This window comes from Emydura macquarii, unplaced genomic scaffold (assembly GCF_026122565.2).
Source record: "Emydura macquarii macquarii isolate MOO-44397 ecotype Brisbane River unplaced genomic scaffold, CSIRO-AGI_Emac_v2 contig_312, whole genome shotgun sequence".
NCBI lineage: Eukaryota > Metazoa > Chordata > Testudines > Chelidae > Emydura > Emydura macquarii.
In genome coordinates, this window is record NW_027130449.1 from 15,195,174 (window position 1) to 15,426,125 (window position 230,952).

General features: G+C 46.2%; 12 protein-coding genes and 2 long non-coding RNA genes across 28 annotated transcripts; 7 read left to right on the top strand and 7 right to left on the bottom strand.

Moving 5' to 3' along the window:
* The first annotated feature begins 15,270 nt into the window (after positions 1–15,270).
* On the top strand, positions 15,271–17,130 carry LOC137163048 (uncharacterized). Its single transcript, XR_010922609.1, has 2 exons — positions 15,271–15,379; positions 16,422–17,130. It is a non-coding gene; the product is annotated as an uncharacterized lncRNA (long non-coding RNA).
* Positions 17,131–30,664: 13,534 nt separating this feature from the next.
* LOC137165387 (uncharacterized) lies at positions 30,665–55,080 on the bottom strand. Of its 2 annotated transcripts, XM_067566646.1 has the most exons (5): positions 54,966–55,074; positions 53,746–53,856; positions 52,360–53,021; positions 34,179–34,416; positions 30,665–30,760 (listed from the first exon to the last, which is right to left on the bottom strand). In XM_067566646.1, the coding sequence occupies exons 1-4, from the start codon at positions 55,012–55,014 to the stop codon at positions 34,240–34,242; spliced, it is 999 nt and encodes a 332-aa protein (XP_067422747.1). In that variant the 5' UTR covers positions 55,015–55,074; the 3' UTR covers positions 30,665–30,760; positions 34,179–34,239. The 2 variants fall into 2 exon arrangements, 1 of the variants encoding a protein (XP_067422747.1); XR_010923360.1 differs by lacking the exon at positions 30,665–30,760 and having other exon boundaries at positions 34,226–34,387; positions 54,966–55,080.
* FOXR1 (forkhead box R1) lies at positions 42,327–47,015 on the top strand. Of its 3 annotated transcripts, none has more exons than XM_067566609.1 (6): positions 42,327–42,447; positions 43,494–43,607; positions 44,162–44,376; positions 44,886–45,211; positions 45,672–45,904; positions 46,860–47,015. In XM_067566609.1, exons 1-6 carry the CDS (start codon positions 42,327–42,329, stop codon positions 46,886–46,888), a joined length of 1,038 nt encoding a protein of 345 aa, XP_067422710.1. In that variant the 3' UTR covers positions 46,889–47,015. The 3 variants fall into 3 exon arrangements, with proteins under 3 accessions (XP_067422710.1, XP_067422716.1, XP_067422724.1); XM_067566615.1 differs by having other exon boundaries at positions 44,886–45,151; XM_067566623.1 differs by having other exon boundaries at positions 45,672–45,846; positions 46,860–46,995.
* A 7,092-nt stretch (positions 55,081–62,172) lies between the features above and the next one.
* On the top strand, positions 62,173–71,008 carry CENATAC (centrosomal AT-AC splicing factor). Its single transcript, XM_067566635.1, has 11 exons — positions 62,173–62,724; positions 63,934–64,100; positions 65,348–65,446; positions 66,052–66,118; positions 66,211–66,273; positions 67,300–67,364; positions 67,969–68,083; positions 68,662–68,692; positions 69,153–69,242; positions 69,635–69,767; positions 70,474–71,008. The coding sequence occupies exons 1-11, from the start codon at positions 62,608–62,610 to the stop codon at positions 70,541–70,543; spliced, it is 1,017 nt and encodes a 338-aa protein (XP_067422736.1). The 5' UTR covers positions 62,173–62,607; the 3' UTR covers positions 70,544–71,008.
* Positions 62,566–69,641, bottom strand: LOC137165418 (uncharacterized). The gene is made up of 3 exons (XR_010923365.1): positions 67,846–69,641; positions 67,545–67,646; positions 62,566–66,619 (listed from the first exon to the last, which is right to left on the bottom strand). It is a non-coding gene; the product is annotated as an uncharacterized lncRNA (long non-coding RNA).
* A 977-nt stretch (positions 71,009–71,985) lies between the features above and the next one.
* On the bottom strand, positions 71,986–75,648 carry RPS25 (ribosomal protein S25). Its single transcript, XM_067566671.1, has 5 exons — positions 75,514–75,648; positions 75,039–75,134; positions 73,573–73,756; positions 72,606–72,704; positions 71,986–72,088 (listed from the first exon to the last, which is right to left on the bottom strand). Exons 1-4 carry the CDS (start codon positions 75,514–75,516, stop codon positions 72,610–72,612), a joined length of 378 nt encoding a protein of 125 aa, XP_067422772.1. The 5' UTR covers positions 75,517–75,648; the 3' UTR covers positions 71,986–72,088; positions 72,606–72,609.
* Positions 75,649–75,716: 68 nt separating this feature from the next.
* On the bottom strand, positions 75,717–101,189 carry SLC37A4 (solute carrier family 37 member 4). 5 transcript variants are annotated; one of them, XM_067566581.1, is made up of 11 exons: positions 100,655–101,181; positions 95,372–95,911; positions 92,908–93,140; positions 90,737–90,980; positions 89,132–89,290; positions 88,274–88,359; positions 85,049–85,162; positions 83,651–83,716; positions 82,360–82,498; positions 80,836–81,017; positions 75,717–76,990 (listed from the first exon to the last, which is right to left on the bottom strand). In XM_067566581.1, exons 2-10 carry the CDS (start codon positions 95,517–95,519, stop codon positions 80,851–80,853), a joined length of 1,356 nt encoding a protein of 451 aa, XP_067422682.1. In that variant the 5' UTR covers positions 95,520–95,911; positions 100,655–101,181; the 3' UTR covers positions 75,717–76,990; positions 80,836–80,850. The 5 variants fall into 5 exon arrangements, 4 of the variants coding, with proteins under 4 accessions (XP_067422682.1, XP_067422674.1, XP_067422687.1 ...); XM_067566573.1 differs by lacking the exon at positions 75,717–76,990 and adding an exon at positions 77,955–78,941 and having other exon boundaries at positions 100,655–100,856; XM_067566586.1 differs by lacking the exons at positions 75,717–76,990; positions 83,651–83,716 and adding an exon at positions 77,955–78,941 and having other exon boundaries at positions 100,655–100,850.
* TRAPPC4 (trafficking protein particle complex subunit 4) lies at positions 75,781–79,106 on the top strand. Its single transcript, XM_067566660.1, has 5 exons — positions 75,781–75,976; positions 76,398–76,572; positions 76,830–76,933; positions 77,719–77,845; positions 78,622–79,106. Exons 1-5 carry the CDS (start codon positions 75,781–75,783, stop codon positions 78,698–78,700), a joined length of 681 nt encoding a protein of 226 aa, XP_067422761.1. The 3' UTR covers positions 78,701–79,106.
* A 3,159-nt stretch (positions 101,190–104,348) lies between the features above and the next one.
* Positions 104,349–134,942, bottom strand: HYOU1 (hypoxia up-regulated 1). Of its 5 annotated transcripts, XM_067566722.1 has the most exons (26): positions 133,443–133,622; positions 132,623–132,854; positions 132,113–132,201; positions 130,955–131,048; positions 128,994–129,072; positions 128,496–128,650; positions 127,036–127,112; positions 125,936–126,117; positions 125,122–125,237; positions 122,659–122,842; positions 122,072–122,206; positions 119,845–119,927; positions 119,612–119,744; positions 119,029–119,216; positions 117,952–118,090; positions 117,772–117,832; positions 115,674–115,756; positions 114,895–115,095; positions 114,551–114,747; positions 113,314–113,401; positions 112,643–112,765; positions 112,070–112,203; positions 111,301–111,385; positions 110,578–110,830; positions 109,447–109,530; positions 104,349–108,331 (listed from the first exon to the last, which is right to left on the bottom strand). In XM_067566722.1, the coding sequence occupies exons 3-26, from the start codon at positions 132,183–132,185 to the stop codon at positions 108,276–108,278; spliced, it is 3,003 nt and encodes a 1,000-aa protein (XP_067422823.1). In that variant the 5' UTR covers positions 132,186–132,201; positions 132,623–132,854; positions 133,443–133,622; the 3' UTR covers positions 104,349–108,275. The 5 variants fall into 5 exon arrangements, with proteins under 5 accessions (XP_067422823.1, XP_067422797.1, XP_067422806.1 ...); XM_067566696.1 differs by lacking the exons at positions 132,623–132,854; positions 133,443–133,622 and adding an exon at positions 134,609–134,942 and having other exon boundaries at positions 132,113–132,204; XM_067566705.1 differs by lacking the exons at positions 132,623–132,854; positions 133,443–133,622 and adding an exon at positions 134,227–134,370.
* A 98-nt stretch (positions 134,943–135,040) lies between these two features.
* On the top strand, positions 135,041–151,217 carry VPS11 (VPS11 core subunit of CORVET and HOPS complexes). Its single transcript, XM_067566735.1, has 16 exons — positions 135,041–135,307; positions 136,227–136,375; positions 136,576–136,711; positions 138,332–138,495; positions 138,624–138,871; positions 139,764–139,965; positions 141,967–142,118; positions 143,922–144,108; positions 144,579–144,722; positions 145,177–145,365; positions 147,008–147,169; positions 147,682–147,821; positions 148,169–148,371; positions 148,941–149,112; positions 149,385–149,607; positions 150,261–151,217. The coding sequence occupies exons 1-16, from the start codon at positions 135,160–135,162 to the stop codon at positions 150,423–150,425; spliced, it is 2,784 nt and encodes a 927-aa protein (XP_067422836.1). The 5' UTR covers positions 135,041–135,159; the 3' UTR covers positions 150,426–151,217.
* Positions 151,218–154,515: 3,298 nt separating this feature from the next.
* HMBS (hydroxymethylbilane synthase) lies at positions 154,516–180,487 on the top strand. Of its 2 annotated transcripts, XM_067566744.1 has the most exons (19): positions 154,516–155,005; positions 155,897–156,045; positions 156,246–156,381; positions 157,999–158,162; positions 158,291–158,538; positions 159,952–160,153; positions 164,358–164,411; positions 166,660–166,732; positions 167,478–167,527; positions 167,622–167,677; positions 170,069–170,146; positions 170,695–170,772; positions 172,382–172,457; positions 173,594–173,707; positions 174,309–174,347; positions 174,855–174,974; positions 175,254–175,307; positions 179,830–179,916; positions 180,103–180,487. In XM_067566744.1, the coding sequence occupies exons 1-19, from the start codon at positions 154,858–154,860 to the stop codon at positions 180,271–180,273; spliced, it is 2,097 nt and encodes a 698-aa protein (XP_067422845.1). In that variant the 5' UTR covers positions 154,516–154,857; the 3' UTR covers positions 180,274–180,487. The 2 variants fall into 2 exon arrangements, with proteins under 2 accessions (XP_067422845.1, XP_067422854.1); XM_067566753.1 differs by lacking the exons at positions 154,516–155,005; positions 155,897–156,045; positions 156,246–156,381; ... (1 more) ...; positions 158,291–158,538; positions 159,952–160,153 and adding an exon at positions 160,656–163,460.
* A 495-nt stretch (positions 180,488–180,982) lies between these two features.
* Positions 180,983–183,621, bottom strand: H2AX (H2A.X variant histone). The gene has a single exon (XM_067566776.1). It carries the CDS (start codon positions 183,404–183,406, stop codon positions 182,975–182,977), a length of 432 nt encoding a protein of 143 aa, XP_067422877.1. The 5' UTR covers positions 183,407–183,621; the 3' UTR covers positions 180,983–182,974.
* A 392-nt stretch (positions 183,622–184,013) lies between these two features.
* On the bottom strand, positions 184,014–190,274 carry DPAGT1 (dolichyl-phosphate N-acetylglucosaminephosphotransferase 1). Its single transcript, XM_067566765.1, has 10 exons — positions 190,262–190,274; positions 189,650–189,815; positions 188,849–188,969; positions 188,386–188,599; positions 187,625–187,771; positions 187,201–187,285; positions 186,590–186,778; positions 185,404–185,491; positions 184,836–184,991; positions 184,014–184,435 (listed from the first exon to the last, which is right to left on the bottom strand). Exons 2-10 carry the CDS (start codon positions 189,802–189,804, stop codon positions 184,370–184,372), a joined length of 1,221 nt encoding a protein of 406 aa, XP_067422866.1. The 5' UTR covers positions 189,805–189,815; positions 190,262–190,274; the 3' UTR covers positions 184,014–184,369.
* An 8,914-nt stretch (positions 190,275–199,188) lies between these two features.
* C2CD2L (C2CD2 like) lies at positions 199,189–230,460 on the top strand. 3 transcript variants are annotated; one of them, XM_067566784.1, is made up of 14 exons: positions 199,189–199,869; positions 204,454–204,549; positions 205,135–205,254; positions 206,551–206,661; positions 207,544–207,660; positions 210,007–210,121; positions 210,331–210,454; positions 210,920–210,984; positions 211,662–211,789; positions 212,463–212,634; positions 213,580–213,681; positions 214,477–214,610; positions 215,353–215,635; positions 225,193–230,460. In XM_067566784.1, exons 1-14 carry the CDS (start codon positions 199,558–199,560, stop codon positions 225,411–225,413), a joined length of 2,100 nt encoding a protein of 699 aa, XP_067422885.1. In that variant the 5' UTR covers positions 199,189–199,557; the 3' UTR covers positions 225,414–230,460. The 3 variants fall into 3 exon arrangements, with proteins under 3 accessions (XP_067422885.1, XP_067422893.1, XP_067422899.1); XM_067566792.1 differs by having other exon boundaries at positions 207,547–207,660; XM_067566798.1 differs by lacking the exon at positions 225,193–230,460 and adding an exon at positions 218,278–218,342.
* Positions 230,461–230,952: the final 492 nt, after the last annotated feature.

Below are 230,952 nucleotides of genomic sequence, written 5' to 3' on the forward strand. Positions count from 1 at the left end.
CCCTGCACAGGCTGCAGGGAATTTCAGGTTAGAACACACTGATAGGCGCTTCGCTCTGCTGCTGGCTGGCTGCTATTGCATTCCTGAGCTCCCCCTCCCGCTCAAGCACCCCGCACTGCTCCTGCAAGCAGCCTGCCTGAACCTCTGCAGATAGGGAGGGAACCTCAAACACTCGCACAAAGTGTGTAGGTATATACATGCCCTCACATGCAACTGCACACCCACGGTGTAATACATAACACACACAGTACATGGACACTCTTCATACAGACACGTACCACTGCACACAGAGTATAATACACACACACACACACACACACACACACACAGTGCATGGCTGAAGACATGCATCCTGTGTACTGAGACATACATGCCTACTGCACACACTGTATTGCACTTCTGTTGTGCCTGTTATCTGGGGATCACAAAGTGCTTTAGTAAGAATAATTAACCCTTGAGAGGAGGGTTGGTTCCATTATCCCTGCTGTACTGATGGGGACACCAACAGTCAGGTTATGGGACTTGCCCAAGGTCACAGAGCAAGGCAGAGCTGGTAACTGCACCCAGAAGGCTTGACTTCAAATGCCCTTCCTCCATTACACACACTCCCAGTCCCTGTCTCTTCACCTCTAGTGAAGTTCTGAGGCTTGGACATTGCAGACAATTGACTCCCTGCTCTCACTCTCTCTCTCTCTCTGGCATTGCTAGGCCACCCATGACTGATGGTCTAAGCTTCTGAGTGCTGCTTGCGCCCAGGGCCCAACGGACTTATCTGGCCCAAGTTCTGAGATAGTCATTTACACTCGACTATACACAATATCTTAACAACGTGGCCCCAGTAACCAGCTGTGAGAAGGTCTTGGCACTGCATACGACTAGCCAGGCAGGGACTCTGAGACAAACAAGGAATACAGCACTTCCCTAAAACTAAAGGGGGTCCCAGCCAGGCCCTGCATGCTCTGGGGAAGAAGGCTTGTCTGACTAGTGGTTAGAGCAGAGGATTGGACATCAGGGATTCTGGACTCTATTCCCAGTTCTGCCACTATGGCTTTAGGTCAGGCCCTCTCTCACTCTGTACCTGAGCTTCCCCATCTGTACACTAGGGATAACCAGACTTCTTGCCTCAGAAGGGTGTTGAGCAGCCAAATTCATTAACATCAAAGAAGCGCTTGGAGACATTTGGAGCTAGCAAAGGACCATACCCCATGCACTCAGCTTTCATCTTTTCTTTGGCTCTGCCCTGTTCAAACTCAGCATCTCTGCATCTGTGAAGCCTTTAGGGAAAGACTGAAAAGCAACATTAGGAGCACCTGGCTGGAGAGGAAGGGAGTGGATTTGAACAGACAGCACAGTCCTTCACACACTGACCCACTGACCTACGTCCTCAGCCCTGGGGCTCACATCTTTGACGGAAAAGATTAATTGTCCTCAGCATCCTCCCTGCATCAGTCTCCTCTCGCTCCTACTACCTCAGCTCCCACTGTCCTCATCTAGGCTCTCCTGTTCTTTCAGCCCCTGGTTTATTCTTCTCTCTCTCTCACTCATCTTCTCTTAAGTTCCAGTTTTTCCCATTCTCTCTCCATTTCCCCTGTTCCTTTCACCCACCCTCCCGTGCTTGCTTCATTTGCTTCTGCTCCCTCACATATTTAAATTCTGCCCTCTCTCCACAGAGAGCCACTGGGACATTAGGTACATTGCTGTGTTTCAGCCCCAGGGTTCTCTGCTCACAGTGGGAGGAAGTAACTGATCTCTCTCCTACACCACTTTGTCATGTTGGCACAAACAATTTGGAGAACTGCCCCCTGCGAGAACTCCCACTGACCTTAGCTCTGCATGCGGTGGGCTTGCAGGATCGCCCAGTACTGAACTCTCTGAACCTCTTGTGTCTGCAGAGCTGGCCTTGAAGCCTCCAAAGTTCTGGCTCACCCAGATAATGTCTGATATTTCCTGCTTCTTCTTAGGCTACGGTTCCCCCAAAAGAGCTCCTCACACAGGAGTTTTAAGCTTTGGCTTCTAGGCCCAGCCTACAAAAACCCAAGCAGCATCTATGAGTTAGCAAAACTTTCCCAAACCTCGCAATAGATTCTGTTGAGGCAAGTGCGGAGCAGAGGGAGGCTTATTCCTATATCTTTGGCCAAAATGTCCTCGCTATCATGCAGGGTGCTGCCTGGCTGGCTTCCTGCCAAAGGTATTTGGGGCCATTTGCTTTACTAGGAGTTACAGCTCTAAGTTGATGATGGGATGACTGTCAAGTGAGGAGAATGGAGCCCAGGGCTGTGCCTTCTCAGCTCGACTTCTGTGCAGGAGCTGAGACTTCACAGGCTGCCATTCGGCTGCTCTAGGAGAAGCATCTGGAGCCCCCTGCGGAGGCTAGTGTCTGATGGGAACAAGTGCCACACAAGGCAGCTGCAAGGTTGTACATGAGAAAAGGGGGTGCCACCTGGTGGCCTAGAGTGGACTAGCAGTGATGTCACCTGTCAAGGCTTCTGGTCACATCTCTAGTCCCCTGGCTGCAGGAAAGGCAAAGGTCAGAGATAGGATGGGGGTGAATGATTTGTAGTATAAATTCCCCCATGGTGGTCAAAGCAGGGGTCATGCCATGCTGGATACCCCGTTTTGCCAGAAGAGCTCATCTGGACATGCTCTGACCTGCATCCTATTCCCTCAGCCTGCAAATATGGGAATTGAGGTGGAGATGCTGGAATCATTTTATCAGGGAGATTAACCCTGTCATAAAGCCACTCCTAATCCTGTTAAAGACAGGCCTGGATCCTCATTGCTGAAAACAAGGAGCAGGCCCTGGATAAAACACCTTCTCACCCTGCACCAGCCTGTGGACAGACTCACACCTGCAGCCAAGCTTGGAGTGGGGGGAGCTGTCCCTTAATTCCCCACCCCCAGGACAGGCACCATCTCTCCATCCATGCCAAGTTTTCATCAGCATCCCTTAATGAATTGTTTTAATTAGCTAAGGAGGCAAAGGAAAGCAATGCAAGGCACTTTCCCCTACCTGGCATATCCCTAAGGGCTGAGCATTTCTGCCCTTCTGCCAGCTCCTGGCAGCTTGGGAAATGGGGCACCAGGTCTGGGAATTAAGGGCTTTGATTTTTGTCCTATTTTGTTTTGAGAACTTCTGTAGCTAAAATATGCAAATTAGAGTGAGCCTCAGAGACACACATGGATCCAGGTCTGACCTCAGTTGCCCAGACTCATCTTTTTGCAAGGAAACAACCTTCGAGATGCACAAAGCCTTCTCTGGATCCAAGCTCTGCGGCTCAGTCCTGTTTCCAGGTAGACACAAGCTCAGGTGCTACGCTAAGGCTGGAGGCAATTACTGGGTGAGAGGTGGCTGCTCTGCTCCCCAGTTGAGGAAGTTATCTCCGCTCCCAAGGTTCCTTTGGCAAGGCACACACTCGGCACTACCCTCTTTGGTGAGTGGAGATGAGCAAGTTCTCTCTATTGCTCCGTCGTTTTCTTTCAGCTGCCAGAATCCTGCATCCTGGTTATTTACCTGTCTAATTTCCATGGAGCCCTGGAGACAGACACCCTTCTGCTTCTGCAGAGAAGGGACAGCATGGCTTCCCCCACTTTTATGCCTCAGCTCTGCCTGGGAGGCAGAACTTAGGAGTGAGAAGGGAGTACTGGCACCACAGCCCTCTCAGGTCTTGGTCTCTCCCCTGACCAGATGGAGGTTAGCATCAATGGCTTTTGTGATGTGTGCATCGGGTTCCCTGAGAACCGAAATGAGACACACCAAACTAATCTCATCCAGGATGCCACTGCACAGCCACTAGATGGGTCCCTGCCAGTCTGGATTCAGACTGGTAGCCGTGAGGGGAGAGGTCCCTGAGTCGTTCCTAGTCAGAGGAAGAGATAGAGGACACAGACTCCACAGCAAGCCCCTACCCATCATCAAAGCTCATGCAGCAAACTGGGAGGCATCCCTGTCCTTGGTACAGACAGCCTGGGGGCTCAGAGTCCATCCCTACAAAAGCAAAATTCAAGATGTGTTTACCCACACTGGAGCTGCCACAAGGCATCTGACAGCATCTCTGGAAAGCAGTGGCTTGTGTGGGATGGAAAGAATCCACAGAGGAATCCAAGAATTGAATATTTCACCTAATGGGGCAAAGACATTGCCTTGGGGAAAAGAGGCAGCTCTTGGGACACTGACCACCCAGAACCCCATTTCTCAACTGGAGCCCACAGAATGAAGCAGGAGAATATTGCCTAGGAGTCCCTGCCTCTGCCCCACGGCCCCCATGGGACTCATCATCAGCCTGCACTTTCTCCTAATGATAATGGCATTGAATATGGCTGGCTGCTCAATGGGGGCATCAGCCATCTGCCTTGCTCCCAGAGCTAGAGGACCCCATGGCCTCTCTGATCCCCCCTCCTCTCCTTACTTCCCCCCAGTTCTCGAGTCCCTACACTGGCCAAGAGCTTCCCCTCCACGCAATAAACACACAGCCCCATCTCTAAGACTTGAAATTAAGTTAAGAAAGAAAAGAAAAGGATTTATCTGGGAAGCCAATGAAATACAACTGAGAACATAGTTCCCATGGTAACAGCAGGATCCAGAGAAAGAAAAGGGGAATGTAAATCGGATTATCAAGGGGACAAATGGGGAGGGATGAGCCACCTGCACCCAGCAGCCACACCAGTCCACTTGCACAATGGCCCACCTGCACTGCAAAATCCCACCACAGAACCACCCCTTGCCCATCCCTGGTGCCTGCCAGCCAGAGCCCAGAGTCCTTTACACACATCAATTCATTTAGCCCTACATCTCCCAGTGAGTCATATATCACTGTACCCACTGTACAGAGGGGAAACTGAGGCACAGAGAGAGGATGGGACTTGTCCAAGATCACACAGGGAATCTTTGACGGAGCCAGGAATAGAACCCTAGGAGTCCTGACTCCTAGTCCAATACTTAGGACATAAAACTATCCTTCCTCACTTTGATGGAGTGATTTCTATTTAATTGGGGCAATATATAATCCTTGCTGCCTGGCATTATTAACCATAATCCAGAGGGAGGTTTGAAAAATCTTGAATTTAAAAAAATCCCAGGGAAGTAGCAAAATACTAGAGCCAGAATTCACACTTTCCCACCCAAGTGAGAAGCATCCAAACCCTACTGTATTAGAACCAGGACTCACACTTTGCAGACCAAATGCAGCTCAGTGTAAGCAAGCAGAGCTCCCCTCGAAGCCAACAGAAGATGGATCCATTTATACAACAGCTGAATTTGCGAACGCTAGTTATTAGGAAGAAACAGGTAACAGTAATGGGGCATTCAAATATTAGAAATATAGATAGTTGGGGTAAGATGGGACATCATGATTAACACGCTCTTCCATGTTGCATGGAAGGGGATGTGGTACCTCAGGATTGTCAAACCGAGGTAGTGGTCCTGGTCTTTAAGAAGGAGAGCAGAGGTTGTGTTCCAAGTACAGGGGGAATCACACTCCTCAGCCTCCCTGGCAAAGCCTATGCCAGGGTGTTGGAGAAGAGGCTATGCCCATTCGTTGAACCTCTGATTCAGGAGCAACAAAGCGGTTTCCATCCCAGATGTAGAACAATGGACCAGCTCTTTGCTCTCTCACAGATACCTGAGTGGTCATGGAGTTTGCTAATCTTGTCTACCTTTGTTTTGTAGACCTGGAGAAGGCTTATGACCGCGTTCCCCAAGATGTCCTGTGGGAAGTGATCTGGGAGTATGAGGTGCCGGTGTCACTGCTGCATGCTCTCTGGTCCCTCTATTCCTGAAGTGAGAGTTGTGTTCTCATTCTTGACATTAAGTCGAGTTCCTTCAAGGTGGTCACTGGACTCCGTCAAATGTGCATCCTGTCCGGTCTCCTGTTCGTGATCTTCATGGACAGGATATCAAGGCGCAGCCAAGTTGGGGAGTGTATCTGGTATGGGGACTCGGAGGTGGCATCTCTGCTGTTTGCAGATTATTTTGTTCTTCTTGCTTCTTCAGACTGTGATCTCCAATGCGCACTTGAACACTTCGCAGCCAAGTGTGAAGCAGCTGGGATGAGAATCAGCACCTCCAAATCAGAGGTCATGGTTCTTTCCTGGAAGAAAGTGGAGTGTTCTCTCCAGATGAAGGAGGAGCAGCTGCACTTAGTGGAAGACTTTAAGTATCTAGGGATCTTGTTCATGAGTGATGGTAAGCAGGAGCGGGAGATTGGCGGGTGGATTGGTGCGGCGGCGGCAGTGATGTGGGTGTTGTACTGATCTGTGGTGATGAAGCGGAAGCTGAGTTTTCAGACGAAGCTCTCAGTTTACAAGTCAGTCTACATCCCCATCCTCACCCATGGTCACTAACTTTGATTAATGATCAAAAAGATGAGATCATGGGTACAAGTGGTGGAAATGAGTTTTCTCCGCAGCATGGCTGGGTTGACTCTCCAAGATGGGGGAGAAGCTTGGCTAATCGGGAAAGTCTTGGAGTAGAGCTGCTTCTCCTCCAAATCTAGAGGAGCCAGCTGAGGTGGTTTGGGCACCTGATAAGGATGCCCCCTGGTAGGCTTCTTTTGGAATTCTACGGGGCACATCCCACTGAGAGGAGGTCCTGAGACTGACCCAGGACATGCTGGAGGGATTATATCTCCTAGCTGGCCTGGGAATGCCTGGGAATCCCACAGTAGGAGCTGGAACCTGTTGAGGAAGAAAAGAAGGTCTGGTCCTCCCTACTCTCCATATTGCCGCTGTGACCCTCACCAGGAAAAGCAGCATAAATGAAAAGAAGAAAAAGAGGAAGATAGTTGGGTTTGTGATGACTGGGAGAACAGCATAGAATTGCCCGCCAGGTATGAAGGTTGTGGACCTCTTCAGACATCTAAATAGACTTATGTGCAGTGCTGCGGAAGAGCTGGTGGTTGTGTTACATGTAGGTACCCAATGACAGAGGGAAAAATAGGACAGAGGTCCTGGAAGCCAAATTTAGGCTGCTAGAAAAGAGATTAGTATCCAGTACCTCCATGGTAGCATTCTCTGAAATGCTTCCAGTTTCACGTGCAGGGCCAGTTAGACAGGCAGAACTGAAGGGTCTCAACGCACGGATGAGATGATGGTGTTTGGAGGAGAGATTTAGGTTTATTAGGAACTAGGGAACTTTTTGGGAAAGAAGAGCCTATGCAGGAAGTATGTACTCCACCTAAACCAAAATGGAACCAGATTTGCTGGCATATACCATTTAAAAGGGCATAAAAGGAGTTTTTAAACTAAGGGCTCGGGGAAAGCCGACAGGTGCTGAGGAAGCAACTAGTCCTGGAACCCATAAGGGGAGAGGCAAGTCTTGATTTAGTCCTAAGTAAAGCACAGGATCTGGACCAACAGGTGAATGTAAACTAACCACTCGGTAATAGCAACCATAACATTATTAAATTTAACATCCTTGTAGGGGAAAAATACCAAAATAGTAGCACTTAATTTAAAAAAGGGGAACTACTCAAAAATGAGGAAGCTAGTTAAATGGAAATTAAAAGAAACAGTCACCAGAGTAAACAGGCTGCAAACTGCATGGAAACATTTTTAAAACACCACAAAACAGAGGCGCAAACTAGATGGATATCCCAAATAAAAAAAACAATAAGAGGATTTTAAAAAACCAACAGCATAAAAGAGGCAGTTAGAGACAAAAAGACATCCTTTAAAAATTGGAAGTCTAATCCCATGGAGGAAAATGGAAAGGAACATAAACTCTGGCAAATGTAGTATAAAAGAATAATTACGCAGGCCAAAAATTAATTTGAAGAAAAACTAGCAAAAGACAAAAAAGCTAACAGCAAAAATACTTTAAGTACATCAGAAGCAGGAAGCCTGCCAAACCATCTGTGGGACCACTGGATGATCAAAGTGCTAAAGGAGCACTCAAGAAAGACAAGACCGTTGCAGAGAAGCTAAATGAATTCTTTGAAAGGTCTTCACTGAAGAGAATGTGAGGGAGATTCCCACATCTGAGCCATTCTTTTTAGGTGACAAATCTGAGGAACTGTCCCAGATTGAGGTGTCAAACAGAGACAGCTGTGGAACAAATTGATAAATTAAATAGCAATAACTCACTAAGTCAAGATAGTTTCATCCAAAATTTCTGATAGTTCTGCAATTTCATATTTGAGTTAACAACTGTGGTTTGTAACCTGTTGCTTATATCAGTCTCTGTATCAGATGATTGGAGAATAGCTAACGTGATGTGGATTTTTAAAAAAGGCTCCAGAGGCAATCCTGGCAATTACAGGCCAGTAAGCCTAACTTCAGTACCAGGCACATTGGGTGAAACTACAGAAAACAACAGAATTATCAGACAACTAGAGGAACATAATATATTGGGAAAGAGTCTAGAAAGCTTTTGTAAAGGGAAATCATGCCTCACCAATCTATTAGAATTATTTGCGGGTGTCAACGAACACATGGACAAGGGAGATTCAGTCGATACAGTGTACTTGGACTTTCAGAAAGCCTTTGACAAAGTCCATTACCAAAGGCTCTTAAGCAAAGTAAGCAGTCTTTGGATAAGAGGGAAGGTCCCCTCATTGATCATTAACTGGTTAAAAGACAGGAAACAAAGGGTACGAATAAACAGTCAGTTTTCACAATGGAGAGAGGGAAATAGTGTGTCCCCCAAGAATCTGTATTGACACTGATGCTGTTCAACACATTCATAAATGATCTGGAAAAAGAGTGAACAGCAAGGTGGCAAAGTATGCAGCTGATACAAATTACTGATGATAGCTAAGTCCAAAGCTGACTGCAAAGAGTTACAAAGGGATCTCAAAAAACTGGGTGACAGGCCAACAAAATGGCAGATGAAATTTAATGTTGATAAATGCAAAGTAATGGACATTGGAAAACATAATCCCTACTATACACACAAAATTATGGGGTCTAAATTGGCTGTTACCACTCAAGAAAGAGATCTTGGAGTCGTCATAGATAGTTCTCTCAAAATATCTGCTCAACATGCAGTGGCAGTCAAAAAATCTAACAGAATGTTAGGAACCATTAGGAAAGGGATAGCTAATGAGAGAAAATAGCATAATGCCACTATATAAATCATGATAAGCCCACGCTTTGAATACTGCATGCAGTTCTGGGTCTCCCCATCTCAAAAAAAAAAAATTAGAACTGGAAAAAATACAGAGAAAAGTAACAAAAATAATAAGGGGTATGAAATAGCTTCCATATGAGGAAAGATTAAAAAGACTGGAACTGTTCAACTTGGAAAAGAGATGACTGATGGGGGGATATAATAGAGGTCTATAAAATCATGACTAGTGTGGAGAAGGTGAATAAGTGTTATTTACCCTTTCACATCACACAAGAACGAGGGGAGACCCAATGAAATTAATAGGCAGCAGGTTTAAAATAAAAAAAGAAAGTATTTCTTCACACAACACAGAGTCAACCTGTAGAACTCATTGCCATGGGATGTTGTGAAGGCTAAAAGTATAAATGGGTTCAAAAATGAATTAGCTAAATTAATGGAGGATAGGTCCAACAATGGCTATTAGCCAAGATGGTCAGGGATGCAACTCCATGTTCTGGGTGACCTTAAGCCTCTGACTGCCAGAAGCTAGGAGTAGATGACAGACTGGATCATTGGATAAATTGCTCTGCTTTCTTCACTCCCTCTGAAGCATCTGGCACCAGCCACTATCGAAAGAGAATACTGGGCTAAATGGACCATTCATCTGATCCAGTAAGGCCATTCTTGTGGCACAGTGCTTCTGAGTGCAGCGGGCTGCACGACCCAGGGCACTAGTGTGGAGAGACGTATTCCTAGTCTCAGTGCAGCCAGATCTGCACCCTAGCAGGATTAAGTTGGGAGTCACTCTCCCAGCCTAAGCGAGTGCTGCATAATCTGTACCCTTCCCCAGATCTCATTCATCCTTTGCCCATTCAGACTGCCTGGTGCACTCTGGATTTTATCTTGATGCTGCCTGATCTGCAAAGGGTTAAGTCTCCCAACCATCTCCTGGGTCTTTCTCACTGCTTCTTTTTGCTCTTTCTCTTTTATTTCCTCAAAGACACAGAAATCAGCTGCCTGCATCTGGTTTGACCTCACAGCAGAGCCTGCAGTGGCTCTCACTGCAGCAGACGCTCTGCTTCTGTCTCTGTGTTTGTGTGAGTGTGGTGGAGAGGGAGGCGGTATGCACATAAGGACAGGGGGAGGGGAGGAACATGTAGATTTGCTTTGCTAGAGCACATTCGGAAACAGTCATGAATATTTTATGACAGGGAGATTGATGTTTCAGTGAGGCCAAGCAGACATGGAATGGATCTGTGTGCATCAGGAATACACAGGGACTGGGGTTTTCCCTTCCCACAGTAGACCTCAAACCAGCCTATTAAAGACCCATGAAAACACCAATGCAGGGGCCCTCTATAGGGTGAACAGAGCTACACCCACCTGCATTCGCTCTACAGCTCCTGCACTAGGAGGATCCACAGGTGCCTAGAACTACTCCTGCCAAATTCTACCAGTACTTTACCCTGCCGCTTCTGTGACCTTTCACAGCAAACAAAAACAGGGTGCAGTATGGTCCCATGCATCTGAGGGGCCCCTGCCAGCAAATTTAATTGGCCCCAAGATAGGATATGAAACCAGAAACAAATGTCACTCTCAAAGTGCAGCCCGATTCCATTACAAAACAGGGGACAAGAGAGTATGTCCAACATGGCCACAGCAATGCCAGCTAATTATCTTTTCTTTAGAGACTGAGGATGTCAGGATTCAAACTAATTTAGGATTAGGTGCTCCAGGTTCAGTGCTAACCCAGAGGCCAAATCAGGCTACGTCAGGCCAGATAGCACCAAAATCACATCAGATTGGATCTAAAATAGTAGAAAGCCATGAGAACCAAACTGAATCCAGAAAATTTGTCCCTTATGGTAACGGATCTGACCTGGGCCCAAACTGTGCAGGCAGGCTCAGCTCCAGGGATTCAACCCATTCTCTCAAATTCAAAGGGGAGTTGGATCTGAGGTTCCTGTTTGGTCCTTTTTTATTTTTCATACATTTTTCCCATCCAGGAATCAGCATAGTACAGCATAGAGGCCATTGGTATCCACGCAGAGAGCTGGGGTGAATAAAGAGCAGCACAATGGGCATGTGGGAGGGCACATGGACACAAGGGCTAGCTTTGGTCCCAAGTCTCTTTTTCTCCTTTAGTTCTTCAAAATATGAAGGATACAGGAGCAACTTGCCCAAGGGACAATGAGAAACACATGGGTATGCCTGTAGGGGCAGGTGTGAATGTGTACAACACTGGTATTTCCTAATGTAGAGATCTGACCCTCCAGCAGTCTTTCACAGAGGAGCTGGAACAGCCCTTGTTATCATGGAGCAAGCAGCAGAGATAATCCTGCCCCTCCCCGTCCCCTCTACAAACACCGGATTTAGAACAGCGGCTGATCTGCATGTCAAGCAGAAACCTACCAGAGGAGGGGGCGGAGGGTAGGCAGGCATCCCACAGCTCTAGCCTTTGTGGTCATTGCGGAGTATGTGTGCGGACAGTGCGGCAGTCTGAGGGACCTCCTCTCCCCCCTGCAGCTGAGAGCCAGTTCTACAAGTGAGGAGACAAAAGTGCAGAGAGATGGGCAGTTGGGGGACCTGTTCTTTTATGCTCACCCAGAAGAGAGCACTGTGGGGTAATGGGAAGGCAGAGAGAAAAACCCTTACGAGCAGTATGCTTCATGGCAGGATGCAATCTGGCTGGACTGGAGCAAAGGCTCCTTGCACTCTTAAATCAGTACTATGTTCTAGTACTATGCACTATCAACAGCTGTTGTGCTCCCCCTCAAAGGCAGCTGCATTTCAGCAGCAGATGAGCTATCCCTGTGCTCTCTATATAATTTGCCCAGTTAATAAGGTGCTTTGAGTTCCATGTGGGTGAAAGGTGCTTTACAAATATAAAATCACTCTGCAATTTAGAGGGCCACATAAATCTCTTCTGGCAATTGCCATGTTTGTTACTCATGCAGCACTGCAGCTGGTGTCAGCACTGAGAGACCACAGCACAATGGGAATAATCTCCCTGTGACCAAGCTAAACTGGATTTATGTGGGGAATGACAAAGCACCCACTGCAATGGGACAGAAGAATTCTGCACTGCACCACTGACCCAAAAGGGCAATACGCTGTTCCTGATAGTCCTTCTAAACAGCAGTGCAGTGTTAGTAGGGACAGAGAAGGTCAGTGACTATCCATCAACTTCACTGCCTATGTATGGGGCTGGTCCAAACACCAGAAAATCCAACCCTTCAGCAATAGCGTCGATGAGAAGAATGATCAGGACTGCAACAAAGGGAACCCACAGAGGACCAGCATCCTTGATGTTAGTTGAGGTACAGTTGACGTTGAGCAGAAAGCATATACTGCTGCCGATATACCCATATGCAGCTTTTCCACATGAGGCTGGATCATTAAGTGTTGACAGTGCATCTGTTAAGACTGGCTCTAGGAACCAAGCATTCTTGACAGAAAAGAGACAGAAATACACTATGCTTGCCCTTTGCTACCCCAGCCATCCAGCTCTCAGTGACATTAGAAAAAGTCACGTGGCTTTGGAGAAGTAACCCAGAAAGCACACACAAAGTCCGATGGTGGCTGTGATTAAAGTACTCTCTCTCCTGTAAGGAAGGTGCAACGTGATGATGAACACAAATGGTTTCTGAGTGCCAAACGGGATGGCTCAGCTTGAATCTATAGCTCAGTGGGACATAAAGTGCCCCAAAGGCTTATTTCTGTTCTCCGCACTGGAAGGAAAAGCTCTTAGTTTTAACTGCTGTGGGGGATGAAGGCGCCTCATGATTTTTCAAGCACCTTTCCTGCAATTCCTTTCACTTCCAACCAACTTCGCAGCTAGAAGAGCCTTATGTTAATGTCCTGTATGATCAGATCACAAGTCTAGGGCTAGTCCAAATGAAATGTTTGCCTGTTTTCAATGGCAGCAAGACCCAGCTCTTAGCAAACATTCTGAGAGATTCCATTTCCAGAGCAGGATGGATTCCCCACAGTGACCCCCAGCAGACAACAGTGGGAGCACTGCACACTGCAGGAACAGGAGCGGGAGAGGATGTTCCTCCATGGCTACTAGAGTGTTTCCGCTTTGGAATAAGAATGCAGAGGCCAATGCAAACTACTCACTCAACTCCTTTTAATTAGTGACCATCTGCTTTAGAGCAGCACTGTCAAACAGAGAGAGAGAGAGAGAATTTGGCAATGCTCCATTGACTGCTGCTCTCCTAACATTGCAGAAAGACTTTTTAAAGCACCAATATGCCAAAAAGAAAAATAAGGGAGAAAAATAGAGAGAGAGTGCAGTCTATTGGATACAGCCTGACACAGGAGCCAGGAACTCCTGGGTTCTATTCCCAATTCTGAGAGACCTTGGGTAAGTCACTTCCCTCTGGGAAATGGGGAGGATGACGCTCACCAAGCTCATGAGGTGTTAGGAGACAGTGTTTTGTCTGCTGAGAGTAACCATCCCTTCATTTCTATGGTTAAAGAAGGAGTGAGTGTGTGTAGTCAAACCTGTTCTCATCTGAGCACTGTTCCTACAGCCATGCCATGAGGGGCTGAGAAGCTGTCAGCTGTCACAAGCTAAGCAGTTTTGGCTTTAGTTAGTAATTGAATGGGGGTTCACATGGGTGCTATAAAAATGTATGCTGGCAATTTGATTGCTAACAAGTCTGCCACTGAACCAGTGGTGTATGAGGTATTCTGAAGGCCCACCGCATATCTTTCAGATAAGACTATAACCAAGGTCCTGGTCACTACAAATCCCATGATATTTTTGCAGGAATCAGGCTGTTAGCCCTAGCATCTTGGCCAAATTCCAACTCAAGTAATTACATTCTACCTCTGTAAATTACCCCTTCAGTTCCTGTGTGTAAGCAAGTGCCGTGCACCATCCCAGAGATAGCTATATTTAAGGGGTGGGTGAAAGTAAGTGCTCTGTAAGTGAACCTTGTTGAGCTCTTTGGGCCCTTGGATGAGAAGAACTATAACATGCTTGCTCAGGTTTCACACATTTCTGCAGTAATGTCTGTCGCACAAGTGCTCCCCTCCTATAAGGTGCAGAAGCGTTGTTAACACCAGGGAAATAGTTCCAATAGTTCCCCTGCAGGTTAACACTGGCCCAACACCTCCAGCCATGGCAACATGAAGAGCCTTCTCGGTGCTTTGCACGAGCTCTCCCTGCACTTGGAAACCCAGTAGATCAATGGGGAGATTTCTGCACTGCTTCCCTCATGTGGGAGGGCTGCCTAATGGACCTATCTCACGCTCCTGGCCTGAGGAAGCGCCGGCACCAGCCCCACTCCTTTCTCTCAGGGACTCAGCTTTGCTGGTGGTAAAACTCGGTGACAGAAGCGAGAGCTGCAGCACCTCTATCTGAGAGCTGTGCAGCCTCATTAGTATTCAACACAGAGCACAAGCAACCTTCTAAATTACCCACTTCGTGACTCGGGCCCTCCTGTACCAGGCACATGTACACAAGCACACACCCCCTGGGGCAGCTTGTCCTACTTTACCAACTCCTCTTAAGTACACCCTCACAGGGCTGCCCTCCTCCCTCGCACACTCACTGCACCCAATTTTCCTGCATGCACACACACAGGGGTGTGTCATTACCACTACTTACAGTCATGTTTGTAAAACACTTTGAACATAAAACTGTTTTTTAAATGAAAATGGTTCAAGTTGATTGAGGTGCACCTATAGATCTCTGTGTGAGAATCCAAGGACCGGATAACAAGGGAGGGGTTACAGGCCAGGACTGAAGAGCATCAACAGAATTGTGTGGGACAAGCTTTAACTTCCCCTGCCTCCCTTCCCAACTCCAACCAGAGGTAATTTACTGAGCTTCCCAAAATGGCCCCAATCCAGTGCCCAGAGGCATGTGAAGGTAACACCAGTCCCCAACAGAGACTCTGAAGTGCTTCCTTCCTTCCTTCCTTCCTCCCTCTTAGGAGAGACCTTGGTCCTGCACACAGAGAGGAATCTAACCTAAACCTATTAAATCCTTCCCTTCTCCCTGCCCCTGACATTTATCAGTCTGTCAGAGCAGCAGAGCCTGTAATCTCATTGTCTCCTGACCTCTGAGAAAAACCTAAGTGTTAAATTCCTTATTAAAGGCAGCTGCAGCCACTGGGGGCCTGAACCTGATTAAGCAATTTCACACATTTCCAAAAGATGAAGATAAGTAGGATTTCAGGTGCCCTGAACAGCAATGAGCTATGACAGCAGCTGCCCTGCCCATTACCTATCTTCTGAAGACTGCAGCTACATAAGATCTCCCCTGCATGGATACAATGAGCTGAGGGGAGTTCAGAAGTTTTATCCAATGTTTTTTAAAGGGTAAGATGCTACCAGCCTAAGGCCGTGAAAAATTAAACCCGTTAGCCACAGAACAGGGACTGCAGGGGTAGCATTGCTGCAAGCGGGGGGGGGGGTCTGGGCAAGAAGGTAGTTCATTCTCTGTGGCTCATTCAGTCCTTGCCCCTCTGCTGAGTTTTCAGCCAGGGAGTAAATTGTGCTGTGGTTTGTGAGACAATGACAGTTGTGCACTAGGAGCTGGACTAAGATCCAGTCAATTCATTCCACACATAGGCCCCTGGACTGGCTGTTGTTATTGATCTGGCTGAGTTAGACCAAAGGCCTGGAGAAGAAAGGCTGTACACCCCATTCCTAATCCCTTCTCCCAGTCTCAGCCAGGAGAAGATCAGAACTTTCCCATTACATTAAACAGTCTTCCCTCAAATTCCAGGAACTTCTGCACTCCTGTTCTCTCTTCTGTTGAACACTCACTCCATGCACTCCTCACCTCCACAGTTATTCTTCCTTATTTGTGAATGTTATGCAAAGTGCCTGATTACCAGCATCAAGGAGACTCAAGCCAGAAATCCATCTATTTCCCCCCCATCCTCAGATCTTAATTAGCATGTGGGCTTTAATTACATTTCCTGTTTTTAATGACAAAATATTTGTGCCTCTCCCCTGTCTAACCCTTCCACATAATCATTATATGAGCTCTAGTAATAACCTCCCCACCCTGAGGAGAAGGGAGGAGGGTACCTGATCTATCTTCCCAAGCAGCTGCTTCCCACCTAGTCCCCAATCACTCATTCCTCAGAGAGCTCCAAGGTCTGGAATCATGCCAGGGAAAGGGGATGGGAAACACAGGTAACAAGTTGGCACAGCATACTGCGTGGGCTTGATGGAGCCTTCAGGCTGTGGTCATGACAGAAGTCTGGGTTCAGGGATGGGCAAAGGTGCAGTGAATACCAGGGAATATGGTAGGATTCGGTTCCCCCTCTGTTCAGTGGCAGAATAATGGGGACTCCCAGAAAGTTTCGCACTCTACCATGTTGCTCTCCTACTAAAGATGTTCCATCCCCAGGCACCTACATTCTGAGATGCTACATGCATCACCAAGAGACTGGTAACACTGAGCTGATCATGGTCTCCATGCAACAACACTAGCAGTTGGGAGGCTCCCATGCAGACCTCCAGGTCCTCAAGGATCCAGCCACCAAGGAAGCAGCAGCCAAGAAGTGCTCTTCTCTTAGGAGAGGATGAAGAAGTAGCAATTCCTCAGCATTCAGACAGCCAGAGGAGAGCAAGATAGGAGTTTGCTGAAGAGAAGACAAGTTCCACCTTCTTGCCCAGACACTATGCACAGGCTATGTACAGGCACCTGGGGCTGAGCAGCAGGGACAGAGAAGAAGCCGAGCAAAGGCATCTGCTACAAGCCACATTCTGCACTCATTACTGAATGTAACAGAGTATACGTTACAGGGTGGTTGCCAACATCATTGATGGCTGGAGACTTTGATCAAACTCTTCATTGCCTCCCCTGCCCCTCTTCTTCTATGATTGTTTTGACTCAGCTGCTCTGTGATCTTTGTTCTTGTCCTAAGGAGCATGAGTTTCCCATTTCCTCTAGGATAGGATTTATTACATACGTTATAGGATGCTCATATACGGACAAAAGCTGCAAGAGGAGTTTGATTGGCGGGGAAGGGGGAGTAGAAAAAATAGGTGGACAGAAAAAGCATCTGAAGAGTTAGATTGGTAAGGACTGTTTCCACAAACGCCTATACATGACTGTTGCCAAGCCCCCCCAGTTCCCCTTGTTCCCATGGCTCTGAAAGGTAGCATTCTCCACACCGACTGACAGTGCGGCTGTCATTTACACAAGCACTTGGTGCAGCAGGCCTTTCAGAAAGGCCATCAGAAAAGGTGGTAGAGCCCATCAGTCCATGGGTAGGTCAGCCCAGCCCAGCAGCCACACCATCCTTCCTCTGGCTCAGAGCACGTCACGGGGAAGCAGATGCAGGCTGGCAATACTGAGTGGTAAAGTTAGTTTTGCAAGACCTTGATCTGGCTCTAGATTTGCAAATGCCAAAACACAGGCAGGTCTCATCCAGGTCCTGTTTTATCTGAATGACCAAAGTTTGGGGTCAGAAGTTCAGTTGGGCTGGTTCACAGTGGCTCAGTGAAGTGTGTTTTCCTGTAGTGTGTTGTTCCAGCTTTGGTCCATCTGTCTCTAAGAGCAAACAGGGTGAGTGAGGATGCCCAAAGACTGCAGAATTAGCAATACTCTATATGTCAGCGATGACATCATGGAGACTTTGTTTCCACATCAGCGTCTGTGTCCCAATGTCAAGAAGACCATGACACAGACTGCAAGAAGGCATGTAATAGAACAGGTTACCTAAAAAGATTGTGGAATCCTCATCCTTGGAGGTTTGTAAAAACAGGTTTGACAAACACTTGTCAGGGATGATCTAGGTTTACTTAATCCCATTTCAGCACAGGGTGAAGGACTAAATGACCTCTTGAGGTCTCTTCCAGCCCTATGTTTCTATGGTTCTATGTAAGCACCTGCATGAGGAAAGTGTCACAGAGTCCACAACACACAAATGTCCACATACATCTAAGCACGGCACGCACAACTCAACCAGAAAAAGGTACAGAGGGCTCCTAACAGAGCTCACAGCAGGGGTAAGGAGAATGCTGTGAGCTGAGGGTGTATCTGAAGCTCATCTAAACCTGTCCACTTTCTCATGCTGAGATTATGCACAGTAACCAAGCAATCACACCTGAACAGAGGCCTATCAATACACACTGTGAAAGGCAGACACTGTCTCTTTAAACGTTGTCAATGGATCTGCCATGGTAGAAGAGTTAATCCCCCCCAAGCCCCTCTCAGCTACAGTGATGGGATAATTAGATGTGAGGGCTCAGCTCAGATGATGCTCTAGTTGCTTAGCAACTAATGGTTTCCATGGAAATGGCAACGCACAGCCTTCAGAACAGTAACTGAGCAGTGCAGCAGGGCTGGGAGAGATGCCTTAAACTCCTGCACTGATCCGCTCCTCCAGAAACACTCAGAGGCCTTGAGGTATTAGGGAGAATGGGAAGGGGGTGCCTTAAAGACACAATATCCCTGTTTCAAGTTACAGAAAAAAGGAGTATCTTCCATTGTTGTTTGCAGTGTTGTTGCAGCCATATTAGTCCTAAGACATTAGAGAGACAAGGTGGGTGAGGTAGTATCTTTTATTGGACCAACTTTTGCTGTTGAAAAATTCAAGTTTTTGAGCTACACAGAGCTCTTCTTCAGGTCTGTGTAGCTCGAAAGCTTGTCTCTTTCACCAACGAAAGTTGATCCAATAAAAGATATTCCCTCACCCAGTTTGTCTCTTTAATAAAAAGGAATGTGATTTTTCAAGTGATGCTTTAAATGACACATTCCACACAGTCTCAGTGACTCCCTGTTGAGTGATAGCCCTCAGCTCAGAGCAGGAGTTGTGCATCTGTGTGATCCTGTCTACCTCACCTGCAGGCTTTGAATCTTGACACTAGTGCACTGATGTATGGATCTTACTGTACTCGAAGGCTCAGTGTGTGAATTCTGGCTCCAATGCTTGGACACAGGGGCTGGAATGTGAATCCACACTCTAATACACTTAGATGAGGAATGAAATCCAGACTTATAATATATATACTTGGTGTTTTAATAGGGCCAATTTCATAAAGCTCGGGACAATTACAAGCCAAATCAGTTCAGAGGAAGAATTAAAATCAGAAAAATGTGAATGAATATTGGGAATCATTTAAGAACACCTTACTAGATGCCCCAAAAGCCACAATAAAGGAAGAAGGCCATACTGGTTAAAAAACTGACCTTATTTAGAGGGGAAAGTGAAAGCAACTATAAAAAATAATATGTATAACAAATGGAAGAAAGGGTAAGTTAATAGGAATAAATTTAAATCAGAAGTTAGGAATGGTAGAAAATTGCTAAGGGAAGAAAAGGGACACAAGGAGGAAATGATGTCCAGCAGAGTTAAAGACAATAAGGAGGTTTGGTTTTTTTAAGACATTAGGAACAAAAAGAATCCTAACAATGGTACTGGTCCATTACTAGATGGAAATGGTAGAATTGTCAACAATAATAATAATGCAGAAAAGGCAGAGCTGTTCAATAAATATTTCTGTTCTATATTTGAGGAAAAAAACAAATATACTTTTATCATATGGTGATAACACTCTTTCCATTCCACTAGTATCTCTGGAGGATGTTCAACAGAAACTATTAAAGTGAGACACTTTTAAAATCAACAGGTCCAGTTAACTTGCATCTAAGAGGAAGAATTTGCTGGACCATTAATGTTGATTTTCAGTAAATCTTGGAGCATGGGGGAAGTTCCAGAAGACTTGAAGAATGCTAATGTTGTGCCAGTTTTAAAAAAAGGGTAAACAGGATGACCTGGGTAATTATAGGCTTGTCAGCCTGACATCGATCCTGGGCAAGATAATGGAGAGGCTGATACGGGACTCAGTTAATAAAGAATTAAAGGAGGGTACTGTAATTAATTCAAGTCAACATGGGATTTTGGAAAATAGATCCTGTCAAACTAACTTGATATCTTTTTTGATGATATTACAAATTCACACAGTTGGCATAATATCCTTAAGACTTCTATAAGGTGTTTGACTTGGTGTCACATATTTTAATTAAAAAACTTGAAAGATAAAATTAACAGAGTACACATTAAGTGGATTACTAAACTGAATAAATGGAGGTTAGGTACTGTAACTGGAGGTTTTTCGAGACGCGTGGTCCCTATCTGGATTCCAAACAAGGGGGTGCATGTTCGTCATGCGCTGGAGCTGGAACTGTTCATAGCAGTGTTTGTCGACCCATGTATGCATTGTGCGCTAGCCAAATGGTGCGTCCGAGGTCTTATGAGGCTGTGCGGATCAATGTCTCTCCAGGTCCCTCTTATCGACAGGCAGAGAGCCTGTAGCAGAGGTGAAGGAGGGCAGGATTAGGGACCACACATCTCAAAGAACCTCCAATTACTGTAAGTAACCTCCATTTCTTCTTCAAGTGCTGGTCCCTATGTGGATTCCAAACGCGGGTAGCGTAGCGAGCAGTACTCAGCATGGAGGTGGAAGCGAGGAGTTGCCAGAAGTGAGAATCTGTAGGACTGTGCAGCCAACTGCAGCATCCGCTGCTGCCGATGGGACTATGGCGAAGTGAGAGGTGAAAGTGTGGACAGAAGATCATGTGACCGCTCCACAAATGTCCTGCCACAGAACATCTGCAAGGAGGGCGGATGTGGTTGCTTGGGCCCGTGTGGAGTGAGCAAAGATGCCAGGTGGCAGAGAGACTTGAGAAAGGGAGTAACACTACTCAATGCAACGAGAGATCCACTTGGAGACACACCGAGAGGAAAGAGTGCAGCCCCTGTAAAGTTCTGCAATGGTGACGAAAAGCTTAGGTGAGATATGAAAATCATGCATGCGCTGGAGGTAGAAAGCCAATGTGCGACGGATGTTGAGGGAGTGCAGAGTGTGCTCTCTTGGTGATGTGTGCGGTTTTAGATAGAAGGTTGGGAGGTGAATATATTGGTTGAGACAAAATGGAGAGATTACCTTAGGTAGGAACTTGGGATGGAGTTGTAAGGACACCTTGTCCTTATGGAAGACCATGAAGTGCAGGTCAGCCAATTCACAGATGCCAGCTCACTAACCCATCAGGTGGATGTGACTGCCACCAAGAAGATTACCTTCATGTAGAGGTGGGCCAGTGGTTCGAAGGGTGGTTTGGTGAGTGTCGAGAGAATGAGGTTCAGGTTCTGAGGGGAGGTAGGTTTTCAGACTGATGGGAAGGTGATGAAGAAATCACAGAGGAAACGGGTCGAAGGCACTAAGTGCCGCTATGTGGACCTAGATGGAGGAGTGGGCAAGGCCTGACTGTTGAAAGTGGAGGAGGTAGTCAAGGATAGTGTGGATGGAGACTGGGTTGAGGGGGTGATGGTGACAGGCCGCCCACACCGTGAAGCATTTCCACTTTACCTGGTAATATGCTCTGGGAGCTATGAGGTTGAGGACTGCACGGTCTCGAAGTATATTGCGGATGATCTGTGGAAGGAGTGGTATGGGTGGGAAGACGACCAGAGGTCAGGTGACCAAGGGAGGAGAAGTGTGTCCCCCTGATAGCTTTGTCCTAGAGCGCCCCTGGAACAGAAAAGGGGGAGCTTGTGGTTGGCAGGAGTCGCAAAGAGGCGCCAGTGTGGTGTGTCACAGTTGTGGAAGATGAATTGGAGCAGGGGGGTTATAGAGCTCCCACCCATGGCTGTTGTGAAAGAAGCGACAGAAAATATCCATATGGGTATTGTCAGTGCCTGGAAGATGGACTGCATGGACTGTTACGTTGTGCCTGAGGCACCAGTTCTACAGATGAATGGCTTCCACACAAAAGGTTGCGGACTGGGATTCACCCTGTTTGTTTATATAGATGATGGCCATCATGTTGTCCAAGAGGAGCTGCACATGATGGGATCAGAAGAAGGGTAGGAGCGAGGCAGACTGCTCAAAATTCCACGGTGTTGATGTGTATCCTGGCTTCTCTGGGGGACCACAGTCCTTCAGCAGTGTGGCCTTCCACATGAGTGTCCCAGCCTACAAGCGAAGCATCCGTATTGAGCGTGGTACTGGGTGTGGGAGGGTTGAATGGTGTGCCGGCCATGACCTTGCCCAGGTCACATCACCATGCAAGGGAAGTCAAGATTGGGGGTCAGGAGAGAAGTATCCTTGTGTGGAAGAGGTCCACTTGTGGGTCGCAGATGGTACTCAGCCACAGTTGGAGACACCGCATGTACAGGCATGCATGTGGGGTGACAGAGGTGCAGGCCGGCATATGGCCTAGGAGGGAGAGGCGCTGTCAGAGACGTGTGAGGGGGACAGTGGCAAAGCTATGCAATGAGGGAAGTGAGGGCTGTGAAGCGGTCTGCTGGCAGAAAGGCTCGTGCTGCAAGGGAGTTTAGCTAAGCTCCTACAAAAATGAGCTCGCGGGTAGGTATTAAGATCAACTTGTCTTCATTGAGGCAGATCCCCAGGCTCGCAAGAAGGTGTTGTAGGGTGCAGGTGGTGGTCAGGAGACGTTCCTGGGATGACGCAACTAGGAGCCACTTTTCTAGATACAGGAACAACGAGTGGCTGAGACATCTCATATAGGCTGTCACTATTGCAAAGACCTTTGTGAAGATGCATGGAGCAGTGGCTATTCCAAATGGCAGAACTCGGAAATGATAGCGTGAGTAGCCTACTACGAAACGAAGGAACTTGCGATGGGTGGGATGTATGTTCACATGAAAACAGACATCTTTCATATCAAGAGCTGTGCACCAGGCTCCATGGGGGAAGCAGGAGGACAATCTGGGGAAGTGTAACCATGTGGAATCAGAATTTGCAGATGAATACGTTTAGAGCCCAGAGGTCTAAAATGGGGTGAAGGCTGCCCCCTTTCTTTGGCATGAGAAAACTGGGGAAGTAAAAACCACAGCCGTGATATTGACATGGAACGCATTCTATTGCGCCCTTCTGGAGGAGGGTGTTTGTGTTGTGATGGGTTTCCCTTCCCCGCCCAGGGGGGGGTGACTTGGGGGAAAGAAAAGAAATTCTATGAGGTACCCCCAGTGTAGGATGTCCAACACCCAGGAATCAATGGTAATCTTGTTCCAGTTGAAGGCGAATTGAGCAAGACAGCCCACGGAAAATAACCAGAGGAACTTCATGAGAAGGGGAGGGTGTTTCACGAGTCTCAAGCAAGGAGTCAAAATGGGTGTTTGGACAGGTGTTGAGGAAAAGAAGCAGCAGCAGATGAGGTAGCAGCAGCAGGGTATTGCAGTCGTTGACGACAACACGGTTGATCCCACTGGCGTGGAGGGTAAGGCTGGTAGGCAGGGCAGGCAGGGTACCAGGGATGAAAAGAGAACCAGTACTGGTGGCAAGTTGGGCTGGCGTATAAAGGCCCAAGGACTGCAGAGTAGCATGAGAGTCCTTAAGCGAGTGTGGAATCCCATCAGTTTTATCACTAAAAAATTTTTATTTATCAAAAAGGAGGTTCTCAAGCATAGTCTGAACCTCCTTTGGGAACCCAGACATCTGTAACCAAGAGTCTCTGCATAGCACCACACCCAAGGATAAGGAGCAGGATGCTGTGTCTGCCGCATCTACCATAGCCTGGAGGGTGACTTTGGCTATCAGCTTGCCTTCCTCGACCAGAGGTTGAAACTCAGCCTGTCTATCTTCTGGGAGAGAGGCCTGAAAATCTGCCAGTTTGGTATATGCTCGGAAGTCATATTTTGGCTATATGGAACTGCAGACCTACCAAAGTATAGACCTTACAGCCATTCAGGTCAAGTTTATTGGCCACTTGATCCAAAGGGGTAGACTTGAAGTGCTGTAGTCTGGCATGCTTTGTTGACGCCTGGGCCACTAACGAATTGGGTGGTGGGTGTGTAGACATAAAGTCTGTATCTTTTGCAGGAACAAAGTGTCTGTGTTTCTTCCTTTTAGGTGTAAGCGCACATGATGCAGGGGCATGCCAGAATGCCCGAGCTGGTTGAAGAAGCGCACTATGAATGGGAAGATCATTGTGCAAAGGCCCTGAGAACTGCAGGTGTCCAGGAACTCGTCCTGGGAGTCCTTTATGTCCTCTGCCGGTAGGTTAAGATCCCTCACCATGCACCGGAGCAGGTCTTGGTACTGACCATGGTCGTCCAGGGGAGAAAGGGAAGGCGGGATAAGCACCTCATCCAGAGAGGATGACGCTCCCATGGGGATTGGTGGCTCCATCGGTTCCAGGGGTTCTAACGGTGCGGCATCTTGGAGGGAGGAGCCACATTAACCAGCAAAGGATGATGATGTGGCCACAGTATGAGTCTCAATGGTGCCAACAGATCCAAGCATATGGCTCCGCTGGAGCCAGTGGATTACAATAGTACCGGAACTACGCGTTGGTGGGAGGTCCATACGCAGATGCGTAGGGCAGCATCACTGTTCTGGATTGTGGGAGCGTGCTGATGAAAAGGCGGGCTGCTCCTGTTCCGAAGACCACTCTGAGTTGGAATGTTGGTTTGGAAATGACAGTGCTGTTAAGATGGCTGGAGCTGCTGTGAAGCAGCTCTGAAAAGATGTGCTTGCTTGTTGCGCAAATGGTGCAAAGAGGAGCAGCTTGGATCAGTGGCTTAACAGTAGCTGTTCATCTGCTGGTAATGGAGGATGTATGGTTCCTGACAATCCAAGTTGTGGTGGGGAACTGGCATATGGAAGAAGCTCAGCCGTAGGTGTCAGCAAAGATAGGTGGCCAGGTGTGCATGGCACTGGGCATCGGATTCCCAATGGTCCTGGCAGTGTACGTGAGCCAGAGATGGAGGAAGCGGTTCCACAACAGAAGTCAAGGTGGACACCGGTTGGTCTCGACAGTGTTTAGACTTGTGCTCTGTCCGAGACTTCTTGCGTGACTTCTCAACTGACCTGTCATGGCTCAGGGAGGCAACGCTGCATTTAGAGGCGGTCCCTTTTGGGGAGTGGCCCTTGTGGCCATGCATCTGATTCTTATGAGCACAGTGCTGCTTTGACAGTGCCGCCAGTACTGCTGGTGGCGATGGAGCCGAGGATGCCGCTCTGGACAGAGCTGGCAAAGCACCCCTGGCGGTGAAGCCAAACGCCCCGGTCGATCCACTGGTGTGCCAGCTGAGTGCACACGCAGGCGCATTGCTTCCTCCATGAGATGTTTTTGGAGTCAAAGCTCTAGAGCCTCACAAGTCCGCAGTGGGAAGAAGCGACAGATGGAGCAGCAGGCAACAATGTGGGCTTCACCCAAACAATAGAGACAATGCTGGTGTTGGTCACTCACGGAGAAGGAGTGCAGCCACAACGCACAGCTTTTAAAGCCATCTTGCCAGGGCATAGTCCCCCTAAGCAAGTGAAACGCCCCGCACGGGGTAAAAAGTCAGCTTAATACTGCTAAGTCTAAAAACTACGTTTAACTGTATAAAAATGATATACAACAATGTCAAGAAAGATACCAACACAGAGAGAGGAAGAGTGTTCCAACTCTGCCATGTGGCGGTATGAGGGAACTGGAGAGTCATTGACCCGTGCAGCCTCATAAGATCTCGGACACAGCATGTGGCTGACGCATGATGCACTTGCAGGTCAATGAATACTGCTACAAACAGTTCTGGCTCTGATGCATACGCACCCACATTTGGAATACACATAGGGACCAGCACTCAAAGAAGAACCGATAGATCTCAAAATGTAATTATTAACAGGGAATCGTCATCAAGGGGGTGTGTTTCCAGTGGTGTACTGCAGGGATTGGTTCATGGTCCTACACTATTTAACATTTGTACCAGTGACCTGGAAGAAAACAGAATCATCACTGATAAAGTTTGCAGATGACACAACAATTGGGGGAGTGGTAAATAATTAATAAAATATATCACTGATCATAGGCAGCAGGTATGATATGCTGGGGAGGTCTAAGGCTTCCCAAGCAGAAGCTTCCGCTCTGCCCCTCACCCTGCCCCACCCACATTCCACCCCATGCTCTGCCGCAGGCTTTGGCCCATCCCCCACCCAGCCACAGGGCCAATCCTCCCAGCAGCAGCTGGGGGCTCGCCTGGGCTTAGTCCCCAGGTGGTTGGGGGGATGAAGGAGGGTCCCAGGAAACTCCTCTCCTCACCAGGAAGGAAAGTTGGGGCGGGAGTGGTCTGCGTGAGGGGGGACAGAGCTGTGGGATGAAGAGGAACACAGCCCACCAATCTGGGGAGAGGGGGAAGAGCCGTCCCCATCCCTCTCCGCGCTCCCGGGCCCCTTCCAGGTGGTAAATTGGCATGTCAGGACCCCGCAGGGAGGGGGTATGGCTGCAGCTCTGCTGCTCCCCAAGTCACCTGGAGGCAGAGGCACCAGCTGGCACTGAGCGCTCCCCTCAGCGCCTCTCCCACCCTTGTGGCCACTACTCCCAGTGGTAACTCAGCTGGTGACCTCAACTCCCCTGCCCCGCATGGTCCTGACCTGCCCGTGACTCACTGCCTCGCACAGCTCTGTCCCCCACTCATGCCCCAACTTTCCTTCTAGGTGAGAGGAGGGAGTTTCCTGGGACCCACCTCAACTGCCTGAGGACTAAGCCCAGACAAGCCCCTGGCTGCTGCTAGGGAGCAATCAGAGCTGTAGCTGGGGGATGGGACAAAGCACCAGGCCGATCGCAAGGCCTAGTGGAAAACACAGTCCGAGGCTGGGCTGCTGAGTGCAGCTGGGCAGGAATGAGCCTGACTCAGCTGGGACAAGGCATTGGCTCAGAGAGCAAACAATGGGGCAGAGGCACGAATGGAGAGGGGACCGGGGGAAGGGGCCAAGTGGTAGCAAGAGTGGAAAAATCTGGATCGCTTGGTAAACTGGGCCCAATCAAACAATATGCATTTTAATACAGCTAAATGTAAATGTATGCATCTAAGAACAAAGAATATTGGCCAAATTTAGAGGATGGGGGACTCTAACCTGGGAAGCAGAGACTCTGAAAAACACGTGCGGGTTGTGGTGGATAATCAGCTGAATATGAGCTCCTAGTGCGACGCTTGGCCGAAAGAGCTAATGTGATCTTGGATGCATAAATGGGGGAATCTCAAGTAGGTGTAGAGAGAGATTATTATCGTTCTGAATTTGGCACTGATGCGACCACTGCTGGAATACTGTGTCCAGTTATGCTGCCCATAATTCAAGAAGGATGTTGATTAATTGGAGGGGGTTCAGAGAAGAGCTACACAAATGATTCAAGGATTAGAAAACATGCCTTATAGTGATGGGGGGGTAGAGGGATGCAGGCCTGCCCAACTCCACTGTGTCCCAGCCCAGGGCCCTAACAGTGGGGGAGTGGTCCACCACTAGGTTAGTGGGGAGTCCGACTGTAACACGCTGACCAGGGCACAGGCCCCAACACAGCCAAACAGCAGTTAGCCACCCCTGGGCAACTCCCTACTCCTTCCCTGGTAAGTACCTGGGTCCATGGGGTGTCATCAGTGACCCTGGGGTTGATGACCAGTGGCAGTCCCGGCAGTTCCCCTGCAGGAATGGACTCGTCGGCAGCCAGGGCACTCCTGGGTTTGGCAGCAGAGTCAGCAGGCTGGGTCCAAGGCTTGTCTTCAGCCCAGCAGGGTTGATGGCCACCAGCAGTCCCCGTGGTTCTTCTGCAGGAACAGGCTCAGGCTCCTCGCCGGACCAGGCATCTCTGGGTTTGGCAGCTGAGTCAGCCGCCTGGAGCGAGGGGGACGCTTCTGTCTCCCTCCCAACTGAGCTAGACGCCCTACCTTTTGTACTTCCTGTCCCTCCCACCCACCCACTTCTGGTGGGAGCAGTGAGGCCAGTCTGGCTCCGCCCACTTGGGTAGGGAGGCTCACTCCTCCCCCTCTGGGTCAGAGGGAGGCCAGACCACCTCGCTGCAAGGGGTGACTTGATGACAGTCTATAAGTACCTACATGACGAACAAATATTTAATAATGGGCTCTTCAATCTAGCAGAGAAAGGTCTAACACGATCCAATGGCTGGAAGTTGAAACTAGACAAAGACAGACTGGAAATAAGGTATAGATTTTTAACAGAGAAAGTAATTAACCATTGGAAGAATTTGCCACAGGTTGTGGTGGATTCTCCACCACTGAGAATTTTAAAATCAAGATTGGATGTTTTTCTAAAAGATCTGCACTTTTAATTATTCTGGGGAAGTTCTATCGTCTGAGTTATACAGGAGGCTGGACTAGATGATCCCAATGCCTCAGAATCCATGAATTTATTAATCTAGATGTTGAATGCTGCCTCTCAGGGAGCTGGATAAGAGGCATCCAGCTCAGTGCTGAGCCAAAGGACAAGAGATGATTTCATCTAGATTCTCTAACTCTGTAACACATAGGAAAGTGCCATCAATTCTGTGTCAATGAAAGCAGAGTTCAGATTTATTAATCACATCTTTTTTTTTATGAGATTACTGGTTTGATTGATAAAAATAATAGTGTTGACGGAATATATTTACAATGATCACAATGGTCCCTTCTGGCCTTAGGATCTATGACTAAGTCCTTCATGATATTAGTGGCAAATAAGCCAGTTTCTCTCTCTGTGCTACCTTTAACACCCCACACTCCCACTGCATCACTACCAGTACCAGTTACTGACTGCACCCTGTACTATGCCAGTCCCAGGTGTCTTCACACTGTATTACAGCCATGACCTGCATATCCTTCCTCACAACACTGCACAAGCTGAAAGTGCAGCTGTGCCACCTCAGGCTGTGATCTTGCCATCTCCCATTAGTTAAAGAAGAGAAGGCCTGGTCAATACTTAGATCTGAGATATTCATGGTACTGCAGGAAGTGGTGATGATTCAGTAGACGGTTCATCTCATAGACCTCATGCCTCACCATGGTGTTGAAGGCACTGTGTTGTAAAACTGAAGCCCTGACCACTTGTGGTCATTAAGAAACTGAAGGCATATTTCTGTAAGACTAGGGGTATTTAGCCCCAATGTTCTGGCCCAATTCCAATTATTCTGTTCTGACTCCCTAAATTCCCTATGAAGTTTCACTTGCATATGGGATTCTTCTTCAATTTCTGCCCTAAACGCTTGTGTAGTGATGTCAACGATTTTCAAAGTCAACCACTGATTTGTTTCACCTTAGAGGTGGCTGTATTTCAGTGGACAGTGAAGTAATTCCTGTAATACAGCTTTTTAAATATCCAAGGCTTCACTGGCATGGAAGATTCTACATAAATCACATAGCCATGGCCAGCTCTCACTGTCTCCCTCACCTCCATCCATCCCTTCCACTTGCGACAGAAGGATTGTCCTTCCTACATTGCAAGACAATAAGCTGTAGTGTCTTGCATTTGCTGCAGCAGAGAGAATCATTGTCTAGCTTTTCCCTTTCCCCTCTGAGAGAAGGCTGATGGCATGGATGTGCTCAGTCCTCTTGGAAAAGGGGATCCAAAATAGAGGACAATCTGATTACAGAATAATGTTTTCCCACAGATAGGTGTTGTCAACTAGTGGCAGAGTGTGAGTGCACTTCGGCATGCAGCACTCAGATTGGGCTGGCTCCTGGAAGGGAAAGCCCCATCTGCGTCACCCTGGCTGGTCTAAACCATGAATTACTGTACATTCTCCCGAGTTTATTTTTGTGCCTATTGTGATAATTTACTTGCTCTGGTAATAAATCCACATGGTGCTGGATGCAAGCTACAAGGGTTAGTTGACAGGAGCAGTATTTATCATTCCCTTTCTTGTAGGAACAACATGCCGTGCACTAGGTCAGACTCAGGGGCCTGAGGGTCGCCCTTTTATGCCAGGCTGCCCAAATCCACCTCAGCACTCACACTCACTATTCCTTTTGCAGAATAAAGTAGAAGAGGAGTAGGGCAAAGGCTAGGGAACACATGGCAGCTTCTCCAGGTGATTTACTATAGTAGATTTACTAGACTGGATTCACCCTACAGAGATTAGAACTCATCCCACTACAACTCCCTTCTCCCTGGTTATGGAGGGGGATTTACAGTCCATCTGCACATGTCCCTCTCCAGAGAACTGTTCGAGTCACAGTCTCACATCTGCATTCACATTATTTGGTCTTGGTCCACATCCTAGCAGAACAGGTACCCACATCACAAACGCAACCAGCACAGCTGGCACTAATTGGCCCCCTTCATTACAGCCTCAGCAGCAAGCCCAAGGGCTGAATGACCAGAAGCAGTGATGTCATTTAAACAAGTACTGAGTTTAGTGCATGCAGCCTGATTTTCCTTCTTCCCCAGAGAGGCGTTCTGTTCTCTCCTATGAGGCAGGCTAGGGACACTCGTCCTACTGCTGCACATGCTGTCCCTGCTCTGGGGTATCGGAAAACCCCGGGCAGCATCAACCATCACTAAACTCACTGTAAATCTGCTGTGAAAAAAACCAGGCCCAATTACGCCATGTGGGAGGTGCTGTCGCTTTAAATACGCACCAGCACTGGCTGCCCGTCCCCCCATCCATCCATATTGGCTAATCACATTTAATTAGCGGACTGGTTACTATAGTGCAAAGATCCACACAGCTGCTGAGGCCTAACTGGGTGAGTGTGAGACACGGCTGTGAACGACTCAGCGCTTCTCCAGCACATTTACATCCCATTCCTGTACTTGGTTGGACTCCCCAACAGGTAGCCGGCGGCGCCCTCTGGTGGGCAGGCAGCGCCAGCCGCGAAGCCATTCCTCTCGCCGATCCGAGGCGCTCCAGTCAGAGAAGACGTTGCATTTCTCACCTGGGCAGAGGATGGTGCCCAGCTCTCTGCAGATCTCACCTGGCACGTTTGTATTCGAAGGGAAATGCAGCAGCACATTCTCTCTCTGTAGGTCATGAAGGACATGAGCACAACTGATAGCAGGGCATGCTGTGGGTCATGACCGAGGGGAACTGGCAACAGGGACACAGAGCAGGAGGGGATAGGCTTTTACAATGTGTCCCAGCTAGGTCTGGTTAGGGGGACGTTCAGTTCTCCTCCACCTGAGTTGTTTGTGGTTTTCTGTTATTTCCTAAGTAAAATGCAATTTTCCTCCTCAATGATACAATAAAACCTTTAGCGGCAGCAAAGGTACTCTGGGGTGGGGACTGGCTCCACCATCCAGATATGACACATGGCTCAAAGATTATCAGAATTGTTGGAACAAGGAAATTTAAAAACAAGAGCACAACTTCCCCGTCATGGGAACAGAGTTTTATGCCTTTTTTAGGACTTCAATTCTGCATGTGCCAGGTGCTGCTAGAGAGGGTGCATGTGTATCCACTTCCTTGTATTCCACTCAACCCTGCTCTATTTCCCTGTGGACTGAATTTCCCTTCTAGTGCTACACTCCACATATCCACAGTCTGCTAATGCCCCTCAATCCCAACCTGCAGCCCCAATGCTAGTTCAGTCATGTGCTCCCCATGCAGCTCTGCAAAAGCCCCTCAGTCCTGCTCAGTCGTCCACATGCTATTCCCCTCATAAGAGGAGAGATAAAATGTTAAGATATTTGCCATCTCTGCTGCTTGAGGCCTCTGCCCAAGTATCAGCCTGCCTGTCACTGAGCTAATTTCCCTGTGATTAAGGTCTCCTCCTTGGCTTCCTCAAACCACTGTCCTAGAGTCAGCCTCTCTCTGATCCTCCCTCATCAGAGACTAGCACTCTGGAAAGGTATCAGAGCATATTTCTTTCTTTTTTAGAAAGATTGTAGAACATTTCAAACTCTCTCTCTCCTATTGCTATCAAACATGGAAATCAAAGGGAAACGCCATGCTTTGTTCAGTGGGGTAGCAGCGCAAAAGGTGAGCAGCAAACCCAGAACCACCAGTTGTTTCAATACTCCTGCCAACTCGACTTTGAAGTAGTTTTGGAAATCTTAGAGGAGGGGCAGAGATCTGAGATCAGCTCTTCTGCTGCATGTTCACAGAGTTTAAGGAAGTAGAAGGTGCAAATTTACTCTTCTCCCACCTGAAAAATAAAGTTTCTGTACTTGACAAGCCTCAAAGTCAGGACATGAAGCAGAGGAAAACTGATTATTCTGGGAGTTTGTTTAGCAAGTAGTGCAATGAACTAGCATCTGCTTGGATTTCTATCACACACACAACATGTGTGTTTCACTCACCCTTCTGCCCACCTCCTTACACATTGTCTTGCACACACAGGTCCTACCTCTGCTGCAACAACTCCTGTCAAGGGACCTATTTAAACAGGGCTGTCCTAATGTTACATTGAAATCATGGTTTCAATTTCCATTATAGACACGACCTTAAACATTATGGTCTGGAGTTAGGACTCTTCTATTCCCAGATCTGCCGCAAGTCTTGTTCTAAGGCAAGGTCATCTGACGTTCTCCATTTGTAAAGTGGAGATAATGAATTTGACATTATCCAGGTTTTCATTGTGTCCTCAAGTCATGGTAAAGCCCTGGATAGTTACAATTATTAGAACCCATCTGCATTGCAAACAAAGCTCTGTGTCAGTCATGCCCAGGCATAGACAGGTTTAACCAGATGCCCTTGACACAGCTGCAGTTGTGATGTTGACAGGGCCAAAGCATCTCTCAGATTTCTTGGTTTCCTCACTGCCTCATGGTCTCTTTCTTTCTCAGTTTGCCTCTGCTCATCTGAACACTCCCTCTCCCTTTGTTTATTCAGGAAGAGAAAGCCATTTCTGAGTAACCTAACCACCAGGGCTGACACGTAGTCATGAATCCTGCCTTCAGGACATACACAAATCCTGGGAGCTAGCTCTGTATCTGAATCAGTCTCAGACACCTGCTGCAGCACAGTGAGGTCTTGTCCACACTTGACAAATAAGTTGACCTAACATAGTAATTACACAGTAATTGGAAGCTGGTCCTAGGCTGTGGAGCTCACTTAGCCAGGGAAAAGAATGACCACGGATCTAACCACTTTCAAATGCAAAACTTGTTTGTCTTGCTTGGCTTTCCCAGAGTAATTCAAACAGAGTGGATATGCTCCTACAGATATGTGGATACAGAGCTGTGCATTGATATGATGGAACACACACACACACACATATATGCACATGTGTAGGAATCACAAACTTACAAGCAGTTGATCACACACAGAGAATGCTTGGAGTCTAAAATGCTTTTTTGTTGCATTTTTTGTGTTCCAGAAATTTTACTTTATCTAGTGCACGATAAGATGAGGAGAGGGGGGCAGGAGAGTCACAGAGCCTAAAATGTCCAGAAGGACTTCAAATCTGAGGCAGCCTGCGAGAGAAGGACTAGCTACTAGGCTATGCCCCATCAGGGACACCCACTGCCCAGCTGAGATTGTGAACTCTCTGGGGGCAGGGACTGTATCTGGATGTTTGGATGAATTTGCAGTAACAAATGCTATGATTTAACTATACCCTCTGCTGCTATATCAAGCCTTCTCCACTGCATAGAACCAGGAGTGGAGGGAGCAAGAGACCAGTTAGTCCAGGTTTTGAGCTATCCCTCTGGGGCTCTAGGATTGAGGGGAATCATGTCCAGAGGAGTTCTTGTACCAAACTCAGACCTGGGATCTGCGCCTACCTACTTCAGGGATGGACTTGACCCTTTAGGGTCTATGTCAGAAGAATCCAGCCCCCTTTCAGACAAACAGCAGGCATCTCAGAGAGAGGAGGGGAGAGAGAAAATAAGGGGACAAAGTGTTTCCCTTGGTGCACTAAGCTAAGAGGCAAGTTCCTCTGCACCCTGAATCATGGCGTTCTGCTCACAGCAGGATTTATCTTGCAGTCATGAGTCACCCACCACATGGAGATAACACAGTGCCTCCCTCCCATTTTCTCGCTACCAGCTGAACTGCAGTGCAGGCTGGATGACACCTCCTCTCCTCCCCACAATCTGTCAGAATCCACCATCTGTGACATACCTGGGTTCAACAAGTAGTGCTGCCCATCTTCCTCTGCTGCTCCTGCATGCAAAAATTACCTCTGTCTGCAGGGACCTGAAGGCCTTTGCAGTGACATGCAGTTGCCCAGAAAAGAGAGTTTCACTGTCAAATGGGGATCCCTTCTCAGCTCTACTGAAAGCCCATATCCCTGCTGCCTGCAAGGGGGAAGTGCACTTGATGTGGGAGAAGCCTGCACCCGTCTGACCAGCAGCCTTGTAAAGCATCCCTGGACTTCCAGGGTGTGGGTTACATGGGTGACTGAGTATCTGGGCAGGTGTGAGGAGAGAAGGGGCATCTGGTCAGTTTTCTGCAAGGCTGCTCTCATTCATTGTCTCCTGAGCAGGTAAAACTCACCTGGCTCTGACGATTCCAGCCATTCTGATTCCAGGCAGTCTCCGTATACTCTTGTCTTCACTCACAATGCAGCTGCTGGCCATTCTGACCTTCTGCATGTTCTTCGGGTGACCAAGGCAGCAGGTTCTCTCCCTCCCTTTGTTTTCTCTGAAGTGTGATGTCTAGAGCATTTGCTGCTGCTGGGTTCCTTGAGGTCGCTGACACTGGAGCTACGGGATGACCAGAACGAAACAGGTGACTGCAGGGAGGAAGAATAAACTTATGGTTTACTCTGGGAATCAGGACTGACACTGACTCATTGTGTGACCTTAACCAAATCCCATCCCCGCTGGTGCCTCAGTTTCCCATGCATACATGACAGTTGAGGATCCTGAACTGGCTGGGAAACCTTAGAGTAGAGAGGTACTGCTGAGAGCAAAGGGTGATTATTATTAAACTAAATAGGCAGCATTTGATTTCTGTGGCCAGCTCCTTGTGGGTGCGAGTCCGGGGGGGGATCTCCATGGGATCTCCTTGGCTGTAGGGGTGGAGCACACCACTGGAGGATTACAAGCCAGGATTAGTGATTAAAGTAAGGAGTCAGGATTGCTGGTTTCTTGCCCAACTTTGGGAGGGGAGAGAGTCTAGCAGTTAGAGCAGTACAGGCTGGGAGTCAGGACACCTTTGTTCTGTTCCCACCCCTACCACTAAGTCACTGCATAATCTTAGTAAACTAATTTTAATTAGATGGAGCAAAATCTTGAGTTTAAACCCCTTGTGATTTCATGGAGCCAGATTCAGATTCTGAGGTTGGAGCCTACCCCCATGGTTCTGGTTTGGGTCCAAAATGGGTGGTGCATATTTTCTGATTGTAATGGGGATGAACTCCTGAGACTTCAGCCCAAGATGGTGAAAATTTCATAAGAACAGCTGATTCTGCCTGCTGAATCCCTGGATGCACTTTCAGTGGGGCCCTGAAGTTTTTCATTGGTGGTCTACCACCCAACTATGGCTCAACTGTATCCCTGCTTAGCATATGCGCTCTCACAGCCCAAAACAAGGTGAGAGAATGAAGGGTAGCCAATGGCTGGGGAAGCAACTCTGTGATGGGAGTGCCATTACTCTGAGTTCAGACTGCAGATCTGAATCCCACGTTTGCAGCAGGCCTGGCTCCAGTGTGATCTAGGGGCTTTACTGCTGTCTATCACAGGATTTCCATTTCTGGGCAACCCCTGGATCCTTCTCCCTATGAGGGGAAAGACCTTCTCAAAGGGCTGCGCAGGAGCTTTGACAGGGGTGTGGAACTAGGCCCTACACAGATACCCATTGAGCAGCTTTGGTGAGCTCTAGAGAAGCAAGAAGCCAGGCCACTCTGTAAGTGTGACAAAAGTCTGCACAGCAGCTCTATCAGGATTTGGCCTCCTCCCAGGCCCACAAGGAAATCCTGAGTTCTAAACACTCCTTCCCTCCCACCACCACATATCGGGCACTTCACTGGGCCCCCATGCCGCAGCAGGTGTGACCTGGTTAGCATAGTGGACAGGAACAGAGGGAGGGTTCACTGTAACCAGACTGGATGCTTATCAGGTCACAAACCTGGTTCTGGGACATACAGACATGTAAGTTATCAGAACTGGCAAAGCCCACTGACTGAAGCTGTAGGGAGGAGATGAGGGAGACCTCTCTTCACCACAGCGTCACCAGCATGCGTGAAGAGTATATGCAGCCCAGCCATGCATATGGGGCTCTGGCTGGCGTAGCACTGTTACCCATCCACATGCCCAGGGCTCTCACCCATGGATCCCCACTAGGCCCAGCACAGCTCAGTGCTCGAGAGAGGACACTCTCTGGAATAACAGCCTGACAATTCAATTGGCCCAAGTCCTCACTGGCTCCACAGCTCTTGCGAAAACATCCAGGAAGCCAACTGAGGAGTCATGTTATCAGGTATGGGGTGATCCTGGGTCTCTCAGCTATGTTTTCTTCTTCTACAGCATTTCTTACTCCATTCCCAGTAAGGGCCATTCTAGATCCACAAGCCACACTGTCACCATGGTCACTCTGGAGCATAAGTGATGCCACTTTGTCTAGCACACTAAAAACCCCTGCCTTTGACTGGCTGAGTTACTAAGGAAGGGATGGACAGGCAGCTGCCTTGCATCAAGGGAAGAATGTGGTAATCAGGATTCCAGCATGTCCCAAGCAGAGCCATAGGCCTTCTCCTACTCAGATACATGGACCTTCATCTGTATGTGGATATACATGAGCCATGGCACAGCCTCAGACTACATCTCTCCATTGTCTATTGCAGTGTCTCATACTCTCTAGGTGTAAACCATGACATTTCAGCTAGGCTGGGTCTACTTATAAAATTAAGATACCAAATATTAATAAGTTGCATATTGCAGAGTATGTGAAATGGTGGCTGGAGTCCCTTTTGAAAAGGGGTGGTTGTTTCTCATTGCAAAACATCCGTGCTGTCTTTCCATTCTCAAAGTATGTCTGGTATTTCATTAATATAACTGTTTATTAATTGCGTCTCTTGTCTGGACCATCTTCCCTGATGAACTTATCCTCTGGGAGTAACTCACCCATGCAGTAAACAGAAATGTGTTAAATGCAGGGTGTGCTAGACCTCCATGGATCCAGATCTCTCAAAATACCTTATGATCAAAGCCCATGGTTGGATGCCACCCCAGGTATTGCTCAATTTAATCACAACAACCCCAATACTCCTTTGTTTGAAGGGTGGAACACTGAAACTAAACAACACATCTAGGTGGATAGCGCCTTTTAAGTAAGTAAAATGCATGGGTCTCTCCCTCGGGAATTCCTGTGTTTACTCATGTAAATTACCAAAATGCTTTGAAAAACATTGAATTTAAGAATATAAAAGAGAAGCAATGGAAATAAGCAAGGCAAGCAAGCTTCAAGAGTGAAGAGTCACTCTGGCCAAGAAACTGACAAGACCTGCCATTTTTGCCAGCTGTCTTCTGAGACCACAGATCCGGGCTCTCAGGGGAAGCTGCTAAGAAACCATCACCACCCCTTGCCTGCATTGGTGAGGATAATTGCTTTTGCAGCTAAAATATACTGGACTTTTGGTTTGGGGGCTCATTTTATATGTTTATAAGTATAGTAATTAAAGCCTTTCTGTCATTATCAAACGAGCGTCGTGTCAATTCCTGAGCACACTAATAGAAGATCCCAGTCTGTGAGTTAACACTAGGTCCATTCTGAGTAAGGGGGATTGTGGTGGGGCAAGGTCTCTCTATTTCTCTTTGAAATGAGTGTCTGATGTTTTCTCCTCAGGAATGGAGTACAGCAGCATAGGTGTGCCAATCTCATGCAGTGAGGGCATGGTGGTGATCACTGTTCTGCTCTCCATCGCTATATTTGTCTTGGTTGCGTGGCTCATTACTGCACTGGCAATCACAGGCACAAGTGAAGCAGGATGGTGCCCAGACACTCAGAGACAGTGGCTTCCCCGTGGAGATAGAGTACTACACTATCAGGGACCTGCAAATGAACACTAACAGGCTGGATAGGTTTTTTGCTTCTTTCTGATAGAAAGAAAAGGCCTGGACAGTTCTCTCCACATAGTTTTTCCTTCTTGCTTTTATATTAGAAGCTCAATTCTTGGTACCCTGTTTGTCCAGAAGGACTCTGTAAAAGACTACAGAGCAAGAAGGATTGTGACACCTTGTTTGCACCTTGTATGATATAACTATTCAGTTAGGGGTTTTTACTAAAGTAGTTACACTGGTACAAGCCCTCAGATGGATGAAGATTTACCAGTATAAAGGTGCTTTATACTGGTATAATCTATTCCCTCTCCCATATAAGAATAAGCTGTAGTGACATAAGCAGTTATACTGGTATAAATGCATCCCAGCTGGACTCCAGCTAGTGAGACTTGGAAAAAGCCTTGTGCAGCTTTAACTATACTGGTATATGTAAAGCAACGTAACTTTTGTGTGTAGACAAGGCCTTAACCAGTCACATGCCAAGGGATTTCAATTTGGGGGAAAGGGATTCGATTCAGAATAATTCAAACTCTGGTTTTTATTTCTCTTAACAGATGTTTAAACTTAGAAACTTGGGAGGAAAAGTGCCTTTGTTAAAATTTCAGCCCCTACGCCCCTTTGGTGCAGGGCAGAGACAGCTGTCTGCCTACATCTCTGACTCTTCCAAGGAGCTTTCCAGCAAAAATAGGAATGAACCGGCTTGACATTCCTGAGATTCCTAACGAAGAAACCAAGCAGAATTAAAAATCAAAACCCCACAAACTTTCAAGCCTATTTTATGGATCTTAAAGAATCAAAACTAAGAGCACAAATCCACTTTTCTGTCTCCTTCCACCTTGCAGGTCCCTTTAAGGTAGTAACCTCTGTTAAACTTCTATGGCTTTGCTCCTCCTGAACTTTTCCCAGGCCCTGTCCAAGGCCCTAGTTTCATTTGCTTCATGGTATATTTGCCATCAGACAAAGTTACACGAGTGTGATTAGTCCATGCACTTCCAGGCATGACATTCTCATCATCTAGGATCTAAAAGAAAGTTCCTCTCCCCAGACATCATTAGATAGCACTGCGTGATAACTAGCTTCTTCGTTGTCAGAGGCATTACAGGGGAACTCTTTCCTCTGAAGCTATTGTCACTGGCCCGTGCTACGAACAGGACTCCAGACCAGATGGGTTTGATCTGGTATGCAGGCAGAAGGCGGTTTATTTCCCAGTTACAAATGCTATTCATCCTCTGCAACTCCCAAAGTTAACCCTTGTGGTGCCTGAAGCCACAGGATGGATGGGATTTCCCTTGAATCATTCACTCCCTGAAGAACATGTGTTCTGCCATCATCTGATTGAACATAACAATGAAATGTAGATGCCATGGGCTGTATCTACTTTCTCCTCCCCTTCCCTGCATGTTCAGGCTCTCCTCTGCCTTTATTCCTACCAGATCAATGGAGTCCTCTCCTGTCAGATGCCAGATGCCAGGGCAACTGCAGTGAACTGGCTTGGATTCTGGTGTGCACTTGGTCTCAGACCTCAAAATACAATTAGTCTCCAGAGCACAGACCTGCCATGTGCAGTCAGGGAGGTAAAACCCTCACAAGGAGATGGCTGGTGATGGATCCCCCACCCACTTCTTGCATTTCCCATTCTATAAGGATTCTTGCCAGTCTCACAATGGGTGCTATCAGAAAGGGGAGGTGGTCATGGTGGAAGCTAAAGCTCCTGTTGGTTCAGGAGCCAAGATGAAGTGGATCCTCTGAGTTTACTTCTGGTGGGTTTGGAGTGGTCTGCTCCTTCCAGTGCCTTCAAGGCTAGTTATTAATATACATGCCCTAGTTTATGTTAGTGCCTTTTGTCTGTCTGATGCTCAGATACCAGTGAGGGGCTCCCACACAGGAAGCTAGATTGTAAAGTTACATTTCCTGTTCTTGTAGTGCTGTCCTGGGAGAGCCAGGAGGCCTTTCACTGTTCCTATTTAGGTGTGCATTGGAGTGGACTCTGGAGCTTATGTTTTTTGGGCTTTTCCCTCTTCTCCTTCATTTTCTCTATTTAAATGCTCTCCCATGGGCATCAATAGATCAATAGATCATTTTTGTACAACCAAAGATTTCATCCTCTGCAAGGGGGCTTCTCTTTCCTTTACCCTGAAGGATGACAATATAATGTCAATAAAATGTGAGCTTCTCTTTAAAAGAACCTCTCAGCAGATCTGCTTTGGTTTCTGCCTCATGCTGCAGTATTCTGTTTTAAAAGGTTCAAATGCTCCCATGTGGGGAACAGGAGTATTTGACCTATCAACACCGCTTTAAATAGCGTATGCCTGTAAAACACATCCCAAACTTACACCACACATGAAAGCCTGAACATGAGCTGAAGAGCTGTTGTGGCTTCACAGAAGTTTGGCTGGAGCCTTCCATTTAATCTGAGATTGTCCCAACGCCCAATATGAGGGCACAATATTTTTTCTTTAATTGCCAAAAAAAAATCAATTTAGTTCCATCATCTAGCTGTAGGCTAGCTGTGAGCCTCTATCCACACTGCAGATGTAACTCAGGGCAATTTTTTACAAATGGTCAATACATGTAGTATGCATAGAAACTAACTGCAGGCTGGTACTGTCTCAGAGCCAAAAGCTTGGACTTTCCCCTGTTGGATCCTCATCCTCTCTCTTCCTGACAATGGAGGCCACTGTGGCTCTGTGTGTGTGGGAATGATTAGGTTAAACCATGCTAAATATCTGAATTGCAAGCTCACACCGCATTGGACAGTCTGGATGAGGGGCAGGTGTGTGAGATACAATAACAAGGAACAACAGGAGTAAATGAGGCTTCAAGTGTATCCTTCACTTTTTGGTGGCACTTTGGAAAATACAATACAATACGATACAAGCATATCCAGGGCTTCTTTAACAGGAGCTTTTGTGCTGATGTTACCACCTTATGGGACTCCCTTGATAATTTGGATATGCTGATCCCTCTGATCAAACAAAATTTAAACCTTTCCAGTGTGTCCGCCAGAACCAGATCCCACCTCTGTTCATTGGCCTCTGCTAGCTCACAGTGCCATCACATCACATATCCCATTAGGGAGATTTTTTAAAAATATTTTCCAAACTCCATGTCCAAGAGACACTAAGGGTCCCCATGTACCCAGTGAAAGTGTGTGTAATGGGAGATAACTCCTCCATTGAAGTGGAGGTGTTATCTCCCATAAAGAAAATATTTTAGTACTATTTTCCTGTATTGCTTTTAGAACCAGTAACCCTACAACAAACAGAATGCAAAGCCCAGAGCACAGGAGCAACTCTACAATAACAAAGAGGGTGCAAAGACTCCCCTCACTCTGTAGTGACCTCATTTGGTGATGATGAGATCTTAAGGAAATTAGGGTTTTAAGCACAGATTCTCAAAAGTTCCAGATTTCAATTTGAGTTAGGTATCTAACTACTTTTGAGCATTTGGGCCTTAACTCTTGTGCAGAGCTTTGAAGATGTAGAGCTATGTATAAATACCAAGTATTATTCCTATCTCACCCTCCTCAATTCAGTGTCACTGCTAGCCCATTGGGGGCCCTAAACAGGAACATCCTCCTCCCCCCCAAAAAACTATAATACTATAGTTAAGAGGGGACCCCCTTGAGTTGCTTGGGGCCCTAAGCAATTGCTTAGTCTGATTATGTCTAGTACCAGCGCTACACCTCATCTAAAAAGACATTTCCAGCAAAGTGAAGCTGATACCAGGAGAATCTTCCACATATTGACATGTACCACAGTTCTTGGTTAGGTAAGGCATGGAGCAGAGCAGCACAAGAATCTGCTCAGTTTCACTTCTCAGCTGTGCTCCATCTGCTGATGGGCTGGCAGCAAAATGAGGTTACAAGGGAGTCTGTTCAGCTTGGAGCTCTGGAGTGAAGGGCCCCGGGAGCGCGCAGGAGCTGAGCAGCAAAATTGTTGCAAGGGAAGGAAGTGTGTTAGGAATAAGGGAGTAGGAGGGGAAGTGGAAAAGAGAAGACATCAGGAATGAAGAGGAGAAAATGAGTGTGTGAAAAATAATAAGGGGTGGGGGAAGGAGAGAAGAGATTAAACTGTCCAAAAAGGAAGAGAGGCAGAGCTTCTCTGTCTGCAGACTCACCTCAAAGTCCCTAGGAGCTCTACAGAAAGCATAGGAGTTTCTCAAACCATAAAGGCCACAAACCCATGGATGATCCTGTATTATGAACAACTGCCTTTCAAGGACAGGGCAAATATATTCCTTTACACCTAAATTCTTCCAGAAATGTTAGGACAAAGTTCTGCCAACCCAATTCAGGAACTGAGCACTTAACAAGAATTTATATTAAATTGGCAGACAACAAAGCCCATAAGGTGATACCTCTTTTATTCTCAAATAGATTGCTTGCTTCATTGATACTAATTATTCAGTCCATGGAACCTTCTTTAATGGGTATTTAAAAGTGGAAAATAGAGGCCAGCCTTTCATTCACCTGGTCAAATCCCTCTTTTTTTTTTTTTTTTTTTTGAAGTGAGATCAAATCACATGGAGCAGAAGGAGAGTTATAAATTAGCAGTGGCTAACTCTGTGTGGCTTGCTCTGTGTCTCCCTCTAACATTCAGGGTACACAGCAGCTGCGGGTTATTTTGCAGATTACAAGAAAATGTATTTGACTTTTCAAAACAAATTATTTTGGGAAAACCTGCATCTAAAAAGTGGCCTTGAGGACTGGGATATGGAGGAGGAGCTCAAACTAACCACCACCTCTGATCAGTTTCCTCAAGGTAAGGAATTCTGAAAGGCTTGGGTTCTGAATGGTGTGGTTGTGTGTGTGTTCTTGGCTGTGAAACTTCCAGGTGAAAAGCAGACTCTCTGATCACTGGAAATAGAAATCTGATCCATCCTGGAAATTCATTAAAAGCCATGTCTGTCTTGCTATCAAAGAGTTTAAATGCTGTTTGAACTGCAAACTTTATGCAGATTTAGGAGAAGCTGGGGATTAAACTGTAAATAATTGAAAACAAATAATCTGATATTGGGGAGTCCTAAAAAAACTGCCGAGACTGGCCCAATGAAATAAAAAGCTCCAGAAAGCATTCCAGAAAACATATTGGCAGGTGATGGAGCTGGCAGCACTGATCTGGGCTTGAGTAGATGTCAGGGCTAGATACATGTGATTGTTCATGATTCTAGTTCAACACTGTGAAACTGTATCATGGAAAATGTTTTGCTAAAAGATATAGTCTGGGATAAACGGGAATAATTGTGGGGAAGTTCAATGGCCTGGATTATGTAGGAGGTGAGACTAGATGATTACAGTGGCCCCCTCTGGCCTTTGACTCTATGAATAGAAAAAACCAGAAATAGAACATCTCTATTATGTCCTGTCTAGTCCAGACTCATTGTTGCTATGGTTTACTGCTTTGGCCAGTCTAATTCTAAATCTCTCCAGTGATGTGCCACTCTCAAAGAATTCTTAGGACATTTTAGTAGATGGCTTGCAGGACTTTGGACCATGCCAGGGAAATGCTGGGACTGGCATCTTCCTGAAAACCTTATAGTCACAATCTTAGGCTCCAGTCCTGAAATCTGATAGTTAGGCCTACATGGGTCCCCACTTTGTGGGGGGTCCAACTGCAGGATGAGGGCTTTGATGTGTGTACCCAAACTGGGTGACTCATTATGATATAGAAAAGAGGCTTTTTCCCAACTCAAGTTAGACATAGGATGTGTCTCAAAGACCTGATACTCGGGGGTGGAGAAGAGGAGGAAGATGGGTATCAGTGCTGTCAACTCACCGCATTGTCTATGAACTTCTATTTCCTACCAGCTGCAGATGAGAAATTGAATCATCATATGCTGAAGTGGCAGTGTGATCGAGAGGTCCGCAGGAACTCACTCCCCAGGGAATCATCTGAGACCCTCCCATCCACACAGCCTGGTGGTGAGCCATGAGCAGGGTATTGTCATAGAGGAAAGGGATGATGGCATTAGCAGATGTGTAGATAAAGGGCATTTGTTTAGCCTGTTACTGAGGAATGGACCAACCATGGAGTGCATGTCTGGGTCTCACCTTCTCCAAGGTTCAGGGGTGCTTAGGTCAGTGCTGAGGGGAGTAGTATGTACCCTTTCCCCACTGGATGGTGCCAGGCCAGTGGCTCTTAACACGGTGTGATTCCTTGGTGGTGGGAGTGCAGGCAACTCTAGTGCTGCTGCCAGGGGAAGGGAAGATAAAACTCAGGCTAAGCAAGGGCCAAGGGCTGGTGATTCGAGGGGCCCCAGCACATGAGGGAAAAACAGAAATCTATTTTGTGAGATATATGGAGCGATGCTATATAGAGGGAATGTAAGAACAGAAAGGAGTCTTGGGCTTAGAGAAGCACTGACATTTTAGATCTACAATCCCATTTAGCCTTAGGCCAGCCCTGTTCCTAAGAAGCAGGAGTCCTGTCTGTTGCGGGGGCGCTCAGCTAGCATCACTATCTTTTCTCTCACCAGAATCCTACATGCAGCCCCATCTGTGCATGTGGGTGAACCCCAATCTGGTTTGCCCCACTGCAGGGCGCCACAGAGTGGAAATGCCAGGACCCAGCAGCCCAGCATTCTTGGTTACTGCTGCTCCAGGGTTTTCTTCTCCGAGCCCATCCTTGGATTACTCCAACCTTGACTGTTCTGAGGAGGATCTGCTGTCGTTGTCCAGTGACGCAGAAAAGGTATGTGGCAGAAGGGAAGCTATGTGGACAGTGCTAGGCATTACATGTTTTGAGTTGCTTGGGCTCTGTGATTGATGCATCCCAAGATAGCACTAAGATGGCTCATGCCTTGTTGCTTTTATGAGCAGAACTGTCCTATTCCAGCAGAAGTGAATGAATAGATTCTACTATAATTATAGCTGGCAGAAGATATTGGATTTGAGTGGAGTCCTTCCTATCTATAGAGTAGGGATAGCTCAAGTATCAGCATGTACCTCAGGCCTAACGTGGGGAGGAGTTCATTCATCATCACCCATTCAGTACATGACCCATTCCCTGAAACTGCTAGAAATGGGTCAGTTAGCACTCATTTATGATGAGGACACATTACTGCCGGGGACTGGACTGAGTTCCACTAAACTCGTTACTGGTAGGCCACTGACATGCATCTTCCCACACGCACCATGTCTACTCACGCCTGACCCTAACCAGGCCTAAATGGTCTCCTCCACCCCTCTTCTTGTCCCCAGTTCACTGAGGATGAAGATGGCTCATCAGTGGATATCTCACTCCGTCAGAAAATGGAGACACCCAAACCAAACGCTGCTCTGGCACCCCGGAAACCAAAGATCCCCAGATCTCAGAGCAAGAAACTCAAGTACATCCTGCAGACGAGCACCAAAATCAAAGGGGGCTGGCCCCGACCCCCCCTTAATTACTGCATCCTCATCACCCTGGCCCTGCGTAACAGTGCAGAAAGCAGCCTGACTGTGCAGCAGATCTACCAATTCACACGGTACCCACAGCCCTCCCAACTCCCCCAGTGCTGGGATAAAGGGAGTTTAAAGGGGCAGAGGTACAAAACTGTCCTGGGTTTTGCTGGGGGAGGGAATATGGTCTAGTGGCTAAGGCAGGGGACTGGCAGTCAGGACTGTTGGGTTGTATTCTCAGCTCTACGACTGACTCACCATGAAACATTAGGCAAGTCACTTTCCCTCTGTTACCATTAGAGATTACATGGATTTTTATTTAAATGCCCAAGTTCAGATGTATTCAGACTTGGAGTTCTCTCTGTTACCACTCTGTTCAACTGGTTCAGCCAGCCAAACCTAATGCTTCAGGGCAGAACCTAACAATACAGGGAGGCATCTCTCATCCTCTTATGTCCATGTATGTTCCACAAACAGTCAAGTGCACTGAGGTTGTGGCAAGAAACATCAACCTCATGACTGGAGTAGCCACTGTAGCCAATCCTGTGCTCTAGGTTTGCCATACTTGTGAACTCAGCTCTGCGTCCTTCTATGCTCTCTCTGCAGGCAGCACTTTCCCTTTTTCCAGACAGCCCCAGATGGCTGGAAAAACACCATTCGTCACAACCTGTGTTTCAGTAGCAGCTTTGAAAAAACCATCCACTTTGTGTGCAACGATGGCAACCGCAAGTCACGCCTGTGGAAGCTGACACCAGAAGGGTCCAGAAAGTTCCAGGAGGAGGTACGGGCTCTACCTGAGGAGGCCCTCGACTTAGTGAGCCAAAGCTTGAGCAAACCAGGTACATGCCAAAAGGCAGTAGCCTCCTCTGAGACTTTGGAGCCAGGATGAGTGGTGCTGGAAAGTAGGGTCTCCCAAGGTTTTGTTGTGAGGTTCCTCTAGTAAGGGAGCTGTAGCGGCTGTATGCATGCGGGTAGAGCAGAGGAAGGAGAAAATGTAGAGGGCTAGGCTGGAGGGCTGAATAAGATGGGTCTGCCAGCATGTAGCCCTTACAAGTAAGGGTGTCCCTGGGCCTCATTTAGCTGTAACCTAAGCCAAAGGAGAGAGTGTGGCTGCCTAGGGAATATTTTCCCTTTTGAATGACAGAAATGCTCCTGCTCACTCCTAATTGAAAGTTATTCCTTTCCCCGCCCACTTGAAACTTTTTGCACAGAGAAATTTGCAAGCTCATATCTCAGTTACTTCCAGCACTGAGTGAGGTACTTCACAAGCTGCTGAGGGTGTCACTGGTTGCTGAGGTTGACAGGATGAGTTGCCCTTTGGAGTCCAGGACTGTAGGTACTTAGACCAGTGAAAGGAATCACTGCAGAACAGTATCAGGGACTGTTCCCATGTGGGGAATAAGGGAGCACTCGACCCAAAGGGTCTTACATCGTGCTATCCTTGCAGCTCTGGTCAGCCCATTTTAATGTGGATGCCTAATGTCTGCACATGGCATTCCTGGGAGGACACGTTTAAGAGTCTGGAAGCACATTAGAAAGATAAGTACTTAAGAAAAGAGGAGAAATTCAACTACGTGAGAAGGGTTCTTCTCCTGGCTGCCTAAACAATCTATCCTCTTCCTGATTCTGAGTGACGCACTTGACCACTGAAACTCAGAATGGAAGTATTAAATTGTTGGGATGAGCTCTCATTGGTGGCTGAGAGCAGGAGACAGGATACCTAGAATGGTGGAACATCAGTCATGGCCTAGGCTCAGCCATCAAGTTACCTGCTCTTTCTCACTCTTGTTGCAGAACATATGAGATCTTTGTTCAGTCTCTGATCCTTGCTGCCCCGTTGCCTCTGAGAGCAGGATGGACCATGTGGCTCCCAAGCCGGCTTATTTCCTCCTGTGCTGCTACAGTCAACTTCCAAACAATGCAGAAGGAAGCACTAGATGTGAAAGGAAACTCTAGGGACTGAGACCTCTAACCAGAGGGAGCTGGGACCAGAGCTGCCTTCCCCCTCAATGGCTTGCTCTGGGCAGGCTTTGTCTCTAGTAGAAACATCAAGAGGGATTCTCCGCTAAAGGATTTTCACTGGAGAACATGGGATAGTAGAAAAACATGGCCCTCTTGATTTTTAATGTCCTCCCCCATCAGAGATTAGGTGAGTGGCTATTCAGTCATTGATTCACTGGCTACCAAAGGTCACAGTTGGGTACGTTTGAGGGAAGATGAGGCTAAAGCTTCCTGTAATGTTGGGAATCTCAGGGCCTTCATTCAAACACCAATTTCTCAGCTGCTTCTTTGCAAAATGTTCCCTTTCCCCTGTACAAGAAGAGTGAGGTAAAGTTTGTTGAATTTGTATCTTTTAAATTCCTTCTCCTCATTCTGCACTTAGTGTTTTGAAAAATATGCTGAAAAGGTAAAAGGCACTAAGGGCTGAGCTATTAAAAACAAACCATGAAACGCTAAACAGGAAGCATGATCTAGAGCAGAGTTCAGGCATCCCAGTGCAGTCACTGAAAGATCTGAAGACTCTCATTTTAGTTGCTGAAGTTCCAACTGACTAGCCCCATAATCCTTGTTTTGGCTGCATATTTAAAAAAAAAACCAAAACACAACAAAACCTCTCTTCAGTACCAGTGTTAAGAGACACTTAAAGGTGACCCTAAATGGGGGACGAGCGGGAAAACTGGGTTACTGCTCTCCTTCACTATAGAGAGGCTGAATTTTGTTATTTATTTAAACAAAGAAACTTAGATCCTGTCTCAAGTAGAGAACCACTGATGTGACATGAGAAAAAAAGGTGTAGCAACTGAGGGAAAAGGATGTTCGTCACTTGTTTAATTATTTAATGCCAAAACCTAATGAATGCTGGGGAGAAATGGTTTTGTTAAAGTCATCCTCCAAAGCTTCAACACTGATCTCCTGAAACACACTCTTATTCTCAGCAGAAACCAGACATTCCATTCCTGGTATTTCTAAAGCAACAAAACCAAACAAACTCAGGCCTTCCTTATAAAGCAGCGCAAAAAAAAAAAAAAAATTTTTTTTTTTTTTTTTTTTTTTTTTTTTTACTAAACACCTCTGATTCTTTACATGGTCAACACAGCAGCTTTTGTCTTATCTAATATGACAACTGCTGCTTTCTATAACAAGGACAGAATGGATCTCAGATCACATCTAGGTAAAAAGTAGATTTTGTAAACAAGATCTAAAAGAACTGTTACAAGACTTGATTCATGAACTTTACAAATAAAACCCCATCCCCTTGCCATACATATATACACCCTACACAGTAGCACTGCCTAGAAACAGCTGATACTAGGTGCCAGGCCTTCACTAAAAGGCAGAAGACAAACAAGGTTAGTTTGATCTCAGCTGTTAGTAACACAGCAGGAAACATTTTTTAATCAGACAGCATCCATTTAAAACTAGAGGAAACTGGTCACTTATTTGAAGATTGAGGTCTGCATGACTGATATTTTAGAATGTATTTTAATAAATGGTTCAGAATCAAACAGATACCTAGGTTGTTTACCTGTAATACTTACTGATAGGGATAGCATTTGATGTTATAAGCATATCTGTAACATGCTAGCATCCACGGTCAGTTGTAAATGGAACCTTAAAGTGTGACCAAACTATATATATAAATTTGTTGGGAATGGTACTCCACAGAGAGGCTGCATTTTAGAGAGGTTCCAGGCGCAAGGCCTCCCATGCAGCTAAGACACTTGCACTGCCCAGGACCCCATAGATGAAATCCTTCCCAACAACAGCAGTTCCCCAGCAGACTTAATCCTCTCCACGTATAATTTGACAAGGATTTCTGTTCTCCCACTTCCACCATTCATCTCTTAAGTCTGGTGAGCACTTAACTGCCATTCAGTACAGAGGATCATGCTTTTGGTCCCCACTGAGCACCTGACAGCAAAGGTGCACTGCTGTTAGCCTACAACGGTTTAGCCAAGTGACTGCTTAAACAGTCATGCAGACCTCACAATCTAGAGAGAGGAACAGGAGCAATCCACAGCCATATCACATGGGAGAGCGCTCTCCTAAGCAGGGATCAGTATCAGCCCCAACACTTTAGTTCTCAGCTCATGCTGTCACTCCTGTCAGCATGTAGGTGATTTTCAGTGGGCTGAGTCATAATAATGAGTTTGAGTTATGACCTAACCAATGCTCTAGAACAGCAAGACCTCGAGAGCCCATTCAAAGTAACCTTTTGCCTCTCAAATTTGCACAAGAGTTGCTGGCACACTTAGCAAGCAGTCACTGCATGATGAGTGGTTTCTACTCCAGTCAGGTGCAGAGAGAACTGTTGCACACACTCCTGATTAAGGGTAGTCAGCAAGGATCCATGTAAGAGGAAGAGCAGAAGTCAGAGGGGAAGGTATGTTGAGAGACTCTTCCCTTCCCTCATAGTACTGCTGCCTTAGCAGAAAATAGCTAATGCTGCTTTGAGTGCCATCAGGCAGAGGTTGATCCTCCTTACACAGTGGGAAATTTAGAGTTTACTGTTAAAATAAATCAATATTTCATCTACTCCTATATTCTACCTCCAACAGGAGCCAAGGAAGGCAAACTCTCCAATACTGATCATGCAGCTGGTAGCTGTACAATGCTATACCTGGGTTGGGTGTACAGACTACTTCATGTCCTTGGCAGTGACCATTTTTGCTCAAGCTACGTTTGATTTGTTTAGTGATTTAAAGGTCACTGCAGACCTAGGTTGAAACTAGTGCCCGACAACCTCACAAGTGACTCCTATCCAAAAGGTAGAGCAAGGACCTATTTTCAGCACAGGATTAAACATATGGACACTTGGGTTCTATCTCTAGCTCTGCTACAGACATCCTGTGTAACGTTAGACAAGTCACTTTTACTCCCTCTTACAGATAAGGCACAGAGGTCAATGTTTCCTTATGCCAGAGGCTAGAGCCTTAGCCTTTGTACCAAAAGCATTGAGCTTGGTTCGAAGGATCCAGAGAGGGGCACAAGATTATTTTGTCAAGAACAGAGGCTACAGAAAGGAAGGCTTAAAGAAACAGAAATACAGCATTAAAAAGGAAACTGAAGTATTAATAGATGCCTGGCAAGTTCATAGTTCATACAGATTTTGAGCTTTATTTTAAAAAGTGACATTTTAAAAAGTTTTATTTGATCCTGGGACCCTAGTGTAGGCTCAGGCCTGTAGTACCAACCACCACGGTGGCAGTTTCCTTCCCTAAAAGAGGGCAGGTAGAAGGACTACTTGGGGCTTGTCTACATCAGTTTTGGCACCAATTTAACTAGATCGGGGGGGGGGGGGGGGGACGACACACGACAGGTTAGATCAGTGTAACACTGTAGTGTGGACACCACAATTTAGAAGTTTTACCACTGCAGGCTAAGTCAAAATGAACAGATTTTTAACAAGTGTACACACTAGGATTTTGCACCCTTTTAACTAAATTGACACTGATTTAACAAAAAACAAACTGTGCAGAAATACAGTCTGGAACAGGTGTCAACCATCACCCACACCCACTGAAGTCAGTAGCAGCCCGTATCTCTGTGGAAAAAGGAGCAGGGTGTGTGTGTGGCAAAGGAAACCAGGCCAAAGAGGCCTGGTGTGTTTAGGACATAACAGGGCTGCCCTCAAATGGCGTTTGACTTGTTCTCCATATAAGAGTGAAAAGAAGGTTAGATTGCTTTCCACACAAAGCCCGTCTTCGCTAGCCTCTTGCTGGCAAAGGCCATTTTGAAATCAGCATAGTATAGTCAGAAGAAGAGAGATGTAGGGCAGGTGTCAAGTCGTCCAGGTCACAGGGACTGTGGGACTTAGAGGTCAAACCAATCTCAGTGCTGCAAAAGTAAGAGGAAGAGTGGGTAGTTTTGTAGCCAAGACTAGACCCAAGAGGATCAGGTTTTAGTGTCCATCATGGTCAGTGTGGAAGTATGAATATAAAGCCACCAGGTTGGTTAGCTTCCCTGTGAGGTGCGGCACCCTAGGGCTGCAACTCTAGCATCTGCACTTATGTTAGCAAGCGGGAAGTTTTATGGGTGGAGAAGAAGCCAGTATATACAGGGCAAGTTGCCAATGCAGCCCTTTGGCCAAGAGCCCAATGGCTTTATCCTAGCTGCAACTTGAAGGATAAGATTGCAAAAATAAATGCGCCTGACTGTAAGCTGCTGATACTTGTGTTCTGACTGTTTAATGGCTAGACACTGCTTGTTGTTTGGGAAGAGCTCACCAACCATAGACAGCTGCAGCTGATCAGTGATCTTCTCACCCTGCAGCTACAGTAGGGGGAGAGACATTGGCTGTATGTGTCCCCTCAACTACTTCTAACAGAGGGTTCCTCACATAACCCTTTCCCTCAGCATCTACATGATCATTTAAATATCATTTAAATTTGAGATTCCTCAGGTAACAAAATGGTGGAGATCAGAAACATGGACATCTTCCCAGCTTGGGAAAAAGTAACAGAATCTGAGTCTACCAGTCATTAGCCTCTCCCTTCTGAAAGCTTGAGGATGTGCACAGCCCTCCCTGACTGCTTGTCCACACTTCAGCATCCATTGAACTCTGGTCCCTGTAAGGAGGTCAGTAAGTTGATCTTTCAAATAACCATGAGACAGATGTAACCAACTTGTGATTCAGGAGATAAGAGGATTGCTTCAAGCATCAGGAAGGAATATCTCTGTAGTCCCCTCCCCATTCCAAAAAAGAACTGCACTGCTAGCTAGCAAGGGGCTGTCAGTGTCCAACTAAACTCAGAGAATGAATTTACTATAACAAACCCTAAGTGAATGAGATAGAAGAGCAGTGAGTTAGGAGCTTTGTACAGTTCTTGGCATACTCTTTAAATTCCCAGGTAGAGGGCTGGCTGGGCGATTGATCCTATGGTCTGGTGCTTGAATTCCATTTGCACCTTTATCATTGATACAATCACACCACAGAAGAGGGCATCTATTCTTTGCTCTCAGCACTATGACATGTTTCAGAAACACTTACAAGTGGAACAGACCTCCTCACTGAATAACTGAGTAATTCTCTGCAGCTGCATCTACAGTGACACAAATCAGTCAAGACAGAGCCTGTCACAACACTGGAATAAGATTAACCTTTAAGAGCAAGAGAGCCTTACTGCAGGAGCTTGGTCTCCTATGGTTCATTCCTTCTCAACTGCACACCTGCGCTATCAGTAGCTCATCTTCTCACTAACAACAGCATCAGATCAGGAGCCAACAGCCTCCAAAATAACGTTAGTCCACATAGTTCTGGAAATTCAGTGCACAAAAAGTCCATGTAACATACCTTTGCTTTGCTTGGACACAACAGCAGATCCTCCTTGGGACAGAGTTGCTTGGAATCAAGCAGGACTGACTTTTGATAGGGGTCCTCAAGTGCTGCAGCTTCCAGGTACACAGTTTTTCCTGGTTTGCGTGTGCAAACATGCAAGGTTTCAGCTACTGGGGGCACAGTCTTTTCTGAAGCATGTTTTCTAGTAGAAACCTTGGGTGCAGCAGCTACTTGAGGTATTGGTTTTACTGGAGTGGAAGCTTTGGGTGCACCTGCTGCCACTAATACAGGGAACATTGGCTTTCTAGAAACATTCTTCAGTGTGGAAGCCTGCAGAATCACAGCACCAACAGCAGTCAATGGGGGCATGGAAACAGAGGCTACAGGATAAGTCTGCAGGACCAATTTCTTTACTGAACTATATTTTCTAGTGAAGGCCTTCGGTGCAGCAGCTACTGGTGGTACTGAAACACATTGTCCAGAGGAAGTCTGTAGGGTGGCAGCAGCAGCTACTGGGGGCCTTGGTTTTACTGAAGCAGATATTCTAGCAGCAACTTTGGGTGCAGGAGCTACCGAATGCACTGGTTTTCCTGGGACTCCCATATTGGGGCATCTTGTTACAGGGCAAACCAGACTGGGGTTCACCCACATCCACAAGTGTGGCTGCCCATCAGATTCTGTGGAAAGAAAGACAACAGATCACTCCAGTGAAACAGTGCTTTCTTTGGTTGGAGTTAATTGTGTGTATCCTTGACAAGGGGAGGGTCCCCCCTCCTCCCCTTTATAAGCTGCTTAGCTACTTTGGAAAACTCATTATTCAACAGTATCTTCAATTCGAAAACTCTAGTCCCATCATCAAGGAGAGGAGACTTGCTGTGAGCTAGACTAACGGGATTCTGACTCGAGAGGATGCAGCCATCACACGATCAAATCTGACATTCTGTGCACTAGGCAGCATGCTGTACATACGCACTAGCCCAGTGATGCTCAAACTTCAATGGTTCAAGAGTCAAATTAACAATCAACATTACCCAAAAGAGCCACAGTGGCATGAATTCACTGATTCATTTATTATTTTTATACATATATTTTCCCATAGAAAAATGACTGACCAAGTATTTTATAATTGGTTAATAACATAGTAAAAGCATCCTGATTGGTTAATAATTTAAATCACGATGTTTTAATATGTGCTGCAAACAGCCGCAGGAGACACATTAAAGAGCCACTTGTGGCTACCGAGCCTCAGTCTGAGTATCATTGCTCTAGCCAGTGCATGATTCCACAATACCTTCTACCCGGCCCACCCCCATTAACATTACCAGCCTACCCACATGAGCCATGCTCTGTAGGAAACCTTGCCAATATTCCTACCCTACACAACCCATAGTCATCACTTGCCATCTTGTTCCATGGGTACAGGGGGCTGGACTACTTCTCTTGGAACAATGTTGCTCCAACCATGCTTGTATGACTCATGTAGAAAGTATTTGCTGAGATCCTTTTCTGCACCTAACCCCCAGGCAAAGACAAAAGAAGCCCACAAAAAATCAAGACCACACTGCAAACATCAATCAAACTTGCACCTGCCTGATGCCTTAGCCTCACCAGCTCTGCTGAAGCACCACATGGAGTCAACCAACTAGTGATGACATATAGACCCCTCACCCCAAAGAAGGGTTTGTTCGTATTCAGCCAAGATTTACCTTTCCTTAATTTCATATTATTTCTCCTACTTTCTTCCCTGAAGCATCTTGAAGAAATCTCCTCCCTCCATGGCATTTACATCCCTTTGGATATGTGTGCACAATCATCACTTCCTCATTGTAGTTAGTTTTACAAGCCCCTAGTTCCCCATACAGCTACAAATAAAATATCCAGAAAGATGATGTTCCCTGCAGCACTTGGAAAGCATATGTAAAAGACCCACTCTTCATAGATAAGGGAGCTCTGAACACAGCAATATCAGACAAGGAATATACATTTTCACTCAATTTCCATGTACTTTACGAGCCATTTATTATTCTTCACTACACCCTATTCAGTGATGTAAGGAGCTCATCATGGCACTCTCCTGGCATTAATATGCTGTGTTGTGTGCGCATGCGCACACACACACAATTGCTTGCTCTAAGGTTTGCTGTGCAGGAGGAAGCTAACCAAGCTTAGATACTGAAAAGCCTTTTATCTCACAAGACAAAGTCAAATTAAGATCGGCTATCAGATTAGCAGGTATTTTTTCAGGAGGTGAACGTGGGCCAAATGGAAAGGAAACTTATGAAAAATGCCTACACTAGACCTTTTGGGAAGTCTCCCAACCTTACAGCTCCACCAGTAGTAGAAGTGGTGGAAACACCAGTTTAGCTACATGCTGGAGCAAAACAAAAAACCCACAACACCCCAAAAACAGACCACCCGATCCCCACCCAAAAAAACCAAAACAAAAAACCACAGCAATGCCATGTTGTCTAACTCTCGACTCACGTAACATCTACATTAACTGACTTGCATAGTCACTGAAGTAGCAGTAGCTAGTTATCTTATACTTTGAGTATAAGAAACATAGAAAAATGCAAGATATCATGTTTACGTAAGTGACATGATGAGCAATTGTTTCCTACCTTCAGCAACTTGATCAGTGGTAGTAGCCAATTCAAGTTCCTGAGTCATATCCCAATTCTCAAGGCCACTTTTTAAATGAAAAAATTTTCCCAGGCCTTTTTGTTTTTGAAATTTAAATACATTTTTTCAATCAAGGAAACAAATAAAATCAACAGCTTTTACAAAATAAAGAGCACATAGCTGCAGACAAAAGAAAATGGTTATCCGGTACTCATTCTCTTCTTCTAATACCAGGATTTTGATCCTTTTTGTAGGGAAAATAACTAGTACAGCAGTGACTCACTCACCTCTCATTGGCACCTTTAAATACCAATCAGTAGGTTTGTTACAGTTGCTTTGAAAAATGTCTGCTTACTGACAGAGTTCTCATGTTTTGCAAGATGAATAACACCTCAGATCTGAAACATTCCCTTGTTTTCACTAATTAGAAATATTATTTATTATCTACAAATTGTAAAGATACGTAAAACAAATTAACAGTGGACTGCTAACTATACACATACATTATAATAATCTTTGCTCTCTCTAGTGTCTCTCATCCAGAGATTTCAAAGAGTTACATAAATATTAAATTAATTAAGCCTTCATGTTTATTAGTATATGTCCCCCTACCCCCTTGGCGGGTGTAAGTAACTATGAAGTAAATATGCAAGATCTCTGACCTAGATCCTCAAATGTATTTAGGCCCTTAATTTCCATAAATTAGGCCCCTATTTATTTACCTTTGAGAATCTGGGCCCAGGAAACTACTTACCTACCTCACAGACTAGTTGTGAGACTTGTACATATAAATAATTGCAGCTGTGCTGCTGTAGCATTTCAGTGAAGACTCCATCTACAGTGGCAGGAGGGGTAATCCTGTTGGCATAGGTAATCCAGCTCCCTGAGAGGTAGTAGCTAGGTCAACAGGAGAACTCCCTCATTGATCTAGTGCTGTCTACACTGAGGGTTAAATTGCTTTAACTGTATTACTCAGGGGGTGTGGATTTTTCACATCCTCTAAGTGAGCTAGTTATACTAGCCTAATTTACTACTTTAGACCAGACCTTAGTCCACAAGCCTGCAAATGCTTAAGTGTGTGAGTAACTTTACCCAGGTGAGTAGTCACGCCCATAAATTCATTGGGACTATTCACATGTGTAAATTTACTCATCTACGTCAGTGTGTGCAGGATCCAGACCTTATTTAATTATTTTAATCACTAACATGTTTTATATAAAGCAATAACCATACAGAATATCACAATATACTTTACTGCCACATGTGAAAATTGTGGTTATTCTGTGTGTGATATTTTGGAGAGAAAAGGCTAAACAGCAGTACTGACCAAAATGCTACTCAGCATCGGAAAATTCCTTTTTAAACAGTTAAAGATAGAGGTTAAACATTTCAAGAATGCCGAAGGGCCAGATCCTCAAAGATATCTAAATACCTGAAGTGCCTAACTTCCATCCATTTCCACCAGAGTTAGGTGCCTAAATACCTCCGTGACTAAGGCAAGGGCCTAGATTACACCTAAAATTCAGGTCAACCTAGCTATGTCACTCAGGACTATCAAACACTTCCCAGCCTGGCCACCATAGGTTGACCTAACCCCGATATAGAGACTAACTACTGCTTCTTGGAGAGGTAGATTACCTACATCAACAGAAAAAAAACCCTTATCGATGTAGGAAACATTTACACTACAGCTGCACAGCAGTAGCCCCATAGCTGTGCTGCTATAGCAGCCGTAGACATACTCCATTTCTACAGAACAAGTTAAGCCGGCATAGCTATGTTGGTCAGGAGTGTGAAGAGATGTGACTCGAGCTGGATAAAATCTTTTGGCCAAAACTTTTTTTTAACCAAAGAATGAAGATTCAAGTACATCAAAACATTTTGCAAATTTGTGTTGATTTCTGCTAATTGTTTTGGTAAAAAAAAAAAAAAAGATTCCCCCCTTCCCAAGAAATGTCAGAATGATTCATTTTGACATTTTTAGAATGACATTTTTAAAATTTTTGTGCTAGATTCACATGGGGATTTTGACACCTAACTTCTACATTTAGGTGCCATTCACAAATCTATCATAGTGGCCCCCATACACATTAGCCCAGTGATCAGGGCACTCACTGGGGATACAGGATACTCCTGTTTGAATCCCCACAGAGACTTGAACCCAATTCTCCCCACTCTTGTGGAGAGGAGGTGAACAAGCCATCAAGGACTATTCTGGGATGGAGAATCTCTCAATCTCCCCATCTGAACCCATTCCACCTTGTATAAATAATTAAATATTCACTGAAGCAGGGGTTGGAACCAGTGTCCTCCACCCACACCCCTATGAGTGCCCTAGCCAACAGGGTAGAGTCATTCTCCTGCCTTTTCTCTCTTTGGCCCAATGAACATTTAATTATTTAATGCAAAGTGGAAAAGCTTAAACAGGAGAAAACTGGAGGCTCCCTCCCCCCTGACTCAAAACGTTGGTGGTTAGGACTCACCCGGAATGGGGGAAGACCTCAGTTCAAGCCCTTGCTCCAGCCCAGAGTGTCAAACTTGGATCTCTCCCATTCAGGTGAGTAGCCCACCTATGGGCTATAAATGGTACACCACCACTATTAGAATCATAGAGTTGGAAGGAACCTCAGGAGGTCATCTAGTCCAACCCCCTGCTCAAAGCAGGACTAACCTCAGCTAAATAATCCCAGCGAGGGTTTTGTCAAGCCGCAGCTCAAAAACCTCTAAAGATGGAGATTCCACCACCTCCCTAGGTAACCCATTTGAGTGCTTCACCACCCTCCTAGTGAAAAACTTTTTCCTAATGTCCAACCTAGACCTCCCCCACTGCAACTTCAGACCGTTGCTCCTTGTTCTGTCATCTGCCACCACTGAGAACAGCCTAGCTCCATCCTCCCTGGAACCCCCTTTCAGGTATTTAATCCTCCTCATTCTTCTCTTCTGCAGACTAAACAAGCCTAGTTCCTTCAGCCTCTCCTCATAAGTCTTGTGCTCCAGCCCCCTAATCATCTTTGTTGCCCTCCGCTGGACTCTCTCCAACTTCTCCACATCCTTGTTGTAGTGGGGGGCCCAAAACTGGACACAATACTCCAAATGCGGCCTCACCAATGTCGAATAGAGGGGAATAATCACCTCCCATGATCCGCTGGCAATGCTCCTACTAATGCAGCCCAATATGTTATTAGCCTTCTTGGCAACCAGGGCACACTGCTGACTCAGATCCAGCTTCCTATCCACTGTTACCCCCAGGTCCATTTCTGCAGAACTGCTGCCTAGCTCATCAGTCCCCAGTCTGTAGCTGTGCATGGGATTCTTCCGTCCTAAGTGCAGGACTCTGCCCTTGTCCTTGTTGAACCTCATCAGATTTCTTTTGGCCCAATCCTCCAGTTTGTTTAGGTCCTTCTGTATCCTATCCCTATCTTCCAGGGTATCTACCACTCCCCCCAGTTTAGTGTCATCTGCAAACGTGCTGAGGGTGCAATCTACCCCATCCTCCAGATCATTAATGAAAATGTTGAACAAAACCGGCCCCAGGACTGACCCCTGGGGCACTCCGCATGTGACCGGCTGCCAGCTAGACATGGAGCCATTGATCACTACTCCTTGAGCCCTATGCTCTAGCCAGTTCTCTATCCATTTTATAGTCCATTCATCCAACCCATACTTCTTTAACTTGCTGATAAGAATACTGTGAGAGACTGAATCAAAAGCTTTGCTAAAGTCAAGGTATATCACGTCCACCGCTTTCCCCACATCCACAGAGCCAGTCACCTCTTCATAGAAAGCAACCAGGTTGGTCAGGCATGACTTTCCCTTGGTGAATCCGTGTTGACTGTTCCTGATCACCTTCCTCTCTTCCAAGTGCCTTAAAATGGATTCCTTAAGGACCTGCTCCATGATTTTTCCAGGGATTGAGGTGAGGCTGACCGGTCTGTAGTTCCCTGGATCCTCTTTCCTCCCTTTCTTGAAGATGGGCACTATGTTTGCTTTTTTCCAGTCATCAGGAACCTCCCCCAATTGCCATGAGCTTTCAAAGATAATAGCCAATGGCTCTGAAATCACATCAGCCAACTCCCTCAGCACCCTCAGGTGCATTGCATCTGGTCCCATGGACTTGTGTATGTCCAATCTTTCTAAATAGTCTCGGACCTGTTCCTTCAGCACTGCGGGATGTTCACCTCCTTCCCATTCTGTGCCACCCAGTGCAGTAGTCTGGGAGCTGACCTTGTCTGTGAAGACAGAGGCAAAAAAGGCATTGAGTACCTCAGTTTTCTCCACATCCTCTGTCACTAGGTTGCCTCCCCCATTCTGTAAGGAGCCCACACTTTCCCTAATCTTCCTCTTGTTGGTAACATACCTGTAGAAACCCTTCTTGTTCCCCTTCACGTCCCTTGCTAACTGCAACTCTAATTGTGCTTTGGCCTTCCTGATTTCATTCCTGCATGCTCGAGCAGTATTTTTATAATCCTCCCTCATCATCTGACCAAGCTTCCACTTCTTGTAAGCTTCTTTTCTGTGTTTAAGCTCACCAAAGACTTCGTTGTTAAGCCAAGCTTGTTGCCTGCCATATTTGTTATTCTTTCTGCACATTGGGATGGTTTGTTCCTGTGCCCTCAATAAGGTTTCTTTAAAATACAGCCAGCTCTCTTGGATTCCTTTCCCCCTCATATTAGCCTCCCAGAGGATCCTGCCCATCAGCTCCCTGAGGGAGTGAAAGTCTGCTTTTCTGAAGTCCATGGTCCGTATCCTGCTGTTCTCCTTTCTTCCTTTTGTCAGGATCCTGAACTCGACCATCTCATGGTCACTGCTGCCTAGGTTGCCACCCACTTCTGCTTCCCCTTTTCTATTACTATTACTACCTTTTCTTCTTGAGTTTTGTGAATCAAAGTTCCTATATGAATCTACCCCTTGTTCCAAATTTCATTTCCTTTACTTTTATTTTAAAAAAAAAAAAAAAAGGGGGGGGGGGGGGTGTGTGTTAAAAATGCCTGAAAACTAAACATATTTTTAGACCTGAAATGAATTTTTTCTAACTTCTCAATTCATTAAAAATTCCAGCTCTTCTAGTACGGACACAGCTTTTATTGGCAAAACTGCGCTTTTGCCGGTATAGCTATTTCAGCCCCCTCTTCATCTCCCCACCCCCGTAGCCCAAAATAAGCTATAGCAGAAAAAGCATCTTCACTGGTGGTTTTTGCTGACACACTGTCATTTAGAAACTACATCTCATCACATCCTTAACCAACACAGCTATGTCGGCAAAAGTTTGTACTATAGACTTGGCCCTTGTGTAGACATTGATATACCAGCAAAAAAACCTGTTTTGCCAGTACAGCTTAGACCAGGTCTACACTATAAACTTTTCCTGACAGAGTGATGTTGGTTAGTGGTGTGATTTTGTTTTTACTGACATAGCTATGCCAGTATAAACCCTAGAGTAGATACAGTTATATTATCCACAAAAAAAAAAAAAGTTTTTGCCAGTATAAGAAGAGTTATACTGGGTCAGAACAACAGTCCATCTAACCCAGTATCCTGTCTTCTGACAGCAACCAATGTCAGATGCTTCAGAGAAAATGAACAGAACAGGCAACCATTGAGTGATCCATCCTCTGTTGCCTGCTCCCAGCTTCTGGCAGTCACAGGCTAGGGACACTCAGCATGGTGTTGCATCCCTGACCATCCTGGCTAATAGCCATTGATGGACCTATCCTCCATGAACTTATCTAGTTTTTTGTGAACCCTGTTATAGCTTATTTTGTTTGGAAAACTGGTATAAACTGTGTCTACACTAGGACGGTTTGCTGGCATAACTATACTGGTATAGCTATACTGGCAATCCTTTTATAGTGTAGACAAGGCCTTATTTTTCTCACCTAATTAATATAAACCATACTAGCAAAAGCACTTCTCTGGTGGAATGACTACATCTGCTCTAGGAGGGTTTTGCCAGTGTAGATGTATCAGCAAAACTTTTCTATTGTAGACTCAGCCTATGTCCCATTTTCAAAACTGACTTTCACGTCAATACGTGCCTATGTCACTTATGCATGTTTGAAAGTTTTACTCAAGATCTCAGGAGTGCTGTCTTTCCTGACTAAGGCCATGATCCTGCAGGCTACTCCATGCAGAGTCCCAATGACTTCAACAGGGCTCTGTGTGGGTGCCAGGGTCCTCTCATGGAAAATAACATGCAGGATCTGGGCCTGAAATATAAGTCACTTTGCTTCACAAAGGGCTAGTAAAAACACTACCAACAAGAGCAATGAATACAACAGTGCTGCACAGTCACACCATGTTGAGGAAAATAAGCTTCTAGACTAGAGGCAAAAGTCATTTCAAAAGGAAAATACCTGTTCTTTCTTTGGGTTTTCTAGTAAACTAACAAAGTGTGTGCAAGTGCTGAGAGCACATTTGGTGGAAATGAAGAAATGAAATAATGCTTTGCCCCTCTTCAGTGCCTTCCATCCAAGAGTTTCAAAAACGTCTGCATGAGAAAGTGGCATTGGTTTAACTAAAGGGGTGACTTTTAAACCAGTTTACTTAAACCACTGCAAAACGCTATGTGGATAACTTTTACCAGGCTTATTTTGGGTTAGCTTCAGTCAACAAGATCGGTTTAAACGAATCCAAAATATGCCACTCTTACCCAGCAGAGGTGGGTCTACCCCAGGGGTTGGACTGTTGTCAGTAAATCCGTTTAAATCCATTCAGCGTCTGTGGTGGGCGAGGCCTTAGCCACATCACTGCGTTTCAGAGCAGGCCGAGAGGCAGGAGCACAACAGTGTCCTGTCTGCACAGATGAAGAGTGCCGGGCAGGGCGGGCCGGGCCGGGAGAAGCCATCTGACCAAGGCCACGAGCAGAGCAGGGCAGGGCAGGGCAGGCAGGGCAGGGCAAGGCGAAGGTCTCGGCAGACAACTTACCGAGAGCTGCGCTGGATCCAGCCCACTGGGAGTCTCTGACTCCAGGCTGAGGCTCTCTTTAAAGATCAGGTCTAGTCCAAGCACAGTTTGTACAGGCTGGCGGCAGGCGTGACGGGGGGACGTGCCACGCCAGGTCCTGCTGTGCGGGGGCAGCCCGCCTCTGGCCTGCTACCCTGTGACACCCTGGGGCAGCGAACGGGCGGCCGCGCCCACCTCACAGGTTGGCCGCCCTAATGCGCGCAGCCTCCGCGCCGCCCCTCGGACCCGGGGAGGGTAAAGCCCGGCCGGGCCGTGTCCCTCCCCAGTGGTCCCCGTGTGCCTCCCGAGAGCCGGGGACAAGCCCCCCTGCGGTGTGACAGGCGACAGCTGCGGTCCCCAGGGCCGGGGAGACGCGCAGGGAGGGACCCGGCAGTGGCCGGCCTGAGGCGGGGGGCGGGCGCGTGCCGCGGGCGGGAATGGCCTGAGGCGGGGGGCTCGAGGCGGCAGCGCCCTGAGGCGAGCGGGGTCGGGCGCGTGCCGCGGGCGGGAGCGGGAGTGGAGAGCGGCCGCTAGAGCGCGCTGCTGCCTCGGAGTCGGCTCGCGCAGGCTGCGCACGCAGAGCCAGGGCGGCCGCGCTGAGGCGGTCGGTCTGTCTCTGTCTGACTGAGGCGAGTCGGGCCGGGCCGGGCCGGCGGTTTAAGATGGCGGCGGTCGGCAGGCTGGGCTCCTAGCGCCGCCATGGGGGTGTTTTACTGCCCCCTCTGCCGCCTCAGCACCTTCGCGGGTCGGCGCCACCTCTACAGCGGCAGCCACCAGCGGCGGCTGCGGGCGGTTCTGGGCCGGCTGCAGGCCAAGGTGAGACCCGCGAGCCTCCGCACTCCCGTTCCGGTCCAGGGGCACAAGGGGCTCGCGTGACCGGGTGTCCCGCTCTTGGGACAGCGACAGCCCTGGCGTTCGGGGCTGGGTCTTGCACGGGCGCCTGTTTACACCCCCCGCCCCGGTCCCGACTTGCTGTGTGGTCACCGCGGGGCCGGGCCCGGGGCTCCTGGCTCCTGCAACTCAGGACGGGGGGATCAGGAAGGATGCCCGCAGCCCGGGTTCGAGCCCCGCCTCCGACGCCGGCCGGCAGCTCCTGTTCGCCACTCAGTCACCCTCGGTACCATGAGGACTACAGCGGGGCCATCTGTCAAGCGCCCTGCCCGCAAACCAGGCCCGAGGCGGTTGGGCTGCATCCAGCTCATCTTGGGCTTCGGCTAATTCAGCCTTTCTCAAAGCCGGGGCTAAGGCCGGCTGGGCGGGAGGGAAGCCACCAGGCGGGTGCCAGCCCCCATCATTCTCCGTGTCCCAGCTTTTTAACAGTAGGTTTCCAACTTCCCTGATTGTGAATAAAGATCCAGTAAAGTGATCCAGCGAGGGTAAAGGGTACAGAGCTGCCCCACTGCCTGTGGCCACCCAAGGCCCTGGCTCTGAGGTGGGACCAGTCCTGTTCATTTCAGTGGCTGCTAAAGACCGTGGAAGGCTATGTCTTCACTGGAAAAGTGTTCTTACACTGAGATAGCAAGGTCACCATAAACTCCTCTTGCAGCCAGGCCATCAACAGTTTTTACCTAAGTGTAGCTAATCCAGATAAATCCCACCTGGAGGGCATAAGGTTGACATTGAGTTAGAAATTAGTTGGGCCTGGTCACCTCTAGTTTACATGGAGATCAGTATCTTGAATTAGCTATTTCCATGTAAACAACACACTTTTTTCTGCACTGAAGAGTAAGCCTAAATGTCAATAATAACTATTTCACTAATCATGAAAGCATGTGGGAAAGGAGAGGACAAGTCACGTTACAAAGATCTGCATTGGTGTTTACTAAAATGTATGGGGCAATGGGACACTGGGGACTTCAAAGGACTACCTGGTGGGGCAGCATGAGTCGAAGAGGAGTAGGCCTTTACAAGCACATGACAGGATTGTAGGAGCCATGATTGGTTTCATTTTCTTGAAGAGACTCTGCTTTCAAAAGTTTGGTAAACAGCAGCTAATTCACCTTTCTTCTTCACGCCTTCAATTAGGTCCAGTTGGCTCGGAAGCTGATTAAAAACGCAGTGGTTGTGAAGTATGATGCAGAGGAGCACGAGCAAGTCTTCTGGTGTGTCTGCTGCAAGCAGGAGGTGAAAAGGCACCTGAGCCATGGGAACCTGACCGTGCTGCATGGGGGACTTCTGCAGCATATGGCCAGGTGGGGTGTTCACACACCTGTCTGCATCCTGTGGGATGCTATCACATGATTTAATAATACTATGCATGTGCATAGCCCCTCAAATCTGAGCCACAGAGATGAAGTGTCATGCTCCAAATCATATCCTGATTCAGTGGCAGAGCTGAGAATAAAACCAAGGAGTTAGTAACTAGATTCCTGCCATAACCAATTAGATATGCTTCCTCAATAGGCCATACATTTAAATCATTTAAAGCATATGTAGGACAAGAAGTTAACATGATTCCACATCTATTGATGTTTCTGACAGCCCTTAGTTTTTATTTCTGCCTTTGCCAATGACTTGCTGGGTGGTACGTAATGATAATTTAGATATGTAAGTGCTGATCTTAAAGAAAACCCATTGCTTAAAGTCCACTTACCATAACACAACATACAACTTTAAAGGGAAATTAAACTGGTAACTTAAATGACTCCTAACTCTTCCAGTATTATCATCCACTACTAATATTTTAATGATAGGTCTGTACAATATTGTACTTCTAAAAAACTCACTGAAATGAGGTGCAAGCTCTGTAAGATAGCTCTGGTGAGATAACACTTTGCTGTTCCATAAACTTTTCCTTATTAAAATGTGGTTGCTTAGAGACAGATTTCACTAGCTTTTGTGTGGACTAATTTTGAAAGACAAATTTGTGAGATAGAGGGAGAAGAAAGTGTTCAACCCTCTACCGCTACAGTGATGACCATGATATGTGCATCAAAGGAGACAGAAGTACTCATGGTGTCTTTCAAGGTTTCTGTGACTCAACCAAAATTCTACATTAGAGAAGGGCATGAACCAAACACGAGTTTTTAGTGGTGTTTCACATCCAAACACATATTTGAATCGGCACTTTGTTACTGACCTTAACCTTGACCAAACCCTGAAATTGGGGTGCATAAAATACAAAATCTTGATTCTATATTTCATTGCTTTTTCATGTTGCTTTAATGGGCAATGAAAACTACTACCTGTACTGCTACAGCATAACTTATCTGCTTTCAATAGCAGTTTCTCTTAGTATCTTTACTACTCTAATTTTTTGCCACATAGAGCAATTTTTTGTGTTGCCCATGGCTATCAGTATAAGTTAATAAATACATCTGTTTAAGATCACTGTTAACGGAGATGTGTATGCCTTATTAATGATGTGCTCTCTGCTTAGTTTAGAGTGGGAGCCCAGGCTTTAAGTGATTTAATCAAACTTGGTTTTATTCTTTTAAAGCCAGGAGCATAAAAAAGAAGCCAACAAATTCTGGTGGGAGAACAAAGCAGAAGCCAAATTAAAGCAACAGTTTCTGATTTCCCCTGAGGACTATGAACGGTATGTAGGCACCTTGTTTGTCTCTTTGCTTGGGGATATAGGATTTGCTAGAGTATATCAAGCTATTGATTCAATACTCTTTGGGACAGAGATGTTTTGGTGTGTGTATTTGTGGTGGTGTATAAATAATTAGCCCAGACTCCTGCTCCAAGCAGCGACCAATATCTGATACCATCTTCCCAGGCACATGGCCAATTACACTGTGATAGAGATGATCACTTGTGGAAGTCAGAAAAGCATGCCTCATCACCTCACCGTGTCAAGTATAAGATTTGTACATCCTCTATTAGCATGATTATAAAAAAAAAAGTCATAAGATTATCCAGCCCTGTGTTCATTCCAGTCATAGATATATTGCAGATTCTATAATGATTTAGCATTCATCATGGCTTATCTTCCATGGGCTTTACAACCAGTAACTCAGTAATCCTGGCAGGGTCCCTGCAAATGTAAGCCTTTATTATCCCTCTCTTACAAATAGGAAAACTAAAGCACAGAGAGTCGGTGTCAGAGCTTGAGGTAGAAATTCAGGTGTTCTGAGCTCTGTTCAGCTGTCACACTAGATCATGGAACAAAAGTGACTGATCTCTCAAATACTGTTTCAGGTTCAAATCATCACTTGTCAAAGCTCTGGACGCTTATGAAGAAAGAGAGGATGAGGTCATTAAAGAGGTGAACAGAGATGCCATAGGTGTGTTGTGCCTGACTTGCCTGTTTGCTTTGCCTTTTGTCCTCATCCTGTCTCCTGCTTTGTTCTGTTCCAGATGGCTTTCCGTATCCGAGAAGTGGAGCAGAGTAGACTGGAAATGGTGCAAGCAGTCTTAGAGGTTTGTGTTCCCAGGATGCACCTGAGCAGTATCCAGCAAATGATTGATTGTTTCCACAAGCCCACTGAGTTCTTATAGATGGCTATTCCATTGATACTTATATTGAAACTACAACTATTTACTTCTAATAACTTGTTCTCTCGCCTATCCCGAGGAGGTTTTGATGGGTAACAATTGATAGGACTGCTGCTCTTTGATTGCGAATCTCTGGCTTCATTCAGGTGTAGTTATTAATCTAGCAGATATGCACTGCACTATGTTTGAGTGATCACTGTGACTGAAGTCATCTTTTCATCCTTGCTAGTTCTTCCAGGCTAGGGTTGGGTGTGGGTCACAGAGAAGGAATCTGGAATAAGATGTGCTGGTATTATACCTGCACTGTAGAAAACTAGACACTTAAATACCCTTGGTTATAAAATTCTAGTACATACATTACCTTCCTGCATTGCATTCTCTAAAGAAGCACCTGGAATCAGATATATCCTTTTGCAGGGTACTCAGTCTTGCACTTACAGGGGATGGAATCTCTTAGGTCTTTTGACTATACTCTCACAGACTAGGTAAAGTTTTTGGCCTCTTTTTTCTTTTTAAAGTGCAAATTTTGTCTGACTCCATAGAAAGGGCATTGTGGTGATGTAGATTCACTCAATGACTCCACTTCAAATTGCTCAGTTTACAGATAAAAAAAATTGCACTTTATAACTGCTGGTGCTTCATGCACCCTGAGATCAACAAGTGTCTGAATCCTCATCAGCAATAGATATTCTGCAATTTGAACCTAGTTTACAACTCTGTCCATAATTCAAAAGCCATTGAAAAGAAAACTCCCTCTCTCTCTTTCTCTTGCTAGTGCCGCAGAGCCCGTGCAAACAAAAATTTTTTAGCATCTACACTGAAAATGCCCACTTTCATTGCCTGCAAAAGATAAACATGAATGTATGATTGCAATATGAGGTGTCTCATAAAACAGGAAGGGACTTATTGTTGAATACCAGAAAAAGTGTTTTTTTCCTGAATCAAACTCAGCCTCAGACAGAGACAGAAGTTTGTGATGAACCCTCTGCCTTCAGTACACCAGGAAGACATGAAAGGTAGGAAACTTGCCTTTTATATCATCACGTATGTCTCCCTCTGCTTAAGAGTTTTGAATTTGGTGAAATGTTGAGCAGCAATTATCTAGAAAGTTACTAATACTGTTTCCCTGGCCAATGTAGTAGATTCAATGTAGTAGATAATAGATGGCTATTGCTTTCTGGATTGCTATCACTTACCTGCACCATTTCTCTGAATTAACACAGTTCTCAGGAGCAGCAGCTGGAACCTTAAGCCACCTGCATACATCTAGTAGGCAAATTCATTCTTCCTTCAGTATCCTAGAACAAACAATTTAATGCTACTGTTTCTGTAAGGGTAGATAATGTCCCACCTCCAGAGAGGGTTGCAAAGAGCTAGACTGACAGAATGCTGTATAGGTGCTAATTACTGTGAACTGCTGCTGTATTTCCTCTCATCTTCCCAATTAAAAATCTCCAAACTTGAACACATTGCCATTAAAGTATTTTTATGCCTCACCTGTGTCCTAAAACTTGAATTTAACAATGCCATGCTGTAGTTTGAAATACATTTGCTCTCTTGATGTTGTCCTGGATATCAAATAACTCATCTGGCAGACTATCTTTGGCTCCTGTGTTCTAGTGACTTCACCTTCATCACTGAAGAGGCAGAGCAGCCTGGTCCAAGTGTGATTCAGACAACACCTGATTTAGATTGGATGGAAGCAGCCCATGCTTTGACATTTATTGGCTACCAGGTAGGATTGGGGAGGGGCTTACAGAGTCACTTTCCTTTTTTCATGGGTACTGATAATTCAGATCATAGCCAATGGAATTTGTACTTCTAGTCTTTGGTAAGGATCAGAATTTTGGTTTGCAGGTTTCCCCAATAGCGTAGTTGTGGAGAAAGCAACCCTGTGGATTTCAGCAATTGATTGGGTGAAAAACTCAGTCCTGAAACATGGGATTTTTGTTTCACTTACTGAATATTTCCTAAAAGAAATGCACTGAAAATGAAAAATCCCTAGTAGAGGCTAATCTAGTCGATGGAAATAGAGAAAAAAACTCTTTTCCTCTTTGTATATCTTTATAGCAAAGTTTCATTGGGGAAGGGAATTTCAAATGGAATTCACTCCCACGAGCTGCTTATTTTCAGTTATCAGGATCCCCTTGTACATTTATTTGTCCATGCATGAAGATCTGCACAATCCAATAGTTTAATACCTGTTACTGTTTTTTAGGGTTTATCTGCTGTTGTAGTACAAAGTTACAATAAAAAGTTGCTTTTTTTAATAATCCATTTCTAATTGGGATTTTCTTAATTTTTTGAAAACAGGAATCAGAAGGGAAGGGAAATGTTCACACAGGTACATATTTGTTGAAAGTTTCACTTTTTCAACCTTATCAAACATTTCTGGGCTCTGAATACAGAAAAAGACAGTAAAGTAACTTTAAAACATAAAATTGTGGCGGGAGCGAGAAATGTTAACTAGCTTGCTAATATTTCAGACTGACTTCAGATATTAGAAGGTGGTGAAGCAAAATCAGGCTCATATGGTTTCAAAGGAGTTTCCCTTAACTGTATGGTTGTAAGGTATGAAGCGTCATGGCTCTTAGCTGTGACAGTTAAGGTGCTTAGGCCTTTATTTGCTCCACAAAGGAGGAAGCACAAAGTATAGTATTTCCAGTAGAAACCCATTTCACCACTGATTTGTTAGGGAAACAGTCTATATGCACAAATTTGGGGGTACGTGTCCCATCCTCTCTCCTCTGGTTCTGTATTTAGGATTATTTCAGTAGCTAAACATGTTCCCCATGACCTCCTAGGAGCCAAACCTCCCTGGTTGATGCAGGATAAAGAGACATTTGGAAGCAAACAGCAGATTGGACCTTCATATGAGGAGTTTCTCAAAGAAAGTGAGTGGCTTTGGATATTACTACTTGGATATATTGAGGCAAGATTTAGTTTTTAAACGCTTTGGTTTTATTTAAAAAGTGAATCACTGTAAAACAGTTTAATAAAGTGAACCATCTAATAGGAAGTCAGTGCGACAAGTTTATGTATCAGACTAAGTGATGCAGCATAAATGAGGTACGTTAAATTCTGGATATAGACTAGGTAATGATTTTTCTGAAAATCCTGGAGATGAATTCTAGTTAGTCAACAGACTCTAGTAAGAAGGAAGAAAAACCTACCTATTTAGAAAGAGACCAATATTCTCCCAACTACTTTTTCTGGAACTTTACCTAAAATACTTGACCAGTGCTGGATAGAACCTCTTCACATTCTTTGAACTAATGATTCTTAGCAGAGAAGCAGAAGCTGAAAAAGCTTCCAGCACATCGTGTCGGTGCCAACTTTGATCACACTTCTGAGACAAGTGAAGGCTGGCTTCCCTCCTTCGGACGGGTCTGGAACCATGGCAGGAGGTGGCAATCTAGGTAAGCGTCTACCTAGCATGGACTGACATTGAGCTGGGGGGCATTCCTTGTGTGTGGGTGTATGTATATGTGTGTATATATACACACCCACACACGGTTTTGGCAATTTGCAGGAAAGACTTCTCAAATGATAATTGACAATGATATTGGCATATGTATATGAAACAGATGTCTTGCTGCAAATAGCAGGAGTTAATGCCCAATGTGTGAAGCCTTGGATCTGAGATTCTAGTGCTGAAGTAGCTCACTCATACACAATCTTTAAACAGAGGTCACGTTAGCTGCAGCATCACTGAGTGTCCTACAGCACTTTACGTAGAACTTTGTCTTGGTGTACTTGGCTAAAATTTCTCCTCTGGGTTGTACACTGTAGTGATGCCTGCCCTTTCTCAAACGTGGCTGCAGTTTGTATAAATGGAGAGTTGTACCTGTCCTAGGGGTATCATAAGCTGAAGCTCAATATAAGATGTTCATTCTTAGAAGACTTGAACACCCCTAGTGAATTACGTGGAGTGGTGTTTGTCATAGCTACCTGAAGAGTAGAAACTTCCTTCATATTTAGACTGTGATAACAAATGCTCCCAACTGAAAGTGCGCACAGGTGGGAGTCTCTTCTATTGATTGCTGTTCTGTACTGCCACTTATAGTATGTTTCCCAGCTTCTTGTATTCTTTTAATCTGAGTTTTTCATGGGTATCCTTTTCAGACATCAGTTCAAAGCAGAATCAGGCAAAGAGGAAAATCAAAGGAAGACCAGGCTAAAGACCAAAATCTGAGGTTCAGTGAAAAAGTGCACACATCCTACTATTTATGTACAAAGGCTGTAACCTGTAACCCCCATGTTAGTGCTGTTATGTTTACCTCTTTTATAATCCAGCTGTATAGCAAACATAAGACTCTTGCACAACTAGTTTTGCTTATCTACGTGTATTAAAAGAACCAAGTGGGACGTGTTCTATCGTACAGTGTAGATCAGTGGTTCCCCCCACTCAGCCCAGCCAAATGGAATTTCAGTGAGGAGGCTCTCCTGTCCTGGCTGCTGCAGGGAAACCGCATGCATCCTGTAGCCACATGCGCTCCACCTGGGTCCCAGACAGTGGCTCCCTTCTGCAGCCAGGGGGATGGAAGATCACTGCTCCCCTTCTCCTGGCTCCAGCAGGGACCCCAGCACCTAGGTAGAGCACTGTGCTGTGCTCCCTGATACAGCTAGGGGGAAAGGAGCACTGATCTCCCAGCCCCTTGACCTGCAGCAAGGAGCCTGCACCTGTCATGTAGCCCCGTGGCAACACGCTTCACCTGGATCCTTAGGCAGCATCTCCCCTCTGCAGCCAGCCTGAGGGGAGCCGTGAGCTACTTTGAAAGCCCCCGCAGGCTAGTTTTGGCCCCCAAGCCACAGGTTGGGAACCACTGGAGTAGATGAAAAGGAGTAAGCCCTTTGTGGCCAGAGCTGTCAGCATCAGTCATGGCTCTTAGCTGCAGGACAGCCACCTCAAAGGGGAATAATTTGTGTCATATACTCCTGCTGTAATGCTTGCAGACTTCACCTATCCTGTAATAGAGAAGGTAGTTTCTCTTGTATTTACAGCCTGTTGCATTTAGAAGTTTTATTTAATTTAGATAGATTAATCTAACACCAAGACTCATGGAGTGATAGCCGGTCTGTTTGCAGTGACTCAGTCCTAGAATCTTGTGAAAGGTTGGAAAAATCCTACAGTTCTAAGGTAGCTTAAAGGGAGGTTAAGGCTCCAATAAAACACCTTTTAAGAAAAAAAATGTTGTAGCTAGTCACACATACGAGTGTGTCTAATTAGGAGTTAACTGAAGCTTGCTTTCAGAACACTGCTTGTAATCTCTGCAGAGGAAAGTGATTTACTATGCTGAATTTATTCCTTAGAATTTGCACTGATGTAGGATTTTAGAATTCCAGGACTTAACAAAAAAAAAAAAACCCCAGACTCTTCCATATGCTCAATTGATGACTTGATCAATTCACTGAAGACTTAATCCTCTCAAAACAAACAAAAAAGGGAAGGCATCGGGGAAAGGAGGGTTTAAAACCTGACCAGGGTTTCTTCAGTTAGCATGGCCTCCATTTTTACCTACTGTTTTGTAGCCTTCCTATCTACTAGTGTGGCCCCCTTATTGTCTAAGCACTTCCCTACTATTTTAAGACACCTCCCCACCCTAGTATGTAACAGAGTACAAACTAACTCCTCGATGGTCGTGAGGGTATTTTTTATTCTCTCATCCCCTTAAGAAAACAAAATTGAACAATTTTATCGTATACATTTACATAAAGATTGCAGAGGTGATTGGAGAACCTGCAAAGCAAAAAGTAGTGTGAGTTAGACAACTAGTTCCACACAACTGAGTGTCTAATAAAATTTGTTCTATTGAAGCAGTTATAATTTGAAAGAACAGTCCTCCACTCATCTGACAATTTTTATCAAGAACTCAGTTTGAATGGTTTATTGCTATTGAGCAGGTAGCACATTCAAGAGAGACCTTAATAAAAAGACAAGCAGGGAGTAAGTGACAGAAGTGATCTCCTACCCCCTCTTGCCAGATATCTATTATTTAACACCACAACTTCTATATAAGCTATTAGAATTCCTTTCTCCCACTGATGCAGAGGCAATAATTAAGTTTTAGTGCTTCCAGAACTATATGCCTGTTTTTACTCTGTTTAGAAGTAGATTTTTAAGAGATTTCACAAGGGAATAGAAGTCCACCATGAAGAATTCACACTGGGATTCTGGTTCGCATTTCTATTAACAAGGGATACATAAATGGAGAGGCAGGGATACATGCAATGTCAGAATTTCAATAGCACCTCACCTTTTTAAGCATCCTCCCCACCAGCAGGTGCATCTCCACACTTCGTGTTTCTGGTGTAAATCACTTGGGCTCGGTGCTTGGACACAAGTTTGATCAAACCTATCAAGGAGGCAGGAAACATTATTAAAAAAAGTCCAGAATCTTTAAGACAGTGTTAACAGATAACCTTGGAAGGCCCACCCTTCCAAAGACTAACAGTTCTACCTTGAGAGCTGCAGACTCAGGGCTAAGAACCTAGCATTTTAATTCATTCTAGTTCTGTTCATTGTTTCGCTGTGCCTTCTAAACAGGGAACACTGAAATGAATTCCTGTTGAGGCCCTTGGCAACCAGAGCCAAAGAGCCTGTCTAGAACACAGTAGTCCCCACACTAAAAGTCTCATAGGACAGGCAGGACTTCAGCATGATCCAGGAAAAGTTAGCACTGCAAAACTGAACCAGGTTTTCAGTTGTCAGATGATCTGGTCACATAGTAATCTCCTGACTCAATTTTCTACACCACAGATGGGATCTTCCTCTTAGCAATTAGACACTATGGCTATCAAACATCCATTTTTTTTGCACTGTATTTAAAAATATGCACACAAGTAACCATCAATTCTGATGTGGTCGTATAGAGAAACATTAAAATGCCAAGTGACATATTAGACTGATGAGAAAAAGGAGACATTTAAATGTAAAATGCTCATTATTGAACTCCTTTGTATACAAGCTACCTGCAACTAGATTTGTATCAAATCAATCAACAAATAAGGGAGATCAAAGAATACATCTGGGTTGAGGTCTCCCATCCCACAATTCAGTGTTTTTAACATTTTCAGAGGAGTAGCCGTGTTAGTCTGTATACAGCAAACACAACGAGAGTTCTGTGGCACTTTAAAGACTAACAAATTTAATATTTGTAGGCATAAGCTTTCGAGAGACTTCAGCTCTCTTCTTCAGATGCAGTAATACAGAAAATAGGTAACCTTTGCTGAGCAGTTCTTGGAGGGCAGCTCTTGCTAGGGAACCTCGAATTTTCAGCCTTTCAGAGACTACAGCAGGCGTGATGAGCTTGTAGTTGGGCACTTCTTTGCACAGTTTATCATAAGTAGCCTTGTCAAACAAAACAAGGTTGTTCAGCTTGTCTCTTACTTTCCCCTTGGACCACTTCTACATGAAGAAAAAGAAGGGAAACCACCTTCAAACAAGCAGCACAATAAAAGCTTTGGCATGATCTCAAGAACTGCATCATCAGGCCACAGCATTTCCTCCTTGACCACCAAATGCAAGCTTATTGCTCAGAGGAGCACTAATTACAGAGAGACCACCTATTTACTATGTTAACACAGACCCATTAGCAGCAGGCTTTAACATGCATAATAGTGCCTTTTCTACACTACCACAATCACCACCACAAAATGAAAATTCCAGAGCAGACAGCAATCAGGCATTTTTACCACTATTATTCAATCTGCGTTAAGCCACTTGAGGTGTGCTCATAGTGCCAGACTTGCTGCACCAATGACTCATCCCCAAAAGTGGCAAAGTGTAACTTGATACTGACATTGGCTTCTTTGTGATGTATGAAGAGGGACTGAAGTTCCCACCCCACCTGCTCCAATTTTCATATTTGAAATTCAGGCTTTAGCTCCCCTGTAACAGTAAGGACATCCCAAAATTAGCAGGATTATGATGTCTCATGTACCAAGGAAGTGAAACTTTCTTCAGTGTTGAAAAGCCTTTTTAGACCTTCTTTATAGTAATTGGGGTGGAGGAGAATGCAATTTGCCTCCCTTGAAACTCAAATTATAAAGGTTTGGAGAGATACTGTTCAATTCAATATTCATATGACATTCCCCCTTAAATAATTCTGTCAAGTTAAACTCTAAGGGACCCTAGGGTTCATGGTAACTTGCTAACGTTTTAAATCAGCTTATGATCTAGATGGGGTCTAATAGCATTTATTTTAAAGCACTTCAAACATTAAAAAGCATTTCAAGAGCACCATGACAGAGGGGAACACGCCCTTTTACAATGGGACATGCCCAAAGGAGTCAATGACAGAGCTGGGAAACCTAACTCCCAGCCATCAGTCAGTCTCTGGCTACTGCTAAATACCAAATGTAGAAACCGCCTGTACAGGTCTTTAAAATGTGATTTACCGGTATGAATAACGGAAGGAGGGAGATATTTTATTACAGAATAAAACATCTCACGGCCTGGCCTTGAGCACAGTATCCTTCAGGCTCAGCTGAGCACATGGCCGCTGCTCTCTGCCCCCTAGCCGCCAGTGGAGATGATACTGACCCACCTCCCGGGACATGCAAGGAATAATTCGCCAGGAAACGGCTTTGCTGAGCACTGGGATGCCCGCGCGAACACGGCGCACCCAGACCCTGCTGCCGAGCAAGCAGGCGAGAGCCCAGTGACCCCGCGTGCTGCAGACTCCTACCTTCTTTTTGGCTTTGCCCCCAGATTTGTTCACTGGGTCCTTGTCCTTCTTGGCGGACTTCCCCGCATCCTTCTTCTTCTTGTCGTCCTTGGGGGGCTGGAAAGAGACGAAACGGGGGGGGGGGGTGAGGCCAGGTGCTCCCACTCCCCACAGAGCACCACGGGGAAAAACTGGCCCTACCCGATACCCCAGGGCGCAGGCCCAGGGAGCGCGCGGGAACAAGCCTCCAAGGCGGGCGGCGACTGAGCCCCCCGCAGCTGCCAGGCGGCAGAGGCCGGGGCCCGCCACGCGGCGCCTCACAGACGCGCCTCCCCCCGCCCGAGCGTCTCCCGACGGGAGGGAAGGGGGCGACTCCAGGGCTAGGGCTAGGGCCGGTCCCACGAGGCCCAGCCGCTCCGACTGCCTCGCAGACACCCCTGCCCTAGGCTAGGCCAGGCCAGGCGACTCGGCCTGGTGCCGGCTCGGGCTCACCCACCATAGCGAGGCAGCGGTAGCTGTTGCTTCAAGATGTCGGCTGAGAAAGGAAGCCGCCTGGCCGAGGAGCCTGGGAAACCCCGTGCTTTCACTGCGCTTCCGGAGCGCGGAGCGACAAGTCGCAACAGCGCTTCCGGGTCAACGAGAAAGAACGACAATTCCCATAATACACCGCTCCGACATCGGAAATGATCGGCTCTCCCACAGTGCACCGCGCTGGCACAAATCGCCAGGCGTGGAACTACATCTCCCATAGTGCCCTGGGCTAATGGGTCGGACGGGAGCCGACATGGCGATCTTCAGCGTGTACGTTGTGAACAAGGCCGGGGGCCTCATCTACCAGCTGGATCACTACGCACCGCGCTCCGAGGCCGAGAAAACCTTCAGCTTCCCGCTGGACTTGGTGCTCAAGCTGCACGACGAGCGCGTGGTGGTGGCCTTCGGGCAGCGGGACAGTATCCGGGGTGGGCGTCCGAGCGGAGGCGCCAGGGAACACCGGGGACCGCGCGGCGCTGGGAGGGCCAGCCGGGGGGGGCCGTGCCCGTTACGGGGCCCGGGGCTGCCTGCCGGGGCGCTGACACAGGACGCTGGAGGGGCTGGGCCGGCTGCTGGGGGGTGTGAGGCGCTGAATCCTCCCGGGAGCTGCCGGGGGGGAGGGACTGTGGTTCTGGCTGTGGCCCGGCCCGAGGGGTGAGTGGTTCCATGGCCCTAGTCACACTCGGAGCGCACACTCCTGGGCGAACACATCAGTTCTCCCCCGGAACGATGACTCCTCGCTAGACCGCACTGGAGAGGCCGGCGGGCGGGGGGCTGTTACTGCAGCTCCTGTTTCTAGGATCGTTTGACAGCAAATCCGCTTCAGCTCCGGCTCTTTGGTTCTTGCAGTGGGGCACGCTGTGCTGTCCATCAATGGCATTGACGTGAACGGCAAGTACACGGCTGATGGGAAGGAGGTGCTGGAGTACCTGGGCAACCCTGCCAACTACCCAGTCTCCATCCGTTTTGGCCGGCCTCGCCTCTCCTCCAACGAAAAGCTCATGCTGGCCTCCATGTTCCACTCGTGAGTTTGCACTGCCAAGTCTAGCCCTCTGTGCCCTGGCTACCATGGCACAGATGATCATTAATAATGCAGGAATGCCCAGCATTTGTGAAGCACTGGCCAAACCTAGAAGAAGCCATATTCCGTCCTGAACAAGCTACACTCTACAAAGACTAACTGAGCGTGCATATAGTGTCCCTTCTTCACCATCACATCTCTAGTAACTTGAAGAGGAATCCTTTATCTCAGACTTAAGTAATTTCTCTTTCTTTGTGAAGGTTGTTCGCAATTGGGTCCCAGTTGTCTCCTGAGCTGGGAAGTTCCGGTATTGAGATGTTGGAAACAGACACATTTAAACTACACTGTTTTCAGACTCTAACAGGTAAGATTTACTGCTCATGTTGTCTGTTAGTTCAGTCTTGGGGCTATTTCTCTCTCTCTGAAAAGATTAATTCAAAATGCTTTTGTTAGACTTGTTGTATGTTGCTGCAAACGTATTGTTTCATGCTTGATCTTTATTCATATGGTATTTCTCTGAATTAGATTTTGTTGCTCTGAGTAAAGGCCCATCAGCTATTTGTAAATCCTCCTGGTGCTCTCTAACTGGATAATGAGTTATAGATGCCAACTGAAATAATCATCCCTTGCCCTTTTCTAGTCCCTTTTATCCTAAAATGGCAAAGCATTTAAACATGAATTAAGCCTCAACTGCTGCCCCCCACAGAATTATCCCCTCTTTAGAACAAGGGAAACAAAGCCATGGACAAGACATGCTAATTGGCCAACATGTCTTTAAGTCTGTAATCTAGATGCAGAATTGAAATAAAACCCAACCTGTATGCTTGAAGTGCAAGACTCTCTTAGAGGTGGTCAAGTATATAGGCATGGTAGCAATGTTGCAAAACATGTTTTGTGCACTTGAAAGGAAAATCACATCCTGCATGTTAGCATTGTTATCTTTCTAAAATACACTCTTCAGTCATTAATCTTTCTTTATATAACTTAAATGAAATAAGACAAGTTTTAAATATTCTTTGCTTGGTGTCAGCTGTTTTCCCATCCTTCCTGTAAACGAGGCCCCTTTTCAATTATATTCCAGAATGTATTTCATAGTATTATTAACTTTGCAGCTTGGTTATGCTAATGCTTATTTCTTTATGGCTCCAGGGATCAAATTTGTTGTGCTCACTGATCCACGGCAAGCTGGGATAGAGTCCCTTCTGCGTAAGATCTATGAGATTTATTCTGACTTCGCTCTGAAAAACCCTTTCTACTCACTGGAGATGCCGATCAGGTACGGAGTAGGCAGATGATGTGTAGAATAACGAGGTACTGAGCATTTGCGCTGCTCGTCCCTTGCAGAGCACTGTACAACCATCACAATACCATACCCTTTGAAGAAGAGAAGTCTTAATACTTATTTAACAGTGGGGAAGCAGACAGTTGATTTTCTGTCAGTGACAGAATTGAAAGTAGACCCCATGTCTTTGGCTCCCATTCCCAGGTCCGTGCACTAAAAATAAACATAAGAGATTGCTGGACTCTATTTCGACCTGTGCTGCTGACTGGTGCTCTGGTTGGCTACCTGACTGCTTTGCACCTCCAGCAAAACTACTGTCTTGGTCAATCAAAAGCCTAACAAGCTTGCTTGATTAAATTCCATAAGGGAGTTCAGCGCTGTCAGGTTCTTGGAGGAGGTTCTCCAAGGACACCAGTCTGATTCCTGTCCTCCACCAAAGGTTAGAGGAAACTTGCTCCCGAGTTGTTCCATTTGAGCAATGTGAAGTGTTCCCCACTGCACTTATAGCCCCTGCAATCAAGCCTTGTTTTTTAAACTGTTTTCACATGTCAGATAGGAAAGCCGAACTCAAGCTGCTTTGTTAATCACAGTCTTTTAATTCAAAATGTCACCATTAGTAGAGTTTGGAATGGAAGAGAAGCTGGTGAAGGCATGGGGCTGTCTTGCAGCTAGTGTTCTCCAATTAAAAACACCAGTATGTGCTGGGTTGTAGATGGAGATTTTGTCACCCCATTCTGATCCTGATGCTTCTTTGTGTGTGACTATTTCAGGTGTGAGCTGTTTGATCAGAACTTGAAACTTGCATTGGAAGTAGCAGAAAAAACTGGACCATTTGGACCAGGATCATAGAGGACTTTAACTGCATCACTCCAGAGCCTCTCCTCACTAGACAGCCTTCCCAGGATCCTGTCTCTGGCTACAGCAGCAAGGGAGTCTGTCACGAGGTCCCAAACCATGCTTTTCTCACCTCCAAAAATGCTGCTTTATTCCATGTGTGTGGAATCCTCCTTTGCCTAACAGTGAGTTTTATTATTATAACTGAGAATGGCCATCTGTGGCTGAAGCTATGATTGTAGCTCTCATGCTGCCTCTGTAACAAAGAGGAAGATAAGACACAACATGGTGGTAATATCTCAGCTAGACACTCTTCTTACTCTGTGTGTACATATATATTAGTTTCTCTGCAGCTTTAATTTATGCCTCAGACAAATGGTTACTTTGGATGTATAAGTAATAAACGTTCCCTTAAAGTGTGGACAGCCGATTAATTCTTGGACTGGACACGTTCGTTCTTGCTAGAGCTAGTATGAACTGGCAGTGTATCACTAGCTTCAGCTGACAGAAAACATGCAGCCTGGTTCTTGTCACTCGGGTGTTCTGCTACCATTCCAACTTGATGTGTGCTTTACTGTGCCCAGAACACTCTTAGAAGGGAGCTACCTCTGCGTGAACAGGAACAATGGATTTCAAGCCGGGGAGGTGTGTAAAATGAAAAAGGAATAAACTGGGGGGGGGGGAAACAGTTCTTAGTGTCTGCACAGCTGTTCTGAGGACTAGCAGCAGGAAGGGCAGCATAAAATGACTACTACTGACTAAGCCTGCTCAATGTAGAAAGAGGAATGCCCTTCATCCAGCATTGACCTCTGGGCAAGAGCTCCCACTTTTTTCTTGGTCCCTTTACACAAGGAATCTCATGGTCCCATTGCATTGCTCCATTTTTATTTTACAGTTGGTAAACAATATTTCTTGATACTCATGATTAAATATCCACTTTAGTTTACTTTTGTACAAGAGTTAGCCATTTTGTTAGGACTGGTCCCCATCTATTGACTGCAGTCTTATGAGAAGATAGCTTCAGCATGGTGCCACTGAGCAGCATTCTAAAGAACTACAGGCCTGCAGGGAGCACTAACAAAAATCCTGATAAGAAAAGTCTGTTAACATAAGACGTTTACTACTCCTAACAAGTAGTCACAATAATAAGCAACCCATATGCTGCAATTGAACCTAACAATATTGTACCTGGGTCAGCTCACTGGAACTGGAGCCATTAGAAATGTAAGCTTTCATCTGAAATAATCATCTACAACCTAATGATAAAAATCTCTCTCAAAGACTTTTCTGGATAAAGCAGAAAGAATGGGAGCTGTACAAAATGTCTGTGTCTGATGCTGTTACTGCATATACTCTTGAACCTGTTTCCTTGGTACTCCAGTGACTACTAGTCTATTTGGTGTTAACCATTGGTTTTGCAGTTCATTAATACTCTAAGGTTTGCCATGGTGATTAATTTAACAGAAAAAGTAACTGTTCTACAATGCTCCCATCTCTGGAATGGAGTTCCAAGAACTTTAGTCATTTGCAGTTAATGAAAAGGGGGCTATTTTGCTGCAATGGCAGGGATCTGCAGTAATTGGTGGACCAATAACTGTTCAGTCTCTGATAGAGCTGGGGGAGCAGTGCTTTTCTTTAGTAATGAGCCAGCGGTCTCTGCTTCTGGGGAGGGAGACACAGAAGGTAGCTCATGGTAGAGGAAGCTGGGTCACAGCTGCAATGACACCACCACGTGGAGGTGAATTAAAATAGGCTCAGGTGCTGGCTAATACTACTATTTCTGTAAGCAATGAGGCTGAATCGACAGCAACGCTATGTCTGAGGCCAGCAGCAAGAAGGCTATATATAGCACCAGGTACCAGTCTTCTGCAGTACTTCTAGCAATCAAGACTACCAAGTCTCTGCTTACTTCACTAACAGTTCTGTAAGACGGAAGGTGAGATGTAAACTAACTGAATAACCAAAAAAGGCTATAGGCATTAAAACATAACAGCCACTGAAGACCTTGTCTTTCCAAACAGGAACATGACTAAAATGAAATGATAAATATTCTGATCTATTTCATCCTTATCTAGGCAGCATTGGTAGGAAACTCAGTCCCAGGCCCGTTAGTCGCCATTCCATGATAGCATCAGGAGCAGCCTTAGTACCTTTGCTGCTCATCTTTAGTCAATCTTCTTGGGTATCCGACCCATCTTGGTGCGGATGTTCCGTAACAAGAAAAAGGCTACAGTGCTGATGGCACATGTTATTTCGGCTACCCAGAAGGCTGTGGCCCAACTGTAGTGCTTGGCTATAGTACTGAAAGGCAGTCCAGCCAGGAAACCACCGACTGCAGGAATAATGGAGAGAAGAGAACAGAGTTAGAGTCCCTACTAGCAGCAGAACCTTCCAGTTTCTCCTGCTGACACTGCTCTTTGCACTGGTCCCTGCATTTATAAAAATGCTGCAAGCCTGACAGCTTGAGGTGTTTTAAACAGTGGACACAGCACTATAACACATAGTAGGGAGCAATTCTGTCCTGCCTAGGGAAATGGAGCTAGTCACTTGATAGCTCCCAACTCTTTTCTTGGGGTCACTCCTTCAGGGTGCCTCAGTAAATGGTCTACGGCCACCCTTTCCTCTCCACTGGATATTTTCACTGCCAGAGAACTCAGGGGAGCAAGTTATTCCTATTCAGCTACCAGAGAAGATACAAGAGCAAGTCCTGTGGCTGCAGTTATCTTTGTTTACAAATGTTTATGATGAAAGTGAGGAATGAGTCGCAGCCTGTCTTGGTGTGAGCAGCTGATATACACATGAATCCTTGACAGATCTGTGCTCTGGCAAAGCTTATCAAAATTTGGACAATGAATTCTTATAAAGGGGGGACAGACAACTAAACAGTGCAGCATTTTCACTTGCGACCAGAAATATGTCTGATCCAAAACTGCACAGTTAAACTCCTCTGAGATTTGCGGAAGTCTGGATCCAAATTTCAAATGGACTTTCTCACATTGTGACCCAGATGTTACAGAAACTCAGGCTTTGTCCAGATCTCAGAATGCTGGTAATAATTCCCAGAGTGTTTGTTTTTCCTTTTTCTTAAGAAAAAAAGATCTTAGAGCATATTAATGTGCAAGAATTGTTTCCTTAATAAGTTAACCCTCTGCACAGTGGCCTTTTATTCTAAAGATTTCACTCGACTGGCAAAGGCCCAGGTTTAATAGTAAGACTTTGACAAGAAGTCTCTAAGGGTGACTTATGAGGCAAGGGTCCCAGAAGGCCCAACAAAAAAGATGCACTTGGTATTGTCAATCTTATCCATCTCTAAATTCAACCTATTAACAATAGGGATATCTGCGATCTCCAACGTTTGTCCTTTGAGACTGCAGTCCTCAACGTGGTCCACAGAGTGCTTCATGGTGGGCTGCAGCATGAAACATTTTGAAAATCAAGTGTAAGATTAGGGAAGTTGCTTAGGGAGAGTGTCAGGTCTGCAGAGCTGTCTTTGTGGAATAAGAAGAGGCTCAATTGCAGAGGTATTCGATTTCAATTCTCTCAACTGTGCTACTTGAGAGACCACCTTCCGTATCAATAAGTAGCAATTGATCATATCAATAATATCAGAGCCCATTTGGAATCTCACCTTGCCACCTTAAGGTTTTTTGTGAGGGCGAGGGCGAGTGACTTACCATTGGCCATTAGTGCAACGATAGCGTGGGAGGTGCCACACAGGTTGGAAGGTGCGCTCTCATTGGCTATCACTCCAAACAATGCAATTGGTCCATAAGAAGAAAACCCAAAGATAGTTCCTAGAATCAGTATCCACAGCTGTCAACACAAGCAAAGAGTAATCAGAAAATGGGATCGCTAAGTTTGACTGCTATGGTTAGACATTGGCTCAATGTCTAAAGCCCTCTCTACAATATATTTCAAACTGAACACTGTTGTGGCTGACACTGCTTCCCTGGCCCACGGATATAAAGTCTAATCTTTTGAAACAGAGCCGGCTCTGCCACATAAGTTTATTTTTAAGATGTTTTTTAACTTAATGCATCCCTGACTGTATTGGTCAGCACATTATCAGTTTGCTAGCAAGAACTTACTTTTACTTATGGTTCGGAACAACAGTCTGAACCATCATGCAGCCAAGTCTCAATATGAAACCCCGTAAATAGGAAGATAGGGTTGCTGTGTTTTGTCAAAGTTTTATTTAATGAGCATTAAGTTACAGTGAAATGACCCAGAAAAGGTGTTTGCTTCATGGTAACCTTTAAAAAAATCATTCTGAAGCATGTTGGTTAAAGGGCATTATAGTTTTAAAGACAGATATTGGTCAAGGCATTTATACCTGTTGTGAGGCACCACCGTTTTGCCAGGAGAAAATCCTCCATTATATTAAAAGATAGTCTGTCTGAACATGGACTCTGAAATTGGAATTTACTCTACCAAACTGGCAATGAAAAGTATGTGAGCAATGGCACCAAATGAAGACCCATAAAGGGCTTATAATTCTTTGCCCGTCTTAAGGCTTTCTGTCTGAGGATTGCAAAATGCTGCATAACTATTAATGGATTAAGCCTCAACATCCCTATGGGGTAAGTGTTATCCCGGTATTACAGGTTGGGAAACTGAGGCAAAAAGATTACTTGCCAAAAGTCAAACAGGAAGTCAATGGCAGAGGCAGGAATAGAAGCCACATCTGGACTCCTTAGCCATAAGACTGCTATTCGTAGTTGTCCATGCTGATTATCTCATCTAAAGAATAAACATCCCTAGAACCTCTCAGTGTTTTGTACTGGCTATATTAAGATTCAGTTAGTTTAGTAAAATAAAAATATGAAGCTCCTTTCAAAAAACTTACAGCACTCTTCATAATGCCATGGTTATAAATCCCATTGAACTAACCAACCTTTCAGACTAGAAAAGAGTCAGTAAAAGTAGAAACAGGCAGAAGGGGTGAGAGAAAAACAAAGCAGAAACCTCCTGTTCTGTTAAGCCTGTGAGGGCAGCGAGAGGATGCAAGGCTACAATCCAGAAGTCATTTTCCTGAAGGAGAAGTGAGGAAACAATAAAAAGGGTAAAAGTGAAATTCCATTTGTTTGACGACCAGCAGGGAGAGAAACAGAAAACACAAATGTCAGGGATTGATGCAGAGAACTGCCAAACTTGTACTGAGAAAATCCTCACCATTAAAGGGATACCATCAGCTTAAACACACTTCTACCTGATAACACTTTAGCTACATGAACCACCTTCCTGGGGTTTGACTTTACTGGAAGTTGAACCACTACCTCTAACAGAAACCTCAAACTAAATGTTCTCTCTGCCATGACTGTTCCTATCGTCTCCCTGCAGAGACAGCTATGTCTCAGACTCCAATTCCCTCTCTCTAGACAGCTGGTTCCACCTCCCTTTTATTCTATTGGAGCTAACAAGCAACATTTGCCACCAGGAATCAGCAGTACTTACTCACCAGTTTTTTCAGGATTCTAATTCCTGCCAACAGGATGGCTCAACAGAAGATCCCTGTATCTCTCTGTAAAGTCATATGCTGCCATGTTACACTATTACTATTACATACAACACCCCAGATAACTTAAATGAAAGAGAGCAGAGGAGAAATTTTCTCTATTTCAGTTTGTTTGCTTTGTGCATTTGGCAGCACTGTGTATAGTCAGTTTGACTCTGCAGAGGAAATAGTGTCTGTCCCTCATCTGTGGGAGTTTCACACAGCAGAATGGAGAGGGAGGAAAATATCTGAATTGTGATAGTAAAATCACCCAAATTGGCAAAGGACTCTGGGGCAAGCCTAGGATCCTGGAGCTATTTTTAGTTGAGTTTGTGAAACTGACTAGACTTCAGGGTGCCAATGCTGCTTTAATTTCTCAGCTGCAGAAAAAACCCATAACTTCCAAACCAGACAAGGTGGTTCTGAAACAGGGCTTCAGAAAGCTATACTACAATCCATTTGATAATTCTTTCAAATAGGATGCCCTTGAATTTTGTACCATCCATTACACATAGGATTATGAAGTCAGAGGAAGAGCTGCAGGTTTCAACAGAGTCTCAGAAGTCATTACTGCTTGAGCATGCTTTGCTAATAGCTAGACTGAACTCCTCTTGGCAGGGTTGGTTCTTCCTTTATTTGAGTGGCACTGAGCATACTGTCAGTACTCAAATTAAAAGATAATGTAGTGTCACAGTTCTACCATTTTAATGCAGAGCTTCCAATGCCACAACACAGGAATCCCCTCCTGTAACCTGTGCTAGTCAGTGTCTGAGTGCAAGAACATTCACCACCATCTAAATGGAACTGATCAATACTTCTGTCACAGCACATGCTGCATGGGAACAAAAAACTACTTGTGCATGGGTTACCTTAGGAGAGTCACTTGTGATTGTGACCCGGAAGAGGTACATGGAAGCAGACATTCCTGCCATCATGGAAAGCAGGAGCACATGTCGAGGATTCCCATAACTTGACAGACCCGCCTGTAACATATTGGAACAGAGAGAGAGAGAATGCACACAGAAAATTAGAGTAATATATGCCAACTGATTCACAGAAGTTAGGGCCAAAGGGGATGAGATGACCTGCATAACATAGACATAGAATCTCACCCAATAATTTCTTTATTAAGCTCATAACTTCTGTTTGAGTTACAGTATATCTAACAATCAAGACTGCTGTCTTTTTGAAAGACTCCAAATGATGTAGAATCCACCATGTCCCAAGGTCAGTTGTACCAGTAGTTAATTATCCTCACTAATTTTATTTGTAGTTAATTTGTCTCAATTCAGCTCCCTACCTAAAGGGCCTTCTACTATCAGAAATCTTCCCAATGTAGGTAACAGTACTTGTAGACCATGATCAAACCACCTCTAAACATTCTTTCGGATAAACTAAATAGATGGAGCTTCTTAAATCTCTCACAAAAGCATATTTTCCAGATTCTAATAATTCTTGTAGCTCTTTTCTGAATCCATTCCAATTTTTCAACATCCTTTTTGAAGTGTAGACACAAGAACTTAGAGCCCTGCAAATCCACACGCAACTGCTGATGCAGTTGTATTGTTTACCATCTTTGCAGATTGCAGATCAGATGTGATTCAAAATTTTGTATCTGTGCAGGGCTCTAACAGTGAGATAGGGTGTTGGTGCAGGTGCGGATACATATGGAATGCAGATCGCGGGTGTATACAAGTTAATTATCATAGATGTGGATCCAAATTTTTGTATCCACGCAGGGCAGAACTGGATAGAGTAATCCAGTAAGGGTCACACTTATGTCACATTCAGAGGTAAAACAACACCTCCCTAACTTTTACTTGTGATTTCCATGCTTACACATCCAAGGATTACATTAGCCCTCTTAATTACAGCAGCAGGGTGGGAGCTCATGTTCAGCTGGTCATCTACCATGACACAAGTCTTTTTCAATGTCACTGTATTCCAGGATACAGTCCCCCCATATTGTGCAACCTACATTCTTTGTTCGTAGATATGTGACCCTGAATTTAGAATGTTGTTCAAATGAGCCCACCTTATCAAGCAATCTAGAGCTGCCTGGATAACAAACCTGTATCTATCATTATTTGCCAATCCACCAATTTTTGGTGTCTTCTGCAAATTTTTCCAGCAATTATTTTATATATTCTTTCGGATCATTGACAGATATTGACTAAAACTGGGCCAAGAATATAGAACCTACCAGAAGCACCTTTATTGCATGATGATTCCCCATTTACAATTTTTTTCACTATCATTAACCAGTTTTTAATCCATTTAATATGGGCTACATTAATCTTATATAGTGCTAAGTTTTTTTAAAAATCAGAATATCATGCAGCACAGAGTCAACTGCCTTACAGAAGTCTATTATATCACCACAGTTACCTCTATCAACCAAATCTGTAATCTCATCAGAAACAATGTTAGCTGGAGATCTCCCTTAGAAACTTGTGACACAGGCACTGCCCACCACTACAGAGCTGGAGTGAATTTCTCTCATCTGGACTTTTCGTTACATGGGTGGAGGTCAGGGAATGTGGCTATAAATACACAGGATTTTATAATTTAAACTGTAATTTTACCTTCCATCCCTCATTCACACAATCACATAACCAGGTTTTTACTGCTTTACAACATGTGGATATTTGATATCTGTATAATATAATCTGCTTTTATGGCCTTGTGTTTTGCAGTGCAATGCTGCAAATGGTAACATTATAAGATGTTATAATCTAATTCGGTTTGCAGTACATATAAATCTACTGAAAGCTTCTCTCTTATGGACACCAGAAACACATGATTAATCATAGGGCTGTGAGAAACTTTTCTAACAAAACCAGGCAAAACTCACTTGGTTTTCAGTTTCATTACAAAACGCAATCCAGATCTGCAAGTCTTTGACTACCCTAGCTGAGTTTTGAACTACTATTTTGGGTAGAAACTATGACTGATTGTTCTGACAGTTTCACGTGAGGTTTCACTTTGTGTTTGGGGTTTGTTTGAATGAGAATCTGAGAGCAAAAGTGAAGAGGTGAAAACCCACAAGAAAGGAAGTGGGGTTGCACAAAACTCTGAATAAAACCAATGAACTCTAGATTAGTGTACACTGGTCTGTATATTACCATGTGAATTCATTCATATCTGAGATTGTTATAGGTGGTTATTTTTCTCATAGGTAGCTTTATCTCTTTGCAGAAATGTCTATTAATCACACAAGACTAAGCTAACCTTGGAAAGTCTCAGCTAGTGACTTTCACAGCACAGATCCACTTTTGTGCTAGTCTGCTTTACAGTCATATTTATTACTTCCATTATCTAGAAAAGGGCTCCAGCAGGAGCTCTGCACAACACAATACATGTTATGCCTCCTCTAGACCAAGTGAATACTAGATGGTGTCACTAATCCTGACAACAGTAAGAGTCCCAGGGTACCTTCACTATTACAGGACTCCAGCAGGGCAGTGCTAGGACTCTGATAACACCCATCAGGCTGCATTTCCATATGCTTCTTGACTCATTGATTTGGAAATTATCAAATACGTTAATGGACTACACCTATGTCCACCCACCCCAACTCTGTGCAGTGCAGATCAGGGATGGCTTGGATTTTGGAAAATTACAGCAGATCAGATACAGTTTCAGCCAAACACCAGAAGTTTGTGGGAGGGAGGGACCAGAAAATAATTTTGAGAATGACCACCTCTAATATGGGGGGGGCACTTACACCCCACCCCCACCTCTGAGCACAGAGCATGTTGGCTGGGATTTTCAAAGAAGCCTAAAGGAGATAGGTGTCAAAATCCTATTGAAATGGGAGTTGGTCACCTGCTGGAAAATCCCAGTTGTTAGAAAGTAAAGATTTTGTATCTTCTGATGTGTTTACAAAGAAAAAAAAATCAACTAATGTTGATTAGTTGGCCCCCAGCCACAAGACTCCCCCCTCCCCCACGAACTGACCACCAACACCTTTGTAGTTCTCTCACCCCTGGAACATCCACAGTCAGAGTTACCAGATATTTCAGTTATTACACTGAGAGCTACCAGCTTTGCTATTGAGAATAATGGAGTGGACACGGTTCCAGGCTGCTTACCTGTGCTACTGCTTTGTCAGAAAGATACCCAGCAGCAATGCTTCCTGCCAGTCCCCCAATTTCCAAAGCACTCATATAGGAACTGCCTAGAACACAGGATAAGGAGATGGTTAGGCAATCAGATCCAGGTAGGAAACACAAAACAATTTCTTATTAATGGTTTATGTTTGTACACAGTGAGCAGTTCAGTATAAAGGCAGTAACAGGGAGAATGGAGCAACTAGCATGAAATGCTTACACTTTGCCTTGTCTCTCAGTTTCCCAAGTTCTCAGAGCCATCTGATATTGTTTGTGGTTTTTAGTTAAGTGGTGTTTGAGTTAACTGCTGGTGCGTAGTGCCACACCAACAGCCTAGAAGACTGAAATCTTCTGTCCACAGAGGAGGTGCAAACCAGGCAGCAGCATGGCAGACTTCTCCCACGCATTGTCTCCCTGCCAGTGTGCCCTAACATTGATCTATAAGAACCCCTTGAGGTGAGGTAAGAAGACTGTTCAAATCACCATGACTAAATCAAATCAATTTGTGCCCTTTGTGCTGGGGGTTTCTTGGTCATGGACACCTGGTCATTAGGAACTGGTCAGACACACAAACTCATTTCACATATGCCACCAATTAGCCAGCGAAGGACACTAACTTTTAGTTGCTACAAGCCTGGGCTGAATTTGAACCTGTGACCTAATGAGGAAATGCATGTATTTCTTGACCATTCTGCTTTGCCAGTCAGTAACCCTAATCATCTGGACTGGTATTTTCAAAGACACTCCGATCCTATTAAAATAGGAACTGGACACCTCGCTCCTTAAGGAATCTTTGAAAATCACAGCCTTAAGCTTTAAAATGAGACTGTTGTATCTTACCCACAAGAGCAGACTGTCCTCTCTCCTGGATCAGGAAGAGCTGACCCCAATCTGTACAGCATGTCTTCACTCCAAAGACAACCAGGTAGCCAGTTGAAAGGACCCAGAGGTATGGCGAGAGTAGCAGTTCTGCCAGGGTGCTGTCATCTCTGGAAGAGGCTGAAAGGAGAATTAGTAGAAACACTGTTACACCACTTGGACATAGCAATGGGACAATCAACCCAGTAGTGATCTACAGGCAGATTATGCAGTGGGAGCAGCATTGTAACAGTAACGCTTTTCTAAATATAGAAGTAGTTCATAATAACTAGCACTGAATGGCCACTTCTACCACCCATTTGCTGTGTACAAAGAAACCTGTGGCATTTATTCCACTTCATTAAAAAGCTCACATGGAAAAACTACATTTTACTTTCCATAACTTCGCTCTGTTGTGGTTTTCAGTGAACACTTCCCATAGAGGATGTTGCAGAACATACTGTCTGCTTCTCCAGATTTTGTTTCTAGTCCTTACTAATCTGCGAAAGAAGCTGTGTACATCCCAGCAGGGACACTGTGTTTCAGCAAGCTGCTTGGTTCTTACATGAATCTGCCAGTTGTCTACTAACCCTCATATCCCCAAAACACATGATGGTAGCAATTGTGTTCCCATGATAACTATCAAATGCCAATTCCAGCAGCAAAAGGTTTACAGGGTGATACAGAAGTCAGTACTTTACATATATTTTTGTAGGCCTTTAAATCCAGTGACAGTCCCTATGTTGCAACAACCCTAACCCTACATGCCTTTTGTTCTCAAGAGAAGCGTCATGTTCCAATGAATTGAACCAACATTTATTAACTACATGTCCTAGTTCAGGATACCAAATGTTGAGCAGAGTCCGCTCAAACCAGGGGTCAACAAAACAAGAGGCAGAATACTCTGTTTATTGGAGATATGTAGGGACATGCCAAAGTCAGCACTTCTCTCTGCTGTTCAGTAAGTAACAAGTAAGTAAATAATTATGTTTTGCACTAGAACCCTATGCATGACTGGGGTCCTGCAGGATCTGCTGCCATAATAGTGGGAGAGGGTGGTAGTATGATTTTAAGAAGTTCCACGCAGGGAGAATCTCAGATCACCACATAAATAATTTAAGACCCCATGGTAAATAGAAAAGTATTAACATAGAGACATTTTATAGATGGGAAGATTATAGCACACAGAGCTGAAGTAACTTATTGAGGGTCACACAGGCAGTGGCAAAATCGGGATAGATGCAAAAGGGGGTCAGGGTCTTTCCCCACCCTACGAGATTCCATTAGATGACAGTCTTTCACACAATCCAGGTCACCAATACTTTCACACTGTGAGAGAGACAGGAGTTAAAACACACAGGTATTCCCTAATCATGATACCACAAGTTTTCTCACAACATAAGACTGCAAGCAGATCTGTTAAACGCTGCTGAGCACCAAGTTCAGTAAATGGGAAGGGCTTGGCTCCTGCACCAGGGGCTGGAGGGACACTCAGACTACCAAATTTTGGTAGAACACATCCCATTTCCTCTTGGTCCTGCTGCTGCCTGTGCTCCTTAATTGTAAGAGAAGGAGACTAATGCTCACCTTTTTTCCCTTTCGTGGCTCCTGATTCAATGTTTGGCAGCCCGACATCTGACGGCTCATTTTTAATCAGGACAAGACAAACAAAGGAGGCACCCATGCAGATGAAGCCAGAGATAGACAGAGTTGTGCGCCAGTCATAGCTCAGAGCCATCAAAGCAGCAACAATGGGGCCCAATCCACCAGCCAGATTCATGCTGGTGGAGAGGATTGCCCACCACGTCCCAAACTGGGAAGGTTCAAACCACTGTGAAACAGGGAAAGAGAGTGTGAGCAAAGTGCCATGGAGTGGGGATTAGACTCAGCTCCAAAAACCTGCAATTAAGTCCAATGGTGGCCAATTCAGATCTTAGCAGACAGAGGTTTATAAAACTGAATATCAAAATATTTTACTCTTCAGTATCCCCTTCCATCCATGAAATTCAGAGCTTTTTGCAAACATTAATGATGTATGCCTCAGAGACTCTGGCCCTGTGAAGTAGGTCAGATTTATTCCCATTTACAGATGAGGAAATTAAGGTACAGGAAGAGCTCTAACTCACTTGATGATGCTGTCACCCTGGAAAGATTTGCCTGCACTGTACCATATGAAAGGATAACCAAGTGTTTCAGCTTGTAACCTTAGGGGCATGATCCTTACTGCAGTGAATATTGAGTGAGCTCAGCACAAACTGGGCCCTTGCTGACAGAAAGGTCGCTGTGGGCTCAATCCTGCTTCTAATGGAGTCAATGGTACAACTTCCATTGATGCCGTAGGGAGTAGGATTAGGCCCCATGTAATTCAAATACTTTGTTGACAGTCTTCTGTTATTTGATATTCTGTCTTCATTTTCAGTGAGCTACCTCCTCTGTGTATAAACAGCCCTATATGAAAGGCATCTTCTCCTCCCAACTCTCATTCAGGATAGAGAAGAGGAAGCGTGAAAGCTTCATGGAGAGAGAAGCCTCATATACAGGTGATTAGTTGTTCATTCCTCCATTTCTCAAAGGCACCTGTCCACATTTTTACATACCCCATTCCCAGGATTAGTCTTGCACAGAGAACAGAAATAGGACTATTGGATTAGAGAGAGGTTCCTGCCAATGTTAGTATGGTGGAGGAGAAGGACATGGCCTTCTCCATGGCAGTTCATTCTTTGTTTCTGCCTTAGAATAAGTCATTTGAACATTTCTGCAGGGAACCACAGGTACCAGCCCCTAGTTTCATAACATTAAGCTTTTTTCCCTCTCAGCTAAATTATCCAATTGTGGCTTCTGTGGCAATCTAAACAGACACACAATTCAGCAGGAGTCCTGCTCACATGGTGTTCTGAATGTCATTTGATATTCTGTGTAGGCAGACTGGATTTTTTTTTCTCCTGGGGGCAGAAGGTGTAGGTATCATTCTCCCAAAATATTCTGAAATGCAACATGATATGGCTTGTGATTTATAACTCATGTGACCACTGCCAGTTCAAACCAAACTTTAATTATCATTCCCTCTCTCAGCAGTGGACAAATACTAAAATGAAGAGGCTAACTCAGGGGCTGGAATCCAGCAACTGGGGTTTCTCATGACTACAAATTCTGCTGCTAGGGAGATTTAACAAATTAAACTATAATCAGCAACCAAAGCGTCTTGCTTAAGATAAATGAATGGAGTAACTGACTCTCCAACTTTAGTATTCTTGGCTTGAATAAGCAGCAGGAGGCATATGAGACTCCTATTCCAAGAAGGGCAGGGGATAGAGCAGCTTGGAGTTCACCCACAGACATCATGCCTGGAGCCATACGTAAACAGCACTCTCTGCTAGGAGAAGTGGGAACAGCTATGAATTTGCCCATGATCCCAGAACAAGCATCCTTGCAGTATTCTCTATACAGTACCTGCTCTGAAAGAAGTTAGGACAAGAGCTGCTACGAACTTCCCACAAAGCAGTCATGCCTGTATCATCCTCTACTCATTGTCTTCTGATCAGTACTTAATTTGTAATGAAAGAGGTGCTGGGGTTCAAGCAATTTTTTTACTTTCATAACTCATGTGGCAAGCCCAGAGGTGCCAGGACTATGAACTGCCAAGCCCAGAGGTAGCGGTGTAAGTGCTCAGCCCTGGCACAAGTTAAACACTCCTCCTGGTATATAAGTCTGGGACTGCATCCCTGCCAAAAAAAAAAAGATTTTCAAAGTATACTTACTTTGCGCAGTATCTTCCCACACGGTGGCCACCCCAGTCCTTGTGCCAGCCCGTTCAGGAACCACAGCCCTGAAAAGACTGTTACAGTAGAACTCCAAGAAAAGACAACATTGACTACACCCACTAGTAAAAGGCCAGATGAGAAGAGCCAGCGGGCACTCATTTGATCAGAGAGGACTCCACTGATAAATTTACTGATAGCGTAGGCTGCAGACTGGCTGCTGGTGATGAGACCTGCAATAAATTAGAACCCAAAGGCATACTTCAGTAACACATTTTATAACAAGATGGTTAATTCAGCCAGGTTCCTACTGGGGCACACTCAAGGAGTTGTCATTCAGGCAGAAATCAGTTCCTCTAGCTATTATTAGAATGACAACAGCTTTCTAGTTGGTTTCAAGAGGCGTAATCAGGATTCTAAGCAGGATGCAGACTTTAATATTAGTATCTGAGCTGAGATAGATGTAAGAATATGACAAGTAGAGTTTTTTTGTTTTTTCTTTCCAAAGCACATGAGGACTTCAACTCCACTGTAGTTATAGAGACTGTAGGTTTACAGTTTCACCAAACTGAAAACCCAACCATTCCATGCTGTTTGTAAACCATAAATCATTGAACACAAAGAAGGATTTATAAAACAAGAAGCATTAGTGCTACCAATAGGCATCTCCAAATAAACTGTTTCCCAATCTTTTTAGGCACCTGTGTCAGTTTACCAGACTATGGCTCGTCTACATGGAGAAAAAGCCTGGAACAACTAGTGTGGAATAGCGATTCTACACTGTTTCCCCTTGTGACACTTTTATTCCACACCAAGGTTTATCCACGTATGACTGTCTGATTATTAATTGAACTCCCATATAGATCCACCTGTACTGATGACATTTTGTCTCAAATATTCACCTTAGGTCAATAAATCCTGATAATCAACATAACAGATCCTCAGCTTAATTCTCTTACTTTCCATGCCCAGCACTGATACATGAAGGATACGATGAACTGCCAAGCTATTGAACTGAACAGATTTAAGGTATTGTAGACATCAAAGGCTTATCGTGGTTTACCAAGACTAGAGGAGACAACTGAATTTTTCAAACAAAACCATGTTTGAACCATTTTGTCCAACAAGTCTCTCAACACACCCCTTCAAGGCAGAAAACTGGATTGCAGTTAACACTGATTCCAGTCCCAAGTTCTGACTCATTTTAGTGCAGAAAAATAATATATATATTTTAAAAACTACTGTTTTACCTCGGGCAGAAGGTAATTAATTTCAGCAATATTAGATTTTTCTGCTTATCCACCCACTAATGAAACAAACAAAATATGGTGATGGACAAAAAACTTTTTGTTGTTGCTACAGTCTTCTTGAGCCTCAAACCAAATAGCATCCCTGATAAAACAAGGGCTCTACATTTGTTTTACTAAGATATAACTGGGTTTACACTGTTCCTTTCACTACTCATTTTTTGAAAGAGTCCATCCAGTTTAATGAATCAGAGAGAGATTGCTTTGAATTGTGCTGAACTGAATATGTGTTGCTTGGTTCTGAGACTATTTTGACACAGCAGAAGCTTCCAATATGTGAGATCAATTCTACAGTAGCAGAGGAATAGACAAAATTACTTCATAGGCCTCTTCCATTTTTTTATTACTGCAACTCTTGCAGATTAAGAAGTGACTTTTTAAAATTAACATTCTGAACAATTAGAGGGAATAATTTGTCCAAAATATAGGCTCTGTTTAAAAAAAAACCCAAACCAAAATAAAACTCCCCATTTAAAAAAAAATCAAACTCAATAGAAATCTCCCTTTGGTTTTGTAAAAATTCCAACACAAAAAGATTTGTGTGTGTTTGTTTTTTAAATAAACACTGTAGCAGTTTTAGTGCCTTAGATTTACAAAAGGAAAATAACTGCACAAAAAGTGAAACTGATTAACTTTGAATGACCAAGCTGAGTAAAACAAATGAGCAACAAATGAAACAGCTCCAATGGCAACAACAATTAATTTTAAAACATCTATTTAATTTTAAATAATGTAAGTGGTATAGCCAAAGAAGGAAATCTTTAAAAAAAAAAAAAAAAACAGATATGGATTTTTAACTGGGCATTGTCACTTTTAGATATTATCAGTGAGGCACACAAAGCATGCACTACCACTTCAAATTTTTTTACTACAAAATATAGACCAAATTCAGCTTGCCTTACTCACTTGCACAGTCTCACTGAAGTCAGCAGCACTATAGGCACTTGCATGAATAAAGATATAAAGATTTGGCCCTAGATATTAAAGATTAAGTTTCTAGGGAGAAATAAACCAAAATTCTACAATAGATGATTTCTCTCTCCACTTCTTCAGGTAGATAGAACATACATTTAATAGATGGACTCTGGTAACACAACATAACCAGATATACACCAAGAGAAAACATGCACAAACTCTATCACAAAGAAAGTTCTTACCCAAGTCATCTTTGTCCAGTTCTATTTCCTCCATGATTGAGGGCATTACAAATGAAAATGTTTTTCTATTGAAATAGTACAGTGTGTAGCCAACAAACATGGCAGTGAATATTACTGTTCGGTAGTAACTGTAACCCTTATCCGCCATGGTGCAGTCAAAGCAATATCCCAAGAAAGAAAGAAAAAAATCCTGTCAGGATAATTTGTCCTCCCTTTTACAAATCCAGCTCACAGCTGCGGCGAATAGTTATTATAAAAGATTTTTTATAAAAGGAACTGCTTGTAAATCTGAGAAAGGATATAGTTTAAAAAAAAAAAAAGTTGGAACAAAAGAGCAGTTTTGAATGAAGAAAAGTAAAACAGCAGATATCAGGGTGTCCGAAGTGGAAGCTGAACTTCCAGTCAGAATTTACATCCTGGGATATTTATGCTGAGCTACAGCTTTGTTGATGTTCTCTTTTCTTCTCCCTTTTGTTTACAGCTACTTTCTGGAGAATTATTAACTTAGGGAACTCTGTCATTCAGGACATAACTACCAGCCTGCAGAAAAAGAAAAAAGTAAAGTTAGCTTGTGATAAGCAGCACTGTACGCAAAGTGGAAAGATTAGAGGAGTCTTGCTCAGTAATTCTCCTCTGACCCCTGAACTCAAACAGAACAGATTGAAAACAATCAATCCCTTCCCAGAAAAAAATTTTAAACTAGGTTCTCTACAAGGAAAAGATAGGGTGGATTAAAGTGCTACAGCTTCAACAGGCAGTCTGCATTTAGTTTCTGGTGTCTTTTTCAGTGACTCAACAGGTATATTATATAGCTGTGACCTTCTCTGTCTGCCCTTTTGGTGGTTCAATACTGCTGAGTTAGCATCTCCCTACTTAATTAATGTGTAGACAGAAGATGAAATTTCTTCTGTATGCAATAAGCATTTCCAGAAACAAATTAAATTTATCAAGATAGTTTTGTAATTTTTTCAGTGGAATGAAAAGTTAATGTTATTTTCCGTGGCTAAAACACAATCACCCACCTAGGACTGTGATATAGTCTTATTCAAATTTTCAGAATCTGCAAGTGATTGCATGGCTCTATCTAATTCAATCCCCTTTCTCTAGCGGTAAATGTATCTGTGGAAGAGTCCAGGACAGTGATCCCTAAGCTTTTGCTGAACTGTATCTGAGCAACATATTCTTGTATCTGGAAAAGCAAAGAAACTGAAAAAACTTTGTGGGGGGCGGAGAGGCATGCAAAAGAGACACAGATGCAACAGGACAAAAGACTTGATTCAAGACACAAAGCAAATAAATTGGCAACATTTATCCCAGCTGTAAAACCACTGAAGTCAATAGCATTACACTAAGATTATATTTTGGATAAGGACTCATTAACAGAGACAGGATAATTGGGTAACTGCCTGCGACTACATAACGAGGTTTGAGAAATAATGAATGCAGAAATTCAAAGAGAGCAATGGAATATGCAAAACAATGAAAAGTAGTCAAGCATGGAGTTCTGATGCAAGTCTTCAGACCATTAGCAACTGCACTCTTTTTGAACAAGGAAACTGCATTCAAGCTCATTTATGCATTTTGGAGACCAATCAATACTTCAAAAGAAATCAAAAAGAAAAGATGCCCTGACAGTATGGCGATAATACCTGAGCAGCAGCATGGAAAGAAAATCTTATGAACTATGAAAAATAATTTTTAACATTCATATGGAGTTATTCATCTTCAAAGTGCTTTATAAACATAATGCTGAGAATCTAAGTTCCTTGTGGAAGAGGCAATATCTCAATGTATGTATTGTGCAGAGTGTCACGCTCACTGGATTGGTAGGGGGGCATTTATTATATTATTTAACATCAATATGTCAAAATCATAATAATTCATATGAGATATGCCGTGTCAGGTCCTGTTAGAAAGGCTAAAATGTGCTAAGTAAGACGATAAAGTTTATGTTCATGTGTTATGTGTGCAATGGAAGTTATGGATATGTTTGATATATCTGTATTTCAAATTGTGCTGTGTCTGGACGACACCCCAGACAGGATGGCTGCAGCACAAGCCTGCTTAATTGCCTATTAAGACATTCCCAGGTACAGGGGGCCAAGGCATTTGCAGACTTGTATAGTCCCTCTGGTATCTGGATGGGTCTCAGTCCTTTGATTCACAGCTTCAGTTGTAGATGAGTTGATCCAGAGGTAGGTGAAGACTGAAGACAAAATGGAGGTGGTACAGCTGCTTTTTATGTCCTTTGGCCTTTACCACACTGCTTGTGGAAATTTAAAGAAATAAGATGAAGTCCAGGGTCACATGAGTAAATCCTGGTGACTCATCAGGTGTAGCACCTGAGATCTTTCCCTGGGCTTATTGTACCTTTGAGTTCCCTTAATGGGCCATCAAGCAGCTAGTGATGCAGCCATTCTGTCTGGGGGGTGTCACCCAGAAACACAGCACAAGTTGAAATACTGATACATCAAACATATCCATAACTTCCAATGCAAATATGATACATGCACATAAACAGTATCATCATACTTAGCAAATTCAGCCAGCATCACAGAGGGGAGCAGCCCTCTGTGGTGAAAGAACAGGTTCAGAACTATTTAGAAAAGTTGGACACGCACAAGTCCATGGGGCTGGATGCAATGCATCCAAGAGCACTGAGGGAGTTGGCTGATGTGATTTCAGAGCCATTGGTCATTATCCTTAAAAACTCCTGGCAATCAAGGGAGGTCCTGGATGATTCAAAAAAGGCAAATATAGCACCCATCTTTATAAAAAGGGAAGGAGGAGGATCTGGGGAACTACAGACCAGTCAGCCTCACCTCAGTCCCTGGAAAAATCATGGAGCAATTCATCAAAGAATCCATTTTGAAGCACTTGGAGGAGAGGAAGGTGATCAGGAACAATCAGCATGGATTCACCAAGGGCAAGTCATGCCTGACCAACCTGATTGCCTTCTATGACTGGCTCTGTGGATGTGAGGAAAGCGATGGACATGATACACCTTGACTTTAACAAAACTTTTGATACAGTCTCCCACAGTATTCTTATCAGCAAGCTAAAGAAGTATGGGTTGGATGAATGGACTATAAGGTGGATAGAAAGCTGGGTAAATCTTCGGGCTCAACAGGTAATAATCAATGCGTCAATGTCTAGCTGGCAGCCGGTCACAAGCGGAGTGCCCCAGGGATTGGTCCTAGGGCCAGTTTTGTTCAACATCTTCATTAATTATCTGGAGGATGAGGTGGATTGCACCTTCAGGAAGTCTGTGGATGATACTAAGTTGGGGGGAGTGGTAAATACACTGGAGGGTAGGGATAGGATACAGAGTGGCCTAGACAAATTGTAGGATTGGGCCAAAAGAAATCTGATGAGATTCAACAAAGACATGTGCAGAGTCCTGCACTTCGAACGGAAGAATCCCATGCACAGCTACAGACTAGTGACTGACTGGCTAAGCAGCAGTTCTGCAGAAAAGGTCCTGGAGTTTGCAGTGGACAAGAAGCTGGATCTGAGTCAGCAGTGTGCCCTTGTTGCCAAGAAGGCTAACGGCATACTGGGCTGCATTAGTAGGAACATGGACAGCAGATCGAGGGAAGGGATCCTTTCCCTCTATTCAGCACTGGTGAGAACACATTTGGAGTATTGTGTCCAGTTTTGGGCCCCCCACTACAGAATGGATGTGGACAAATTGGAGAGAGTCCAGCGGAGGGCAATGAAAATGATTAGGGGGCTCGGGCACATGACTTATGAGGAGAGACTGAGGGAACCGAGCTTGTTTAGTCTTCAGAAGAGAAGTGTGAGGGGGAATTTGATAGTATCCTTCAGCTACCTAAAGGGGCAGTCCAGGGAGGATGGAGTAAGGCTGTTCTTAGGGGTGGCAGATGATAGAACAAGGAGCAGTGGTCTCAAGTTGCAATGGGGGAGGTCTAGGTTGGATATTAGGAAAAACTTTTTCACTAGGAGCGTGGTGAAGCGCTGGAATGGATTACCTAGGGAAGTGGTGGAATCTGCATCCTTAGAGGTTTTTAAGGCCCGGCTTGATAAAGCCCTGTCTGGGATGATTTCATTGGGATTGGTCCTGCTTTGAGCAGGGGGTTGGACTAGATAACCCGAGGTCCCTTCCAACCCTAATCTTCTATGATTCTAATTATATTAAAAAGTTGGCCTTGTCTGAAGACTGGCATTTCCACAGATAAGCTCCCAGTAAGCATGAAAAGCCTTTAGGGTGTAGCATTCCTCTCTTCAAAATGAGGAATGAGGAACATTTTGAGTGTATAATTTGGAAACACTTATCACATTTTTCTCATTAGGGTTTATTTTGTTTTAAACTCAAACTAGAAACCTGAATCTAATTGTAAGAACTCCGCATGGGAAGACTCCCTCTAATTTTCAGGCAGTTTTACAAACATCTGGTTCTTTTCATGGATTTTGCTATGTATTTCAATAAGACATTTAAAACTTCATTTCTTTCCATCTGTCATGGCTTGACTGCTCTGCCTGCTCCAAAATCAGCCCACATGCAGAAAAGAAGAGACACTACATTTTACCTAGCTATGTATTTCTCACATACCTATCATTGTAGTATCTAGGTATTATTAAGTATGTTGCAGCTATCAGCAGAAAGTACCTAGAGCTATATGGTGCATGTGATATGGTTTGATTCACCAAGGTTCAGTGCTCAAAGCTGCCACATTGATACAATGCGAAATGAACCATATCAACAGCTAGCACTATCAGCCCATTACTATTTGTATTACAATAGCACCCAGAGAACTAACTGCGATCAGGGCCTCATCATGCTAGGCACTGCAGCAAAAAACAGTCCATGCCCTAAAAACTTTAAAAGCTAAAGCTGACCCTCTTCCTCTTTCAAGTCCAGTATTCTGCCTCCAGCAGCAGCCAAACTTGATGCTTCAAAGGAAGTTGAAAAACCCCACAACACACCCAATGACCTGTTATTGCCATACACAATGGGGATGAGGCTTGGGAGAGGTTCCTTCAAGACCCTCTGCTGAACAGATGCTGCCTTGAAAAAGAGGACAACATTACCCCTATAATGGTTCATTAAGTTACTCAATCCTCTTAACAATCCATCTACAGTATTTAAAACTAAGTTATCTAAGAGCTGGGATGCAACATGTTATATGCTACCCAGGTCTGATGATATTACATATACAGCACCAGAAAGCATACGAGACACTCAGGTTCCTGACTCCAGGAATTTACTCTTAACAGAAACATTACTCTCTCTTATCTATTTCAACATATGCATTTCCCTACCTGAGTATGGAAAGTACAAGATTTAGAGCAGGCACTGAATCAGTTTTGAACCCAAAGGACTAGGTGAATGGTGGGGCCAAGGCAGCTTGCACTACTGCAACTGGAGCTGCACAGATATAGATAAAGGACTGGGGTGGGCAGGGAGTAAGAACTAAATATAAAAGTCTCTTCAGCTGCTTGTCCTTGAGGTGAAAGCTCACCCAGGACATGGATGCCAACCAAGCAAAATACTAGAGAGCAACAATAACCCAGCTGAGCTCAGGAGGGCAACATGGGGCAGGGACTGCAGGATGTAAGTGGGGAAGGGAACTTGTGCTGGGTGGCGGGGGTATGTGCCTTAGGGGTCCAGTCAGTGTATGTCTGTGGGGTGAATGGTTACGTGGCTGGGGGTGTGTCTGAGTGTGGGATTATGCCTGAGGGAGTTGGTCGGTATGTGTCTGTGGTGTGGATTACGTGGTAGAGGGTCCATGTGGGGGGGGTCAGTCCATGGGGGGAGTCTTGTGGCTGGGGATGTGGGGTGGGTTACATGGCTGAGAGGTCCATGGGAGTCTGGGGGTAAGGGGCTACATGGCTGGGAGGCTATCGGGGAGGTGTGTGCCTGAAAAGAAGAATGCTGGTATACGTCTGTGGGAAGGGGGGTGACATGGCCGGGATGTCCACGGGAGGGCTGTCTGTGGGGGTGAATGTTTGCATGGTGGGGGGGGGGGGGGCTATGTGCCGGAGGAGAGGCGGTCAGGGATTGTGTGGGGGGGGTTACATGGCCAGGGTGTCCGGGGGGGGGGGGGGGGCTGGGTGTGGGGGTGGGTTTTTACATGGCTGAGGGAGGGGGGCTATGTGCCTGAGGAGGGGCTATCAGGGATCGTGTCGGGGGGTTACGTGGCTGGGGGAGCGGGGGCTATGTGCCTGAGGAGGACAGGTGCCGGGCGGTCGGTCGGTCGGAGAGCGTGTCCGTCTGTCGGCGGGAGCGCGGCACCCGGCAGGGTACGGCAGGTCACCGCACCCAAGGGTTTCCGGCGGGGCCCGAGGCCGGGGCCCGAGGGAAGGGCTGGGGGGAGGGGCGCCTTCTCACAGACGGTACCTCTCGACCCTTCGCCAGCCGCTGGCGGGCCCGCCTCCGAGTAGAAGTGACAAGCCGGCCGGCGCCGCCGATTGGGCGGGAGAGCCGTGCGTCACCGCGTCCGTCTCTCAAACAGGCGCAGGGGCTCCTCGAGGCTCAGCCCAGGGCAGGCCCCCGCCGGCCTCTCCCCGCCCGCGGCGTTCCCGGCAGCGCCCCTCCCCCCGCTTCTCCGCAGCCCACCTCAGCGCGTCGGCCCCCCCTTCTCTTCCCGCCCACGGCTCGTCCCCTGCAGCCCCTCCCCCTGCTAAGGGGGCCACCGTTAGGGGCTGGAAAGACGAAAATGCCATTGGCCGGCTCCGTCGCTCGCAATGCATGTCGGTGCCGCCGGGTTCTAGCCTCACTGCGCATGCGGAGCGCTGCTCTCGCGCATCTCGAGCAGTTAGCGCTGGTCAGAGCGCGGCCTGAAGGGTCACGTCAGCCGAGCCCGCGGGGAAGCTGCTGGGACAAGTCAAGCAGGCGCCTCCCCCGCCCTCGTTGAGCTCGTCCGACTGCTGACGTCAGCCTGCGCCTGCGCTCTTAGTCGTGCAGGGAACGTCCCGGAACATGGCCGGCGCTGGCAATTTACGGAGGGCCTGTACAGCGGGCAGCCGCCAGCACCTGGGGCCCGGCCCCTCCTTCCGTGCCCGTTTGTACGGCAGGCAGCACTGTGTATTCCTGGCCCACAGCTGCGGGGCGCACACACCCCACGGGGCCGGGGGTGAACAGATCCTGAGTGCCAGGCATGCCCAGAACAGAACAGATTGTAATCGCCGAGGAGGGGATGCGGTGAAGGGGATTTCAGGGCAGAGCAGGCAGCCGATGTGTATACATGGTACACGGCGGAACAGGCATTCATCCGTAGTGATGTAGCCCCTCCCACCTTAGTGGGACACTGCTTCACCCAGATTCATTTATCCCCAACCTCGGCCTGGGGTAAGGAAGCATTATCCCCATTTAACAGATGGGGAACTGAAGCAGAGTAAATAACTTGCTCACGGTCACACGAACTGCATACACAACAAAGCTGGATTCAACACAGATCTCCAAGCTCCACGTCTGTGTTGGAACCCCAAGAGAGTGTAAAAGCAAAGCTTTGTGCAGAAATCACAGCAGCCAGGGAAGTATTTCAGTGAAGCACCTGTTTAACTCAATCACCACCCCCTGCAGCACATTCTAAACAGTTTTCATCTAGCAGAGGCTGTGAACCTACCCATTCAGTTAGACTGGATCATGAGAGTCAAGCTTTGTCTATATGCAAAGTAGCATCAGTTTAAACTGAAGGTATGATTTTAAAAAACCTCATTTAAAGGGGTGCAAAACCCTTTGAACACCCTTAAATGGATAGAACAGGTTCAAATCTAATCAAGTTTTGTGTTAACTCAATAAAGAATGGTTAGAAATCTAATTAAGAGTGTCCACACAGTATTTTGCCCTATTTAACTACACCTCTTTTTTAAATCAATTAAAAATTAAACGTGCAATTTTGAATATATAGAGAAGGCCTGTTACAGCCATCCTAGCCACAACACTTCTATATCCCAAAAGCAGTATAGTTTAAATCTATGGTTCTAAACCCTTCCAGAGTACTGTACCTCTTTCAGGAGTCTCTGTCTGTCTTACATATTCCCCAAATTTCACCTCACTTAAAAACTACTTGCTTACAAAATCAGATATAAAAATACAAGTGTCAGCAACGTATTATTGAAAAATTGCTTACTTTCTCATTTTTACCATATAATTATAAAATAATTTGATTGGAATATAAATATTGTACTTAGATTTCAGTATATAGATCAATATAAACAAGTCATTGTCTGTATGAAATTTCAGTTTGTACCAGTTTCACTAGTGCTTTTTATGTAGCCTGTTGTAAAACTAGGCAAATATCTATATGAGTTGATGTACACCATGGAAGACCTCTGTGTATCCTCAGAGGTATGTGTACCCCTGGTTTAAATGGACTATCACTTAGGGTGACCAGATGTCCTGATTTTCTAGGGACAGTCCTGATATTCAGGGCTTTGTCTTACATAGGTGCCTATTACACCTCACCCCATCCCGATTTTTCATGCTTGCTGCCTGGTCATCCTACCATCACTGCACCCATGAAATTCTAGTGTGCCCCTCATCATAGTGTCCAGGAGCTCTAGTTCATATGCTCTTTTGAAAAGCAGGAGCCACCCAGCCCTAACAGAACTTTGCCAGTATTCAACCCCGGGTAGCTCAAATAAGCCAGTTGTAAAGCCGCTAATTAGGACCACACAGAATTTATCCAACTGAAATTGCAGAAAGAATTTAGGGAGAGCAGTCACCCATGCTAAGGTATGACCTTGAGGTCAGGATTAAATTCTGACTCTCAAAAATTGTTATGGGATCTTTGGCAACCACAGATGGCGAGAACCTGTCATGTCTGAGCCAAAAGGTGGCAGCTCTGGCAGTATGGCACACCATGCTGGAGCACAGCACCAAATCAAAGGCAGTGCCAGCCAGCAAGAGAATGGAGTCAGAGATTCCCAGCAAACAGCAATAGGCAATATAGATTAAAATGATATACCCACAGTTTATACTGTCTTCAACTTAAGAGATGCAAAAAGAAAATTGTAGAAAAGCAAATCTTTTATTGAAACCATTTCTTAACCATGAAGCAAGTACATTTCAACTGGATTAGTTTGCGCCCTTTTCCTCCCACAAAAAAAAAGTTAATAAAACCAACCAAAACTTCAGTAGAAACAAGTACCTGAAATGCTAATGGAAGGGAAAAGAATTAGGACTTTATGGCTGAGTGTCCACCAAGGTGGTAAAAAAAAATAATACAAAACTCCACACATACAAAGCGCTGCAAATCTTTGAACAGACAGGGGTATGGTGTATCAGTACTTGATATGGACCCAAAATATCACTTGGGTTGGGCTTGGTTCTATTTTAGGTAGTTCAACCAGCAAAGGTGGAAAAGGAGACTCAATCTGTACTCCCATAAGAGAGGAATCAAGGGCTAAAACTAGCTGCCCAAGTTTGAGGAAAACATCTAAAAGCACATTTCCAGGAAAGCTGAAGATTTTAACATTTTGCATTTGATTCAGATTGGCTTTTCAAGAGTCACAGTAGAATGCACGTTCAGGTCAACACTGAGATTTGCAAAATTAAATGCCTTGTCTGTGTTTAATCTTTTCAATTCTGCACATCTAAAAAAGAGTCACGCTCCAAACACAGAACGCACAATTTAACAAAGACAAGATCAAGCATGCAAAAATTGCTGCTCTAATCCTGTCTACAGGTTGTGCGCTCTAGTAGAGAGGAGGAGGAGGAAGATGATGAGATTAAACTATTTTCAATTAAGAAGATTTTTCTAAATTGCTTTTTTCCCCATCCAAACAAACTTTCTGGTCTTGGAACCTTTATTCGCTTTACTCATATCTAAATCCATAGGAGATTTGACTTCATAAGAACTGCAGAACTGAGTGTGTGTATCCATTAGAGTTTTTACTTCACTTGATGTTTTCCATTTTTAACTGTTTTTATAAAGTTAGGGTTAGAAAATTAATCTAAACACCATGTCTGGATGGGCAGACAAGTTGTACCACAGAGGGTCGCATTCTTCTCAGGAAAGCATGTATATCTGAGGAAAGAACATGATCCTTGTGGCCATATTGTCATCTGTTCAACCAAAAGGCACATTTCCATCAGATTACTCTTCCACCTATTACATTGTAAATACCCTGTAGTTATCCCTGATCACAGCATCATGAATACTGCAGCTCAAGCCTTAGTCTGCTGCACATCATAACAGACTTGTAAAATGCGCTGCAAATCCCATCACAACTCCACTCCTTGCCCCGCCAAAAGTGAATTTAGCCTACTCTTGGGCCAGACTGCAATCACACTTCTGAAAAATTAAACAAAAGGATTGCTGTTGTTTGTGTCATCTTACACAGCTCAATGGCTGAAGGAGAAAGCTCAGCTGTTGTCTTTACAAACAAGAAGCATTTTTGACTAATTCCCCGCCCATCATCACCCAAATGTAAACAGTTGAGAAATATTTGTATCAAAGGGAAATACAATGCCAAGGGTAAAATTACAGTACATTGTAAAGGGCATCTAGAGCTGTTACTCGTTTGTGCATCCCTGTTATGAAGGGCTGACTACTCCAGGCACAGGGTGAAAGACTGTCAGAAGACATTTGCAGACAACGCGAATACACATGGACATCCAGCAATTCAGAATAGTATCCACAAAACCTCCCTGCCACCACCATTGAGGGCCAATATTAATAGTAAGACCAGAACCTGCTACCAAGGATTAGACTGCAAAGGTTATTATATATGCAGCTTAATGGCATGAGATTCCATTGAAAGGAAGACTGATGTCTTCACTATTGTGCACAGATCACCGAAGGGTCATAAAAATCAATAATCACACCCTACGTACACTTATTTCCATTTAACTGCAGCATATTTGCTCATCGCTTTTTGAAAGGAAAACCTCTGTATCAAGTGCTATTAACTAACTTGTATAATCATGTCTTAGCTCCAGCTGAAGCAATTTCCTGCATGTAGTGACATTCTTGGGGAGCCAGTATCGTCTGACTCAGTGTTATGAGGTGGAACTGGATGCAGCATGTTACTGGGAGCCAAGAGACAATGCATGATCAGAGATGGAAGTGATATGCCAAAAGGCTGTCCTAATGTTGTCTGAACTCCACAGATCTCTGTTATGGAGCAGTTTCTGGGCCATCTCTCTGGTGCACTAAGAAGTGGGAGGGGTTTTGGTTCCATGCATTAGCTTGCTGTGTAGATGCTGTGAAAGGTGGTATGGGTGATGGCAGGGAGACCTCTCCTGGATGCAGCCCGTGGATAGAAGAATGGTAGGAGAGTTTAAGGTAGGGGGATGGGAAAATTGTGGCCCCTGTAAGAAAAGCTAAGTGGATCCTAGCTTTTGACAGGAGCCTGGATTAGGGAGAAATAGGAATTGGATTACAGCAGAGGAAAATAAGACTTCAAAACACAGTGAAACCAAGTTTAACTGTGCAGAAGGGACTCCTTATACGAGCAGAATTCAGCCTGAAAGTGGCCCTGGGCAGGGAGGGTTGGAAGGTCCAGTTACAGAAAACTTCCTGCTGTCTAGATGCATGAGATAAGGCTCAGGAAGCTCTTCAAGCTGATTCTCAACACAAATTGAATTGCGGGATGCAAAGGCCTTGAGATAATGTGTTGCCTCTGCTTATCTGCTCCTGCATGAGAGATTACACCATAAAAGAGGAAAAGCTAAGCTAAGAATCCACAAATCTGCATGCTTAGTGGAAGATCTGTTTGGGCTTGGAAAAGCAGCAGTACTGAGAAAGGTGCTTGGACAGATTCATAGACAGCACTGTGATCTTCAAAAACAGCTGCTGGGCAGTGCTGAGAGGGATTAGAGCTCTGAACTGGAATGTAAAAAAGTCAGAAAGTTTAAGGAATTCCCTAAGTCACTTTCCAAAACAGACGAACATTTTAAATAGATTGTCAGGAAGAGTATTTTTTATTTTGGTTGAATAGGCCAATGGAGACCAATGTCAGATGCACATTCACAAGGATTTGTATATGAAGTAGATCAGGCTCTCACTGGTGTGTTTTAGCAGCATGAATGTTTCCAAGAAGTTACGAGACCATCACTGAAGACAAGAGGTTTCACAACAAAGCCAGTCTGATTTCACAAGACATTGGGGGAGGAGGAGGTTACAGAGAATAGATTTTCCAGTTTTCTAGCTCATTCTGTGCTTCCCCATCTAAAGCCTATTCCCATTTGGAGTCAGATTCACCATCAAATTCTTTCCTTTCAGATCGCTACCGTTCAAATGAGCAATTTCTGGGCCTTATATTTTATATTTAACTCTGAACCAAATCCCAACATCTTCCATTAGGTCCCTATTCCCTTGATGTGAAAATCTGCCAGACACAGCACTAAGGGCCAAAAGATGGCTTTAGCAGCACTAGTTTAATGAAAAATGAACAGACATTCTCACTCTGAGGCATGGAGCATCCCTCCCCACCAAATCTCTTTTCACTTCCCCATGTACCAAAATGAGAATATACTTCCTGTTGGCCACAGCATCGATTCCTTAATTAATTACCTCACACACAGGAAGAGTCATCTCCAGGACATGTTTCTTGGATACTTTTAACACCTTCATCTTCACCAGATAAGGCATGGCCCAGAGCAGTGGTGGCAAATTATTTCCTAAATCTTAGATTTTTTGGTGCTGTTTTAATCTACAAGAAAAGCCACTTCTGGTGACTCCAATGGGACTGTATTGCAACTCAGTGAGAGTTTTCAGTGAGCACATGGTCATCTTTAACACAGTGAAAAACCAAAACTAACTCACTAAAATTAGTAACAGCAAAATTCCCAGGAGAAAAAAAATTTACACCTCTATTGCATTTTGATGTCAGCCTGTTTGTCTTGTTCCATTTAACATGAAACTAACTGGGTCCATTATAAAAAAACCTGTTAAATAAATAGATGTGATGCTAGAAGAAATTTCAAGGGATGTTATAACTCATCGTTCGTCCTGCTCTCTTCTTCTGGCTTCTTCTCACTCTCAGGTTCTATGTAATAAACAGAAACAAAATGAAGTGAATTTATAAATACAATTATAAAGTGTCAGGCATGCTATACAATGTGGTTTTTGGATGCTACAACAATATAAATATTAAAATACTCTTAACACTTACTCAGACAACGGGATTGGAGAGTTGTGGAGGTATCTTGGGCAATTGTATTAGATTGTAGCTACTAAAAGGTGGCATGATCAGTCACCAAGGCCTGATTCTTAAAACACTGATGCACATAGGTGGCTTTACTCATATATGTAAGTGTTTGCAGATTTGGGCCCTTGAGTAGCCCAGAAATTCTATCTTGTAGAAGGTGGTACTGGTGGATAGGAAGAAAAATAGCCAGTTGCAGACATACCAAGGTAAAGCAGGGATTCACCCATGTAGTGTTAGTTAAAAAGAGACCTTAGGTGAGGGGGTAAACCAGCATGGCCACATATCTTGCCACATGGATATTATTTAGAGTCACATGGTCAGATTAAAGGTTGCTTTTTAAAAATACATTTTTTTCCATGTTACAGGCAATCCCTTGGTTATTCGAGCTGAACAATTTCTAAGAGTTTAATTTACTTTTTTATTTTCTACACTATGTGCTTAAATTATGCATTTAATTCAATTTGGATAATGAAAATATATTAGTTTCCTTGTTTATAGTCACTTGCAGGTTCTCACACACTAGCACAGGGCTACAATGTTTGGCTTTCAAATGCTGCAGGGAACAATTGTTTTAAAGTCCCTCATAACTTCCCACTGGAACGTAAGAACTGTCAAGAGAACACTTCTACTGGTTAGGTTGTAGAAGTTTGTTTTTGATCCTTCCAGAGATGCACTAAAGCTACAATGGTCCCCTCGTTTGGTACAATCCCCTTCCTCAGTTCTAGCATTAGTGTTAATAGAGCCACAGCCACCATTCCACCCCACATGTTTTTCTGTAGCTGACCCTCTCAGTGTCAAAATTTGATTCATTGATACTCTCTCAGCACCCAGAGGCTCCTTCTCATCCTGTAGTTCATTTGCAGGAAAACAGAAAGGGAGGGAGATTTGCAAACAGCAGGCTACAGGCATCCACAATCACAGAGTTCCATTTTCTAAAACAAATGAACCCCTACCTGTATCTGGTCCTGATTCATCAGCTAGTGTTTCTTTCTCAACTGTGGGAGGTTCCCTGACTGGACTGACATCTTCAGGTTTATCTGTATCATGGGAGAGAGATGTACAACAAGTGGTCATACAAGAAGTTATGCAGCAGCAATGAGTACAAGGCCCAACACCTCCCCTAGCTCTGGTACATGAGATGAAATGTACAGATTAGGCACTGGGCAGGAAAACATTTGCCAATGTGGACTGTAAGTGAGCCAATTGCAGCACATTACTAGGAGATTACTTATTTCCCATCACTGCTCCTGGGGTAGCCAATACAAGGGTCAATAAGGAGAGTCAATAGGAGCACTCTGAGAAAACCTAACAGCACCACCGCAAAGCAGAGAAAGCATCAGGGAAGAGTACAGCAGGGACCAAGAGCAGCCAGAGGCAACTGTAAAGCAGTCAGAATAGTGGGTGTGGGAGGGAGTGTTCAAAGCTAGCCAACAGTTACTGGAAGAGATAAGCAGCAGCACCAGGCAGAGGCCTGAGAGTTGTACAGGAAAGTCATCCCATGGGCTGCAAGGGGCCTGACTAAGGTAGCCCACTACAGGAACCAGGGCTAGCATAGGGGAGCTTTGTCCACAGACAGAGTGGTTCCATCTTTAAAAAGGTGAGAGCTGTAAATCCTAGCGTTCCTAATGACGTGACCTAGGAAATCTCTCAATCAGCTGGCTACCAGTCAGGTAGCAGAGTCAATCAGCAGGTATCCAGAGCAAGGTGTCACCTCTTAGAAGGCTGTGCCTTGCAGTGGGTAGCAGAGACTAAATTGGCACTGAAGATGCTCTCTTCTCCAGTCACTCTTCAAGCCACAAAGGCAGGCAGACACTTTCCCTCCCATAAGATTTATAAAGCCTGGATACCCTCAAATAAATGTCAACAAAAGAAGACACAGTAGCACTAGGAGCAAGCTACACTTCACCAAACTTTCTCCAGTAATTCCCTGATTTGGGGGATCAGCAGCCTTTGCACTTTTATGAAAGGCTTCTCTCATTACAATCTCCTTTTGCTTAATAAAGACAGCTTTGAGAGAATATTACACTTGGTGGTTCAATAGTAGGAGATGCTCACAGGAACACCTGCCTGTCCTGAGTGCTCACCTTCTTGTTTCTCCTCCTTGGGAGGGATAACCTTCTCACTGTCAGGAGGAGCTGTGGCATTTTTGCCTGAATCTGTTTTCGTGGTATTCTTTTCCTTCTTGGGTCTGGGTTTTGCAAACTTAGCCTTGTTCAGTAGATACTGCACCTCCCTGTCCAGGGCTGCTATCTTCAGTTCTATATCCTTGGACAGCAGGGTGGGCTTCTCAGTGGGAGGAAGTTTATTCTGTTCTGCCAATGTCTCATTTTTCCAAGTCTGCAAGGAAAGCCCAGAGTCAATCTCTCCCCATGAACATGTTGCTATTACCTGGTTGTATGAGTCACTGTTTTTAAACACACAATCCCAGACACAGCACATGGGCTTTCTAATTGCCATGGTCAACAAGGCTTCCACCCCCACTTCCTCCAGCCCGTTAGCTCTACCAGGCCAGAGGACAAGAATGCCAATTGCTGCTCTTAAAACCGTACAAAGTCATTACTGGGAAGGCACTAGTTCTCCCATAATGTACATGGACCAGTTGTATCTCCAATCGCTACATCTTCCCAAAGCAATATGCAATCTAGTTTGAAACCAGGGAGCATTAAAGCAGAGAAAAGTTATCATACTGTGAGGAGAGGATATACTTACACTGCTCCCTGTCCCCAAGTGAGAGTGAACCCATTAGCTGTGGCATTGAACACATCCAAAAACACATCCTGAACAGGCTCCCCAACCCCTTTACTTACCACAGTTTCATTGATTACTTTCTCTAGGGTACTTAGTTCCACCTCTGTGAATATCTGATCAGTCTCTGGAATCATTCGTGCTCCCCTGAAAGACAAAAACAAAGAGGTTTCTTTTTATTCCAACTGTTCAGGATTAACATTTGCATCAACAGTATATGAAACTTCTATAAACCATTGCACAAACTGATTAATCTTTTTGGACCTTACTGCTTTCCACATAAACATGTAACTTCTGTCCAAGAAAATGAACACTAGAACAATGTTGCTCAATCTTTTTGATACCAGGACCCGGCTTCCTATACTGTGTCAGGGAGATCTCAGGGACCGGTGCCAGTCCATGGAGTGGTTGTTAAGAAACACTGCACTAGAAGACGTAGGTACTTCATGGGACTGGAAATGGGATACAGCATCCCCGAATCACATTTAATAGTGACCAAAATTTACCATGGGATTGGCCCACATGAGTGGGTTTGCTAAGCCCAGGGTTACGGTGGTGGGGGAAGACAGTCGACCCTCCTGAGAATGGGTGCGCTTTGCAGTGTGCATGGGGAGGCCATACTCTTTGTTCTGAAGAGTAATTTATGGTATTTGAGTGTTTCAATTAACATTCCCTAAAATGCCTGTCAGGAGCTAGAGGGAGCCACATACCAGCCTCCTTCCCCCTATGGTGGTGGCTTACAGGCCAGATTCCATTTGAATTAGCAAATGCATGCACTGCCTTTTACATCACCCACCATCTGAAATTTTCTCCTCAGGGTCTTGCTCTTACTTGAGGAAGATGCTGGAGTGATTGAGCAGATTTTCGAGGGCAGTCAGGCGGTCTGGCCATTTCCTCCTTTCTTCTACACGGAAGAAAAGGCTCCTGCAGAGTTTCTTCAGCTCAGAGAGCTTCTCTTTCAGTTCCTGCAAGTGGGAGAAAACAGACAGGAACAGAACTGATCAGACATCTAAAACCTCTCTGAACATTTAATTACAGGAATATTGTGAATCCCAGAAGTTTGAACTGCAGGCACTTTGCCTGCTGTGCCCATCAGATGCATAAGTCCTGTGCATTAACAGGAGTTGCAGCACTAGACACTGTGTGTGTAGAATGGGAAGTTAACTGCTGTATGTGCTCCAAGAGGATGAGCAACAGGAATGGGAAGAGCCACTTCTTGTGCAGTTCAGTGGTGGGCAAATTAACAAAAGGGTTTACAAGTGCCAGAGCATCCAAAAGGGCCAAAGTGGATCAAAGCTCACCTTTCCCGACTTGGGGACGTCAAAGAAACCAAAGAAGCTAGGTCAATTTGTTACCCATTAGCAATTCAGTGCAAACTGACACCCTGATTCCATGCAGTAGTACCTTGGTTGTGGCTACATAGCCCTCCTCCTCCATCCAATTGGAGGCTTCGCTCAGCTTTTTTGAGATTTCCTCTCTCTGTTCCTCCGTGGAGACAAACTGATATTCCTCCTGGTAAAGCTTGTCCTGAGAAGAGTAAAGGTCGCTTCCCTTTAACTGTTGGCTAATGAGAAAGTACACACAGCAAAGGAATTTGTCTCAACCCACAAAATGCAGCTGCAACAAACTGCAGGACTCCTGGGCTGCTTCATGCTACTGAGTTGTCCTCCTGCTTCTTGAATTAGCAGAGTGGGATGGGAAAGCTGCAGAAATCCTCACATAGAATAAGAGCTTTCCTCCTGCACTAGCTGATTGGAGTTTCTTCCCAGCTCGAGCATGGAGATGCTGAGACGTGGAGGAGGGGACAGCATACACAAAGCTTTTATGAAGGCCAAGATCTGACTTAGCATGCTGCTTGAACTCTAATTTGGTCCCTGGAAGAAGCCTCCTAACTCCATGTGGGATAGGGAACACAACACCATAGAAGTGAGCAGAATGGCAATAGATGGACTCCTCAAAGCAACCTTTCCCCATCTCGGAACAGATACAACCCTTTGCAGCCAGCTCAGCCCTGCCAATGTACCACCTCTCCCATCTGCTTTCCAGGGGCTTCCAACCCTTTTCACCACTCTTACCTGGGTCTCAAAGATGAATGCCTCGAGGCTATTGGCTGACTTTTCCCTCTCATGCTTCTCTAGGTCTCTGATTGTCAGGTCCTGGAGTCTAAAGTGCAAGGAGACCAGAAATAAGCAAAAAGGTCATCAGCACCTGAAAGAGGGGGCGATGTTCTCTTTGAAGACAGTGATCCCTGTGGGCAGCAGCACCTCTCACTCAGACACCATTAACTAACCTGTCAGCACCCAGAGCCAGGCTGGTATAGGTGACCGCATACACTTAGATGTCATACAGTCAAGTCCAATAGCGGAAAAGTCAGGAGAGATCTCTATCAGTTTCAAACTTCAGATTCAAAGTGCTCAGGCTGTTTCTCCCTGAGTGCTGACTGGTTAAACTTCCTCCCTAAACCCCTTTAAACCAAAGATCTCCCCTAAAGGCCCATGTGCACCATGGCAAGAGAGATGGTAACAACAGTTATAGTACTGCTGTGAGACTGTTCATCCTCCTCCCACCCAAGAGTTGCGTTAGACTCCCTTGGGCATTGATCGACAGTATGGCTTGGCTATTAAGAACATTGAGGAAGAATCCCTGTTCGCACTGTGGGAGTGGAGGGGACCATTTAAACACTTATCACTAGAATTGTTATAAATGCAACAAGGACAGATCTTTAAGTAATGTCTCATGCTGCTGGGGTGCCACTCCACAGGGAGCTCACAAGATCAGAGTCAAAGATGGAAAAGATTAATGTTATTGGCTTCAGTGAGGTTAACTGGCCAGGCTGAGCTTCTTCCCACCTCACTAGGCATAGAGAGACCAGTCTATCTGGGATTCCCAGCCAACCACTGCAGATCTAATCTTCCCTCCAACCACAGAGCCAGCATTGTCTCCGCTTCCAGTGCTTGTCATTTACTAGTCTCAGAACTGACCCTTTTCTTGGGCATATTTATCCCAGTTCTCCCCTTTGCCATTCAAAGTTTCTGGCCTTGCCACTTTTTGGGACATTTATGCCTAGTTTATTTGAAGGGGCTGCTAAAAGATAGAAGATGCTGACCCAAAAAGAGTCAATAAAGGCAGTTTGGATGAGCAAAATCCTGCAATGTTTACTACGGTCAGATTCATTCTCAGAGTGGGAGAAGGGGGTGTCATCTCAGCACAGGATCTAAACTCAATAAACTATGCATCTTAGAATCTATTGCTCACTCTGGTCCCTGTGCCCCAGCCCAGCCCACTCCCATAGCCTACTCCCTTCACACTTACTTCTTCACTGAGTTCTTCAGCTCATTCTCCAGCAGGTCAAGTACATCACTGACACCCAGCTCCACACTAATCTCATCCACAAGTTTCTGCTTCTTGGGGGCTTTGGGTTTCTTCTCTTCTGTATTGGTGGCTGGGCTGCCATCAGGACTTTTGGACATTTCTTCCTCTTTTCCAGATTCTTCCTTTTCTTTGGGATCCTGTGTCAGAGAAGCAGTTCCAGGATAAATAAATAAGACCAATTCGCAGCACCATTTCACTTGAAACAAATATTTTGAAGAGCGGCACATAAGAACTCAATAAGGTAGATTTGACCTCTAAGGGTTGTTGCAGAGCCAGCTGCTCACCTGCGATGCCGTTTTTTCTCCTTCCCCCTTCTCCTTGTGTTTCTCTGCTTCTGGAGGGGCAGCTTCTGCTTTATCCTGCATTGGAGACTGATGCTGCTTCTCTTCCCCCTGCTCCTCACTCACTGTCCCTTCTCCCTCCTTTTGGTCCTGTTTCTCCCCCTGTTCCTTTTTTCCTGCTTCTGCTTGGCTCTCCTCTTCCTCCTGGGCAGCAGGGAGTAAAATGTCACACAGTTTTTACATGGAAAGCTGACGCAGAGAGGGCAGGCTCTGCAGGGCTGTACTGCAGGCTTGATGTTCAAGGTGGGACAGAAGACACAAGAGAGGGACAGCCAGTGGGCAGGCCCAATGAGGACTTCAGGAAAGTCACGATATCAGCTTAGAACCACAACCCTTTTCTGCACCTGGGAGAGGGAATTGAGACTCCTGTTGTCAACAACACAGGAGCAACCAGGTGCAAGTGGTCTGGCCTGTAACAATGACATGCAAGAGACTGGAGCCTACAAAGCACTACCCAGCAAGGAGACCGGAATGACAAAGAAAGAGGCTTCACCAGGGAAGCAGCATTGGTAGCATTAGCCCAAGAAACTGCCACCACAAGGGCTGTGTATGTTTATTTTTAGTTTTGAAACACATGCAAACTTCCATAGTGTGCAGGTTTTAATCTTGATGTCCTGCTGTCCACGCTGAGTTGGTTCATGTTTAACAGCTGCCTCCTTTACTTGGCAGCTGGCATTGCACCCAGCCGGGGTCCCACCTTCCCATCAAAGCCAACACCTCACCTGAACTGTCTCTGTTAGGTTCTCTCCCATCTCCAGTGTAAGCCCTCCTCCTCCAAATAGGCTGGAGATTGTGTTTCCAAGCTCTGCAGGCAAAAAACCCAGAATGTCAGTCTTTGAAGCAATCTAGAGGTCAGTGTGTGAGGAGAAGGAGCAGCAGCAGCAGGAGAGAGTGACATGCATCAGTCATGGGCATGGTAACTCATCAGAGCAAAACAGATTTCCTTGACTTTAAAATCACGAATTCTGTAGAAGTGCTTCTCCAAGGTCCAATAATCATCGAGGGGCAGCCTGGGATCCTGACAATATTTGCTGTACCAACTCTTGCACTCACTTTGTTATCTCTTTCCCTTCCTGCACATCCCCCTGTATACAAAGTACTTGGCCCTCTTCTCAGCAAAAGCATGGCTTGGAATTTGCCTCTCCAAATGGTGTTTGAGTTTTCCAACATTCACTGCACTAGGTGCCTTCCTCCCATATGCACTCACATACCCCTCCTTCCTACATACCACCTATAAGTCTCTGCACTTGCCCTGAAACCAGGACCATGGAAAGCATCCAATCAGTGGCATCACAGCCCAACCAGAGGGAGAGTGCTGAAGCACCAGATGTGCAACACTTCCCCACCACCTTCAAGACAAAGCACAGGGATTTGTTTCCTTCTAAACAGGCCCCTTCACTGAAGGAGGTGAAAATGCAGCTCCCTTTTATTATTCATGCATGTAGTGCGTGCCTGGATACTGTGCTGATGGGCACCTTAGAAGCATGCATGACAGGTTTTCAGGGGGACATGCCCCCTCCCCTAGCACCACATGCTCAGGGCCATTAGTTACTTTTGATCTGCAAACATAATAGGCAGGTACTTGTGACTCTAAGGATCCTTCAGTGCCAAAAGGATTCAATGTTTCATAACAAATCCTGTCAGGCCTGTCAAACTCACTACAGTTAGCACACTGCTTTTGTAGTATTTATCTATAAAGAATGTCATGTAAAATCTTAATGAAAGGCAGGATCTCAAGGTCATTTATATCACTGCAAAATGTATGTATTGATGCTATGTAAGGAGTTGTGTGTATATATGCTGGAAAACATGCATTTTAAAAGTCTAAATCAAAGCAAATTTGACAGATAGGTTTATGTCAAACAAGAGAGTATATTCACCTAAGCATTGTGAGCCAACACAACAGAAAATCTGTTTGCATATGAAGTCAACATGCAATATGAAGACCACAAGAAGTCAGCATGCCATGGAACAGAACCAGGGAATAGGGAGTGATCATCATGATTTAGGGGACAAACAATGGATTTTTGGAATGATAGAAAGAGAAGGTAAAAGGACACCATTATCCTTCACTGATGAAGCAAATACAGTGCTTTTTGCATTCATGAAAGAGTTCTCAATCAGGTTGGCTGAAAACACTGGGAGATTGCTTTAGGTGAGAAACTACTTTAGACGAGAGTTTAGCAGCTTGTTAAAGTTAAGTTTAGGCTCTATGAAGCACGTTATACTTTGTTTTATAAGTAAACCTTTCTGTTTACAGTATTATTCTCAATCTCTTCAATCTCAGCTTTCAACAACTACTTATAATTGTTTTCATTATAAATATCTCAGTGCTGTGACATTACAAAGGACATGATCCTGAGTTGTAACACTCAAGCTGTGTTTATTCTGTTCCCTTGGAGATATCAAACCTGGTAATTTCTGAGAATGGCCAGTGGTTAATGGCTGGGCACCATAGGAAATGCTCTGAGGACTCAGGGGATGGTGTGTACCTATCACTAACTCACAGAAAGAGGACACGTTCTGCAGAGGCACGGAAGGCGCTGCTTGTGTTGCCAGAGGCTGTTGGTTTCAGGGAGTTGAGTTACAGCAGGCATAGACAAGACTGCTTCATGCTAAGGGCAGGTAGTGATTAAATGCTTCACAACCCTGGATACCTCTGGGGAGCGTCAGAGTACTTCACTTAATTGGTCACTTGTCAATAGCCACAGGACACCTGTCCCTTTCAGAGAAATGTGGTGCAGTTAACTATCTGAGTTATTATGGTTTCAAACCAACAGCTGGTCTGAATATAAAATGTGGACAGTGCAGTGTATTTACTTGTTAATGTCGACTCCTCCTCTGGCTTGTCTTCCACTACAGTTTCAAACACAGACTCCACCTGGAAGCAAAGACAAGAATATTTAAAAAGTACTCAGCAGCACCTGTGCGGATAGGGTAGGGAGACTGTGTGTGAGGAAGACAGGGGAACGTAGATGGCACTAGCTGGCTGGTGCTTACCCGATCAAGGCTAAGCACTCCACTCTCATCCATGTTGAAGTGAGCTTTGATGCCTTTGGACTCATAATCTGAGTGCTTCTTGAAACTGTCCCCGACTCCTCTCAGCCTCACAGTGGTGAGATTCAGGGACCCAAATGCTCTGCGGTGGGGGGAGAGGGAAACCAAGGCAAGAGTGAGAGAATGAAAAGACACCAACCGAAGACAAAGCAGCAAAGTGGGCAGTCATCCCTCTTCCCCAACTTTACTTCAGCATTGTTCCCAATCTCCTCTGACGCTCTGGACTCCAGGTTCTATTCCCAGCTCTCCCCCACTGCGGCCAATCACTTCTGTGCTTCAGCCAAATTCCAGACATTGAGCAGGCTGCTGTTTCTGGGGTAATTCATGTTGTTTCACACACTTAGCGCCAGCTACACAAATGAGTGGGGACCCTCTCCATCTGCCATATTGCAATCATTCCAATGCCATTCACTGGCCAAGTGTCTGAACAGATGACAGAAAGCTGGGCACTTCTTCACAGCAGCGCCCTATGGGAATCAGCTGTTACTGATGGGAAGGTCACAGACTCAGCAAGTGAGCCCAAGAACCAGAGCAGGGATAGCCAGAGTGAGTCTATGTATGTACAAAAGAAAAGTTAGTGCTGGCAAAAGGTGTTAGAATGACTGCCTTAGAGACTAGAATCGTCTGTCCACAGAATAAGCAGCCCCAAGGCAGTGGCAGTGCAAGCTTTCCCCATAATGCCCTCTCATAATGGGCCTGAGCTAGAGGGACTAGCTCTAAGATGAAAGGGGAGTTCAGTTTCCATAGTACCAACATTAACACTGCTCCTTTAACCCTTGTCTCTTCCGGTAAAAATGGCAACTAGAGGCCAGTCAGCACCAGCTGCAGGGAAGAGCAGACTGGACATTAATGCAATGTTAGATAACTACACACAGCTTGGCTTGCTCAAGTATATAATGATTGCAGCAAAGATCCTGAAATTGTGCATTGTCAGCCATCCATCTGCATGTGACTTTCTCTAGCTAAGCACCTGTCTATCAGTCTGGAGGCAAGTCTGTGCAAATGCTTCATCCCACTCACCGCAGGTCATCCTGGCTCAGGAAAGCCAGGTCTCCGTAGTTGACATAAAACTCAAAGTCATCTGTGTAGCGGTTGAAAGTGATGACCTTGCGCTGTGGATATGGTGCCATGCGCTGGAACAAAATCCGTTTGTTGTGCTTCAAGCTCTTGGATTTATCCTCCTCCTCAACTTCACGGGTGAACTCCACCTGCATGGGGTAGGCAAGGGCAGAGAATGAGCCACTAACAGGAACACTTTGCCCTAGACAGCATCTTATACCAGAGGATCCCAAAGCACTTCGTAGACAATCCTGACCCAGCTCATGGCAACTGTAAGCATTACCCCATGTTACCAGACAGAGAAGTGGAGACTTGCCCAAAGTGCCTCAAGGTGAATACTTGAGAGTCTTTCCTTAATTTCCTTCCAGGGGCTCCATATGTGATTCCAGAGTGAGCCCCATTTCCTCTTCAGCACTGAAGCCTGTAGGTTTCCCTTATGCCATTCCAGCTCCACAAAGCTCCACTGCTTATTTAAAACCCCTTCTCCCAATGTCACTCAACACTATGCCCACCGCCCCCAAAAGAGAGGACAGGGGAAGCTCACCTGGATGGGGAATACAGCTGCATCCCGAACAATGAAGGGCTTGACCTTAAAGGCTTTGCTCAGAGAAGCCGCCTGGTAGACTGCACCCATAGCAGCAGCCTCGTCTGCATTGATGTTCTTCCCCAGTTCATCTCTGCAAAGCAAAAGGGAGGGAGTGGCAAGCTTCTCAGTCACTAGTACAAACAGAATATCACTGAGAAAAGGCACATGGCAGAGAGGCCTCACACACTTACTTGCCCACAGCTTTCAGCAAAACCTCCTGCACTTTGGGGACTCGGGTGGCACCTCCCACTAGTATCACCTGGTCAATTTCATCCTAGGAGTTCAAAGACAATTAGGTTCTGTCTTGAGGATGCATCTTTGGACAACCCAAGTTCACTGCTTCAATAGCCCCCCACGATCCACTACTATAGTGCTCTGCAAGCAGCTGCACTACCAACCCTGTTCTCCAAAACAAGACTGGGGTCCAAAAATCCATTCCTTATTCCAGTAAATTCCCAAAGTAGTAGTGTGTGAACGAGCACCTCAGGATCAGGCCCAATGGACAGGGGTGATTTACAGAGCAGCTGTCTCCAGCATCTGAGACACTGCACTTTATTCAACAAAAGTCAAACCCAAAGTAGGCACCATGTGAGAGGAGCCAGTCATTGAAACAGTGGTCCAGAGAGGAGACAGAAACCACAGCTATGAAAGGTCCTGATCCAAAGAGACATTGCAGTGGGTCCCAAAGACAACCATATAGGGGACTCTCAGGAAACTACGGCACCTGCCACCTTAGAATCTAAACACCGGACAAACTAAATGAAAAGTCTCTCTGAAGACAGTCACATCTGGACATAACCACTGTGAGGCATGGGCCCCTTGAAGAGATATCCAGAGATGAGATTCCTGAGCTATGGTGAAGGCTGAACCAACCTCAGATGCCTCCAAGATACGCGGCGGAGACAGATTCTTAAATCCTCAAACTAAGATTAAGGGCTTTTTAACAGTCATTAAAAGCCTGATCCGAATCCCTGGCTTATAGGCAATCAGCGCAGATGGCAATCACAGAAACCTGTTTGACATGCTGTAAGTGCATGCTCTCACCCAGAGCAAGCCCCTCATGCCAGGACACAGTGTTGCAGGGGGTTGTCTCTTGCATTCCCTCTGGTGGCCACTTCCTCAGCCACACTGACCATGCCCAACTCATCTCTTCCCTGGACTCCTTCAGAGAGTCTCCTGAGGCCCAGCCCTCTGACCATGTCATGCAATGTTCAGTACCCTTCTGAGGTTCAGCTAGAAACAAAATATCCTTGGCTCAGCTTCAATTTCCTTAATCTTATAGGTCCTAGCTCTGGACTCCTTGCCTTCAGAGAGACCTGTCTCCTTCCCATGCCCCCCAACTGAGTTCCTCAGGCTACTAATAAAGCTTAGCTCTACCTCCTCTGTCCAGGAGGCAATTAGTTACTCTTTCCCCCAGTCCCTCTTCCCGGTGCAGAGCATGACTAACTGGGTTTTTTCCCCTGCCTTGCTGGTGATGAGGATTAAGCCTCAGTACACATGGCAATGGGGTAACCTCTCCACAGCAACCGCTGCCCTCCAGGGCTGGATTAACTCTCCTGTGGGCCAGGCGCTATTAGATTTTGTGGGGCTCCTTACAAGCTAGCGCAGCAGTGCTCCAGGGACTGCGAGCGCTCAGGCCAGCTAGGGGCAGACCAGCCAGCCTGGGGGCGAGGTGGGCCAGCGCTGTGGTGCAGTGCGGGCCAGCGGCGCTCCAGGGACTGGGAGCACTCGGACTGGCGGTGCTCCGGGGGCGGGGTAGGCTGGCGCTGTGGCGCGGACCAGCAGTGCTCCAGGGGCTGGGAGCGAGTGCTCAGGCCAGGCCCGAGGCAAACCGGCCAGCCCGGGGGTGGGGCAGTGCTGTGGTGTAGCGTGGGCTGGCAGCACTCTAGGGGCTGGGGTGGACTGGCCAGCCTGGGGCCGGTTTGGGTCTGCGCCTGATGCTGTGCATTCTGGCAGTGGAGGAGAGGGGCCGCTGGGGCGCGGGACAACCAGCCTGGGGCCAGAGTAGGTTGGGGCAGGGCAGCACTGGGGCACAGGCTCTGGGGACACTTGGGGCACTCTGACACTGGGGCCACCTGGCCAGCCTGGCTGGTGCTCGGGTCGCCCAGGGCAGGGCTCTTGACACAAGAGGGGTGCAAGGGGTGTGGCTTCAGGCAGAAAGGATGTGGCTGAGGGCGGTTCACCAGCCTCCTGGATTTATTTTTGCAGGGCCCCCCCTTGGCCCTAGGCCCTGGGCTGCAGCCCCTAAAGCCCCTGCATTAATCCGGCCCTGCTACCCTCAAGAAGACAGGAGCCTGTACTTCTCAACAGGGTGAGTTACATTCTCAAATAAGACTCCTCTCAAACAGCAATGGTTGCAATGCAACAACAGCTCAGCATCAGAGGACTCCACACTTGTCAAAATATCCCTGAACCTACCAGGTTCATCTCTGCGCTACTCAGCGCCTGTAGCACAGGCCCCGGAACCCGCTGGAATAAGTCGGAGCACAAGTCCTCAAACTCTTGCCTGGAGACCTTGGCCTTGAAGTCCACATCATCCAGTAGCCCTTCAATCTGGTCAGCAAGTCAGAGACAAAAAGCCATCAGCTTCACATTACACAGCATTCTCCATGCAAATGTTGTTCCAACTCCCACACAGGTGACCTGTGTGTTCCAGCCAAATCCATTGGATCTTAGGAATGCAGCCTATTCTATTACATCCCCATCCCTCTTCTCATGCTGGAGGAAAACAAGACATGGTGCCTTGGACATGACATAGCTCCAGCAAAAGTCTAAACATTTGTCAAACTAGTAACATTGACTTGAGCACCAAAATCCAAATTCTCACCAGTTTGTTAAGCAAACCTCAGTTTAGTGTTGGCATCTCCTGGGCAAGGATGAAGAGGGAGAACATTTTAGTGTAAAGATTATGTAAAGCAGAGAGATAGAGCTCTCTCAGACCCACTCTTAATCCAAGTCATTCCCATTCCTGAGGAAGGGGTATTCCCTGCAGTACAGGGCCATACCTGGGCCATATGGTCAGCATTGGCGCTCAGGACAGTTTTCAGGCGGTTGGCCTCCTTTAGGAGCTTAGCCATGGCCCGGGGATTCTGCCGAACATCTTTCATAGGCTGCTGCTTGTTGAACAGTTTCACCAGGTAATCCCGGAGCCGGAGCTCCATCGCCAATCCCCCTAGTGTGCGATCGAATCTGAGCAGGGAATAGGAACCAGAAACAGACACTCAACCTGGATGGATCAAGTCAATAACAGAATTTGGAGTCGCAAGTACCTTCTCCACCCACAAGAGAGAGTTCCAGAGCTGGCCTGAATCTTACAACTCCTACAAGAATATGAAAGAATTCTCTCACCTGCAAGTCATTTATAACAGGAACACTGTGGTGCAAAGAGGGATTGCATACAATCCTGAACGCTGCACAATTTTCTCCTTACCAAATATCAGCGCATGGCTTTATTTTACAACAACGTGGCTTTAAACAATTTCGGCTCCAGATTTTTAACGTCACCAATCAATAAACTCAAGCCCCCCCAAGCTGCTTGAGGCTATAATTCCTGATATTTCTCTTTACATTATCACACAGAATTCTAATGTGCCTGTCCCCCAATAGGTTTTAAACCTTACAAATTTAAGACCTTGTTTTCAACCTGTTTCAATCAACCATACAAAACTTAGCACAAGGCTATAGCACTACAACACACTCAGCTGTGATTAACTATGAATGGATATGGAGTCTGCTCAAAAGAACAAATGCACCATTTGAACAACTAGATCATTGGTTCTCAACCCATGCTTGTGATCCATCAGCACACAGCTGCAGCCCATTTGACATCCTCAGTCCCATACAGATAGTATGTATATCGTGTAGTGCAGCCCACATAAAACAGAGATCTGTATATATGGCCCACAATGGTAAATAGGCAGAGGACCACTGAACTAGACGACTTCACCATCCCAACCACCTTTGAGCAGAGGAGCTTCATAACAGACATACTAAAGGTGTCCAAAGGTGATGAGCTCCTGAGAAGCCAGGCTTTGTCTAACTTAGGTCTCAACAGTTATTGCCCTGCAACTAGTTCTTTAAACATAATGGGCAGAAAGACCCTGTGGTCTTTTATGTACTGCCCCTATACACCCATCACCCTCCATATCATCATCATCCTTTCTCCTCTACCAAGTCAGACATGATAGTCCTGTATTCTCTCCTCCTCAAAAGGATGCCCAACTTCCTCAAACCAATGGAACCAACTTCTACAAGCTTACATACAAGTAAACTATGCTAAAAGTGTTATTTAGGTTTACGACTGTAAATCTGGCTAGCAAATGCCAGACTTAACTGCCTGTGGAATCTTGTGCCTATGCATTATGAGACTGTCTCTGATTACACATACTGTCCCCCCACCTCCTGGGACCCTTGTCTCACTCAGTATGTGGATCGGACAAAGAGGCAGAATTACGATGGCATGGGCAACTATAAATATGGCATTTCCTAATTTTTGAATGCTTTAATTTAATACTAAATACTTGATTTTGATGTAGTTTTAAAAAAAATGTCATTTCCAAGGTTTTTTAAGTAAAGAAGTTAAAACCAGACTTGTGTACAACTGAAACCACCATACACAGCAATCACGCATCTTCAGCAGAGTTTGAACTCTGAACCCTCAGTACAAACTGTTACCACTTGAGCTACTAGACTAACTACATTAGCTGACAGCAGAAGAAGGTTGTTTTCCTAGCTGGGGGATGCGATGCTTATACCATACGAGTCTAACAGGTGGTTGTGCGAAACCTAGCATATATTTCTCCACTCCCCACCCAAAACCCCAAGAGGTGGGATCTCCTGCCTCGTGGTATTCCCAGATTGAATGATGGGAAATGGTTTGGATCAGGGGGAAGTCCAGCCCAGCTTTCTCCATGCCCCCTCCCAGCTACAACTGCCCTGGCAGCAAGCGGGTGTTCTCACATTACAGCATGTTCTGCTGCTGCTTTGGTGGCAATGTAGGCTCAACAGAAGCAAGAGAAGGGAAATAGTAAATTTTTTTTTAGAAGTTAATAACTCAGCTATATCTGAATGGAATTTCACTGAATAAAGAAGAGGCACAGCTCTAGTCCCAGGGCTTTGTCCATGTCAAATTTCAAAGAACTGCCACAAACAATGGACATGACAGCTTCTCAAAAAAAAGTCACAAGAATCTTATAATGGAAAGCGTTAGATAACCTGTATACAAGGGTCACTATGAGGTACACCTGTACGTTTGGCAACATGTCCACATTCCAACTACCCTTTACAAAGTGAAGCCACCCAAGTTACTTATAGATTGAATCCTACCACTCAAGGCATGCTGCCCCCACTCCAGCGTCTGTCTGAATACTCATGTTTAAAACTAGCTCCGAAATGCATCTGTTGTGTGTTTAGAAGAGCCAGCAAAGCAAATATTTTCTTTGAAGTATGGGACCAACAGGAGTTCTTACCCGACCGCCCGAATCTGCAGCTGAGGTTGGGTCCCCGAGTCCTTGGTTTTCACTGTCTGATAAGTCACTATAGTGCACACAGTGCTTCCTGCTCCCATGTCATAAAACATGATATTCTGCAAAAAAGAAGCCAGAAAAGGCTAAGTAAGGTACCTGGGTGTTTCCTCCATGAATGGGAAGGATAGGAGACTTTGGGGATCATACAGCTTGGTATGAGGCAGGTATTGATCATTCACTAAACCTGCTTCAGTCTACTGAGAGACAGCAAAGCACAATTACCCAACAGGAGACTTGCAGCAGTAAGCTATATGGACTGGAAGCCTGTAATAAGAGACCTACTGAGTGCGTCCTTATTTCTCCCATACTTCTATTTTATAAAGTAGAAAATATAATTAATGCTTTGCTCTTCAAGAGTCCCTTCAATCTGAGGAACTCCAACTATTTTACAAATAGCTTCCAGTGAGGTGGGTCAGTATTAGTGCCCCATTTCACAGGTGAGAAAAACAGGTCAAAAGTGTGGTAAAGATGACTAGAACCCAGAAGACCCAACTCCCAGTCCCCCACCCTCTCCACTACAAACCATCTCTTCGCTTTCCATATCTATCAGAATCAGTTAGGAATGTACTTGCTGTTTTATACACATAAGCTCTGCTCAATACTTAGGTCTGTAAAAGCAATGAACAGAGAGAAGTAACCAAGAAGAGCACTCAGCCAGCAGGACCACATCTTCACAGTTTGCCACTTCCAGTCTTTATATAGCACACGCTCAGGCAGGATTTAATAGGTCCCCCAGATCTGCACCAGCTGCATATACCTGTGCTGTGGCATTGATGTCCTTCCTCCTGAAGACCCCATAGTTCAGAGCCACAGCAGTGTTGTCATTGATCAGCTGCAGGATCTTCAGGTCTGCCATCTGAGCTGCATGCAGGACTGCCCTTCTCTCCGCCTGATTGAAGTAGGCAGGGACGGTGATCACCGCATCCTTGATGGGTTGTTCTGCAAAGCATGGAAGAGAAGAGGTTTTCCATGGGACTGGCCAGTGCAAAAACACCTCCACAACAGGGCTATCAACATGCAAGTAACTATGGCGAGTGTGACAACAAAGTCAGCAGTGCAGAGAAAGACTAAGCCCAGTTCAGCCCAGCTGAAACTCCAAAGAAGTTAATGGAGGTGCACCTGGGATGAATTTGTTCCAATATTTCCACCTCAAACCCACCAGACTTCATAGCATCTGGTGAGATGGTTACACTTCCAGTGTGTCTGCTGTGAAAGGATCACGTTCATTCTGTTCAGACTTCAGAAATTAATTAAATCTTCAAGGACCCTGAAATCCCAGGCTGATAGACTGTATGTTCTCTGGGGTAAAACCTTGTTTGAATGCTTGGAACAACTGCCTCAATTGTAATTATCTGTTAACTACAGGCCTGTAAGAAAGCAATAAAAACAGATCCAGCCAATTCTTCTGCAGTTTCCATTGCTGTCAGCATTTCTGATAATACAGCTATGGAAAGTCCATGGCTTTTGTTTCTTTTATTAACATTCCCAAGATAATTTTTTTTAATAGGAGTTTAGCACTAGTGAAAGGAACCCTCTATCAACAGAGCAGGTATAAGACGGGCGGCAGCAGGGCAAGTTTATTTTTATATGGATACTTGTCCATGAGGAACTGGGCTAAGATACCACCAAATAGCCATCAAATAGAAACTTTGGATCACTAGCGCTTAAGCTTGGTTTAAAATGATGAGTTAAAGGTTAAATTATTCAATACCCTGTTTCTGATTCCCCAAGACAACCTGTTTGAGACTTTCAACCCCTGCCCCTCCAGTCTCCCTGTAAACTCCATGTCCTATAAAATTAAACAAAATAAAACTAAACGATGTAGCGATACTGTAAAAAAGTGACAATCATCCCAACCTGCAAATTCCTCAGCCAGACCACGTGAATAGTTCAGGACCATGCCCAGTATCTCTTCCGGAGAATACTGCATTTCACTGCAACACAAGGCAAGCATATAAAACCCTCCATCAGCCAGGCACCAAAAGTTATATTCAAATGTAAAGCTAAAGCTTCTCTAGCTCCTTTCACAAGGCACTGACTAATAAGGAATGAAGCACCAACATGACAGCCCAAAATTGCATAATTGTTGAATTATCAGATCCAGGAGAAAAAATGGAAACATTTTTTGCACAGAGTAACACAGTGATAGAACTGGCAGCAAAGCTCTTGGAGGGGAGAGAATTCTCTGTCCTTCCCCTTCGCTCCCCCCAACAAGGACAATGTGGCCCAAAGCTCCACATTTAAACTCACCAATGATAAAAAATAAGCCATCGATGAAAGGTCCAGCAGTGATCACATGGGAAACAGACACCAATTGGGGCCATAAATATGAAGCGGGAACGATATTATTCCGGAAAGTTATAATTCAGCACCTGGGACTGGTGCTAAACTGATACTTGGGATTGGTGAGCTCTGCTCACCAAACCAAGTAGAGGCATGCACTCTCACATGGCGGGAAGGTGTCACAAAACACAGAAATCCGTAAGATCACAGGTGAGGAGAGAGAAAACGGAAAAGAAAAAGAAAAAACAACAGGGATGGAGTACAAGTCACAGTGTCAAAATGAGGGATTCAAAGCAGGACACTGTGCAGAGAATCTGGACAACCACCACTGCCCCAAGAAGGAGCCCAAGATTTTGAGCATGTCATTCAGAGAAACTTTGACCAGACGCAGGCATGGACAAGGAATTGAAAAAAGGCCTTTCATTTTCCTCTTCCTGGACTGACTGACAGTCCTGGAGTCCAAAGTTCTTTATTTAGCCAGAGAACCAGTATAGCACAGGCAGGGCTGGGGAACGCTTCTCTTTTCCCCATGGTCTCCTCTGCTAAAGTGCTTTACCTTGACATTGACTAATGCTCTTGGGACATCAGGGGAATTCAATCTCAACCGTCTCTGTGCTGAGACTGCCAAAGGGGCAATTGCAGTCACATTTGGGATGTGGGCCCCTGCCCACTGGGAACTGGAATGTCACCTCTCTCCTCCCAAGCTCACTTTACACAGCAGCCAAAGAGTTGTCACTGTTTTCACTACTGACCTGAGAAGATCTGAACTGGCAACCAAGCCATGACAGGCTCCAAATCCAGTAATTGGGCCTTTGAGTTGGCCATTCCTTGCCAGAGAGAAGGCCTCGATCTATAGCTGTTAGGAGCAGCTCTCCTAGCATGCTACAGAAAAAGCTAAAACCAGTATTTCCTCTTTCTCTCTCCAACGGTGAGAGTCAGCTGTCAACATGCTAGAGGAGACATTTCCATGCAAGTTTCATAGGCAACAGCACAGCAGTGAAGGTCTCAGGAGGAACCTGAAGTTAGTCACTCACTGGGACAGTTTGAAGATAACCGTCTGTCTCCTCTCATCCTTTACCAGCTCATGTTGTGGGAAGCGCCAACGGTACAGTGCCACCTGGGGGTTATCTATGTGTTTACCCAGCAGATCCTGAAAATACCGGAGGGCTATCTTCGGGTTCTTTATTGACTGCAGAAAGGAAGACAGCGAGTCACTCAAAATGATAATGCTCAGTCCTGAATTGTCCCCAACCAGCCCCCCACTGTATGTGTGTATTTGGGAAAGAATATTTGCTTTGGGAGCCAAGATTGACAGGTTGGTAAAAAGCAAAGATGAAGCCACATGTAATTAGGGTTTCCATAGGGGAAAGAACACAAGATGAGGGGGTAAAATCTCTTAAGCGGGCACTCAGACACCCATCTCCAAGGGACTAGTGTAGAGAACACACATGGGAATGTGGGTTTTGTATACAGGTATCATATGCATATCGTACAACTTATGCAGCTCAAGTTTAGGTGATTTGGGATCTTACCATTCCCGCTGCACTATCACCAAAGAGACGCTCATTTTCTTTCAGGGCTACAGTCACTGGTGTTTTCCTCTGTGATTCTCTAAGCAAGAAAAAGGGATAAAAATATATGACATGGGTGGACAGTCAATGCAAACAGCTCCCACTGATGAGGCTCAGCATATTTAATCCAGAGAAATTTAGGAAAGATACTCAGATGCCACCAGGTATTGAGACGATGCGCTAGAGATAGCTCATCATTCATTAGTCTGAAGGGTTTCAAAGCAGCATCTCCTTCCAGGGCTGTTGTGCCAATTGATCATTCTCCAGGAATGAGATGCAGGACAGTTCAGTGCAATGTCACCTACAATGGCTCTACCTGTCTATTTGAAAGGCTTCTATGATTTATCTCTGCTTCCATACTGCTGGAAAGTTTGGAAGAAGGTAACCAAAGTGTTAGAATGCCAGAGGCAGCACTTTAATGCATTGCTAACAAACAGCTCATAGCTGGAGGCCACTCTAAAATAATCTCCATGCGCTGGATTCTCAGTACCTACATGACCTTACCATACCCAGTGCTGCCCCCTCCTCCCCCCGCCACCACACACACACACACAAACAACTCCAGAAGGATGGTAAGAGATAGTTGCATGACAAGGAAGGGGCAGTAATGGAACAGAAATGTCAGAACTTGGAAAAGTCACCTGACACACTCTACCCTGAGGCAAACAAAAGATTAGACCATCCCCAACACATAAGGTACAAGGGCAATTCTCTGACAAACGTTCTCTGCAATTTTACTGGGGGACCTATCTTTCCCATTAGCCTTTGGCTAGCAGATTCATAGATTCCAAGGCCACAAGGGACTATTGTGATCATCTACTCTGACAGCCTCTACAATACTGGCCACAGACTGTCCCCCACACAATGCCTGTTTGAACTAGAGCAGATCTTTAAAAAAAAAATCCAATCTTTGATTTAAAAATTGGTAGTGGCAGAGAATCCACCATGACCGTTGGTAAATTATTCTTATGGTTAATAACAGTCACTGTTAAGAAAGTACGCCTTATTTAGAACTGAATTTGTACAGATTCAACTTCCAACCCTTAGGTCTTGTTATACCTTTGCTTATGAAATTAAAGAATCCATTATCAAATATTTGTTCCTCACGTGGGTACTTCTAGACTGTAACCAAATCATCCCTTAACCTTCTCTTTGTTAAGATAAATAGACTCAAGGAGCTCCATCTATCGCTATAAAACGTATTTTCTAATCCTTTTGTCATTCTCTTGGCTCTTCTCTGAACACTCTCCAATGCTGAATACTCTTGAAGTCTCTCACCTTCTGGCTACTGGAGTGAAGGAGCTCCCACTCTCCAACAACAGACCTTTGGGGAGCAGCAAGGGAATCTACTTATCTTCCTTTTTCAGACTGCTGACCGCTACAAGATGGAAGTTTCTCTGCTGTTCTACCCATCTCCCAGCCTCCACTTTGTTTTCCCCTCCTCATCATCCAGCTTAGTGAATAGCTCCAGTGCCAACAGCAAAGCAAAACAGAGGTGATTCTTTTTGTTTCACTACTGCTTACAGGTTTCTGAATAATTGCAGTGCAACTTGTCAGTTTTAGCATTACTTTGGGCACTTTGGCAAACCTGAGAAGCAGCAAAGGCACTGGTATTGATAATATTGGGAAAGATAACACTACATTTGCTTGAATTGGGTCACAGTTAGAAGGTTTTCTTAATTATAAGAGCTAGAAACTTCTTCTAAATGAATGATTATATTCTGCAAATACTGATAGCTTAGGCTCCTCCATTCCCTTGAGAAAGTTTCCACCTTACACTAGCGAAAGGCTGTTTCAAGCCCCTTATGAGTATAGAAGGGCTTTCTAGACAGTGCAGAGATAGGAGTGTCCATCATAACCTGTATCTCCTCACAGTTTTACAGATACGGGAAAATACCAGACCAAGAAGTATTATAGTTTACTTGTTTAAAACGATTTCCATGGGCACCCCAGGCTTTACAATTGCTATCTTCATGGATTCACTGCCTAGGTCCACCGACATCACAGCCAGGGAGTCTGAAATGCAAAAGGAATACATGTAAAAAGCTGTACTTATTCCATGAGAAACCTCTCTCATTTGGCAAGATCTCTTGGCATACTCTTGGGAAGGGGTGTAAAGAGAGAAGAGTGAGGTTACCCTTAAGAACTCAATCCACAGAAAAGTGAGGAAATGCCATTCTAAGGTAGGAGAGACACAAGGTGGGTGAGGTAATACTTTTATTGGACCAACTTCTGTTGGTGAACAAGACAAGCTTTTGAGCTACACAGAGCTCTTCTTCAAAAAAGAATATACTACCTCACCCACCTCATCTCTTTGATATCCATGTCCAACATGGCTACAACAGAACCGCAATCATTCTGAGGTATGGGCAGTTCCATGCCTCACTGGACTTCATCAGTGTTAAGGTGTTCATTTTCAATACATTTTAGGAAAGACATATCAGAATTACCTTCAGGCCTGTCAGCTTCATCTCTTGATCCCTTTATTTTGTTTGCCATTTAATTTTACCCCCCAGTTCTGAGTAAACTACAGTTCAGTTGCTTGTTTTTATATGCTTCTTTGTCTTAAAATAGAAGCCTGAGACAATGTTGTGAATTTCATGCTGGGGAAAGGTTATTAGAATGAGAGCCCTCGAGACAGAAATCATCTATCTACAAGTTTTCTCCCTGCACCAGCCACTGATGTATCTCCCACCACAACCTGGCAGAGCCCTCCTCTAGTGCTGAGGAAGTAGTGATCCTTGTAAGCAGTTTCCTTGACCCAATCAATGCTTAGCTTCTCTGCTGAGTCTGCAAATAAGGGACTAATCATATTAATTTTTTTTTTTTTTTTTTTTTTTTGCAATGGGCATATTTATTCACTGAGAACAGATTGAAACCTAAACACTCATTTCACAAAGATCCCCAAACAGTAGCTGGATGATTATAATTTTCAGGCTGGACTTCAAGCCATGATCTTGGAGGCATATCTCATTGGCAGTTCCCAGAACCAGCCAGACCCCAAAGTGCAGATTCTTTAAAACTTCCCCTGGAAACTAATCACGCTGTAAAAATCAGGCTGCAAAAGAAAGTGCACACACCTGTTTCTGATGGCAGACAGGCCAGCAAGAGAAAGATCAGGGACCACGAGGACACTTGTATCATCTTGTCCATTGGAACTGCTAATATCCTGCTGAAAATAAGCAGCCAAGATTAATTCCCCAATATAGTGGTGAAATTCTCAGCATGTGGTGGGATTTTTCTTCTTTATGCATTTTATGCCAACAACTAATAAATAAAAATCACAAATTAAATATTTATAGTAAAGATACCTGAGATATAAAGTTCTGATCTGGCTCTAACTACCACCCAAATTCAAAAAGACTTTGGTTTAGGGTTTTGGTTCAGGTTCATCTTTGATTTACAAATATCATTCATTTTTACAATCAAATTAATTTTAAAAACTATCTGGAATGTTAAGTTTTGGATTGACAATGGTTTAATGTTAATTGTGTTGCTTGCTAGATAGCCAATAATTTTGTGGGTCACTTAAAGAGCAAACTCCCTTTCAGTGCACTCCCACACACACACATTTTGTTGTCAAAACCCACCTTCCTTTCCTAAACTGCAGTTTCAATTAGATACGATAGTCTTCACTTCTTGTAAAACTTATATGTGGTGTTTTTATGCATTGTTAAAAAGCTGTTGCACTTCACCCTAGAGATGACCGCATTTCAGTAGCAAACTAAGTGGCTCTTTGTCTGAAGATGAGTGAAATTCTTTCATCCCCAAAAAATTCCGAAGAGGGCGGTGGAAAATGTCAGTTGCATCTTACTCTGATACCTGTGTGGAATGTTTTTGCTTTACTGTTTTTTTAAGAATTAGAAACATTTATCTGCACTTTTCTTAAGTACCTTAATTGAGTATAAAGGATCTACAGCTTTTTTAAAGGTTAATTAAAAATACTGCACAAGATTTTTATAAGAAACAATCACAATGGACTTAAATCCGTATCAATCACAACGTTTTAGAATATTCAGAAATGCTGTTGAGAGAATTGCATCTAACTTGGAAACATAACCATCCAGAGTAGAGACTGCCCTTTAAAATCCCACTACATTTATCTTGTTCTCATGCATCTGACAAAAGGACCTTACAAACATATTGATATTTCTTCCCAACCAGGCCTTCCAAGCAACTCCAATGCAGATTATATGGGCAGGTGTGGCAATGCATCATGTCACAGTACAAAAAGCAGCCACCACCTTTAAGAAATTACACCCAACACTTATCATCCCAGTCTGACAGACCATCTGTTCTACCAGAGCCCTGAACTAGGAATACAGACAGTATCTACATAGTTACTGCCTTCATTCCTTCACACACAGCACTGCTTCAATAAAGCAGTGCTAACTTAGACCTTATACATACCTGGATCTACAGAGAAGCATTCCTACGCCCATCAGCTCTGCACTTAGCACAAAAACATTACAGTGAGCCAGTGCCCCCAGCTCTCTATTAAAGCTAGCCGTCCCGGGAGTTGCTTCTGGGCTGATTAAAGGACAGTGCTCAACAAGTCACTACAACCAACAACCCGAGCTGAAGTTTGAACATAAGCTTGGCTGTATGCCGCATCTTCCGTGCGGATGGATGGAAAATGCACCTGTAAGGACAGCAAGCCGGGCCCCCAGAGCGAGAACCCCCGTCATTTTCCTTGACCACAAACTCAGCAGGTTCTGCACCCACGCATGCCCCGGACATCCTGCACGCTACACACACCACCCCGACACACGCCCCCGCACTTCGGCCTTACAGGCCAGCACAGAGCTGGAGGCAGGCGGAGACACGACGCAGAGCCATCGCCCAGCAGTCTCGGGAACGAGGGGACCCGGCCTGCGCCTCCCGGGCGCTCTCCCGCCAAAGCCTCCCTCCCCCGAGCCCGGGGGCAGACCCGGCGAGCACGCCGCTCCGCTCCCCTCCCCCCCCGGCGGCTCGGCCGGGGCGCAGTCCCGAGAGGCCGGTCCGTGGCAGGGCTCGGCGCCCCTCACAGCCTGCGGCTCCTTCCAGCGCTGCGCTGCGCTGCGCTGCGCGGGGCGGGAGAGGCAGTCTCCCGGCCACAGGCAGCCGCAGATGCGCGTTGCTCCCCGCCGCCAGAGGCCCGGGCCCGCGACAGGCCGGCACCGGAGAGCGGGAAACCCCCGCCGGCCCCACTCACCCCCAGCGCCGCACGCGCTGCGCTAGCTCAGCCACCACAGCTCCAGGAGCGACAGCGGCCCCACGGGCCCCGCCCCCTGCCTCTCGCGCTACCGCGCAGCCTCAGACACGGGCACGGACGCGGCGCGAGCGGATTGGAGCGGCCAATCCCGGCTGCCCATCTCGAGCCCCCATTGGGCCACGTCGGGAGACCGGAAGAAGGGACCTGGAACGCTCCAACTCCATTGGCTCACGTGAGCCGGGTCGGCGCTTACAGATCTGAAAAGCCGGCGCCGGGCAGGGAAGCACATGGGCCTATGGGCGGGCGAAGGGGCGGTCTTCCCATGCTCTCTGCTGTCACGAGTCGCTCTGAGCCGAACGGGGAAAGGCAGCTCGATAAACACCTGCTGTGAAGCCGGCGGCACTAGCTCCGCTCCGCTCCGCGCCCTGTCACGACCTCCAGCCGGCTAGTCGTGTGTCACGGCCTGGCCCCCGGGCGGCGGGCTGTGCCCGCTACGCTCAGGCCACGATCCCGCAAACTCGTGCCCGCCGCGAGCGAGCAGGCCAGTTGTCTGCCCTGGGACTGCTCACAGCAGCACAGCTCGCCGAGCGGCTGCAGAGCACGTCGCTGTGCAGGAGCGGGGCCGCAGAGGCACGCCGGCGGCACGTGCACACGCCGCCCCGCCCACTCGCGCCGCGGCGCGCCCTGACTGTAGTGACGTCACCCGCCGGCACGGCACGCACGCACGCACGACCGCGAAAACTACAGCTCCCGGCAGGCCCCGCAGCAGCCACTTTGCGGTCGGCCGGCGCGCGTGCGCCGAAGGCATCCCACGTGACAGGACGCGTGAACGTGCCCAATCACGTGCTCAGGGAGAGGCGGGCCTTGGCGGCCTGGTCACCTGACCCATCTCTCGCCCTCCCCCGGCGGGCCGGGTCGGCTCTGCCTGCCAAGATGGCGGCTTACCTGCAGTGGCGCCGCTTCGTGTTCTTTGACAGGGAGACGGTGAAGGCGCCGGCCGGGCCTGAGGGGGCGACGCCCTTCGCCCTGCCCCCGGGCATCACCGTCTGCGACTCGGGCCGAGGCAGCCTGGTGTTCGGGGATATCCTTGCCCTGGCGCGGCCTCCCCGCCTGGGCTGGCTGTTAGCGGGGCAGGTGCCCCCTTCTTCCAGGGGTGGAGCGCGGGAAGGAGGCTGCGCTGCCCCTGCCCCCGCCCCGGGCCGGCCGTGCGGCGGGGTGAGATTAGGAGTGTCCGGTCCCCTGGGGGCCGGAGGGAAATGCCCAGATTGTGCCGCCTGCTGCTGCCAACCAAAGGGGCAGGCCAGGGAGCTTCACTGTCCAGGGGCGGCAGCGTAGCGGGACGGTCGCTCGCTCTGTCTGCCTGCCTGCCTGCCTGTCTGTCTGTCTGGGTCACAACAGAACACTGGCCATCACCATCAGCACCAAATGGTCCCCGCAGCACACGGGTCAAGGGCTGGACGAGCTGTGCAGCCGAACTCCATTTACTGCTGGAGGAAGGCCCGTCTGAATGGGCTGAGACACAGCGAGGGTTTGGGATGGGAGAAACTTGCTCTCCCAGCACCTGTGCTTTGCCTGGTTTGTGGAGAAATAGAATGGGCAGGTCTGTAAGGTAACCAAACGTAATGTGCGAGGTCTGTAACGTAACCAAACTAGAATGTTCCTTCCTTATGGACCCAGAGTTCTGGGATATGTTAAACATTCACTGCAACCACCAGGAGTGGTTTTGATGCCCTGTTTGGTGTGTGCAGAACTGCTGCTATGTTTCCATTGCCCTTTGGCATATGGAAAACATCTGCTCCTTCCAGCTCCTGGTCACCTGCTGTTAAATGTTCAGTAAATACTTTGTTGCCCTGCGATCACTGATCAGGCAGTGTCTGAAACTACAGATAGTCTAAGCAAAGTCTAAACCAGCTGTCAGTAGTGAGGGTAGTTTAAGAAGGGTCTGCTTGTAATGTATCTGCTGTCATTTTTATTCTGTGAGTACCTTGACTATGATCTACATATGGAAGGTCAGATCTGGTTCTTGCCACGCTCCCTCCAGCTCAGCAGTTTCCAGGCTTACAAACTGAGGGTGACTCACCTGTACCAGCTGAAGCAGCATAGCATCTTGGCTTCTGTTGGTGAGGATGAAGAAGGTATTAACCCCCTGGTGAGTCAGATGACAAAGAGGATGTGAGCCCATCCTGTGTGCATTTCTGAGGAAGAACAATGTATTGGCATTAGTGTGGGAATGTCTTTGTTCTAAAAGCAGTGTGCTAAATTCTAGCCCTTGACTTCAAAGGGACCAGGTTATGGCTCCAATACACCTTAAGACCATGTCTATTCACATTCTGGCTCTGTTGTTTGCAGGTAAAAGTCTGGAACTTAGAGAAACGAGATGGTGGGAATCCTCTTTGCACAAGGATTTTCCCAGCAATACCGGGTAACAAACCCACGGTTGTGTCATGCCTAACTGTCCACGAGAATCTTAACTTCATGGCTATTGGTAAGTGAAAAGCAAATGCATCCTGAAGGTGCCAAACAAACTCTGAAGTTACTATGATGAAATGAAAATGGGTTGGTCAAACCGAAGGCAATATAGAGTGTTCTGGCATTCTCATCCTAAGGAGAATATAGCTTGCGCTGCTTGAGAACACCAGTAGTTACTTACTTAAGTTCAGCAAATCTTGATTACTACCATAGTTTACTTGTCAAGCTTTAATGTGTTATTGATGTTTAAAAGAGAAGTATGTACTCTCTTTAGCTGTCTTACAACTTTTTCTTTAACGGGGGTTAAAAATTATGAGTAAAGAGGACACTCAGGTAATTTTGGCCCCAAATTTTAGGTTTGGTTCATCAGAAGCAGGAAGCTTGTCAAACGGGCAGCAGAGCCACGAGAGAACACAGATGTTAAAGGAGTGCCCAAGACAGACAAAGCTACTGCAGAGAAGCAAGATTAATTCTTTGCACTGCTCTCTGCTGCAGAGGACCGTGGGGGGGATACCTACATCAGAGCTATGCTCTTATTTTAGGGCAACAAATCTGCAATACTGCCCCACATTGATGTGTCAATAGAAAAGGTTTTAAAGCAGACTGGTGAATTAAACAGTGATAAGCCACCAGGACTGGATGGGATTCACCCAGAAGTTCTGAAAGAACTCAAATATGAAATTGCAGAATTACTAACTGGGGTTCTTCCTGTAATGTAACCTCTCTCTGAAAACAGCCTTTGTACCTGAAGGCCGGAGGGCAGCTAATCCCAGAATCATAGAAATGTAAAGTAATACCAGGTTTTAAAAAGAGCTCCCGAGGTGATCCTGGCAATTACAGGCCAAAGAGCCTAACTTCAGTACCAGCAAATTGGTTGAAACTACAGCAAAGAACAGAATTATCAGACACATAGTAGAACGTGATTTGTAGGGGGAAGAGTCAACACAGCTTTTGTAAAGGGAAGACATGCCTCACCAATTTATTAGAATTCTCTGAGGGTGTCAACAAACGTGTAGTGGATGAATCAGTGGATACATTGTACTTGGACTTTCTGGAAGTCTTTGACAAGGTCCATCATCAAAGGCTCTTATGCAAACCAAATAGTCACAGGATAAGAGGGACATTCCTCTCGTGGATCAGTGACTTGTTCAGAGACATGTTCTAAAAATGTGACTTTTGACCAGCTGGTTTCCATCTATTTTACAGCATTGATTTTTATAGTGCTTATTATGTACCTCTGGAATGCTAAGTCACTTAAAACAACAGTTACACAAAACTGGTTCCAGTGAGTTAGGCATCTGTTCTAGCCAAGCAAAACAAAAAGGAAGAATGGGTGGAGATAATCCATGAAGAAAGTGTGTGTGTGGGGAAAAACAGAGATTAAGCTTTCCCAAACAGGAAGGCCTTGCACTGGGCCACGAGATGGCTGTGAAGTGATCCTAGTAGGCCTTACTCAGCAAAGAAGTTTGATACATGGGTCCATGGAGGGAGAAGACCGTGGGACCATCCCAGTATGCATATCTGGCTGGGGAGTAACCATGACAATCCAGCTAAGTACAGATGTCTTAGACTTGATACTAGTAAATGTTTGGGAAGTGCCATAGGCATTAACCGTTTAGTCTTTTTCCTTCAACAGGTTTTGCAGATGGAAGTGTTGTGCTTACAAAAGGGGACATCACACGAGACAGACATAGTAAGACCCAGATCTTGCATGAGGGCAATTACCCAGTCACTGGCCTTGCCTTCCGCCAGTCTGGCAAAATCACCCACCTTTTTGTTGTCACCACGGAGAACATTCAGGTAAGATATTGGCTTGACAAAATTGTAATGGAGGCTGGCCTCTGACCTGCTGATTGTAATAGCTCCTTGTTGTTTATCATCACTCTGTGGTTCAATGTAATGTCTAAAATGTCCTATTTCCTCCATAGTCCTATATGCTGTCAGTGAAGGATTATCCTCGTCTGGAGTTGGACACACATGGTTGCGGTTTGCGCTGCTCCACACTCAGTGACCCCTCCCAGGACCTCCAGTTCATCGTTGCAGGAAACGAATGTGTGTATCTGTACCAGCCAGATGAGCGTGGGCCCTGCTTTGCCTTTGAGGGGCAGAAGTTGATCGTTCATTGGTATCGGGGATACCTCATCATTGTTTCCAAAGACCAGAAGAGCTCTCCAAAGTAAGACTCCTAGAAGTAGATGAGTCCATTTTATTGTATTCACCGTGTGGGTTTTTTTGGTTCTTTGCAGCTCTCCTGGTGCTTTGTTGTGCAAGGCTATTGTGATACAGAGCCGAAGTGCTCCCAGCTGGCAAAGAGTTCACCGTTGTGTAACAGCAACTTCTAACAGGCCTCCTGCTTTCATAGCATTCATCCATAAAGAATCTCATATGAGGTTTTTAAATGGTATTGATTATCACTGTAAACTGTATGTACAGCTGCTATGTTAAGAGTTAGCTATATATGTATATATATATATATATATATATATATATATATATATATATATATATATATCCTGGAAATATATTCTTCTGGTTATCACCGTGATACAAACCCCAGCAGACCTGAAATATTAGTTTCCTGCCAGACCAAAGATATTTATCCATCTATCTGTTGAGATGTAAATTGAGTATTGTCTCCTTCACACTCTCCAATCTGAGGTAAATGCAGGGGAAGGATAATGAGGTTTAACAGGATGAGAAGAATAGCCGGGGGGAAAAAGCCTTATTTAGGATGCAGCTGTTTACTGACTTCACTGTTCGTGTGATTGGTTTTAGTGCCCTGGCAGACGCAGCTGTGAATTCAGCTGAATCTACAGAATTCAGTCATTACTTCTGGGATACCAACATGCACCAGCATCCAGATCCAGGGTGATCTGTCACCACCTTTTTATAACTTGTATGAATTCTCCCATCTAGCGCATGGACCGACAACATACCACTTACTCACATGGTTGTTCAGAGCTTTGTATTCCAGCTCTAAACATGTCAAGGAGATGCTGTTGAGAATGAGACTTAGAAATAGAGGAGAACATGAGTTAAACTCTTCCTCTTTTTCTTCTGGTATCCAGATCAGAGTTTGCTGGCAGCGACCCACAGAACTCTGACAAGCAAATTTTGAATGTCTATGACCTGTGTAACAAGTTCATCGCCTACAACTCGGTCTTCGATGATGTGGTAGATGTCTTAGCAGAGTGGGGGTCTCTCTACGTGCTGACTAGAGATGGGAAGATCCATGCGCTTCAGGAGAAGGATACGCAGACCAAACTCGAGGCAAGCCTTCATTGTCTGTGTTTTATGGCTCTAAGTTTGTAAAAGCTCCACAGATTAGGGGTTGAGGAGCCAGCACGTTGAACAAGAGATATGTTGGCAGTGTTGTTGTTGCTATGTTGGTTCCAGGATATTAGTGATACAAGGTGGGTGAAGTCGTATCTTTTATTGGACTAATACAAGATATGCTTTCACCAACCTTGTCTGTAAAAGAATTATGTAACAGTTGTGCTAATGGCTTCTCTGCACAATGGAGGTGTTGCAGATGTGGTATCTTATCCAAGCCTAGACAGGGCTTTGGACAGCATTGAATGGAAGCATGTGCCTTACGGGCACTTAGAACGTTTACCAGGTGAGGGATGTAGCATGTGAAATACGTCACTACAGCAAAGCTGCCAAACACCTTGTTCCCTTTGATAGATTTATATTCAGATTTGGCAGAATCTGTTGTGGCTATGAAGGAAACTTCTCAAATGTGGACCAAGAGGAATGCATCAATTTATAATCTTCATGACTCCACAGACAATCTGAGACACAATAGCTTTGAGAGGTGTGAATTCTCCCATTAATCTCAATGGAGTATTCATTTTTAAGCCTTCTAATGACACTTAAATGTAAGCATTAATTATTTAATTGATGACCAATTAGTGAGTGGTATGGGGAAGAGGGTAAGTATGAAACCTCTGAAGGTGGGAATTGAGAGTGGCTGCTAGGAAGGAATTGCAGAGGGAAGAGAGGAGAAAATACCTGAAGACAGGGTTGAAGGATAGAAACAGAGCAAGGAGGATGAAGCAGGAAGAGAAAGCAAGGGCAGAAATAATGGGGTATCTGAAGGGGAGCAGATTTCTCAGTTGTGTGATTCTGAATGTGACAATAAGGGACTGAGCAAATGATAACCGACAGTTCGGTTATGTAAAAGCCAGATTCTACTACCGATCTTTGCGTAAACCTGCCACTGATCTCAGTGGAAGTTCTGTGCATCGACTGCAGTGTGTAGTCGTGAACACATACCTCAGCCCGTGGACTGTCATTAAAAATTCATTTCAGCCCTTGCCACAGAATGAACTTGACATCTTCTTCCAGAGATTTAACCTAGCTAGTTTGTGAGGCTTACGGGGCTGAGGAGAGGGCCATATGTAATGTAGGGAAAGGAGGCACAGAGACAGAGATGGTTAATGTGGTGAAACATAAGAGGGACTATACTGGGTCAGACCAATGGTCCATCAGGCCCAATATCCTGTGTTTTGACAGTGGCCAGTGCCAGAGGCTTTGTAGGGAACGAACAGAACAGGGCAATCACAGAGTGATTCATCTTCTGTCGTCCAGTCTCAGCTTCTGGCAGTCAGAAGTTTAGGGACACCCAGAGCATGGGGTTGCATCCCTGACCATCTTGGCGGATAGTCATGGATGGACCTTTCCTCCATGAACTTATCTAATTCCTATTTGAACCCGGTTATTGTTTTAGCCTTGACAATATCACCTGAGAAGGAGCTCCACAGGTTAATTTTTTTTTTACGAAGAAGTACTTCTTTTTGTTTGTTTTAAATCTGCTGCCTATGAAAGGGAGCAGACTTGTGATGTGATATGTGGGGAGCCCCAATGAGTCAGGAGTCTGGGCTGTGGGGTGGATACATGTTAGTCAATATTTTGCTTCCTTTCAATAATATGAGTCTGACTTGGCTTTATACATAATCTGATCCTACTGATAAGTCCCCTATCTCCTCATCTCTGCACTGGAATTTCCTCTCTCATTCCTCAAATAGAGTTCATTTTCCTCATCCATGCCACCTTCAAGGCTCTGCCTCTGTCTTCCATCTCTACTGCCTTCACCCCAGTTCCGTGGTAGTAAGAAGCCTCAGTTGCTCTGGTCTGAGGGGGAAATTGAGTTTGTGGGCAGTCTTTGTTCTCTCTGGAATTCAAGGCAGGGAATTGCCTGATCTCTGCACTGAGAAGGAGAGAGAAGCTCTTGCCCTCATATTGCCATTTTCTCTTCACATTCCACAGATGCTGTTCAAAAAGAACCTGTTTGAAATGGCTATTAACCTAGCCAAGAGTCACCACTTGGACAGCGATGGCTTGTCAGAGATTTTCAGGCAATATGGAGATCATCTATACAACAAAGGGAACCATGATGGAGCCATTCAGCAGTATATCCGGTAAGAAGGAGCCATGAAAACCTAGGGGAATGTAATAACAGTATACAGGGGCTGCAGAGGCTAGCTAGCCCCTGGGTAAAAGATACAAGTCAAACCTAATGTAAAGAGTTGTGGTGAGAATAAAGGGTTCTGTCAATCAGCCTTGCAGGGTTCTAAATTAACCGTATCACCTTGGAAAAGGAACCTGAGCATCACTGTACAGCTCAAAGAAGAACTTTTTTTTTTTTAATCACAGCTGTACGTGGGGGGACAAGTTGTTAAGATACGTAAGGAATAGGATGGAGATTAAAACAGAAAATAATATAATATCATTATATAAACTGTGGTTTGCCTCAATTTTGAATACTGTTGGCAGTACTGGTCATCCCATCTCAAAAAGGATATTACAGTATTAGCGGGCGCTTACAAAACGGTAACAGTAATCCAGGGCATAGAAAACCTCTCCTATTAAGAATGAAAAGATTGGGATTGTTACCTTAGAAAGGAGATGAATGAAAGGTGATGCCATAGAAGTATATAAAATAATAAATGCTACAGATAAAGTAATTAAGGAGCTTCTGTCCTTTGTCTCATTACATGAGAACAAAGGAATGTACTATCAGATTCAAAGGTGATAGGTTCAAAACTGATAAAAGGAAATGCATGTTTAGACTGTGGAATTTATTGTCCCAGGATGTCATTGAGGTCAAGAATTTAGCAAGATTCAAAGAGGTTTGGACATTTTATAAGGATAACAAGAATATCCAGAGATATAATATGTTGTTCACAGTGTTGTGGTAGCAGTGTTGGTCCCAGGGTATTAGAGAGACAAGGTGAATGAGGCCATATCTTTTATTGGATTTCTTTCTGTTGGTGAAAGGGACAAGCTTTCAGAGCTCTTCTTTAGGTCTGTGTAGCTTGAAAGCTTGTCTTTTTCACCAACATAAGTTGGTTCCATAAAAGTTATCACCTTGTCTTTCTGTGATACAATAGTTAATGCAGACAAAAAACTGCTTCTGTATTAAACCAATCTCTAATTTTTTGGGATTAGGATGAAGTCTTCGTGGGGGGAAAGAGTATCCCAAAGCTGCCTACTGCGGGGTTTCTTGCACCTTCCTCTGAAGTATTTGGTGCTGGCCATTGTCATAGGCAGGATACTAGCCTAGCTGGATAACAGATCTGATCCAGCTGGCAATTGCTATGTAATACTTGGGGAAAGTTTAAAAAATAAAACTACATTCAATTAAATATTTAAAAAAAAAAAAAAAAAAACATCTCCTACATTTCCTTTTATAACTTGACAAGTGGCCTTTTAAAGTTTCATAAGTGGGGTATTAGCTCTAAGCAAGAACTCCTGTCTCTTATCTATTTTATACAGAACCAATATTTCTGTCTCTGGTTTCTTGGGATTTATGTAGTGTTGACATAATTTTTACTATAAAGTTGTGATTGCAACTGTGCAGGATAATAGTGACTAGGATGGTGAAGTGGGGAGAAGAGCTCAGGAAATCTTGTTTTTTAAACCTTTTTGAGATAGTCTTAACTCAGTTGTGTGTAAAAAAAACCACACTTTCCGCTTAAAATAGGATGTTAAGTCATCATGTGTTTCCACTCTAACCTTAATCCAACGCCTCTGGTGGTGAGTATTAAATTGGCTCCACTACCTGTGAAGATGGTCTTGTGGTCTGACTAGTCATTTCTGAAACACAGCTGGTACCCTTGTGGGTGGGTTCCTGTTAGTGTCCAAAGCTTTCTTGCTGTGTTGTCAATTCCCTTATCTCTGGCTTATTGGAATTATAGACCTCATGTAACTTTTCTCCCAAGAACCATTGGAAAGCTAGAGCCATCTTACGTGATCCGGAAGTTCTTGGATGCTCAGCGTATACACAACTTGACTGCATACCTACAGACACTCCACCTGCAGTCCCTGGCCAACGCAGACCACACCACACTGCTCCTAAACTGCTACACCAAACTCAAAGACAGCTCCAAACTGGAGGAGTTCATCAAGGTAATGAGGGAAGGTAGTTATGCAGAAACATCAGGTTTGTACAGTGATTAGAAAAAGAGTAATAGCAACATGGTAGACTGACTCCAGTGGTAGCTTTGCCCACATAAGGAATTCTAGATTGGTCCTTAGCATCTTCATGCACTTCTGCACATATCTCTAAGTTTCCATTGCAGCATTCATTGGACTTGCCATCTTAAACTTTGAGTGTAGGAGACTGTTTGTGTTCCTAATGTGATTAAACCTTACAAATCTAAAGAGGATAACTAGAACAATGGCCATTTGCACTTGCAATTCTTGTCTTGCATGAGAGGAATTTAATGTTCACTCTTTGGATCCACGTGCACAGAAGTGGGTCTGTCTCTGCCAAAAGCCTAGAGGACTCTTGCTGACAGGCCAGGTATCTGCAAATCCATATCAGGCCCATCTCTCTCCCTCTCTGCCGGTAATGCCCCATCATTTCTTCCTTGCAGACCAGTGAGAGTGAGGTCCACTTTGATGTGGAGACAGCAATCAAGGTGCTCCGTCAAGCAGGTTACTACTCCCATGCTGTGTACCTGGCAGAGAAGCATGCACACCATGAATGGTTCCTGAAAATCCAGCTGGAGGACATCAAGGTGTGAAGATGCCTTTAACCATTTGTTTGACCCCCTATATGGTATGAAAGGCTGTTTGTCAGGGATGCTCCTCCATATAGCCTGGCAGTATAAACTGCTCGGGAACCAGTTGCACTAGCAGCACAAATAATTGCTAGCATTGTGCACTAGTCAGACTTGCCTCTGAGCCATATAAGTCATTACAGAGGACATAGATGTCATCTTGCTTCAGGTGCTGCTACTGGGACAGCTGTTTTCTTCTGGGTCAGTGCCATGTCCCTTTGGCTGCCACCCTCCCACCCCACAGATGGCTGCATTTCAGTGGTGGGCAAATTGATCATTTGGGATACAAATCTTTGTATAAAATACTGAAATGTTTCTCTGCATGTTGGCTATTGTGAAGAGAGGGCTTTGGCTTTTGTATCTGAAGTACAGAAAGTGGCTCCATGTGACTCTCACCATTTCCCATTTCTAGAATTATCAGGAAGCCTTGCACTACATTGGCAAGCTGCCCTTTGACCAGGCAGAGAGTAACATGAAGCGGTATGGCAAAATCCTGATGCACCATGTTCCCAATGAGACCACTGAACTGCTGAAGATCCTTTGCACAGACTACCGGCCATCAGGAGACCGTGAAGGCTCTGGAATGCTGGAGGGGAAAAGGGTAAGATCTGGGTAACTGAACCAGTGTACACTTGAGAGGTTGTGTGAGGAGATGTAGTTCATGTGATGATTTCACAGCTGGTAAATATAACTAGAAAGTTATCTGAAGCATCTGGTATTGGTCACTATCATAAGACAGGACACTGGGCTAGATGGACCATTGGTCTGACCCAGCATGGCCATTCTTATGTTCTTAAGTGTTGGAGCAAAAGGTTGTTTCCCATGGAGATTTGGGGTCACAGGTGCTGAAAAAAACTAGTACTTTGTTCCATTGTTACTGAAGCAGACCAGGAGGGTCACACTGTGGTATTGAGCAGGTCTGAAGACTCATGCATTGCATTAGAAAAATACAGACACCGCTGGACCACAGGTGAGGTGGCATCTTTACTACCTCTATCTGTATAATTGCTTCTCGAGTGGACAAGAAGCTGGAGACCTCAGATCTGGTCCCAGACTGATCTCTCCTCCCCCCGGCGTAAACGAGGCAATGGTGAAGTGACTTGCCAAGGTTGCACAGTCCGTGGCAGAGCTGCGACTAGAACACAGAAGCAGTAGCTCCCAAGGCTCTGCTCTAAGCACTAGGCAACTCTCTTCACTAGTTCCTCCCTCTATCTTCCCAAGCCTCTGCACTAGAACATACGAGCAGAGCCTGGCCTCCCATCACCACCCTTAGAGGAGTTGGAGATGTGGTGGCAGAGACTTAGGAGCAGGGCAATTGGATTGCTTGGGTCTATAGGTCCCACCAGCACCCTCTACTTCCCCACCACTGCACCCGTCAATGGGGCACGAGGCTCCGTGTGGTTTCTGTCCCCTAGAAATGTGGGCATGGCTCACAAGGCCTCTCCTTCTCTGAAGGAAGTGGGGAGAATCAGCAGCAGGGCAAGGGAGCATTCTCCTTCAGAGATCTGGCTCCCTTTCATGTCCTCTGACATCAGCAGAACTGAGCTCTGAAAGCACAAGAGGGTAGGGTGGCGTGGGGGTTGGGTGCTGATAGGGGTGGAAAGGAAAGGGAGGAACGTGAGACAGCAGGCACTGAATAAATAAGCAAAAATAGTGGCTCTAAAACCTAAGCAGATGGGTTAATAATAAAGTGCAACATTTTTGTGTGGTGGGGAGGGAGGGAGAAGGGCCCACTGGGTCAGTAATATGGGAACATGTTGTAAGACAGATGGGACAGGGACTGAGTTTGGGGGGGAGGAGGGGAGTCTTACTTTAAAAAAAAAAAAAAAAAAAATTGTGATTTTGATGCCCTGCTTATGTTTGTCTGTGCATCACTGTTCAGCTTGTCTATTTAGATTATAAGGTCTGTGGGGGCAGAGACAGTATTGTCTTACGTATTTGTACAGTGCTTAGCTCACAATGGCGCCCTGACCCTCATTGGGACCTTTGAGTATATATGTAATACAATGTTTAATAGTAACAGATAACTGGGAAATTCTAAAGGATCATTATTCTGCACTGAGCTGCTCTAATCCCACCAAACTCATGTGAAAGGGAGTTTCCCTGGATCTGAAAGGCAAAAGTTTGAATTTCCAGTGTTTGGATCTGCTGCTTGCTGAGAAAAGTGCAGCTTAGACTGGGTGGAGAGACATGCACTTGAGATTGGACGGCGTGTCTGACTTTCTTTCTGGCTTGTGTTAAAGGCTAATTCCGAGGAGTTCATTCCAGTCTTCGCAAACAACTCCCGGGAGCTGAAGGCTTTTCTGGAACACATGACAGAGGTGCAGTCTGACTCTCCTCAGGGCGTCTATGACACGCTGCTAGAACTTCGACTCCAGAATTGGGCACATGAACAGGATCTGCAGGTCTGAGCTCCCTTCATCCTGTAGCTAGAGCAGGGGCTTTGGTGGGCCCTCCATTTCTGCATGCACCCTTTTTCAACCTGTAAGCTCTGCTCATACATGTTGTTAATACAGGGTGACCCAAGCTTTCCTGGCGGACAGACAAATGGACACACCGGCACAATCCATCTATTAGAATAAAATAGCTATTAGGTTAGGCTGCACTCAGTCCTAAGGGGTCTTATTCATTCTAGGTGCTGGAGAATTGACCCCATGGGAGAGAGTGCCTTATCCCGTTCACCTGCACCTTTCTGTTCTGAACGCTGGCTCCCTGCAGTAACCTTGATCACCAAGTATTTCTTTGCTAATCAAGGCCAAGGAGAATTCCTCCTATTTATTTAATGGGGAAAGGGGAAGAACAGCAAAGAACTCTCCTAGGGGTTGGGAGGAGCTGCAAGATCGGTGTCTGGTCTTTGGGGTGAAATCTACCAACCTCCTTAAGCTTAATGCTCTGCCTGATTTTGTCCCCTTTGCAGATCAAAGAGAAGCTGCACAGTGAAGCAATCACCCTGTTGAAGAGTGGAAGGTTCAAAACTGTCTTCCACAAGGCTTTGGTCCTTTGTCAGATGCACAACTTCAAGGATGGAGTCCTCTACCTCTATGAACAGGGCAAACTGTGAGTGCTACTTCCCCTTCCAGGGACTGAACCTCATTGGTTCAGGCACTGGACCACAACCCTTTACATACTACAAGAGGAAGATAAGGGTGAGAGTCCTCTGGGATTCTCAAAGCAGGGAGCTAGATCAGTTGCCAGGCTGAAAGACTAACCTGTGTCTCTGCTGCTGTTTGTGCAGAGGGAAGGAGGAATGTACTGTGAGAGGGAGGGCCTGGTTGACCTGGCTCTTTGCAGTAGTGCAAGGAGATTGTGTGGCTGGATGACAGGGTCGGGTCCCTGCAGCAGTGAGTAGGGTAAAGGTGGGCTGACCTACTGACCTGCTCTCCCGCTGCCTCCCCTCTTTTCAGATTCCAACAGATTATGCATTATCATATGCAGAATGAGCAGTACAGGAAGGTGATTGAGGTGTGCGAGTTGTATGGAGAGCAAGAGGCCTGTCTCTGGGAACAGGCCCTCAGCTATTTTGCCCGGAAAGAAGAGGACTGCAAGGAATACATCACCGCAGTACTGAAGCATATTGAAAACAAGAACCTCATGCCTCCACTGCTTGGTAATGACAAGACCTGCAGCCAGGGAGTTAGGACTTGAGTGAGCACTCTTTGGACAGAGTTTGGATTAATGCAGCAGTCAATGTAGCTTGAGATGTAGTGAGTCTACTGGCAGCCTGCACTGTGGGGAGGGCAGACACAGTGATCCCTGACTGAGAGAGGGCTTTACAAATTCTAATCAACCCTCACAACTTGCTTGTGACTAAACAATATCCCCTCCCATCTCTGTGCTTTGGTTTCCCCTTTGGTGAAGTGACTTGTCCAAGACACACAGTGAACTGGTAACAAAACTAATAGAATCCAGGTCTCTTGACTCCAGGTTCCCTGCTCTAACCACCTAAACGCCTCCTTGTCACCTCTTTCTGGAATCCCCTAAGCACATTGGTCACTATGACCCACAGTTTCCCTGGCTAGTGCTTTCTGAAGCTTAAATTTGGAGTTTTATTCAAGAGGTTTGTAGTTGTGTAAAACCCTGACCTCTTCAACCTTTGAAGGGCATTTCAGAACGGCGCAGCCCAGCATAGTCGTTCAGCTCATTTGGTTTCTGTATTAATGTTCTGGTTATTCTCAGTTGTGCAGACTCTGGCTCACAACTCCACAGCCACGCTGTCTGTGATTAAGGATTATCTTGTCAACAAGCTGCAGAAGCAGAGCTGCCAGATTGAGCAGGATGAGCAGAGGATTAAGAAATATCGTGAAGAGACCACAAGGATCCGTCAGGAGATTGAAGAGCTCAAAACCAGGTGCAGGAGACAGTCTCACTCTCTCCGTCTATATAAAAATCTAGTGTGAACATACCTATAGGGTGCAGCCCCAAGGTTTCCTCCTGTTCTGTTGCTGGTGGTTGAGTGAGCATGATATGATTTTGGAGACACCGAGGGGAATCCTGCCTTCGGGGGCTGCTCAGGTGCACTGGCTCTGGAGTGTCTTGGATTGGGTAGTCCTATTTCTTCATTTTCTTAAGAAAAATTATATTTTTCTCTCTCCCCACCTCCCTGCCCCCAAATTGTCTCAGTCCCAAGATCTTCCAGAAGACAAAGTGCAGCATCTGTACAAGTGCCCTGGAGCTGCCTTCAGTCCACTTCCTGTGTGGTCATTCCTTCCACCAGCACTGCTTTGAGAGCTACTCAGAGAGCGATTCAGAGTGTCCCACCTGCATGCCAGAGAACCGAAAGGTGACAGATATGATCCGAGCCCAAGAGCAGAAGAGAGATCTGCATGATCAGTTTCAGCATCAGGTAGGGGTATCACCATCATTGCCCTTCTCCCCTTACACCTGCTGGGTTTAAATCTCTGCTGTGAGCAGCATGTGTTAATAAACACAGGAGTTCAGACTCCTGTGATGTTTGTGAAACTGGTTGAGAACAGGAAAGGATGAGGCTACTTTGCAAACAGGTCCTTATTGAACCTGAATTGTGGAGCATTGGGAGCTGTATAACTATTCTGTGAGGTGCCTTCCTTACCAAAGGCGTCTTTTGTGCTTTCCAAATGACGATAGCTAGAGGTAATTTCCCTTCAGCTATCCCTGAAAGGCATCCATCTGCGCAATAGCATTACAATAACGCTGCACAACAGTTTGACCCAAAACCGTAGTGAAATTGAGGGAGGTAGAAAATAGTTGGTCAAGTTGGAATTAAGCTGGGGCAGATTCGAGACTCTAAAGGTAGAGTCTCTCCTGTCAGGCCTTTTCTAAGCAAGGATTTAAAAGTGTTATGTTAGAATGTGTAGCTAATGTATTTCAACAAACACATTTGAAAATTCTAATGCAGACAAGGCAGTGTATGCAAATACTGCAAAATGAAGGGACCCCATATGGCGGAGAGTGCAGCAGATGGTGCAGAAGCGCTTTTGTAGCAACCCTCTATTAATGAAACTTTTTTGTCTTTGATAGCTCAAGTGCTCTAATGATGGCTTCTCTGTTGTTGCTGATTACTTTGGTCGTGGGGTGTTCAACAAGCTCACTCTCATCACGGATCTGCCCTCAGGCAAATCAGCCACAACTATTGATGCTGGCCTGCAGAGGGAACTCCTCATACACACAAAACGCAGCACCTAGAGCCAGGCCTTCCCTGGGACACCTCCCTCATGGATCGCTCCATACTTTACTATACTTATCTTGAGGACTCTGTAAATTAGTTGCTTCTTGATTTATTTTAACCCCTCCAATGAACTGTGAACCAGCCAGGGATGGAAAATGACTGGCGAGGATCTAAAAAGAGGGCAGGAGTTGAAGTGGCTACAAAACTACTGTGGTATTGGAATATATATGATGCAAAGAATTGTGCACTTTCTGGAAAGGCTTGAGTCCAAGTCAGGGTGCAGAGCACCCCTCTGCCAGCCTCGCAATGCCTTAAGCTCTGGGCACACCAACCTGTCTGCAATGCTACAGAGCAATCTTTGGTGTCACAGTAGCACAGTGCAAAGCCTTTCGCAGCAGGTCTCTGCTGGGCAGTAACGATTGTCCTGTGGGCTGGGTTAGCCTGTGTTGCAGCTAATTACACTGTACTAGCTTTACGATCAGAACAGACGGCTATGAAAAAGAATTGGATTCTTTGCCTAATGATGGAATGTTATGCGGTGTGTTTGGTGGTTTTTCTTTTTAATTTAGTTGCTTGTAGACCAGAGATGAAGTCTGGTAATCACTGATGGAAAATCGGAATTTGGGCCTCGATGTTTTTTTTTAGGGGTGGAATTGCTTCATTTGGTTGCTCTGAGACTATCTTATGTGATGGAAAAACGGCCTAAGAGGCATGTAGATAAAAATTCAACTCAAACATGAGTTCAGAATTTCTCCTGGTAGCTGCTCAACCCATGTTTCACCCGTATTAAAAGTGACCTCACTGGTTCAGTTGTGCTGTAACTCCCTTTCTATTTAAAGGTTAGAATTGCTTACTATGAGGAATTTCTTATGTACATACATTGAATTTAGGCACATTTTGTAGCTCAGAGAAATGTGAACATAAGCTTCTTTTTAACGTGAACTGAGTGTGATGATTTAGGGATATCATCTGCCCTAAAGGAGTCACTGTAGCTATAAGTTACCTATCTGAATAGAGAAAGAAATACACCTCTTCATAACACTTTATAGGTAGGGTTTTCTCTTACAGAATTGCAAAATATGTTTTATATACTGCATATTAATCTTCTGTATATATAAACTTCCAGTCCCTCACTCTGCCCCAAAGACAAATCCTGAACCCACTAACTGCACATTAGCAATTTTCAGAAAATCACCCTCTTATTTCTCTAGTACTGTAATGTGTTGCCTGATCTAAGGACTGTGTATTGATTATATTGGTTACTTCAGAAAATCCCAGTTTTCACTCTGTGATTTGACAGGTTCTTGTCCCAAGTTCAGGCTGAGTATTATTAAAAGATCTGTTCAGTTGGGAACCTGATGCATATGGTTACAATGTTCACACGTCAGGAATCTTTCTGAATTTGTAATAATTTCATTAACACATTTAGCAAAGTCGCATACACTCTAACCCAGCAAGGTAGAGATAATACAAAATGTACATCTGAACATCTATATACTCACTATCCCTTGAAGAATAACCTAAAAGGGTTACTTACCTTCCTCATCACCTTCCTCACCATCACCAATAGCCATCATCCTGGCATCTGCAAGGGCTACATTTCTCTCTCCTCCAGCACAGACTGTGATACAATTTTTATAATATGTTATGCTGACAACACTATGCCCTAATGCATATTCAGTAGGATTTTTCCCCCCTTTTCCTTATTGGTATTTCCTCACCCTACTAATGTTGGGATGTCAGTATATTAATGATCTCAGCTTCTTATGATATGTCAATTCACGGCCATGGTGCTCTTGTGCTTGGTCATCTGCAGATGTTCTTATTCTAAAATATCCAAAAGCTGGTATTCGTTCATATTTCCTGTGGTTGCCTAGTATCATCATATACAAACTTACCCTTTAAATATACTATTCCCAGTTCCTTAAAATGCAGGGGTGACTGTTGGGACATTTATATATGCCAAAGTTAATAGGTCTCAAACCTTACGCTAACTGCTGAAGCCCCTATCTTAGAGGAGACAGGAGTGTAGGTCCTTGTGTTACTGCTAAGTAAAATAAAATGTTAAAGCTAACTATGGGCTACAAGTCCCACTCCCCCCCCCTTGAGAGGGTGATTGTTAATGAGCCCTATCACAGAAATTTGGGGCCTTACTTACCCTTTGTTTCAACCCCTGCTTCTTACATAACACAATGGAAAGTGGAATTGCCTCATGCTCAACTAGAATATATGCCTTTGGGCTGTTCTGTACTCAAATGCACTGGTTCTCTGAGAGTCGTGGTGTTTAGGATGCTGACATGGGCTCTTTGTGTTTTAGTGCAACTGAGTGTGCTGGCCCAAATTCATATCTGGTGTAATTGCAGTGAGACCACCACTGCTTCAGTCACTTTGACTTTTCTGTTTCATGTTTTACTCTACATGTGGAAATTGCTATGCTAGCAACTTGACACGATTTCCTGTTGCAGTTTTGTGTGTTTATATATAGCTAATACTGACTTTTCTCTCCAGTAGCCCCAGGGGGGTTGCTTGTGCTGGAGAACTATTGTGGGGCCTCTTAGCCCCCAAGTCACGTTAGGCTCCACACACACTGTGCAAGCTTTGCTGCCACTTATTTTCCATTATGAGTAGGAGCAATGGCTGTGGCATCTCACGCAAGCTCCAGCCTGGATGCGGCACAAGCTCAGGGGCGTGGCTAACAATGCTGGGCCCTGTGTGTCAATCTAGGTTGCCTATGAGCCTTCACTGGGCCATGTTCAGGAGAGCCAGAAGAACACTCCAGCTCCGTTGGTGCACAGGAGCCAGGTCGGGCACTTCCCCAAGGTAGAATGGAAGCATGTGCCTGTGTGGGGTCTGGACAGAGGGTGCTGGATGAGTGAGGAGCGAGAACCTGCATGCCCCAAACTTAGGTCATCATGATCCACGCACGCCCCCTGTGAAGACTCCTGTATATACACTCCCTGCTTTAACAGGGCAATGTAGCCTGTCAAGATGCCTGTGTGCATGCGCAGTGGGGCTGAGGAGGCATAAGCAGGCAAAGGAAACTAGGCATCCTCTCCCTGCAAAAACTCTACCGCTACATGGGAAGTCCTTTGCAGACATGCATGCACCATGGGAAGATGTCCACATGCCTTCCCTGGCCTGGCAGGGTGATGCTCTGGGTTCCATGTAACTGACAGGTGGCATAACAACATAGGAATGAAGATTCTTACATGTTGAATGAGCCCCGGGGAGATGTGCTGTAATTCCTGGTTTCACAGAGGAATCACTAGCAACAAAAAGCCTTCTTTCTTTCCCTATCTCAAGGCCAGGGCCTCTTCCAGCCATTGAGTCTGCCATGAAGTAGAAGAGAGAGGCTTGCTTATTAATAAACCTCTAACAGAGAAACAACCAATTTGAAATCAAACATTTGCAAAATGAGAAAGCAAGAAAAAACTATAGGTATTAGAAAAGTCATTGTTTTGTACGGGGTTCTTCTCTCCTGACTTAACCTGATTCCACAGGGGGAGAAGGCAGGCAGGCGGTTCTAGATTGAAAGGAAGCACTGTGTATTTATTTCTGTTACTGTTCTCTGGTCTGCATTATTGTAACCTGAACAGGGTCCAATAGGCACAGGCCCCACTGCCTGATCTGAGGCATTTAAAACTCTTTCCTGTAACGTTTGGACCTGCTGTCTCCCGGCGGGCCCTGCCCTGAGCTTGTTTGGAAAGGGGATTTGCAATAAGGTCAAAGCGATGCAGCCGCACTGCGGATGTCTCCAGCCGGGAGCCATGCCCTCTATGACCGTCTGACGAGCCGGACCGGGCAGCGAGTGTTCGTCCCATGCTCTCTGCTGTCACGCGTCGCTCTGAGCCGAGCGGGGAAAGGCAGCTCGATAAACACCTGCTGTGAAGCCGGCGGCACTAGCTCCGCTCCGCTCCGCTCCGCTCCGCGCCCTGTCACGACCTCCAGCCGGCTAGTCGTGTGTCACGGCCTGGCCCCCGGGCGGCGGGCTGTGCCCGCTACGCTCAGGCCACGATCCCGCAAACGCGTGCCCGCCGCGAGCGAGCAGGCCAGTTGTCTGCCCTGGGACTGCTCACAGCAGCACAGCTCGCCGAGCGGCTGCAGGGCACGTCGCTGTGCAGGAGCGGGGCCGCAGAGGCACGCCGGCGGCACGTGCACACGCCGCCCCGCCCACTCGCGCCGCGGCGCGCCCTGACTGTAGTGACGTCACCCGCCGGCACGGCACGGCACGCACGCACGCACGCACGACCGCGAAAACTACAGCTCCCGGCAGGCCCCGCAGCAGCCACTTTGCGGTCGGCCGGCGCGCGTGCGCCGAAGGCATCCCACGTGACAGGACGCGTGAACGTGCCCAATCACGTGCTCAGGGAGAGGCGGGCCTTGGCGGCCTGGTCACCTGACCCATCTCTCGCCCTCCCCCGGCGGGCCGGGTCGGCTCTGCCTGCCAAGATGGCGGCTTACCTGCAGTGGCGCCGCTTCGTGTTCTTTGACAGGGAGACGGTGAAGGCGCCGGCCGGGCCTGAGGGGGCGACGCCCTTCGCCCTGCCCCCGGGCATCACCGTCTGCGACTCGGGCCGAGGCAGCCTGGTGTTCGGGGATATCCTTGCCCTGGCGCGGCCTCCCCGCCTGGGCTGGCTGTTAGCGGGGCAGGTGCCCCCTTCTTCCAGGGGTGGAGCGCGGGAAGGAGGCTGCGCTGACCCTGCCCCCGCCCCGGGCCGGCCGTGCGGCGGGGTGAGATTAGGAGTGTCCGGTCCCCTGGGGGCCGGAGGGAAATGCCCAGATTGTGCCGCCTGCTGCTGCCAACCAAAGGGGCAGGCCAGGGAGCTTCACTGTCCAGGGGCGGCAGCGTAGCGGGACGGTCGCTCGCTCTGTCTGCCTGCCTGCCTGCCTGTCTGTCTGTCTGGGTCACAACAGAACACTGGCCATCACCATGAGCACCAAATGGTCCCCGCAGCAGCACACGGGTCAAGGGCTGGACGAGCTGTGCAGCCGAACTCCATTTACTGCTGGAGGAAGGCCCGTCTGAATGGGCTGAGACACAGCGAGGGTTTGGGATGGGAGAAACTTGCTCTCCCAGCACCTGTGCTTTGCCTGGTTTGTGGAGAAATAGAATGGGCAGGTCTGTAACGTAACCAAACTAGAATGTTCCTTCCTTATAGACCCAGAGTTCTGGGATATGTTAAACATTCACTGCAACCACCAGGAGTGGTTTTGATGCCCTGTTCGGTGTGTGCAGGACTGCTGCTATGTTTCCATTGCCCTTTGGCATATGGAAAACATCTGCTCCTTCCAGCTCCTGGTCACCCGCTGTTAAATGTTCAGTAAATACTTTGTTGCCCTGCGATCACTGATCAGGCAGTGTCTGGAACTACAGATAGTCTAAGCAAAGTCTAAACCAGCTGTCAGTAGTGAGGGTAGTTTAAGAAGGGTCTGCTTGTAATGTATCTGCTGTCATTTTTATTCTGTGAGTACCTTGACTATGATCTACATATGGAAGGTCAGATCTGGTTCTTGCCACGCTCCCTCCAGCTCAGCAGTTTCCAGGCTTACAAACTGAGGGTGACTCACCTGTACCAGCTGAAGCAGCACAGCATCTTGGCTTCTGTTGGTGAGGATGAAGAAGGTATTAACCCCCTGGTGAGTCAGATGACAAAGAGGATGTGAGCCCATCCTGTGTGCATTTCTGAGGAAGAACAATGTATTGGGATTAGTGTGGGAATGTCTTTGTTCTAAAAGCAGTGTGCTAAATTCTAGCCCTTGACTTCAAAGGGACCAGGTTATGGCCCCAATACAGTTTAAGACCATGTCTACTCACATTCTGGCTCTGTTGTTTGCAGGTAAAAGTCTGGAACTTAGAGAAACGAGATGGAGGGAATCCTCTTTGCACAAGGATTTTCCCAGCAATACTGGGTAACAAACCCACGGTTGTGTCATGCCTAACTGTCCACGAGAATCTTAACTTCATGGCTATTGGTAAGTGAAAAGCAAATGCATCCTGAAGGTGCCAAACAAACTCTGAAGATACTATGATGAAATGAAAATGGGTTGATCAAACCGAAGGCAATATAGAGTGTTCTGGCATTCTCATCCTAAGGAGAATATAGCTTGCGCTGCTTGAGAACACCAGTAGTTACTTACTTAAGTTCAGCAAATCTTGATTACTACCATAGTTTACTTGTCAAGCTTTAATGTGTTATTGATGTTTAAAAGAGAAGTATGTACTCTCTTTAGCTGTCTTACAACTTTTTCTTTAACGGGGGTTAAAAATTATGAGTAAAGAGGACACTCAGGTAATTTTGGCCCCAAATTTTAGGTTTGGTTCATCAGAAGCAGGAAGCCTATCAAACGGGCAGCAGAGCCACGAGAGAACACAGATGTTAAAGGAGTGCCCAAGACAGACAAAGCTACTGCAGAGAAGCAAGATTAATTCTTTGCACTGCTCTCTGCTGCAGAGGACCGTGGGGGGGATACCTACATCAGAGCTATGCTCTTATTTTAGGGCAACAAATCTGCAATACTGTCCCACATTGATGTGTCAATAGAAAAGGTTTTAAAGCAGACTGGTGAATTAAACAGTGATAAGCCACCAGGACTGGATGGGATTCACCCAGAAGTTCTGAAAGAACTCAAATATGAAATTGCAGAATTACTAACTGGGGTTCTTCCTGTAATGTAACCTCTCTCTGAAAACAGCCTTTGTACCTGAAGGCCGGAGGGCAGCTAATCCCAGAATCATAGAAATGTAAAGTAATACCAGGTTTTAAAAAGAGCTCCCGAGGTTATCCTGGCAGTTACAGGCCAAAGAGCCTAACTTCAATACCAGCAAATTGGTTGAAACTACAGCAAAGAACAGAATTATCAGACACATAGTAGAACGTGATTTGTAGGGGGAAGAGTCAACACAGCTTTTGTAAAGGGAAGACATGCCTCACCAATTTATTAGAATTCTCTGAGGGTGTCAACAAACGTGTAGTGGATGAATCAGTGGATACATTGTACTTGGACTTTCTGGAAGCCTTTGACAAGGTCCATCATCAAAGGCTCTTATGCAAACCAAATAGTCACAGGATAAGAGGGACGTTCCTCTCGTGGATCAGTGACTTGTTCAGAGACATGTTCTAAAAATGTGACTTTTGACCAGCTGGTTTCCATCTATTTTACAGCATTGATTTTTATAGTGCTTATTATGTACCTCTGGAATGCTAAGTCACTTAAAACAACAGTTACACAAAACTGGTTCCAGTGAGTTAGGCATCTGTTCTAGCCAAGCAAAACAAAAAGGAAGAATGGGTGGAGGTAATCCATGAAGAAAATGTGGGTGGGAAAAACAGAGATTAAGCTTTCCCAAACAGGAAGGCCTTGCACTGGGCCACGAGATGGCTGTGAAGAGGTCCCAATAGGCCTTACTCAGGGAGGGTGCTTGATACATGAATCCATGAAGGGAGAAAACCGTGGGACCACCCCAGTATGCATATCTGGCTGGGAAGCAACAAGGAGGATCCAGCTAACTACAGATGCCTTGGACTTGATACTAGTAAATGTTTGGGAAGTGCCATAGGCATTAACCGTTTAGTCCTTTTCCTTCAACAGGTTTTGCAGATGGAAGTGTTGTGCTTACAAAAGGGGACATCACACGAGACCAACATAGTAAGACTCAGATCTTGCATGAGGGCAATTACCCAGTCACTGGCCTTGCCTTCCGCCAGTCTGGCAAAATCACCCACCTTTTTGTTGTCACCACGGAGAGCGTTCAGGTAAGATATCGGCTTGACAAAACTGTAATGGAGGCTGGCCTCTGACCTGCTGATTGTAATAGCTCCTTGTTGTTTATCATCACTCTGTGGTTCAATGTAATGTCTAAAATGTCCTATTTCCTCCATAGTCCTATATGCTGTCAGTGAAGGATTATCCTCGTCTGGAGTTGGACACACATGGTTGCGGTTTGCGCTGCTCCACACTCAGTGACCCCTCCCAGGACCTCCAGTTCATCGTTGCAGGAAACGAATGTGTGTATCTGTACCAGCCAGATGAGCGTGGGCCCTGCTTTGCCTTTGAGGGGCAGAAGTTGATCGTTCATTGGTATCGGGGATACCTCATCATTGTTTCCAAAGACCAGAAGAGCTCTCCAAAGTAAGACTCCTAGAAGTAGATGAGTCCATTTTATTGTATTCACCTTGTGGTTTTTTTTTGGTTCTTTGCAGCTCTCCTGGTGCTTTGTTGTGCAAGGCTATTGTGATACAGAGCCGAAGTGCTCCCAGCTGGCAAAGAGTTCACTGTTGTGTAACAGCAACTTCTAACAGGCCTCCTGCTTTCATAGCATTCATCCATAAAGAATCTCATATGAGGTTTTTAAATGGTTATGATTATCACTGTAAACTGTATGTACAGCTGCTATGTTAAGAGTTAGCTCTCTCTATATATATATATATATATATATATATATATATATATATATATATATATATCCTGGAAATATATTCTTGTAGGTTGTGTCACAGTGATAATCCCCAGCAGACGTGAAGTACTGGTTTCCTGCTAGAACCTGAGATACACTTCAAAGGTTTACTAGACTATAACTAGGGTACAAGGAAACCACCCTGTATTTTTTCACCCAGGAAGTAATTGGGTGGTGCGATTACATTCATGAAAACAGGGTCCAGCAGGTTTGTTTAAAAGCACGACAAAAAGACTCTGAGCTAAATTTAACTTATTTCCACAAAAGGTCAGACAACTGAGTTAAGTCTAGTCTCTAGGGATGGTTTTATGCTTTGGTTTTATGTTATCCTCTGTTTCTTTTATCCTCACTCATTATCTCATTAAATCTTGATCTTTGATAATTGTTTTCACTATAACTGTAGCTCAGTGCTGTGGTATTGTACACGGAGCAGATCCTGAGTTGAATCATTCAAACTGGTGTGTACATTGTTGCCTTGGGGACAGAAAAACTGGTATCACCATGGGTGTACAGTGGATAAGGTCTGAATGCCACAGGGGAATGCCTTGAAGGGGCTCGGGGACTAGTGTATACCTGTTGCTAACCTGCAAAGCAAAGTAAGGGGTGGCATCGCCCCGGGGGAGATTGTTTGGGGGCTAACAGACTGGAGCTGTCAGGGGCTTACACTCAGTTGAGCACAAGCAAGTCTCTCTCTAGCTGGAGGCAGGGTGGGTAACAAGGTGACTCTCAGTCCTGGGTGCCCCAAAATTCATCACAGCGGTTTACTGATGTCACTGTTCATGTGATTGGTTTTAGAGCCAAGGCAGACGCAGCTGTGAATTCAGCTGAATCTACAGAATTCAGTCATTACTTCTGGGATACCAACATGCACCAGCATCCAGATCCAGGGTGATCTGTCACCACCATTTGATAACTCAGAAATGATTTCTCCCATCTAGCGCGTGGACCGACAACATACCACATACTCACATGGTTGTTCAGAGCTTTGTATTCCAGCTCTAAGCGTGTTAAGGAAATACTACTGAGAATGAGACTTAGAAATAGAGGAGAACATGGGTTAAACTCTTCCTCTTTCTTCTGGTATCCAGATCAGAGTTTGCTGGCAGCGACCCACAGAACTCTGACAAGCAAATTTTGAATGTCTACGACCTGTGTAACAAATTCATTGCATACAGCACTGTCTTTGATGACGTGGTGGATGTCTTAGCAGAGTGGGGGTCTCTCTACGTGTTGACTAGAGATGGGAAGATCCATGCACTTCAGGAAAAGGATATGGAGACCAAACTCGAGGCAAGTCTTCTTCTAAGCCTTGTCTACGCTTAAAAATAATTACAGCTGTTGCTGATGTCCACACTGCCCTCCTTGGGCTGGTGGAGTGCATCCTCACCAGCTCCATCTCTCAACTTCCAGGCTCCCTTTGGGTTGCATCCCCTACTCCTCTCCTTGCCCGGAGCTGGAGGAAGCTGTGCAGGGACTTCTTCCTGTGGGGGGCTTCTCTGTTCCCTGCTGTCCTCCCTAATTTGCAGCCATGTCAATTTCACAGCTCAGCCATGTAATTGACAACGCTGCTCCCATGGGCAGCAGTTGGAGAGGCACGAGAACGCCCCAGCTCCTAGCTGACAGCAGAGAACAGCAGCCGGGTCTTCTCACCCTGCTCCAGTCAGGAGTGGGAACCAGCCTCCTGGACATGCAGCAGCCTGGGCTTGGGCTTTCTGGTCAATTTCATGGCTAGGACCTCAGTGATCTTGTCAGTAAGAGAGTTATATAGCAGATGAACTAACAGCTTCTCCACATAACCAATGTGTTGCAGACATCATAGTATCTTATGCAAGCCTATACAGGACTTTAGACAGCATTGAATGGAAGGATGTGCTTTACGGGCACTTACAACATTTTCCTGGTGAGGGATGTAGCATGTGAAATATGTCACTGTCTAGAGCAAAGCTGTCAAACCTTGTTCCCTTTGTTTGATTTATAGTCAGATTTGGCAGAATCTAAAATTTAATTTAAAAAAAAAAATTCTAGGCCTTGCGGCTATGAAAGAAACTTCTCAAATGTGGACCAAGAAGAATGCTTCGGTTTATAATCTTCCTGACTCCACAGACAATCTGAGACACAATAGCTTTGAGAGGTGTGAATTCTCCCATTAATCTCAATGGAGTATTCATTTTTAAGCCTTCTAATGACACTTAAATGTAAGCATTAATTATCTAATTGATGACCAATTAGTGAGTGGTATGGGGAAGGGGGTAAGCATGAAACCCCTGAAGGTGGGAATTGAGAGTGGCTGCCAGGAAGGAATTGCAGAGGGAAGAGAGGAGAAAATACCTGAAGACAGGGTTGAAGGATAGAAACAGAGCAAGGAGGATGAGGCAGGAAGAGAAAGCAAGGGCAGAAATAACGGGGTATCTGAAGGGGAGCAGATTTCTCAGTTGTGTGATTCTGAATGTGACAATAAGGGACTGAGCAAATGATAACCGACAGTTCGGTTATGTAAAAGCCAGATTCTACTACCGATCTTTGCGTAAACCTGCCATTGATCTCAGCGGAAGTTCTGTGCATCGACTGCAGTGTGTAGTCGTGAACACATACCTCAGCCCGTGGACTGTCATTAAAAATTCATTTCAGCCCTTGCCACAGAATGAACCTGACATCTCCTTCCATAGATTTAACCTAGCTAGTTCGTGAGGTTTACGAGGCTCAGGAGAGGGCCATATGTAATGTAGGGAAAGGAGGCACAGAGACAGAGATGGTTAATGTGGTGAAACATAAGAGGGACTACCCTAGGTCAGACCAATGGTCCATCAGGCCCAATATCCTGTGTTTTGACAGTGGCCAGTGCCAGAGGCTTTGTAGGGAACGAACAGAACAGGGCAATCACAGTGTGATTCATTTTCTGTCGTCCAGTCTCAGCTTCTGGCAGTCAGAAGTTTAGGGACACCCAGAGCATGGGGTTGCGTCCCTGACCATCTTGGCTGATAGCCATGGATGAACCTTTCCTCCATGAACTTATCTAATTCCTATTTGAACCCGGTTATTGTTTTGGCTTTGATAGCATCCCTTTCCAAGTAATTCCACAGGTTGACTGTGCATTGTGTGAAGAAGTACTTCCTTTAATATTTTGTAAATCTGCTGCCTTTTAATTTCATAGGTGACCTCTGGTTCTTGTGTTATGTGAAGGGGGTAAATAAGACTTCCTTATTCACTTTCTCTACATCTTTCATGATTTTATACACCTCAACACATCCCCTACTTCTTGCATTTGTATACAAGCATCTATAAAATTTGTCACTTTTTAGTTGTCTGCCTTCATGTGATGTGATTGAATGGGAACTTTTTCATTTGACTGTTTGTCGTCAGGTATTTAGCCACAGACCTGCTAAAACTGAACACACTCATATTGCTTAGGAGTAGACTGAGCCAACCATGAAAACTAAAGATTGTACATATTTTAATAATTGTGATCTGTGAACCTGTGGCTTGATTCAGAATCCTAGATTAAGGTAGAAGCAGGTCCCAAATTCTTAATGTTGAAACCAAATTAGTCAATGCTCTGAAAGTCCAGTTTTGTTTAAGGGTTGAGTATTTTTATTAGGCCTGCTGTCAGACAAAGGTTTCAACACATGTAGTTTTCTACTGGGCTGAGACCACTTTGGAGCTCAGAGATAAGGATGGAGGGTTTAGCCCTGCCCACTGGTACATGAGGCCTTATTTAATACTAGTCTAATTAAAAAATCAAACACACTTTATAAGTGGCTATTTTATAGGTAGGGAAACTGAGGAAGAGTAGTTCAATGACTTGCTCAAAGTTACTTAGCGAATCCATGGCAAAGTTCTGGATAAAGCCCAGGTCTCTTGGCTCACTGCCCTTTGTCAGTCCACATAGCTTGCTCTCTATGAGAGTGAGCATGATAGTTCCAAAGAAATTGTGTTCTGTTGCCTTGAGGATGGATGATAGTTAGAGCTGGAGTCTCTGTGCAAAGCCACATGTTGTGTCCTCTCTCCCTCGAAAGAATATCTTGGTGAAAAAATGATCATTGTTCACTTATGAAAATAGCCATCTTGTGACTGCTGTGATGCATTAGCTACCATACACATTGCTGGGAGTATAGCAGGCAGCAAAGAGGTTGGGGGGTGTCATTGAGGGGTGGAAGGTCTCCTTCTGCCATCCCTTCTTCCTAGTGATTCAGCACAATTTTTTTTTCCGTACAGAAGCTGGACAGCTCTGCTGAGGCAGCTCCTGCAGCTGAATTTACTTCTCTGCAGAACTGGTAACCTCCATTCCTAAGTGCTGGTCACACCCCTTCCTGCTTTCAGAAGGCCTTTCCCTCCCAATCTTCTAGTGCAGCACATACTCTCGTGTGCCTGTCACCTCTTATCTGCGAGCCCATTCTACACCAGAAGGGTCTGGGTTACAAACGGAATAGCCTTCTCTCTGGCACATGGTCTGGCACACACACTACTAGATAGCGGAGGCAACAACTTCCCTCCTCTCCTCTTTCCTGGTTCAAGGAGCGTCGTCTTCTCTTTCACATAACAGGCTTTGGGGTTGGAAAAGTCAATAGCAATGGAGAACAAGACACGGAGGAACAATCAGGTAAAGGAATAGACGTTGCATTCTTCAGGGCTTAGATTGTTCATGGTAATTATATATATCATAATAAAATAATACACATATTTTAGCTCTGCAAATCTGTCAGGATCATTTAACAGACCAGGCTTAAAATCTACTCATCTGCCCTTACTGTTTTAAGGTGGTGGTGGAAACAAAAACCAAACAATAGCCGCATTTTTAGAAAAAATTACAAGTAAAGTGTTCCTGAGGTTGGGGTCTCTGCACTGTTTGTCTTAGTTAAAATATAATGCTTAAATGTAAAGGAGCGGATGAGAGAGTAAAGAGACTATATCACTTTCCCTCTAATTCTGCTACATACTGAATGGATCAGTCCTAGCTGGTTATTAAGTTAAAAGTTTGATCATTTTTTAAGATGTCCATAAATATGCAGATGTTAGTTAATGTTTGCACCACATTTCAGAGGTGGAAAGTTCTATCTGTTATTCTTAGTGACTTTTTGTGAATAGCTGAACATTTAAGAAGAACTTAACAGTACAACACACATGGGGCCCAACCCTACAAACACATACTATTGACGTCAATAAGACTGTTCACAGTAGTGTGTGCTAATACTGGTAGTTTTTACAGAATTGAGCTCTAGGGCCCAATCCTGCAAGATGGTGAGTGCCTTCTGAGGTGCTGCACATTTCCCAACAGGAGTTTATACTCTTTGCATACCTATTCTTGTGTTAATTTAAATAGTTGATATTTTGCTCCATCTACAAAGATGTGGTTGCTACTTGGGGAACACATTTAACTGCTCCTGGGAGACAGAATGAGCTCTGAGTTGGCACAGAAAGCTGGATGGAAAACCTGCACAGTAATGGATTTGGGGGATTTGCTTTAATTTTTGAAATATGTGAAACAAATTCTTTGTAGGATGAAAATGGCCTGAAAAACCGAGTTATCCGAGTGGGCACCAGGAAGAGTCAGGTGCGTTTCTACTTACTGCATTAGCTTCTGTTCTGGTATGACCATATTGCTGAGTGTCTATTTGATGGGGGAAATTGTGACTTTAGAGTCTAGATCCTGTAGCTGCATCTCCTAAAACTAGAAAATCTGGGGGGCTAATTTCAACTTTAAAAGTATGATGTACAGCATTTACCCTCTGGGAAAAAGTGTATCTCTGTTATTTATAGATAAACTCAAATGAAGTCCAGCATCTTTCAGGTTTCCTGTTCACGAGGGAAGTGCTGTCTACTGGGCAGAGTGAAAGACCTAGCAATCAGTATTCCCTTGTTGTGTTCCCATCTCTACCACTGACTTACTGTGTGATTTATGGCAAGTCTCTTAGGGCCACATCTTCAAAAGTGGCCTCTAGCTTTGGGTGCCCAATCTTGCATACCTAGCACCTGATTTTCAGAGGTGCTGAGTTCCCTCAACTCTTAACTGAAGTCATTGGAAGTTGCGAATGCAAATTGGGCTTGAGATGTTTCAAATTTGGGCACCCAAAGTAGAGGACATTCTTGAAAATTTTGCTCTTTATTTATCTGTGCTGCCATTTTCTCATCTGTAAAATGAGGGACAATTTGTGGATAGCTCACTGAAGGTCTGGGGTGTGAGGCTTCATTTGTTCATCTTAGTAAAGCACCTTGAGGAATTTGGATTAAACACAAGGTATTATTAGATGGAAATAAATGTATTATGCAAATGAGCTATCTTTCTCATACTAAAAAGTCCAAGTCCTCCTCAGAATGTGACCTTAGACTGGAATAATGGTATATTTGCTAAATATAAAATGACTGTATTCTGTCATCAGAGTTGCACTATAATAGGCCTCGTTGTTGGCAGTCCCAGTAGGAAGGCCAGAGATTGACTGGGCCATGAGACTGAGCTCTTTTGCAGGGGATCCCTCTGTGTTGGGGCTGAGGCATGTTATTACAGCTATGTGGGAGAAGCTTGCCCTGCTGCCGCCTGGACTGTAACCATTCTGAATAAACAGGACCTTGGTCCCCATGGCTGTCAGCTGGAACAGTCCATTAGCACCAAACTCAGGGAGTAGCTCAAGAAACAGGGAGGTGATTGCGTTCCTCTTTCAGTAGAATCCCTTTGCGTCTGCATTTTGCTATATCTGACGATGAAGTATCTTATATGGAGGCAAAGCTGAGGCTGCTTTGACCCTCACAAAGGCCTGGGAGGCAGGATATGGGAAATGCATTGGGTTTTTCTTGCTATCTAGCTGCAGCTGGGAGGAGCAGGTTTGCAAAGAGAGATAAATATGCCTTGGGCCTTTGTTCTGAGGTAATCTCGACTGCTCTGGAAGTCAGACATGAGCATGGCTCTGTACCCTGGGGGAGGCTAGATAATGCAACAGATGGGCGGGACATGACTTTTCTCCACCATGTGCCATCTCCCTGGCTTATTGTGAAGAATTATCATTATCAACACTTTCACCCAGGTTCTCTCAGCACGTTAGAAAGGGGAAGGTTGCTGGACTTATTTTATACATGTGACAATGGATGACTTGCCCAAGGCCACCCACAGCATCAGTAGCAGAGAGAAAGAGATTAGAAACTAGGTTTCCTAATTCATCGTTAGTTGTGACAATTAGATTACATTTTCTCTCATATAGTCAGGATGCATGGAGGGATCCTGTACCTTCTGCTTGAGTAGGATAGCGGTTGTGGACCATTTTATGTGATCCACCCCCTTCCAGAATATAAATGAAATGTCTCCCCATCTTTTACAGATACAAGAGCCTTTTGCTGCCTCCAAGCTCTGTGGCCTGCTCTGCCTGTTGTTTTGAGTATTTGCTGTTCTGCTTCTGCAGAACTTCCTGACAGAACTCTGTTCACGTAGAATACAAGCAACACACACATTTAGATGGATCATTCCTGCAGACAAATCTTAATCCTGGCTCCTTGCCAAATCACCCAGCAACAATAATGTTTAGCATTCATAAAAAGCACAGAACAGGTCACTCCAACTCTCTCTGTTCCTCCATCTGTAAAGCAGAGATGGTAATACTTTCTTCAGTGGGGCGTTGTGATCATTATGCAAGGGTAGGGTAGGGTTTGTGTAGCACTTTGATAAAACATCTATTTATTTGCATTAATGCTTGTGTTTTGGAGGATTTGGTGGGCACATTTGACTGTGTCTAAGAATAGAAAAGCTTCCTTTAGCTGATATACTGAACACATACCATCTCACATGGAACTTTGCCTTCTGTTTTTAACTGCAGCTGGCTCGGATTCAGACAGACAGTGTGGTGGAAATGCTCCGTGAGCGATACCTCAACCTTCATTTTGAGATTGGTAGGTGTCCAAAAGCTGCTGAGAGGCAATGGGATGGTTATAAAGGAAGCCCTAGGCCCAAGGAAGATAGATTGTGGCATTTGCGTAAGTGGAAAATCCAAATCAGTTCCATCCAATTAGGATCATGTTGACTGGTCAAGAGATGCTAATGTCTGTAGAGCAAGAAGATGGAGTCCATGTACTGCTGAGCATTGAGTTCCTAAGTTTCTATACAGTTGATGCTACTGTCATTCCGTAGAGTAACTGCATTAGTCTGGCTCTAAGCAGATGCATTTTATGTTCATGTTCAAGGCTGCTTCTTGCCTTGTGTAGCATAAAATAGTTTTCTGATAAGTGCAAGGTAAAAAATTATATTAACCACACGGGAGCAGTGAGGAGCCGAATGCTGCATTGATCAGATGGCTGCTGAGCAGCTGCCTAGTAGCAGGAAAAGTGCCTTGTTAATGTGATGAGGATCCTGCTTAAAACTGCTGCCTTCAGACACACCCACTCATGGCCCTGCCCTTTTCTTACTCCGTGTACTTGGGAATAATGCAGCACACATGCAGGAGGGCTAATCTTTACTCCTGTTTAGTGCAGAATATTCCTAGTGCTTAACCTTGTTTTTACCTACATGAAGCCTGCATTCACAACTGCAGTAGAAAGCAGCAGCCACGTACCCCCTTGCTGCACACTGCACAGGGACTTAAAGTCTGGGCCTATCTGATCTGTATCACTGCTCTTAAAAAGCTCTCTCTTTGAACAGTTGCCATGTCAACAACTGGAGACAAGATCCTGGACACAGCTCTTTCTAAGGTAAATGACCTCTTCCTCCTTTATACTGAATGAGGCTGTTTGTGATGAGGAGGTACAGATTTAATATTCTTCATATTCCTCCCTTCCCATTTAGATTGGAGAGAAGAGCCTCTTCACCAAGGAGCTGGAAAATGCACTGGAAAGAAACGAGTAAGAGCCCTGACCTTTTCTCTTGCTTAGTGCAGGCCATGGAATGCCTGGGCAATTTTGCAGACTCTCTCTGCATCTGAAATGAAGACAAACATTCACACCCTAGTGGTTTGTAGAACATTTTGCAGATTGATAGGCTTGTGAAATGTGCTATCCATAGTCACTGTCTCCCTCCCGACTGGTTACGTTGGGCTCCTACAGCTAAAGGAAAAACGTGGTGTTGGTCAATAATGTTTGCATTGGTTGAACTGATGTCCTGCAACCTGTGGTATTTTTAGAGCAATGGTATTGTTGTCAGTTGTCGGCTGCGTGTGCGTTCTCCCAGTGTGTGTGCTGTCCCAGCTCTGCAGATAACTGAGACACCAAACCACTATCGGATTATTTAATAAGACCACAGATCCCTTTCAGCAGCGGCAGCCAGGTTTATTGTCAAATGAGCATGGTAAAAAGTGTCCTGTACATGCTGCAAGTACACTTAATACACATATGCCCCTGACAGTGGATCAGCTCAGTAAATAGCGGGACTTTCCATTCCTCACTCGGCCAGACAAAGACACTCCCTTTGAGATCCTCCTTTATACACTGATACAAACAAGTTGTGTATTGACCCTCTGATGTGGTAAGATACCACCTTTTACCTTGTGATGGATGGTTTGGCCAAAACATCTCTATCCATCATATTGTCATTCTGAGGACTCAGTAAGCCCTCGTTATCTTTGGGGTATTGGGATGTTCTGGTACCTTTCTGGAGTGTGCTAGCATGAGTGCTCTGTACCTAGTACTTCTTTAGGAATGTGTGTATTAGCTCTGTTCTTGCTCTTGTGTTATAGCGAGGGCAGTAGTGGAAGGCAGGTATGTGAGCCCCAGAATGCTCAGGGCTCTGTTCTCTGCTGATTAGCTAAGAGCCATTAGGGGGCAATTAGGAACAGCTGAGGCCAATTAAGGACCAGCCAGGTGCTTCATAAAAGCCCTCTGCTCCAAACAGTCAGGGCTTGAGCTGGAGGAGTAGGAGTGCTGTACCGTGCAGTGCTGGGTATAGGAGTGCTGAGTTGTGCGGAGGAGCAGACTGGAGTGGAGAGTTCTGTGGTGGAGCAGCCAGGAGGAAGGTACCAGGCTCAAGAAGCCAGAAGGACTGAAGGAGGGGGAAAATTAGCCCAGGGGAAGAGAGTGCAGTTGGAAACATGGTGCCAGCAGCACATAGCTGCTTCTCATAGGGCCCCTGGGCTGGGACCTGGAGTAGTGGGTGGGCCCGGGTTCCTACCCCCTCCTCGGGGAAGACAGGGTGACTGGAGACGCCCTGGCCCACTACAAACAGTACAACTGTGAGACCCACTAGAGGGAAGCCGGCTGCTTGCCACACTAGTTACTATAAGCCTGCCAGCATTCACAGCCTAACTTCTAGCTTTGAACTGCAGGACTTGACCGTTACTTTAGCTCAGGCCTCATACCTGCCTATTATACTAGGCCTCATGTCTCAGGCTCTCACTTTCTACTAACAGTATTATGTGTTAGATACACCTCCACTGAGTGGCCACACAGTTTGAATTCAGGAATTTCACTAAACACCGCAGATTTACACTTAGCATTAAACAGTCTCAACAGCCTCCCGCCTGTTAAGTGTACTCACTACCACCAGTGCAGGAGAATCGGAAGCGTTAGGCTTAAGCCTCTTTCAAACTAATTTATTTCTGTGGGAAATCTTTTTTCGGCTGTCAGTTGTGACTGAGGGAGATTCCTGCTTTTTACCTGATGTTCCAGGTAGGGCATGGGATGGATATGGATCAAGGGACTTGGCTCAGTTTGGATTAAAATGAGAGATTCCCCTTTGGGTCCTTGACATCCCAGGGCCTGATCCTGCATCCCAATGAAATCAGTGGAATGACTCCCACTGAGTTCAGGCTCTAAGGACTCAAGCACTTTTTTTGATGGCCATGTCAGTGGTGTGAAGAGGTGCAGGCAGCTTGAGCTCTGAGTTGCCACCTACTAAAAAGTAGTTATTTAACTCTGACTGGGATATCTGATCCCACGGAGCTGTGTGCGCTATAGGTTGATGGGTGCCTGTGCAATGTGCATATGTGTCTTCAACACCCGTACCAGGCTCTTCAAATCACTTTGCAAGTATTTATGATGTGGTACCCTTGGTCGATATTGCAGTGTTACAGATGGAGAAACTGAGGTACAGATGGATGAAGTGACCTGCCCAAAGTTGCACAGTGAATGAGTAGAGAAACTGGGAACAGAACCCAGGATTCCTGACTTCCAGTCCCCTTTTCTAAACTAAAGCCCAGCGAGGAATCTTTATTTCTCAGATTATCTGCAGGCATCTTGCAGGTGCTTCATGCGCTCCTTCACTGGCACCATGCTCTGACTTTTCTCTCCTCTGACTTTTAGAGTTGACCTGGTTGTTCATTCCTTGAAGGACCTGCCGACTTCACTCCCACCTGGCTTCACAATTGGGGCCATCTGCAAGTAAGTGTGCATTGAGAGGCCTGACTTCCTGAGTGGTTTAAAATCCCCAAAGGGACCATTTCTTTATTGTTAATATCCCATGTGATGAGTTTGATGGGTCTCAGTCCATTTCCCGTTGGGTAGGTAACTATATTGCACAACTTGCCACTATACTTGTTGTCTTGTTGCCCGCCTCAATAGAGAGCGAGCCCAAAGACAATGGGCTATGGAGACTGAACCCCTTCTCTTCCTTAAAAAGGGGCTCGGGGGAGCCTCCAGGTCAGAATTAAGCATGTTGGCAGAGGTGGTGCCTGTGGGAAGATTTCCCTTCTGCTGCCTGTGCTATGCCTACTCTGTGGATAAGTAGAGAAGTGATTGTAGAGAAGCTGTCAAACAGCACCTTCACCAGTTGGATACTCATGAGGAGGAAAAGGAAAACAAAGTGCTCTCTGTATTGGACTGAGGATAAGGAAGTTAGAGGAACCTCCACTAAGGACCATGAGCAGAACTGTTTCCGTTTCGCTGCATCCTATGGAATGATGTCTTGTCTACACTGTGTTTCTTTGCAGAAGGGAAAACCCACATGATGCTGTTGTCTTTCATCCCAAGAACTATGGTGAAACCCTCAACAGCCTTCCTGAAAAGAGGTGAGTGGAGGGGAGAGGAGGTGTTGGACAGAGAGGGTGAAAAGGGATCGGCTTAGACTTCTCAGTACCAAAGCTGCCTGCTCTTTACTATTCTTTAATACCATGTGTTAATACAGTTAACATCCAAACTCTCATCTGTCCCTTGTCCTTCGCACAGATTAAGACGTGTTCTCTGTGTCTTTTTTTTTTTTTTTTTTTTTCATTTAAATTTAAGTGAACCCATTTATAGGTATTAGTTATAAAGGAAAAAGAAAATTAATAAGAATCCCAGGAAACATAATTATCACTATGACTTGGGAAAGAATTGCTGCTGTTGAATAAATGAGTGAGACCTGACCTCTCATCTCTCCAGTCCTTTGAGATCTAACGTTTTCTAAAGCCTCCACAACCCTCAGATGAATTCTTAGCACTTAATATCTTCAAAGCAGTATACACACTAAAATCCTCCTTCCTGTCCTGACTGAAAGAGAGGGCATTCAAGCTTTGCTGTATCTCCATTGAAGTAAAGGGACTTAGAGCAGGGATGAACTTGGCTCAGTGTTTTTTGAACCACACCACAGCCAACTCTCATCTTCTCCTTGGTCTTTTGGCTTCTCTCCTTTCATTCACTTGCTGCACCATGATGGTAACACAACTCATTGGGAGCAGACTTCTCGGTCCAGGCTTCTTGACTGAGACTCAGATGGGGGCAGGTTCCTGATATTATGTACTTCTCAGAGGCTCTCCTTAAAGGTTACCAAGGTTCTTTTCTCTTTGGAGATGTCTGTGTGAAATTACCTAGATGACAGTAATCTTAATTAAAATACAGAAAATTGAAGTAAAACAAAATAAATTGTTTGCTTCACAGATTTATATTTACACAGATGTAGATTTTACAGTTCTCACAAGCTAAATTAGATATGGCTTGTCACCTTAAGTACAGGATAAAAAGAAAAGCGAGTAGCATACATCCCTTGAAAAAACTAGAGTTCTGTAGCACTTTAAAGACTAACAAATTTAATTTCTACAAGACTTTTGTTGTTTTTGCTGTATACAGACTCTCACGGCTATCCCTCTAAAAACATCCCTTGAAAGCAATCCTCTCTGGTCAGACGGGCATTCTCCTTTACTGTCCAGACGCACACAGTGCTGTCCAGGGAGCTTTCCTGCTACAGTTCCCAGGACCTTTTTATCAGACTTCTCCTTGCACATCAGCCATGTCTTTCGTGATCCAGGACTGCTATCCCTGCTTTCCAAACCAGCTTTCTCATTACCTAAGCAGAAAAGAGGGTTTGGGGATTGCTGCATTCTGTAGCTGGCAGCCCACTGAGGATTCAGAGATCCTTAACAAGGATTAATGACTGCTTTTCAAAGGCCTAACAACCTATCACAGACATTGTTTCACGGACTAGGTTGTCTGGTTATATCTAGGTTCTGTCAGGCCTCATGTGAAATCTCTCCAAGCAATTTTTCCTTATGTCAGTACAAATGATGGCTAGATCCCCAGCTGCTTTGTGACTAGTTTAAAAAAGGTAGAGCTTATTTCCCTGGAAGCTCCTAACCTCACAGCTAAAGGTGAGTGAATGAATGTAATTCTGTTTCACTTATTTTTTTTTTTTTTCCTCTGAAGTGTGATTGGAACCAGTTCACTTCGGCGAGCAGCTCAGCTCAAAAGGAGGTTCCCTCAGCTGGAATTCAGGGATATTGTATCCTTTCATTGCAGAGTGTGGGAGTGGTATCTCAATAACACTTAGCTTTTCTCTAGCACCTCAGTGCTAGAATTTGAACCCAGGCTTCCCGACTCCCAGTTGCCTGCTCAAACCAACAGACCTTGCTGCCTCCCTAACTTACCATGAGAGAAGAGTTTAATCTCCTTGGCCCATTTAGTCTGTGTATTTTCTGATGAGAAAAGGCTTGATATTAGTCTAGCTTCTGAGAGGTAGATACATGTCACAGGAGGAACTGGCATAAGACACAACTCATTTCAATTCAGTCACTAATGGCTTGGGTGGGATTCAGACCAGCAGTGAAAGGCTCTGTTGTCCCAGTCTGTCCCTTTAGCCTACTTTTTAGTTATGCACAATTATTATTTGTCAGGTGCTGACAACCTGCTTAGTGCTACATCAGATATGGCCACAGTCCCAGCCCCAGAGAGCCAGTGCCCAAATGATTACTTCACAACTCACATAAAATTCCATTCTTTTCTTACAGTAACAGTTGCCATTATCCAAACAAGTTTCCCAAGATAGTTTCTCAACTGAATTATGCAATTGCAAGTGTCTGAGGACAACTACGCTCCAAAGGGCTGTGGGCATGTTCTGTGAATGGTACTGTTTTGAGGCTGTTCTTAGAGGCCCGATCTCCTTTGCATTCCTTGTCCCATTTTGTTACGTCATGGTATAGCATCACTACCTGGTGATGATTTGCTCCAAACTGCAAAACCCTAGGAGAGCACCAACATGCATCAACCTTGGGAAAATCCACCTTACACCAATGAAGGGAGAGCTCCAAAGGTTCTTGAAAAGTGTTAGTGTGGCATCTCTTGGAACCTGTGGAGTCCACTGTTACTGTCTCCATGACCATCTCCAGGCTCTCCCTAATCCAGGGGTTCTCAAACTTTTTTTGCTGGGATCCCCTTTGAAAATATTTCAGGGTTTGACAACCCTCCACAAAAGTGATGACCCTCCCCATGCCATGCCATCCCAGCCTTACTGGCATGCACAGGGGAATGACAGCTTGTGACCCCTGATAGGTCACGACCCCGTTTGAGAACCCCTGCTTTAATCTGTTGGAGGTAGCTGTCAAGCTTGTTTCTGTGCTTCTCACTTAACCCTTTATTTAGAGAGGAAATTTAAACACCCGCTTGAAAAAACTAGATGAAAAGGAGGACTTCAGTGCCATAATTCTAGCTGCTGCTGGACTGAGGAGGATGGGCTGGGAGAATCGTATTGGTCAGGTGAGGAGAAGCACGGTGGGAAATTCCAGTCACTTCCAGACCATTAACCCATTCCCTTTCAGGCCCCAGAGCTGCCCTGTCATGAATGAGCACATCATCTGCTCTGAGTCCGTCAATGCATTATCTTGAGATTAGGCTGCATTCAAGTGAGGGTTCCACTCACTGCATTTCCTTTCTAAAGACACATTCAGCACATTTCTTTCCATGAAACAATAACATTTGTCCATCTGAAAACTTCAGAGCCCTTTATAGTGCCCAAATCCTCCACGAACAGGCACTTCAAAAACATGTACCTGATATTTATTAATAAAACCTTACAACCGCCAATGAATTAAGTACTATTATACCCGTTTTGTGGATGGGAAAACTGAGGCACGGGACTGGGGCGTTACTGGCTCCAGGTAGTATATACAGTCGCAGAATTGGGAATAGAACCCTGGAGTTGTCACTTCCTTGCTGTAACCACTGTTCCGCATTTCCTTTATGGAAATCATTTCAGTCCCATCATGAATTGCTGCTCTTTGGAGCTTTTTAAATAAACAAGTTACATGATCTTGGATTTAGCAATGCAACATATTAACTAATCTTTGCCTTCTTCCAGATCCTAAACCCTAAAGATTGCCTTTATGCCGTTGGGCAGGTATGTTATGAAAAGGCAGCAACAATATGTCTGAGTAGCCAATTGCTGTGTACAACCAAACATTTCATCTGTGTTTTCACATTGTGATACTCTGCACTTTTTCTGGCTGCTGTTCTGTGTTCATGCTGCATTTGGGAAGTATTGCAGTTGTTACTAAAAGGCCAAACACCTCATCAATGTGATAAGTAATCATTCTGCTCTAGAAGTGGCCTTTCAGGGGCATACTAATGTAAATGGAAGTCAGCATCTATGTAGAACAAGCTGATAAGAATCAGTCTGAAGCTGTAATCCTGCAACTCACTTGTTTAGTAATGCACAACTTTTTCTTTCTGCCCTCATCTTGTTGCCATGTGAGCTATAGTAATGGATTTGCCTGTGTGTAGGGTCTAGGGCCGTGCATTATCTTTGGAAATGCTTCTAAGTCATGCAGGTTTAGTGGCTTGGGACTAACAGAGTGCAGTCCAGAGATGCATGAAGATTGAGGAGAGTGTTTTTCTCTTCCTTCAGGGTGCCTTAGCAGTAGAGGTCCGAGCTAGAGACCAAGAGATACTGGATATGGTATCTGCCCTGCATGATGAAGAAACGGTGCTATGCTGCATTGCCGAGAGAGCCTTTATGAGACACCTGGTAGGTTTGGTACCATCACTTTTCTGTCCATACTCACATGCTATAGTTAAAGTGACACCATGGCATCAGAAACCCACTGGATTTCCTTACCATAACTGCCAAATACAGACTAGATACAAGCGTCAGTTAACTGGGTGTGTGTGCATGGATGTTTTCCTGTACATGGCTGAAGGACAGCTCAGTCTGTGTTGTACAGGCTTTTCAAAGGGTTCTGACTCGGTGGGCCACATAGGAACCTTGAGATCAACTTTTACCTGTTTGTTGTGCTTTTTGTTTCAGGAGGGTGGATGTAGCGTTCCTGTAGCAGTCAGTAGCATGCTGAAAGATTCCCAGGTGAGCAGAACTTAATATATTTTCTTTGGGTTCATCGCTATTTTCCCAACTCACTTTTTCTCTTCCCCTGAGAATAGTTTCAGCAACCAGACTTGCAGCTGAGGAAGGCTGGAGGTAACCCCAGTTGCTGCCATTCCTTAACAAGCCAAAAAGGGCTGCTGTTCTGTCCTAGGAAACCTGCAGCATGTTGCCTTCACAACCCTCTTTGCCCACGGAGTTGGAGACAGGTACCATTCATCTGAAACCACGTTTCTTCTTCGAGTGCTTGCTCATGTCGATTCCAAGCAGGCGTGCGCGCGCGCCCCATGTGCACGATCGTTGGAAGGTTTCCCCCCAGCAGTACCTGTCGCCAGTACCTGGAGTGGCGCCCTTATGGCACTGTATATAGGGCCCTGCCAACCCGCTGCCCCTTCAGTCCCTTCTTACCACCAGTGATGGTTGTGGAGCTTCCTCGCCTTGCATTCGCAAGCATTCTTCTAGCATAGCAGTTCCTGTTAGTTTTAGAACAAGTTAAAGTTAGTTGTTAGAAAGTTGTAGTTTTGAATTAGTTAGGGGAGTTCCTCTCTGTTCGTGGTATTCCTCTTCCTGGGACGCTGGGGCATGCCAGGGACTCAAGGTTTCAAGCTCTGCAGATCTTGCCATAAGCCTATGCTAAGGGCAACCCGCATGATTCTTGTTTGAGGTGTTAGGGGTGTCGTTCCAACTCGACCTGTAAAGGGTTTTGCCCCAGGAGCAGAAAAGAAAGGAGTGCTAGGCTCAAGCAGATCCTGATGGAGGCGGCTGTCCAACCACAGGCCCCGGACCCGGCACCCAGCACTTCAGTCGATTCGAGACTCGGTTCTGAAGAAGAGCTCGGCCCCGAGGGAATCCCGGCACCACTTGCTGGCACACAAAGCAGCACAGCACCGATCTCATTCACTGGTGCCACGCAAGAAGCAAAGGACAAGTCAAGGCCGCTCTCCTACGGTGTGCACTGCGGGAAAGGACGCTTCTGTACCGCACCCCCAGTCACACCAGACCAAGGAGCTCACAGGGCAGTCTAGACCGACCCTGCAGGAGCCTGCAAGTCTGGCACGTGAGGATTCTCCAGCTAGGGATAGCGAGTTTGCCATTATCTTGGCACCAGTCTTCTGAGTGCCGGCACCGTTCCCCAGTGCCCTGGCACAGCGCTACCGCACTGCCATGGTTGCCAAGGGTGGATTCGCGGTCCTTGGATTCAGATGGGGGAGGTCGTATCATGGCCGATTCAATGGCAAATGCCACGGCAATGGCTCTTCTGGACCCATGGGTGTACCATCAGCCCCAGGGGATGCAGTCAAGAGGCTCTTACTTGGTCGTGTCAGAGACTCAGATGTCCCACACCTTGGAACGCAGAGCCAGGCCAGGGCACTGCTCCCAGAGGCCCGTTTCCCGACTATGGGTGCATTGATAAGGGGCTTCAGAAGGTTTCCCACTACCACGGCTGGGAATTGTCTCACCCTTCTAGGCCCCATGACCTCATGCACCTCCATGGTCAGACATGTGAGGCTAAGTGTCAGTGTATCGTCCCCACAGGGACAAACTGGACATTCCACGTCAAATGCTGGAATCCCTGCAGTGGTGGCTAGACCCGCAGCAGGTTTGCAGGGGAGTCCCATTTGCTGCTCCGTCGCCATCGATGATGCTGGCCACGGATGCTTCAACTCTGGGTTGCGGGGCATACCTTGGTTTGCTCACAACGCAAGGTCTGTGGTCTGCGGATGAGTTGTCACTCCATATAAATGTCCAGGACCTTGGGGCAGTCCGGCTGGCGTGCCAGGCATTTCTGCCTCAACTTCATGGGACAGTCATGTCGGTGATGACAGACAACACCACAGCGATGTTCTATATAAACAGGCAAGGAGGAGCATGCTCCTCTCTTCTGTGCCAAGAAGCCAACAGCCTATGGGACTTCTGCATAACCCACTTTATCCACCTGGAGGCGTCGTACCTGCCTGGAGTCCAGAACAAACTAGCAGATCACCTCAGCTGCTCCTTCACCACTCAGGAGTGGTCTCTCTGCCCGGATATAGCGAGAGACATTTTCCAAAAGTGGGGATCTCCCCAAGTGGACCTCTTTGCAACATGCTCCTACAGGAAGTGTCATCAATTCTGCTCTTACCTGAACCACAGCCTGACTTTTCCCGTGGGGCCAGTTCCTGTCATATGCCTTCCCGCCATTCCCTCTTTTTCACAAGGTACTCCTGAAAGTCAGGAGAGACAGGACCTTGCTCATCCTCCACAGCCCCAGCTTTGCCCAGGTAGCACTGGTTCAGTGTTGCTGCAGCCGTCCCTAGACACTCTGCCTCTACTCCCAGACCTCATCACTTAGAACCGCAGACAGCTCCGTCACCGCAGCCTGGGTTTGCTCCACCTCACAGCGTGGAGGTTGTGTGGTTGAGCTCTAGAGAGGCCATGTGCTCACAGCAGGTGCAGGAGGTCCTCCTTGGCAGCCAGAAGCCATCCACCAGGGCAGCATACTCAGCAAAATGGAAAAGATTCTCTATCTGGTTGTTTCAAAAAGGTACTCCCCCCTGACTGAGCTCCGCTGCCCCTTACCCTGGACTACCTGCTGCACCTAAAACAGCTAGGGCTGGCTACTTCATCGATTAAGGTGCGCTTAGCAGCAATTTCTGCATTCCACGCAGGGGAAGGAGGCAAATCGGTCTTTGCCAACCCCGTGGTGTCACATTTTCTTAAAGGACTAGAAACCCTGTGGTTCGTCATCGCATCCTGGCTTGGGACCTGAATTTGGTGCTTAATAAGCTGATGAGGCCCCCATTTGAACTTTTGGCTACTTGCTCCCTTCAATACTTGTCCTGGAAGGTAGCCTTCCTTGTGGCAATTACCTCAGCTAGGAGGGTGTCAGAGCTTAAGGCATTGACCTTGGACCCACCATATACGGTGTTCCACAAGAACAAGGTGCAACTACCCCCTCACCCAGCTTTCCTCCCCAAGGTGGTTTCCCACTTCCCTGCAAGTCAGTAAATCTTTTTGTCGGTGTTTTGCCGTAAGCCACATGCTAGCAGCAGGGAGCATGCCCTTCATTCGCTTGATGTTAGCTGGGCATTAGCTTTCTACTTGAACGTACCAAGCCGTTTCAGAAGTTGAACCAGCTTTTCATAGCGGTGGCAGACAGGGTGAAGGGCACGCGAGTGTCATCCCACGAATTTCGTCATGGATTACTACTTGTATTAGAACCTGGTGTGACTTGGCTAAGGTTCCAACCCCACCCTTGACAGCACATTTAACCAGGACACAGGCAACTTCAGCAGCATTCTTGGCACAAATCCCCATGCAGGAGAGTTGTAGGGCTGCACCATGGTCCTCCATCCATATGTTCACTTCACATTATGCCATTATCCAGCAGGCTAGGGACGACGCAGGATTCGGCAGGGCTGTGCTGCAGTCAGCCATCTATCTCATGAGCTCCGACCCCACCTCCTAGGGTCAGCTTGGGAGTCACCTGCTTGGAATCGAGATGAGCAAGCAGTCAAAGAAGAACAAACGGTTACTCACCTTTCGTAACTGTTCTTCGAGATGTTGCTCATGTCCATTCCAAAACTCACTCACCTAGCCTCTTGTTGGAGCTGAACGGCAAGAAAGAACTGAAGGGGTAGCAGGGCCCTATATACGGTACCATGAGGGCGCCACTCCAGGGAGAGCTGCACTGACCTGACGGGTACTGCTGGGGGAGAACCTTTCGACGCTCGTGCACGCAGCGCACACACACCTGCTTGGAATGGACATGAGCAACCCATCTCAAAGAACAATAGTTACGAAAGGTGAGGAAATGTTTCTTCCTGCATGACAGTCAGGCTTCCTTGCTGTAGGGCAGTGTTGTATTTGATTCTGAGAAAGTTTTGTCGTTTATCAAAGGAATAGGCTTTCTAACTCCAGCCGACTTACTTTTAATTATTGAGGGAGTAAACTAGAACAGAGCTTTTCCACCTTTCCAGACTACTGCACCCCTTTCAGCAATATGGTGCGTCTTGCATACCCCAAGTTTTACCTCACTTAAAGTATTTGCTTAAAAAATGACACACAAAAATACAAGCATCACAGCACACTAGAACTGAAAAATTGCTTATTTATTTTTACCATATAAGTTGTGTTACTGCTACTCCTGGGTTGGCCTTGATGGTTTGACACTGCCCTACACACACAATATTGCTCTGGTGGATTGAGCATGGAGATGACAAGACTACGAGGAATGCTTGTGCTTTGGACCTTTCCTAAAGCATATGCACGTGATGATCAATAATATGCGGCATGACCAGCCCCTTTTATCACAAGATCTTTGTAAGTCTCACACTACACCTGTTAGGCCTAAGCTGAGCGAGAAGGGAAGCAACTTGTCCAATAGCACAGGGGAGTCATGGAAGTATGGTTTCCTCAATAACTCTTAGCAGACTCCTCCTCAGAGCAGAAGTGTGAATTTTTAAAAAGGGGCTGCTGGGTTGGTGACTCAGAGATGCCGTCTACCTTTGTGTGTTTTCCCCAGCTTTATTTGACAGGAGCGGTCTACAGCTTGGATGGATCGGATAGCCTGAAGGAGACTATGCAGACTGGTATTACCTACACACAGCAGGTAAATAAATGGTTCTTGGTTTCAGTTGGTTTTAAACTTCAAACTTCAAGTCAAATGAAAAACAAAAACAGGCCCTTTGCACTTTTTCCATATTTCTTTGTGAAGTCCTTACAATCTTTTAGCTTTCATCTTCCTTAGACCATTTTCCCTGCTTCTTCACATTGGTGTCTTTTTTTTCTTTTTTAGAATGAAGATGGAGCTAGTGATGATGTGCAACATGTGGGCATCACAGCCAAGAACATTCCTGCTCATGCTCAAGAGGCTGCAGAGAACCTGGGGGTTGAAGTAGCCAGTTTATTGCTGAGCAAGGGAGCTAAGCATATCCTCAATGTTGCAAGGCAGCTCAATGATGCCTGATAAACCTACCATTTCCACCCACCAGCAGCTCTTGCAGTTGGCACAATTCCTACATGTTGAGAAGCTTAGCAGAAAAAATATGAAGGACTAAGCTACTGCAGCTGCTGCACCTTCCTCCATGAGAGAGTCTCTTAATTTACACTCATATCCCCCTTCCCTTCTTTTGGTGGATCTGAGAACAAAATGTAAAATATTAAACTTGGTACTTTGAGTAGTTAAGCCTCTTCATAGGATATAATCCTATTTGCAATTTCTCCTACTGTGAGCTTTTTGGGAGGCACGTTTCAGCAACGTGTTTGTCTGAGGAAGGCAACAATTTGTTTACCCTACAACTGCCAGCAAGCTCTTACTTTTGAATACAAGAGTAAGAACTTAAGGGCGAGAAATACTATTAAAATTCTAGGGAAAATAAGGTACCTTTTATCTGAGTGTACAGCAAACCCCACCCCAACCCTTTTCCCTAATCCTGAGCCATTCAATAATGCAAAACTGATTAACAGGTCCAAAATTAGGTCCGTTACTATTGTATTTATCTTCAAATAGAAGAATCCATCTTTCCACTCAAGGAATTTGTTATGGATGAAGCTTGGACCAATGTTTTTATTCACTGCCCTAAACTGGTGCTAACTGAACTCAATTCAAGAATCCTTAGTCTATTCATCGCTAGATAGAATTAAGGTTAAGAGAGCACAGTGGTCTACAACTGCAACATAACATGAACTTTGCTTATAACACTTTAAAACAGTCGTCCACCCCCCAGGAGCTGCAATCAGAAGCAGGGGCCAAAGCTGGTCAGGGGCTGTGACCTGCTGCCCAGGCTGTGATGTGAAGAGGGACCAGGCTGTGGCTGGGAGCCTAGGCTGGTCTTGCAGCCCCGGGGGGGGGGCAGAGCCAAAGCACAATTGGGGTTAGGTAGTGCTTTCTCTCCAGTCAGTGGGGTTGGCGTAGGCACCACTGCAAACCCCCCCCCCCCCAAGCGAGGTTACTATGTGCCTGTGTAGGGGGTGCACCCCTGTGTGGGGACCTGTCTTAAAAACAGCTAAGTATACTTTGCTTATGGGAGGAATGGTTTGTGACCATTTAACTGCGGTAGTTTTTCTGGAGGCAGGGATGTATATATTAACACCATTTTTGACCACTGAACTAGAAGTATGATACTTAGAGCAATCCTACAAACAGGTGCAGGGATTCTCCATGGCAGCTTGAGCTGTGCATGAACCAGACATCAAATCAAAGAGGACTAAATTAAGAATTTAATCATTTTCTACTTTCAAATAACCAAACAAGCCTTTATATACAGATTAACTGTCCCCAAGTGAAAAACCCACAGTAGAAGCTTCTCCTATGCTATACTTCTAAACCCTAAAATGTAGAAGTGTGGCATAGTAACAACTGCTATAAAAACCCAGCCCATTGTTTCAACATCACTCTCTTGAGGAGGGAGAACTTGAACAGAAGACTTCAGTCTTGACTCATTAACCCTTTATATGTGATCAACTTTACCCATCTATCCTTCATTCAGTGAATGCCCATGGATCAAACTAGGAAAATGCATGGGTTTTGTACTGAGGGCTGTCCCTTTCAATGCTGTATGTACAAAACTGATTACTGAAATTCATTGGATTTACACTCCCCCCCTTTATTAATAGCTACATTTTCTGGAGTGCAGAGTTATACACGCTACTACAGCAGATTTAGCAGTGCCCAACCCACTTAAAGGACACAGCAGAAAGAGAAATGGCTGCTGTTTGTGCTAAACCTAGAATTGTCTTCCGTTTAATCCTGCAGGGGGTGTACTGAAATGGCAGCAGATGCTGCCTTGTGAAACGGAAGTTAAAGTAGGGCTTCAGTGCAACATCCCACCAATAGGTTGTAAAATTGTCTGAAGTAGTGCCACACATCAATTGAGTCACACCCCTGGCTGAGATAGATGAAAGGCCTCCAGCCATGTTTGAGAGCTGATGCAAAAGATGCCTCCCTTCCCCCCGCCTTAAAGTGAAGAAGCAAAAACAAAACATGTATATAGTGATGCAGTTCCACAGCTCAATTCTGTTATCAGCATGTCTTCTCCCTCCGTCCTCGGTACCATGCCAACGGCTACTCCGGACTCGGCTGGGGGATCAGTTTTCAGCTTCCCCAGCAAGGCTCGGGGGTGATACTTCAGGCTGTGAGCCCGAGCAGCGCCTGTCCCTGCCCCGGCAGCCTTACTGGGAGTTCGCACGGCTCAGGCAGGCAGCAGTCCCGTGGCACCAGCGACAGGCCGTGGAGACCCTGACTGCAGCGCAGCGCTGGAGAGAAAGCGGCAGCTTGCGCGGCCCCTGGCGCTGTCTCTGCTCTGCACCCCGCACGGCGCAGCGGAGGGGACAGCAACCCAGGGCTCAAAAAGCGTCCTCAGTCTCAGCCCGCGCCCGCGCTGCGCGGCACGTGCGCTCCCCGCCCCCCTTCGCGCACAAGGCAGCAGGGGCGGAGCGAGCCAGCGCGGTCCGCTGGCCGCCCTCTAACCCCCCTCCCTTCCCCCGCCGGCGAGCGAGCCCGCCCGCGGAAAAGCCCGAGTCCCGCTACCGGGCCGGGGCCGGGCGCTCCCGCCGCAGCAGCCGAGGCAGGATTCCCAGCTCCTTCCGCCGAGCCCTGTGGGGGCCCTGAAAAGGGCCTGGGTGGGGTGGGGTGGGGAGTCGGGCCGGGCCGGGCCGGGCCGGCCGGCCTAGTACTCCTGCGAGGGCTGGCTGCTGCCCTTCTTGCCGCTCTTGGCCGGCCCGGCTCCGCCGCCCGCCGCCTTCTTGGGCAGCAGCACGGCCTGGATGTTGGGCAGGACGCCGCCCTGCGCGATGGTGACGCCGCCCAGCAGCTTGTTGAGCTCCTCGTCGTTGCGCACGGCGAGCTGCAGGTGGCGCGGGATGATGCGCGTCTTCTTGTTGTCGCGCGCCGCGTTGCCCGCCAGCTCCAGGATCTCGGCCGTCAGGTACTCCAGCACCGCCGCCAGGTAGACCGGGGCGCCCGCGCCCACCCGCTCCGCGTAGTGCCCGCGCCGCAGCAGCCGGTGCACGCGCCCCACCGGGAACTGCAGCCCGGCGCGGGACGAGCGAGACTTGGCCTTGGCCCGCGCCTTGCCGCCGCCCTTACCGCGGCCGGACATGGCGCCAGGCGGCGTGGGCAGCCCGAGCCCCGCTGCTCCGCCCGCGCTCCGCGCTCAGCCGCGGGCCGGCAGCCGGCAGTGCGGGGATGTGCTGCGAGGGCCCGGCCCGGCCCGGCCCGTCACACACGCGGTGCACGCCGCGCTCCGAGGCACACGCTGCACAGCTCGGTGCGCACTCGCAGTCACACTCCGTCCGTCCGTCCGTCCGGCTCGGCTCTGCGGCCACTTTCTTTATAGCCCGTCTCTGGAGCCCCTCCCCCACCCCCTGGCCCCGGACACTGACGCTGCGCTTTGCCAGTGGCTGGCCCCTCACACTAAGGCCCGTCCTGATTGGTCAGCTGTACGATCCGGCAGGGTGATTGGCTGCTACGTTAGGCCAATCGGAAGGCAGGGCGCCAAATTCAAGCGTGGCGCCCCCGCCAATAACGGACTGGAGAAGCCTCGCTTTCGCTCGCGCTCGCGCTCCTTCCCCACGAGCCCCGGGCCGCGCGCGGCCTTTCCCTGCCCCGGCTCGGGCTGCAGCCGGCGATGGTACAGGGCAGGCCCCGCGCTGGGGTGAAGTGAGCCTAGGATCCAGGCTACTATTCTACAGCTATAGGGGGGGCAGGGCAGCCTAGGGCCTGTCTCCCCAGCCCCCTCCTCCAGCCCCTCGGACAAAGATTCACCTCAGCTTTGTGCACGGGCTATGGGCTGTGCTGCTTCTGCCCAGCCATGCTGGTGTCTGGTGTCTGCGCGGCCCTGAGGCTCCCGTGACCGCCACACACGTCTCAGACCCGATGTCTCTGCCCCAGCGAAGCACAGACAAAAATGCAGCAGCCAAACCTCAGTGTCAGTCTTTACTCACAGTGGGACAGGGCTGTATTCACAGGGACAGGAGCATCACTGCAGCCCTTGGGAAGGGAATCAAAGAGAGTCCAAGCTGGAGCAGGAGGTTCTGGCATTGCCCTTGCCCTGGACGCTCAGTCACACATCGTAGAACAAGCGTACTAGCTGGTACCGGATCAGAAATGCAGTGCTGCTGCCCAGCACCTACAGAGGGAAAACAAGGACGAGAATTGTAATCTGGCTGTGCTGAATGCTTCACAGAGGGCTATGAAGACAAGGTCCCTGTCTCAAACAGCTTACGTGGTACTACTGTACATGAACAACCTCCGTAAGCAATACAGGCGTTCATTCAAAATATTTCCATGTCTCTCCTTACAGGGGAGGTTGGGTGGGAATGAAACGATTGGGCAAGGTTCTTCTCTGAGGAGCAGTATGGATATAGCAGAGCCATAGCTACCCGCAGGGAGGTGAGTAGCAAGCTAATTGGTGGGATTTAAGGGGGAGAAGTACAGGGTGGAATCAAATGTTTCCCAAGCCTGAAAATTTTAGTGTGGACCTACATCCACTGTGGAGTAGGTCCTCACTGAGGAAGTGTTTGCCTGACCTGGATGAGCAGCAGCAGGACAGTGAGGGTTTGCTCGGGGGTTGGTCCAATGAGTTTTATAACAAAGTTAATGAGCGTCATGTTATTGCACTCTGTGTATTCTTCATCTTCATCCAGTCCCTGTCTCACATCCACAATACGTATGGTCTCTGATACCTGGGGAAGAGAAGTGTTAAGCACCATTTAATTGGATGCATTAGGTGTTACTACTTTCTTAGAATCTAGTATGGTGCAGGCAGATGTGTTGCAAGCTTCTTCCACAAAACCCTGCCAGCAATACCATCTGCTGTTCCAGTCCTAGGTTGTGATCAAAAGCTCACTGAAATCAATGGAAAGACAGATCAGATCGCTGGCGATCACTGCTAGTCATGCTTCATTTTTCAGATTTTAGTGATGTGGACAAGTGTCTACCAGGGATTGGGATGAGGCAGGCTACACTGAACTTGTTTCCTTTTACCCAGGACTTGACTCCGCGTGCCCAGAGGCATGGGGGAGAATGCGCTGCCACCAATTCCCTAGTGTGTGGTTGCTATCTGAAGGCAAATTTTACTTCTCTTCCTGAGGTTACCTTTAGAATATACATTCCCAGTGCTGAAAGACTTTTGGTTTTGAATTTGAAGTAGCTCATCTCCAGCTTCCCTGTATCAGGATTGAGCCTGAAAAGAATGTTGAAATATTAGTCCAACTGCAGCAAAGAGGCAGCTTAATCCCTCTATAAAGCAGAGACAGGGATTGTTTAAAAAGTGGGCGGTGCAGACAGCTGGAGTAATCCTATGCATGTAACAGTCCTAGTAATGTTAGGAGCCACTCAAATAAGGCAGGGGCAGGAAAAACTTGTGGGGAGAAGGTTTAAGGAGCGGTGGTTAATTGGTTGTAGAAAGTTATAGTGATTTAAATACAAAGTAGAAAAACCACACACACAAAGAAGTACAGTCACTGCTATATTGCAAGAACGGTCAGGATCATGGGATAACAGCAACTCAACTATGGTATAAACACTTCAATCTCACCTGTGTGGTTAGGAACAGCTATTTTATAACATTATTAAGGAACAGTGTTGCAGCTCTGGTCTTTACAGGGCTGTAACATTATTTGCTAACATGGTTATAACTCAGTCTACAAACTATTACCCAAGCATATTAGGGGACAGCTACATTGTAACTAGATCCCCCACCATGGCTGATTTTACATCACAGACATTAACTTGGTCTGTCTGCATTAAATGATGCTAGTACTTAAATGCCTCATCAGGACTCTGCTGTTTCCATCTTCTGGGAACCAGCAGTTTACTAGGAAGGAAATTACTATTGCTGTTTGGCAGGAGACAGTTTTCTGCTGGGCTAAATTAACAGGGCACCAGCTCCTCTCTTATACCCAGCTGTTTGAAACAGGAAATGTTAACATTTTTGTTAAGTTTAAATGTTGTAGAAAACACTGGAAACCATAAAACCATGGCATCCACAATCTTCCTAGATCCACAGTTTTCTCCTGTCCTTAGGCAAGAAGAGGGCAGTTGTTGACAAGTGAAATTCCCCACAGTCCCAGTAAAGCCCTTGTCCCTGGGTGATGACTACGCTCTACATTTCACTTCTTATTCCCTCCTCCAGCAACAGCAGATGAGGCATGTATATTATCGTCCTCTAGGGACTCTGCAGACAACCCACACCCACTTCAAACCCTACACAAAGCCAGAGACAAAGGCACCTCCTTGTTCCGACTACATTTCATCTCACAGTCACTTACACGCTTGTTACCTGGGCAGCCGATGACGGGGGCAAGGAATGATGTGGAAGAGCTGAGGCAATGAGTAGAGGAAGTTGAACACTTGTGGGATGAAGAAGAGCAGCATCGTCTTACTGAAGTGCCCAAGGATCCCCACCACAGCAAAGGTCATACCAGCAAAATAGCAGAAGGTGTCACCTACAAACACACTGGATGGGTACCTGAAACGCATAGACAGAAAAAATAGGGATGGGGCATAGTATGAGTGTTGAAGATCAACTGTAGGAAAGTATGGCATTCACAATTTTACTGGAGGATTTTAAATCTAGTGCCTGGGCTATTTGTTGGAGAGATTATTAGTAAGCAGGGTATAGAAGGACAGATTGTCTTGTGATCAAGCCACAGAACTGGAAGTCAGACGTCCCCCTCTTATTCTGCAGTTTCTCTGGTGCAGTCCAAGGCTTCCGGTGGATTAATGCACCAGAATCTTTGTGCTCCAGCCAGAACATAGAAGATTTTGATCTGCCCTCCATTATTCTATTTGAGAGCTTGTGAATGTTTCATTACTTTCCTCTTCTCTACGTATAAGAGGGAGGGAGCCTTATGATACTCTGAACACTTGTTTATCCATGCAATCTCTTACCAGTTGTGGTAAAGCAGCCCCAGTGTAGTAAAGAAAAAGGGAATCATGAAGTAGAGAGAAAAAATGTGATCATCTTTATAATCTCCTGTGTAAAAGAGAAAACAAATTAATGACAATTCAGCATCAGCCACGGTGATCCAGAGGTATGTCTGAGAGTCAGGGATCTGACTGTGGATCTGTTCATGTTAGGTTTGTATACAGTGCATGTCAAGAAGGTATCCAAGGAGAGCCCTCAGGAGAGGGTTACACAAATACCCTGGACCAGATTCAAATGGGTGTCATAGTCCCACTTGGTACACAAGCATTGTCCTCATCTGAAGATCTGCTCATCTTTCTAGACAAACATTTCTAAGTACACGGATCTAGCTCCCTTGGATCTATGCACTGATTCTGAGCTCCTAAAAGGCGCATGCATTTTCCTTACCATTTAACTCAACAACATTGAACGTGATGATGGAGGCCGCTATCACCAGAGACTGTCCTGCCTCAAGTCCATTAATTCCAGCAAGAATGTTGATGGCATTGGTGCAAAATACTGCTAGCATGCCCATGTACACATAGTACAGGATACCTGCAGATCAGACAGAACGAAAGGCCTTCACATCCAAATTTTAAAGGGGTCTAGATTCAATTTAGTAATAACTAACACTTTGCCTTAATTACCACTATCTGATGATCACAGCAAATTTCACAATAGTTGAGTAATATACACCTTCCATACCCAAGAAGTTTGTATTACATACATACACGCACCAAACACAGATGTGGAAAAGAGGCAAAGACAGAGGAGGGGGCAGAGGTCACAAAAACAAGTCAGTGGCAAAGCTGGGAACAGAATCCAGGTCTTCAGATTCCTAGTTCTGTGCTTTGGTCAATTTTTCCATCCACATTTAAGCACCAACAGCACTTGGCACTCCATGAACTTAGAGCCTGATCCTGTAAAAGTGTTGAGTGCTTCTCTGAGCAAACCTGAGCAAATGATAAATCGCTGAACCAATAACTTGATAAGGCTATCAATCCACTTCTCAGTTAACACGGTCTATGTTCCAACCAATGATCTGCACTGGGAGGAACCCACAGCTGTGCCCAAATTGCCCCCTGCCATCCTCAGGAACTGTGGCTTGGGATCACCTTTTTCCCTTCTTGGCTAGCGTTAAGTTGATGATCTTGTGCTCCATCACTCACCCAAGTCCAAATGCATCCCCATCAACACCCGGAAGGGCTTGGGCACCACAATGGTTGTGTTCCCAAAGTTAGTAAAGTAGACCATAAGAAGAGGAAGGGAGGCCATGGTAGGAAGTAGCAGCTTGTGCCGCCAGCGCAGGTTCAGAACATCATCTGCAAAGCCCAGGAAGATCATGCAGCAGATGGCAAGAAGGGAGCCAATAAACTCTACAAACTGCAGAACAGAGAAATGACAGGACCATGGTTATTAGATACACCAGCCACAATCCTCCTATTCACATACCATAGGAAATCACATTTGGCTTTGAGACATGATGCATTTGAAAACCCACAACAAAATACAAGTGAATTTTACTCCAGGTCTTAACTACACACAAGCTATCCTCATTGAGACTTGCAGGTCCTCACCCTATGGTGGAGAGCTATACAGGCTTCAAAGAGCACTGTGTGGGGAGCCACTCACCTCATGGTGTGGAAATGCCTTGCACTGCTCCTCTACAAAACAGCTCAGAAAGGGCACAGGAATAAAGCAGAAAAGGATGATCAAGAACACAGCCCCACTGATCACACCTTGGGATTCAGGACTGAAACACAGAAGGAGGGGAGGTGGGGGAGAAGATTTATTAAGAACTTCACTGCGAGTCCTGCATAGCAGCATTGGTACTGCTACATTCTCACTGCTTCTTCACTGGAATGTCATAACACATGGAATATCCAACTATAATAGTGTAACACTTTGCGCCCAACACGCCTGATATCCAACAGCAACAAAGCTGTTAAACCTCACAATCAATTTTTAGCCTCTTAAAATTCATTATATGGTAGCCCAGCCACCAAAATAACATTCAGCTACGGACATAGCAGTTTCCCTTTACTGTACATCTGCATTTACTAAATTATCTTTCCTAGTGATTAGAATATAAGTTCTCTTGGTAAATGCCAGTGTCCAGGTTGCTGTTTAGCCAAGCAGCTTGTAAGTGACAGTAAAACAAATAAGATTATAAACAGAGATTGGGTTGAACCAGAATTTCAGATCCTAACCCACCCAAAATATGAGGAAGGTCAGAGGGCCAGAGCAGGAGAATCCCTCCCATTGATATAATTGCATCTTCATGAAGCACTACAGCAGCATAGCCCTTTCCCATCCTTAACTCATAGATTATGCTTTCTCTTTATTTTAGTCATTTTAAAATGTCAAGCAATTTCTCACTACCATGATTATTACCACAAAATAAAACTTAATGAATCAGAAGCTATTACTCACATGGGCTGTTTAGAAGTTTTGTTCAAGTCTATTCCAAAGAGCTTAGCAGCAATGAAATGATCCTTGAAGGCTGGGATCAGTGTCAGGGTGGCCACGAACCCCAGGAGAGCACCACAAAAATTAATCAGCAAGGGGATCACTGGTAACCCCCACATCTCAAAGACACCTTCGAGGAAAAAGAGGACTTTTAGGGGGGAAAAAAGCAGCAGCAGCAGCAGCAAAACTGGTCACCAGAGTCACTCAGTTGCTAAAGTCAATGTGCTCGCTCTATGTACGTGTGTATATTTACTGGCTACAGTATGCGGGTCTAGACGGACGTTCCACTCTTTGTATGGGGTGCACAGCTCCAGGATCAGCTGCATTCAAGTCTGGTTCTGAATTTGACTACTGATCCTCATAGCTTTACAAAAACGTAAATAACAATTGCCTCCCCTACTCCAGGAGAGCAGCGCTCCCCAGAGAACAACGTGTCTGGATGCTCTCCTCTAGGCTGGGCTAATCCCAGCTCCTTGCCTTCTGATGAAATATAAAATAATAAACTACGAAATAAATTCACGTTCAAACACTGAGCTTCTTCCCCTGTCCGGTTGGCTTAAAAAAACCCATACTAACCCGGAACTGGAAGCTTTTTCTGGGCCGGACTTCACTTCCCTGTAAATGTTTCCAGACGAGCTCTATATAACGTGACACCACCCGTCCTCTGGTCGCTCTCGAAGAGCGTGGCCGAGTACCGAACCGCCATGTTTAATACTGGCAAGGGCTGCTAATAAGCGCTGGTTAAGGCGTCTGACTAGAGCGCAGCTGGACCCGGACCCGGACCCAGACCCGAACTGCCTCCTTCACGAACGTTCAGAGGCTGGCCCGGCCTCGTCTAGAGCAAGGGATGACTCCTACTCGGCCTGGGGCATCTCACCAGATACAGCTGAGCTCAACGCCTGGGTCTGGGTTTACAGTGAAACGGCTGCGCGAGGTGAGACCCGACCAGGGCCGTCAAGGAATATTGGCCGCAATCTAAAGGCTGCCCGCGCTCCATTGCCCACATCAAAGATGGCTAACTGCGAGCGTCATATGGTCCCTGCCTGGTATGGCCTACGCGTCATCTGCCTCGTGATTGGATCCAGGCTCGGTGCACCTGCGCCAATGGCAATTCAGAGCCGCGGTGACGTGCCCATGAAATACAGAGGAGGGTGACTTCCGCTTTTGCGGGGCAGCAGTGCAGAGATTGTTCCTCCTGGCGCCATGCTAGGGGTCTGCCCAGGTTTCTCCGGAGTCGTTTCATGATCGCTTTGGGGGAGCCGATGAAGTGGCTCTTTGCTGCCTTGTAGTGTTATGCGGGTTTGCGTCACCCTGTTGTTGCACAGCCAGGGCAGTGCTGCAGTGGGTAACTGGTGTAATTATTAGTGCTACTGCAGCATTGCTCGTTTTGGTACCTGCTTGTTCTGCGGGGTTTTTGCAAGAAATCAGCGATGTATTTGTGTGTAGTCATTGTCATGCTGCCAGCCAATATCACCTGTCGTCTACCGAAATGGAGGGCACACCTGTTTCTCTGCAAGATGTATCTGATTTCCTAGGCCGTTCCTGGGAAGAGAGAGATGTCAAATGAGAGGGTTGGATGGGTAAAGTAGGAATTTGGAGGTATTCTCTTTAATATCCATTACTATTCCCCTTTCCTTTCTGATTTGTTCTGTTGAGTGTGTTATATAGACTACACTATGCTTAGAGCAGGATGAACACTGAATGTAGGTAAATGAATAACTTAATTCTCATGAATTTTTCAAATCCATAAATACACTGACAACTAAAAGATGGTATTTTCAAATATACTAAAAGAGTTAAAACTTTATCCTCAGAAAATCCTAGTCAAAGTTACTGCATATTGTACTTATTTTCAGTTCTCCACTAAATTCTCTCAATTCCTGGTACAGTCATAGATGATTAGGATTGGAAGGACCAACCCTCACTAAATCATTCCAGCCAGGACTTTGTCAAGCTGACCCTTAAAAACCTCTAAGGATGGAGATTCTGCTACCTCCCTAGGTAACCTATTCCAGTGCTTCACCACCCTCCTAGTGATAAAGTTTTCCTAATATCCAACCTAGACCTTCCCCACTGCAACTTGAGACCGTTGCTCCTTGTTCTGTCATCTACTACTACTGAGAACAGCCTAGCTCCATTCTTCCTGGAACCCACTTTCAGGTAGTTAAAGGTTGCTATCAAATCCCCCCTCATTCTTCTCTTCTGCAAGTTAAATAAGCCTCGTTTCCTCCGCTTCTCCTCCTAAGTCATATGCTCCACCCCCTAATCATTTTTGTTGCCCTCCGCTGGACTCTCTCCAATTTGTCCACCTCCTTTTTGTAGTTGGAGGCCCAAAACTGGACACAATACTCCAAATGTGGCCTCACCAATGCCGAATAGAGGGGAATGATCACTTCCTTCTATTTACTGGCAATGCTCCTATTAATGCAGCTCAATATGCCATTGGCCTTCTTGACAACCAGGGCACACCGCTGACTCATATCCAGTTTCTTATCCACTGTAACCCCCACGTCCTTTCCTACAGAACTGCTGCTTAGCCAGTCGGTCCCCAGTCTAGCTGTGCATAGGATTCTTCCATCCGAAGTGCAGGACTCTGCACTTGTCCTTGTTGAACCTCATCAGATTTTTTCTGGCCCAATCCTCCAATTTGTCTAGGTCACTCTGTATCCTATACCTAACCTCCAGTGTGTTTACCACTCTTCTCAGCTTAGTGTCCTCTACAAACTTACTGAGGGTGCAATCCACCCCATCCTTCAGATCACTAATGAAGATGTTGAACAAAACCAGCCGCAGCACTGACCCCTGGGCACTCCACTTGTGACCAGCTGCCAACTAGACATCGAGCTGTTGATCACTACCCATTGAGCCCAATGATCTAGCCAGCTTTCTATCCATCTTATAATCCATCCAACCCATACTTTACCTTGCTGATAAGAATATTGTGGGACACTGTATCAAATGTTTTGCTAAAGTCAAGTTATATCATGTCCACTGCTTTCCCCCCATCCACAGAGCCAGTCATCTCATCATAGAAAGCAATCAGATTGGTTAGGCATGACTTTCCCTTGGTGAATCCATGCTGACTGTTCCTGATCACCTTCCTCTCTTCCAAGTGCCTCAAAATGGATTTCTTTAGGACTTGCTCCATGATTTTTCTGGGGACTGAGGTGTGTGGCTGACCGGTCTGTAATTCCCCGGTTCCTCTTTCTTCTCTTTTTTGAAGCTGGGCACTATATTTGCCTTTTTCCAATCATCTGGGACCTCCCCCAATTGCCACAAGTTTTCAAAGATAATGGCCAATGGCTCTGCAATCACATCAGCCAATTCCCTCAGCTCCCTCAACCGGCCCCATGGACTTGTGCATGTTCAGTTTTACTAAATAGTCCTGAACCTGTTCTTTCAGCACTGAGGGCTGCTAACCTCCTCCCCATTCTGTGCTGCCCAGTGCAGTAGTCTGGGTGCTGACCTTGTCTGTGAAGACAGAGGCAAAAAAAGCACTGAGTACTTCAGCTTTTTCCACATCATCTGTCACTAGCTTGCCCCTCCCATTTTCTAAGGGACCCTCATTTTCCCTGACCTCCTTCTTGTTGGTAACATATCTGTAGAATCCCGTCTTGTTCCCCTTCATGTCCCTTGCTAGCTGCAACTCTGATTGTGCTTTGGCCTTCCTGATTTCACTCCTGCATGTTCGAGCAGTATTTTTATACTCTTCTCTAGTCATCTGTCAAAGCTTCCACTTCTTGTAAGTTTCCTTTTTCTGCTTAAGCTCACCAAAGACTTCTTTGTTAAGCCAACCTGGTTGCCTGCCATATCTGCTATTCTTTCTGCATTTTGGGATGGTTTGGTCCTGCGCCCACAATAAGGTTTCTTTAAAACCTTTAAAAGGTGGTTAAAAGTTGCCACCTTTGAGTTCTTTCCACTAGGCTAAGCTCTTCCCTTAAGAGACCATGATTAAAGATACAGTTCTGTCATGGAGGCTATGGATTTGTTGACTTTCTGGGACATCCATGACTTCTTCTGGGGCAGGGCTGGAGCAGCTGTCAGCCCTGGTGCTGCTGGAGAAGCAGCTGCTGAACAGCTGACTGGTGGCCATCTCCAGGGCCACTGAACAGATGCCCCTGGTCCCCCCAGAGCAGTGGTCCCTGGCCCGCCAGAATAATGGCTGGGGTTGGGTCAGCCCCCCAAGGGCTGGAGCAGCATTGGTCATCCCCTGCTGCAGGAGCAGTGGCGAGGCTGGAGCAGCTGCAAGCCCCGGCAGCACTCCATTTGTCCCTGGCCCTCCTCCAATCCCCCAAGGGGATTTTTAGTAAAAGTCAGGGATAGGTTGCAGGCTTCTGTGAATTTTTGTTTATTGCCCATGACCTATCCTTGACTTTTAATAAAAATACCCATGACAGAATCTTAACCTTAACCATGAAGCATCACAATTACATCAGCACTGTGTGATGACTTTTTACTAAAATTTCAAGATACTCTAACAGTGCATCATGACATGAAGTCCCAGAAATGACTTCAGGACCATCAATTTCCTGCAAATGGGACATGGAATTGTCCTGGTAATATTAAACTTCCTGTTACAGGGAAATGGAGCAAGGTCACTATATCCTTTGTGATGAAATATTTCCTTCACTGGTTTAAAATTTGCCTAAGATTCTTGTCATTTTATGACCCTTGTTCTCTTATTATAGGACTGTGTATAAAAGACTACAGCATCTTCTTTATTTGTTCAGCACCTAGCACTGTGGGGTCCCAGTTCATGACTAGGCCTGCTAAGTGCTATGGTAACAAATAATAAAACAACCCATGTGACGATGTGCCATGATTTTGTTTGTGATTCTAGCAGTTGTCAGAATTACTGGGCCCTGCTGCAGCAGGTTCCATGTTTGAATAATCAGAGTATTGCAGTAGGAATATACGACTGACCACAAGCAGTGAATATGGCTGAATGAGTCGGTAATAGTGATCATAATATAATTAAATTTAACATCCTTGGGGGGGAAGGGAATTCCAAAAAAGCCCACCACAGAAGCATTTAACTTCTTCTTCGAGTGCTTGCTCATGTCTATTCCATTCTAGGTGTGGGTGCACCTACGTGCATGGTTACTGGAATTTTGTTCACCTTAGCAGTATCTGTAGGGCCAGCTCCGGCAACTTCTAGCACCACACGCTTATGCTGCGGTATGTGAGGCACCACTGGCCCGCACCCCCTTAAGTTCCTTCTTGCTGCCCGTGATGCTTGCTGGAACTCCCCTCTGACTTGTAATTGCAATCATCCTTAGTATTCTTTTGTAGTTAGGCTTCCTTATACTCCTTTGTTTTGTTAATATAGTTGTAATAATTATACTGAGGCCTGGTCTACACTTACCGGCAAATTCAGTGGCAGTCAACAGGAGATATGCAAGCTACATAGAATAGCTTGTGTATCTTCCGTTGACTTCCTAAAGTCCGTTCTGCGTGCTGTCTCCACTACGCTGCACCAACAGGAAATGTGTTCCCATCGACGCAGTGTTACTCTTTTTCCAGGGGTGGATTTATTAAATTGACTTCTTGATCAATTGAGCGGAACAATTTATCTGACGGCAGCAAATTTGCCGCTGTCAGTGAAGATGTACCCTTAGTGTACATAGTTTTTAGTAAGTAGTTAGTTAAGGGCTCTCGCCTGCTAGTAGAGCATGCCCAATCCCCAGGCTTCAAACTCTGTGTGGCCTGTAACAAGCCCTTCCCACTTAGTGACCCCCCATGACAGCTGTTTGAAGTGTCTGGGGGAAGTGCACAGAAAAGACAAGTGCACTATTTGGAAGAGTTTGAAAGCCAGAATGAGGAAGGACAGGGACATTCGGCTGAAAGTCCAGCTAAAGGAGGCTGCATTAAGGCCACCCTCGGAGTCCTCTTGGGCCGATTCGGGGTTGAGTGTGTCAGCCTTGGTGCAGAGTGCGCCGCCTGCACTGAGTGCCTCCTGGCACCGCCCCGTATCACCTGCATCGAGGCAGAGGAAGAAGCACCGGGCAGAGAGAGGCTGCTCCCCAGCTCCCAAGAAGACCAAGAAAGGGGATCTGGGCACAAGACCCTTGTCAAGCCAGTTACCCGCACTGGGGACTCACGTTCTGAGTTCCTCATCGAGAGACCTGCCCCAGTTCCATCGACGCCTGAGGCGTTTCAGGCAGCAAGGGACCTCATGGCCCTACCATTGCCTTCCACATCAGGTCCTCGGCACCAGAGTAGGTGATGGTACTGGTCTTTAGGGGAAAGCCCCCAATGGGCCTCCATAGTGCTCACACCACTCCCCCCTACCATGCCATTGCTTGATGTCCCTGGTACTGAGGTTGCCGGTGCAAAGGAGGTCCCCCTGTGCCTTTGGCACCGTTCATCGAGATCCTGTTCATGATCTCCCCCGTTGGCATGCACGCACAGTCAGAGCAGCACCGATTGTGCTCCCGGCACCAATTGTGCTCCTCGACTCCCCGGTACCAATCCGCAATGTCTCAGCACTGATCTGGGGATTCTCAACGGCGATCCCCATCTTTGCACTGTAATCACGAGTGGCGCTTGTCGGAGAACAACCAACCCCGTGGCTCGAGGCACTGGTCCTCTGCCCCGAGGCATCACTCCCTGGTACCATGGCACAGGCAGGCAGCAGACTTGACAGCCCCACCTGGGTCACCCAGGACAGAGTCCCGTTCCTCGGCATCGGAAGGTGAACTTAGCCCCGAGCCAACCAGACACCATCACAAGACTCATAAAGGCAGGGCTGTACCCTCCACATCGGGCTGGCCAATGGCTAATTCATTGGCCTTATTGGAACCCGTGGGGTTTCTCCATGGCACTAGGTCCCTGCTTATACCACTCTTCACCTAAGCGCTCGGCGCTACCGCCAGCACATGAGGAATCTCAGGACTTGGAATCGGACCGCAGTTCCGAGCCTTGGGCATCCACATCAGCCAAGGCTCAAGAAAGATGGTTGCCTCCTCCTCCCCCAGTCTTGCCCTCATCCTCATCATCCCTGGATGAGGCAGTTATGGCAGAACCCTTGGTACCTCTGGACAACTTCAGGGTGCATCAGGAGCTCCTCAAAAGGATGGTGTCCAACCTGGGCATAGAGGCGGAGGAGCTCAAAGACACCTCTGACTCCCTTTTTGACATACTAGCAGCTGTGGGGCCGGTCCAGGTCGTGCTGCCAGTACATGACGGAGTACTCAGTGTAGTCAAGGCCCTGCAGCAAACTCCATCCTTGTTGCCACCAATATAAAAAATGGCTGAGAAAAAGTATTATGTATACTGTATTATGTATATATATCCGAATATCTATTCACTCACATCCCCCCACCCCCACTCCAGGATCCTTTGTGATGGCCACAGCCAATGAGAGGGACCAGCAGGGCCAACCAGGATCCACCCCAAAGAACAAAGATGCAAAGTGGCTGGACATATTTGGTCAAAAATGTATTTTTACAGTTAGCTTATAATTCAGAATAGCCAACCAACAAGCCCTCCTGGGGAAGTACAATTTCAACAATTGGAGTTCGCTGGCTAATTTTATTGAGCTGCTACCTCAGGACCATTGCCAGAATTTCGCCACCATATTGGAGGAGGGGAAGGCAGTGGCCAGGGCAGCCCTTCAGGTATCTCTAGATGTGGCGGATTTGGCAGCATGCTTTATGGCCTTCACCATATCCATGCACAGGTGCTCATGACCATAGGTGTGCACAGCACATTTCATTAGGGTGTGCACCCAGGGAATTTTCATTATCTGGGGTGTCAAATTCAATTCCACCGGCGGGCCACATTTGAATTACCCACCAGCGGAATTCTCGCTGCGTCCTAGTCTCTGCCGAGAAATGCTCACAGCTCCTTCTTTTTCGGCAGCAGCTTGCTGTGTCTTGCCGTCTGCTGGGAACTCGCGCACCCTCCACTCTTTCGGTGGCAGCTGTACCCATGGGCCATATGTTTGAAACTCCTGCATTAGGGTGTGCCTGGGCACGCCCGGCATGCACACCTATGCTCATGACTGCAATCCTCCGGTCTCTCACAAGAGGTGCAGCAGTCGATCCGAGACCTGTTTGATCACAGCGCCTGTCTTTCAGATCAAACGGATGCCAGACTCCATGGATTAAAAGATTCTAGGGCCACTTTGTGATCGTTGGGCCTATGCGCTCCTCAGTCTAGGAGTGCTTGATTGCACAGGATGTGAGGGAGAATCCCACACACCAGCCATTCTTTGTTGATTGACTCTTCCCCAAACTACCCCACCGACATGAGAAACATAGAGAAGGAGGAAACGGCCTGAGGCTTTTTGTGTGCTCTGGAAGACCACTCAAGATACTATACATAATAATACTTTGTACTTATATAGCTCCTTTCATTTGAGGGTCTGAAAGGGTTAACAAACATAATTCAAGTCTCACTCTTCACCTCTTCTCCCCATGAAGAAGAAAGTCAAGATCATTTGTTTCACAAATGGGGAAACTGAGACACAGAGAAGTGCCCCAGGTCACACTGTGAACAATAGTAGAGCTGGGATTTAGAATTTAGGGGCTGTAACTCTCACTTCTCTGTTGAGACCATCCCTGTGGGCCTGATCCTGCACATCCTTGTGTAGGTTAATTCAAATGACATGAGTAATCCCTCATGAATTAGGCTTCTCATGTACCTGAACACATGCATACTGGTTGATTCCGTGCTTGTGTCTCCTTTTTTAAGAACTGGGGTTGGTCATTTTCCAGAATTTCCCCTTCCCATGTGCTTGTATGTGAGATAAATGACACCCAGCACAGAGATGGTTGCATTTCAGTGGTGCTGTCTTTATACCAGTCCTGCCTATCTACCCTCCAGTAGTTTCTGGAGGCATTTACAGCTGAGTGAGTGGAAAAGGCCACCAAATCCCAATTCTCCACTCCCATCACAATAGCATTTCACACCCACGGTAAATGACTATACAAAATGCAAGGCTTGGGAGAATTGGGCTGTAAAGAACTGTTGTGTGGAAGCCACTATATAAATACAAGCTCTTATTTCTCTCACTCCCACGGGCTCCCCTGTATGAACTCTCTGCAGCTCAGGTTCCCCCGCTGTGTAGGCACAGGGATGGATAATCACAGTCTGACTACAGCAGTCCAGCGCCCCACTTTCTGACCCTCCCTAGTCTTTTCCTGGCCCATCTACTCCCACTTGTACCAGTCCCTGATTATCACATCAGCTGGGACGGTGCCACCCACGCCTCCTTCTCTGCTCTCCCCGGATGGCGGGGCTGTCAGAGCCTGCTACGGACGAGGCTGGGTTTGCAGTTTTGTAACAACAAAAGCAACCGCTGCCGGCGGGCGGAAGCTGCAGGTGTAGCTGTGGGGCCGGCAGCACAGAGCCGAGGCACCCTCATTTCCTCTCGGGGAGGAGGCGGGGCGACGCCTTGAGGAGCCGGGCCCGGCCGGCAGGAGGCGGAGCGCCCCAGCTTCCTTGTCAGGAGTCAGGCTCCGCTCTGCGCACGCAGCCAGCCCCGGTTTTTCCCCGGCACAAGCTCGGTTCTGTCCGTCCGGGAGAGCCGGCACCAGCCCCGGCCCCGGCCGATCCGGGGAGCAGCAAGCTGGGCTGGCCGGCGTGGAACGCGGGCCGGATACAATGTAGCGAGGGGAGGCACTGCGGGGAGACCGGGAGCTGCGAAGCCCCGCATCGCCAGGGAGACCGGGCGCCTCTTTCCTGGGAAGTCCGTGCTCATCCCGGGGCTAGCGGCCGGGATCTGGGCAGGCCGCGGCCCTGGCGATGCTCCGGTGTAGCCGCCGGAGCGCGGGGTGAGGCGGCGGGCGGCTTCCCCTCCCGACCATGCCCCCCGGACTCCAGTGAGCCCCTTGCTGGCCTCCCGGCGTAGCTGAGCAGAGAGCGCCATGGAGCTGGGCTGGGCGGCTGTGCTGCTCCTTTTCGCCGCCTCCTTGCTCACCGTCTCGGCCTGGCTGCTGCAGTATTCCCGGGGCGTGTGGAGAAGCCGGGGAAAGCCGGAGACCCCGCGCAGGGCGCTAAGGGAAGCCGGCATCTGGAAGTCCCTGCTGAGGCTGGGGGTGGCCGCGGACGGAGCGCCCGAGCAGGAGGCAGCGGGGGCTCGAGGGCTCCTTGCTTCGCTCTTTGCCTTCAAATCCTTCCGGGAGAACTGGCAGCGAGCTTGGGTGCGAGCCCTCAACGAGCAGGCCTGCAGGCACGGGGTAAGGGGCCGGGCATGGGGCAGTGACTGCAAGTGGGGGGAGGGGGGGTGTTTGGGCGCCTCCCAGAAATGCCACTTGACTGGCTGCTGAGAGTTAACCCCATTTTCTTCCTCCCCCACCTCGTGTGAAATTAGCCCCCGAAGAAGGAAGTCGGGATTGCCTGTAAAGTGGCAGGCAAGGCAATATTCACTGTAATCTCTAAGCCTTAATGTTGCATCACCACAGGGTTTAGTACTGAATTTCCTGAAAGAGAATTTTCCTAATTGATTCCGCCTGGAAACAAATGTAGCATCCCGACGGTACCAGCAAGGTGGTGACTTCCATCCTGTATCCAAAGAGAATATAATGGTCCAGTATTTGAGGTTACCTGTTGTGCTGGGAAGGTTCATGGACTTCCCTGCTTTTCTATATGTGGATTTGAATGCCATCCGTTTCTTTGAGCATTAAGATGTTGCTAAAGGGTTCTAAAAGGCTGAGGCAAAAGTCTCACAAGATTATTTTAAAGTCATGCTCATACCAAAAAAGGGGATTGGCAAGTTTATTATCTTTGTCACATCCAGGACATTGCTGCCTCAATGAGAAGAGAAAATGGATCTAAAATTTGTGTGTGTGTGTTTGGGGATTGAGAGAGGGAATGTTGCCTACAAGGGGAAAACCCCATGTTGTTGATTGCATTTGAAATGGTGGTGTATAACTATGCTTTGTAGAAATCTAGCCTGATCAATGGAGGCTTGAAGCCTAAACTCCCATAATTATCTTCCATAGCATAAAGCAAGTAACTTTTCCCTCTCTAATTCTGGTAGTAATATATTGGCCTCAGTGTAGATCTCAGGTGACATAGCTGATAAACCTGCTGACATACATAAAAACAGACCTTAGGGGAAGGCAAGTCAGTCAATAACATTAAATGTAGCAAATCCTGCACAGCACAGGAATAAACACTTGTCTAGTGATCTCTCATTTACATTGAAAATTACAGTGATTATACCACTGAGTTTTTCAAATACAAGGTGAAACACAGAAATTCAATGTTCAGAAAGACAATCTTCTAATAGGATAATGAAGCTGACTATAGACTGGGTATATATCTTAGCTTGTTATTTATGTATACAGTATATCAAAGCTATATAAATGTGGCATCTCCTTTAGTGGAGGAAATGTTAGAGGAAGTGATTGAAACGACTTTGTTGTCCAGCTAGCGAGGTTAGCTGAGTAGGGTTACAAAGCTCTGTACTGACTGCCTTCCACAATTTGTATAGCTGAAGTAGGGTATAACCCGGCCAAGAGGCAGAATGGAATCAATGAGAAAGCCATGTTGTGAAATGAGAAATATGAGGAAAGTTCAGCCTACATAAGTATCTCTCAGCATACAAGATGCTGTAAAAGTTGCTGTCCAAATTTAGGGTTTGTAAAGTCTAACATTTTAGACTTTACATTTTAATGAGATTTTTTTAATTCCATTGAAAGTGTGTTGAGTAAATATTTCTGATGTTTTTCATTCTAAATATTGCATCACTGTACTAAGTGCACAACCACCATAAAGGAAAACTCACTAGCAACTACCTCTTAACAAGCAGCATAACGCTAAAATTTCTTTGTTTTAATAGTCTCAAGTGTTACATTATTTTTAACACTCCTTATGTAGCATTTAACTCAGCAGTGCCCCAGAAGGAATGGTTAAAAACCATGTTTATGAAGATAAAACATTCTTAAAGCAGTGTCTTAAACTGCCCTACTGGGGATTTGGCATACGGACTCTGTGTCTCACAAAGGGGGCAATTATTTGATGTGGATACACAATCTGTTGCTGTATTGTGCGGTTGCAGGTTCCTGATGTGACTGCATGGCCTGTCATATGATGATGTATCCAAAGGGTGAAAGATGAGCTATAGTCTGTTGGGGGAATTGTCTGTCTCAATGTCTTCAGCACTGGTTTTTATCTTGTAAGATACCTATAGAAATGCAACTAAAAGGGCCTTGCCCCCCTTTAGGCTTAGGGGTCTTCCCAGCCCTTCCATTTGGGCTGGGGATTTTATGTCAAGCTGCTCCCTCTTTGGCGCAGAATGCCCACAGCTCCCCTTGTGGTTTTCAACCATCTTCTCCTCCAGCAGAACAACATCTCCAATTAGTCCCCAGGGCTCTGAGGAGTCAGCAGGGAGGCAGCCTTCTCCTGCTGGTGTGTGCCTCTGCTCTGAGGGGAGAGGCAGAATGTATACAGCTCTCTTTGCCAGCACTCACTCTACAAGGTTCTTGCTTATGGACCCTTAAATGAATAGCAGTACAGGTTTTCCTCAAACACAAATTATTTCTCAGAACCACTTCCTCTCTCCCTATATCTGCCTTAGTCACTTGGGTTGGGTATACCTCACCTTAAAGGGGCTGCACCATGGGACAGGGCTGGGATGCCCCTACCTTTAAGGGGTTTTGATGGAGGGCAGGGGGGGGGGGTTAGCTAAACAGGGAAAAGGGGACATGGAAAAGCGTCTCTGGTGCAGAAGGGTTAAAGCACCAGCTTTTCACCTCAGTTCAAAATTAGGTCTCAGGCAAAAATTACTGTTTCACTCCTTGTCTTAGACACTTGTTCATGTTTCAGATGGGCCATTTGATGACAGCTGTCGCTCTTGCTTGGATGACCCCAGAGCTGGAATTACAGGGCAGTTGCAGGTTAGGGCAGAGATGTGTCAGCAGACTAGTGTTTTGGGAGCCCATGACTGGAAGGGCAGGGGTCCGCTGGATTGGGATGGAGGAGCATTGGCAAATCCCAGGGCTGTTGCAGCAGATGGTCTGCAGATTGGAACTGGGGGAGCATTAGCTCATGCTCAGGTACCTTTTATAGTAGGTGAGATTCTGCTGAGTTGAAGGCTTCATTATCATTAGGTAGCTGCATTCTTTTTCTGAAGCTGCAGAAAAAGCTGCAGCTTGGCTGTTGTGCTCTCTCCAGTTTTTCATTCTCCCTGCGTGGGGCCTGGGTCCAGCCACATGTTGACCTCTGATAATGAGCAGCATCTGAACATGCCTCCCCACATGCCAGTTCCCATGACACTGTAATGCCCAGAGTTTGATCTGCTATGCTGTGAAATCGAAAGACAGCTCTAGGCATCTTGCTTTCTGTCAGTCTGTCGTGTGTTCCCCCCCCCCCCCCCGCAGGCTCAGAGGGGGATCATCACGAAAGCACAGAGCAGCTCACCTCTCTCCCTCACCCCCAGATTGGCTGTGGATGGAAATCAAAGTGAGTGGCAAAAACAAATGCAAGGGCAGGGATGCTAAACTTTATCTTGAGATGACATAAACTAAGGTCTGCAGTCCCCTCTTCTGCAACAAACTGGGGGGTGCCATTGTTGCAGGAGCTGGAGTCGTGAGATGTTGATTCTCTGGGGAGAGGGGAAGCAGAACTTAGATGCAGTGAGATGTCAGCCATCCTGAGGGCACACTGCCAAATATAGATACAGGTCTAGCAGCTGTGCTTGCATGGCAGCCTGCTTCCCAGAAGTAGTTGGCAGCTGGGAGGGAGGGAAGGGGGAGGTACTTGCCTACTGCCACCTGGAGGCCAAAGCTTTGGGAGTAGTGCTAGGGGGAGTAGGGGCAGAGCTGCCCATTTTGTTATCTCAGTACCTGACCCCACCATTACTTGTCTGCTCCTCCATATTCCTGAGTTCTCCCTTGTGCTTGGAGTGGCTGTTACACTAAATGAGCTGGGTTCATGAACTTAAACCTTCATCAAGCACTTTGCGTGTGTGTGTGTTTCTAAATCTGGAAACAGGCAATTCAATTAGAATTGATGTGTGGAGTGGACCCAAACCCAGCTTGAAGTAATTTGCCCCAAATGCAAATTGTTAAAACAGATTGGCATCAACACAACCCCCCACATGACCTGACATTGCCATATCTGTCACTGCAGTCCCTCTGCTTTTGACACACTGCACACATGTGCTTCTCCTGCTAGACTGAGGTCAGTGATTTGTGTGTTCAGGGGGCTAATTTCTTTCTGCCTTCTGCCACTTTGAATCTGTCTTTTGTTCTTTGATCAAAGCTCTCCTAGTGTGAATGCAGCGTCTACCTATTCCTTGTCTCTCTGTCTTTCCCTTCTCTCTCTGCTGCTTCCCTTAGTGAGTTCATGGGGTAATGAGCAAAGAACTGAGCAGATGCTCTTGTTGATGCCATTTCTTGAAAGCCACTTTGCCATGTGAGATGTTTTGAGATTCTGAAGTGTTTCTGGCCCCAAGGAGAACTATGTGGGGTAACTTTGTAGCTGCGTGGGTTGCCAGACTCTATTCTGAAACATTAGCTTTCCTTTAGCTTGGCATAGCTACAGATACTGTCATGGAATCCTCCAGCCTTGTTTAAATCTGCCAGGGCCTCCTTAAGCTGGGAATTCCCCAAGCAGACTCCACACCAGGCAAGGCAGGCTTTCCTCTTATTGGTTCTGAAAGTGCCCACTCTCACTGTGTTACCGACTTGTCCTCTGGTATGGATGCTGTTCTGCACTCATGTGAATGCCCTGTAATGCCTCTGGAGGCCTCTTGTTGGAATGGCTTTTAGATAAATTGACCTTGTTTGGAGACTAACTAGATTCTCTTATCCCAGAGTTCAATCCAAATCACATTTGAAGAGAATCCTCAGCTACCACCAGTGGCAAACATCAGTCACGTGACCTGCACAGACCAGGCAGACCACAGTATGGTAAGGCACTGCCATTCTGAATCTTGCTATACTCTGTGTCTTTTCACTGAGTGCTAGTATGCATTCTACAAGGGCGTCGCCTTTAAGTTTGTGTCAAAGTTGACACAATCTGACCGGCTCTGAACAGGGACTTGGAATGGTTATCTCGTTACAAGAAGTAATTGTCACTATCCACAGATTCTCCCCTTCTAATCAACAGTTATGAAGAGGCCTCACCTACCCTAACTGAACTGACTTTGTTAGCACTTGCCCTCCCCACTGTTCTGTTTCTCACCCTTGGGTGTGTATATATATATCTCCTATCAGTGGTTTCCACTTTATGCATCTAATGAAGTGGGTTGCAGCCCACAAAAGCTTATGCCCACAGAAATTTGTTAGTCTTTAAAGAGCTAAAGGGTTCTCGTTGTTTTTGCTGTATACAGACTGACACGGCTACCCTCTGGAACTTATATTTAGACCATGAGCTCCCCCCAATATCCTCTCCAGGCATAAATATTTGCATCCCCCTGACTTCTGTCTGTTTCCTCTGCAACCCTCTTCTCTCAAGGAGGCTGCTGCAGATTGTCTCCTCTCTCTTCTGTCTAGGTGTTGCACTGCCATCTGTCAGCTGATGCTGTGAAGTTCTCTGTCTCTGTTACTCAGCAGTCTCCAGCTGCTGTTTCCATGGATACCTATCATGTGACCTTGGCTCTGCTGCAGGCCCAGGTAACGAATCCTAAGTTGCTGGGTTAAAGACTTCCTCTTTTCCCCATCCCCTACCCATGCTTCAGTTTCCGGGAGGGAAGGGCTGGCATGAGAGCCATGTTAACAATCATTCTGTCAAAACTGTGGTGTTGGCAGGATTTCTCCGACCTGTGCATACAGGGAGCTGCTTTCTGAGAATCATGCTATAAAACTTGTTGTAGACCCTATCTACATAGGTATAACAATGCAATGACTGGATTTCTGAGGTATGGTAATGGCCCATTGGTGTTTTGTAACATGCTGGCTTTTGCCTGGCTGGATCAGAAAGCAAGGAATCAGCATAGCTCTATCTACACAGCAAAACGTTGTGAAAGAGGATTGTGACCCATCTGTGTTATAATCAAAAGGTTTTTTTGACTGTGTGAAAAGAAATCCATAATTGGGGAACTGTGTGGTTTAGCTCTGTTGGTCCAAGGTTCCTTAACTCCCTCACCCATAAATGAAACAATCAGATGGGAGAAAACTCTTGTATCTCCCAACTTCTCCCAGCAAACAGCCTTTTTGATTCCAAGTTAATTTAAAAGAAAAATAATTCCCAATAGCTTCCTGCTGAGTTGTTTGTTTGATCATTCTCGAGAGCCTCCAAGATCTGGGCCTTTTCTGAAGAAAGCATTGTTGTTGGGCTTGGAAATACATTTTCACTGAAACTGTGGTGTTCAGTGAGATTGGAAAATGGAGCAATAGAGCCTTCTGCCTCAAAGTTACAGGTTCAAATCCTGCCCAGGTTGTACTTGCCCCAGTGACAGGCTATTTGATGGCCCAATTGGTTCTCACTCCAGTTCCTCCAAGAGAGTTGTTAATACTGGAAATGTCCATGCTCAGAATTGGCAATGGTTGGTTGATTGGGCTCAATGGAGGTCCTGTATTAATAGCCAATTTGTTGTTCATTGTCGCCTTCCAGGCTTCCTGTTCCATCTATGAAATAATGACATGTTATAGTCTTATGCTTCTCTCACCAGAGTCAGTGTTTCAGGTAGGGCTGAGAAATCCGGGATGGCTGTTGCTGATCTTTCTCTGGGACAGTGAGGTTTTCTTGACTAGTTCTTACCTCTCCGGACTCTGTATAGCATGCTGGGATACTATAAAGCAAGCCTTCTATTTCCCAACTTTCTGGCACAGATTGTTTTCTTATGGTCCTCTGTGCCCTTTTACTGTGTTAGATTACATGAGGCCCTGTTGGTGACTTACTCCCAAGCCAACAAACAGTGCACCTAATAACAAGTTGATTCCTAATGGTCCTCTTTTGTCCCGGGCCAGGTGGAGATCCATTTGGAGGAGATGCAGAATGAGGGCCTGCTGGTGTCATGGACATTCAAGGACAGACCAGACTTGAACCTTTCAGTTGTTCCAAAACTTCAGCCTCGTGAAGTGAGCAAACTGGGGGAGCCAGGAAGTGGGGCTGGGGCGGAGATCAGGCAGGGGGGCCTGAGCCCAATACTAGACTGTAGCTTGGGAAAGAAGGGGAGATACAGGCTATTCTTTCTATAGCCTTGTCTATGTTAGTATCTTTTTATTTATTTATTTGAAGGTTGAGGGGGGGGATCTTCCATTCTTGAACTAGCATTGATGCAACACCACCAGTGATTGAGATAGTGGAAGCACTGTAGACAAGGTGCTATCAGCTACTGCTGTTTTAGCTGCTCTGCTCTGAGAGTTCCTGAAAAAAGTTAGAGCCAGCACAGCCCACAATATTAATTGCTTAATGAAGTGGACTCTGGCAGACTTGTGCCCCCACTGCATGCCCTGTTCAGTCCCTCCAATCCCACAAGTCCTAACTGTGTGTTGTATTTGTATTGAGAATATGGCGTCCCCTGGCTTGATCTTTCCGATGTAGTGTAGGAATCCAGCTACTGTCTCCAAAGTGCATAGGTTCGTCACCCATCTGTCTCACACAGTTGTGATGGGGTGGGGAGCTGTAATGACTGTTGTCGTGATTTGGGGTGAATGCAACTCTTGGGGAAATTGCAGGTGCTTGGACTTAACCCACTTGCTTTGAAACGCTGTGTGAGCATGGATGTGTCTAAGCTGTGAGTGATACACCTGCTTTACCCCTTTTTAGGACGCCTAAGGGGAATGCAAAATAGATAAATGGCATAGGCTGAGTCTGACCCTATGAGAGATGCGTGGGGCTGCCTTAATGGCTTTGAGGAGAAATCAAGGCAGCATATTATCTTCTAAGGAGGAAACTGTTCCAGACACTTGCCTTGTTTTTTTGTTTGTTTGTTTTTACCATTTTGGCTTGCTGGGAAGAAGAATGATGGGAAAGTGGATCTGTCCACCATAAAGGACCTGATTGAAGACTCAATTGTCAGCACTCAGCCTGCCATGATGGTGAATCTGAAGGCATGCACTGCTGGTGGCAATGTGGTAAGGCTTTCCTCATTTTCAACCTAAAGGAACAAGAGATTACTGGGGCTGAGAGTATAGCAAGAATCAAAAAGGGTTAGATGTGTCTGTGGTGATTAATACTCTCCATTACGCTACTGAGAGTAAAACTGTACGTGGCTGTTAACTCATTCTTCAGGACATAAAATAGCTCCTAACTGCCAGGAATTCGGAAGAAACTTCCCCTGTAGGTTAAATCCATAACTGTCTTTTATAGGCTTTTTCCACCTTCTTCTGGAGCAGTGGGTGCTGGCCGCTTTGAGGCTGGTCTGATCAATCCTCTTTTTCTTTTCTGTATGCCTTGAGAGCAGTGGAGATTGGGAAGGGTCACTGGCAGGCTCACAAATATCCATTAGAGCGGTGGTTCTCACAACAGTTTTTTTGGTGGCCTCAGAGTGCAGCCACCAACTCTTGCTGGTGGCCGCATTGACAATTTTTCCCAATATACTCAGTTAAAGTTAGGAAAATCAAATAAACATGCACATATACATGTCCCAATAAGAAGTTCCGGGTTTTGATGCATCAGTTGTGTGGATCAGAACATTAGCAAAAGTTCAGGAGCTCTTTGACTGGAAAGGCTGCCTTGCTTGCCCCACTCACCTTTCAGGTGAGAAAGGTGAGTGGGGTGCATGAAGAACTGCAGCTCCTGCCAGGTGGCTGGAGGGAGTTACTTGTCCTTCCCTGCAGAGCAGCCAGTCTGGCTATATGTGCAGCAACTGCCTTGAGTCACCTGGCAGGAGGCGGGCGGGGGCTTCTTTGGGAGGGCGGGGGAAGAACTGCAGCTTAGGGAGGGGGCTGCTGGGGATCACTTGCATGGTTGCGGGGAGGGGGGATGAGTGGGTGAATGTAAGGACCCTGGAGGCAGGCAATCGAGCACTGGCAGGGAGGGAGGGAGGAAAGGGGGTGGGTCAGAAAGGCAGGGAAGGAAGAGGGTGGAAGTCAGGACCCAGAGGCATTGGTATGGCCGGTTGGGAGGGCGGGTGAGTGGATGAATGCAAGGAGTTGGACCCACATGTGGAGGGAGGCAATCCAGCGGATGGGAGGGAGGAAAGGGGGGTGGGTACCAGAAAGGCAGGGAGGGAAGGGGGTGGGAGGTGGGACCCCAGGCACTGGTGCACAGTCAGTGGCTGGCAGGGAGGGGTGTGGACCCCAAGGCAGGCACATGGAGGAGGGTGGGGAGGACATTTACCTAGGCACTGCAGTTAGGGTTAGGGTGTTAGGCCTGGGGGTTATTTACCCTGCAGAGGCTGCTCCCAGCAAGTCCTGGCTTATGATCAGGTGAAACTTGGCTGGGCCGGGTGGATCCTTGCCCCTCCCTCCCCAGCTGCTTATGGCCGCACAGAAAACCCTTGGTGGCCGCATCTGAGCACCGTTGCATTAGAGCAGGGGTGGGGAACCTTTTCCCTGCCAAGGGCCATTTTGATATTCCTACCTTCATTCACGGGCCATGTCGCCGATTCCGCCGCCAAATTCCCCCCGTCGCCGCTGAAAAGGGGCAAACGGCGGCAGGGTTTCGGCGGCAGGAACTGCCCGCCCCCCCCCCACGGAACCGCGCCGCCGCCGACTCCACCCCCTCGCTGCCGAAATGCCGTCGCCGTTTCCGCCTTTTCGGCGGCGCGGTTTTACAGTGTCCGCGGGGTGCCGTGGGCCAGTAACCGCCTCCGAGCTCCCACCGCCGCCGAAAATGGGCAGACGGCGGCAGGGTTTCGGCGGCGCGCACTTCCCGCCCGCCTGCGGGCTGGATCAAATTCTTTCGCGGGCCGCATCCGGCCCGCGGGCCGGAGGTTCCCCACCCCTGCATTAGAGTGTTAAAGGACCAATGGAAATGGAGCCTGGGTTGAAGGCTGGGGGCTGGGTGCAGGTGAGTGCACAGGAGAACAAAGAAACAGTCATTCACAAGCTGATAGGGTGTCTGGCTTATTTCACACACCCAATGCAGACTTGTTCCTGTGGTCAGTTATTCTGTCTGCTTTACAGTGTCTTAAGCTATGGTGCTCCCATAGTCACTTCCCTGCAAAGACTCCTCCACGGATTAATGGGCTCTGGGCCCCTGTGGGACCAATTCAGGTTCATGACTGGCTTCTCTGCTGTATTCATGCAGGTACCATGAGTGGCCACAGGACAATCAGGGATGCATATCATAAGTCAGCACTGCTTTTTGTTGATTGGGGTTATTCAGCCTCCTTTTCACTGGACCATGTCCTCTCTTTTAACTTTCCTGTCTGGCCTATTATGGCCTCTCACTCCAATCTGTTGGTGGGGGAAAGGCGACAGCGTAGGTGTTTGAGGGGCATCATTGATCTGTCTTCCTCCCCTTTTGTTCCTCAGATGTCCTGTGACAAACCATCCCGAGAATCTCCGTCTAATATGGTGGCCCCTACGGTGTCCAAGTTGCTCCTCCGGCATATACAGGTGCTGAATTTGGGCTGTGAGGAGGAAGGAGGTGAGAAGGGAGAAATCAGTTACACTTAACCTTCTGGGCAGAGGGGGTGTATTTGACTTCAGGGGTTGAGAAGACACTCTGCTCTGATGCTTTTCAGGGTTTGGGCTGGAGGGATCATGCATGTTAAGCAAGATCCTAATAATTGGCTCTGTGGAACTCAACCCCTCTGGTCCTCATTCCCTTCCTCTGATCTGTTCTCTCTATCCCAGGAAGTGGGAAGCTGTGCTGTGTAGCAGAGCTGGACAGCCCTCTGCAGCAGAAATGGACAAAGCCAGCGAGAGCAAGCCCCGCTAGCCCTGCAGCAGAGGTGGAGTGGAATGAGGAGCTCATGCTGTAAGGAGCGGGGGTTTTTCCTTTTTGGCAAAGGGAGGGTTGCAGCCAGCATGCCAGGTCTTTGGGGTTCATTAGGGCTGGGGATGTTTCAGATGCCAACTTCATAGATGCGAATTCCATTGTACTGGTAGAAGTTAATGTTCGTGTCCCTGCTGTTCCCATTCTGAATTCCCATGCAGTTTTCCTAGTCCAGATGATAGCTGTACATTTCACTTCTGTTCTGTAGCACTGCTACTACAACTCCACGCCCCACAACTCCACCTCCCCATGAATTCTTTGCAGCTCTGCGAGTGCACCTTACATTTTGGGCAGGAGCTCTCTTCTATCGTCGTCCACAAAAAAAAGTGTGTAATAAATTCTGGACCTTGTGATGGGGTGCGGAGGGGTGAGTCAGAGGAAAGGAGTTCTTGAATGGAAGCCTTTTGACACGTGCCGAACACCAATCCCTCTGTTTCTATTTTACAGGGAGCTGGGGCCACGAAGTAAAGAGTTGAAGCTGAGAGTGCTGGGGAGCAGCAGTGGTGGGGAGAGTGAGTATGAGTAGCCATAAGCAGGACCCATAAGGCTGAAAACACAGGATTCAGGAGATTCATTCCATGTGTTACAACAAGCCCCTGAGATCTTGACAAGTGAAAGGATCATGAAATCCTCTCCTTGGAAAAAGACTGGTCAGTTCACTCTGTTTTCGATATGTGTCTTCGTGCAATGCCACAATGTTCGGGCTGCAAATACTGCAGGGAATGTTTACATACAAACCCAATCTGGAGCTTTGACTTCATGACAGACACTTACTATGGCTCTCAGGTTTGCCATCTTCAAAGCTAGATTTTTGACCAGATGCTTCCCTTTTCACCCTTCTGATGCCCAGAAACCATCAAGCCATTGCATATTCTGGTTGAAACAGGGAGGGGGGACATGCTAGTCGATGCCAAGTGAGCATTACCAAGAGTGGTCAGATTTCTGTTCAGTTGCACTACGCTATGCACTAGCTGCAGAACCTGAGTTTGAAAGAACTTGTATTTTCTCAGAACGAGGAGACGCTTAATTGGTTTGTGGCTTAGTACAAGCATATGGCTTGACTGAGCCCTTCTGTGATGGAGGAGCTATTGCAACTCTGAGGCTGCCTCATGGAGGTAGGGAGTTAGGTCCCCAAAGGCAAAAAGGGGTTTTGGGGGAGTCTGGGTTGAGTTTGTTCTCCCTCTTGCAGATGTGCTGCTGGGACATACCGCTGTCTCACTTGACTCCTGCAGCAAACAGCCATCTGGGAGGCAGGTCTATTCTCTGACCCCAGGAGCTGGGCCGCTACTGACACCTGTGGCTACCCTTACACTGGAGGTAAGCACATGATCTACGAAGACCTGTGACGTGTCTGCCAGGGTAGTGTTGGCTTGATGATACCCCACTCTACAGGGACCTGGAATTCAGGATCTGGGAATGATAGTGGCAGCAAATGAAGCCATGAGAGTGAAGAATGGTATTGCCTTCACTCTTACTCTCTAGCTTCCCTACAGCTGACTGAAGGGGGAGTGGTAATGGATTCCCGATGGCTGGCCTCTCTGCTTATAGGAAACTGTGCTATAATAAAGGGTGCATGTCATCTTGGACTGTTGCAGCTGCGTATGCAGCTGTCACTTCCCTGATAGGTTAGTTGGGGCCTTCTGTGCACAGCAATGGGATCCAGGCTTACTCTTTCAGAGTTAGAAACTATAGGCTTAGCAGATAAAAGCTGAGGCCTGGAAGCTGCTTGTGTGACTGGGGATGAAGGAAAAGATGCCACTTCTGGAGGCCTGTGGATGGGAAAGCGATAGTGAGCTGTGCCTCTCCGTTAGTAACCCAAGCACAGTCTAAAGCCCTGGGGTCATAGATTGCTGCTCTGTGCAAGCTCACACGCTGAGTCTTCTTACCACGTGAGCTGTGAGTGGAAGTCAGGACTTCATGGCCTTTCTTGCCTCGGGTGTCACCATAGGTGGACTATCCATGACTTATTTGTATCCTGTTTTCTTTAAAGCTGCTCTACCAAGAGTCTCCTTCGTCCCTGAATCCCCAGTATGCTGCATCGCTGCGCACCAGCATCACCCCCACCAAAAAAATTGAGATGGACCGAACCATCATGCCTGATGGCACCATCGTGACCACTGTCACCACTGTCCAGTCCAGGCCCAAGGTGGACTGCAAGCTGGGTAAGGACTGGTTAGGATGTTATACAGGGGCAGGTGTCTTAGACTTGGCTGGTGGCTGCTTTAGCAACATGAAGCGAACTCTTATTTTGTCAGGCCTAGCCCTGTGGAATTAGCTAAATTCTATATCTGTCAGACCCAGCAATCCCGGCAAATTTGCTGCTTTTGCAGCAGGAAAGAAGGGCTGTTGTCAGCCTTAGAAGTGGAGACAGTGGTGCTAGCTCCGCTCTTTCACTTCCTTCTAGCCACTTGAGGAATCGCACAGTACCCTTAGAGGCGGAGGTTGTCACAGCAAAGTGCCTAGGGAGATAAATGTAAAATGATGACAAACCTCTTCAATAACACTTGATAAAGGCAGTCCGGAGATGTGGGTTTTAATCCCTGCTCTGTTACTGGCTTTTGTTATGACCTTGGTTAAATCATTTCCCCCTCTCTGCTTCAATTTCCTTATCTATAACATGGGTATAATACTGAACTCGTGTTTAGGATGTTAATTTGTTAACATGGAGCACTAAATACTGTGATTTGACAGACCCAAATCTCATTCTGTCATGCTGTGGGATGGTAAGAACCTTTTTGTTTGGCACACTTTTTGGCTGGGGTTCCAGGTTGGATGAAGAGGAAATTTGCAGTTTGCTCCCTTGGTGTCACTGTTATCTATGTTTCATGCGATGGGGTGGGGAAGCAGGGTATCCTAGCCTAGTGTCTGGGCTGCTACACAATGCATTGGCCCCATCTTTGGTGGAAATCACCCCCGTCAATATGTGTTTTGGTAAAGAAGTCCTGCTGGATGTAAGGGGTCAAACTGAGTCCCCCAAAGACTTCATCTGCATGTGTCTGTACGGGGAAGTGGTGAGTTAATTCCATCCTCCTCAAAAGGCAGGTGACCTCAGCTGAGGCCAGGCTCCTCCTCTTAATTCTGTGCCTCTCTTTCCCTTCTGAGTCTAGATTCACCCTCAAGGTCCCCATCCAAGGTGCAAGTGACAGAGAAGAAGATGACAATGCTTTCAGAGAGCAGCTGTCCCAGCAGTGCCTCACCCAGCAGCAGCTGTAAGTGCACAGGAAAATGAGATCTTCATCTGGACCAAAGGAGCTCGCTCCCTCCTTCACAGTGAAAAGCTGGGGATTGAGTTGGTGACACTTATCAGTGGCCAAATATGGCTCCTCCTCATGGCCCCATTCTAAGAGGAGGCCTCTTGGATTAGAATGTTCCATATGGTTCTACATTCCAAACCTAAAATCTTCATAATCATTGAAGCACATTTCCTGAGTTACAGTAAGGGGGAGAGTGGGTTAGTTAAACCCCCAACTCTACTCACAAATTTCCTTCCACACCTTCAGACACCCTGTCATTCATCTTGGATGTCTGTAAGGCATCTTATCCCAAAGTGCTTCAGGGGTTGTATGCCCATGTATTGTTTCTCACCTCTGGGTTAGATCACACCAGCTGTTTAACAGTACACAACAAATCTTCATGACCGTTTAAGACAGGAAGAGAAGCAGAAACTTATCCATCTGAAGCTGTATAGTGGATTTGGGGAGACAAAGTGGAATGATTAGAATTAGTAATTTTTGCCGTGACACAGGCAACCAAAATCCTAATAATTTACAAAAAGTGCTAAGGGAGCTTTGATGCCCATGAGTGCCTGGAATGCTGATTTTTAAGTCTTGCAGTCAAGTTGTTGAGTCTTCCAAGACTTCATTCTCCAGCGTCATGCAGGTCATTCAGAAAAGGCTGTGGCTCCTTCTTGGTCCCTTGGTAATGCATCTCAGTCTGGAAGGGACTTATCTCTGCTCAGGAGTACTGCAATTGTGTCTGTGGGTTGTTTTCTCTTTTGTATTCAGGGGACAGTCACATGTCCAATGGCTTGGATCCTGTGGCCGAGACAGCAATCAGGCAGTTGACTGAAACGAATAACAAACCTGCCAAGAAGACCCCTACTAAACGCAGCACACTTATCATCTCGGGAGTTTCCAAGGTAACTGGTGATCTGGGAACTTTTCCCCCAAATATGTGGGCTGATGGTTGTTAATGGGGCATGGGTGTTATGATGCTTGGTCCTGCAGGAAACCTCATATGTGAAGGAATCTATTTGTGTTGGATAATGACCTGTATTCACGTAGTATCACCCACAAAGGATCTCAAAGCACATTGCCATCTCTGAAATGCAGCTGCCTTTGCGAATTCAACAATCACAGCAGTAAGATAGGAAATTGGTGAAGATGATGCAGTGTTGTGTTCATGGGGGATTTAGAGAGGGCGAAGGGGATTTTGCCAGATGTCCCTGCTGGAGGGAGGAGCAGGGGGAGAGCCATGTTATGCTATGAGGTGTCTTGCCAAATAATGGCAATTATACAAACATACTCTTCTAGCACTACACGTGGTCATTGGCTCCTCTGAGGAAACAAAAATGGATGGTGTGAGAATCAGAGCATGGGTTTTCACAATGCTTAAGAAAATGTGCAAAGCCCCTCTGTCCTGAGCATCAGCAGTCCCACCTGATGCTCCTCTCACGGGCCGTTTAGTGGTTTGAATTATAACTTGTAGCCTCTCCTCTCCATTCAGCCCCCAGAAGCTCATGCTCCTCTAGGTGGGAGAATTAGTAAGAATGGCTTGAGCTCCTTTTTTAAGGAGGGGAAGAGATGAACCAATGGAGACAAAGGTTATTTGTGAACTTGAACTTGTGGCTTCTTCCTGTTTGACCTTTCCACCCTCTTCAGGTACCAATTGCCCAAGATGAAATGGCACTTTCTCTTGGTTATGCTGCATCTATGGAGGCCACCATGCATGGGTACTCAATAATGGCAGGCATGTCCGACCACATGCAGAACTCCACTGAGCCATCCCAGCTGCTGGAAGCAGCGTTCTCAGGACAGAGGGCTAGTCAGGAGCTGGATGAGACGACAAGATCGGACATCTCTGAGAGACCCTCGGTGGAGGATGTGGAATCTGAAACTGGCTCCACAGGTGCCCTCGAGACCAGGAGCTTAAAGGATCACAAAGGTGAGGATGAGTGAGCAATGTTGAGCACAGCAGGGCCTGGGGATGACATGACAATCTCACACTTTGGCAGTGCAACATCCTTCCTCTAGCGCCAGACATGTGGTTACATTAACTTCAGTTGTGTTTTGTGATGCTGCTTTTCTGTTTTTATAATGGGGGGTGGTGGTATGTTTTGAATGACTAGTTATGGCAACTTCCACAAGGATTTGGTTTTTTTAAAGACACTCACTTCTTGTGAACAAATACAACTGAACTGTGTTACTGTAATTCACGCTGCTAGCTAGGAGATCCTGCTAATTACTCGACTGGGTAAGTGAGCAAATAAAACAAACAAGCAGGATGCATTACAAAATATCAAAAAAGTATAGTGAGAGTTGTGTGGGGTTTTTTTTTGGTCTGCTTTACTAGTAAGTATTCTGTAGGTATAGTTTATAAGTTACAGTGGCTCGATCATGGGAGAGCTTGTTCAAGTTTTGCTTAGAGTTGGAGCTGGTGTTCTGTGTGTATGTGTGAACTATGTGATGAGAGGTTCTGCTGTCGTTCAGGTAAAGGAACCAGACATGTCTGCCTAAGCTAAATATTGATTGTTGGACTACAAATGAGGCAGGAAAATTGCATTAGAGCCCCAGTTTAGAAGTAAGAAAATCATCCTGAATGCATGCCTAGCTTCCCCAAAGCCATTGTCATGCATGTAATACTAATGAGTTGAAATTCAGCTAAAGATGAACCTTGGAAAAAGTTATTTATTAGGAGGGAATCTTGCCCCATACTGATGAGCCTGATAGATGAAAGTGCAGAATTGCATTGGGGTCAATAGCGAAGAGCTAGTTCCAGTGGCCACCAACAAGGAAGTGGAGGCAGGTGTGTGTGAGGGGATGTGTGCAAAAAGATAAGGAAGAAATGGCACAGTAAATCATTGAGCTGATCTCTTGCCCACTCCTCTTGTGCAGTGGTAGCTCAGGTTGGAAACAAAGTGGTGGTACTCTCCCAAGCTACAGACGCAAGCCAAGTTCTACCCACTTTAGTTGCTGCTTAAAACATATTGTGGATGTTCAAAATACAGTACAATTATGTGTACTCTGCTGGGCTTCTTGGGCCTAGTTCCCTTTAAATTAGGTTTGAATGCAATGTTAAGACTGGATTAAGGCCTAAGCACAATAGACGCATACCTAGAGCCTGTGCTCTGTCATGAGATTTCGATGTATTTGTTTTTAAATGAAAGCTGTTTCTAGCCCTTGTGGTTGTCAAGAAACACTCAGTTCACGTTTTCAAGTCTAACTGCTGCAGTGAGATCTGCCCAAGTCAGCAGACGGTCTCCAGCAAAGAAAGGAGGAGCAGCCTCTAGAGCTGGGGAAGAATCCACCTGGCCCCCCAAACCCACCATTGGAGCAAACCTGGCCACTGGGGTTGGGAACTGACTGACAGAAAGACTTGGATGCCCTGCTGGTCTCTATGTGACTGGATCCCTTTTGGACCCAGAGCTTCATTCTTTGTCTTTGGACTTTTGACTTCACAGGTCGTAGTATGGGGTAGGGCAACACTTTTGTTTTTGGATGGAGTGGTGTAGCTGCATATATAAGACAAAGCCCCTAATATCAGGATGATCCCAATTATTATCAGGACGTTTAGACACCCTAGCTAGGGGAGTAATGACCCTTCTCTCAAATGCCACCAAGATACATGTCACTCAGAATAGCTTGTGTGCAGATCTTGATAACATGATCCTCTCTCTACTTCCTTACATGCTCTGTGATAAAAGAAGAATCTTAGCATTACAAACACTTCGGGAATGGAAGTCGGTTGTAGCTCTGAAATGTTTGTAACTCTGCACAAAATGTTAGGGTGGTTCTTCCAAAAGTTTACAGCTGAACATTGACGTAATATAGCTTTGAAACTTTATTCTGTAAAAGAAAAATACTGCTTTTAGCTATCTTAGTTTAAATTAAACAAGCACAGAACCAGTTTCCTTACCTTGTCAAACCTTTTTAATCTTTTCCTTTATTTTTAGTTGTTTGTTTAATACAGCACTCGTGTATGTGTGTAAAAATAATATTTTGGTCTCTGCTGCTGCCTGATTACATACTTCCAGTTCCAAATGAGGTGTGTGGTTGACCGGTCAGTTCATAACTCTGGTTCTTCTTCATGTGTTAATCCCTATGTGGATTTCAAATATGGGTGCACATGTGAGCCGTGCGCTGAAGCTGGAACTGTTCGTAGCAGTGTTCATCAACCCATGTGCGTGTTGTGCGTCAGTCACGTGGTACATCCAGAGTTTTGTGAGGCTGCGCAGGTTGACGCCTCTCCAGTTCCTTTTTACCGACGCATGGCCAGAATTGAAACCCTCTTCCTCTCTCCGTATTGATAGACTTTCAGCATTCTTGTATATAGTTTACAACAGTTTTCACATAGTTTTTTAGTAGTTAGATGTTAACAGTTAAGTTAGGAATTTAGTAGTAATTGTCCTTTTACCAATGCAGGGTGTCCCATCTGCTTAGGGACACTATGTCCTGACAAGTCAGCTTTAAAAGCTGTGCGTCGTGTTTGCGCTCCTTCTCTGTGAGCAACGAACACCAGCATTGTCGCTATTGGGTGAAGCTCATGTTGTCACCTGCTGCTCCATCTGTCAATCCTTCCCATTGCAGGCTCGTGAGGCTCAAGAGCTCCGGCTCCACAGACCCCTCACTGAGGAAGCAATGCACCTACGTATGCACTTGGCTGGCACACCGGTGAATCCACCGGTGTGTTCAGCTTCACCACTGGTGAATGCTTCACCAACTCCATCCAGAGTGGCATCCGGCTCCACCAGTGATACTGGTGGTACTGTCAAAGCAGCACCATTCTCATAAGAAGCACACAGAAGGACAACTTCCCGAAACACAGCGTTGCCTCCCCAAGCCAAACCAGTTTGGGTGTGAAGTCGCGTGACAACTCGACTGCTCCTCCACCGAAGAAGTCTCAGACGGAGCACAAGTCGAAGCGCCATTGAGACCAACCAATGTTGTCCTCAACTTCTGCCACAGAGCAATTGTTTCCACCACCAGCTCCATTTACATCAGTAGGACCGTCAGAAATTCCACACCCAGTGCCACACATGCCTGGCTGCCTGTTTCTGCTGACACCTATGGCTGGACTTCTAGCATACCCTGGTTTCCCACCGTATCCCAGACTGTCGGGCAGGACTGTCCCTAGGGAGGTGCGGGGCCCAGACCGAAGCCGAACCTGGGACCCCCACCTCCTGGTCAGTCCCAGCACTAAGCCGGGATCCTGGCAGCAGCCACCCGCCTCCTGCTGGGTCTTGGCATGCAGCCGGGAGGCAGGCTGCAGCTGCCGCCTCCCGCCCAATCCTGGTGCAAAACATGGGGCCCCCCAAAGCGGGGGGCCTGGGGCTATCGCGCCGATTCACCGTACCCTAGGGACAGCTCTGCGTGTCTGGCACTGTTCACCCTCCATCAACAGCGGATGAGCCACTTCTACTAAGCCACTGCATTGAGTCACTCCTCTTCCTACCATTGGAACAAGAAGTGAACACATCCTTACAGAACTGCTCTGCACCAGTCTCTGCCATCCACAGCACCACCATTTCTGGACCAACCCTCCAACTTGGAGCAGTCTTTGGAGCAGGAGCCTACCTTTTGACTGGTGTGCTCCTACAGCCTGGAGCAGCAACACCTGTCCTACACACCGGTGTATGAACCCACCGCCAATGTGTGGTTCTGGTATCCTTGTGGCCCACCAGATCTGGCAGATCTGTATGCTTGGCCTCATTGGGACCCATAAGGGACCACGGGCACCACTGCCTCACCATCGCCCTTCTCCTGTCTATACAGTTCCTCCCTTCGTTTACAAGGAACCCTGAGATACTGCCGTTGGTGCCACCGGCACCGCAGGAACTGACAACCACTGATCCCCACAGCAGCGTCTTCCTCTTCGGACAAGACACTCATTCCACCCTTGCTTTCTCCCCCAGACGCCCATGGTCAATACTAGAACCTGCTTTGATGCATGGCAAGGGACCTTAATCTACCCAGGAGCACACACACGACCCCCAGGATGAATTCCTGGACATCCTGCAACTGGCAGGACCCTCATGCACCACCATATACAGTGCACTCCTCCAACCAGCTCAAGCAGTCTGGCATGTTCCTGCGTGCAAAGAGCGGAATGCAGATGCTTTGTCCTGGCAAAAGATACAGATTTTCTGTTCACACACCCACCACCCAATTCATTGGTGGTCCAGGCATCAACAGAGCATGCTGGACAATAGCACTTCAAGTCGACTCCCTCCCGGATCAAGCGACCAAGAAACTTGACCTAATGGGACACAAGGTCTATACTTTGACAGGCCTCCAATTTCGCATATTCAGTTACCAGGCTATACTGGCGAAATACGACTTCCACGCATATGCCAAACTGGTAGACTTTCAGGCTTCTCATCTGGAAGACAAACAATCTGAGTTCCAATCTTCGGTCAAGGAAGGCAAGTTGGTGGCCAAGGTCGCCCTCCAGGCTGCGCTGGATGCAGCAGACTCAGCATCCCGCTCGTTGGCTTCGGGTGTGGTACTCTGCAGAGACTCATGATTACAGATGTTGGGGTTCCCGAAAGAGGTACAGACCACACTGGAGGATCTCCCCTTTGATAAAGAACTTTGTGGTCTTTGGGCCTTTACATGACAACCTCAGCCCACCACCAGTACCAGTCCTCTTTCTGACCCCGGTAACCTCCCCGCTCTGCCTACCAATCTTACCCTCCATGTCAGCTGGATCAACCATGCCACTGTCAACACTTACAACAGATTTTATACCCTGCTGCTACTACCTCATGTGTTTCTTCATCCTTCCTGCAACGCCAATCCAATCATCCATTTTGACTCCTCCCTCGAGACCCATGAGCCACCCTCCCTGTCTCCTGCGGTCCCTCCAGTCATCTTCAGGGGCCGTCTTGCCCAATTTGCCTCCAATAGGAGCAAGATTACCACCAATTGCTGGGTGTTAGATCGTACCCTGGGGGTCCTGCATAGTTTCTTTCCTTTCCCCTTCATCACTTCCCCCACCATGCAACAATAGTAGACCCATCCCAACACACTCTCCTTCAAGAGGAAGCACCGTCCTTTGGAAGGGCACAATAGAACTCATTCCACATCAATATCATGGCCGTGGATTTTACTCGCCCCTATTTCTTCATACTGAAGAAAGGAGGCGGTCTTTGCCCCATTTTAAACCTCTGGGCTCTAAACCTATTCATCCTGCAAGTTCTAATTTCCACATGGTTACACTTCCCCAGATTGTCCTCTGCCTTTCCCTTAGAGCCTGGTTCATGGCTCTTGATATGAAAGATGCCTATTTTCATGTGGACATGCATCCCACCGACTGCAAATTCCTTCGTTTCATGGTAGGCCACTCACACTATCAGTTCTGAGTTCTCCCATTTGGAATAGCCACCGCTCCACGTTTCTTCATAAAAGTCTTTACCTATTTGAGATGTCTTGGCCACTTGTTCCTATATCTTGATGACTGGCTCCTAGTTGTGTTGTCCTGTGAATGCCTCCTGACCACCATCCATACCCTATGAAACCTCCTCGCAAGCCTAGGTATCTGCATCAATGAGGACAAGTCAACCCTCGTACCTACCTGCAAACTCACTTTCATAGCTCGACCGAACTCCCTTGTAGCACAGGCCTTTCTGCTGAGGAATCACTTCGCAGCCCTCACTTCTCGTTGTGCAACTCCACTGTCGTCCCAGCACGTCTTCAACAGTACCTCTCCCTCCTAGGCCATATGACAGCCTGGACCTCTGTAACCCTGCATGCACGCTTGCACATGTGCTGTCTTCAACTATGGCTGTGTATCATATACAGCTCACAAATGGGCCACCTCCACAAATGGGTACTTCTCCTCTTCCTCCCCCCCCCCCCTTCAGTTTTAACTTCCCTCACTTGATGGTGTGACTTGGCCAAGATCATAGCTGGCACCCAGTTCAACCCTCCCACTTCCAGTACTACCCTCAAGACAGATGCTTCACTTGTGGGATAGGGCAGTCATCTGGAGGGCCGCTCTGCTCAGGGACTATGGTTCTCCAAAGAGGCCAGGATCCACATCACCATCCTGGAATAACGTGTAATCCACTTCATGTGTTCAAGCATTCCTACCCTTCCTTCGATCCAGTCATGTGCAACTCCTCTCAGACAATGTGGCAGCTGTCATCTACATAAACAGGATGGAGCCTGGTCTCCTACCCTTTGCAAAGAAACTGCTCATTTGTGGAACTGTTGCCTCAGGCGTGATATAACACTACATGCAGTCCATCTTCCGGGCACCAACAATACCCTTGTGGTTGTTCTCAGTCACTCTTCCCACTCGTGCTTGTTGTGGAAGCTCCACGACCCCACTCTCTGATCCATCTGTCACCAGTGAACATCTTTCGCTGGGACTTCTTTGGGGCCCCCCTACCAACTGCAAACTCCCCCTTCTTTGCTCCAGGTGTGCTCTCAGACAAGGCTCTTAAGGAGATGTGCTTCTCCTCCCTTGGTCACCTGACCTCTGAAACATTTTCTCACCCATACCTCTCCTTCCACAGATCATCCAGATGAGACCATGCAGTCCTCATCCTCGTTGCTCCCTTCTGGCCTCACCAGTATTGGTTCACCAATCTCCTTCATCTCTTGGTTTACCTCAGGGGTGGGGAACCTTTTCCCTGCCAAGGGCCATTTTGATATTCCTACCTTCATTCGCGGGCCATGTCGCCGATTCCGCCGCCTAATTCCCCCCGTCGCCGCCGAAAAGGGGCAAACGGCGGCAGGGTTTCGGCAGCAGGAACTGCCCGCCCCCCCACGGAACCGCGCCGCCGCCGACTCCACCCCCGCGCCGCCGAAAGGCCGCCGCCGTTTCCGCCTTGTCGGCGGCGCGGTTTTACAGTGTCCGCAGGGTGCCGTGGGCCAGTAACCGCCTCCGAGCTCCCGCCGCCGCCGAAAATGGGCAGACGGCGGCAGGGTTTCGGCGGCGCGCACTTCCCGCCCGCCCGCGGGCCGGATCAAATTCTTTCGCGGGCCGCATCCGGCCCGCGGGCCAGAGGTTCCCCACCCCTGGTTTACCTGCTGATTTGCCTCTCACAAATCTCCTCATGTAGCAACATGGCCGGCTTCAGCACCCCAACCCAGAACTGCTTCACCTTGCAACCTGGTATTTGGATGGGGCTCATGAGTAGACAACACATGCTCAACACCAGTATGTGACATCTTTTCGCATAGTAGGTGCCCATCCACTAGAGCATGTTACCAGGCGAAGTGGAAATGCTTCCTGTCACCATCACCTCCTCAACCTTGTCTCTATCCTTGACTACCTTCTCCATCTTCGACAGTCAGGCCTTGCCCACTCCTCCATCCGGGTCCACCTAGTGGCACTTAATGCTTTCCTCCTGACGGTGGATGGATTTTCTGATTTTAGCCACCCTACCTTGATCAGTTTCCTCCATGGTCTCTTCAACACCTTCCCATCGGTCTCCCAAAACTCTCCCCTGTCCCCCGAACCTGAACCTCATCCTCTCAACACTCACCAAGCCACCCTTCAAACCACTGGCTAGTTGCTCCCTCGCCCACCTCTCCATGAAGATAATTTTCTTGGTGGCAGTCACATACACCTGACGGGCTAGTGAGCTGGTGACTATGATGGCTGACCCACCCTTCATGGCCTTTCATAAGGAGAAGGTGTCCTTACAACTCCATCCCAAGTTCCTACCTAAGGTAATCTCTTTCATCTCAAGCAATCCATTCACCTCCCCGCGAGAGGAGACACTGCACTCCTTTGACGTCCATTGCATGCTGTCTTTCTACCTCCAGCGCATGTGCAATTTGCAGACCTAGCCCAAGCTTTTCGTCACCATTGCAGAACTTTACAGGGGCTGCACTCTTTCCTCTCGGTGTCTCTCCAAGTGGATCTCTCGTTGCATTGAGTAGTGTTACTCCCTTTCTCAAGTCTCTCTGCCACCTGGCATCTTTGCTCACTCCACATGGGCCCAAGCAACCACATCCGCCCTCCTCGCAGATGTTCTGTGGCAGGACATTTGTGGAGCGGTCACATGATCTTCTGTCCACACTTTCACCTCTCACTTCGCCATAGTCCCATCAGCAGCAGCGGATGCTGCAGTTGGCTGCACAGTCCTACAGATTCTCACTTCTGGCAACTCCTCGCTTCCACCTCCATGCTGAGTACTGCTCGCTACGCTACTCGCGTTTGGAATCCACATAGGGACCAGCACTCGAAGAAGAAATGGAGGTTACTTACAGTAATTGGAGGTTCTTTGAGATGTGTGGTCCCTAATCCTGTCCTCCTTCACCTCTGCTACAGGCTCTCTGCCTGTCGATAAGAGGGACCTGGAGAGACATCAACTCGCAGTCGCATAAGATCTTGGACGCACCATGTGGCTGACGCACAACGCGCACGTGGGTTGACAAATAGTTCTGGCTCCAGCGCATGGCATTCATGTGCACCAACATTTGGAATCTAGATAGGGACCACACATCTTGACGAACCTCCAGTTACAGTAAGTAACCTCCATTGTTTGTAACTCTGAGTTCTACTGTAGCAGAAAAATAGCTAATACTTTCGATGTTTAAATTTAAATATCGAAAGTATTAGCTGAGTTCATTGCCCTGTCAACAATAGTAGGGCAGTTCACATTTCTCTGAGTTATTGTCTCAGACTCTGTGTAGATACAGGCATTACTTCATCAGTTACACGTTTTCAGGTTCTTCTCTGTAACTTGGAAAGTCTTTGCTAGCAACTTAGGCCAGGTCTACACTGGGAAATTAGGTTGGTATAAATACGTTGCTCAGGAATGTAAAAAATCCATACCCTTGAGTAAAACAGCTATAGCAGTCTAACTCCTGGTGTTATTCTCCTGTTGACATAGCTAACGCCTCTTGAAGGTGGAATACCTACACCGATGGGGGAAGTGCTCTTGTAGGCATAGCGTCTTCACTGAAGTGCTGTAGCGTTTTAAGTGGAGGCCTGCACTTGCTTTAAAAAAAAAAAAAGGGGGGGGGGGGAATTTTGCAAAACAAGAAGGCAGTTTTTAAAAAGTGCTGGATCACTGACCCACCCCATTTCAAACTTAGGCCATCCCTCTCATCCCAGGCATGGAGAAGGGGCATGGCACAAACTACTGGAAGACCCAGCTGGGCGGAAGGAAGGAAAAGTAACAAAGGTCTTCCATGGAGAAGCAGGATCTCCTTGCATGTTAGGAAGCTCAAGGATAGTAGGAAGTTTAAGTAGGTGACTAGCACCTAGCTAAGCTGTGACTCTTCTGCTGGCCTGTGGGTGTCTCATCCTTTCTTCAGAGAGGAGACATAGTCTAGTGGTTAGAGCAAAGGACTAAGCTGAGAGTCCCTGGTTCTAGTCGCACCTCAGGCATGTCTCTTTTCTGCTGTACTTCATCAAACTGTAAAATGGGCTTGATGGTCCTTCGCAGGGAAATGTCTGGAAAGCGCATAATGATTTTATTGAAAGCTCCCAAGCTCCCATTGTTACATCTGTCTTTCTCTTTGTTTTGTCTCTTTCTCTAGTCAGCTTTCTCCGGAGCGGCACTAAGCTCATCTTCCGGAGGAAGAACAAGCAGAAGGAAGCAGGTCTGAGCCAGTCACATGATGACCTGTCCAATGCCAGCACCAGCTCTGCCACCAGGAAGAAAACCGGTAGCTTCTCCCGGCGCCTCATCAAGCGCTTCTCCTTTAAGTCTAAATCAAAACCCAAGGCCAACGGCAGCACAACAATGGGTGAGAACTAAGGGAGTGATGAGACACTCTGAAAGATTGCATAGAAGCCCCTTTCATCTCTGTGTCTTTCCCACCCCGTGGTATCTGCGAACTACAATCCAATTCCTTACTCCCTCAGCTGAGGGGGTCACTGCCTCTTCCCTGGTGCTTTATATTGGTTGGGGAGAGAAGGGAGTTATGAACTCAAAGGTTAGGCTGATTAGCCATCCTGGTTCTGACTCTTCTGGATTTCATGACCCGCTTTGCTCTAGCAGGAGACCAGATGGTATGCTAAGCAGTCATTCTGACTGCTGCAGACATTGGTGGAATGACTCTATATCTTCCTGGTTGCCTTCACCTTGACTTCTCCAGATGACCTCCTAGAAAGGAGACAGGATCTCTGAGGTGACTACTCCAGGGTTAAGTCTTAACCCCTTAGTTCCTGAATTCTTTAACTGTATGGGAAAAGAGACCCTTTAGTAACTTTGGGGGGAATGAAGAAGTTGATCTATGGAAGATCAAGGCCCCTGCACTGTACTTCTGCCTGGTGCAAAGTTCATGGCCTGACTGAGGAGTAACACCTGCACACTGCACCTGTCTGCTGGGGTAAATTTTCAGGGGAAAGAGTAACTTCATAGACCAGCTGTGCTATTTGAACAGTGTCCCCCTTTTATAGAGAATTTTGGGGATTTTTCTTTTTAAATGAAAAGACTTTTCAGAAGAAGGGACCACTAGGTGAGACACTGCAAGACAGCTGGGTCCTTGGAAAAAGTAAACTCACTGTCACTACTGCAGCAGTGCTAGCTAGTCATGAAGCTCCCCTCTATTGTCAGGTGTTACAAAAGATGAACTGATCCATAGATGCTGCTCCCTCCAGTACGGTGTCCACACATTTAGCTCTCTGGACCGGCAGCTAGTCTTCATACATATGGATTCCTTTCCCTACAGAAATAGTTAGGACCACTGGAGGAGCAGATGTTGTTTGGTCCTCTAGAATGCAAGGTCCTTGCACTGTACGCAGCTGTTGTGTTCCATGGGTGCTCTACTCTGAAGACCAACATGATGCTGGGGAAAATGAGGAATAGATTTATGCTAGTGGATTGTTTGCTATATAGCTTGAAGTTTATTTTAGTGGAAAGAAGGAAGGTGAAGTCCTCCACAGAAAAGATTTGACTTGTTAAAATGCACCTTTCCCTAGCAGCTCCTGATGGCACTGACTCTTCTTCCAACAAATCTGATTCTGCCTATGTATCTCCCCCCCCCCTCCCCCCCCAAGTAATATGAATGTCCTCAATTTCTCATGCATTGGCAGAGGAAATAATGCTGAGAAATGCAGAGGCTTCCAACTTCATTGCATGGAAGAGAATCAAGTAGTCAGCTAGGAGGGCTCTTTACCCTGAATGTGGCAGGGGTTAGAAGCTTGTGAATTTACTTGTGTTGTGAACTTCTCTTCAGGCCCATTTTTAATTAGTCAAATCAAGAATGTTTTGGAAGGAACCAGTGTCCTATGAGGGTATCATATGGGGATAAATGGTTTGAAAAGGAGCATCTGCTCTTCTGCAGGATGACCTGCAGGATGAGAAGGGAGAACAGGATAAATTAGCCTAAAAGATGAGGTCATCTGGGACTGGTTTGATTTTCCCTCCTTCCCAAGTTACCAGGAGGTTTACTATGATGGAAAATCATTTCTTTACAGAAACGGGATGTGGTGTGTTTTTTTTTTTTTTTTAAAGTTTGTTGGGATCATGTATGTGAACAAATCTATTCCTGGGTGATGCAGGAGGACAATTTATTAGGTTTTGCAAAAATTAGAGGAAGATCTGTCTTTAGGAACGTTCTAGAACAGCAATCCCAGGGCACATCAAAAGACTAGAAGTGGGTTAGCAGTGTATAAATGAAGAGTTTTGGGCTAGGAATTTAGGGGGCTATTTGTGTTTCTGGGTTCAGGAAAGCACTAGGGTTCTGGATAGGATCCAGAGTACTCAAAGCTATGATTTGAAAGGTAACAAGTGGGGCACCTAAGCTAGAGATACTCTTTACTGTTGTCCTGCTCACCCCAGCTAGACTGGCTGTGCACAATAGAAAATAACTGCTCCAGCTGGCTCACCAGTAGCCGCCTCTTTCCCCAGCTTTTAGTCCAGAACAGTCTATTCATTCTCAACATCCTTCTATTTTTCTCCCTTTTCCTTCATTACTGAGAAATCATTGTGCTTATGTCACCCCTTCCTCCATGGTCTCAAAGCTGTAGCCATTTTCTGACTGGAAATCCTCCAACCGCATCATACTTAGGTTTTTTTTTTCTTTCCCTCAACTTTCTGGAGGTAGTTTGAGACTAAAAGTGTTTAGTTAGTGTTCTAAGGCCAGACGACATCAAGATTTCTCCTACAGCTACCCGTGAAACCCTGCACTGGATGCTATAGCAACTCCTCTGGAAGGCTGAAGACAGTGTAATAGTGTGTTTGAGGTTAGACTGAACGTAAATTATGAGCTGAACATGACTTTGAGTAACCGAAAGAAGCAACTTCATAGCTGAAACTTCTAAGTCAGAACTTAACTGTTTTGTAAGTTGGGTTTGAGCTTAAATTCTTCAACAACAAATGGAATGGACTGACTCTGCTGGGGAGTAGCTGGTTCTGAAAATGCCAATGCAGTTCATTGTGTACTTCGTGAAATGTAAAAATCCCGATACTTCAGTGCACACAGATGGCCTTTTGCAGATGCCTCCAGGGCATGGGTAGTGTTTCCTTGGCAGGGTTAAACTGGGAGTCATGTCTTGTCTGTCTTAGGAACTTTTATTTAACGTATCTGATAATTGAATAATCATTTTCTTAGAGGAGGGTTCCTCGGTTGTATGGTCTTGGTTAAATGGCACATTCTGCTCCTTCTGCATCTTCACATTGGTACTCCGTGATTTTTTTTCATGTATAGCTGCTACCATGGACTTCTGTATGAGCCTTTTGTGTAAATTCTGGGTACTTGATATAAAGAATGGTGATGCTTCAGCCTAACAATGAGGTGGGATTAGTTCAAGTAACCGATCTACTTCTGGCATACTTCCAGGTGAAAGAGGCCATGTATGTCTTTAGCATCCAAACACTTTTTTATATTTTGATGTATTTAAGGAGCAGGTCCTACAGAGTTTTATTTTAAAAACTGAGCCTTCTGTCTGAAATTGTCTAACTTTTTCTTCTCTACTTGTACTTGCTTCTTTTAAATGTTTACTGTATAAACTATCTTTCATGGAGGCTGCAATCCCCTCAATGGGTAATTTATTCCCTCAACCCCTGGACTATTCACCTTGGCTTGGTCTTATCACTGAAATTGTGGTATAACAACCAGGATCCACAGGAACCAAGATAATGCAGAAAAATCTGCTCCTTAGATTAAAGCTGCAGAGCATCTTCTTAAAGCGTTATTGGTAGGTCCAACATTTCCATTTCATAAAAACTAGTTCTTTACCAAATATCAGTGTTTCAGTGTGTATGGGAGAAAAACTGAATGTAAAGTTTTAAGGTGTGCTTTTTTTTCCCTTTTGAAGAATTACACTCTTAGCACATAGTGCAACATTCTGCTGGCCATGTGAGAACCAAAAAGTGAAGTGACTCTAAACAAAGTAGAATGGCAGTGTCATTGCTTAGGCTGAAGACACTGCAAAAATACAAAATGTAAGTGAATTTTAGTTTCTAATGTAGTAATAAGACACAGCTAAAGATGCGCACTTTAAAAATAGCTTCTAATCTGCATGTATCCTCCTCGAATTGGCTGGCCGCCTTTAAGCCTATAGATGAAAAATTAAAATCCATTTTCTGTCCTCAGTCCACAGGTAATCCCCTCCCATGTCAATAGGGACTGCATGCATAGACCAGGGATGCTGTGCAGTTTTAAATGTTTAGGGACACAGATAAAGAAACAAGCAGTGAGATGGTTATCTCTGATTTTTGGAAGGATATTTCAAAAAGCTGTTGGTTAATGGGGCCAAATTCCATGTGTTTGTGTGGTTTTCTTTTAAAAAAATATTTATTGTGTGGCATCTTTTTACAGACTATGATATGAATTGGTTGAAAAGGAGAGGTATGATCAGTGGGGTCTGGTTACTAGCCTTTACAGACTTTGTGGTGTCTCATACTGGCAATCATCCCCATTCCCATAGACATTTCCTGTAATATGGTATATTGGGAAGAAAAAAAAAATCAAACCTTTTGCTTCTTATAAACATCTGTTGAATACACTTAAGGATTTCACAGTCAGATGAGTTGAGGCAGTGGAAGGGGGACTATAGCCAGATAAAGAATGGGGCAGATAACAGTGGGGTGAAGATGGGGATATTAAGTTGTACAGACCTCTGCCAATTGCTCATTCTTTGCTCAGCTAAGTTAATTACTTCTTTTTGTGTGTGTGCGCGCACGCGCGTGTGTACACGTACATAAATTTTCTTCTGTTTCCTCTGAGTTAATCATTACTTGGGGACTTGTTTCCTGTGAGAACATCTTTTGGTTAGATTTCAAATCCTTAGAGGTGGGGGCTTGTGGACCGCTAGCAAACCAGTATGATCCCAGCTCCGTCAGCAGTTGTGACTTAGTATGTTGGTGGTTCTTTTCAGCTGTCTTTTTCTTCCCTTCCTGCTCCGAACAAATATAAAATAAAGGTCCTTGGTAGCAGAGATTCAGTGAAACCTCTGATTTAAAAAAAAAAAAAAAAAAAAAAAAGTGTGTAGCCTGTGATACTGTACCTCCTTTATATGAGTGCCCCTCAACCCATATCTCCTTTCACAACTATCTGCTTGCTTGGCTTACTTTGTACAGGTTCTGGAGCTAAAACCCACACTGAATCTGAGTTAGTGCCCCACACCTTGTGCTCTTTTGTACTTTGCCTTCTTTGTGGGTGGATTATTTTAATCCCAAATTCGAATACAAAGAAAAATAGAAACTATTTAGCTATTTAAAAGATTAGAGAACAATGATTTATTTAAAGATGAAATGAATGAAATTCTGCACCTTTGTAAATGTTTAAGAAGAAGAGTTCCATTGCTGTGTAATGGCCTGAACTTGTTAATTTATTAAACTAAATGGGAGTTAAAAACAGTATCTTGTGTCCTCACTTCACATCTCTTGGAGTTCATGGGAAGGGTTTGAATAGCTAGAAGGCCCTGGATTTATTTATATATTTATTGTTTAAAAAAAGAAAAATGTATTGTCTACACTTAACAGTTTATGGAGTTTGCAAAATATTGTAATGGAGGAATAATAGCTAATGAGAGATGAAGCCTTCAACAGTTGCTGTGTGTCCTATCAGTCCATTTCTTCTGCATCATAGTATTTTTTCAGAGAGAAGCAAGGGTGCGTAGAATGCACCCATACAAATTTGTGATGTGGGGTGTGGGTGATGTAATACGCCAGGAGCACTGGTTGCCTTGGTGAAATAGTTACCTCTGTTACTTCTTGACTTTCTTTGCAGTATACTTTGTGCTCCTAGCTCCTCCTTTCCACCTACCTCTGCAATGCTTTAGCAGACCCTTTAATCTGCTAACTGATGTAACCCATTGGACCTACTAGTGTGAAAACTTAGTTCTGC

Bases quoted from the DNA above. Each gene is read 5' to 3' on its own strand.
- FOXR1 (XM_067566609.1), top strand. From the start codon at position 42,327: ATGTATTTGACTTTTCAAAACAAATTATTTTGGGAAAACCTGCATCTA. The intron at 42,448-43,493 runs GTAAGGAATTCT...ATTTCCTACCAG, and splicing joins CTCTGATCAGTTTCCTCAAG to CTGCAGATGAGAAATTGAAT. The intron at 44,377-44,885 runs GTATGTGGCAGA...TCTTGTCCCCAG, and splicing joins TGTCCAGTGACGCAGAAAAG to TTCACTGAGGATGAAGATGG.
- LOC137165387 (XM_067566646.1), bottom strand. From the start codon at position 55,014: ATGACTCAGGAACTTGAATTGGCTACTACCACTGATCAAGTTGCTGAA. The intron at 53,022-53,745 runs GCAAGTGATGAC...TTCTTTCCACAG, and splicing joins TGTACCCATGGAACAAGATG to AATCTGATGGGCAGCCACAC. The intron at 34,417-52,359 runs GTATGTTACATG...TCCTCCCTGCAG, and splicing joins TGTGTCCAAGCAAAGCAAAG to TCACCTGTTTCGTTCTGGTC.
- CENATAC (XM_067566635.1), top strand. From the start codon at position 62,608: ATGGGGGTGTTTTACTGCCCCCTCTGCCGCCTCAGCACCTTCGCGGGT. The intron at 68,693-69,152 runs GTACATATTTGT...ATGACCTCCTAG, and splicing joins GAAGGGAAATGTTCACACAG to GAGCCAAACCTCCCTGGTTG. The intron at 69,243-69,634 runs GTGAGTGGCTTT...AATGATTCTTAG, and splicing joins TGAGGAGTTTCTCAAAGAAA to CAGAGAAGCAGAAGCTGAAA.
- RPS25 (XM_067566671.1), bottom strand. The intron at 73,757-75,038 runs GTAGGAGTCTGC...TTCTTCATGTAG, and splicing joins GGGGCAAAGCCAAAAAGAAG to AAGTGGTCCAAGGGGAAAGT. The intron at 72,705-73,572 runs GTTACCTATTTT...CCTCCTTGATAG, and splicing joins CCAAGAACTGCTCAGCAAAG to GTTTGATCAAACTTGTGTCC.
- TRAPPC4 (XM_067566660.1), top strand. From the start codon at position 75,781: ATGGGTCGGACGGGAGCCGACATGGCGATCTTCAGCGTGTACGTTGTG. The intron at 76,934-77,718 runs GTAAGATTTACT...TTATGGCTCCAG, and splicing joins CTGTTTTCAGACTCTAACAG to GGATCAAATTTGTTGTGCTC. The intron at 77,846-78,621 runs GTACGGAGTAGG...TGACTATTTCAG, and splicing joins TCACTGGAGATGCCGATCAG to GTGTGAGCTGTTTGATCAGA.
- SLC37A4 (XM_067566581.1), bottom strand. From the start codon at position 95,519: ATGGCGGATAAGGGTTACAGTTACTACCGAACAGTAATATTCACTGCC. The intron at 89,291-90,736 runs GTGAGCATTAGT...TTCTCCTTTCAG, and splicing joins AGCCACGAAAGGGAAAAAAG to CCTCTTCCAGAGATGACAGC. The intron at 83,717-85,048 runs GTAACCCATGCA...CTTCTCCTTCAG, and splicing joins TCACAAGTGACTCTCCTAAG to GAAAATGACTTCTGGATTGT.
- HYOU1 (XM_067566696.1), bottom strand. From the start codon at position 132,185: ATGGACAAGATGATACAAGTGTCCTCGTGGTCCCTGATCTTTCTCTTG. The intron at 119,745-119,844 runs GTAAGTGTGTGA...TTTGCTTTGCAG, and splicing joins TTGCTGAAAGCTGTGGGCAA to AGATGAACTGGGGAAGAACA. The intron at 109,531-110,577 runs GTGAGCACTCAG...CCCATGATACAG, and splicing joins CAAGGAGGAGAAACAAGAAG to ATAAACCTGAAGATGTCAGT.
- VPS11 (XM_067566735.1), top strand. From the start codon at position 135,160: ATGGCGGCTTACCTGCAGTGGCGCCGCTTCGTGTTCTTTGACAGGGAG. The intron at 136,376-136,575 runs GTGAGTCAGATG...TGTTGTTTGCAG, and splicing joins AAGAAGGTATTAACCCCCTG to GTAAAAGTCTGGAACTTAGA. The intron at 139,966-141,966 runs GCAAGCCTTCAT...CACATTCCACAG, and splicing joins ATACGCAGACCAAACTCGAG to ATGCTGTTCAAAAAGAACCT.
- HMBS (XM_067566744.1), top strand. From the start codon at position 154,858: ATGGCGGCTTACCTGCAGTGGCGCCGCTTCGTGTTCTTTGACAGGGAG. The intron at 158,163-158,290 runs GTAAGATATCGG...TTTCCTCCATAG, and splicing joins TCACCACGGAGAGCGTTCAG to TCCTATATGCTGTCAGTGAA. The intron at 164,412-166,659 runs GTGCGTTTCTAC...TTTTAACTGCAG, and splicing joins TGGGCACCAGGAAGAGTCAG to CTGGCTCGGATTCAGACAGA.
- H2AX (XM_067566776.1), bottom strand. From the start codon at position 183,406: ATGTCCGGCCGCGGTAAGGGCGGCGGCAAGGCGCGGGCCAAGGCCAAG.
- DPAGT1 (XM_067566765.1), bottom strand. From the start codon at position 189,804: ATGTGGGGGTTACCAGTGATCCCCTTGCTGATTAATTTTTGTGGTGCT. The intron at 188,600-188,848 runs GTGAGTGGCTCC...TCTGTTCTGCAG, and splicing joins AGGCATTTCCACACCATGAG to TTTGTAGAGTTTATTGGCTC. The intron at 187,286-187,624 runs GTAAGGAAAATG...TCTTTTACACAG, and splicing joins CAATGTTGTTGAGTTAAATG to GAGATTATAAAGATGATCAC.
- C2CD2L (XM_067566784.1), top strand. From the start codon at position 199,558: ATGGAGCTGGGCTGGGCGGCTGTGCTGCTCCTTTTCGCCGCCTCCTTG. The intron at 199,870-204,453 runs GTAAGGGGCCGG...CTCTTATCCCAG, and splicing joins AGCAGGCCTGCAGGCACGGG to AGTTCAATCCAAATCACATT. The intron at 213,682-214,476 runs GTAAGTGCACAG...TTTTGTATTCAG, and splicing joins TGCCTCACCCAGCAGCAGCT to GGGACAGTCACATGTCCAAT.